At 35.9% G+C, this 246457-nt stretch overlaps 20 protein-coding genes and 1 pseudogene across 27 annotated transcripts; 6 read left to right on the top strand and 15 right to left on the bottom strand.

Annotated features, from left to right (window-relative positions):
• Positions 1-763: 763 nt before the first annotated feature.
• On the bottom strand, positions 764-26523 carry LOC146148452 (condensin complex subunit 1-like). Of its 2 annotated transcripts, none has more exons than XM_083386562.1 (29): positions 26394-26523; positions 24839-24973; positions 24533-24766; positions 23998-24109; positions 23836-23940; positions 22963-23103; positions 22724-22871; positions 22542-22639; positions 21749-21868; positions 21559-21676; positions 21226-21298; positions 16864-17015; positions 16514-16679; positions 16160-16265; positions 14709-14844; positions 13563-13672; positions 13168-13403; positions 11503-11658; positions 10933-11056; positions 10690-10768; positions 10405-10510; positions 9461-9591; positions 8595-8755; positions 8348-8525; positions 7510-7688; positions 6851-7034; positions 6214-6349; positions 3973-4167; positions 764-2029 (listed from the first exon to the last, which is right to left on the bottom strand). In XM_083386562.1, the coding sequence occupies exons 1-29, from the start codon at positions 26500-26502 to the stop codon at positions 1923-1925; spliced, it is 4035 nt and encodes a 1344-aa protein (XP_083242688.1). In that variant the 5' UTR covers positions 26503-26523; the 3' UTR covers positions 764-1922. The 2 variants fall into 2 exon arrangements, with proteins under 2 accessions (XP_083242688.1, XP_083242689.1); XM_083386563.1 differs by lacking the exons at positions 764-2029; positions 3973-4167 and adding exons at positions 4904-5076; positions 5507-5598.
• Positions 26524-30113: 3590 nt separating this feature from the next.
• Positions 30114-33269, top strand: LOC146148451 (toll-like receptor 7). The gene has a single exon (XM_083388039.1). The coding sequence runs from the start codon at positions 30253-30255 to the stop codon at positions 33085-33087; it is 2835 nt and encodes a 944-aa protein (XP_083244165.1). The 5' UTR covers positions 30114-30252; the 3' UTR covers positions 33088-33269.
• A 2306-nt stretch (positions 33270-35575) lies between these two features.
• Positions 35576-36821, bottom strand: LOC146148450 (uncharacterized). The gene has a single exon (XM_083387442.1). The coding sequence runs from the start codon at positions 36769-36771 to the stop codon at positions 36010-36012; it is 762 nt and encodes a 253-aa protein (XP_083243568.1). The 5' UTR covers positions 36772-36821; the 3' UTR covers positions 35576-36009.
• A 235-nt stretch (positions 36822-37056) lies between these two features.
• On the bottom strand, positions 37057-39888 carry LOC146148449 (uncharacterized). The gene is made up of 2 exons (XM_083388038.1): positions 39622-39888; positions 37057-39480 (listed from the first exon to the last, which is right to left on the bottom strand). Exons 1-2 carry the CDS (start codon positions 39874-39876, stop codon positions 37057-37059), a joined length of 2679 nt encoding a protein of 892 aa, XP_083244164.1. The 5' UTR covers positions 39877-39888.
• A 45-nt stretch (positions 39889-39933) lies between these two features.
• On the bottom strand, positions 39934-40509 carry LOC146148448 (uncharacterized; the record flags this gene model as incomplete). The annotated part of the gene is made up of 1 exon (XM_083388037.1): positions 39934-40509. A coding segment is annotated over exon 1 (576 nt), but the record flags the coding sequence as incomplete, so codon positions are not given.
• An 80-nt stretch (positions 40510-40589) lies between these two features.
• LOC146148447 (uncharacterized) lies at positions 40590-42234 on the bottom strand. Its single transcript, XM_083388035.1, has 3 exons — positions 41412-42234; positions 40987-41312; positions 40590-40664 (listed from the first exon to the last, which is right to left on the bottom strand). The coding sequence occupies exons 1-3, from the start codon at positions 41899-41901 to the stop codon at positions 40590-40592; spliced, it is 891 nt and encodes a 296-aa protein (XP_083244161.1). The 5' UTR covers positions 41902-42234.
• Positions 42235-44873: 2639 nt separating this feature from the next.
• On the top strand, positions 44874-57286 carry LOC146148446 (uncharacterized). The gene is made up of 17 exons (XM_083388034.1): positions 44874-45017; positions 45184-45251; positions 45359-45475; positions 45746-45898; positions 46585-46706; positions 49886-50063; positions 50473-50604; positions 50689-50793; positions 50894-50986; positions 51282-51479; positions 51552-51642; positions 52423-52604; positions 52986-53119; positions 55570-55657; positions 55729-55831; positions 56284-56438; positions 57103-57286. Exons 1-17 carry the CDS (start codon positions 44874-44876, stop codon positions 57284-57286), a joined length of 2247 nt encoding a protein of 748 aa, XP_083244160.1.
• Positions 57287-64780: 7494 nt separating this feature from the next.
• LOC146148445 (U4 spliceosomal RNA) lies at positions 64781-64857 on the top strand (annotated as a pseudogene).
• A 675-nt stretch (positions 64858-65532) lies between these two features.
• LOC146148444 (DNA-directed RNA polymerase, mitochondrial-like) lies at positions 65533-81605 on the bottom strand. Of its 2 annotated transcripts, XM_083388643.1 has the most exons (12): positions 81389-81605; positions 77802-77840; positions 76450-76635; positions 74316-74509; positions 73155-73309; positions 71315-72855; positions 71076-71224; positions 69950-70180; positions 68763-68941; positions 67903-68038; positions 67273-67529; positions 65533-66505 (listed from the first exon to the last, which is right to left on the bottom strand). In XM_083388643.1, exons 1-12 carry the CDS (start codon positions 81492-81494, stop codon positions 66208-66210), a joined length of 3471 nt encoding a protein of 1156 aa, XP_083244769.1. In that variant the 5' UTR covers positions 81495-81605; the 3' UTR covers positions 65533-66207. The 2 variants fall into 2 exon arrangements, with proteins under 2 accessions (XP_083244769.1, XP_083244770.1); XM_083388644.1 differs by lacking the exon at positions 77802-77840.
• A 4797-nt stretch (positions 81606-86402) lies between these two features.
• On the bottom strand, positions 86403-97357 carry LOC146148443 (Golgi-resident adenosine 3',5'-bisphosphate 3'-phosphatase-like). Its single transcript, XM_083387256.1, has 7 exons — positions 97155-97357; positions 90808-90962; positions 90578-90724; positions 90235-90403; positions 89621-89716; positions 87678-87839; positions 86403-87443 (listed from the first exon to the last, which is right to left on the bottom strand). Exons 1-7 carry the CDS (start codon positions 97186-97188, stop codon positions 87205-87207), a joined length of 1002 nt encoding a protein of 333 aa, XP_083243382.1. The 5' UTR covers positions 97189-97357; the 3' UTR covers positions 86403-87204.
• A 1312-nt stretch (positions 97358-98669) lies between these two features.
• Positions 98670-100534, bottom strand: LOC146148442 (transmembrane protein 161B-like). Its single transcript, XM_083386853.1, has one exon. The coding sequence runs from the start codon at positions 100518-100520 to the stop codon at positions 99072-99074; it is 1449 nt and encodes a 482-aa protein (XP_083242979.1). The 5' UTR covers positions 100521-100534; the 3' UTR covers positions 98670-99071.
• A 2673-nt stretch (positions 100535-103207) lies between these two features.
• LOC146148441 (all-trans retinoic acid-induced differentiation factor-like) lies at positions 103208-108868 on the bottom strand. The gene is made up of 6 exons (XM_083387319.1): positions 108727-108868; positions 108521-108660; positions 106183-106254; positions 106048-106119; positions 105717-105862; positions 103208-103618 (listed from the first exon to the last, which is right to left on the bottom strand). The coding sequence occupies exons 1-6, from the start codon at positions 108805-108807 to the stop codon at positions 103419-103421; spliced, it is 711 nt and encodes a 236-aa protein (XP_083243445.1). The 5' UTR covers positions 108808-108868; the 3' UTR covers positions 103208-103418.
• A 192-nt stretch (positions 108869-109060) lies between these two features.
• On the bottom strand, positions 109061-110858 carry LOC146148440 (tyrosyl-DNA phosphodiesterase 1-like). Its single transcript, XM_083387317.1, has one exon. The coding sequence runs from the start codon at positions 110784-110786 to the stop codon at positions 109062-109064; it is 1725 nt and encodes a 574-aa protein (XP_083243443.1). The 5' UTR covers positions 110787-110858; the 3' UTR covers position 109061.
• A 23-nt stretch (positions 110859-110881) lies between these two features.
• LOC146148439 (uncharacterized) lies at positions 110882-117513 on the bottom strand. Of its 2 annotated transcripts, none has more exons than XM_083387315.1 (6): positions 117377-117513; positions 115036-115214; positions 113162-113261; positions 112934-113088; positions 112666-112779; positions 110882-111509 (listed from the first exon to the last, which is right to left on the bottom strand). In XM_083387315.1, exons 2-6 carry the CDS (start codon positions 115195-115197, stop codon positions 111066-111068), a joined length of 975 nt encoding a protein of 324 aa, XP_083243441.1. In that variant the 5' UTR covers positions 115198-115214; positions 117377-117513; the 3' UTR covers positions 110882-111065. The 2 variants fall into 2 exon arrangements, with proteins under 2 accessions (XP_083243441.1, XP_083243442.1); XM_083387316.1 differs by having other exon boundaries at positions 112940-113088.
• Positions 117514-118676: 1163 nt separating this feature from the next.
• On the top strand, positions 118677-124646 carry LOC146148438 (tRNA N6-adenosine threonylcarbamoyltransferase, mitochondrial-like). 3 transcript variants are annotated; one of them, XM_083386554.1, is made up of 11 exons: positions 118677-118779; positions 119824-119957; positions 120025-120124; positions 120180-120274; positions 121674-121807; positions 121892-122045; positions 122484-122590; positions 122664-122788; positions 123718-123851; positions 123918-123989; positions 124056-124646. In XM_083386554.1, the coding sequence occupies exons 1-11, from the start codon at positions 118744-118746 to the stop codon at positions 124198-124200; spliced, it is 1236 nt and encodes a 411-aa protein (XP_083242680.1). In that variant the 5' UTR covers positions 118677-118743; the 3' UTR covers positions 124201-124646. The 3 variants fall into 3 exon arrangements, with proteins under 3 accessions (XP_083242680.1, XP_083242679.1, XP_083242678.1); XM_083386553.1 differs by having other exon boundaries at positions 122661-122788; positions 123721-123851; XM_083386552.1 differs by having other exon boundaries at positions 122661-122788.
• Positions 123430-140170, bottom strand: LOC146148437 (uncharacterized). Its single transcript, XM_083388401.1, has 15 exons — positions 139984-140170; positions 136808-136892; positions 135222-135408; positions 133674-133851; positions 133347-133444; positions 133151-133252; positions 131401-131585; positions 130795-130886; positions 130014-130144; positions 128344-128550; positions 128109-128198; positions 127967-128030; positions 127757-127899; positions 124431-124622; positions 123430-124359 (listed from the first exon to the last, which is right to left on the bottom strand). Exons 1-15 carry the CDS (start codon positions 140066-140068, stop codon positions 124207-124209), a joined length of 1992 nt encoding a protein of 663 aa, XP_083244527.1. The 5' UTR covers positions 140069-140170; the 3' UTR covers positions 123430-124206.
• Positions 140171-146329: 6159 nt separating this feature from the next.
• LOC146148436 (tRNA selenocysteine 1-associated protein 1-like) lies at positions 146330-154821 on the bottom strand. Its single transcript, XM_083387248.1, has 9 exons — positions 154675-154821; positions 151836-151918; positions 151464-151575; positions 150895-150947; positions 149826-149957; positions 149139-149258; positions 148626-148767; positions 148258-148396; positions 146330-146761 (listed from the first exon to the last, which is right to left on the bottom strand). The coding sequence occupies exons 1-9, from the start codon at positions 154699-154701 to the stop codon at positions 146616-146618; spliced, it is 954 nt and encodes a 317-aa protein (XP_083243374.1). The 5' UTR covers positions 154702-154821; the 3' UTR covers positions 146330-146615.
• A 16201-nt stretch (positions 154822-171022) lies between these two features.
• On the bottom strand, positions 171023-190965 carry LOC146148435 (uncharacterized). 2 transcript variants are annotated; one of them, XM_083386504.1, is made up of 16 exons: positions 190844-190965; positions 188809-188888; positions 186929-186997; positions 184411-184444; positions 182153-182248; positions 180095-180225; positions 178191-178349; positions 178045-178136; positions 177707-177855; positions 177199-177253; positions 175285-175452; positions 175125-175206; positions 174815-174894; positions 173939-174012; positions 173585-173622; positions 171023-173288 (listed from the first exon to the last, which is right to left on the bottom strand). In XM_083386504.1, the coding sequence occupies exons 1-16, from the start codon at positions 190911-190913 to the stop codon at positions 171789-171791; spliced, it is 2877 nt and encodes a 958-aa protein (XP_083242630.1). In that variant the 5' UTR covers positions 190914-190965; the 3' UTR covers positions 171023-171788. The 2 variants fall into 2 exon arrangements, with proteins under 2 accessions (XP_083242630.1, XP_083242631.1); XM_083386505.1 differs by lacking the exons at positions 184411-184444; positions 186929-186997 and having other exon boundaries at positions 171024-173288; positions 190844-190900.
• A 14648-nt stretch (positions 190966-205613) lies between these two features.
• LOC146148434 (visinin-like protein 1) lies at positions 205614-214271 on the top strand. Its single transcript, XM_083387688.1, has 5 exons — positions 205614-205912; positions 208328-208451; positions 209892-210037; positions 212201-212288; positions 212786-214271. Exons 1-5 carry the CDS (start codon positions 205787-205789, stop codon positions 212875-212877), a joined length of 576 nt encoding a protein of 191 aa, XP_083243814.1. The 5' UTR covers positions 205614-205786; the 3' UTR covers positions 212878-214271.
• A 4520-nt stretch (positions 214272-218791) lies between these two features.
• On the top strand, positions 218792-226750 carry LOC146148433 (hippocalcin-like protein 1). The gene is made up of 5 exons (XM_083387661.1): positions 218792-219061; positions 221110-221233; positions 223243-223388; positions 224253-224334; positions 224695-226750. Exons 1-5 carry the CDS (start codon positions 218954-218956, stop codon positions 224781-224783), a joined length of 549 nt encoding a protein of 182 aa, XP_083243787.1. The 5' UTR covers positions 218792-218953; the 3' UTR covers positions 224784-226750.
• A 771-nt stretch (positions 226751-227521) lies between these two features.
• Positions 227522-243541, bottom strand: LOC146148432 (RB1-inducible coiled-coil protein 1-like). 2 transcript variants are annotated; one of them, XM_083386653.1, is made up of 23 exons: positions 243405-243541; positions 243027-243084; positions 241210-241363; positions 240942-241096; positions 239930-240057; positions 239087-239256; positions 238153-238313; positions 237706-237902; positions 235762-235948; positions 235451-235549; positions 234013-234147; positions 233234-233762; positions 233041-233105; positions 232698-232768; positions 232417-232597; positions 231333-232267; positions 230699-230796; positions 230485-230542; positions 229796-229941; positions 229374-229555; positions 229055-229242; positions 228805-228935; positions 227522-228603 (listed from the first exon to the last, which is right to left on the bottom strand). In XM_083386653.1, the coding sequence occupies exons 1-23, from the start codon at positions 243470-243472 to the stop codon at positions 228437-228439; spliced, it is 4263 nt and encodes a 1420-aa protein (XP_083242779.1). In that variant the 5' UTR covers positions 243473-243541; the 3' UTR covers positions 227522-228436. The 2 variants fall into 2 exon arrangements, 1 of the variants encoding a protein (XP_083242779.1); XR_014494777.1 differs by lacking the exons at positions 227522-228603; positions 228805-228935; positions 229055-229242; positions 230485-230542 and having other exon boundaries at positions 229417-229555.
• Positions 243542-246457: the final 2916 nt, after the last annotated feature.

Below are 246457 nucleotides of genomic sequence, written 5' to 3'. Positions count from 1 at the left end.
ATTTGGCACAGGTAACAAACTGTAATTGGTGTAATTAGGCGTGCTAATTTGTAATATGACACACGCCTCAATTTTTTGTCTACTCACGGACGCCAGTATCGAAAGCAATTGAATTGCATTTAGTAGTGAAACGCGTTTCCACTAAAAATATATTACATGGCTAGTGAAGTGGGTCCCAGCGCTATTTTACTTGATATAAACAAAACTAAACGCATTGTAAACACGCCTTTTTTGTTTTGTTTGATAATTATAAGTTAAATGAGCCGATTTAAGAAAATTTTGGTCATTTACAATTAAAGTAATTTGGTCATTTACCCAACAACTGAAGTCTAAAAAAATATTTATAATATACCGAAAGCAAGGTAACAAAAGATTCAACTATAATAGGCATAGCGAAAAAAAAAGACATATGACGTCACTGGATTCACATAATAAGAAAACTTATTACCTTCGACAGGTTTAAGTAGGCCTGCCATATGTCCTCTTTTCTCAAGAACGCTCAGAAATGCCCAAATGATTCGGCCCGCGGGCCGTAGGTTGCCTATCACTGGTCAATAAGCATACAGATAGTTCTCAGCAGATGCTTTCATTTTTCTTTAGTAAATTTTAAATTTAGACAGCCATAAAGCAAAATAAGCTATAATTAAAAATAAATTTGATTTGTTGTTTTTGTAACTTTTGCTTTGGTTTTGTTATTTCGTGCAAATGTAAAACATCATCAAACTCAAACGTAACAATTCTACTTTCGATTTACTTCCCAGCAAAAAAATGTCCTATTTTTGGGTGCTGAAAATATGACAGCCCTAGCCTACCAGTACCAATAAACTTTAGGATGAGTTCCGCAGTTCAAGAAAATCGGAAATATCTTAAGCCAATTTTAAAGGTTTTGCTTTGTTGACAACTAATAAATTGATACCAATAAAAAGATACTTTTCTTCTAAGTTTGTAACCGCAAATTTTTTTGCTGCGTTTACAGAAGGCTATATTTTTAGAGACTTGGGAGTAATTTCAAAATTCGTATAGGTTCCTCAAAACAATTTAAAAAATCACTACCTAAAACCACTGGAATGCTTTAAACAACAATTGGTAACTGGTCCCATTCTGGCCTTGTAATAGAAAGTTTTAGGAAAAGAAATGGGTACAACAGGCGGAGTACTAAAAATATTCTCCTACGGTTTGTGCTGAATACGGTAAGAGTGTCTGATAGAGAGTTGCTGTGAAAGGCTGTAGATGATTAAGGTTGGGCAAGGGGACAAAAACTTTGGGTTATGACCCAGGCCCTTTAAACTTATGACAATACAAAAAGTGTCATCCAGCTGGATAAACGTTGTAGCGTAAATTACCATTTATTCCTATTTCATTCTATTATTTGCCCGATCCTGCAATACCTAAATGATATTTAAAATGTATTAACATACCTTATATAACTGGCAGTATATTGTTATAGCAATAACATTAGGCCACGGTAGAGAAAATGACATATATACACTACAGTCATTTACGACATAATAAACCGAAAAATGAACAAAAGTATGCTCGGGTTTTAGAAACGTACAGCTAAAATGCATTTTTCTTACAGTTACCTCCAAAAACATCCAGAACTTTAAAGGTGAATTTGTCAATACCGACGCAAAGTTACTAGTACTTTTTTTACCGTATTTCGAAAACATCTTGAATTCTGCTTTCTGTGTATCCATTTAGCATTGCAAATTAACAGAAACATATTAAAATGGATCTTACACTTACAGTATAGTACTATAGTGCAACTAAAGTTCGACAAACTTTAGCGGTATATGTAAAACTACTTTTCCTACAGGTACAGTAACAATGTATCTTGCCAAACAATTGCTATTATGGGGTCGACCCGTGGCTAGTGTTCATTACAAACAAATGGCAGGTTTAATTTGTATACAGTCGATAAGTTATGCTCTCAAGACGGATCGCATAGGACTTCGTTTGGGAGTCTTTACGCGTCTGATGGGGGTTGATGGAGATTCGTTTGGATCAAGGATTATATCACAGACATTTTCTGAAATATAAAACCATGTATTAAAATAGATAAGAATATTTTGACAAAATTTTGACCTATTAGAAATGCATAGATTTATTTAAACAATGTTTTTTGTATAAAAGTACTCCATTAGTGTTTCGGCGTCGTGGGTCATTTAGTTTTGATGTTTTACTGACGACCGGTGGTTCGCTCCCTATGGCACTCGATGCATCAAGGACCTATAGTGATCGGTTTTTGAGGCGGATTCTTTCACTATTTCATAATCGCCTGACGTCACACTGCTGGCATGTTCTTAGCCCGTGCTTCATCACTTCCCCCGCGTGGAGAGATCACCTGTTTAGGATACCACGATGAATCTCTGAAACAACAAGACCGGGATCGGTCGTGCGGTCTGGGGCAATTGGCACGGAAGACGAATGGTTTCCTTGTGTTGTTACTGGTGGAGTGGTGGTATATGTCAGGTTGTTAAACTCTTACATTGTCATGTTGTACATTGCAGTAACTGGCATGGACATTGTCCAGAGTTAGCGCTGTTTTTTCATTCATCCCGCAACCATGTGGCAAGCCTCCCATTTTTTTGAGAGACCTCATAAGTTGCTGTTCGATTCACGATCTGAGTTATGGGTCTATTGCATTATGGCTTAGCAACAGTGTGTTTGATGGATATGGTGGCCCGTCTATCAAAGACGCTACCCATCAAAGACGCGACATAAACGTGCACCTGATTGTTCACTTTACTGCAGACACTGAATTTATTAGAAAGAAAGAGCAGTTATTGTTCCGAGTTCCAACAAGAAAAGACTAATTTATCTAAGTACAAAATGTGATCAACACACCAGGCGATGGAGATGTTAACATCGTTAAGACGGCAGTGGACAACTCTCATCGACAAAGTACGACTTTAATTGGGAGAGACGCGGACCTTTAATATATTTGTCTCAAAGTTTAATACCAGATTATGGTCTGGATGGTTACTGAATGGTATGGATGTTCTATAGAATGGGGATGGAAAGTAGACAATAATCAGATGGTTCCAATCATGACGGACATGAAAGTTGCCTCGGACAACCTACTAAAAATAATATACTGCAACTGCGAATTGTGTCCACCTCAATGTGGTTGCCGGAGATATGGGCTACCATGCCATGATGCATATGGACGATGCCAAACTGGTTCATGTGTCAACCCATACAGCAATCACATAATTACAGACGATGACATCGAGAGTAACAGCGAAGAGCTTTAGCAAAAATTGATCTATGTGCTTTCTTTACGCTGATTATGTCAAAAGTTTACATGACCACATTGTATGAACTCTTTATGCCTGCTTAGTTTGTCCAAATATATATAAAAATTCGCCGTTTTTTTTAAAAAAAACAATACATTATTATTGTTCATTTTTATTGTTTTGGCAGCCATCTTCGATTGCCATTTTATTTTATAGGTTATCAAATAATTCAACAATTCAAAGAATGGTCTCATCGACCTAACAGGATATAAAAACCTACATATAGACACCAAAACTACATGTTTTGGTCATGTGATGACCAAGTTATGGCCAATTTACTGTTATTTTAATGGTTTGGCGGCCATCTTAGAAGCCATCTTGAAAATAACCCGTTTCCGGAAGTTGGAGTCCTTAAGATTTTTAATATGTGATAATAGACACCATATGTGATAATAAGATTTCACTTTAACAAATTTTAACCTAAAGTGAAATTTTTTGACAAAATTTTGACTATTTTTGACATGTCAAAAAAATCACCCGAATTATAACATAGTTCGTGTAAGTTTGCATTAATTTGAAATATCGCATGCCAGCAAGTTTGGGTAACAAAAATATTTATGCTTAATATGTAAATTAGAATGCTATAGTCACTGGTTTTGCTGAAAACGTATAAACCACGATCCGAGTTTTTTTGTTGCCTGGAAAAAAAAATATAAAAACGTCGTGTTCTTACCTTTAACGTCATCATCCAGTTCATCGTCACTTGAAAAGTTAAGAACTGTTTTCTTCGTTGCGCGTCGTGGTACGCGTGGTTCCCTCCGACCCGGTGAGTCATCATCGACGTCATCGTTGTCGTCATCACTCACGTCATTACGACGCTTGTTGCTACGCGTTTTAATTTTTTTCTTCTTGGTGGTACGTCGAACACCTAACGAAGACCGTAAACAGGTTGAAAGACACAAAGCCCGTGTCTTTATCTAACACAATAGTAGAAACTATGAACGTCGCAGCCAAAAGCCGTTTTAAACCTGTGCCACGTTAACCAACTTCTTAATCGTTTTATACCTCTTCATTAGTTACGTTATAAGTCGAACCTTCAATTCCACCACTCTTGTTGCAGCCATTAGTGACAGAAAAATGATGTTATGTAAACATGCCGAGTAACCTACTAGATCAGGGGTGGGCAATTATTTTTAGCCGTGGGCCGCATGAGAAACCTAAAATATTGTGGCGGGCCGGGTCAAATATAGGATCTAAAATACATACAATATGACGTCATACTCTGAGGGATGTAAAACAAATAATCAATTTGTTATTACGTTTAGAGTTGTGCGAAAATGTGCAATTTAAAACGGATTTAAAGAAGGTCACGAACCGTCGCGAATTTGTTAAACACATAGTTTTTGTTTTTTTCAAGTCTATTCGGTTTTCACACAACATTAAATTTCGCACAACGTGAAAACTGTACCTTGCTATGGAGTACTGTCAAATTTTTACGGATATGAGGCAGTATTTGCAACACTAAGTTATACCTTACTAGTACCGGCGCACCTTTTGATTCAGAGAACATAAAAATATGTGCTAAACAACCAGTAAATTTGAAAACAAAATCTGTTTAATATCAGATCAAAAAACGCAAAAATAAAAAACACTGTTGGGTAAAAAGTAAAAAATGGTGATCAAGCGGATCGAGAAACGGCATTTACAAAATTTATATTCTCTGAGTAAAATCGCGACAAAATACACAATGTAATTTAAAACAAATGCACAGTAAACGTCAGTCTGAAGAAAGTCGACGAAACTTGGATATAAGGCCACTGGTGGAGGAATCGAAACTCTAAAACAAAACAGAAGAGGATTGTTAAATGGACGCGGAGAAAATACTAACAGAAACGGGTCAATTCGTCTCTCAGCACAAATCTGATTATAGTTTTTGGGGCTGAGATTTCTCACTCGTCTTTTATCGAATGGACAAAGGCCCTGACTAGGATACACGATAAAAGTCACCTCGTTCGTGAGAAATCTATGTTGTTTTTGTTTTTTTCAATATGGAGGTGTGTCTTTTGCGGGTTGTTTAATAACTTTTTATTTTTTTGTGCTTTGCGCGAACTTATCATCTCGTTTCTATGCCGTTTTTCAACATGACATCGGATGAAATGTTGTCCTGGCCTGTATATCACTAAACAACAGCGATAGGTAACTTAACTGACCGATAAACCCAAGACCCAGCCATGCAACTACCTAACTGTGAAGCACAGAGCTCTTACCCCATCTAACGCGGCATCCGGTTCCAGTTCAAGTTTGTCGCAAGTAATTGACAGTCCTCGTAGCAAGGAGAATCTCCGTTTTCTTGCCGAATCTGCGCAAAGCACAATAACATCAGTCAACTACCTTCAGCGCCGTGGTAACACATTCAGTTTATCTAAAAACTCACGTTCGGTGCTGACGAAATTCTTTTGTCAAAAGATCCAACGGCGATACGCTGACTCATTTTTTCATTTAAACTCAGGGATTAATTGTTGTTTATTAAAATTAATTTTTCACTAGATATTAGACTCGCATTTAGTGACGAGTGTAGTGCGTCAACTTGTTGACTACTGGCTAATATCTTGTACACAACTTAGGCTAAATCGAATACGAGTTTTTTTTTGATAAAACAATATTACGTGCATGTGAAGCAAATAATCTATACTACGGACTGATCTGTTCTAACAAATGTTATATTTATTAACTGTATATTTATACGGCTAGCTAAAATAGACTGTAAGTAGCTTCGTATTAACCATTTTTTAGATAAGTTTTTGAATTTTGACTCCCGGCCAAAATAATCCACCTTTCACGTTTTAAATATTTTATCTATGAACAATATGGTGGAGTAATTCATTCATATATACTTCTAAATCACTAAATTATAAATATTCTACTATCCAACTGTTTTACCTAAGTATGCATATAAAACAGGGATCGTACGTACCAGTTAGACTAGGGTTGGGTGATTGAGGTATCTTGTATTGTCTGGAAGCCTGTGCCGCTCTCGCTGTCGACTCATCTTCGCTCATTCCCTGCGTGTGAGCGTCGATTATCTTACCTTCAAGCTCCTCAATCTGATTCTGTAAGGTCACAATAAAAATAAATGAAAACAGCATTTATCGACAAAATACTAAGTAAATGTTGACCGCTATGTATATTATACCACGTTGGGCTGTAGGTCAGTGATTGCAAACCGCTTAAAGCACTCAAAAAAACGAAAAACATAACAACTTTAAAACAACACATAAACTGTGCACATTGTAGGAAAACATTTAATGATTAATGGCGGTTTAAAAAAATGTTTGAAGAAGTTTACCAACACAACAAGGGGCGATTACCGTTCTATGAATAACTTTTAATTATAAACGAGGTGCTTAATTTCTCAATCTATCTGTGTAAATCACAGAAATTAGTAATTTTTTAACAACAACATTCTGTAAGGGCATTTTTTTAATTTTGTAAACAACCTCGTATGATATAATTTATGATCAAAATAAGTAAAAATAAAAACTTAAGACTATGTAATCGTTCGTTAAATGTACAAAATTAATTACCAAACTTAACAATACTCCATAACAGACCTTGGTTTCGGGTTTGGCCAGTTTCTTGCACTTGCCGAGAATGTTGTTGAAAGAGTAGTAGACCTGCTCGTCCCTCAATGTCTCGCAGTAGAACTGATAGTTCTCGACCAATCGCTTAGTGGCGCGTTCGGGAAAATTGAGCAGGGAGAGACAGAAGGCGAGATCACGCCATTGTTGAACCACTCTGGTAAGCAAAGCGGGTAAATGCAAAAAGCTAGGCTTTATTTCCAGAATCGTTGGCCGCATTGAATGCTGTTCAAACCTTTATCGTAATGGTTTGATAAAATTGGTGAACACGGAGATTTCGACAGGGAAAATGTCTAAAACCGCGCGTTTACAAACTGGCATTCAAATAATGACCTAAAATATTAAAATACAAAAATGGGAAAACTTTCCTACACTCGGAAGAAGATATATTAATAGTTTATTAATCAATGCAGATGCTGTAATTTACGCAGAACAACTTCAACAAGGTAGCATTGAACTTTTAAGTTCTGGCATATGAGTTATGGCGAATGAGCATATATTTAATAAGAACGGGTACTATATTTGATTAATGATTTGGTTAATTCAATAAACAAAGCGGCAAAATTTATGCCCACATTTGGCAGTCGTGTACTCGTGTTGTTTATGTCTATCCGAGTAACAACTATTCGCACCTAGTCGCTTTGAAACGATGGCAAAGTTTCTCGACCAAACTTTCGGTTTGTCGATCCTTCTGGATGTATTCGAAGAGAAACCTCATGATGGATTTGAAGTCAACCTCATCCACTTCTCCAACTTCGGGATCCGACAAGCGACTGATGATGTCCGGCATCACATTGTATACCGCGTTGCCCTGAACAGAAACAAAGTACACGAAACCACATCATCTTTTTGAAATGTTACAATAAGCCACCTCTTTCACGAAAGTCAAAATTGATCTGAATATCCTCAAGCAAAACTTAAAATTTAAAATACATTTTAATGTAGTAAAAAATACTCACAGAATTTAATACTAAGGGTCCAAAACGTCAAAATTTTGACGTGGTAAATCTATCAATAAGTCATTAATTTGCTCTCGGCTGCCTTAAAGAGTTTTTATGTGTTTTCGTGAGTATGCTATGACATCTTCCAATCTTGTTAAAGTACCACAATTACATAAGGTTTCGGAGCACTGCTTTAAGGCGCTTTGACACGCAGTGTAAAACCGCATAATTATCAAAGAAGGTATTTACTTTTTTGGTAAAAAACTTACAAAAAATCGCATTAAACAACAAATTTTATGAGTCCATTTACGTTTTGCATACACTTTTTTGTAAATTTGTAGGTTTGGTTTTCTGTCAGAAAGGTATATCAAAGTACACAAAAAATGTTGAGTACTTTTGTGCTTTTTAATGCAGAGGAATTGACAGGGTTTGGGTTTTTAAGCGAGGAATATTTAAAACACTTGGGAACCACTGCTCTAAATAGAAACGCAAGTTGTTCAAAACCCTAATACAGCAGGTAATAGCTTACCTTCTTCGAAAGTTCTTGGAAGAAACGTTTTGCAAGCATAGCGATACGCTCATTCTCATCGACTGTACAACGCGCCATTTCACTCACATAACCTTTAACCTTTATCATGTCGTTCAAGATCAATGACGTGAGCACTTTTATGCCATAGATTCGAACCATTGTTGAAGTGTCATTCAATCTACAATAATACTTTGTTAACGACCTATATAGAAGTTTAAATATTCGGGTGAATTTAAATCTCTTTTACCTTCCGTATATCCTAGACGTCCATGGTTCAAGTAGGTTTGGAAATCGAACGCACAAATCGCCTGCCGCTATAATCAGGTTAGCCCGAACGCCCTCGTGTGGCGAAGTTTCCAAAATTGTGAAGAATATTTGCAAGTGACGTTCGCAGAACTCGGAACTAACCTAACCAGGCAAACCAAAAGATTACCATTAAGCTTTTACAAATAATTTAAACAGCCGTTTTTTAAACAACTTTTGTAAAACCACAGTGGTTTAAAGAAGCTTTTAAAAAAGGATAAAGTTTATCCGAGGCTATAAAAATGTTTAAATTACCAATGTTTAACCTAAAGCATGATCGACTCTATGTACAGTAAAATAAACTGTTTGAGCATCCCAAATAATTAATCTTTTTTTTGGCATTTACATAAATATGCAGACTTAACTGAGTTACATTGATACAACAAAATTTTAATACTTTTGGGAACAACTCCTTAATCCACCAATAGCCAAACCTTAGCGTAAACCAAGCGTATAATACTTTGCTCTAAATCTAAACGGTAAAACGCCTAATTAAGTTTAAAGGGTAAAATAATATTTTTTCACATTATCGCGCGAAGCGATACTGCAGAGACAAAGTTAAATTTTTTACACAAACCGTAATCACAAAGTATATTATTCCACTATTAAAAGTTGTTAATAAAGCTTACTAAGAGTTGTTAATAAACCGTTGAAAGGCTTGTATTTAGCCAAACAATTCTATCTACTTTTAGCAGAAGTTCATTAAGTTAAACAAGTAGAACAACAGACGGCTATGGCCATAGGGTCGATTTTTTTTCAGGCCTAATTTTTAGGTTTTTTTCCTATTAACGAAACCCAGGTTTTACATACCAGCATAAATTTTGCGAGCGCCAGCGTTGCACTCTGTTGCATTCGAACTCCAAATATGTCACCTGGAGTAACCGCCGTCATGCTCGATCGAACAACCAGCTCAGTGACGTCACCAAGTAGAGTTCCAGGGGCTGACGATAAAAAATATAACACTGCCTGTATCGCAAACCGGATTAGTTTGAAATAGAAAAAAAAAAATAATTGAGATAGGGCAAGGCATTTAAATTTAAGTTTTAAGTTAGCTACGGCAAAAATCTATTGATATATCTTGGCCATTTTTTTGTAACTTTTTTAAAACTTCTGTATTATATAGTATCGGTTGTTCTCAAAGAGGGGTCCAAGAATCAAATGGGTTCCGTTAAGTGGTTCTAGCGGATCCGCCAAAAAAGTTTTTTTACCCTCAACCCAACCCAAAATAGGTAAATAGAATGAAAGCGTAGCATGTGAATAAAATAGAATGAAAGCGAAGCATCCCAATAAACTTTGTTATATAGAAGTTCCTTGATTAACGTTTTTTAATATTACATCGGTCTGCAGATGTAGAGACGTTTCTTTATCTTAGTATATTTTCATTACATGAGATCACAAATCATGAAAAATATGGTAGACCCATTTAAAAAATAGTACGTTCACAAGTTAATTAATCATAATTAGGGCCATTATTTTTTGACTTTGTAAAAAATGTCAAAAATTTGTAATATTTAAAAACAAGTAACTAACGATGCAAAGAAACTAATGAAGTACTTCATACAACAAGGACAAGTAAAACTCATAGTTAAAAACATGAGTAAAAACTGACTGACTAAAACCTGACGCCGATGGTTTTGGATTCTATAAAGAGACAACCTAATGTTCATACAATAATGCATTGTTTATATACCGAACAATACACTTACAGATAACAACTACAGAAAAAAAGTTCAAATTATAATAAGATATCTTACCAACAACTTCGGTTTCTAGAATATTTTTTAGAAAGTCTTGATCTTCGTCATCGACCGTTGCTCCACCCACACCCATGTCCTCTTCAATATTACCGATGCTCTCATTCTAAGTAACAAAGTTGTTTAATAGGTGAAAACAACAGAATATTGATCCTAGTATCAGATCGTTACATCGTTAGGGCCTACATTTACTTAACCGGCAAAGTGTACGACCGGTACGTGGTCTACTCTAAGTGGCGTATTTTTCAAAAAAGTGTATGAACGTGTTTAGTAATTGTCTAGTACCTTGTCCGGAGATTTAATAAGGGTTCGTCGTTTTTTTCGTTTCTTTTTCTCCTTTTCGTCGTGTTCTTCCTGGAGTTTTCTATAAAAGTGACAAACAGCTGAAACAAGTTTTATGACATGTTAAAAAACAACAACTTTGGAGTAAAGCATAAAAAACGACAGCCGACATGCGCCAGGAGAAAAAACAAAAAAGTTTTTTTTTAGAATTATTCAACAAAATAAATTTAACTTTCCGAATCCCACCTTCGCTGCTTAAGTTCTGCCTGAACATCGCCATCGATAAATATAAGCAGCTTCAACGCACACTCGCCATATATTTGAAACAACCGAGTCAATAACTCGTGTTGCATGCTGCTGCTGCTGCCCACTGTAACATAACATGTAGTGTGGCGGTCAGTGTTCCTGATAAGCGCATTTTTTGCGTTTAAATGTCGTTGTTTTTTTACAAAATTGTAGGTGTTTTTTTTACAAAATTCGATCTCGAGTCGTCTACTTGAGCCCACATGTTCACTATTATACTAGGATTATTGAATATAATACCTTAAGTACCCCCATGTTTAGTTTACTTAATTTTAAAAAGTGCCCAAATGAGTTTTATTCGAATTACGTTTTCGGACAAAAAAGTAACCAAATTAGTTTTATTCCACCTACATACGTCAAAAAATTGCCAAAATGAGTTTATTCGAGATATGTACGAACAAAAAAGTGCTCAAATTACTTTTATTCGAGCTTCGATACGGACAAAAAGAAGTGCACAAATTCGTTTTATTCCAGCTAGCTTTAAGGACAAAAAAGAAAAGAAAATGTACGCACCACCGTCAGCCTGTTTGTTGAGGTGGGGGGACATTGTCAGCTTGATTCGATTGATGAGGGAAGTCGAAACCTTGATAGGATGAGCGGCCAATTGGAAGATGACGCCGATGCCTTGCAAGGCGAAGCGAATCCACGTTTTCGATTCCTTGTCACAACCTGCGAGATTTAATACATTTCTAAAGATAAAATAAGCATTATTTTCATGTATTTCGTCAGACGGTTACGATTACAACGATGGATGAACTCACATTATTGTTTTGCTTAAAATAAGTTTTATTACAGCATACGTACATTTTGGTGAATAACCTTGATATATTTCACAAAAACTTCTTCACAATAGGATAATAACCCGCTGCGGGCCAATAGGTTTACCACCCTTTTAGGTTTATTTCATGACCTCGCTATTTTTTACAATCTTAGCTCAACAGGTGCCTTTAATTTCAGATATACATTTTATAAAAAGTTCACATTAAAATAGTAACAAACAGCACTGTAGGACGTAGGTAACTTTTAACCTTAAATGACAACTTCCGTACTGCGAACTGTAGTAGTTTCCCGACCATTGTTACGTAATAATTGGTTTTCTTATGTAAAGCTGTTGGTTGCTGTTGCGTTTCACCGTTTTATACGCGGCAAAATGACTATTTTAACTTAGTACGGGTGAAAATTTTTCGGGCTTCGCGCGAATTATGTTTCTACGTCCAGTTTGTTTACGTTTTGATGCTGTCTTTGGACTAGATCAGCGCTTCTTTACCGTTGGGACGTGGAAGGCTGCCAAGTGTGTCGCGGACAAACGGAAAACGGTTTCAAAAATATTAGACATATATTTTTTCTTTTTTTGCCAATGTAATAAAAACTATAGCAGGAAATTTAAAAGAAATGCCGTTATACCCCAAAAAAATCGCGCTCGCTTCGCTCCCCAGGTGCGCCAGGACTCCAAAAGATTAACAAACACTATTACACTTTTCATTAGTAGTTTGGATGAAAAAAATCCGGGACCCGCCTGATTCACAGTTGTTCTAACATTTTTCTAAGTTAACATTTTGTGCGGCCCACAGGGACCTTTATGAGTTTGGTTGGTGCCCGCGACTAGAAAAGGATTTAAAGTCTTGGTGCAGAAAGATATGAAATTTTCCTGGTAATAACATAACCTGGTGAAATAATGTATGTATAAATTCCAATAGTGAATGTCTGTTAGACAGCCTTAACTATGACTGACAGCTTATCGATACGAAAGTGAAGACCATATGATGTTAGACAACGAATAATATAATACTTTACTGTAACGCAAGATTAGGGGGCGATATGAAATAATATTGAGCCCAAGGGGGCACTAGTGCAAAAAAGGTTGGGAAACACTGGTTTAAATGATGGATCAATAATAAATATCGTTGATTTACATTTAGTTCATGTTTAAAAAGTATGTATATTCTATACACACCGAAATAGTAAGTCAGTTCAAATTATTGAAAAACAATTTGGTAGAACGAAAATACGCAAACGGCGTGCCGGCATTTTTGGCGAGTGTTATTTTTCCCGGATAATTTTGATTGGGAGACACTCGCCCCGACTGGCGAGCGCACTAGCGAGTGTTAGCACATGTTTATCTTAAAATGTTTTCAGAAAACATTCTTTCAATTGAATTCAATTCGACTCAATGCTTGCCTTTAACGACGAGGTCGCAAATCTTTGTAATGGCAGGGTGGTCGTTGGGCACTCTGTATGGCTTCTGGTACTTCCCCGCGATCGTTTTCTTGGCTTCCAGTTTGGATAAGGCGACGCAAGTGTTGTGAGCAAGCTCAAAGTCAAAGATTTGACGCGAGCCGTCGTAAGAAATGGACTCTCGCAGTCCGATCTCGACCAGAAGGTCCAGTTTAGGTTTGATGATGTCCGGGGTGCCACTACATAGAAAAATATTAACTTTGTATTATGGACGTCCCTAGATCAATTCATCTGAAACAAAATACTTTTCGTAAAGACCAAAGTAAAAATCGCAGAAGACATGTCAGCATGCTGGGGAACAATACAGTTTATATATACAAAAGGAATCATTTACTAACTGTGCAAGCATGGCGATAATAGTTGTGATGACCTTTTGTTGCTGAAGTTCACTTATACCTTTAACAATGGTAAAGTCAGAAGGTGGACGGGCAAGTCGTTCCCACAGTATCTAAAAAGTTGCCAAAACATATTTCACTGCATGTTTAAATATTTGTAAAAATATAAGAGAAGATTAGTTGATTACAGCTTACAGGTGGTCAAAGGGTTATTAAAAGTTTGTTTTTATAAAAATCCTGAAACTATATAAATTTTGCCAATTTAAATCCTTACAATATAAACCTTTTTTTACTAAGCAACAAAGCAACCTTTTGAAATTTACTTTTTACCTGAAGTAATTTATTTTTTACATGAAACATGTATCTATAAAGTCAGTGTTTCACTTAATTTTTTGTTCGCAGGTGCCGAAAATTTTACACACAAACCGAAAATTAGTGCGCAAGGTGCCCAAAATATCAAACGTTAAATTGCCAAAATGGTTCCGAGGAAGACTTTTTTAAACTTTACTTTCTTTGAGTCTGCTAACATCAACGTCAATAGCATGGTCCGCGGCAGACCACCACTGCTTTCTAGATATAACATTTGTTTTGTTTTTTAGTTTTTTGAGGTCGCAGGAATTAAGGGAATTCACCCAACTGGCAACTTTTACAAAATTTAACATAAGAAAAAAATATTTTATTTTGGCCACTTCTGTTTTTAATAACACCCAAATATTGCTTTTACGTAGCTCGAATGTAAGAAATTTTGAACTTTGATAAACTTAAAAACGGGTACTGAAGCAATTATCTAAAGAAATCCTTGAAGAACAGTGATCGTGTGGGCTACAGGGCCAACATTGGCGTTTGAAATCTTTAAAAACACTACATTTAATTTTTTTTTTTGTTTAACAAGAAAGTGCGTTTAGTGGGAACACTGTTTAGTACATTTGAAAATATTAATCGTTTAAATTGTTTTTTTTGTTTAATTTTTTTTACACTTGAAAAATATTAGTGGGAACACTGTTTAGTACATTTGAAAAATATTAATCGTTATGGAAACCATATTCAGTTGTTTCAGGTCTTTAAAAAAATTCACTATCAATAGTAATCCACCTAAAAGTCACACAAATATCACCATGTCAGAGTAAATTTGTAGTGCGCGCCTATTACCTCCACAAAGCCTCGTGGAAGGTCGCCAGACTTTTGCATTTCACAAACCAGGGCCTGGGCAGCTGATAGCTTTCCACCCTTAGAGCTCACCACCAACATTATTAGATTGTCTGTGAATTGTCCAGCAACAGTTGTGCTACAAATATAAATAGTGCTGGTTTATTATAAAATGAGTATCCGATTTCAAAATAGTTTTAACCAATCAAATAAGGCTGAACTGTAACACAAAAGTTAGGGATATTCAAACTACATTTTTTTTAAATATATGGTTTCTGATTTCCACTATGACGCAGAAAATCAGTTTCATAATTTTTTTTTTTTTTTAAAAGTATAGTTTTTCTATAACAGTTGAGAAAGATTTAATACAAGTGAAGTATAAAAATGTCACAGTTGGATGAAAGCAATAAGGAAAATTGAATCGCATTTTTTTCTTTTTTTCTTTTTTTTTAAATCCGAGTATGATCGCCTGTGAGCTTCATCAGCCTGCAACAAGCTTACCTTGGCTGAGAATAGTAACTTAGTATAATGGCATAATAAGCGTTTAATTTTACCTCTCTTTCTGATGCACAATTGACAAAGATAACAGGAAGTACAAACGACTTTAATACGTTGTACATGTTACATGAGGACAATCAATCAAGATAATGCTTGCGCCAGTCACAATTCTGATTAAGTAGTTTAAAAATAAACCAGCAATCTGGGTCAACCCATTTTATGATGCAAAACAGAAATGCCTTGGCGAAACGAGACGATATGGACATTTTTGCAACCAACATGTAAAAATATTTAGAACCCTGAGAAGAATTGAAAAAGTTCTACATGCTTAAATCTTGTATTAAATCTTGCTTAAAAAGACTTGCCAAAGAGGAAGACAGCAATTCCGCCTAGACTCTTGTTTTCAAAGCTACTTAATTAGAAATGTGATTGGCTCAAGCATTCTTCTGATTCATTGTCCTCAAATAATAATAGGTACAGTTGTTTGTACTTCCTGTTAAATTTGTCAATGATGCATCAAAAAGAGAGGTAAAATTAAGCACCGATTATGAAAAAATATTTGTCAAAAAAAAATTTTTCAAACAGGGAGTAGGGGTTTTTAGGGATACTTTAAGAAAAAGTAACATGAGAAAGGAAAATAGATTACTAATGCTTTATTGCCCTTGTTTGGTATAAACATCACAAAGTTTTCAAGGTTTTTAAGAAAACTTATAGTATAGTGCTAGGGAAGACCCGATTTTAGCAAAGGTTGCATGATAACTTTGAGGTGTTTGCGACATCCCTAAATGTATTTTTTTTAACCATTTATATGAAACCGAATTTTATGCGACAATTATTGGGAAATCAGGCAGAGTGAAACCATAAATTTTTAAAACAAATTTAAATCTGAACATCCCAAACAAACGTTCTCTAATCTCTGTGTATTTTTAGTAATTCATTACGTACAACAGGTCTACCTTAAAGTGCTCTGCTGTTTCAAGTAGAGATCCCTGTATGTACAGACAATTGATTCGCGAATTTTTGCATCTTCATTCCAGATTTGACTTAGCATCTCTGCTATTCCTTAAATTACAAATGTGAATCTGTGATGTCTTTAATGTGAAAAGTAAACTTTAACATAATTGTTTTGTTAATGTTAGTAGCACAATAAATGGCCATTTATCCTCAATAATTAGTCACTTTATAAAATAGTGAGATTTGATATCAAAACCTCAGCTAATCGATTCTCCTATTATTGTAAAAGAAATGCTGCTTGCCTATGTAAATTTCAAATAATAAATGTTTGGTTATTAACAAAAAGGATACCATACCTATTGCTGCTAAGCTCATTTTAAATTCCCAAGCAGTAGTAAAAAAGCGTATGGATTCAATAACGTCAGTACTTGTTCGGGATCGTAAAAGCTGACACAAAACCGGCACAGCCTCTTGAAATTTTTCCACAAACTGCACGGACTCGAGGTAATATGTCACAACACTCTATAAATCATGAACATTAAGTTAAAGGCCATTCTTACAAATTAAATCCGTCAAAAGACTTAAAACGGGTAAAAGTTTGATGTCTAATTGGCCACAACTAACATCCATAATCTTAACATTTTTTAATTTAATACGTAAGGTGTTTTTGTGAATTCAACATGCCTTGAATGAAAACTACACTCACTTTTTGCTTTTCAATTTCAGTAGGTTCCTTGTTAAGGGGTTGAGATGTGCTTTCTTCAGACACAATCTCACCGTCTACAGGCAATGTGTTTGATACATTTTCATCAAATTCCGAGCCGGTTTTCTCCATAGCAGCCTGTGGCAATTCATCTGCTACAAAAAGCAATAAACAGAGTTTTAATCAGGCCTGGGGTGCCACAGTGAAACAGTTTGGCTCCATTAAACACTTAACAAATGGCCTGGATCCAGCTAAGGAGTCACCAAACACATATCCAACGGCTCCGACTTTAGCCCCAGCTCCATAGTAGTAATTTTTAAAAGGTGCAACACAGGCTAGAGAAGATAAAAATTTCATAGCTCAAGCTCTCCAAATTTTAAACAGCTCCGGCTTCACAAAAAATATTAAAAACAGCTTCTGCTCTGGCTTCAGCGACAATGTTTTACTCCAGAGCTCCAGAATCCAGCACCCCATCCGTAGTTTTCATAAAATCAGTTATAGTATACCTTAGTCAGCATTAGAAAAAAGCACTTTGGTTTACTTTAAATGAATTATTATTGCTCTAAAGCAATGCTCCGCAACCAGTGTGCCGCAACGTTTTCTAAGGTGTCAGGAGTATAAATATACAACAATTATTTTCAAGCTCTGCACCAAAGTGAAAAAGGAGATTATATGTATTATTTGGTGAAATTAATTTTGGCTGCTGCTCCAAAATAATTAGGCAAAAATGCACACAGCACAAAAAGGAGTCATTTTTTCGAATACGCTAGCAAACACCCTCAATGTTCCTTGTCCGGGATTACAAGGGGTGCAATTTACAGAACTTGGCCGGGAACACACAATATAAAACGTATAAAGCAAAAATATCCAAAGCAGAATAATCTACAGTGCCATAGTAACAAGACCAAGGACATAATAAAGCCGAATACGCAGTAATATCTGACACAGATTAAGATCCTAAATCGTCTCAAAAAGACATATACCCGCCGGAATAAGTCTTAAATTCACCGAAATAGGTTTAAATAGGCAAAATAACGCCTGAAACTCTAGGGAGATGGTAAGGGACGATCGGGGGTCATCGGTCTGGCATTGGATGTTTTAGTGTCAACGTTTTGGTGCTCTACTTTGGACACCGTTAGGGCGCTGATGTTTTGGCATTGGAGTTGTTTGCCTCTGTTTGGGATTAATGTTGGGTAATGTGTGGGGTTGGTGATAAGGTGTGGTCGGAATACTAGAGGAGTTAGTGATAAACTTAGGATTGGCGTTTGGCTTTGGGGTTGGGTCTTATTGGGGGTTAAGGACTTATTCCGATTTAGACTTTATTACGACTATTAGGTATTATCCCTATTTTGGTATTATTTCGAACTTTGTTTTATTCCGACGTTAATGTTGTTTTAATTTCGGTCTTATGGCTGAAGTACCTTTCGTTGTCTTAATATATTTTAGCAATACCGTAAAATTGCAAAATCTATCGGAATATAAAATAATCTAAAACAGCAAATTTCCAGCGCCTTCGGCGATTTTAATCATAATTAGCTACTCTTTCTCGGGGCAGCCTAGGATCGTTGCTTTTTTTTTTTTTTTTTTTTTTTTCATATATTTGGTAGGTGTGACGCCGATTTTTTTAGCTCTGTTGGTGTGCCGCAAGTGAAAAAAGGTTGCGGAGCATTGCTCTAAAGTCTAAACAGAGCAGTTAAAAGCCATATTACTGGTCTACAAAAAAGTGTCAGGTTTTAATTTTGACAAGTGTTTTAACAAAATTGGGGTGAGTGAATCCGAATATGAACTCAGATTTGCTCTATCATGTCAGGTTTTTTAGTAATAAAGACTTAATTTCACAACCCAACATTATGGTTTGACTACTTTAATAGTTTTGCGTACGTATTGAAGCTCTCTAGATGTTTGTCATTTTTGTTTTGGAAAGAAATACAACAAAATTTAGCCAGATTGGAGCACCCTTACCATTAATTGGAATTAGAATACCCCTACCATTAGTCGAGTTATCGTTTAACTGGCATCTGGTCAATTGGGTCCTTGCATTCAAATTAAAGATGTTGGACTGAAGGAAAACGGGTGCAGCTACCATTCAAAACAACCATGGTATGGGGGAAACAAAAAAATCATTTTGATGATTGTTATTTTTGTCTGGTAAACGTCACAGGAATTTAGCCTGACTAAACATCTTATTCAACACCCAAACGCGGAGTGTGCCTTACACCTATTGCTAATAGTGACCAAGTTCCTTTTTCTGTTTCTTATTTATCTTCCACAAATTGGTGAAGGAAGTTTCACAATCTTTAACAGATTTATCTCAATTCTGACACGAAGATGTAGACTTTCTAACAGTCTGCAGGATTGTTGCCTTAGAGATTAAAAGAAAAACGTTTTTTGTATCCAGATACCAGCGTACCATTTTACAGGAAGAAAGAAGAAATGCTTTTGAAATATTTTGTTTTAGAAGATGTTTTGGTTTATTGCAATAATAGCAATCTTCTTCTAGAATTGTAGTTGTGAATACAATTCTGAGGAATGGAGGCTTTTATCGATAGCTCCAAACGCAGTTTTGAGTGTGTTGGCTCCATTTCCTAAACCAGAAGTATGGTTGGCAAATATGAGAACTATGGTTGGCAAAAGGATACAAAAAGTATTCCCGCTTTTTTTAATATTGGGATCCATCCAAACAGCAACGTTGGACTTGAAGTGTGTGGCGATAGTTTAATCCCAGGCGATGCAAATATCATCCATGAACTACTGGTGACAGCAGGAAAGATCATTCTTTCACTTTTGCATACCAAACTTGGGCTCACTGAGAAATAAGTTAAAGCTCTCAACTTTTCATGGAGCATACAAATATATCTGCTTGAAGTTTCCTGGGTTATCTCAAGAAAAACTAAAAGCTGGAATATTCCATGGGGCGCGAATTCGACAATTACTAAAGACTTAAATTTAGTGTCATCTATGTCTTCAAAGGAAGCTAGAGCTTGGAAAGCTTTTGTTGAAGTTATACACAACTTTCTTGGAAACAAGAAAACGGACAATTACAAAGATCTGATTCAAGAGTTTCTCTCCAGCTTTCAAGCTACCGGTTGCAATATGAGCAATATTTCCCGAAAACCTTGGCAGCATCGGTGAAGAGCAAGAGGAATGTTATTACCAGGTCAATAAAACAACGGAAGAGCACTACTAAGGGCGAAAGGATAGCCACATGATGGCAGACTCTTGCTGGAGTTGAAAAGAGATATTCCAAAAGCATCATAGAAATGAAAATCATTACAAAGAAAATTTGATCATTATTGAATTTTTGTAACTGATTTTATATTTCCGTATTTAATTTGTGGGATACGTTAACTTACATACATAAAATATATTTGTGAATACACCCATCTGCTTATCAACTTACAGATATGTTATTAACTAACAGTAATTGACTAATACAATCTAGATTGTGTATTTTTTAGACCAATAAGTTCAATTTTTTTTATAGGATGTTACCTAAAATCCTGACGTATTAGACAAAAAATACTTACAGATTTGAAATCAGCGACCCCAAGTTACTCTAAATCAGTTTTTAAAAGTAAAAACCAGAAAATTTGTGTTGACCTGTGTAATAAATGTTTAGCCTTCGTTAAAAATGTATGACGAAAACATCAGCTATCCAGAGCCTTAAGTGATTTCAAAGTTTAGCAGTTTAAAAAAAGATGTTGCAAGCACTGCAATCAGTCGAAGAATAGCTAAAACAAACAGATTATTAATAATGCTGAAAAGTATGTAATCATATAACAGTGAGATACCGAATTCAGACTTTCATGTCATATAGCCTAAAACAACTGAAAGCAAATAATTTGTTTGTTGCGTTGTATAGTGTTTTTTTCACTAATTATTTTCAACGAAACAGTTCAATAAACATACCTTTTGATAAAAAATTTCAAAATCTAAACAACCCTAACTGATGAACCCTAACCTAACTGATGTATTGGTTTACCTAAAATATTAGCCGATTTCACTTCCACTGATATATAGGTATCACTAAATTTGGATCGACATTTTTGCTTTCAATTTTAAGACTCACTACAAAACATAGTGTTTGGTTTTTTGAAGGTTCAGCAAAATGCAAGTTGATATGCAAAAATATAGTTGTATAATTTTAAAGATAGATAAATTGAACATAATTTACATAAAATGTGGAATTTATTATAGTTATTATTTATTACTGTATTCTAGGTATATAAAAAATAGCTACCATTCAATTTTGCAGAAATCAAAATTGTAACTAACGGCACAGCTAAATTTTATGATAAATTGTAATAGAGCCTATATCTCTTAAATGGTACAAAAATGTTGTTTTAAAAAGTTGGACATCCATACCATGTTTTTGCTGCAGATCCAGGAGCTTATGCTCTGCCTCTTCACGTTTTTGTTGCAGTTCAACAATGGGCAACTAATAAACAAAACATTTTAGTTTATTTACAAAATACAAAAAATGATACATATATATATAAATAAATGCTCAACAAAAATGCATTCACTTGCATAACTTATTTTAGTGATAACTTGAAGCCTTATAGAATACTGTGATTCGTCTAATCTTGGTAAAATTATTGAGCACCTATTATTATGTCATAATAATTTTAATGTATCATCCCACTATTTTATTTAAGATCCAAACAAATATAAACATCCCACACATATTATTCTTACCGTGGCAGCAAACGGGTTGCATCTAAGAAGACCTTCTAACAGTTGAACAGTGGCTTTTCTTACTAGATTGCTGCGATCTAACAGCAAGCGGACACTAAGTTCAACGATATCAGAGAGCCTAAAAGTGAAATAAATTAAAAATGAATATATCCATTTGAGTTGCAGACAAATTCTATTTAACATCACAAACCTTTTAATAGGAAGACACCTTTCTTTAACCAGACTAATGAATATGTTGACAGCTTTGGAACGAACAAAAGCATTTACATCTAAGTTGGCATGGTCATAAATGATGTCCAGAAATTGATCTCTAAAATAGTTTAAAGTAAAGATATTGATAGGACATACAATACAAATATATGAATTGTAGTATTTGGGGTGCTCCAATGATTACTCCTCTTGTATAATACTATTTGATTTCAAAACCTGTTTTTTTGCACTTAAGTTTCAACACAATTAGGCATCCATGTATAATGCATTATTTTTCATAACTAGAAGGACATTATAATGTTTTTACCAAGTGAAAGTGCTGTCATAAATACAGCAACCATCTGAAGCCAAACTGTAAGTTTCCATGCAGTCATTCAATTTATGTTAAGCTATTTTCATACAGAACAGCGGCCCATAACAGAAGTTTGTCTCAGGAGGAAATTTTATGTTTCTTTAATATTAATAGTGCTCACCAGTCACCAGCAAATCTTTCTCATTGAAATAATTTTTATCAACGATGGTAACACATTTCTCACAGCATAAAATATTTTGGTAATGTGAAGCAAATTTTTTTTTAAGTATTGTGAAGCAATACAGAAAGAGGGTTCCTAGGAAAATATTTCAAGCTGCCCTTTTTTTGTAGTGACTATAACTAAGTTTGGCTGAACAACGAACCAAAATAGTTTCATTTAAACACTTATATAGGCATCACATAAATAAGAAACATAACAAAGTTAAACTCTAGATCTCATGTTAAAGTTAAGTATGGCTACCTGGTTGATCTTGCTTTAAGATCAAGACCCTCTTTACTTAAACAGTGGACAATAATTTCACCCATAACACCAAGAACAGCACTTCTCATTTGATAGGTCTAAAAATGGTACACATATAAACAAACATGGTCAGTTTTACCTGTTGACAAAAAAGTAAAGATTTATATGTAGTTAAAGAATACCTCCTCTTCCATCCTGTGAAGAAGAAGACTTATATTTGTCAAAAAATCACTTGGCAAAAGTTTACCAACTTCAAGTACAAACAAACAAATTGTCCTCGTACTGGCCCCATCTCTCAGTAAAACAGCTTCTGGGATGTTATTTACTTCTCTAAAAACAATTTTTGTCAAATACTATTTTCTACAAACAATAGTATGAATAACCAATAGTGTGAATATCTAGCTATATAAAAAAATATTACCTGAGAATTTCAGCAATAATGGTTTTGCATTTGTATGTATCAACCCATAAATAAACAGCTTCCGTAATTGGCAAGGCAGTGTGTTCAAAATGCTGAAGCATTTGGATTAACTTTAATGAAGTGCTCAAAGATTGTTTGTGCCTAAAATTTTATATTTGTTAATATTCTACACTGCTGCATTTCCTTGTTAATGGAAAAACAAACACATTTCCAAACATATAATATTTGTTTTTTATATAGCATGTATTTTTATGCTTAAAATAAAAAAGTTAAATCAGTTAGAGCAGCGGTTCCCAAACCGGTCACCTTTGTGAAACATGTAATCCTTTTAGCTTTTTTAGTGTGATTTTGGTTTTGTTTTGGGACAGTCGCATACACATTAGGTTTGTTTTGAGACAGATGCACAGTTGCACACACACACCTACTTCTGTGTTTGTAAGTTAATGCCAAAATTCTTGTGTTTGAAAAAATAAACATTTATATTTCTCTTTGTTTTTTTGCTTTCTTCTTATTGAGTAATGCATTGTTAGTGTCACAATGAAGTTAGTTAGCCAAAGTAAACTCCCTAAAAATGTAGGGAATCACAAGCATACCTTTAAATTGGCAACAACAATTTTGACAGCTCATTAGTGGCCTAGTGCGAAAATCGTGAACAACTTTTCACAATTTTACAGCATGGTAATACTTTGTTTTAAACCACATGACACATCAAGGAAAATATACTTACATTTTGCAAGTACTAGGGTGTGCATTTTAAACAAACATGATTTTATAACACCATTTCTACTATTACCTAAAATTTGCAAATTTTGGATTCATTATTGCCGTCAACAAAAATATTTGGGAACCGCTGAGTTAGAAAAATAATCTTACTTTTTAATAATGCACCCAAGCAGATGAAATAAGACAGTCTTAAGTGGTTTGCTTTTCATTAAACCTGGATCTTCCATTATTTTGAAGGAAATGTTGGATACAATGCTGAAACAATAAAATATATAAATATAAAACAATTATGTTTGTAGCAAAATTACTCACCTAATTAGTTCATCTTCAACAATTTGGGAATCCCACAATCTGTGAATATCCAAGTCCATAAAATTCATTAAAAGCTGAAAACCATGTTGACACTCCCTTTCCCAATCTACACCTATACATTAAATGTTTAAATTGTTCTTGTCATGTATTTGGTTTATATTTGACGTTTTTAAAAAAAATGTAAAATAGATTACATATATAAATATTTTTGTTTCTGATAACTTTCATGGGTTTTTTAGTTTTTTCAAATTCATGCGACTATGAAAAGGAGTTATCTCTAAATAGTTACTGAAATAGTTAAAAAGCAGTGGCATGCCTAGGCTGGGTGATCGAACTTTAGATATACGCAAGCAGGCTGAGAAACTAAAAACAAAAACAAAAAAAGGACGACCCTCCTATGCACTTTTTGAGATTGATAATTTAGGGACTTCAAAAATGATAAAAGATAAGAAGAAATACTGCCTAATAGTATAGAGCTTAATAAGATTAATATATATATAAATATATATATACAAAGATATAATCAAAAACTTGCCAATGTTGTCAGAAACTTTAGCTTTTGATTGTCTTTTTCCTTTCATTGGTGTTGTCATAAGACCAGTCGTCTGCATGGAAAGTTTCTGAAATTCCTTCATCATCTCCACAATAAGATAAACATACATTTTTAAACCATTTAGGTATATTTTTCGTATCCTGTCCTCAAAGCCTTTATCACTAGCAATTTGCTCTGCTAGGGCCTTTCCAACAATATTAGCATAACCTTCACTACCTAAATTTGTAGGCAAGGATTTTTTTAATGAATTCCCAAGTTGCATGCATGTAGTGCAGGACATTTAGTTACCTTTAACCAGAATGTTCCAACATAAAACACGCAATTGAGTTCCCTGCTCATGGAATTTATATATTATGCTAAAAAAGATATTAAAAAATTTATCAATTTCTTTTCCATTTGATCGTAGCAGAACCAACTTGGCATCTGAAAACAAACAAACAACGTTAAACTTTTTTTTCAAATTAGTATTTTTTTTAAACTGACATAATTTAGGGCAGCGCATTTCAAAGTGGGTGCAGTGAATGGGTCGGGGCTGTAAAGCAGTTTCAGAAAGTCAACGGATAAACAGATTCAAGCCCTAAGACAAATCAAAAAAAGGTTAATGTAGGAAGCAAATAAAGTGTTTACAAATTCAACATAAAGTTAGCAGATTAAACAGCCTAAATGAACAGTATGCAGCAGACAACAGTGCTATGATTGTTTGTTAAGAGCATATTATTGTAAATATGCCGTAACTATTAGACTGTACTACATCAGTAGAGAGCTAGCATATTGGTGACTATGTCAGCCGGAGAATTAGCCAAAAAAAAAAATTGGTTCAAAAAAATTAATTTTATACAAAAAAAAAGTTGGTAAACCATTTGACGTTCATATACAATTTGGCAATTCTCATTTCTAGACCTATTGGTTTTCGAATTTTCCAGGAGTTTCTGGTATTATACCATTAATATGCCTAAGTAACTACATTTACGGCTTTTATCTCGAAGAACAAAATGAAGCGTGCTTACAACAAAACAATTGAAAACAGACTGCCATAAAAGTATCTTGAACAAAACAATAAGAAGTGATTTTTTATTTAAGCTCGTTATAGTTATTAAAATGGGTAAAATATTCGAGTATTCAATTGTGTACATATAAATGTTGCTAAATAGAGTTTTATTAACTGTCCCAAAACAGGTCTTCGGTGGTCGAATTTCCAGGGTTACTATTTAGTGTTCAAAGTAGAATATTGAATCCTTGGATTCGAGTCCAAATTGGATTTGTATCCAATTTTGCTGTTTATTTCAGGTAATTGGAAAAAGTTTAATCCATGCTAATCTCAAACTCATAAGACACTATATATTTGTTTCAGTTTGTTTAAACATTCTTTATTTTACTGACAGCTAAGTGTTACAGTTAAACAACCATTAAATGTGATTTAAACGGCACATCAGCTAATGTGACAATGCATATTCCTAGTGTTTGATGTGCAATTGAAATCACATAAAAATATGACAGCCTGAGTTGGTGCAACGAGGAGAAATGGTTCATTTTTCTTGCGTCAAGTAGACAATTTTGCAGTCCCATGCACTATTATTATTTGATGGTTTACGCATCTATAATACACAAAAAATGCCTGGTTTCCTGGGGGTTTTAAACCCCACCAACAGCCCCCTATTTGTATAGGTTTGGTGATTGTGTGACACCCTATTAGAACATCATGCTACGCGCATGTGTGACAACCTTGAAATATACAAGTGACACACTAGGGACGTCAGGATGTACAGTTTGAGAACTTCTGAAATAAGGTATTTACCAAATTTAATACTTCAAATCACTTAAACCTTTGCATACAAATCAGTACCTTGTATTTTGATAGGAATGTTTCTGTTTGAAATGATGTCTTCAATGTAGTATTGTTCATAGACATGTTTAAAAAGTTTATCTCGATTTTCAGGCAGAACAAAATTCATAGCGCAAACTATGTTATTACCTGAAAGAAACCTGGTGATACAAAATCAGTTAAAATGGATATATTAGGAGCGCAGCACGGTTATTGTTGGCTAAATTGTTAAAAGTTAAAAAAAAATTGGTTTAAGTTTGGCCAACACACTGCTAGCCAAACTTCTGGCAGGTGGCTACATAAATGCTGTATTTGCCCCAGTGAAAAGTATGTCGGCAAACTAAAACCAATATAGATTGTTTTTACTGAGCTTTTACAGATTTTAGTGGTGAATGATTTACAGCCCTTAAAATTTTAGACTTAACGTTATTACAGTCACACAAACTTTAGCAGTAACTTTATTTCAGCTGCATAATTAAAAGGCTGCTCAAACATTGCCTCTAACCCGCAATATTAACCAGTCTGGGGAGTATGGCAGATTTCAAAGAGAACTTGCGGGTGCATGGCCGAAAAAATCTGGGTGACCGGGTGCAACTAAGGTCAAAAAAGTGCACCTCGGTTGCAGCTTCAAATTCCTGGGTGCACTTTATGATTTTACCATGCACTCTGTGTTGCATACATTGCATTCTAAACTAGGGTTTCTCTCCGGGAATGTTCTGACAGGAAATTCCTGTGAATTAACGAATCCGAATTTCAGGAAAATTCAAAGTCGTTGCCTGAGTTGCTTTATTTGCGATTATCAGCGAAAAAACTTGATTAAATTTATTTTACCAATGAAAATGCGTCCTGTATGCGTTTTTTGTTAAAATAAAAACAAGTTTACCGGGAGTGATAAAATCCGGGAAAAAGAGAAACCATACTGTAAATGTATGCCGCACAAGCGTTTTACATATTTCGGGAGTAGTTCAGACTTTGTTCGGCGTGCACTTTTAAAGGGTTGAAAAAAATTCGCGGGAGCACTTGCCTTGCCATACTTTCCACAGTCGGCGATATCATGTTTCCAATCAGGTAAAGATTCAGATAATCATAGAATTGCTATAGGCACGCGGTAACGATTTTGATTTTTTTTTAACATAACTCCACACAAAAATAATACCCAGGGTTTGCATTCCAAATGCTTGGTAACCGGCACGACAGGTACCCCTTTAAAGTTTTGAGTTCCACTGTGTCCGCATTGCAGACCCCGAAACTGTAGTGTACACCACACTTTAGAACTAGGCCGATGCACTTTTTGACCACTTGTTTTCGTTCCTATAGCCATTGATATTTTTCTATAACTGTATAGAAATTAAAAAGTTTTGAAACAACGTTACCCATTTTACATTTAGCGTATTAGCCGTTAACCAGTAAAAAATGCGCGCCATCAGAAATAAAAAACCGTTACGGTTCAGTGAGTTGGTGATAGCCAATAACGTCATAAATAAATAAATCAGGGAGTCGAACCGGAACCAAACCGGAACTTTATGAACCAGTTTTGGGTTAATTTTTTCCGAACCGTAACCGAACCTGAACCGTTTTTTGTAAGATTTTAAGGAGTCGAACCGGAACTGAGCCGAATAATTTCACTCACGCATGACGTGACAATTTGTATTTTACAGAGTCAAATTATGTCATGTTCGAAATTATAAAAAAATATTAATATTGATTAAATAAAACGTTGTTTTTTATATTTTAGTTTTTTAATAATAAGTTGCTGTATGTTTTTTGAATACCGGTACGTCACAAAACTTGGATTAAATGACTTACAATTCAAAGATAATTCTCTACATTTATTGACTCACATTTTGAGTTCCAACGCACCTTAATTGTATTGCATCTAAACCGGAACTTTATTAAACAGTTTTTTAAATAACGATGGTTGAACCGGAGCTGAACCGGAACTTTTAAATTGCTCGAAACCTAAACTGGAACTGATCCGAAAAAATCCTTGAACCCGAACCTGAACCGGAAAAGTGTACACCACGTTGATAGAAAACAGGTTTCTTTGATAGGGTTTCGTCAAAATAAGTAAAGGTATCAGGGGTTTTTATAATATATGACCCCATGTATGACGTAACTTAATTAGTAAAGCCATCCCAAAAAATGCATTTCAACTTCAGTATGCGTTGCTGCTTCCCTTGCGTTGCTGCGTCCCGTACAATTTCAAGTTGTATCGGCCTGGTATTGATATGTTTGGAGCAACATGCGAAACAGGTGCCAACAGAGAAGATCTGCATTACCAACACATATGCATTTAAATTTGCGGCGGCAAAATATGTTGTTATGCAATAAATTATTTCATTAAAAGAAGATTCAGAGATAATAAAACGCGTTCGCATAATGAACGCCGCACGCGCGGCTATTTCCCAGTGTTGTAAACAAGTTATTTCAAAATAACTTAAGTCCAAGTTAAGTATGAACGAATCTCGGATAGAAAATATTGCTACCGCTAGGTAGGAGTAGATATCTCTAAAGAACTAAAACAATGACGACACACTATTGTTTTTTGTCCCCAATCAAAGGTCCCTAGGGGTGTAGGTGTTTTGCTGGGGCTTTTACCAACGCAATTGCATAACACCCAACCATTGCAGGACCGTCTCTCTACCAACTGAGCTAAACAGGCTCACAGGGGGTAACGAGACACAACTAGAACACCATTTCCTGCTGTATCTTGATGAACATCCGAGGTCTTAATAAGACGGCCGATGCACGACAATACGACGAGATTGGCGCTAAGCGCGAAACTACTTTTGGCTTTGCATTTAATACATAAAAAATAAGTTTGGGCATTGTCCAATCTCTTATTATAATGCAAGTTTAGGTAAAATGGCACTTCAATGATTTATACTTATTCTTGGATTTTCGTAAAATAATTATAAAACCTAATGTTTTTTCTCAAAATTAAAAGAATGACTCGGTATGTAGTTCGAAACCCGTATTAATGCGGTCCAAGTTAAAAACGTTGAATGACTCGACTAGACTGTTAACATAAATTTTCTTTACGCGAGACTTAATAAGACTGCACAATAGTGGACATGCGTTTCAAAATATTGTGTTATTAGTACTGCTATACAAAGTATGCTGCTATTGCAAAGGTTGAACCAACAACGCGATTCGCCTACAAAGCCGGAAGTTTTGAAAATAGCTTTAGCCAGGAGCGGTAGCAAATCTTTTCCAAAGGGGGATTGCAAACACATTGCAAAAACGTAGACACATGCAAAACATCGACTAGCATATTATTGTATATAAGATTACGCGCCTTTCTTGAAAGTATTCACGATCAAACAACAACATGTCATACTACGATACGCAAACATTTTTGGTAATAAGCCTATACGAAACCCGTCTATGGGAAAGTATAACCCCTCCACCTTCCCTCATTTTAAGTGCCCCTGCCGTCTTTAACTGTCGTTTGATTTGGATAAGAAATTGTTATCCATTGCTTGGCGGCGTTTTCTCAATCGTATAGAAATACGAGAAAAAACACAGCTCTGTATTCAAGATGTTTGCTATATGCGGAATAGTATGTTGCATACTGGGAACACTTACATGTAGTTCACGAGCAAAAGTGACAAGTTTTGGTAGCTATCAATGCAAGAGAGTGGAATTGTCAACTTATAAGTCTGTAACTAGTTTTACGTTAAAGTCTGTGTTTTCATCTGTCGGTTACAAAAAGTGGATGCTTGAAGAAAAGTTATTAGTAGACTGTCGTAAGCGAGGTTTGAAAAGAGTACCACAGGAATTAGATAAAAACATAAACATTTTATTGTTGGACAGCAACACTATAAGTTACATTGGAGCTCGCGACTTAACCAGGTATCAATCGCTGGAAGTTTTTACTATGCTTGACAATTGCGTGAATTTTCAGTACACTCTTTCCAAACCGCTTTGCAGAGGCTATATCGAAATAAACAAGGATGCCTTTAGATTGTTAGCTCAGCTAAAGTTGCTGGATTTGAGTAATAATCGTTTGTTATTTTGGACACCAAGTCTGCCATCTTCCCTGCAAATTTTACACGTTTCTAGTGCTAACTTAAAACCCATCGACGAAGAAACTCTTGCGCCTCTAAGACACCTCGAAGTGCTTCACATGTCAGCTAATTGCATTCAGGGTGACCCGGCGCACTTTTGCAAAAGAAATTTCACTATAACTGGGAGTCCGTTCAACAAAGGAAGACTGCGGTATTTGGATTTAAGCTATAACAACTGGAAATTTACACCAAATAAGTTGTTGCAAGATGGATTAAAGGTGTTTCGGTTTAGAGGCAATCCAACACACGTCTTACGAAAAAAGGATTTATCAAATTCAAAGAAACTACAAAAACTAATATTGTCTTGGACTTCACAATATGATTACATACCTTTAGATATAGAACCTGGATCACTTGAAAATTTACCGAATTTAAAGACACTAAGTTTAGCTGGCAACATGCTCAGAACGCTTCCACGCGACTTCCTTAAATACAACACTAAATTGCATTATTTAAACCTAAACTTTAACTGCTTTAAGCGCTTAGCAATAAACCCTACGATGCTGCCATTCTTAACGCACTTGCGTGAATTAGATTTGGCTGCCAACAACCGGTGCAACAACGAGCAATATTATCCAGTCCGACCGGTGTTTGATGAACTGTTGTTAGGGGATGCTTTTTTAAATTTTCCGTCTTTGCGTGTTTTAAGATTTGGAGCTTCTAGTGGAACAACTTGGATGCAAAAATTTAAAAACTACGGAATGAAATATGTTAATGTTACTATTCGGAGTTTAGCGGTACTTGACAAACTAGTGAACTTAACTTCTTTAAATCTTGCTGCTTGTGGAATTTTACACGTTGACATGAAAGCTTTTTCTTTTATAAGGGGGCTGAGAAGCCTGGATCTGAGAGAGAATAACATCGGAGGAAGCCTCTCCAATTTAACGAATTTATGTTTTGACATAATTAGGCGTAGCAAAATGCCACTCAAAGAAATCAATATAACCTCCCAAAAGAACATATTAAATTTCAAAAAAAACTTTATCACGAGTTTGGAGCTGTATGCATTTCAGTATGTACAATTTGTTACAGACTTGGATTTAAGTCACAACTGTATTAGCTTTATTGACAATCAAGTCTTTCGTCACTTGATCCGGCTTCGCGTTGTAAATTTGAGCTTCAACCCTCTAAGGAAAATTGATTCGCATGCGTTTTCCGGTTTCTTGAATCTAAAAACAATTTTGATAAGAAAAACTCTTTACGACCCACAGTTTAAATTGGATTTCCTTAAATTTGTGCCAAATAACCTCACTCTAAGTTATGGTGGTAGACACAATGGACTATATTCATTGTTAAGGTGGTATCAGCGTCATAACATAACGTTTGAAATGGTGGTCTCTATTTCTTTTACTGGGACTACTGTACCCTTCTTTTACTTATCTAGAAACTATGTTATATATTCAATGTTTCCGAACACAATATCAATCACCATTCGGAACGCCAACATTCAATTTCCACCAGGCACCAATTTTTTCGTAGGTGTTCCAAAAGTTGAAAACGTCGACATTGGCCAAAGTAAGTTACAAACTTTTCCGTATGGTGCATTGAGTAGATTGCCACATTTGACCAACCTAACGCTGGACTATAACAAAATCGACGTGTTAAACTCGTCTTTGTCCTGGTGCTGCTCTGTTTTAAAGATATTAATACTGCAGAATAATCTTATATACAAGATTTCACAGGGAACGTTTGACGGTTTAAAAAGATTAAAAACGCTAGATTTGAGAAACAATCAATTGCATTCTCTTTCCCCAAGCATTTTTACGAAAAACGTCTTATCTAAACTAGCGTACTTGGATGTTCGAGGTAACCTCATGTCTTGCCATTGTTCAATGACTGATAACTTTGGTTGGATGGTGCGCACCTATCAGCTTTCTGGTAAAGTGTTTCCTGGATTCTTACCGTCTTGCCCAAGGTCAATCTTTACTTATTATGGAGGCTGTGTCGCTTGTTACACACAAGATCGTGGAATTGTGAAGTCAGTGTTCAGTTTCAGTTCGTCATACGTTTGTCAATCCAAGTCGGCTTTACGGTTCTTGGCAATATTTACGCTAAGCAATCTCGCTTTCGTTGCGTTTGGTTTATTTAGTGTTAGCAAAAGGCTTCGTTTGTTTATAGTGAAATCTATTCACAGTGGCATCCGGAAAAGGCGCCAGGAAAGCAAAGCAGATGAAACAAACGCCAAAAAGAAAGACTCTGTTTATTCTTTTCACGGCTTTGTTTATTACGACAGTGACAATTCGGCCGTCGGGGATTGGGTCGAAAAGCACCTTGTACCCGAAATGACCAGTGGCTTTCCGCCATTACTAATTGGAGTAGTTGGAAGAGATGACTTTTGTGGAATGACTCCATTAAAACAGCTACTGTTACGGATGCAATCAAGCCGCAAGATAGTTGTGATTCTTTCCCGCAACTTTGGCGAGTCGCACAAATGCAAATTTGTGATCTCAGTTTTAGAAGAGTGGTGTTTTGCAGAGGGCCGCGATCGCTATATTGTCGTCAACTTCTCTGATACATTTGGAATTGGCACTCTATTTGGAAAACACAAAACAAATAGAAACCCTCACAGCGTCCTGCAACTTTCTGATTCAAGCTACACAAACGAAGTGTTTTGGGAAGAATTAAGAACAGCTCTGTTAATTTAATGTGAATAGGGGGGCTCATCGATACACAATTTTTCGTAAGCCATTTATATTCTTAAATGGTGACATTTATTTTATGTTATCTTATTTTGCGTATTGTGTTGCTCATGTACGATTTGTATTAATATATTCATGTGATAGCAAGGCAACAGATTAATGATGTGCTAACTTACTTTTTTTAAATTTGTCGCATTTGTTTCTTTTTCTGTCGCTTTTACTTTATTCAAACAATTTTTATATAAATTAGCTCACCATTGGATTAACCTTTACGAATTGCAACACCGTAACTACTTTGGGACACTGTGCTTTTTTGGCATACAATGTTTTAGATTTTAAGTTTAAAGTTATTTTAAATAACGTTTGCATTGTCGGTATCTATTATGTGTTGTTTATTAAAATGTAAAACGATAAGTTTTGTGTAGAATTAATTTAATTTTAAAGGATAAAATAAGAATCATAACAAACGGCTTCTCTCATTTCGTGCCGGTGGTCTATCGTAGGAACAAAATATATTAACCTAAGTTGGAAGGATGTAAGCGGTATTCGTTCGTAGTTATTTGGCTACACATAACGAGTTAAAAACAAAAGGATTTTTTCAATCAATAAAAGTTATTACTTCATAAGCCATTTTACAAAAGTATTTTCTACAGAATAGCGGTAGGCTACAAGAGAATCGTTTAGGTTTTAAGGTAACGCACGTTTTTTTCTATTCGTGTCACCTTAAATCGATCTAGAACAAGGTTTCTCAACCGCATAACTCTCTAGCTAGATATTGCGAAAACCAAAGTGTCACTAAGTTTATTGGTACTTTAGGCGCATAATAGAATGATAAAAAGGTGCGAAACAAGCGTCGCAAAAACTATAGATAAAAAGGTGCGCAGAAGCGAGGTGTAAGCCACCTGCGAGAAACAAAATACCATGTAGTGGACTTTAAAAACCCGGAAGTGCTTGGAACAGCAAGGGCCCGCTATCGACTAATGTTACTGGAATCAATTTCCATTCAATGCTATAAACCGGAATTAAACGTTGATTCTAAGTCGGTCCTCTGTATTTGTTTAATACCTAATTAACTTATTGCGTATTTTTGATGTGACTGTCCTACTATTGTTTCTTTGCTTGTAAATATATAGATGTCGTAGTTGCTCTGCACCTGTTTCGTCAGACGCACACTCGAAGGTAGCTTACACTTCGCTTCTGCCGCCTTTTTATCTATCGTTTTGCGACGCTTGTTTCGCACCTTTTTATCATTCCTTTATGCGACTAAAGTGTATATAAACGGGTGTAACTGATGTGGCCCTCATATAACTGATGATGGCGTGAGCATTTGCCGAAACGTTTAAACAATAAAGCATGTCGCTTTTTACGTCTATCTGGGCCGTTATTTTCACCATTAAACTTATGAACAGATCCGTATATAGTGTTCAAAAGTGTCACTATTTTCAAAATTTGCCAGTTAACTTAAAGTTGTGGTTTTTAATATTAATGTTAAACTTTATTGTAACGCTTCATAACACATTTTTTTGACACCTGCTTTGACTCGTCAGTAGGGATATTTAACCAAAGTTGAATATTGGTCCCTTTTATACGTTTTATTGCGGAATGTTACGCCTAATTGGTCGTTCGCGAGTGGCAAGTTTGGTTAAATGCCTGTCGCTGTGGCGAAACAGTTACTGTGCTGCTTTATACTAGCCATGCAGTGCGGCGTCAGCGTTTTTTCGGGCGGCCAATTATTAGATGCGATACCCTTCGCCTTAACCATTAGGTGTCCGATAAATCCTGTTCGGCCAGGTGCAGAGATTTCGCAATTTCCTTTAAGGGCGTTCAGTTGCAAAATAAATATTCCATCGTAAAACGCATAAAGTACGCAACAAGGTTATTGAAGGTCGTTTTTAGGCCAACAATCAGCGGTTTATGCAGAATTTATTTGTCAAGTAGGCTAATAGTTAAGCATTATTAAAACGAAAATCGAGAAATCATTTCGTTGAATGTAGTGACATCGCTTGGTTAAGTACAAAACAAAGCCGAATGTAAAACTGCCTTGGCGCGTCGAAGAACAAGATTTGTAATGACTAACTAAGTTAATCTAAATTAAAATGACTTATTTATTAATTTTTTAGAAAGTAAGTGCATTTATTTATTGATTAATGGCTTGGTATTTGTAACGGTCGTGGCTGCACCTAAGCGACCTATGTAGCCTGGCCTACATCAACCGTTGCATGGGTGTTTTTTGTTGGAACGCGTCCCCGCCAGCACTGCCTATAGTTGCCACACAGTCTTGAACGGTGACGGTTCTCTGTTAAACAGAACGAAAAATCAACACAACGAAATGCGATTATGACGTCATACACGGCTATGGCAGACGGGCATTTACAGCATAACATTAACAGAACTCAAGATATTCGTAACTTAGCACAAACAATATTAATCCTAATTAAATGGCTTTTTACTTTTATATTGACGATAAGGAAATATAGCCACAATAAATGTACGTACCAACTTGTTAGGGATCCAGGATTAACTTGGATATAATCAGTCACGGCTAGGTTTCAATTGCAATTTAAAGTTTGTAATCAATTACTAAACAAACAATAAACGTAATATTATTAACTTCTTACAAATTCTAAGCTTAATACGACTTGTCAATACAACTAACTAGTACAGAAAAACCCAATTTACAGTTAGCAACTAAAAGTTAAGAACTTGCGCCATGTGCTTTTTGCTAGCAACATTTGAGAAACTAGATGAGAAAAACCGAAACATTGTGACGTCATCAACATAGAAATTAAACAACGTTTCTCGCTGTAACATTCCCGGCCCCGATGTGCGTATCCGAACTAGAGCACATCTTAACCCAATTACTAAACAGCGAGAACAACAAGGAACAGGCGTATTTACAATTTACATAGCAACGCAGAAATCGCGACGTTACGCAGCGGAAATGAGGCACAATTTAGCAATTGGCCTTTTAAGTGTCCCATTTTTGGTTTTCACCAACACACTCCGAACCGATCCCTTTTTGTCGGGATAGGTTTCCACGACTCTCCCAGAGAGCCATTGGCCCCGCGGAACCGAGTTGTCCGCAAGGAGAACGAGATCATCGCGCACGAAGTTGCGCTCCTGGACAGTCCATTTTTGCCGCATTTGCAATGTCGGTAAGTACTCGGCAACCCATCTCAGCCAGAATTGATTTGCCAGGTATTGCACCTGGCGCCATCGCCGCCTCACGTAGTTGTCCTTCTCATCGAAGACGCCTGGAGGCAGCGTATCGCAGCGACCGAGCAACACCAAATGATTCGGCGTTAGCGGCTCGTCGCTTTCCGGATCCATCGTGACTGGTGTAAGCGGGCGCGAGTTTAGAATCGCTTCTACTTCCACCATAAACGTGTTGAGGGTCTCGTCACCAGGCTGTTGGCCAGCCATCAAAACATTCAGAATCTTGCGCACTGAGCGAATTTGCCTTTCCCAGACACCGCCCATGTGACTGGCGGCGGGCGGGTTGAATGCCCATTCGACGTTGCTCTGTCGCAGATTGTCAATTATCTGAGATTGATTCCAGTCCTGCAATGATTTGCGGAGAACGCGCTCGGCCCCCACGAAGTTGGTTCCGTTGTCGCTAAAAATCTTTTTGGGTTTACCTCGGCGACCGATAAATCTGCGAAGCGCGTCAATAAACGAGTCAGTTGTCATTGAGTGTGCGATCTCAATATGAACCGCACGTATCGTTAAGCAAGTAAACAAGCACCCGTAGCGTTTGACTTCGCTACGGCCTTGTTTAACCATGAGCGGACCAAAATAGTCGACGCCCACAAATGAAAATGGCGGATGGTGAGGCGTAATGCGCTCACGCGGTAAATCGGCCATCTTCTGTTGTCCGCTGGGCGCGTTTCGTCGGCGGCAGAAAATGCATTTTCCAAGCACTCGTCGTACAGCAACTCCTCCGCGAACGACCCAATATCTTTGGCGCAGCAAGTTTCATGTTAGACCCATGCCAGAGTGGCGAACTGTTTGGTGGTGATCCTCAATAATCAAGTCCGTTACGTGGTGTTTGTGTGGCAGTATCACAGGATGCTTCAGATCGTATGACACCGGAGCGTAATTAAGGCGCCCTCCAACGCGCAAAACGCCTTCGACCAACATCGGGTTCAGTTTTTGCAAGGTCATTTTCTTTAGCGCGCGCTTACCAGCGCCGCGCTCCTTTTGACACTGTGACAAAACCCGGATTTCTTCTGGGAAGTTTTGTTTTTGCACGTACTTGATCACTGCGCGTTCGGCAGTCTTAAGTTCAGGTACAGTCAACAATGATGCAAACTTCGATTTCTTATTTCGTATGTAATTTACGAAACGCAGCAACCAAGCTACAGCCTTTTTCAACCTCGTCCATGACGAGTAACGATGTAGCAGCGTATCTAAACAGTTGGGATTGTGTGAAACGAAGTGGACTTTCACATCTGACGGTGGCTTCTTCACAAATTCGTCAGGTAGTTCATCGGCGTATAGCGGACTAGACGGCCACTGGGTTTCATCCTGATACAGAAACGGCGGACCTTTGAACCAGCGGTCTCTTTCCATGAGGGCCTTAACACTCAACCCCCGGGACGCGTCATCGGCTGGATTGAGCTTCGTTGGCACGTGTCTCCATTGCAATGCATCCGAACCCTCGTCTATCTTCGTGAGCCGATTCGCTACAAAGGTAGGGAAACGCTTCGTTTTGTTGTTGATGCACCGCAAAACTGACGTTGAGTCGGTCCAAAACACAGACTTTTGAATTTTCAGATTCAATTCCTTTCGTAAAACCTGGTCCATTTTCACAGCAAGAGTAGCTGCAGTCAACTCCAGCCTCGGTATTGAAACGGTTTTCAGTGGAGCTAGGCGTGCTTTAGCGAACAGAATAGTGCAGTGTACTCTTTCTTCGTAGTCAACGACTCTTAAATACGACACTGTTCCATAACCGTATGATGAAGCATCCGCGAAATGGTGTAAGTCGTAGCACTTAATTGTTTCGACGTCGTTTGGTTTCAAACATCTGGGAATTTGTACGCTGGATAAATTTGGCAACTCAGAGACCCACTGGTGCCACGCACTAGCAATGTCGTCCGGCGCTTCTTCGTCCCATCCCAGCTTTTGCTTACACAGCTCTTGCAGCAGCATTCTGGCCTGCAACACCACAGGTGCCACAAATCCCATAGGATCAAACAGGGAACTGGTAACAGACAATATACCCCGTCTCGTGACAGGTTTTTGCTTTAAATTAACGTCAAACTGGAAGGCATCAGACCGAAAATTCCAGCTTACTCCAAGTACTCTTTCCACTTCGGCGTTTAACGGAAACGACGACTTAGCTGTGTCGCCTACTGGAACGGCGTCCAAAATCTCTTCGCAATTGCTTAACCATTTTCGTAAATTAAAACCACCACGCTGAAGCAATTCGCGTAGTTCTTTGATTAGTTTTGTTGCCTCATTAGGAGTTGCAACAGACTTTAGGCAGTCGTCGACATAGAAGTTTTCATGGACTGTTGCAACAGTTTCAGGGGCGAAATCCTTGCTATTATCGTCTGCGGTCCGTCGAAGACAGAAGCTAGCGCAGCATGGCGACGACGTTGCGCCAAACAGGTGAACCAACATTTGGTAGTCAACAGGCTCTTTAGTCGTATCGCCGTCTGGCCACCAAACAAACCGTAAGCAGTTGATGTCCACTGGATCGACCCTCACTTGGTGGAACATCGCTTCTACGTCAGCAACTAATGCAATTTTCTCTTGGCGGAATCTTAGCAGCACACCTACGAGGCCGTTCATTAAATCGGGTCCTTGTAGCAGTTGATCATTCAATGACGTGTTGCGGTACTTTGCAGCGCAATCGAACACTACCCTCACCTTTCCCGGTTTTTGCGGATGGAGAACGGGGTGATGGGGCAGGTACCATACTTGGTCATTCACAGGCTCCTTATTGACACGGCGAGCGTAGCCATTGCGCACATACGCTTCGATTGTCTCCTTGTATTTCCTGCAAAGGGAGTCGTCTTTGCTCAAACGGCGCTTTAGGTATCCTAGTCTTTGCATCGCTTGTATGCGGTTGTTCGGCAGGTTCGGTGAGCCTGCGCGCCATGGCAACCGCAACTGGTAGTGACGGTCCTTCAGTTTCACCGAGTCATTCATCAGCTTGAGAGCGTACTTGTCGTCCTTAGACATCCCTACGCCGGGAATCAAACTGGAATCCTTGAACTCCGTTTCCCACATCTTCTTGACTTGCTCGTGCAGCAAATCGCATGACAAATTTACGTGGTTGACTTTAACGTGATGCACACCGAGATCACTGGACTGAGACGAAGCGGGACCAAACAGTGACCAACCGAGCACCGTCTTTATAGCGCTTGGCTCACCTCGTTTCCCTCTTCGGTCCTCTTCGACCCAAAACACCTCGGGCACGTCTAAACCAATTAGAAGTAGCACTTCGTCGTTAGATGCTTTCGCGAATTCTATCCCCTTTAAGTGTGACCATTTTTTATCGCATCTGTTGGGCGCAACAGGTAGACTTTCAACTGTAATCACACAAGGCAAATTGACAGTATTTTCTCCGTCTATGGACTTGACGGCTAGCTTGACAACTGCACCGTCCTTTGACATAGACCTTCCGTTTACAGTAGAAAGCGAGTACTCGATTTCCTCGCCGTTTATTTCAAGTAGCTCGAGAAGACGCCTGTCGCACATCGTGGAGTTAGAACCAGAGTCCACAAAGGCATACGTCTCGGTCTCGTGCCCATTATTGCCTACTACTTTTACAGGAACAATATTCATATACACCCGTTGACCAACCTGTGGACGTACTGACGCCTTGGCGGCACACGATGTTGAAGTGACGGCCGGCTTTTCACCGTCTTCCCTTGGCGGTTCTACTGGCCTCTGGTTCTGATTGTTCCTCGGTGGAAAGCTGGCGTTTTTGATGTAATCGCGATGCAAGAGCGTGTGGTGCTTGCGACGACATCCTTCCACTGAGCATGAACCCTCCTTATTACAACCTCTTGCAATGTGACCTCGACAAAAACAGTTGTCACAAAGCCTTGCTCGTCGCAATACATTTAGGCGTTCATTCAATGGCATTCGTTTAAAGTCGTAGCAACGTACTAACTCATGTGCGCGATTACATACAGGACAGTAGTCACCTGGCTTTCCCATTCGACCAGGTTGTCTCTCACCCAGTTTTGTGGTGGTGACGCTGGTGGCGTGTGCCGTCGCTCGAAGAGTTCTCGTCTGGGGCTTCACTGCGGCGCTTCTCTGTGGAGCATGCTCTCTTTTTTCACTCATCATTCTACTAAACAGCGTGTGCGAAATCGACGCTTCATTCTGCACAAATTCCACTAAATGCTGAAACTGAGGCTCGGTACCGCCAAGCTCGATTTTTCCGGCGTGTCTTTTCCATCGTTGCTGCATGCTAAATGGCAAACGTTTAGCAATACTGAGCAAATGTTCGAAGTTATTTATGTCAGCAAAGTAACCTAAACGAGACAGTGTCACATTACATTCCTCCAAATTACGTGCAAGCTTCTGTAACCCATCAATATCGTCAGGCTTCCAACTTGGACCAACTGTTAATCGTTCAACATAGGTACGGGCAATGATAAATGGGCGACCATAATTATCGTGTAACACTTGTCGAGCCTTTTTGTACCCAGTACTGGCATCGAGTACAGAACAGAACGATATTAGGCGATTAGCTTCGCCAGTGCAAAACTGTATAAGGTAGCTTAATTTCTTTCCATCAGTCATGGCGCGACTGGCGATATGTTCGTCAAAGGTCGTAATAAATCGTGTATATTGTAGAGGATTTCCATCAAAATTTAACAAGTCTGGCTTTGGCAAATCCATACCATCTTGGAGAAGAGAAGCAAAATGCATAAATTCACTAACCTGCGGCTTCTGTTCAGCCGTACTGGATGACACAGGGTTAGGCGACGCTTGGCATATACCCTGAGGACGCGACAGTTCCTCCCAACTTGCTTGTGGTTCTCGTTGCGATGGCACGACGTTATTTGACTCCGGACTTGTTTTTACAGGAACTCCCATATCAGCTTCCACTTGGGAGCACGGGGAAACATCTGTCGCAAATCGGACGGTATCCCGATGACGAGACACGTGTGAACCTGTGACCGATCGCGCCTCCCAAATATCGGCTTCAACCGTCGCGACTTGCAGCTCGTGGTCTGCCCTTAGGAGTTCAAGTTGTCTTTCTTTTCCTTTTTTCAGTTGCTCGAGTTCATCTTCCCTTTGTCGTTTCATTTGTTCAAGTTCAGCTTCATTTTGTCGTTTTATTTGTTCAAGTTCAGCTTCCTTTTGTCGTTTTATTTGTTCAAGTTCAGCTTCTCTTTTCTGCTCTTCCTCCAACTGCTTTCTTCTAAGCGCTGCCTTTTCTTTGCGAACAGCAGCTTCAGTGCGTTTGGTGCTAGACCTGGAACTAGCATGGGACATATGCGTTGTGGGCCTAGATGACCTTGAAGAATGACTGTGGTTAGACTTGTGACTGTGCACCTCCTCTCTCTCTTTAACTTTAGAAAACCACTGCTTAATACGCTCGTCAAATTCTTCTTTTCCACTCTTCATGCTGGACAGTTCTTTCTTAGCGCATTCTTTATGTTTCTTATTTTTTGTGGCATTAACATAAGCGTAATGTGATTCCAGATACTCTTCGTACAACTCAGCAATTAACGACAGCTTTTTGTTTAACTGGTCGACCTTATTAAAGTCAACCATTAATTCCTCGGCTTCTTTGTACGATAAATTAAGCTGCTTGACGATTTCATTAAGCGTTGCCTTATTTACAACCATGTTGAAACAGTCAATTAAACTTCAATGTTCTCACGTTAGTCCTCCAGAAAAGTTGAGAACTTCAATGTTCTCACGTTAGTCCTCCAGAAAAGTTGAGAACTTCAATGTTCTCACGTTAGTCCTCCAGAAAAGTTGAGAACTTCAATGTTCTCACGTTAGTCCTCCAGAAAAGTTGAGAACTTCAATGTAACGGTCGTGGCTGCACCTAAGCGACCTATGTAGCCTGGCCTACATCAACCGTTGCATGGGTGTTTTTTGTTGGAACGCGTCCCCGCCAGCACTGCCTATAGTTGCCACACAGTCTTAAACGGTGACGGTTCTCTGTTAAACAGAACGAAAAATCAACACAACGAAATGCGATTATGACGTCATACACGGCTATGGCAGACGGGCATTTACAGCATAACATTAACAGAACTCAAGATATTCGTAACTTAGCACAAACAATATTAATCCTAATTAAATGGCTTTTTACTTTTATATTGACGATAAGGAAATATAGCCACAATAAATGTACGTACCAACTTGTTAGGGATCCAGGATTAACTTGGATATAATCAGTCACGGCTAGGTTTCAATTGCAATTTAAAGTTTGTAATCAATTACTAAACAAACAATAAACGTAATATTATTAACTTCTTACAAATTCTAAGCTTAATACGACTTGTCAATACAACTAACTAGTACAGAAAAACCCAATTTACAGTTAGCAACTAAAAGTTAAGAACTTGCGCCATGTGCTTTTTGCTAGCAACATTTGAGAAACTAGATGAGAAAAACCGAAACATTGTGACGTCATCAACATAGAAATTAAACAACGTTTCTCGCTGTAACAGTATTTTTATAAGCAGGGGGGTAAGAGCGTCAGGAGTCTTTTAAAGGGGGCCATGAAGCACAAAAGGTTGAGAACCACTGATCTAGAACATGCGAATGGAATATCTCTAGGAGCGATTTTTTTTAAATAATATGATAAACATGAGTAAGTTTAGGCAGACCGTTGTTCAAAGCTGGTGGTGCGCAGCGACTATAAAAAGCTCCTATAGGTTATATGCAGCCACAAAAAAGTTGGGAACCATTGCTTTAAGAACAAATTAGTAAACAAATGATTGTAATCGGGACTATGCCCAAATAATTGTAAGCTATAGCGTATATCGCCATCAGGCGCGGATCTAGGATCTTATTTTTTTTGGAGGGCATGACAATTGTTTTTAGAGATGACGTCACAGAGTTACCGCATAACGTGACGTCACAAGTTACATTTCAACGAAGGTTATAAAAAGTAACCTTATGAACACCACATAGTTCCTTTATTTGGTTAAAGTTTCAGATTGGGCGTTTTTTGTCAATAACAAAGCTATAACGATGTAATAGATTCGCGCAAAGTGCAGGACGCCTTATTTATAACGTTTAAGTTGCCCAAAATTTTATTTTTGATGATGCGATAGGACGCACGCTTTTGGGCTAAAACAATTTTATCAAAATGGAGAGCAAAATTTTATAGCAACATAAATAGATGCACGCGGTACGAGAATTTTTTTTTTTTTGTATTTTCTATGTGTCAAAATAGACATGTATTCTATAAGCATAAGGGCCAAAAGAGTTGAAAGTAACGCTTGATGAAAGACCAGAAAATGTGCCAACCGCAAACTGTATTGTGTGGAAGACCAACATAAAATATGGCTTATACGTATTTTATGTAGCCTATCGTTTGTTGCGAATTATTGTTATACCAAATAGCTAACGCCACCGACAAAGTATTTTGGGGGATTTTCAGTTCTCTAAACCAAATTTTTTTATTACAGTTCTATTACAGTTTTATTTAAACTGCAACAATTTGACCCTTTTCTGTTTCCCACAATACCAACAGTAATAGGTTACTTTCTGGTACTAAACGCTGCCAAGTATCATTGAAGGCCTTTAAGGATCTTTTGTCTTAATTGACCTTAAGTGGCACAAAACGAAATAAATGTGATTAACTTGTCTCACCTCGTGTTTAGTTATACTCAAACCGAGAATGCGATACCCAATTAACTTAAATTATTTGGAGGTCAAGATCTACATTATACAGTGAGTATATAGAATCATATTAAATTAAATGTACAACAGCAAAGAGATGTTAGAATGTATAACACACATTTGTTAAAAGAAAAACAGTTTTTTAGGTTTTGTTGTGATTGTTGTTGTGGTGATGGTGGGGATGGTGTTGTTATTGTTTGTTTTTTCTTAAACTATGCAGTTTCATTGGTTTTGCCATTTATTAAACGTTTGCATGAAAAATATGTCAAACAGAGTCATAATTTAGGTCCAACGTCATAGCCTATACATATTTAACCACCAGCAAAGCTTGCTTCAAATCTTTATCTATTTAATTATGTGAGTAGCTTTACACCCAGAAGTTCTAAAAAGTGGGTTATGGAATTAACATTTTACTGTGCACTATCATTTCCTTTGTCTTTTCATATCAAATTTAGGTTAAAAGTTTAAATATTTAATGATAAAAATAACGGCCCAAATAGACGTAGAAAGCGATGCTTTCGGCAAATGCTCATGCCATCATCAGTGATTGGTTCACCATTAAACGTATGAACAGATCCGTATATAGTGTTCCAAAGTTTAAATATTGTTTTACTAGTTTAAAAAATTTAAAATAGAAACCGGATTTTAAGTTTGTAGCAATTTAATCACATTGTTGACACGCGTCGCCCTGTTATCGGAGGAACAAAGCATTGTGTTACGATGACAACCATCGATCTGAATGGACTGTGGCTCGTCCAGAAGATAACACTTGAATACCGAGTGCTCTAACTCGCAATAAAGCTAATCAAGTGCCACTAAATACACCAGCTTGTTGCTTTATCTTACGATTATCCTGATTTACTATGAGGGCGCTTCTCTTTTTCTACTCTAGCATTTAGGATCTTGCTAATATGCTGTTGCAGATAAATGTGCAAATCCGAGTATTTTGCGCTGCCATGTGCTTTCTTTTCGTGTTTATGACCGCACTGTTGCTTGTTCTTGTCGTCGAATCCGCCTGCAATGACGAGTATATTTTTATGAAAGAAAAAGGACAAGAACATTTACAAACAGTGGGGCGAAAAAGACGTTCCTCTGAAGGAGTAAGTTCACGATCTATTTTTTTATCTAATGTATTGATGGCTACACAAAAAGCTAATTGTAGGGTAATTTTTCTACATCGTTTAAATGTGTTCAGTTAATTTTATTTCGTTGAAAGTTTAAGTTGGATTAAAAAAAGTTTTCAATATTGAATTTTACCTAAATTAGAGTGGTGACGGACCATGCGACGACAATCCGTGTGGAGATAAGGGGAAATGCCAAGTTGTGCAAGACTCGTGAGTAGCCTGCTCATAAAATATATGCTCTTAAATATGTTTCCAACGTTTAACCTATAGGCGCTAACTATATTTTTATTTGAATAAACTTTTATCACATTTTAAAGGTACGACTGCGATTGTGACGAAACCTGGGTTGGGTTGAATTGTGAAGTACAGGATCCATGTCTTACGTCACCATGTCTTCACGGAGGTGCTTGCGAAACCCAAAATACGGACTTTCGGTAGGTTCAGAGGGTTTTATTTTTGTAAGTAAACTAATACGAACTGGAAATAAGCAAGACCATATTTAGTTAGGAAGACCGACAATCCCAAAAAATAGGTTTTGGGCGTCCTGCCGTCCTTGTAATATAAAAAAAACGCTGACAAGTTTACATTTTTGTTGTCAATTGTTGCGCATCAGGGAGGTCATAAGATTTGCCACCCAAGAATCAAAAATTGTAGCCTACTGCTAAAAAAGCAACTGTGTAATGTACCTTGCTTTAAAACCTCAGTTGCTCATGCACATCTGGGTACGCCGGGAAGGAATGTGAGCACAACGTAGATGAATGTTGGTCTAACCCATGTGAGAATGGTGGACAATGCGTGGATAAAGTATCGGAATACCAATGTATATGCAAGACGGGCTGGGAAGGAAAAACTTGCAGGTAAGATACACTATTGCCGATAGGCCGTGTCGTTAAATAATTTATTTTTTATAAGGCAATGTCCCCATACTATATTTGACTTTGAGCATTGAACGCTGTTTTTAAAGTTTACATGTTTTTATAAGGTCTCTTAATGATGTAACTATGTTACGTTGTACATAACACCGAGAGTTTTTTAGTTTAAAAGCCAAAATTAACTTAATTTACAATTTTTGCTAATCTTGACAAACGTTTCTTAAAATGTTGAGTGGTTCGCCCCATGATGGCTAAAATTTTTGCAAGGGTGAACCAACAGATAGAGGTGATTTAAGGATTATTGGTATATTTCAACATACGTCTGTGTGCATTGCTCACACAAGCAGTAAAATCCGTCGATTCTTTAATGGGAGTCGGAAAGAAAAATATAACTCAATCGCAATTTGAAAAAGTGCTTACTCAAGTTCGTAACATTCTTATCATCAGTCTACAACTGTAGACTATTTATTTAAGTGTTATTTTGTGATACGTTACATGTTATTATGCTAAGCTTGCGACTTACTGATTCTAAATATTCTGTCCAACTTTGTTATTATTAAACTATATTTTTTCCTATTTTCTTTACATATGCAAAAATATACCGAACACAACAAAACACATGAAGTTACAAAAAAAATTATTTTTAATAAAAAAATTAAATGCATTTGTAGTTCAGATATCGATGAATGTTTAAGCAATCCATGCGAGAATGGTGGTACCTGTCAATCATCATCTCTGGGTTCTTATACTTGTTTATGTGGGCCTGGATTTACTGGACGACAATGCGGTACAGGTAAAGTGAGACGAATATATATCATTTTATGTCGGATATAATTATTGGCTAAACTGACTACCAAAAAGTGCATTGAAAAGGCTGTGAGCCTAACCTAGTTGAGATTATTTGTTGGCTTTGACACGCTTGATACCTACAACGATCCAGTATATTCAAAGCGCTGGTCCGCAGTTTAGGACATTTAACAATTACTAGAAAAGGGGTGGCCAAACCGCAGATCGCGAGATCACGTGGCTACTACGTTAAGTTGTACCTATTTAGGTTTTTTAAGAGGTCCGGTGTCACTTTTTCTGCACTTAAGTTATTTTCCTCTTCTAATCATTTAGTGCAAAACGTTTTCGCGCTTGAACGTTCCAAACAAATTCACCAAGAAATTCTGATTTTAGGAAAATCTTCACAAAAAAAAACGTTTTGTATGTTATGGCTTTTTGCTAACTTCTGAGAAGAGAAGGTTTTTGTCGCCTTGCCCTTTCAATTTATGTTGCATTTTCATTTTTTTCGTTAAATATTTGCGTACCATAATTATTTTATTGCGTTACTCTTTTACCATGCCCCTTAAACAAAATTACGCGATACAAACCTACTTAGGTCTTATTTATTTTTGCAGAATCAAGGCAACATATTTCAGTACTTTATAGAGAGAGTATAGTTACATTTATTTGAAAGTCCTGCAGTGTTAGTAATTATCGCTAAAAAGAGTCAAAACAATTATGCCAATTTATAACAAATCTTGCTGTATAAAGGTGTGTGTGCAAGTGAGGAAGAAACAGGGTGATACTTAATTTTGTCCATTGGTAAGATGTGGTTCTTTGCAGTTAAGTAAGAAATGTTGCTCTTGGCTTCTGACTGGTTGGTCACCCCTTTACAAGAACAATGGATCTTAACAGTTGAGGACAAGCTCTACAACAGTGTTTACGTTTTTATAGATATTTTAATAGTTATATGCTGTCTGCTTACTGTAAATTCCGCCTTTATGTACCCTATTCTTTACATAGAAATTTTAACTGCTATTTGACTTTATAGATAGCCTACCTTACCTAATTACGAATGTACATTTCCATTTCACCTTGATTAGGCTGGAGTCGTGAGGATTTAGGCATTAAAGTTCAGCCAAAAGTAACAAGTTATATCAGTTTTTAATCGATAGGTTACTTGCAAGTTGCAACTAGATCAAACCAAGTAACGTGCCCCACTTCAAATTATTTGACATTCGGCTCCGTAGAAATATTTTATGTAGTTTCTGCCTGGATTGTTTGATTATATCTATACCTGTAGCTGTAATACATATAGTGCTATGGGCAGGGTTGCCATCGACATGGACCCAAAAATAAGCACAACCGGAAAATAGATTAGCATCTAAAAAACGTTTTTAGACATGCATTGTATTTGTCCGAGCCGTGTCATATCATATTACATACTTTTTGCCAGAAACTACGGACTCCAGCAATTTATTTAAGGTTCATGGTTTGTTTTTCGGTCTATATTCCTGTTAATATTGCTTGAAGAACGCTATTTTAAAAATCCGACATGCGATCAACCAGGTGAAATGTGGCTGTTACATCGTATTTGCCAGTAATTACCGATTTCTATAAGACATTAGTGCAGTACCGTTGTGAACTAACTTTCTGATACATGCGGTCTTGCATTTTCGCCTGACTGTCGTGGCGCAAGTTTGTATTGCTGTTTTTCGTGTAACAGGACAAATTTGTCACTCGGAAGATTATTCTTGTGCCTTTTCTTGTGAACTTTAAAAGAGTGTAAATTTGCTCTTTGTTGACTGCATTTGCCTTAACTCTTGGCGTTTGTATGTTATGTACTGACGCTGTTTGCTTCCGGTCTATGCGCAGAACGCTATATGAGGCTAAATTCTTGTAGCGAAACGCGTCTCCTTCCTATATTGTGCCAGCTTCTTTGATTCTTTCTTCAGTTCAACAACAAGTTTCAAATTCAAACTGTGTGTGGTTGTTTAAGAGGCTGAAATAGGAGACGCGTTTCGCTACAAGAATTTAGCCTCATATAGCGTTCTGCGCATAAACCGGGGGGCATATAACGAACGTTATAGTGGCGATCAAACGGTCGATCGCGATCGAAGTGTCGGCCACTCCTGCTTATAGCTTTGCTGATTTAATCGAAGTGTCAACTGCATTGCACCCATTTCCCCATTACCAACCACTACGCAAAAAAATGCTGCCTTCGCCGCACCCTATTCTGCTGTACCTAAACAACAGTAACTGCCGTTTACTGCTAAAATGTGTTTAGCTGCTGTATTCTAGCCAAAACTGCATTACCACTGTCCTAGCTATCACACCACTTAGAAGTAAAATCCTGAGACTTGTACGCCACACTGGGACGGAAGTATTTTCATTTATGATGTCATAAAAAATATAATTTAACATTGGTTACCAGTGGAAAACGATCGAGGTTCTGTAGGTCAGTGCTTCTTAAACTTTTTTAGTTTTGTTCACCGCTAGCATCTATCTCCAGATTTCATTCACCCTAGTCTAATGATATGATAAAACTATCTCGTCTATATATAACAGAACAAAATGACTTAGGTTGTTTCGATTTATGTTAAGATCAATTAAAGCTAAGTTTTACCATTGCAAATTTACAATTTCTCGAGTCCAGAAATATAAAGCAACAAAAGCACAAAACACAGTCACCAAATTTTTGTACTTATATACACTGTGCAAACCAACAAGCCAAAAAAACAACAACAAAAACACCAGTTCAGTAGTCGATTTACTGCAGAGCTATCATCCATTTCGGACGGTTTACCCTTATTCACTGCAGAGCTATCAGCCATTTCGGACGGTTTACCCTTATTCACCCCTTTTGGTTGGTTCACCCCAGCAAAAATTTGATTCACCCTGGGGTGAACCATTCACCAGTTTAAGAAACACTGCTGTAGGTGTTGAAAATAAGACAAAATAAGGACGCAATTCGAAAATCAGGACATTTCTTAGAAATAAGGACATTTGAGTTTTCTAAGACCTAGCCCTACAAAATAAGGACAAATCTTATAAATAAGGACGGTATGGCAACCCTGGCTATGGGTAATAGTATAGCCATATTTGTTTTTATTGAAACCGGATTTGTAACAAACCTCAAAGGCCTATTGGCACATATAGTTGCCCCGAGCAGGATACTTGCATTTTGGCTTTTTTCTTGTTTTTCAGACATCGACGAATGTGCTTCATTTCCTTGCCAGAATGATGGCACGTGTATAGATGAGGCAAACCACTACAGCTGTAGATGTAAGAGCGGATTCTCTGGGGTTCACTGCGCCACGGAAATAGACGAATGCGATTCTAACCCCTGCGAAAATGGCGGCAGGTGTCGTGATTGGGTTGGCAGGTAACAAATTTTGAGAACCACTTTACAACGAACAAATGAACAAGATTCGCCTAGTACCGGGGTTCTTAAACTTGGGTACATGGACCTCTTGGGGGTACGTGAACTATAGTTTTAGAGGGTTCATGAGGGCCTAATTAAAATATTATTGAATGTTTGAAAAGTATTCAATTTTTCAAAGAGAAGAACATAGTTAAAACAAAACGTTTTGGCACTGAATATGTTAGACTTCATTTCATTTCGCAATTTTTGAACCTGAAACAGTAGATTTATGAAGTCTATTGGTTTTGTGATGTCATCTATAAAAAAATCTTGTTAACACTGTTCCATGCGAAGCAAAAAACATTTTTAATGGTGCACGGTAAAAACAAGTTCAAGAATCCCCGGCCTATAGTATATATATTTGTTTTAGCTACTCTTGCGATTGTATGCCTGGCTACATCGGATTCCACTGCGAAGAAAACTATGACGATTGTTCAAGCAATCCTTGCGGGCAAAATGGGTTTTGCCAGGACAAAGTCAATTATTTTGTCTGTGCTTGCCGGTATATCAACCTTTTCATTTTGATTTTATGTGTTGTTTAAATTGTATTTCTTGATGATAATATTCGTCTACCTCATTCACGTAGACCTGGTTGGGAAGGATTAACGTGCCAACGCGATATAAACGAATGTTTGAGCTTTCCTTGCATGAATAACGGTGTTTGCAGACAGGACTCTATGGACCAATACAAGTAACTAATCGCAGTGCAATTAAAATATAGTTCACACAAAAAAGATTAAATATTTTTCAAACTAGTTTTTCTTGTCGTGATTTTAATTCCCTTGTTTCAGGTGTTCTTGCTCCAAAGGTTACACAGGAGTAAACTGCGAGGTAAACATAAACGAGTGCGAAAATAGCCCGTGTAGAAACAGAGGAAGTTGCATGTAAGTGTATGGTAAAATCTTTTTTATCCAAAAGTGTTATGCTGTAGGCCTAACAACTGTACACATTAAAAAAAATGTATGAGTAGCCGTCTAGCATCACAGGCGCAATCGAGACTCGACATAAAAAGGTTTGAAGCACCGTTTTGAAACATACTAGTCGGAAAGAGTTATTCATCCGTAAAGCAAATGTATAGGAAGTAAAAGCTGCGATGTTCAGGACTGTTATATTTACTCATTACTATTACAATTATTTTTTGTATTTAGCCTATAGTATACGAGCTTTTTGTTTGTAAAGAGACAGCGATGGAAGTTTCACGTGTAATTGTGCCACTGGATTTTCGGGAAAGTTTTGTGAAATCGACGTAGACGAATGTCTATCTAATCCTTGTCTTAACGCTGGTACATGCAACAACCGCCAAGGATTTTACAAATGCGAATGTGCACCGGGTTTCACCGGAACAAAATGTGAAGTAGAAACCGCTGAATGTGGCAGGTAAAACATCACCTATAACGTTAATAACAAGGTAGCAAAGTTAATTAAACTTATGCTTTATTTTGTCGCCAGCAACCCCTGCAAAAACGGAGCGATGTGCATCGACGAGGTAAACTCGTTTCGGTGTGAGTGTCAGCCCGGCTATTCGGGGATCACGTGCCAGGTAACACTAAAAATACGTGTCCTATTAAAATATCAGTCACGTTATATTTTAAAAGTAGGCCTGCCACGACCGTATAAGACTTTACAGCGAAACCTTTTAGGACACCAAAACAAAACGACAAAAGGATTCTACCGCAAATTACCACAGTAAAAAACATTATACCGTACAGCGATAGGGCATTATTGCCAAATAACACCTATATAAAAATTCCACTAAAATTAGGTTGTTGTAAGTGTTGGATTAATATATTTTTTATAATTGAGAAGCCCTTGTTACACGGTTGGTGGGTTAACGTCGTTTAAGGATTTTAGTGAGTTAGATATAGTAGTGTGTACAGATGAGATAGGCAGAAGTTTAAAGCTATACTGAAAAGTTTTAGTTAACAAAATTGACAGGCGTTCAATTGGATTTAATACATGTTTTAGCGTGAGAAAAGTTCCGCTATACCTGGACTACTTTGTTTTACGTTAAAACCAGTTGCACAAGCCAAGGTTTCATAATTTTGTTACATGGTTATCGCCAAATTAGTTTTATCCAGTCGTCAACAAGACAGATCAATATCATATACACATTTCAACACCACGAACAACTTTTTTGCAATCGTAACCTTGGCTATCGTAGCTTTCGCAGTGTATTTATTTTGGTGCTATTAGTTTAAAAATTGGGTTTCGCAGATCTTCCTATTCCATTCGAGGTCATGTTTTGGCTGTGGTGTACTTTTCTTAGTAAAGCTTTTGTAGCATTATTAAAATTTTTAAACCCTAATTTTCTTAATTGTAGAACAACGTCCTTGAATGCAATAGCCGACCTTGTCAAAATGGCGGTACGTGCGAGGATGGCATGAACAAGTTTATCTGCACATGTGCACCAGGTTTCCGAGGTAGCACTTGCCACATAGAAGTGAACGAGTGTTCGGTCTTTCCATGCAGAAATGGAGGAACTTGTTTAGATGAACGTAACAGGTTCGAGCGCAAAGCAAGCAAAGTTACAACGATTATTGGTTTACCTAAACCAAAAAAACTATACGGCCCGCCAAGCAATTATTTCGGCCCGCGGTTTGTTTTCAATAACCTGTTTAAGCGAAAATAATCCCTTTTTGTGCAAAAAAAATCCTCTGGTAATTGTAGTTCCTAACCAACGTTTCGGCAACCTACGCAAGTCGCCTTCGTCAGGGTGAATGACATGGAAAGCTCGTAGAACGTATTTCATGTATAACCATAATTTTCAGTATTTGACTAAACATAAATATAGTTCACAACATTTTTAGTAAAAAGATAACTAGTTTAACAATGAAATTTAAAGATGTATTGAATCATTAATTTTTTCCACAGTTTTTCGTGCAGTTGTCCAATCGGCTTCAGTGGCGATCGTTGCCAAGTGGAGAAAAATGAATGTGAACATAAGCCGTGTTTAAATAACGGATATTGCTTCGATCAAAGAGGAAATTATACTTGCGCTTGTCTCATGGGATTTTCAGGTGATACACGCCGCTGTTGTGATCGTTCATGGTTGACACCACACTGTTATTATGCGAGCCAATTCCAATATTATCCATTAAATGCGTATGTTCTGCATTACAAGTAAATATATTACACAAGTTGCATATCCATATATTGTGATAGCGAGGAGCGCATTTCAAGGTATTTGTTTGAGATGGCCATACAAAATTTAGAAATGACGGCGCCATTTACATGGCGTGACGTCATAATTAAGTAAATATTTTTCTCAAATCACAAAATCTAGTATGCTTTAAAATCAAGCCGCGTGGCAAAACTTTGTACCGATCGAGTGTTAATTTCCATAGTTGAACTCGACTTTGCGCGGACGAACCAATTGTGTTGTGAAAAAGATAAAGCCGTGGGCAAAATCATTAATACTTTATAACAGAATTCGTAGACCCACTATTTCGGAGTAGGCTCCGCCTATTTTGTTTAAGACGTCTTTCCATGTTCCGTTTTGCAATTTAAAAGAATCCATCCACAGTCGTAGAGGTCTTCAGAGCATAATGGTTGAAGGTTGCAGTAAGACGTATACTGGGTTATCAAAGCTCATACAGAAGTATCAATATTCATAGGCTTATTTGAAATTATCGGTTACTAGTAGGGCGATTATTTTTTTAACTTGTCAAAAAAGTCAAAATTTCGTTTAATTCAGACGTTAGGTCAATATTTGTCAAAATTGTTTGAAGTCAAAATCGATTAAAAATGCATATGAATCGCTTATAAAATTAAAAAAAATATATAATCCGATTTTTTTAATTGCCGTTTAGTTGACATTTTATCAATAAAATTTAATTTTGAGGGTAATCAGGTGGCACTATATAAAGACAAATTGTATTGAATTTTCGACAAGTTTTCGCACAGCCGTGCTTCATTAGGTAAAGTAGAAACGAAAACAATTAAAATGCACGAAGTAGAAGCACAAGCGTGCAAAAACAAAATAACAGGAGGTCTGCGCTTCGAAGTACGCTGGGTGTAAAAGTCTGCTATGAGGCGTTGTGTGACATACAGCCCAAATCCCGATTGAGCCCAACGTTGATGGCGTTGAATTTTTTAATTATGCTTTCTTCAACTGTGAGTCTCGCTTGAGTGCCGTTCCTTACTTTTTTGATCACGAAAACTCGAAGTCTTTTATACTGTGTAATCCTTGATTTTAATGTTCGCCAACAGGTTTGTCCACATATCCATGACCAATGTCACTTTTTTGTCAATTCATGCGCTTTTTAATTGTTTGTCTAGTTTCTCCATAGATTGTTTGGGTACATTTTACGCATGTAACTGCGTAAACCGCATTGGTGGTATGACAGTTGTATTTCACTCCCACTTTAACGCCGCTGCCATTCGGTTCTTTAATAATGTGACTCCTATTGATATGTGTGCACAGCTCACAACGACTTTTTCCGCAGTGCAGGCTACCAAATTTTTGTTTTAGTTTTTCAAATGTGCTCATGACGACTTTGTTGCGCATGTTGCGCGGTTGCCGATAACTTAGAAGTGGCTTTAGAGGTGGCTTTAAGGAAAGTATCGACGCGGTTATTGGATTGTTGGTCAGTATTGGATGAAGGTCGGCGATTATGCGGTTCAGGTACCGATGGTTATATGTTAGTACTACGGGGGTCTGGTCGTTGTCCTTCTAGGTTACGGGCGTAAGGAGGCCTTCTCTGTTACTCATACTGGCTTTGGTAATATGGGGGGGGGGTTGTATAGGACGATCGGGGGGCATCGGTCTGGCAGCGGCCGTTTTTGTGGCGCCCTAGTCTAAACGGCGCCGTTAGGGAACCACTGTTTTCGCACCAGATTGTTTGTCTCTGTTTTGGGTTAGGGATGGGTAATGAGTGAAGTTAGAAATTGAGTTGAGATTTAAATTATCAGGGTAGTTAGTAATGGGCTGGGGCTTGGGGTTGGATAAAAGGTGGTACATGCCTTATTCTGCCAATTTAGGTCTTATTCTTACGGGTTTATGACTTATTTCGCCTTGGACGGTATTATGATTATCGGGTATTAGTGTAATTTTAGTCTTATCCGAAATATTTTATTCCGACGTTGATGTTGTTCTAAATTCGATCTTATGGCTGGAGTCCGTTTTGTAGCTGTACATTGAATAATTGCGGTCGCGAAGAAGTTGAACTTTGTTTTATGTTGAGGAGCCTTTATTATGAACGGCACGGTAGGCTATAGGTAATTTTGAGAAATTTGGTTTACAATATGGAAACTAATTACAGTTATAATTCTATCGTTGAAATCCTATTATTTCTTAACTAAACTATACAGAAATTTTATTCACATTTCATACGACTTTGTATAGACAAAGAATTAATGCACCGACCCTGTCGACTGACAGACATGATCTATTTGGTGAATAACAATTTTAAGTTAAAAAATACAATTTTTGTCGCATATTCATGCAAAATTTTGTTGGTTACTCCAGGTCGTGACTGCGAAATCAACATTAATGAGTGCGAGTCACTCCCCTGTCAAAACAACGCCACCTGTCAGGATCTTATTAACTCGTACAGGTGACAGTTACTATTATAACCTTTTATATTTTATTCTTTGTTGTGGTTACCAGTACTACGATTTGTTATAGTTGCATATGCCCTGGGCGCTACACTGGAGACAACTGTGAAGATGAAAAGGTGTTTTGTCACGCAAATGCATGTATGAATTCCGGCACTTGTGTCGAGGAAACGGTAGGTCATACACAACACACCTAGCTTTACGTTATAGCTAAACGATTCATAAGGTCGCGGCTCTCGTTCGCACCCGACAAGATACAAAATGTTACTCCACAAACAACTTAACCGATTTTCAGTCAACCTTAAAGAATTATGACTGTCTTTAAACAATGTGGTGTTATTGACAACTTTAATAGCAAAAATACAAAAGAAAATATACCTGTGCTTACGCCATGTTTTCCATTCAGTTAACAAGGTATTGAATTGCGTATAGGCCATCTGTAACAGCTGTTCGTCAGTCGTTTAGTTTTCGGTGGTTTAGCTATTAGCCCCAAATGTGATTTTTGAGACGTAATGGCGGAATCTTACGCCATTGTGTTTAGGCTTTTTTTTCACCGTATTCGCTTCTAATTGTTTTCAAATTAGTATTCGCATTGTAACAATCTAATGTTTATTGTGTTCTTTAGGATTCATTTGCGTGTAATTGCGCTGATGGATTTTCTGGTCGCTTTTGTGAAACTAATGAAGATAACTGTGTAAATGTGAAGTGTTTAAATGGAGCGTCCTGCATTGACCTGGTGTCAGGCTTCGAATGCTTTTGTCAAAGTGGGTTTTCGGGAAGGTAAGAAACTTGGTTAATTAGTATTAAGATCAACCCTATTCGCATTTGGGCCTAATACCTTGAGCTAACGTTGTGAATTATTTTCAATTTAAAAAAACAAAGAACAACCTGTCTATAAACATTAGGCACTATAACAACACAAAGCATGAAGTATATTCTAATCTATACAGTAAGGCTTTAGGCCGAAGCCACATGAGTGCTCCACTCTGATTATAATTTTCAACCAAGATTCTTGGTAAATTTCCTCATAACAGAAAACTAATCCGAAAATAAAAAAGCTAAAATTTAAGAGATACACTTTTATTACTTACAATTTTAATTAGCATTTTTAATATTTTTTATTGCTAATAAACAACACTTAACTACACTAATTTACCTACAGTTAAGAGATTTGCGTTTATTTAATTTAAATTACAAAACGTTTAATTTAAAAGGGGACAATACGTCTTAAGCAAACTATAGTACTTTTAAAATATTGAAGAGTATACTACTAATGACTAAATAATAGTTTTACTATAGAATACACTGAAATAACACAAACAAGACACTAAGCCGGACGGGTCGGAAGCACGCTGCGAAACGTAACAGAAACAAAACTGAACAAAAATCGACTAAACGAGCCTCATGCGGTTTATTAGCCATAATTTATGTCGAAATTTGGCAGATACTGCAACGACACGAGTCAACGCGACTGGTCAAAAATGGAGAACATAATGACATCTGTGATACCAGCTTCTGCTGTTTTTCTTTTCGCATTTATTGCGTTCATCTGCGTCATGATCAAGTTAAGGAAAATGCAAGCATTTCAACTTAAAGTGGGCAACATCATTCAGTGTTACTATAATTGACAATGATAATCCTAAACACTTTTTCTTAACGTAGATTGGGAAAAATACAAGGCATGAGCTGCACAGCCACTTTCAAAAGCTGAAGAAAATGACCCGCAGTAACCGCAGTACTGTGATGCCCTCGAATAGCTTACCAAACGGCAAGGTTAACGAAGTCTGCAAAGTGAAACAAGTTTCCATGGAAATTAAACCATCGATTGTGGTATGGAACAATGACTTTTTTAAAATTAACTGACTTCTTTGCATATTAATATTGTTTGCGGCACAATGGTTTCACTGGTTTATTACTGTTCGTTAAACTTACTTTCCCGCATTTTGTGAAGGTGGGATAATTGTTTTATTTATTGTTGGGTTTACATTATGTTTTTGGCACACGAAAATGTATAATGCATGACAGGTTTTAAATATACACTGAAAATGAAATGACTAAAGTGGCCTGTTGTTTACTAAATATACTAGGAAAGGAACGGGGTTAATTGTTTCTTTTTTTGTATTTTTTTTATAATCGAATTTCAAAACACGACGTAATAATAAAGAGAAGTGATTCCTCGCCGGGTGTCAAAGGCCAAGAACCACTGGGAAAGAGAACTCTTTAAGTACTCGAAAATAAAAAAAAAGTTGCGCCGTTTACATGAAAATGTTGTCCTCGTCAGATAACTACTCCTCCTATATACGACAATTTGCAAATAATCGATAGTGACTAAACCTCTACTTATCCCCTGATATAAGTCCAAATAGCACATAACTTCAAAAAACAAACTAACGGTGCCGAAATATGAAGATTGAGTTGATGTAACAATATTTCTCTTTGTCTGGCCGTATGACGTAAAATAATATTGGATCTAAGTTGCTTCTACAATATAGATAAACTACATAATAAGTTGTTTTTTACCAGAGAAAATCATCTAGAGATCACCACGAACCACAGATAGTAGAAGAAATTGAGAAGATCGTGTTAGAGAACGAAAAAAGCAACCAATACAAGTATATTTTAGCTTTTTTGTATAACAACACTAGGAATTTAGAGTAATAAAAACCTTTGATATGTTAAACAATTTAACGATTTTTTGTGGCGTACATAAAATAGGTATCGGTGAGCTCTGAGTATTCGTGTAAGACTTATATAACATTGGAGGACTCGATACCACCTCCTTACAAATTATGTTAATATCAAGAACAACTAGGCTACACCAGTAAAATTGTACCTTGCAAGCGTGTAGCATGTGTATCATTTTTTCGTATTTAGATTCCGCAGAGAGGAGAGCAAGGAAAGTAAAACCTCTAAAAAACGGGCAAGCAGAGTTGCTAGTTTTTTCAAGGAGAAAACTTTCAAAAAGCAACGTTCGAAGAGCTTCGCGAAAAATAATGTTTCAGTGAACACGCACTTACCGAAACCAGTAAGTTTCGCTCCTCAAGTTTCAACAAATGTATAATTATACCTAAGGCCAAATTTATACAATAGGAAAACAACGGAATAATAGACCTGTCGTCAAAAATTACTCATCTAAAGGAGGTATAGGCCTACTAATCAGTAATTTAAAAGTCCAGGATGGCGAAACTAGTCAACGTATTTAAACAAAAGATGGCGTAAACAAAAAAATATACTATTTAAAAACAGGGTAAACAAAAAATAACTGAAAAATAAACTATCGTTATACACCTTCGATACTGCTAAATTTTATGTACTGGATTAGCGCTTCCAACCTTTCACGTGTGGTGCGGTGGCTTTTTCCGTGGCTCTCAACATAGTTTTTGATATGTCGCCGTACTCGAAAAACTTAGCGGATTCGTTAAACAGCACAGGCGCTTATCATTTCTGTGTGGCAACGTTGATTATATCATAGGTCGACTAAGTACTTAGTTTTAATGCAAAATGTATATGTTTATAATTGGAAGATAAAGTATGTGAAACCCAACGTAACAACTGGAGTAACATTTAAAACAAATGCGCCTAATTATTCTCCGATGTGTTTAACAAAGAAGTCGTTTAAAAGTACGTTTATGGTATACAAAAAATAAGGCTTGATGCAATAAGTAGCTTGAGTTTACGCTCTTTATTTATTAATAGGGAAGGTGAGTGGTGGGCACTGCGAAGTCTAATTAAATTTAGGCGCACGACACAAGCTTTTAGCTAATCGAGTAAACTAGAGTGATATATTTTGAAGGTAAAGTTCCAACGTTTCTGCACAGCGACATATATTTGGTAGCCCACGGAAGTGCACCATCATGTGTTGAGCGTAAACTGTTTTTTGGCGATATTCAGCAATCGATAACGAATCTGTTAAATTAGGAAATTCTGGTTATGATTTGTTTACATTTAACCTTCCAGTAGCCTATAACAAATTTGCCACCGCTATTTGAGAGACAAACAATCCTGTATATAATTTCACAGCTTTCAAAATTTTGTTATCCAAAACTGCCAACTAACTATGCAGCAGAAAAAATCTAAATAACGAAACTATGTTTATTACTTGTTTTCATATAACGCTAGTTTGGAACGATTTTTAAATAATTGGAATATTTAAGGATTTACCACCAAACTATGTTGTACAATTAACGAAAATAAGGTGTTGGGTTTATATTTTTTTATTTGTTCCTAAAGGGTGCATTTCGCGTTACGACGTGACATTGCGACACTGAGTTTACATGGGAACACTGATAGCACTGTATAATCGCTAAAGTTGAAAATATTTATGAGAAATTAGGAAGTGAAAATTTTCTGCATATACAAATCGATTATTCATTTGTGAACAGTTAAATCATTTTGTGTCTTTATATAGAGTAAGCCTAACACTAACTCATACAAAACTTATTTTTCGTTTTACATTTGTAGATGGTGGAGCGTGAGACAAGAAAACACTTCCTTCCTAGTCAAAACACGTTTCAACTTAACCGTAACAGTAAGAAAATAGAATATAAACAAGTTTGTCTCTAAAATTATGCTTCCAATAGGCCAATGGAGGGAGGGATACAGTAGGCTAATTAATGCTGTACTTACAATACTGGCTACGAAACAGTTCCGGATAGTTTGGTGTAAACTTAATACAGTGTGCAGATACAGAACTGGTCATTCGTGTAGAGCAGTGGTTCCCTTTTTACAAAAAACGTTCAATTATAACTTTAAAAGCGTCCTACTACGAGTCAAGGTAATGCGTAAATAACATAATATTATAAATTATCTTGTGGATAACGTAAGTCTCGCATGCTTGGGTGCCTACTAATTTGTAAAATGTAAAAGAAAATATAAAATTTTGCCAACTTCCAAAAAAATACGCGACACACTTGCGAATCTCTTGAGGCTCAACATAGTGTGCCTCAACACAAAGTTGAGTATCAGTGGTGTAAAGACTATTTCAAGAAAGCAATGTACTTTCTACATACAGGCTTTAAACAGAGTTGTGCCGTTTCGCGGAATACCACAAGCAATAATTTGAAAACTTCCTATTTCTCCAGCGACGTTCCCAGTTGTAATGGGAGAGATTTCTCGTGGACGAACGCAACACATCAACACGGTAGGTATATCGCACCATTGTAATATTGTTCTCGAAATTAATTTGTACGCAAAATTAAGATCGATTTAAAACACCTTTGGCACCTTTTTTAACTCTTTACGTTACATATTTACACTGAACAATATAATAGTAGTCACTATTTCGCCATATTGCCGTTTTTCATTTAAATAACTTTTCCGAACACTCATCTAGGCCACAAACTCCTTAAACTAGATCGCTGACGCGAAAAAGTAAGATCGATTAAATCACTTTTAAGTTTTTGCTCCGTAAATAAGCGTTCGAAAAAATTATTTAGATGAAGAACGGCAAATGGATAAACATTTTGACTATCATTATATTCAGTGGTGAAAGTAAGCCGGAACGACATTCCCGTACAACATTTTTTGGTTGTGTACCCAGTCCTGATAAAAAGGTTATTTTTGACCAGACCATGTCCGTTTTTTATTAGGCCATTTTTTTAAATGTGTTTAAACTAAGATCTCAGTTGCATTATTGGTACTTAACGACGAACGATAACCTTGGGTTTCCTCAGGTTAGTTTTCTCTAGACGTCACGTTATTACGTAATTTTGTAACGTCATTTCTGAAAATTTACATGCGAAATTCATCGTTCCAGTTAGAACATTATTTTACTTTCACCCCTGATTATATTATTTAGTGAGTTTTAAATATGTAATCTAAATATTTTTTTTGCAAATGGTCGATTGAATATCGTTTGGCAGATAAATTTACCGCAAGAAAGAGGTAAAGAGTCCCAATATAGTGATATACTAGAAGAAATACCAGGCGTTGCCCATGTTAAATAGAGTTTGTTCCAATTTAGTTCTTACTGATAAAGGACTAATCTATTTCTATCGGCTATGTAAACTAAAGCGCGATAATTTGCGAAAACCTGAAATTCGCGTGGTTAAACAAAATGACACAATCTGCTGAGGGCTATTCATCACTATTGCATATTGCATTAGCCTACTGCAGCGCTTCTCAACCGGTGCGCCATGAAAGGCTGCCAGGTGCGCCGTGAGCAAATGGACAAAACTAATTTAATAAATAAAACATGTATTTTTACTTTTCTTTTAAGATTAGTTTTGATTCCGCAGTACTTTCAAGTAGAAAACACAATAAGACCTACAAGGCAACAACATCTAAATCAGATAATCTATAGCAGGGGTGCTCAAATGATTTCTGCCATGATCCACCACAGTCAAACCTGACAACATGATGATCCACCAAATGCGAATAGTAAACATATTGGACACGCTTTAATTTTATGGTGCTTTATTTATGTAAATGTGCCCTACAAAATATTGATAACTTTGTGAAAGTCAAAAGTGAAGTGAGCTACAGCACCAATATTGTTTCAGTGTGAAAAATGATGAGTTGGTGTAGACCAGGGGTCGGAAACCTTTTTCTAGTCGCGGGGCAACACCAAACTCAGAAAGATCTTTGTTGGCCGCACAAAATGTTGAGAATTGTGTTATTAAAATGTCAGAACAATTTACTGAGAGTTGTGTTATTAAAATGGTAGAAAAACTTTTAATCAGGCGGACCTCGGATGTTTTTCTTTTCACTTAAAAGTGTGTTTAATTACATTTTAGGAGGCAGTAAAATGTTGGCGCAGAGCGCGAAAAAAGGCGTTTTGTTTGGTTGAAAACTCGAGCCCAAACGTCGTCATCCATACAACTAATGAAAAGTGTAATAAAACTACTTTGAAGAAACGCGATAACTTTCATAGTTAATCTTGTTTAGTTTTTTGTTAACCTTTGCCAGTCGGGGTGCACGTGGCGAGCGTAGCGAGCGCGATTTATTTTAGGTATACCGGCATTTTCTTTTAAATTTAAATTGTTCACTCTTACGTTTAGTTAAAATAGTCAAAAAGTATTTGAAATGGACTCGTATCCAGTTTGTCAAAGAGGCGGTTGACCGAATGAATTACATTGGCTGGGCGCATCCGGCCCGCAGTTGCCGACCCCTGTTTTAGACTTCAGGTTTTACATTAGCATCGAATTAAGACTTTCTGTCGCTTACTGATATCCTCAAACGCTCACAAAGATTAGCATTTGTGAGTCTCGTTCTATGCTTGATTTTTTACAAAATTCATCAACACTGACAATTGGTATTCACATAAGACACTGTAGAAAGTTTATTTTTTCAAGACTACATTAGAAGATCCGCACAAAACGTTTAAAAGATCCGGAACCGGATTGCGATCCGCCATTTTAACATGGCCGATATATAGCCTAATACCATATAGAACTAAGACCATCGACATAATAACGCCAAATTCACAGTAATGATCACGACAGAATAAGATCTAAAATAGTCTAGATAAGACCTAAACATGTCAAATTAAGCCCAAAATTAATCGGAGTAAGACTTAAATAGACAAAACTACGCCCAAGGCTGTAGGGAAAGGGTATGGAATGATTGGGGGCACCTGTTTGGCATTGGCCGTTTGCTGTTGGCATTTGGGCGCCACTGTTTTGGCCCCGGATTTTTTGCCGCCGTTTGGGGTTATGGTCGGGTAGTTGGTGGTGCTAGGAATTGGGTTAGGGTTGAAAATATTCGAGGAATTAGTGATAGTTATGAATGGTGTTTGGGGTTAGATAAAAGGTTATATAGGCCTTATTTTGACCATTTAGGTCTGATTCCGATTTCGTCATTATTACGATTATTATAGGTTTTAGTCTTATGTACGCCTTATTCCTAACTGTCTTTTATTCCGAAGTTGATGTTGTTCTTATTTTGGTCTCAAGGCTGGAGTCTTTTTTAAGATATGCAACTATAAAGCCTATAGTAAAAAATTGCAAGCAATTTAAGAGAAATAGAGGTACACCTAAAAAATTTCGAGGTTTTTCGATAAAGGCATATCTTACACTAGCTTTGTATCTAGAAAAATTAGAACGTTAGATAATTAAGAACATGTAAACAATGACAACATTTCATTATAACTGAAATATTCGGGGCTACATTAATATTTTTTTGGACTCTTTTCCACCGTCCTAAAAGCTCTTACTAAATATTAATGTAGCCCCAAATCTTCAGTTATATTTATAAAGGTAGCAGGGTTACCGTTTCAGAAATAAAGCCATTTTTTTTCAAAGGCTTTTATTTTCTTTACCAACACTTCTTGTTAGCTAGCAGTATTTTAGAGACGTTTTTCTTGAGTTATTAAATTATTTTTTTACATTACGTTTATGTCATATTTCTAAACTAAAGTTACTTTTCTTTAAACTGCGTTTAATTTCTTTTTTTTTGGCTAGCCAAAATTAGTTTCGCAAGACGACTGAAAATGTTTTGTTAAGAAAAAAAGTACCGTATATAAAATCGTTCAAAAATGCATGGTTAGCGGATGAAAATTTTGAACCATAGATAATAAAGAAAATGCACTCTGTAAAAAAATAGGTTATGTGATTTGCACAAAGTAAATTCTGTATAAAGGACATCTTAAATGTATGTAGACCAACAGACGTTCTTGAATTCTCGTTATCAAGATCCCAAGTACATTTGTGAGCGAACGTTCGATATCTCTGCAAACGTAGGGTAAGTTTTACTTGTGATACGAGCTGCGAAGGGTGCATAGTTGTTTATCCTATTTATGCCGTACCTTTTGCCCTTTACTTGTCCACTAACTCCCTAAAGTTAACTTAAAACTCCCAACCGGTGTAGCATAACTGCTTTTAGACACTGTCCTAGCTCAGTGGTGTCCAGCCAAATATATAAATAATTGCCAATAGTTTTTTTTTTGTACTTAATTTGTTTTCGCCAGGCCTCTTTGATTGTAATTCTTGACTTAGTTAATTGGACTTGATTGTATCGCCATAGTTCAGTTCATATATCCCTCGGCAATTTCATCACAGTATAGCGCCATCCAGTGCTGATGTTTGCATTTTTTTTTTAAAATCGACCATACTGCCCAAAGTCTATGGCAATCAAGTTTTATCCGTAAAACAACCTCATATCTCCATATCATTGCGGATCATGGCGTCTTCGCGCAAAGGCGATGTCGTAGCTGATTAAGTTTATCCGAAGCGCGATTTTTGCTAGTTGAAATAAATCATTTGAAGATCTTTGGATGGGTGGATACGAGTCAAACGTAATTCAAGGCTGCAGAAGCTAATCGCACTATTTACTAAACTAAAGAACTAAACGAAAAGTTATGGTTGAACAAAGGGTTAAAAAATCCGCTGAGAAGAACAGCATCCGTTATGGACACTAATAATTTTCCATCCAGCCCAATGTGAACGGAAGAAATACGAATAAAATCAAAAACATACAACTAGTAAGAATCAAACAAATAGAGATATTAACCATGTTAAGTAACTAACTGTTAGAAACACCTTTGAACAATTGCATCGTACGAGAATACAAAAGAAAGTTACGATATTGAGACAATCATGGGAGCAAGAAAACAACACAAACTGCTGAGAATGTTAATTACCTAATCTAGGCAACACAATTCCCTCACAACGTTGCAAGCTAATTCAAATAAAAAACAACGTATAAGTTTCAAAACTCAAACAACTTAAGAAACGATACACCCACCAGTAATTTTTTCTCACACCCAAACACCAAACCGTAAACAATTTCTTCAGGCACTGGAAAGATCCTACGCTGGAACTAAAATTACCTACACAAGGATAAGAGTAAAAACTGGAAAGCCCAGCTACAGCGACACTGACTACCTTAAAAAAAAGAAAATTCGCAACAAACATAAGGAATTAAATTAACCAAGAACAGCAAGAAAACACTACACGAAAGCCACTTTCCAAACACTTCACCATAACAAAATGAAGGAACCGACGAACAAGGTCGAAAGTTGAACAACGCCATAAAAAAGTACATCAAGCCAATATGATTAAAACTAGAAAAAACAGACACCAACATAAGAAGTTACTTATTTTTAAAGACACATCCGAAGCAACACTATCGATCCAACGTTAACAAATAACCCAATACTTTCATGGACTCATTTTCGTTGTAATATTAAAAAGCGAGCCAACGTTAGTTTTGAGTTCACAATATCACATTACTTGTGTAGCCTTTGACCATTTATCGCTATTACTTCAGGGTTTCTTCGCAGCTCTACCCAAGTCTTCAAAGTGGACAAACTTTCCAAACCGCATCAAATTCTGGTGTTCATTTTGTAGAACCTGTTTACAGGTAATTATCCTTGCCGACATTCGTGTAAGAACATGTTAATTTAAAACCAATTTTTTACCAAATAGGCATGCCCTAATAATACTTAAATTTAATATTTCAGGTTTGGTTCGTGACACATCTTTTAAATGGGTCTGACCTATTGTTGATCAGCCTAATTTGTACCAGAGGCAACCAAGTAGCAAAAAGCGGTTTTATTTTTATTCGCACATAACGTATAAAAATCGAGACGAAACGTAAAAGAACAAGATTGTCAACTGAAAAAGTACACCGACTTATTAACCTCCTTAATATCGAAATCCCCGTGTTTGGGAATGCTGTCAAGGAGCTTTACGAGGTTGCCTCGCTGGCTTGGTGCGATGTAACGTTTGTCGTCTATAACGTCATGGCCTTTGGGTGGAAGGAAATTGCTTAAATGTTCGGCGAGTCTTTGCAGAATGGGTTGCGAGTGTAATGAAACAAATTGCTCACGACAGATCACGTTCATGCGATCGATGTTACATGCATGGGTCCAGTAGCAGTCGTGAACAGAGCTGAACTTCACACCGGCGCTGAAGAAGTTCACAAAAAAAAAAAACACAATTAAAGGAAACCCAATGGTGTTTGCCACAAAACCACGACTTTTTATGGAATACATTTTTGAATGACAACTATTTCGTTTTAATCGTGTGTCACATGTAATGTTTAGGCTTATTGTACTGATTATCGGATAAAAGCGATGGCCTAATTTAAATCGGCATTTCAGTCTTTGCGATATATGGCTTTTTCTCAAAATAGTCTAATAACCAGCCACATACAGATATTCTAAACAAAAAGTACCGCGATACGATATTAAATGACTGCATTACTATGCCTAAACAAACAAAAAGTGGAATTCTATATAAAAAAGACTTTTTAAAGGAAATTCGTAGCGTAACATATAACCTTAGGCAGCATACATAATAAATTCAAAAAAAATTAAAAACCATAGGGCTTTTCATACTTTTCAATCAACAAATCAATTTATAAACTTGCAACGCTGTCAAAGACTTTGTTGCAACGCTGTTGCGTGAGTACCACAAGGACCTATAAAATCGCGAGGATCAATTTCGCTTGGGGTTAAAGTTGTTGTAAGGGTTAGAGATGGGGTTATCGGTTATGGTTGGCATTACAGCACTGACGATCCTTGCGATCCTGTATATTTTAGATGTACCCCAGTGATTGTATTAAAGCCGGTAAAAAACGAGCAGGGATTTATCCTCAAACGGGAAACTGTTTTTAGGTCAGACAGAGGTACTACTCTAAGATCAATAAAACAGCTTTGGGGAGGAACAGTCACCTGTAACAGTGGAGTGCGGTTAGCATCATGTGGGTCGAATCGAGCGAGTGAACAAAGTTGGGCGCAAACGCGTTACGCTGCTTCATCACGTTGGGCGTGCGAGTCGGTTCTGCATAGTTGACTTTTTGAACGCTAGAAACCAGTCGGTAGCTGTCGTTAACATAGTAGGGCTGCTTCACGTGGATGCCGAGTGGGGTGATCCACTCCATAGAGTGATTTCCATTAGTTAGGCAGTCGGATAGGGCGGTGAGCCATCTCTGTATACAAGTCGTATGTCAATATACCTGTTTAACGTCCGTAAAGGATTACGCCGACGGCCTTTTGGAAAGTTTAAGATCTCAAAGTTAGTTGGTTGTAATGTTAGGGTTATAACAAAATAAGAAAATTACATACATTAACAATTCAAAATAAGAAAAGGATTTTATTAGACGCGTGGTGTGGCCTGAAAACGAGTTTAATATATCGAAACGCATGCCCCAACACGCTTTCTATCTTAATATATGGCGCAAAACTCAAGGATTAAACAGTAATAAATTAAATATAAAGTGAAATTGTTTTTTGGGGACATTTATTTTCCCATGTAAAAATACATTTTAATTTACCTATTAAAAATAATGTAAGTACTAAAACCTGTATGCAAGTTGCACTGGTAAACATGGAAGAGAGACTGTCAAATAAGACATTCACGAGATAAAGAGATGCTGTAAGTTGTGTTTGTACTGGAATATCCTCAATTTGCTTGCGGATCTGTTGACTCGCCCCATACCTGGAAAGGCAAAAAATGTATGCAATTTTTTTGTAATATTTAAGTGAAAAATTTTAAATTTTATGAAAAATAGTTAATTAAACTTAAAACTTGCAACAGGAAACGTCATTTAATAAGTGTAACATAACATTTACAAGTTGAAAATTTTAGACCTTTGTCTAAAAGTTTTACGAAATTAATTTTAATAAATCTAGTATCGGGCAACGTGCTTCATTTTATTCAACGCGTTACGTCTACTTGTAAATTAAAGTTTCCAAATAAACGCACATTTTAACTGAACTGTAGCGAACTTTTACGCAGTCAGCACAAAGCGTATGTAACCACTGGTTCAAGTAATGAACCAAGTCTGTTTCCAAAAAACAGGGCAGTTATGTATTACTGGTGAAGCAATATATTTACCCTGTTTAAAGACATGTCGATTAAGATATAGCAGGCCCTAATATTGCGTTATATTACGCTTGGTGTACTGTTCGTTTACCCGCGTATAAGTAAATTGTTTTCACTAAACTATTCATTAGCAAAGTACGTTACTATAATTGGATACTAATAGGCCATAGGGGGTATGGACGGTTGTCAATTTGTAAAGATTGTGTTCTCTGTACAAATGTAAAATCGATGGTTTAAGTAAGTTTCTATGGGGAATTTAGTTTTACATTACTGCTAGGGGTCTAAGGCATAAAAATGGTTGAGAACGGCCAACCTATATTGTACATTATGGTTTTACCTTGTAACACCGTACACAGTAGTCATTACTGTTTGTTTGACCAACTTGCGATTAATCAATCCCTCCAAGTCTTTCGCAATTTGAAGGCCATTCTTTGCATCTTTAACTCTTTTCCTTTCAACGTCCTTTGCTACTGTGGCATAAACGTCTTGTGGCGCAGCAGAGGGCGAAAGGTTAACCTTAACAAATTTTGTTAAAAACTTAATCTAAAGTCTAATATCTATTATCTATTTTGAACAGTTTTTTTTGTTTTGTGGTTACAAGACAAATGGCGGAGACCGCGCAAGCGCAGTAGGCAAATAGCAGGAATCAACCAAGAGTTAAAATAAAATCTTTAACCAGACAGGGGCGGCAAACTTCATCCTAAGTGAGCTTTTATTGCATATGTGTGAATAACTGGTTCTGTAGAACGTTGAAATGTACGTAGATAAGCGTAGAGTTTTGAAAGTATATAATTTTCAAGTTCTTAATATCAGCAATCACAGGCTTGACCGCCACTCGCCACAAAATATGAAATTTACGATAAAAATGGTATTATATAATTTATTTTGAACATTGTACAGGTCAAATAAAGCTTCTAGACGAATCGTGTAAGTGTTTACTTTGAATTTAACATCCATTTTCAACCATTTATAAAGAAATAACATCAAATTTGTTCCACATTTCCTTATTTACAAGAGGAAGTATGGGGTCAATCCATCCACGCCACTTTTAGACACAACACACAATTAGCGACATTTTGTTTAGGGAAAACAGAGCCTGTTTTACAATGAAGGCAACACATTTTTAATCACCACAAAATTAAAAAAACATAGCATAGAACTAAAAATACGAACGTGACCAAAAATAAAAAGTGTAGTGAGCATTAAATCTGCTGTGGCTTGTGGCTTGATTAAAAATTAGACCTCGCTCGATTTCGTCTTTCTTGTTTAAAATGACATAAAGTTAGATTGATTATTGTCCCGAATCAGCACTTTTATTAATGTAGCTAAAACAGGTCACAGTTTTTTCTCTTGTAATTGATTTATTATTACACCAGTCATTCGTTTGAAATAAATATTTAAGGAAATAAAGTTTATATATTGGAAAACGTAGATATATTAAACAAGCCTTATTTTTTAGTTTTTTAATTTACCGTATTTTTTAAGTTGTTCTACAAAGGTAAACTGTCAATAAGATTTGTGTACCTGTTTAGACCCAATAGAGTCTCTGCCAAGGGCAGCATAATGCTGCAAGCCGTTGCATGAGCCATCCTGGTGTATAGGCAGATAACTGATAAACTTGGTAGGTTCCGACGACCGAAGTGCATTGGTCAACTCAATGCATGTTGCCAATGTTTGCCAAGGCTCATCAGAAGTTTTCCACCAGCCTCTTCCAGTAAGTGGGTTGTCAGCTGAATCAAAAATTTCTTCAAGCATCTGATAGAAATAAATTCCACATTAAAACAAACGAGCCTGTTTGTTAGTTGCTTGTTAAAATTACCCAAAGTAAAAAAAAATTAAAACAAATATTTTAAACAAACCAAAAGTTTATTAAAGTGGTAAGTTTTGATATTGATCGAAATATATTTCAGTGCTTTACAAGAAATAAAACCTTCACATAAAAAGAATGTTATTTGAAAAATCCGCACGCTTTTGTAGAATCTGTACAACTGGTTTAGGGCAGTGGTCGGCAAACTGTGGGGCGCGGCTCTCAGCATGGTTCAGGCCCATGTGCCAAATATGGGTTTTAAGAACCATTATTTTATAACGTAACTTTGACATTATAATGCCTCCAACTTAAAACAAAAAATCCGCAACTGTTTTCGTAGTGGTTTTGTGTAGTAGGCCTTTAATAGCTCTGAAAAGAATAGTTTGGGCCACGACAAACAAGGTTTGCCTACCACTGGGTTAAAGCATGATTAAATTTTAAAAATAAGTTAAAAAAAGGTAAACATATTCAGCAATAGGACATTAAAAGAATTTCCAATGTTATTAATATTTTATTATACATTATAACATAGTCATAAGGGTCGTCGCGCTACTAACACAGGCTTAAGGGGGCGCAAGTTGAGATACAACTATGATGCCAATGCTTGCCACATTCTGTTAGTACAACAACTTCACATTGAAACTAATTACATGTACCATTTGGTGTTATGACAGGTATCATAGGGCTTAAACCTGTCTAATAAGATATAAGCACTGAGAAAAAAATTAAAATAGTGTTGTTATTAAAATAATCTTGGAAAATGGGAAGAGGTGGATGAATTCTGATAAAAAAGGTCTTGTTGACGCTTGTTAAAATAAGATAATGTACACAACTACTCCTTACTTCATCTGCATATTGAAGTCTAACTTGATTACTTTCGTGCTTTTTGAAGCCAGTTAAATTAATTAAATGGATTTTTAACCATTCCAATCCACGATCACCCAATTCACGACCATCAGCAAACCGAAATAGAGCACGATTTGAATCTGCACCTATTAACACACATTTTTTCAAGTAAAGTTCTAATGTTAAGTTATAACCATAAAAGGGTTTAAAAGTATTTCTTTAAATTAAACACTTACCCATGTAATTTAAATGTTTTGAAATTGGATAAACACGTCCCCGAAAGTCTAAATTGTGTGGAAACCAAATTATTTTATCTCTGTAGTAGTTTGCAATTGACAGTTTGTAGAGAGCATCACAGTGCAAAGAATGCATTTCTGCAGATTTCTTTTTTGCGTAGTAAATTTCCTGAAATTTGACTTTACGCTCATCTGGCGACAAATCTTTAATCCCAGCCAAACTTGGGGGTGAGGGACATTCCTCAGCAGGTGGGGGGATTTCCAAAGATTCATCCCCTTTGGCAAGGAAAACTTTTAACTGCAGGTCCAAAATATTTTTGTTAATTTTCCACGCCACAGAACTAATAACATTAAGAGCATCAAAAACAGGTGAAATTTGGTATGCATCAAGATGTGTGCTGGAAGGATCAGTGCGATCAAGCTCTTCAGTTCTGACAAAATCATTTGGAGACAATAAGCAGCCTCCTTGCAGAGTGCTTATCCAAGGAATAGGGGGGGCAACCATTGGCAAAATCGATGTTTCAAACCTGAAACTTTGAGATGTTTCATTAACAAGCTGCACAAAAAGAGGATGCGGAATCGTAATGCCACACATTCTTTTTCCCCAGATTGTATATGTGTTATAAACCACCGGTATACTTGAAATAAAAGCAGAAGGAACAGAGTTAATTCTGCCAATTGAAAATGTAGTTGAAGAAATTAAAATTTCTAGCAATCGAATACCAATCATAAAGCACCACAAACCATGCCAGGGTAAAATACTTGGCCTAGCTTTCCATTTTCCCATTTTGTCTTCTAATTCATTCCATAAAACACGGGGTGATTTAGATGTGTCTTTTAAGTAAATATTTATATATTCAGAGTACAGTTTGTGCAGCCTCACATCAGTTTCAGTTTCAAGAAGATTCTGAACAAAATATTTTGTGTACACAGCTTGTCCTAGTTTACGGATTGTCATAGAAGTTCTTTCTCCAGATTTTGGTATTGTCAGCAAGTGGTCAATAATTACATGAACATAAACATCATCAGGTAAAATGCATAAAAATGGGTAAGTACCTCTTCGGTTACTTAACCAAAGAACTTCTTCTTCATCTTTTTTGGCCCGAAAAGCTTTTATTAAAGTTGGAAACCAAGATTTTTTTAACTTTTCAATGGTCTCCTGTTTGCCCTGTTCACCAGCAGTTACACCACTTATAGGTGCAAGGATATTGGGCACTTTCACAGACCCTAAAAGATCCTGAGTAATTTGTTCTTGAAATGCATGTTCTAAAGTTTTCTCTGTAAGAATTTGGGGCATAGCAGCATTAGATTGTTTTGTTTCACCAAACAATCTGTTTGTGACAGAGGCAGTGCAATCATTTTTTGACAGCAAGTCAATTCTTCCAAGTCTATCCTCATTGTCTTCATATATATGCCTAATCTCTTTCAGAAGGTTAAATATTTTTTCATCACCTTTAAAATAAGACATGCATATATCAATTGGAAATTGCGATTTAAAGTCATTGTAAATCACCCTCAATGATTGATTATCCTCTTTAAATCTAATAAAAGAAAAAGAAAAAGTATAAAAAAATTGCTTAAGGTTGTCGTTTATTGTAAATCAAAATGTAGTTATAAAAAATTAAAATTTGGGACCCAAGTTTTTAAATTTTGACCGAACATGTGAATTTTGGCAAAATTTTAATTTTTTTTAATCAAAAAATAATTGCCCTAATTATCACCAAATTAAATTTCCATCCTAAAAAAACACAATTTTTTTTTATTTCTGCATGATATGACAATTAAAAATAAAACCAAAACTTGAGGTTTTAATTGTACTTTGGCTGTCCTATTAACATACTTGTGTAAAGCTGCAATCATGCATCCATAAGAGATACTGGTGAGCTTTACTTTGGAATGCATTATTTTTTGCATTACGTTTTGAATCTCCAAAACAGGTTTATGTTGAGTGTTTTCAGAGAGATCAACAATACCACGGAAATATAATTCAATTGTCTAAAAGTAAAATATGAGTACATTAAACTTTTGTTTCATGTTAATCTGGGTGACCAACAGAAATTTGGTGAAACAATAAGTCCTTTTTTAAAAAACACAATATTTAATTGAAAAAAAAATCCAGTAGTATTTTTGGAAATAACATGTTTTCATAGCAACACTCAAAGCAAGGTTAAAGTTCCATCATTTTTAGTGTCTTAGTTTAAAAAACAGCAACAATGTAAGCAAACTGCCAATTAGTGTCCTGCTTAGGGTTCATTCAAGATGTACATTTAGAGTTTTTTTTAGCTAATGACGAGCCAAACAGTTTCCAAATTATTTTTGTAAGCTAAGTACGAAAAAAAAGTTTCCAAATTATTATTTTTCAAGTTACTTATGAACAAAAAAAGTGTCAAAAGTTGTTGTTTAGGGCGAATGCTTGAACAAAATGGGACCATGATATTACTTAATTCAAGTTACATGTGCACAAAATTTGTCCTATCCCCTATTTTTTTGTGTTTGACAATTTCTTAGAATTCGCCAGTTTACCTGATATCAATATCAATTTTTTATATACCTGGGATACAGTATTAATTGAACTTAAAATTGAAATTACATCAGTTTATCTACCTATTTAAACATACAACCCTTGTTTTGCACATTAACATAGACTATAAACCAAACACTATGCCGGATAAGTCAGCCACAATTATAATAGCAAACGTCAAATTTACGATTTGAAAAATTGGCTTATTTATTTGTTTTTAAGAAAAAGTCATTAAATATTTTATAGGTAATATCGGAAAATATAACAGCCCAAAATGAAACTAATATATTAGTAGAAGTGGATTTGATAGAAAGTAGAAGTTGTTGAGCAGTCTTCTCAATACAATTCATCATGTAAAGTTTAAGATAGCTCAATAATAAAAATTACCTAGATAGTATTGACTTATAAGCCACTTTCAATGCACACAACAAACAATAAGCTTTCTGTTTTTTTTGTTTTTTTTACAGTAGTTTTACTAACTTTTTCATTTATGGAGGGGGCAAAATCTTCCAAACATTTTTCAATTATGCATGTTGCTTCAGTAATAAGGTCAGCTTGAATACATGCTTCCACATAGTTGTACAAAAAAGAAAAGGATTGATTGATCTTCTCTAAATACTTTGGTTGTTTTTTGTTGTAACGTATTTTGTCTCGTTGAGTGTTATCCCCCGAAACTAAAAACAAAATATAAGAATGTTATATCATTATTTCTAAAATTTTAGTTTGACATGTGGCTGTATTTAATTTACATAAATAAAGTCATGTTTACTGACAATATATTATTGAACAAACATATCACTTATTGTAAAACCTTTGAAATGGTAAAAACAAATTTTGCTCAGTTGAACATTATTGTACATAACATAAAAACAGTTAAAAGAACTTTTGGAAGCAGAAAAAAAATATTTGTGAGTAATTAAGCATATCCTTTTGAAATTTTTTTCAGATAATTATTTTATCCAACTTTGGTTCAATGTTATACCAAATCTTGGTTCAATGTTATACACAACTTCATGAGACCAACATTTGGTATACGCGAACCAGCAGGCCTGGTTTATCGCATAAGGTTAAGCTCAAATTTCATTTCTGCTTCAGACAGTGGTGTCTTCAATTTAAACTAATATTGAACAGTATTTGCTGTGTCCTTATTAGTGTTGATATGTAATTATCCCATTTCCTATTTCGAGAAAACGCTGAGACTTAATTTTTTTTTGGGTATTGTTTAAAGTGAGCAGCTAAAAAAGAGTCGCGGAACAACTGACTTCATGCTGTGTTCCCCTGTAGAGCAAGGCAACAAGCTTGTAAAAATGGATAACCGCTTGCTGCTGTAAACACTGCTACTTCCTGACTCTTATTTGTCCTTTCAAATGAACTTTCCACATGGAACTTTCCAACACCCGCACCAAAGCGTACAGATCCTGCAAAGCCAAATCCAGCAACTTTTTAAGGAGACTTTTTTTGTGGTACTTTTAGGGAGATTTTTTTGTGGATGCCTTGTAAGATGTGGGGTGCGAGCCTTAAAAGCGAATGCTGCAAATTGCACAACCTGACATTGAAAGGTGACTATGCGACTATGCGCTTGGTTTTAGATATGACAGCCAATAATACCTTGCCACCATGTATTTCCCTCCTTGCCCCCTTTTTTTGACTGTAAAAGTTGATATTTTTGACAGTTTAAAGAACATTTACTTCTCAAATAGAATGCAACAAAGCAAATAACTTAAATGTTGAATAATTAATGACGCAAAGGATAGCCTTTAAACCTTGTGTAGCAATGAACGCTTGAATGTCACCTAGTGGTGCACATTTTTTTGTCACCTCTTGACCTCTTCTTTCTTTTGTCCCTCTTTTTATCCCCTTTCCCGCCCTCGGATAAGAAGACTGTTGCCCAGTTTACCATAGTTACCTTTTATTTCATTATTTTACTATACAACAAACTTATAGTTTTGGAGTTCTTGCATTCATTCTTCCTAAAGACTAAATTACCAAAAAATGTGTCCAGATTTTAAAGTGTTTGTCACCCCTGCATTAAACTTAAAATGAACCAGTTTAATAGTTAACTTCAAAGAAGAGGTTAAACATACCATATTTGAATTCGGCCCCTATACAAACGTCACAGACTTATTGCTTCCTCTGGATCTGCCCCTGTTAAAGCTTTCCTGGCATCTTTTCCTCTCTAAAATGTATCCCTACAATTTTGCAAAAAACTAATTGATGATTCTACATTCCCATTTTGGTTTCTACATTCCCATTTTGGTTGATATTATCTTAAAAGAGACAAGCTAGAACTCCTAGTCATGCCCAAACCAACAATCACTGACGGATAAAACAACAGGTTTAAGAAGACAAAACAAATTAGTTATGGAATTTAAGAGACTGACAGCACAATAATACTTAAACACAGGTATTTCAATATTTTTCAGTGTATACTTTCCAGCAAACATTAGCATATGACATTTTTCACTATTTAAACAAAAGTTTAGTAGCTATTAATAGAGTTTTTTTTTAACTTGAAAGGCCAATTCAATTCACAGACAAATACTCTTAAAAATTGGTGACAACCCTGTAAACCAATACAAAAAATATCATTAATAAAAAAATATATATCATTAACCTGGTTCTGCAAATGATTTCTCCCAATCGTCCATTGTAGCATGTTGATTAAATGATGATTTGTCATTTTTTGACCAATGCTGCTCTTGCAAAGAACAGTCTCCTTGAAGTGGCGTGTTTTGAGTGAAAGATGCAATAGGTTTAATATTTGGTGCAGAAGTTGAAGTATGAACACGATTGATGGAACCTTAATAAATCATAAAAAATAGGATATTTTATACATTAATAAAATACATTTTCTCAAGTGAAATGTTTGTCAAACATAATAAATATGCTAAATTGCATATAATATTGTGCAGTTGGTGCCATTACACATCTAGATAACACTGTCAACAACATTTCATTTTTTTCTAAACAAGGAGTTAAGTATTTATCTTAGATGTATTTTTCGCGTTCATTTTGAATATATCTTTAGTTTTTCTCTAGCACATCACATTTTTGATATCGTTCAATTTAAATTTTCTGAAAAAACAACACATTGAAAACAACCCACAGCTGTGATACATGGTCCTTAAAAACAGCTGACATATAAATTTTTTATACACCGAACTCCGGTCATTTTTTAATTATTTACGTATTTTTTATTATTTACCCCTTTCTAAAATCCTTAGTGACAGAATTCATAGCTTAAAATGTTGTTTTTGTTTTTCACTAACTTAGCCAAGGTTCTCTGGAAAAAACTTCAAGTCAGAGTGCAGAAAATGCATTTTGAGTGACATGAATAACAACCATCAACATGCAAACCGGAGTAGATCATAAACACCTACCAGAAAATAGTTCAATTTGCATATTTTTTAAGTTAGCACACAGTCACTAAATGGTAGTCAAGCGCTCAATTCCACCTTTTTACAACGTGCATCCTTAATTATATGGGCCGAAAATTTATTTTCGGGACACATCTTGTTTTTGCTCAAATTATATGGGCCGAAAATTTATTTTCGGGACATATCTTGTTTTTGCTCGAATACTTTTATGGTTTTTTTGGTTTGTTTCAGACGTTTTTTTGTCCAGAGTTTTACAGGAAAACTATAATTTGGAGAGACTTCAAACGACCATACAAGATGGGGGTGTATATGTAGATGAGCCTTTAAGGGTTTAGAAGTCTATTTACCTAGGGGCCTTAAGCTGAGGGTACAAATTGCAAACAAAATATGACGTCATCGCAAAATTGGTTTTAGCTCTGTACTCCAACCTAGCGGTAGCAATATTTCCCAAAAAGGATATGGTTAAAACTAAACCGGCAGACTGTCTCGCGTTACGCGACAAAGGGGCACTGTTAAATCAGCGAAACAGTTTCCGCCAAGGGAGTACATTCTGCTTTGAAACGACAGACACAAGTATGTCAATACTTACAGCCGAAACCTAAACATCTTCCCTGCCATCGGCTGTTATCTGCAATTACGAAAACTGCATTATGTTTTTATAAGCCTATAGATTTGTGTATTTTTATTCATTAATGCATTAGGCAAACCACAATATAACCCATTCTTTGAAATGTATCATGTTACTCTAAAAACCCGTACTACGGTATGTAGTAGCTACGGTATGTTATGGATTCTACACCAAAAGCTAACATTGTATAACGTTGTGGCCCGAGTATGATTTAGCTCGTTTTAATGGAATCGTTGTGCAATTCTAAAAGATTTACAAAAGTAAACTTTGTATCTCATGCAGCTCTTTGTAAAAAACTTGTCTATTTTGGTTTAAATGTTTAAAAAACGATTCTCAATTGAAAAATTATTTTTTCAAATTTAATGTCACAATAATATGTCAATTGCAGTCTTAGGATTTTAGGAAAATCATTTTTAAAACAAAAATACAATTTATTAGTGTCCGGCAGGGCTGCGGAGTCGGTTAAAAACAACCAGAGTCAGACTCCGGCCAAAAAAATACACCCGAGTCCGACTCCCGCTCCGACTCTACAGCCTGTCTTTTACCCATTTACGCAACTAAATTAAGGTGGATTTTCTGCAATCCACTCAAATTGGTGTCATAATTGATCCACCCGCATTATATGGTTTAAACATATTTCACCATTTGCTATTACACTTTTACAACTTACATTTTTCCGACCTTAAAAGTTAAAAAAATTGATACTCACATGCGCACGTCGGACTCGGGACTTGGGTAGTCTTATGCGGTCTTACTAGAGTCCCGAGTCCGACTCCGGCAAAACAAACCGACTCCGCCGAGTCCCGAGTCCGACTCCGCAGCCCTGGTTTAAGGGGCATAAAATGGCCGGAAACGTCATAACGTTTTAAACTTTAAGAAACTTGCTGTTGTCACGCGAAACAGACCGCAAACAAGTGGTTAAGTTAAGTGTTTTTGCGCAAAAATTTTTTTTTAATTGTTTTTACCATGTTCATTGTTCTTATTTAAAAACGGATTTTGTTAATTGTGCCTCAAAAGTTTTGAGGGTCTATAATCTGGTACTCATAAAGTTAACCTTTAAAAATTTACATATTCGGCTTTCATCTTTAAAATTCATGTTTATTATGTAATTTTGGTTTATAGGTTTAAAATTATGAGCGGGTCCTATTTTTTCGCAATAAAATAGTGTGACGTTAAGTTATTTGAAGCTCTCTACGCCACACGTTGGAAAGTTTGGCCTTCAGCCGCGGTCACAGCCGCGCATTTTATAGAAAATGTGTTCAGCCGCGCAAACCTGACTCAAGCAAACGCGCAAAACTTCAGCCGCGCAAACGTCTGTATGGAACTAAATTACCTAAAAATGAGTAATACTACTAAAATATAAATACGGGCTTTAACTAACTTTACTATTTACGAGAAGTATATTAACGTAACAGAAACGTTAGTATGGCTCCTGTTGTACTGACGTCACATTTATTCACTCATTACTTGTGTATGACCAAAAAAAAAAAATGTGTCACCTTAAATCAGGCCTGCACAACTAAAATGTACAAGGGCCACAACAAGCACAATAAAAATTGGCGGGCCGCATACTGAAGTTGCATAACATATTTAAACGCTAGTCTATAAGACGTATAGAATATAATGCATCATATAGAATACCCTGCGAAACGCTAAAAACGCACAGTTCGGCGTTTTGGTCACGCATCAGTGGACAACGGTCATGTGTTTAGTGACCCCAAATTAGGCAATATCGAGTAATATTGCACATTAAATGCTACACAATCCAACTTTTTAAATATTTAGCTGCGCCCGCACACCAACCAAAAATTGCTCAGTGCTTCAAGCATTCCATGAACGCTGTAAACCTGTAAGTTTATTATTATATCGCAACTTACAACGTTCGGTAGCCTGGTGGTTTATTTTCAGCCGCGCAAGTTCAAGTCGAAATTTTATTTTCAGCCGCGCATTTTTTCAGCTGCAAAACATCTCCCCCGCGCAATATCCAAAGTTTCCAATCTGGTCTACGCCTACCTAGCAACAGTAATATCTAGCAATATATCTCCCTTTTGTAGTGTTCGCCAATATGCTATTTATGTAAATCAAACCGCTAGTAAACTATAAAAATGATACTACGAATCACATGTTTGTTTTTCAGGCCTAAACAACCCAATAATCGGGTGCTTTTGTGGGAAATTAATACAAAAAGTTAATTTGAGTTTAGAAAAAAAAGATGATGAAGAAGGTTGTAGATTTTTGTGATTTTGGCCCAAGGGTTGGGGTAGCATTTTTTGATGGGCGTTTGAAAAAAAAATTCAAGAATATTGTTTTATTAATGAAATATTTACTCCCGGGTGGAGAATGTTAGTTTTGTTTATCGTTTATCTTTGGTTTCGGGGGAATCAAACATAATTTTTTAATGGATTGCATTTTTTTTATTAATAGGGGGGAAATAAGTTTTTTTTTATTTGGTTTGGGGGGGGGGGGGGGGGGGGGGTTAAATCAATAGGCATTTTTATTTTGTAAAAATATTTGCATCTACGTCAGAAGTGAAGGTAGAAAATTTTCGGCCCATATTTATTTTTGCTTGCAGAAACAAGAAGAGAAAGTGCAACTTAATGTAAAGCGTAAAACGAATAAACCAAAGTACAATACGTAATACTACAAAAACTAACCTGGTAGAGAACTCTATTTATAATGACCCAATTATTGAATCACCCATGAAAATAATGCCCAGAAAAATACCCCATGACGAAATATACAACAACCGCACCCCCGTCTAGTTTTACTAATATTTTGGCGCATCAAGATTTTTTTTCATGCCAAAAGTGACATGAAACTTGATTTTTCACGACACGCCAAATGATTTAACGCGCATGTTATATAACCTTAAAAAAGAGAAACTATTACATCACAACATTAACATTATTATTACATCATTAACACTAGCGCTAACCTAACGGTTGCAAACATTTCCATTTTGTGTCACAAATTAGCGTCTTAACTGTTGTATCCTTAGTTGTTTACAACTAACCGTTTGTATTATGTCACAATGCCCTAAAATTTGACACGACTGCGTTAAAGCAGGGCATTCTACTTTAAAAGTAAGCAAATGTGTTTTTGTGCGGCTGAAAAACGAAGTTAAAAGTGAATCTGATCATTAACACTTCTGCCTTCTAGGTATCGGCTGAAAAGCGTTGAAGTGTATTCCAAAATAACGGGCACAGTATTGTGTTCATGGCAGTTTTTTAGCAGGGTTAGGCTCTTAGGCAGGGTTACCATATAGGGCTTATTTTTAACTGCAGTGTCTTAGAAAAATAATAAGCTTTCTGCTATATTGCTTCTTATAAAGCCCTTGATGTTTGATATCTAGTTACTATGGCAACTACTAAAAGAAAACTGTTTGTATAGTGGTTGGTTTGGTGTTAACCAAAAGACAGATTTGTCCTCTATGAAGTAATCTGGTTATAGATGACACTACCTAAAACAACTTCGTTATATACAAAGCTTGGTGTAGCTAAACTTTCAGCAAAAATTGCGATGTTTTTGCTTAATCCTAAAGTTACAACCTTTGGGATGTTGAAGTGGAGTTTTTCCTGATGGCGAGCATCGATTTTGAACAACAGATTTTGCACGTACCGACGTCAATTGTCTTGGAAGTCGGACAAATAACATGCTTTTATTTAAAAAGATTACATAACATTATGCACAATCAATAAGTAATCACTTAGTAGATTTTTCAATATTTAACACGTGTTTTGGTGTTGTCTAGCACTTCTAGCTGCTTCTAGGTTAATGACATTGAGCCCTACAGACCGTGACGATATGGTCGTGCTCAGGCAATTGACAGACATAGAATACTAACAAACTCAAAAGTTAAGACTTTAGGACAAATCTTATTGTGTGAGTCTTCCATGCTTACGCTGTTGCGTAAAATCTCATAATTCAAATTCATCTTATTGATTTAAAGAACTGAAGGCAAAAACTCGTAGAAACTAGCCTTGTCGTTTACTGACTATTAGATAGTAGTAGCAAGTACAACGATAAAATAATCTGATGAACTTGTGGCACCCACATTAAAGTTCTGCGGTACACGGGTAGCAGACCATGCGTCTCTAGACTAAATAAATGGCTGGCATTGTGAAGACACAACATACAAATATGGACCAAACATACTTTTTAAAACAGGGATTTCAGATTGTAATATAATGTGCCGCATAGTCACTTTAGGTAATTTAATGGGCCCCAGAACCTCCCAAATAACCTTGGCTGAAAAATGTTCATATAAAACCGAAGCGGATCGGGGATTTTAGTGTGGAAAGGTGAAAATGGAAATTTCAAAGATTACGCAATAAAACAACTAATCCTCAAAAAATTGCAAAACAAACATATTCATAAGTGAGAAATAATTAACAAAAATAGAGAGACAGAGGTAAGCAATTAGATAGCTTGCAGGGCTAAACTGATAGCGAATGAGTCTGTAGCGTCATAATAGGCCAGTAAATCTAGGTGAAAAAAGGCTCAAACCTAGGACTAATTGCAACAGAAGGTTTTTTGCTGAATCATATCGGAGAAGGTCCCCGGAATTCCCAAAAAAAAGTCCCCGGAAAAATTTAGTGTCTAACACGTCATAATGACGTCAAAATTATACGCATGTCAATATAGACTGAAATTTCATAATAGTCCAAACACCTTGAGATTAGCCTCATATTAAAGGTAAAGTTCAAACAAACAAAAAAGTCAATTAAATAAAAACAATTAGACGAGCATATGACGTCATAATGACATCACAACTGTAAGCTTTAAGCTAACAGTTCCATTACAACAGGAAAATTCGAAATTTAACTTTACATTTGGAAACAGCATTACACTTGGTTTGGTCAATAGTCTCCCGCTGTAGGCCCAAATTATCCAGATTGCCTTTTTTTGAAATATATGTTCACCTATCGAATGTTGTTTGTAGCCTACCTATAGGTGTCTGAACATAGAATACTATTATGACGTCATATTGACTAAAGCAAATAATGATATGTTCAAAATTATCATTTTTGTGCAAAAAAACTGACAAGTTAATTCATTTGCTGTTGTACATGTAGACGGCCCTAACAGCTATATGGGGTGGCACCATGCAAAACGTGTTTTCAAACACAATTGAACAACCAGGAAAGTCTTCGGAAATATCCTCACCAATTATGATTGACAGAAACTCAAGCGATCCAACCTGTATATATTCGACGTTAGTGTTTATATGTAAAAATGCCGAGCGACACAAAGTTATTCCAATTATAAGTTTTGACCAGCCGCTTTATTGGAAAGCCATGATGATTATTCAAGCAGAGCCCCCACAAAGCAAACTTAAACGAGTGAGTGTTTTTGCGGTTAGGAGGATTTCACGCACAAATGAGTTTTATGGGGTGCATTGGGCGACTAATGTGTGGAACTGTTCTAAGGCCCTAGAAGACATATTTTCACACAATGCTGTCGCAACTCCCTGAAACTCATCCGGACATTTATACGAAATTTAAATATGGTTTCCACGTGGTCAGAAGAAATGATAAAGTTTGGGCTGGACTTTGGCCGATCTTGTTATAGAACAAGTTCTTATGAGAAGCCTAAAATCAACTGGTCGCTTGACTAGAGGCCGTTGAATGACGGAGAAACAAAGAATTACATGGTTTTTATCCGGAAGACGCTGATGTCCTCATTGTTCAAACCGCTGTCCAGTCATTTAAGGAAACCAATACAATTGTAGTTGGAGATGATCTACAGATCTCCTAGTACTCTTAATTCATCAAGTTGAGGTAGATGAGGATAGTCCCTACAAGTTGTACTTCTGCTCCAAAAAGTAATTAATCCAGCACAAAAACTTAGGATATCTCATTGGTAAAGCGTCAACTCGGAAAAGAAATCTCAGAGAGTATATTATTCCTACACGCAATACTAGGATGCGACACGACGTCACCTTTATTCGGTATAGGAAAACCGAAAGGGTTGACTCTATTTACGAAAAACAAAGGGTTCCGTGATTGTGCCTCCACGTTCTATTCATCTGCATCGTCTCAAACCGATGTGATTGAAAGCGGGTGCAAATCAGTTGCTCATCTTTATAATGGTGATACCGATGAAATATTAGACCAGTTAAGACACAGAAAATTCTACTTAAAGAGAGCTAGCAATTCGACAAAGTGTGTTGAACCTCAAAATTTGCCCCTACATCCGCTGCCATAAAATATCATAGCATGCGCACGTACTTTCAGGTTCAAAAGTGGAAAGATCGAGAGTTTGCCCTCAATCCAGAGGACTGGGGATGGAAAAATATCAATGCAACTTTAAAGCCTATTATGACAGATTTAAGAGCAGCTCCACAAAACCTCCTTAAGGTGATACGATGTAATTGTACAACGACATGCACAACCGTAAAATGTACGTGCAGAAAGCATAATTTGCAATGTACTTTTGCATGCGGTCAATGCAAGGGAATGTCCTGCAGAAATGTTGTCGTCCAAGAAGAAACCTTGGACGATAATCTATAAGTGACAACTGTTAATTACATCCATGTGGTGCTTCAATTTTTTTTGAAAAGTTAACAAAATTTAACTAAATTGATTGCGTAATTCTCTTTAGTTTAATTAAATAACTTACCCAGTGACGTCATAATGACGTCATTTCATGTGTTATTAATATAACAATTTAATGTTTTGTACTTGAAGGCGTTAGTTTCTATACTAGGTCCTTCTCACTAGCCTGCGCGCTGCTTAGTGCAAATTTTACGTAATAACAGGATTTTTCTTAAAGGGCCTTTAATGACGTCATAAGTTGATTTAATCGATTTGACCTAATTACGTTTTTTGTTAACAACAATATATTCTTTTATTTGAGACTAATCGCGAGTATCTAGAAGAACTTTGAATTTTTGAGCCTATAAGGAATATGGATTGACGTTCCGTAACGCGTGGTCACCATTTGCAGGGCTAAACGGTGGTCACCATTTGCAGGGCTAAACTGATAGTGAATGAGTCCATAGTGCGGTAGTAACGGTCCAGCATAATAAAGTCTGTCCATTACATTAATTTTAGTTGGGTCCAAACGGTAGTAACGGTCCAGCATAATGAAGTCTGTCCGTTACATTAATTTTAGTTGGGTGGGTTTTCCAGTCAGTTCCAGTTACCATTCAACTGATTAAGTTAGGATCAGTCCCGTTGAGCCTCGTTTGGCTTTTGTACACATCGCCTGGCCATCGTTTAGCAGGGGCGTGTTAACGGAATGCAAATAACATCTTCGTGTTACTTTACGAGCAATGTTTATGGTGGCAGAGGTCAGCGATTGGGCCACATGATTAAATTACAACAAATAATAATACGACCCCTACAAGCTCCACATACCAACACATTAACAACGCTTAACTAATGTACAATCACCCCTGTGATGCGACAGTAGACGCCAATACAGAAAACCTATGGGATAACGTCGAATACTGCGCGATCTACACGTTTTGACGATTTTTTCCCTAAAAATGCTTTATCTGACTTGAAAAGGATTAGTGATAGATTGAATCAAAACATTAGGCGGGCCGTACATCACTGCTTTACAACATCAGTTACTACAGTTAACCAGCTTTTTATTACGTATAAACAAAAATAAATAAAATAAAACATCCGTCTGTTCACTTTTCCTCTCTAGGCTACTCCAAATTTCCTTATTTTACAATTTTGAAAAAATTATTCCCCTAGGGGCCAAGTGGCTCCCGTTTGGGAAACATTGTTACTGAGTATTTACTTGCTTGAAAAGTCGTTTTTATCGAGTGTCGCAAGAGTAATCTTCGAAACGCCGGTATGAATAGTCGCCAAATGTCATTTTGGTAAGGCAAGATCATATTACTGAATCAGTGCTTTGTTATTCATTAACGAGCCTGAAGGTGACTTAGCTTTCGCTCTTGATTTATATTGCATTTTTTTTATTCCTGTCAATTTTTCTTATACGGCGACAACCTAGGCAAGTGCTCTTCAACCTTTTTTTGGTTTGGTGGACCCTTAAAGTTGTTCTGATGAACTCATGCACCCTGTTTACTTAAAAGGTGAACTGAGGTAAAAAGCGATATGAAAAATCATTATGCATATTAACATCATAATGTCAATTAAACCGAGCGGAGCTGCCGAAGTTTTGCACACTGTCGGGGAGAGATCGATTATGGGTGCAGGCTTGAAGAGTTCTATTGCATGTCATAAAACAGCATTTTTTTTATACATCAGTTGAAACCTACATCTCTTTTATAGCATCCCGAATGTGAAATATTAGTGATTCATTAAAAGTTTGTGATGCACCCTTGTATACCTTTCCGTACTGGTGTACCCCATGCTTATTTGGGTAGACCCTAGGGGTGCACCGTGCACACCGGTTGAAGAGCACGGACCTAGGCAACTCCACTTGAAGTGTTGGCTAAGCTCGTTCTACATTTTTTGTGCACCGTAGAAAATATTTTGTCCACTCTGGCTATAATGCAGATAACTTTAAATATGTTTAACTGTCTTTTGGGGGTATGACATACAGTTATTCAGAGAATGGATAAATTATATCATGGTGCGTGTTGTTTCCTTTTATTTAATATAGTTATCAAGCATAAAAAGTCATAAATAAGCATACCAAACTTTTTAAAACGAAGTTCTCTACACAAAAGTTTTATATATACGAATTATAGAAAGTGCGTAACAGATTAAGTGCAGCAACATTAGAAAACCTGGACAATTAATATACCGAAGTTTAATGAAAAGTACAGTGTTGTTTAATTCTGATAGCTGCAACACTATCAACAGGACGTGTTATAATAGCTGCAGTTGTGTATTTTTACATCATAGCTGCTGATACGAATTCATTCATACCGCCAAAAGCTAAACAATAGACGGAACCCGTAGCTAAAAGAATATTAACATAAGGCACCAATCGTATCTTTCAATGAATAATAATATGTCTAAGAATGTTGCGTTAACAGCACTATATATGATCTAAGTATTAAAATGTGGTTTAAACTTACATACAATCTTATTACATTGACATTTTAATGTTTTAGCGACCTAAGAATGGGGGCAAATGTGGAGGTATTGACTAAAAAGCACACTTAAAAATGTCTTCAAAAAGATAAACACAATAAGTAACTATAGTACCAACAGGAAACATTACACAACTTTTTCTCTAAAGCTCACTCGACGCAAAAAGCTTAGCTCAGCCATAAACAAAATATTCCTTTAATATCTTAAATAAATAATGTGTTCCCGGTTAAAGTCGAACACGACAGTCATTTGTACCAAAGCGTTGGAATAATAAAAGCTCGCCAATCGATTAGCCTCCATGTATGTTAGTAGTCTGTAGTAGCCCTTCAAATTATTTTGCCTCACAGTGCGCCTAGTTTTTTAACATATACGTCATGGTTATGGAGGGCGGCCACAAGGCCACCCATGTTCTTTGGCGCCGCCCCGGTCGAATAGTCGATCTCTTCGCCGGCACGAGTGGTCATATGACCCTTGGCGTAGCGCAAGATCGCGTCACCGGCACAGATATCCCACTTCTTGATCAACGTGGTGTGAACGTAGACCGACGCCTTACCGTTAATGAGCGCCAAACTCTTGTATCCTGCTCAGTTGGGAATGACAAAGGAAGCGTTAGAATCGGTTAGGATATTCACAGCCAAAAACACAAAACGTAGTAAATCGAAAATTCTTTCAACGGTTGCCAAATTTTTCGTTTTTACTTTCAATTCATGCTTTAAGCAACTACTTTAAAGAGCTTTCTACTATTTCGAATGTTACGGCAATATACGTAATGGATACAACAAATAGATACATCATATTAGGCTGGAAAACTTACCAGCCCCTCCTGTCGCAATGATCTCAACATCATCACCAAATGCTTCCTTTGCTGTTTTTTCAACATCCCCCTTATGGGAGCGCGATACAATTACTGAATGCTTGTCACTGTCTCTGTCCGATTTATCTTCAATGTTTGTGCCATGGTTAACCCAAGACCAATCTGAACACAAGAGGGGGGGAAATTGGAGAGTGTTATTTTAAATTATTGTATTTATTTTTCAAATGTGTATAACAATTTATACAGACAATTAGGTCCCCAAAATACTAATCTTCACTACACAAAACAAATACGTAATTAACAGTTTAGTTTAGACCACTGATTTACTATAAAAGTGGTTCTTAACCTTTTATCTACCGCACCCATTTTGCAATTTTCCTGTGCCTTGCGCGCTAAAAAAAGAAAAAAATCCATGTATTTGGTTTAAATAGGCTGATCTTTAATTGGGAGACTTGGTGAATTGGCCAAACAAAAAATTACTCTTGTTCATGCTCGTTCTCGATGTATTAGCATTTCTTAATGATGAGTTTTACAAACACGGTGAGGGCCATTGACTCCACAACTGTGAGGCTGCATAGAAACCAGGGCTGCGGAGTTGGTTAAAAACAACCCATCCGACTCCTGTTAGTTGTGCCGATTTTGTCGAGTCCAGAGTCCAGTTCCAACTCTACAGCCTATATTTAACCCATTGACGTATCTAAATTAAGGTGGATATTCAGCAACACACTCATAGTGGTGTCATGTAATTCTTTCCCCACTATACATAGTTGCAATATTCTACCACATGCTATTTCCATCTTTATTTACAGTTTTCAGCTTTATCAGTTTTTGAAATTTGGCTCACGACTCAGGTAGTTTTCTATAGTCTTACTGGTCCGACTCCAGAAAAACTAATCGACTCCATGGGTTGCAAGTCTGACTTCGCAGACCTGATAGAAACCACATAAAAAAATTGTGCGAAGCACCATAATTTATGCATTGCAATTACCTTTTGTTTTAAAAGGTATTACACACAAAATACCCATATTGCAAAAACATAATACAATCAAGCAAACGCAAAAGCCCCCAGCGATACCCTGTTGTCCCTTAAAATTATGTTGAAAGATACTAAGCGGGATAAGTTTTATTGTTTATGCAAGTTAGCAAAAAATTATTTTGTTAGGCCGTTATAGTTTCGATATCAGTACAGTATGTACATTTTTGATAAACAAAAACATACAATGGTATGCGCAGAGAGCTATGTAAAAAAAATCTACAAAACAGGATAAAACAAAACTAGAAAATAATAAAATTTTTACAGTTACATTGTTAAAGCTGGCAAAAAACGAATTTGGGAAGGGACCTTGGCCTGGTGTCAAACCCCTGTTCATAACATGGATCTTCATCAACTGTTCCAGAATGTTCGGACTAAACATAGCCCCAAACAGTAGTAAAACTATTAGGAATAGTAGCGAAAGTCGTGAAATAAATAATTAAGCATTATTTTGCAGTTACTTAACTTCATATGTCTAATTTTAATTTAAAGCATGTGACAACACTAACTGTAGTTGTAATCAATCAAATCACTCCATGAAACTTGAATATTGTACTACAGCTTACACCCCTAAGAATTTGTTGCCCTCTGGGCAAGAACCAGGAGGAACATTCTTTTCTTAATTTTTTGTAAAGTGCAAAATAAACTTTCCTTAAACCTACCGATCACAATGTTTGAGATATATGGAAATATATGTTTATTTCAGTGAAAGAGTTACAAGAAATAGGTACTTTGAGATGTTTGTTTCTGTGACTTTAGTCTTGAACTTGTCAATAATGAGTCTTTAAAAAATATTTCAGGAGATCGCAATTAAGCTACAGTGTTTCAAATAAAACTGTGTTGTTTATGAGACTGTAAGAAGCAGGGGTATTTTTTTACTTTAATTAAATATTTAAGAGTAAAAACTTACAGGTCTTCCGTTCAAATGGTTTGTGTATAACTCCAATCACAGGCTTTCCTTTAACAGCAACACACACCATTGTTGTCACATATTGATTCAGACCCTCTGCAATAACAAATATCAATCAAATACTGAAAAGGATTTGTTGCTTATCTAAAGTGTTTTGAAGTTAATGCATCTTTGTATCATGGTACACTCAACCAATTATTTAAAAAAATATATATTTTTAGGTTAAACCAGGACAAGTGCACCAAGAGGCCTAGGCCTATGGCATTTATAGGACCTTGGTTCATAACTGAATAGTTTGTTCCACAATGAGTTGATTTGTCAAAGCCTGTTTTTATGTAGCAAGTTTAAGTGTTTATAAGATCCAGGAATCAAGCATTGCAAAGTTCCTAGGAGTTCTACATTCAGTGTTTAGGACAGTTTTAAACATCTAGTAAACTTTAAAGGGTATTAGGATCAAGTGATTTGAAACTGTACCTTTATATCTATTAAAATCTATGCATTTCAGACCTGTATGTATTTGGTGCTGTAAAAAAGTATATATCATGCATACGTTTACAAAACTGTTAAAAAAGAAAAGAAAAAATATGTTTATATGAATTATGAAGTAAACTTACCAGTATACTCTTGTGTAGCATCAAGGGGGTCTACCCATACTAAAATATCAGAAACTTTTACTTCCTCAAAGGAGTTTTGGACCAATCTGTCCACTTCAGCATTTGATAACGGAGCTGGTAAAATTTCATCATCTGACACCTTTAAAGAGTCTTTTTCTTCAGAGACAACCTAAAATAAATAGTATCCAAACAGATTTTTACACTATTGTTATTATATTGGTGCATTAAGATATCCCAGTATTGGTAATACTATATCAAGAAGATTTTCAAAAATAAGACAAAAAACTGTTTGCTAAATTATAAACAACAGCGTGAACAGCTGGTTTAGTTCAATCTTGCCTACCTGTATATTGGGAAAAGATATGTTAAACGACTGTACAATGGCTCGATGAGACATCATGTCTCCTTTGGTCAAAGGGTTGTCTGCTCCCTCCAGAGTTTCGCCTTTGCTTGACTTTCCCAAATTGCCTGATTCGCTTATCTTTCTAACCTAAAGAATAAGTTTGCAATCAAATACTATTAATTCCATTTAATATGGATTTATTCAAAGAAATGGAAATATGGTATAGCTACCTGATCACCACCTCTTTCTGCAAAATCAATGCTAGCAACTAACAACATCTTCATATCAACTACAGGTTGTGGTTCGAACAATGTTGAAAAATAAAACAGTGACAGTCCACAACAAACCACAATAACAAGAATTCCAGATTTTGAAAGGCGAATTCCTGAAACAACATAAAACATTACCTATCTATGCTAGGGTTCCTCTCAATGTTTTGATGCGAAATTCCCGGGATTTTCCGCGAATTCATGATCCCGAATCCCAGTAACTTTTTTTATGATCCCGGTTATTTGGCAACATAGTAAGACTTAAAAACTAGTCCGTTTTTGACTAATATATAGAAAAATATATTAGCAAACCTATTAAAGCCGTTGCCTGAGTTGGCTTTTTTGCGCTTACCAGCGAAAAAACTTCATTAAATTTATTCTACCAGTAAGAATGCACCCTGCATGCGCTTTTTTATAAATAAAATCAAATAAGGGTGCAGCTTTTAATACGAGAATGTCTTGTAAGATTGCAAGCAATACTACAGAACATAAATGAGCTTAATTAAATGTTTGGACCTAATATAAAATAGCTTAATAATAAATTTCAAAGCCAAAAAGGTCGAGTAGATCGACAGCATCTATAAAAGGTAGGACGCAATTGTTATCATCTAGTTTTTTTTACAGTTGGAGCCTTTAGGTGTTGAATAGGTGGAGCGGTGTAGATAAGGTGTCGACGTTCAGTTCAGGGCTGCAGTCTTGAATAGATAGCGACTCGAGTAGCCGCAATCTAAACACGTCTGAAGCCCCTCCGAGCACTTCGGGTTTGCAAAAATCAACCTTATGGTCCGAGTGCTGCAGAAGATGTCTGCAACCTCTGATTTCTCGTCCACTCTGTGTTCTTTGACCCTCGTTAAAAGATTTCGTCGGGTTTGACCAATGTAGGAAGCACCACATGAACACGTTAATTCATACACGACACTAGATCGCTGCAAATGTTCCTGTCGATCTTTTATTCGAAATGATTTTGTCATTTTTGTTGTGTCGTGGATCAATCGAAATCCAACTTTGCCACGAGCAGCGCGAAGTACAAACCTGTCCGTTCTCGAAAGAAAGTAGATAGTAGAAGACACATTCATCCGCCATGTCGCCCAGCGAACATGACACCTTGCAATCACTGCGTTCTGATCCTACCATCGTGATCAGCAAACCGGATAAGGGTAACGGTATAGTGATATTGAATCGTAGTACCTACATATCGAAGATGCTGCAAATTATGATAGCAGTAAGTTCACTATTTGTGCTTCGAATGATAACATTAAAAATCTATCTAGATTTCAGAACTGCCTCCGCTACTTGAAGAAAGTAAATGCCGTCAGCGAAGAAGATTATCACCAAATCCATCCAGTCGCTGCTTGCACTCCCAGCATGTACGGGCTACCCAAAATCCACAAACCTTCAGTACCGCTAAGGCCTATACTAGCATCTATTGGAAGCTTCACCCACGCCTGTGCCACATGGTTATCGAAATCACTCAACCATATACGTCAGCACCCTACCAACCTCGCAGATACATTCGCTTTTATGTCACTTATTCAAAATAGGTCATTTTTAGGTAAAATCATGGTGACATTTGATGTCAAAAGCCTCTTCACTAATATTCCAGTCTATTACACTATCAAACTAATTCTTGATTCCGTTTTTAGCAAAGGGGTTACAACGTTTAAAGGCCTCAACAAGAGTCGCCTCGAGAAGCTTCTGTGTTGGGTCTTCAAAAAAACTATATTCCAGTTCAATGGTGAGTTTTACAAACAAACAGATGGGGTAGCAATGGGTTCTCCAATAGCACCCATGATGGCAGACATCATGATGAACCACGTGGTACAGAAGGCAATCGACAAGACCAAGCCCGATAACAGGCCTGAGCTACTGTGTCGTTATGTAGACGACATGTTCTTGGTGTTTTCCAATGTTAAATCTTTGGACATGTTTTTTAACTGTATTAATTCAGTTCACCCCAGTCTATCCTTCACTAAAGAGCTGGAACATAACAAAACGATCAGTTTCCTAGACGTTCTAGTGGAAAATACAACCGGAGTAACCCGAACATCGGCATTCAGGAAACTTACTCACACAGGTCTCTACACTAAATGGTGTAGGTTTACACCTCGACTGTATAAACATAATTTGTTTTTTTTCCCTGTTGCAGAGGGCTTACAAGATCGCCAACTGTTACAAAGTTATTCATGTGGACATAAGCAAGATCAAGCGAATGCTACTACGTAACGGTAGGGATGTTCAGATTTAACTTTTTTTTGAAAATTTATGCTTCCTGCTTGATTTCCCATTATGTGTCACATAAAAATCAGTTTCACAAGTTTTGAAAACAATTGGACAACATTTAGGGGCTCCGCAGGCACCCCAAAGTTATCACACTAAAATTGCTAAAATACGGGACTTCCCCTAATACGATACTGTACGTTTTTCTTAAAAAACAAAGAAACCTTGTAATTTTTATATTAAACAATGGCAAGAAATCATCACTAATCTATTTTCCAGTTTTATGTAACTTAAAATGTATTCTTAAAGCCCCCAAAGCCCTACTTTACCCCATTTTTAGAGTTGTCATATGATTTATCACATATATTCAATAAAATACATTTTATCGAATTATTTAAAACCTGTTTATGATCGCCTGTGATCTTCAACAGCCTGTAGCAAGCTTGCACGTTGCTGAGGATTGTCATTTAACATAGCAGCATAATCAGTGATGAATATTTTTAACAAACACATGGTCAGCATGATCATGGAACTTGTCCATAATCGCAGCTTTGTTTTAAGACAAACAACGGCTCCATCAAAGCAGTTTATGACGCCTTACAAACGGCATGCCTCAGGGATGTTCTGGCTCCTTTGCTGTTTAATGTTTATTACAGTAATCTGCCCGCCACAGTCTCCAAGCATACGCTGATGACTTGGCGATCTTGCATGCTGAAGGGAATTGGCGCAGTGTTGAGAGGACTCTAAGAGTCCACCTCAATAACAAGGAAATTAAACGTGTGTTGTCCGTCAATACCAATGGAAGAACTTTGGATTTCCATGTCTACATACCTCGCATTGCATCTGGACAGGACACTCACATTCCTACCCTGGCAGGCATCTAGCCCGCTGAGCTTCGCCCCAGAGGAGCCACAATACCAAAGGCTACAATCCTTGAGATGCTCCTTTGTACCAGCTGCACTCAAATCACTGCAGAAAAGTGAAAGCTCTGGTGTAGGTGAATGGGTGGCCACTAAATGGAACGAGGAGCAAGATTACCCCTCTCCACCACTATTGCCCCACCACCTCCAATAAGCCTTAGGGTTTTGGCCTGTCTATTCGAGCCTAGACTCGCCTTAATAAGCTGAGAACAGGGGTCGGGCGTGCTAGGTCTTCCATGAATAAATGGGGCTTCTATGACTGTGGTTTGGAGGAACAGACTGCAGATCACATAGTCTCACGGTGCCGATATATCGCCAACCAAGTGGGACAAATGGTCTGACACTCTTGGACGATTAGACTATCCGCTGGCATCTCGACTTCTGCCCGGACATTTGAACTGGAATAATAAGATGGTCCATACGAAAGAAGAAGACGATCAAGCAGGTGCAACACACAGTACAAAGTGGATGGGACAAGTTTTCTATGGCCAAAAATGTTTATGTGGTCTGAACAGATGGGTAATGAAAATGATGCTATTTTTCTATACAAACTTGTCACATTTTCCTTGTTTAGTAAACACCCACAAATGACCCAGGACAAGGCATTCAAGTTTTGCATCATAAAATCAAAAGTTATACCACTTTAGAGGATTTGATTGGCACAGATTCCTGGTTTATTTTACGCTACTCAATCATATATGTGACTGGCCGACACATTCTCCCGATTCATGGTGCTCATAATGGGTACAACGAGTTAAAGTCTTCATGTACTGTTAAAGTTGTGAATGATGCCGCAGAAAGAGGGGTTAAAAGTAAACACAGATTGTGCTGCTATGTTAACCGACAATCCACAGCAACAAACAACTTGCTACAAGCTTTTGAAGATCACAGGCAATCATACCCAGATTTTCTAAAAAAAAACCTTGGCTAAAAAAAAATAAAAGCTTTTCATTGATGTTCCTTTTTACATTTTTTAACTATTACATTGGCATACTTTTGCTATATTTCTTCTTTATTCACTATTGATTAAAATACTTTGCTTTTCATAATATACAATTTGTTAAAATATATTTTATTGTACATATGTGATAAATTAAATGACAGCTCCAAAAATGGGGTAAAGTGGAAATTTGGGGGCTTTAAGAATACATTTTAAGTTATATAAAACTGGAAAATAGATTAGTGATGCTTTTTTGCCATTGTTAATATAAAAATTACAAGGTTTTTGTGTTTTTTAAGAAAAACGTACAGTATCGTGTTAGGGGAAGTCCCAGATTTTGGCAATTTCAGTGTGATAACTTTCGGGTGCCTGCGGAGCCCCTAAATGTTGTCCAATTGTTTTGAAAACTTACGAAACTCATTTTTATGTGACACATAATGGGAAATCAAGCAGGAAGCATAAATTTTCAAAAAAAAGTTAAATCTGAACAACCCTAACGTAACGGATATCCCTTGGAATTTCTTGACAAATCCATCGAGCAGTTCTTTAATAATAAACACCGAGTTGAAAAAGCACCTTCAGTACCATGCAAAGAAAAGCAATTACGTTATATATTGATGCAACTACCATACATAGGCCCAGCTTCACACCATATACGCCGTGAAATTCACAGGTTTGTACTTCGCGTTACTGGTGGCAAAGTTGGATTTCGATTGATCCACAACACAACCAAAATGACAAAATTGTTTCGAATAAAGGATCGACAGGAACATTTGCAGCGATCTAGTGTCGTGTATAAATTAACGTGTTCATGTGGTGCTTCCTACATTGGTCAAACCAGACAAAATCTTTTAACGAGGGTCAAAGAACACATAGTGGACGAGAAATCAGAGGTTTGCAGACATCTTCTGCAGCACTCGGACCATAAGGTTGATTTTTGCAAACCCGAAGTGCTCGGAGGGGCTTCAGACAGTTTAGATTGCGGCTACTCGAGTCGCTATCTATTCAAGACTGCAGCCCTGAACTGAACGTCGACACCTTATCTACACCGCTCTACCTATTCAACACCTAAAGGCTCCAACTGTAAAAACTCAGATGATAACAATTGCGTCCTACCTTTTATAAGATATGCTTTGATTTGCTTTTCAGCCACACTAACTGAAGATGATACAAGTTCGTATCGAAACGTCTTAATCAAAATGCTGTCGATCTACTCGACATTTTTGGCTTTGAAATTTATTATTAAGCTACATTACAGATCCGTGCTGAGTGTACCCTAATATAAAATAATTTTTAACATTATAATGACGTCAATTAGGTATAATTTTTTCGTCGTGATTCCCGGAAAATTTCATTTTTAAATCCCGTTTCCTTGAAGTGAAATGGTTATATTGGCAATATGCGACCTAAAGAACGAATGGGCAGACTAAAAACAAAGGTAAATCAAATATGTTTTAAATAACATATTATTTAGTTTTAGTAGATACAGCTATTCACTTTTAAATAAACATTGAGTTGTGAGAATAAGCTTTAATATCAAACAAACAATTAGGAAGCTTTATAAAGTCTTGTTTGGTACAAGATTGTAATTTTGGATATCAGGCCGGAAAGACGATTTTTCAGCTTAAAATTGTGCAGCGGTAATCATGTTTCTGCTAACAGCTGTAATATTATTATTTGAACAAATTAACTGACTGAGAATAAAGTACTATACCAAAAACCGTCAGCACGACAGAAGTTTTGCAAGTTTTCGCGGCTGAACGCAGTACAGTTGTTGTTAAACTTGTCCAGAATTCAATACAATTTATCAAAAAATATAATAATACTTGACCCCACCTCACACAAACACTAACGGAAACCCTGACCCAAATATTATACGTTGCTTTAAGTGTCTCAACGCTGTGGTAGAATTCTAGACCAGCGCCGGCAGGTGTGCACTCAAGGTTTTATACACAACTGAGTTTGGAAATCTAGTACAATTTAACCTTTTTCTGGAATTTGAGTTTGGAAATTACTATTAAGTGTGAACCTGCCACATAATGCAGATCGGGTGTACAGGCGTGCGAAAAAAGCGCAATCACCTGATGTTCAAAATCCTTATACCAATACACAATTCAATCATTTTTCGAAATTAAGTCTGCACAAAAATTATATAAAAAAATAACTTAGGTCAGCACCTGCCACAAAATTCAGACTAACATTCCTATGTTATATGTTAAGTTTCAACTTACCTGGAGGTACCATTCTGTCAAGCACTTTTTGCATTTTCGTAATGGCAAATGACTTATTTCTTGTATGGTCCTTTTCTCAAGAGTTTACTTGGAATACCAAATTGCCTGAGTTAAAGACGGGGCACGGATAAATTCCACTAAATTTCGGCAAACGCCCTATGCAATATCACTATTATTACCTTCCTATTTTATAACAACGTTACAATTGCAATCCAGTATTGTCGTAGGGGAATTTTGCCACATATGTGTCAAAAATTGTAAAACTTTTACGTCAAATTTATTGTTTTGTAATATACCAATTTTTAATTTTATACTTCCCATGCGCAACATTAAATCCTTAAAATAATTTTTGTACGTTGAAACAATAATAAGAAATTTCGATATAATTGATAAAATCAAAGAGTCATAATTTTGTTATGCCTCACTAGTTGTGTATTTACCCATATCAAAACAGAGAACTTGTATTATTGATGTTAGTAAGTGCAATCGATGGGACTTATGTCACATGACTGCCAGAAGTCTTTTGTTGAATATTATGGATTTGATGATGTAACAAGAATGGTCATATTTTAGGTATACGTCAGCAGTTAAAAGTGAGCAATAATATTCGTAGCTATAAAACGTGTGGGATATTTCAGTGATATTTTTAACGCTGGTCTAGAATCCTACCACATTTTTTTACATGAACGGAACGAGTTGTCAAAATTGAAATAATATTTCCTTATGGTATTTTTTTCTGAATTATTGTGTACTTTAATATTCAGGTTATTGTAATTTTATTATGAAATAGACTAATTAAACTAATAACAATAGATAGTATAATTAAAATTCGTTTTTACAGCTTTGTTTTTAAACTGAAATTATGGTTTGCATTCCATGTATTGTAATTCCTTTTTTGTTATGGGTTTACCACAAATATGTGCAGCCTATAATTTATCCTGTTATATCAAAATTTTGGACTCCAAAATCTATCAAAAGTGTTCCCCAAAATGAAGACATCAAAAAGGTATGATAAATATTTTCAGTATTTTTCATGGCTTGTGACTTCTTTCCATGTGCTCTCAACCCTTGTGCCCTCACTGTTTACCCATTTGGAAAGTATGGCAGATCTTGTTGCTGCTTTGCTGAAAAATTGGAGTGACAGGATATACTAAGTATTAAAAAATACCAGCTAGTTTAACATCAGGGTTAATATTGAATTATTAAAGGTGCATGTTGTTTAATTAAAAACAACTCCTTGGTGCACTTGCCGTACTTTTCACCATGGCCTGAAGTTTCAAAAAATACAATAAGAAGCGTTACAAAATGAAGTCTCCAATGTCATATTAGTTTTACATTTACTGTCTAATAATTAAAATATTATACCCCCGAAGACTGCTCTGTGAATTTTAGTGATAATTTAAAAGCTATAAACGTCACATATGTTCATTTTAACAAAATATAAGACATTACATTGTTTAAATATATTTTAGTGTCCATTCAGTAATGGAACAACAACACAATCCAACACCGCTGTATCAGCTACTGGGGACAACAAAGCTGCAGACAAAAAGACAGAATAATAATTTACATATTTTTACATTTTGTGGGTTTTAGTATCATTTTTATCTTGTGCATATTTTTAACTGTGGTGATAGTTTATTTTGTTTAGCAGCAATGTGGCTGCATTACGTATTAGCAATCACTGACCATGTGTAATAAACACAATTTTGTTTGATGTCTGTATTTAATAAAAAAAGTACAGCAAATGCATGTAAACAATACAAATAAATATAGAAAAAATACGAACAGGTGTTTTTTATCATTTATGATTGTTGTCAGATAATTGACCTTCACATTGAAAAGTTTTAACACTTTAGCTTGAGTTTTTCTTGTCAGTAAAATATGTCAAAAATGAAACTGCACCAGTTTCTATTCCTACTCAGTTAAATGAGTATGATAGAGCAAACCAACACAACTGGCTACAAACCAATTGCTTGCTATCCACCACAACATATACGAGCAAATACCTCTAATAAAAGGTGGCGATAACAATGTCTGCAGAGTTTCTATGTGGTTTCTAATCTTTTGAACCATGTCCATGTGTGAATCAGTTTCCAATAGAGGATTATTAAATGGCATGGAAAAATTGGCACTTTTTAGCATAATATTTTCATTATTTGCTGATATTGCTGTCCATGAATAGCAACCTAGTGTCTTCAGAAGTAGACTGCTGCATAACAATAAAACAAGAGGACATATATATTGTGTTGCAACAATGCCTACGTACCAAAATATTTGCAAAATATTTCTCTGGTATTCAGTGTTAGTAATTAGTCCACTTTCCCTCTTCACCTTTCTTACTCTTTCATGTGCCAAATTGAGATAGGCTTGCAAATGTACGCGAATCATTGTCAATCGTAAAATGCAAACTAAAATGACAAATGATATTCGCAGCAATTCAAATTGCCCCTGCGTCACTAAAGGACTTGCTTCTTCGAGTTTTCCAAAAGATGGGTTCATAACTACATCTCTTGCAATAGGTTTAATCCATAATAAACAAATTACAATAGGGGCAAAAAAGTTCACATGCAAACCAACAGTTTTAATTAGATTTCCCTTGTTAAACTTTAACGAATCCACATACATTTGTGCCATACGAACTGCTGGAAACATGAACAAAAGTCCAATGATTGCACTCCATATTGCAAGACCAATCTTTACACCTGTGACAGGAAATTTGTTTGTTTGATTTAAAAATGAATAATTCTTTCCAGTGTATTCTAACCCAAGTTCCAAATGATCTTCTTTCACCATTGAGACTGCAAGCGAAACAATGAACGAAATCATTCCAAAAACAACAGACATTGAAACTTCTCCTCCTGCCCGGGATTTTACATACATCCAAAAAATTGACATGAGGTTTTTCATTGAAAACCATGCCAAAAGTCCAATCCATATAATTGAAATATTTAATTCATGCTCTGGATTAAAAAGCTCATAGTAAATTTCTGTTCCAATGTAGACAAGTATGCTAATAAGAGCATAGTCTATAAGCCATTCAAAGTCTGGATAACGTCTTATTGTCATCAAGTCGACTGGTTGGACTGGAGCAATGTCCAAAGCTATTTCAATGTTTTTAGGTATTTTAAAAACATCATTTTCTAATTTAGGTTTGGCAGACTTTCTATTCTTTAGTTTTCCATTTGTCTTTTTCGTAACAGGTTTCCCTGCAGCCTTGCGTAGCTCTGCATCACTTGGATGTTGGTACCAAACAAGTGAACCGTTTGCCAATAACCAACGTCCTAATGAATAAATTGGCGTAATTTTTTGTAAAAATGTTGCCATAATCAAAGTGAAACATAATTGATAACCAAAAACTGCCATTATAGTTATATCATTTGAATCTAAAAACGAAAAGAGATTGTCAGAACAAATAAAAGTAAATACAACTTTACGGTTGCTATACTGCTGTATGCTTTTTCAAAGGATACTCTACTAAAAGCTTTAAAGTAAACCTACAGACCTGAAAGTCAACGTATGACAACGGCCTTGGTTTTCTTAACTCTTTAAGATAGCATTTGACACCCTGGAGAGAAGTTTCACCTTTCAAAGTGTTAAAACAACGGCTGCTGCGCAGCTGATAAGTGAAAAACATATCGTAACATTATAGTGTACTGCCTGGTCTTCCTGCTTTCAGATTTTGCTTTCCCGCACGCAAAAGCACTCAGGCATGAAGAAAACCAAGGCACGGAAACAAATGTCGATAGCTTGCAAGATGTTTTACTTTTATCGTTTAACTTTTCAAGTTCGGGATGACAGCTTTTTGGAATAGGTAAATATGAAGAGCATATGTAGCCTACATTATGTTTCGGGCTTCGCAAAATTTTCTTTTTTAGTGCCCGATCAGCACAAAAGTGCCGTAAGTAAATCATGTGAATTCAACTCTATATTAAAAATCATGCCAACAGTGGCGTAGCCAGCCGAAAATTTTGGGGGGCCAAAGAGTTGGAATTTTTGTTTAGCTTTTGTCATTGTATTAACTGCCGTAACGAACACAAATAACAATGCTAGCAAACCGTTTCGAGCAGCAACTGACTGAGTGTTAACGCAATACTAAAAAACAGTCAAAGAGGAAAAACTGTCTAAAGGGTGGTAAAAGTACATTAATGTATAGTAAATGTTATATTAACTACATCGTTTGTGACGTAACAATGCATGACAATTACAGTGTGGCATGCCTGTGATCAAATATTGTGGTACTGCTCATAAATGATACAAAACAAATTATTAAGAGTAAAATATTTATAAATTTTAGGGAGGGCCATGGCCCCTCAGGCCCCCCCTGGCTACGCCTATGCATGCCAACATATACAATGACACAACTGGTGCAGTGTTATGTATTCAGGGTAAAAGGTTGAATAATTTTGTTGCTAAAACGATAAAAAATGTCTGACCGGTACGCACGACACTTTTTGATAACAGTCACAAAGTTACGTCATAACGGGACGCGTAAAACAAGTGATGTTGGGAAACAAAAATTGCACAAAATTGCAACTAAACTAAAAAAAATAACTAGGCTACCGGTACGGCGTAGCCTACCTGGTAAAATTATTTTATCGGAACGTCGTCTCGGACCGTTCCAGATTCATTTCACCACGTACAGTCCATCTTATTTTTTTTCATCTTTTTAGCCCGTTTTGATACAACGGTTTTAGTAAATACTACCCTAAACCCATCCCTAATGACACCTTTAATAAAATAAAATAGACCCTGCCAAATAACATTTATGAAAATGATTTTAAGCAGAAGTTGTGAGAGCCGTTGACCGTACGGCTTTTGGGAAAGAGTTTTTAGGGGATTGGCTATTTCCAACCTTCCTAAAGCGTAGACTTAGAAAGGGGTCGGGCAAAACGACCGCCTACAACACACGTCTATGCTTGCGAAACTCTGGACCATTAGGGGAGCCTATATAGGCCACTTTGAAATAGTGTAAAATATCAGCCATGCAGCTCGACTTCTTAAAAAATAAGTTTAAAATCAATTGATGTTCTCGAGGGAACTAGTGCGCAAAATGCAGCGCAAATCCAGTCTAATCGCGTTGGCGAAAAAACAGGCTATATATTTTCAGGATACATGGTCTGGTTCCCCCCTGACAGGGCTGCGGAGTTGGTTGAAAATAACCTGAGTCCGCGAGTCCGACTCCGGAAAAAATGTGAGATTATGTCAAATCTTACTGTACAGCCTGATTTTACTTATTTACGTAACTTAGTTAAGGTGGATATAGAGCAATCCACGCATAAGGTGTCACATATTTAATCCAGCCACAACAATACATGGTTGAAAAATATACAACCACCATACGTTCTGTGCCTCTTTTACGTCGTGATCGTCGACTCAGGCAGTCTTACTCGAGTCACGAATCAGCTACAGCAAAACAAACCGACTCCGCAGCCCTGCCCCCTTGTGATGACGTAGTAGTTTACCGACCGTAATTCTTTAGGAAAATTTGTAAATCTTCCATAGAAATTAATGGGTTTCATAATATCTTTACCAGGTTAATTTATACTTAACATCAACCTAAAGTTGCTCTTGAGAAAAAGTTTAGCTGAAATTTTCATTCGACATTGACGATTTCATTTAAAATTTTCACGAAAGCGTTATTTTTTCTTCAAAACAACGGCACGTTCGAATCTACCATTCGTCCTTGATTATACGTTATATATCCGAAGCCTTCGGCAGACTAACCGGATCAGGCAATCCATGATTTAAAAAAGGCTAGAGAAACAGCTAGCCTATATAAGGTAATTAATTCACGACCTCCGGCCAGATGGGAAACGTGGCTCTACTAACTGAGCTACAAAGTCTCAAGCGGGGAGAATCGAGAGACAACCATGACACCACTGTTTAGCCTACTTCACGTATGTTGTGTATGTATCTTTCGTTGGTAAATGCGGCTGGTGCGGTCAGCAAACCTCAATAAATCTTAGCTAACTAAATGACACTCAGCTTGTCATCCCGAACATTTCCGTCTATAGCTTTATTATTTTTATATTACAGAATTTGTTGCAGATCAATAAAATAAAAAAAATGAATTAAAAAAATATATAAAACAAACACGAATAAATTATACAGTAGCTTATAGATATTAATTTATTCCATTGAAAAAACGAGAAATACAGAATTGCAAAATAGGAATAAAACAAAAATATATTGCACATAAATGTTAGAAGTCTGGCAGCATAGTGACTATACTAAACTTAACCAGACAAACATTGTGTTAAATTATATAACATGGCGTCTCTGTGTAAACCACAAGCAAGCCGACAAAGCTACTGTCACACCAATCGTACTCGACACAATTGCAATTGATGGATCGCCTTTCATCTTTCGGAGACATTTGTAACCTTGCCATCCCTTAATACATGAGCATTTAAATAAACCTGGACCATCATCTTTACATTCAGAATGTATGGGACAACTAACTGCAACAAAAACGACAACATTATACTAAATCAGGGGTCGGCAACCTTTTTCTAGTCGCGGGCCAAAAACAACCTCAGAAAGATCTCTGCGCCCGCACAAAATCTTAACTAAGAATTGTGTTATTAAAGTGTTAGAACAACATATTTGTGAATCTAGATTGTGAATCTAGCGAGCCTCGGATTGTTTTGCGCTTAAAAACGTGTTTAATTATATTTAAGGAGGCAGTAAAGTGTTGACGCAAAGCGCGAAAAAAGCGTTTGTTTGGTTTCGCTCGTCGCGTTTTTTTTGGTATACTGGCATTTCTTTTAAATTTCTTACATGTTTTTATTACATTGCTGATAAGAGTAAAATGTTAAAAATATATGTGCAATATTTTTGAATACGTTTTCCGTTTGTCCGCGCCGCCCTTGTCTGTCAGGCTTTCACGCCGCAACGGTAAAGCGTGAACCTATAGTTTAAAAGACAGCATCAAAACTAGACAGCAACAAACGGGAAGTATAAAGATCATTCGCGCAAAGCTCCAAAATTTTTCTTCCAAGTTAGTTAAAATTGTCAAAAAGTATGTGAAATGGACTCGTATCTAGTTTTTCAAAGAGGCGGCGGGCCGGATGAATTACACTGGCGGGCCGAAGGTTGCCGACCCCTGTACTAAATCAACTTTAGTAATTATGTCAACCCACAACTTTAAAAAATTATAAAAAAAGCATGTAATAAAGTTATAAGGAACTAGTCTTCTAAACTAGGGCCATTTAACTTGGATTCAAAAAGGGGTATCATGTCATAGGAGTTGTAAGTAGGCCTACATTAATTTCAAACAAAATCTTACATCTATATAATAATTAATTGTTGTTTTTATTCATCTTCGATCAGCAAATGATAAACCAATAAACAAAACATAAGTGAGTTTGGCACGTTCATTTAACAATGGTGTGTAGAAGCACACACCGAGAAGCCAAACCAGTTCAGCCTGCGGCTAGCGGGCCAAATGTGGCCAACCAAATCCTCAGAAGTGGTCCGTTCAACTGTTTACAATTGTACTTTATATACGCTATAAGTGCTCAGCAATGTTTTTTTCTTGTTATGCGTTTGTTTTACTTTTGCCTTATAAAAAGTTATTTCATACTCCGTTTTTTTATGTGTCGCATCTACAAGTTAATGAGTTTAATTAAAAAAGCCTTTCATCAAAAGCAGGACATTTTACATTTTATTCATTCACTTTTGATTAAAGAATGGACAACAAATATACTACATGCGAACTTATTTTGCTTATTTTTTTTCAGTTTATTCAGTCAAATGTACCTTGCACAACTATATCACACATTGGGTGTTTCGGACCCCCTTCTTTTTTGTAAGTTTATTATCTTTTCGTTTTAGTCAGTGTTCAACTCAATGTCCAAAGCGGAAGTGCATTTTAATGTAATTAGGTCACGTGTCTTAAGCTAAAGGGAAAGCAAAATCAAACGCTGAAGAAAGAAAAAATCTACTCTTCGAAGTGCATAAAGATAAACCGTGCAAAACATTTGCGAACTTCCGAGCAATATTCGACTTTAAAACTAGGAAATATGGCGATTTAACTAAAGTTAATGATAGCACAATTTATCGGTTTCGCGGATGGTGCCCAGCAGGAGTCTTGACGACGTACGTCTTCGCTTAAGGTTTGCTTTCGCTGACCGTCAACAAGCTTATTTAAGTGTTTTTTCTATTTATGACGTCTTTACCATCACAAATTTATAACGTAATTAATCAATAACGATCAATGGGAAAAAATGGGGGAAATTCTTTTATTTACCCCTCATTTTGATTTTTGAATACGCCCCTGTTATGACGTAACGTTGTAACGTCATGCCTCTCTCAAACGAATAACAATGTCAAGTGGTAAAATCCGTACTCATCCAACGTATAGGGGAACAATACTAAATTAAAATAGGAATTTATTTTATGATTTGTGACGCACCACATACGAATAAGCTTTTTATCAAAATATATATAACTAAAAGGATTGTGTATTTTTTGAAAAAAATACTTGTAAAACCATGGAAAAAATGTTGAGTATCACACACCCCTTATTGTTAATATTATTACCCGAGCAATACTTACAGTTGTAGTTCTGTAACAGATGACATGTGTCAGTATGGTTATTGCAACTGTTCATGTGATGATGATATTCAGTTGTGTTCCAAGCCTGCCATGTTACATTAAACCACGTATGTGTTCCTGGGCATCCAATATGGTTTGGAAGAGAGCTGCACAACATTTTGTTACACTTATAATAAATATAATAAAATACGAGTTAGAGCAAAAGCCACAGAAAAAAACGTAATTAAATTCATACAATGTTTTGATAATTTAGTTGTACTACCAAAACAACATTATTCCAAGTGCTTTTATTCATACACAATACAAATATAACTTAGTCTAGGGTTCATACAGCATATTGAGTTGCGTTAATCCTCGAAATGTATTTTCGTCAATTTCTAGATCTGGATTGTTTGTCAGATTGCTATAATGGAACAACAATATTAAAAAAGTTGAAATACTTCAATAAACTTTAATCAGTACTCACATACGTTTGACATGGGGAGTATTGTCAAAAACTGTATCAATGGAAGTTAGATTGCAGTAAGACAAATCAATCCTAAAATTGAGAAGAAATTTTACTGAAAGATATCATACTTTTAACCAGGGCTGCGGAGTCTATAAAAAATAACCTGGGCCGAATCCGGCCCAATATGCGGTTTTGTCGAGTCGTGAGTCCGGCTCAGACTCTACAACCTGTATCTCGTCAAATAGTGTAACTAAATAGGATAGATATTCAGCAATTCACTTCTAGGGATTTTATATAATTTATTAACTCACAATACATGGTTGAAAAATATTCACCATATGCTGTTCCACCTTTACAAATTACAGTTTGCGTAATATCAGTTTCAAAAGTTGGACTCGCGACTCGGGTAGTTTTGCGAGTCGGACTCCGCAGCCTGCTTTTAACATAGGCTCAATTGCCTTATATTGCAGTGACAGACAATATTTTTTTTGTACTACATATGGTATAAGGCTGGCATTATTATTTTGACCAGTTAAAAAAAATGTTTTATGCAAGTAAAATTTTTACACTTATTTAGTTATCATAATGAGCTTTTTTAGCAGAAAATTTTTGGTCAAGAAATATAGTAGTTAAATAGACCAGTGGTTCTAGCCCATAGAAGCCGACTATTATTTTTTACCGAGATTCTTGAAAATTTTTCACTATATTTATCTCTTGGTATTCAATACTTTAATTTCTTAAAAAATGTTACGAAAGTGTTCCTTTCGTATTTTGGCGGTTGTTTGTTTATGATTGTATTGGTTTCGTTTTAATGAGTTAAGTCTTCATGGTATAACAACAAATTAATAACCTAAACCACTGTATGTACTATTTTATGTGCTAGGCAAGTACATTACGAATTTGAAAACTCAAAGTTATAATAAAAAGAGCATAATATGATCTTACTTACTCAACTAATTATTTGTTATGTAACCTTTGTGCACATTATTTGGTTGTCTCAAACAGTTATATTTTGTTTGTTAACGTTACTAAATAAAAAGGGCTGGCCTTTATGAATGAAACATGTTTATTTGGAGTAAAACAAATTTATTGAATCTCTCTGTAGTGATATATAATTTCAATTATTAGTGCTGGACGAAATTCTTTAAAGCTTGCCAGAAATTTAAACAATTTGTCTACATAAATTCCAGTTTGACGAAAAATCTTAGCTCTTACAACTTACGATATATTCACGTATAATAAATGCGATACACTGGGTAAAGCAAACCATATAAAAATAAGCCGCCTATCAAAACATAGGATGGCAGCAAAATCCTTTTTCTGCCTTGGGCATACTTTCTCCACATGCTTTAAAATCAATAGGTGAACTACAATGATGTTTGGGAAATAAAATGAAAAGTAGTAAATCATACAATTTCGGCAGAGCTGTAAAATAATTTCGGCAAGCTGTGAAGAATATATTCACAAGCACAATTATAAGAAGTGAGAGATTCTGTATTGCAGTTATGGGACACCTTAGGTCTAGGGCTTCCCAAACTTTTCAGTTTGGACCACTTTTTTTTTTTTTAATTTCTATGGTTTCCCTAGGTTTACCAATTTAAAACATAACATTTCTCATTGTATGCTTTGGCATACCGGTACATTTGTTGAAGTAATGTGTTTTTTAAGGGTTTTGTTTTGCATTATGTTTACCCCCAAAATATCATATAGAAAAAAATTACAATTTTATAGACGTAGCTACATATGTAACACTCTATACCAGGGCGGGGCACTGTGCGGCCCACGGGCCTACTCCATTTTTTGTGTGGCCCTTCACCTTCTTCCAGCTATTTTCCCTAAATAAAGCTATGAGTGTGCACCATGTTGGAACTTTTGATCTATCAGTTTCTGGTTTGAAGTGCGATGTAACTTATGGGCTACACCTCCACACTAATGCAGTTGAACTCAAATGGGAAGCATCTATTACGAAACAATCTTCATTCATAAAGTATTACTTGTGTCACCTGGTTATGATAAAGAATTGTTTTGCAACAATTACACTTGTCTGGTATGGTCAAGGTGTAACAGACTTTTGCCACGCATATTGACTGAGATGTTATGTTTAACAGCTGGTTTTGAATTAAGGCTGTTAATTAAATTGTACCTAACCGATCCGTATGAGAAAGGCGTCATTGGAATTGTAGAAAAAGTTATTTCTGAATCCACAAGTAAACAGCACTGACCAAATTGTCGTAGTTGCAGCCTAGTACTCATTAGTTTTTTTAGGAAAAGCTGAAAATATGAATTAGTGTTTATTTGCAACTGGCCCTTGTGTTAAAAAGGTTGCCCACCCCTACTCTAGACCAATAATATTCACCCCATAATATCAATGTTGTCATTTAGAAGAACACAGCATCTTCCTTTCATAGACAATCCCCGGGACTCTCTGCAATCCCTTTCTAGCGAGCTTGAATTGGGCGGCAGAAGTTGGCAAGATTTGTGAAAACAAATAGAATCCTATATATAAAACAATCTTAAATATTCATGTATACGAATATGTCACATAGCCTAGGCCTAAGGTACCTCATTGGCATCTTCGGTAAACACAACCTTGAAGAACATTAGGAATACCACAGCATAAAGCAAGTTCATCAATATAGTCATGGCATCTAGTTATTTCATTTCCGAAAATGTTATCTGTGTAATCCTTTACTAGTAACCAAACAGCACAACTAAAATGTACAAAAAATGCTTAACCTTTGCAAATAGACACCATTTTTAAAACAATCATAACAGCAAATATTTAATAAAATCTATATCTTAGGAATAACTTATTTAACACACAAATACATAGGAGTAATTAAGTATTGGGACATTTATTGTGGATATATAAAAAAATTATTTTAGGTATGGTTCTGTTAAGAGGGAACCCAAATATTTCCAAATCTATCTGGGGCTTCCTTGTGTGGGGAATCCCAAGTCCATGGTTCATCTGAGTTGGTGTAAGGCTGCAGTGGCAAAGAAAAGGGCAATGGAAATCTAGAGCACGATTTTTGTGAGGGAGTAACCTGAAAGTAATTCTGGACAATATCATCTCCATCATCGCACTTATTTAAATTTAAAGAAGGCAAAAACAAAACACCAAGTTCATAAGATTTGATGGCAAGTTGGGATCCCTGTTTTTCCAAGCATCCCCAAGCAGCCTTTGATAAATTAGCACTTGATAGCAAAAACCAGGCTGCCCGAACATTGGTTTTGAAAGGTGAAATACGAGAGTAACATTTAATGTGTGGGGATGCCTTACTGCGGCCGCAGTGATCTGAGTTCCATTGATAAAAAAATTTATTCAGCCAGGGTTGTTTCTTGTAGTTTGCCAGACTGTAAGGCAATGAAGCACCAGATGGATAACCATCCAAACTCTGTCGCACATTGTCAACTGTGGGAAAAATCAATTTTAATGGTGGTTTACTTGAAACAGAAGCAGATTGCTTAATGGTTGCAGACAAGCTGGTTAACCATTCAGAACAAACCCATTTGTCTTTTGTTGTGCCAAGGGATCCAATGCTAGAAAACTGACCAACAACCGGCCAACTATGGTCAACACCTTTAACATGACGGGACAGAAGAGCTCTAAGCTTCATGTGGCCCCAGGTATTTAATGACCTACCTGTGTGACGGCCTGGAACAGAACCAACAAGCAGCACATTTACGTTACCCATTTCACAGTTTTTAATTATGGTAATCCAAGGATCAAGTGCTTTGCGATGATAGGCGTTTAAATAAGTGATCAAGTCATTCTGAAAGTCATTCTTACTTTGGCTACCACCAGAAGTAATTTTGAATACTGGACTAATCCACAGTCCCTGAGTGCGGTTTTTCCAATCTTGTTGCACCAAGTTGGCTGTACCTACAACCACCCGAAACCCTTCTTTATACAAAAGAAACATCATTTTAGTGTGGTGTGTTCCATATGGAGGCAACTCTGCCCTGCAGAGCTCAATATTGGGAAATGCTTTTGCTTCTTCTATTAATTTTAAGTTGTTACCTGCTTGTTCCCCATGTACAATTAATAAAGGAACACTTCGTGCTTGCAATGGGTACTGTTCCAGAACCCATTCAATATCAATGCAATAATTAAACTGCACAGATTTAACTATTTTTCCAAATTTTTCTGATAAAATGTCTTTAAGTGACAATGATGGTGGTGAAATCAAATCAGGGTTAGTGGAGGAACATACATAGTTAAATCGACTCTCTATGTCTTTGACAGTGGTTAATAAAAAATAATGTGGCAACGAAAAGTTGTAGGCTTCAACTGATTCACTGTGAGATGACTTACTAGGATGAGCACCAGTCAATGTTTTTGCTCTCTTAACTTTTGGTTCATTCAAATCACGACTATCATGTTTGATACGCTTCTGTGAATGCTGATATTCCTTAAAGTGTGATGGATTATTTCTGTAACATTTTTCACCATAAGGACATAGAGTGTGACTTTTATTTGAATATTGATCCCTAGTTGTTTTTGCTTTAATTTGTGAAGGACTTGGAAATATTTTCTTTCCTGTTTGGGGCAACAAACTTTGCTCTTCTACATCAGTTTCGTCATCATCAGTGCTTGATAGGTCCCAACCATGATTCATGTTGCAATTTAATTAAAAATACTATGCCTAATGAAAGAACTAATATTAAACCTCCTACAAACACATCACAAATAAATATTGGTCTTTAAAAAAATATAGAAATGTTTTTTGAAATACAATTTAATTAAAAGCATACATAAGACGATGTTGAAATTAAATGTTTGCAGAAATATTGGCATAAAACCAACCAAGAGAAGCACAAGTCTGGCAAACTATGAACACTTGGATTTTGCATTAAATCATTTATGGCAAATAAACGAATAATATACAAAATCATAATTATGTCAATGGGGGTTCTGTAGTGACAACCACAGCAACTTTAGTCTGTGGAATGTAGGAGTTCCATTCCATTTTGTTAGGTTTAGAATTTTTTCTTATTAAACTGAATGATGAAAGTTCATTTTGATTTTCAAGTCCAGATGCTTCACAAGAACTAGTAAGTTTACGAAGTATAGACTCCAGTTCACCCTTAACCTCAGTTAGTATTTTTGAAGATTGAACAACTGGAGTAACCCGTTGAATGTCACCTATAATGTCAGAAATCTGAAGCATTGTACTTTGGGAATCGGTTACTTCGCCTAAAGAATGTCCAGTGTGGGATTCTAATGCTGGAAAAGTTACTCTTACAGCAAATTGCTTTATCAAATTTAGTTCCTCCACTTGAAGGGCGTTGCGGATCAATTTGCTCATGCATGTACGAGTTTGCTTTGATAAATCTGTAACCTAAAGAACAAAACAAAATAATAGTACCTGTGTATACTACTTTTAGGTAGCAACCTGTTCTCATTAATAAGTAATACAGGAAAATATGTAAAATAATTTAAATGAGTTTTATTGTTTGTTATATATATGTTTTCAACTTAAGTTGCAATTATATTGCCTGAAGAAGATTTCCCGAATGGGTGATCGAAACGTGTGTACTACAATACAATTTTGCCGGAAGAACAATTGTAAATGTGGTTTAGTCTACATAAAAATATATATTTGATTATGAAATCATTTAACTGTGACAGGGGGGACCAACATCATGACACGTTGCATGCTATTAATCACTTAAAAAAACTTCTAGCCCCTGTTAAAGGTCCTAACTTAGTTTTGAGTAGTTATGTTTATCTTTAATGACTGAAGACCAATTACTTTTATTTAATGACTTATAACACACTCTTGTGCAACCAAACCACACCAAGAAATTGAACAAACGCATTGCACATGATAAAAAGTTTTTTTAATATTTCAATGAATAATCAAAACGATTCTAGAGTAGGAAAATAGAGTAGAAAATAATTATTTTGTGAGCATCTGATTTGTTTAGTCATATTTCTCTAGAAGAAATTTTACTCTTTGGAAATAACGTAGCCAAAGCTCACTATAGTGGTTAAAAAAACGGTTAAGTTGTTTAAAAATCCTACCCGCAACATGCCAAAAGCACACTCAAAAGCCAATATGCTTAACCCATTTTTGGCAAGATTACTCTCTTTAACTGCTCGATTTTATCCATTTTCATTGTAAAAATCAGAAGTATGATTTGCCTCTGTATGCACGTATGGGGATGAAAATGATTTAAAAGTCAGCCTTTTAGCGTGTTCCTGGTGGCATTTCCATTACTTTTATACTTTGTGAGGGATATTTGTAATGACTACAAATCTATGAGCCTGTTCAAACAATTGGTCAATAATTTAAATTATTGGTAATAAGTCCATTATTTACTTGTGGGAATTAGGATTTCCGATAAAAACATTAGTTAGTGTTGCACATTTTCTATTAAAAATATTGAAAAACATTTAGGACTAAAATGCGCAGATTGCGTAACACTAACAGCATTTTTGGTAAAAGTGAGATAAGAGATGATTATTCCACAGTTACTAGTAATTAAACTTACCATGTATTGAGGAAACTTCACAACTTCCAATACATTAATAAGAGCTTTACAGTCAACCTTCTTTGAGGTTTTACTGCATTTGTATCGCCTTCTTTCACGTCTTGCATCATTCACCTAAACACACAATCACTCATGATTGAGAAAGCTTTAGGATAAGTTCAGCAAAAAAACAAAACCCTAATTATTTCTTTAATATTGGCATACTGCTACCGTAAAAATATTATTTGTCAAGCTACAAATAAAGTTATACAACTAAAAAAATATATACAGGTACTCTGTAGGGTCCAGAATTCTGAATTCTTCTTGTTTCATTTGAATCTTTGTTTCTATCTTTTGCATGTTGACATTCAAGGTTCAAACTTCGGAGTAAAATGTATGGTACTTTTGTTGATTCATCCCATCGTATTCTGCTTCTGGTCATATCTGTTAAGTACATGTAAGTTAAGCTAATGGGATATTTTTAGATTCAAATTTTTGAGGAGTCAATAGTGTATACCTGATCCGTACTTATGATTGTTTAATTTTATAAATTTGCTGTGAGTGGATATTTGATACAGTTCAATTACTTGCTTTGCATCTTCAATATTTGGATACCACTGTCAATAAAAAAATACTGTTTAAAGAATCAGTCTGCCAAGGAGGGCAACTGATGGGTCTAAAAAAAACAGCATATAAAAAACAGCATATATTTTTTAAATGGTCGCTAGCCCACTACAACAATCTACGTAAGCATTTATTTCACGAAATTAAAACTGTAACAGTTATATTATAAATATTTTGTACCAGGCTTTCAGGCTGACTACCACCACAACACTGAGGCCTACAACAATTTACAGTTTGTTGGTTTCAAACAACAATTAAAATGCAATGTGATAGTAATTTTAGCACTTTTTCCTCTGCAGGTGACCAAATTAAGCGGCGGTATGGTAAAAAATATGACAAGTCAAAATTGTTTACCAAATGCATAAATAAAATATCAAAGTAACTAACCAAGCTAGGCCACTAATACAGTACTTTATACAACAAAACGTTGTTTAAATTAATGTATTTCTAACAAGTCAAAATTTTGTCAAAAAAAGATTTTTAGGTCAACAAATAATCGCCCTAGACATAACATATTTCTTTCCTTTGCATTATAACAAATATACAAATTCACATATAATTCTATAAAGTTGCCAGTCAAAAAAAGTATAGTTATGTTGGATACTTCTGATTTAAAATATAAAAAAACACAAGACAACATATGAAAACTACAATTAAGGAAATCAGACAAACAAGGCTTAACAAAAATCTCTCATATTTTTGAGGAAAAAGCCTTGTAATTTTTATTCGCATGTATCTCAAATAATTTTAAAAATACGAATTTGGTTGCATAGTTTAAATAAAACTAATTAGCTCTTTTGTTGATGTAGCTTGAATAAAACTATTTTTGGCACTGTTTGTTCGTAGATAAACTCAACAATACTAGCTTGGCTACATTTTTGTTCTCACATAGTTAGATTACAATTTAGGCACTTTTCGTGCCAACAGAGCTTAAATTAAACTAATTTGGGCACTTTTGCATTAAAATGTTGCTATAAGTAAAACTAATTTGAAGACTTTTTGGTTTGTATGTCTCTCCTAAAAAGCACTTCTTCGGTCATCCTAGGAGTGCTTGTGACCTCTTACAACCCACTGGCCATAGAGCCAGGATCTTAACCTCCTGGCAAGTATAACCTTGACGGGAAGGGTTTGTTTGTGCCTTATGCCCAGTTTAGGGTAAAAATATAATTAATTGATTGATAAAATTAGTTACTATGAAACCTCAAAAATACTTTTTTGGCATATAGTTACCTTTTTTGACATATAGTTGTGTACTGTATAATTATACATGGATAAATTTTACAAAATGAAATAAGTCTCAAGCTTTTAAACATGGCTTTAGATTAAAATAATTGCAACGGGTTCTAGAGTCAAATTTTTAGAAAAGTTTGGAAACCTCTGGCTTAAAACAATGGTAGGTACTACCAATTGTAACATGCAATAAATCATGGTTGCTTTCATCGTTTATCTTAAACATGTGACCTCAAAAACAGAACAAACATGTCAGGTAAAAAATATATTAAGTAATTAGAGATACTTATTTTATTTTTGTATTACAGGGTTGTTCCTAAGCAAAAATTTACACTCGCCAGTCGGGCGAGCGGCAATCAATCAGCACTCGCCCAGACGAAATAACACTTGCCAAATTTGTTGCCACGCCGTCTGCAAATTTACGTCCCAGCGCGGTCATTGAAAGGTGTATCTTTAGAAAAATATTTTTTAACTGAGTGCAAGTTCTTATATGCCTCATATAAGAACCTCCACCTATGCAGTATATATTTTTTTTACCTGACAAAGGTTTTGTCCCCTAAAATATGGAATACTCTCATCATGGGTTGTTGGAAAGTATTCAACAATAGTGAAGTCTTGGTTTGGATTTTCTAACGGAAATAGAACTGGCTTTACATCTTGCATAATTTCAATAACATCAAGCTGTTTTTCAGACGACATCTCAGCACAAACGATGACTGTAACAACAGCAATCAATCCAGGTAGCAAAATTTCATTGGGATTTAGGTCACCACAAAGTGTTTAGGAAGTGCCCAGACCCCTGATCATAATAAAAGTATTGCAACGGAAGAGACTGATAAAGAAAAAATAAATATTTTTTTAAACTGGCAGTAATAACTGCATAAAATTTGACAGCATATATTTGACCAAGAGATAGTCAACCTATTCGTCCTATTATTGCAATGGTGAAATAAACATATTTATGCAATATTTTTTTAAAATTACTACCACACTAAAGATAGGTCTGTGTTTTATGAATATAAAAAAAATAAAAATAAAAGATTAACATTCAATACTATTATCCGACAAATAAAAAAGGTAAAAACTGATATGGGGGATAAGGATTTTAATCCCTGATAATTGATATTTATATTCACAATTAAGTATACACATGTAAAGAGCAAGCATCTGTATTTGTTATTTAACGTGTTTTATTGTGTGTGCTATGGTATGTATTAATATCATAGGTACTGAAGTTAAATCACATAAAAATATTAATATCTTTCCCCACTGAAAAAATTTCTGCGGGCACCTCTGTGCACCAGTCATTTGCGAAATCAAGTCCAAGTTCAATCTTAAGTTAAGTAAAACAAATAATAGTCAAATCCCAGTACACAGTTATCAGTTGCTATTTTGTCTTGTAGGTGACGACTAGTTATTCACCCGATCCGTCAGAAATTAGAGCAGTTCAAAGCAAAAAGGTCTAGGACAGTTAGTGCATCCAAGGTTTAAAAAGTATGACATTTAGACTTTGAGGTCTTGTCAATGCACTAATTTGACCCTGCATAAGAAGATTAGTTTTTATAATACTTGACCCAACCTAACCCAAACGGTAACCAGCACCCTAACTCAAATATTGTGCGTTGGTATAATAATTACATATACGCTTTAGGACCCAATACACCAATTCGTGACGCAACAACCTAGGGATGTTCAAAGTAGAATATTGAATCTTTGGATTCGAATCCAGATGAGATTCGAATCCAATTCTGCTGTTTATTTCGGGTAATTGGAACCGATATAATTTAACGTTTTACCGACCGTCGCGCCTAATTGTACAAACGCGCCAGGTTGGAAAGTTTGGCCTGCGCGGGGGATTTATCCTTAATATAAATTCGCAAAATTACAACTTTCGGTAGTCTGATGGTTTATTTTCAGCCGCGCAAGTTCAAGTCGAAATTTTATTTTCAGCCGCGCATTTTTTTAGCTGCAAAACATCTCCCCCACGGAATATCCAAAGTTTCCAATCTGGCAAACGGGTGTGGTAAGTTGGCCTGTGGCTGCGGCGACCAATTTATAGTGATTGCTTTAATTGTAACCAGTTAGTATAGCGTCAGCGTTTTTTCGGGCGACCAATTACCGCGTCTCGCGATAACGTTTTTATTGGGTGAGTGACTAACGTGCAATTTCAGGTGGGGAGTTCCCAATTTCCCTAAATGCGTTAAGTTGCAAACATAACATTACGTTGTAAGAGGTGCTGGATGTAACCAAATGCGCTATAGCGTTACTTAAGGTCAACTTTAGGCCAATATTCAGCGAGGTTATACAGTAATGCACAGCGTAATTGTCAAGTATTCGTTATGTAGTAACTTATTCTTTGCAGTACATTATTATTTGACTGCATAACAGATCATTTTAGTCAAAAAAAGAAGCACAAAAACCCAACAATGCTTTAAAAACAGGGCAGAATTGAGTGTTCTGTGTTCGGTGTTGCATTGCACTCACTATTGGCAAAAATATAAGTTTTGGCAACAACCTGGACATATGGGAGATTTTTTTAATTATAATGTACACATGTTAGCGAAAAATCCCTTCCCCAAACAAAATCGAGGTTGAATAATTTAATAAAAATATACTAGGATTCGATATTCTGGATTCGTTATTCTAGATTCGAAACCTATTATTCTAGAATACCTTGGTATTCTACTCTAAACCCTACCTGGAGAAATTATCTTATGCCCACCAGAGTTTGGGCTTATTCCCCAGCGTTCAAATAATCATTACATTAATGCACATAATTTGAGTTAGGGTTAGGTTGGGTCAAGTGTTATCAATTCTATCTTAGACTTTTTGTGAACTCTCAGCGAATATTTTTAATTTATCTACGCCGGTAGATTACCTAAAGGTCTAATTAGTGCATTGTACAAGACCTCAAGGTCTAAAAGTCGGACTTTTCGTCCATTGGATGCCCTAATCGTCGTAGACCTTTTTGCTTAGCGATGCACTAATTTCTAACAGATCGGGTAAGTATCCTTGCTGAGTGTTGAGTTGACAACCAAATTTTGGCGAAATATTTGTTTGTATTTTTTATAATTTACAATTACCGCTTACCACAACATTTACTGCTTTATAATTTAGAACAAAATTTGAGCATGTTTCTCATTGATTAGTTCGCTTAAAATTCAAATCACCACAGAAATCAACATTACGTAACACGATTATCGTAATATGTATTTGACCATCACGGGAATTCCAAAAAATAACTTTTACTGCTTATTGTGAGCAAATTCTCATTAAAAATCAACAACATAAAATATTGATGTAAACTTGTAAAGGATATATTAAATTTTTTTTTTTAATTCTTAACATTACACATTCAAACATCAATACAATGATAGTCAAAAGTTTGCTTTATTGACACCTTTTTATCGACATCTTAATTCTTATGCAATGTGTTGTTATTATTGTTTTACTTTGGGTTTGGTCCAGTCAAAGCTTTGGTCCAGTTTAGTAGCGGCACGAACTAAATTTTCGAGTGATTAAATACTAGCCATTAATATGATATGAGTGTTTTTAGAGATGTTGAATTATGTAATGTAGAGATTTAGAAACAATGTTTGGAAAGAGTTTCAAATCGATTTTACTTATACTTAAAATATTTATGGAAATTTGCGCATAAGCAGTCTTCCAAAAAAAGGTATTTTGCAAAAGGAAAAACATACTACTATTATGTTGTTGAGTTATGTAAATTTTTGCAATATAATCATTTTAAGCGAGCAAATCGGTAGAAAAATGTTAAATTTTGTTGAAATTCTAAAAAAGTTCGTGCTAACGTTATGGTAAACGACTCAAAACAATAGTATGACATTTATACTAAAAATAATCTCTAACCGTACTTATTTATTTTATCTGACGTTTCGGCTATACAGGAGGACTTCGAACTCCAGCGGTGAAAATCAAGTATCGAAAAGCTCCTTTAGTACACCATTTCTGGTAGCAACAGCATATTTGTTGTGTGATATCTATGTTCGCGTTTTTTGTTTCGCCCGGATGCTTTTTACGCATGACGAATTCTATTTGTAAACAAAAACACGTTTTGTCTTTAACTGAAATTACGCAAATACCCTTTAATGTTTACCTGAAATCACATTTAAGCAAATTATAAGGAATCTTATGGTAAATTTTTGGGAAAATGGTGTATGTATATGATAAATAGCATCACAAAGATTAAAGCTTACAAATTTTAAGAGATCTCATTCCATTATTATGCTTCTGCCGAACAATTTCTTAATCAAACACATGGTAAGTTATTACAAATGTTATTTTAAATTTGTTGTTAGAGTATATGTTGAACAGGGTCGCCATTTTCCACTCACCCGCTAGCCAGTCTAGAAAGTATGGCACATCTAGACGATATCATAGGGGTGCGCGATCAAAATAAAACGGCTGACCGAGTGCATAAAGGTCAGAAAAGTGCACATCGGGTGCACTTTTAATATTTCCGGCTGCACTTTATGCTTTTACAATGCACTCTGTATTGCATACATTGCAATGTAAACGTAGGCCGCACAAGCGTTTTACATATTTGGGTGCAGTTCAGATTTTTTTTGGATGCACTTTCAATAGGTTGAAAAAAAATCGCGGGTGCTCATGTCGTACTTTTCACAGTGGTCCCCTAGCCAATGTGAGTGCAATTTGCACCAGGCGATTCCCGACTTATACCCACTCGCCTAACTGGTATGTCCATAAGAAAAATGGTTGCCAAAGTTTTCCCCCTCGTTTACTCAACTTCGAAACTTGCATTACTGTTATCGGCTTTGGCAATAAATCGTATTGTTATTTTACAGTTCCAGTTACACTAGTTTGAATTTCAAAGTTTGGTAAACGGGCGAGCCATGCTTCTTCTGTTTTTTTAACAAATTAATAAAAAGAGGAAAAACAATTTTAAAGAGGGTTTATGTTATTATGGCAGCAAGGGCCAAACCGACAATCAACTGGTACAACACAAGGACTCTAATTAGGACATCTGTGATTATCAACTCTGGTTGGCTCTATAAACTAGTATTGGAAGTCCCTTCTTCTGACGTCTAACCTTATCTTTTATAAATTTACCATTGGTTGTAAGTTGTTTGTGATTTTGCGCAAAACCAGAAAAAATTGTTATGATCTGCAATATTTTGGTATAAATTCATTAAATTATTGTCAGAAGCCAATGATCATGATAGACACAAAATGACGTTATTGTTCTGTGTTGTCAATCATGATTCATAGATTGCATAATCCATCTTTTCTAATATATATACATTTCACGTAGTTCACTAAACATCTAAAAATATTGTGTCACAGAAATTTGTAAGAAATTCCAGCAGATATATTCTTGGAATTGAATCTACATTTAATGACACTGGTGCTGCTATTGTTGACAATAATGGAAACATTTTAGGAGAAGCTCTAGAGACACAAGATAAAGAACACTCAGAGTAATTTATATAAATATGAACATAAAAATAAGAATTGATGTTTCATAGATGATTTTTATACTAACAGATATGGGGGTGTAAATCCTATGGTTGCTCAACTAATACACAGAAAGAAGCTTCCCATTGTTGTTTCTGAAGCACTTCGATCAGCTCAACTCACATATAAGGCATGGAATAATCCTAATAGTTTGCTTTTATAAACCATTTTGTTATGCTTTTTAGGACCTATCTGCTATAGCCACTGCAACAGAACCAGGTGCCCCATTCTGTTTGCTTGAGGGTTTAAATTTTAGTAAAGACTTAGTCACAAAAAACAGGTAAAGATTAATAAATTATAAATGACTGATGTTATGTGATTAATCTTATAAATTAGGACTTACAAAACATTTTTAAAGGGTATTTATTTTAGGAAATGTTGTTTAGATTTGCTGGAATTTAAAATAAAATAGGATTCATTTATGCCAGGCGACCAACCAGTCAGAAACCAAGATTTGTATGTAGCACTTGGTGATCACAAAGAAGTATACAATACATGGCAGAAAATGTTTAATATGCATATATTGCTCACCCCTTATAATAAACTGAAAAGACTAAATTCAGGTTTTTAGGATTTTAACACATAACTTTGGTCCATTTGGTCGACTAGCGCATAAGTGCTGATTTCCCAAAAGAACCCTTGGTTACATCATTAACACTGCAGTAGATAAACTGAAATTCACTACAGTTACTATAGTTGTGGCCAGGAACGTCACAGGGTAATGCAAAATTCATTTGCCAAAAAAGTGTGAAAACAAAGTGTAGGTTAAGGTGGATAACAACTAATTATCTTTTAGACCAGTGGTTCTCAACTGCCAGTCCGTAGACCAGTACCAGTCTGCTACAACTTTCCTGCCCGTCCGCCAAATATATTACAATTTTATATCTTAATAGCAAAATGCAAGATGTTGAAGGCTTGTCTATTAAGTTTGGAACTTCACTAGTTTCGTAATTTGCAGCATTATGACGGAACATAACATTAATGGTCTCTACTTTGGACTGTATCATACGTCACAATGCTGCAAGTGTTGTGCCCAACTGTTTACTCGTTTAAATCATAAAATTTAAGACCAGGTTCTGTAAAAGCTAAGAAGACTTTTAGTCGCACACTTTTGTTGTAATTACATTTTGGCTTGATTTTGATTTTTTAAGGTCCACCGTATTTGTTTTAAAATTTTACCGGTCTGTAAGCTAAAAAGGTTGAGAACCACTGTTTTAGATAACTTGTTTCCAACACTGGCCTGTAGAGATTTTTTAATTTTACTTGGATTTGCTTTTGGTTGTTTACCAAACATGATTAACAAAAACAAAAATATTTCAGTTATATGTTAATGTTCGAAAGTTTTTTTGTACGCGATTACAATGTAAAACCAAAATACATAAATAATACATTTTTGCATAAGTGTGGTTTACAGTCATTTATACTACAAGGGTGAAAATATTTTAGAAAAAAATATATGCTAGAAAAAGATCAAAAATAATTCACAATATAGGCACAAAAAAAATATCAATAAAAAGGTGGACTTTAAGATTTGCACTCTGTTTATGAAGGCTTTGCTATTTTGAAGAAGCAATATTACAACCATAACCTTTTTTATTTTACTAAAACAGTAGGCCATTTAAACTACTTTCCTATGTAATTAAGCTGTCAAATCGTTTTTTTATGTATATTTTATGCAGTCTTCCATTTATTCCTGTCCACCACATGGAAGCACATATCCTAATAACAAGGTTGCTTTACACTGTTGATTTTCCCTTTTTAACACTTCTTGCTAGTGGAGGGCATTGTGTTATTTGCCTAGCACAGGGTTTGGGTAGGTATTTCATAAATTTAAACAATAACAGACAACTGCAAAAAACAAACAATAATATACAACTTTTGTGGTAATAACATGTAGGTAAATATAAAATTCTCGGAACAACGATGGATACTGCCCCAGGTTGCGCATTTGACAAAGTGGCCCGTAAAATGAATTTAGCAGAAAAATGTGGTGAAGGAAATAGATTGAACACAGGAGCTGACATAGAAAAGCTGGCAAAAATTGGAGATAGGTAACCAATTTTTTTACATTGTGTTTTGTCACAAAAAATGAATATTAATTTATATAATCTGTTTTTGCTGAAAGATGTTGTAAAACGCACCACTTAACAAAAAGCGAATAGAAAATATTTTGTAAAACTGATAACACTATTAATATTTTAGGTTACTGGAATGAGATGGTTGTTAGTGTCTTGACAAATTGCATATCAAATTTTATTACTGCCTGCAAAAATGACACAACCCTGACCAATTAGGCTACCACATAAACCCTTTGTGGACAAGAATGTTCAAGGGTTAAAGAATTAAAAATGTAATATAGAGAAACTTGACTGGATCAATGAAAATGTTTAAAGTTTAGTGTAAAAAATTATGTAAAAACATTTCAAGTATATTAGACATTTGTGTTAAAAATTAAAATAAAGCTCAGTGTAATGTAAATGTTTTTTTAGGTCTAAAATACCTTTTACACTGCCCATGTCCACAAACGGAAAGAACTGTAATATGTCCTTTGGTGGTCCAACCTCTCAGGCTTTCAAGGCAATAGATAATTACCCAGGTATTTTAAATTGCAGTTTTTTTAAATTGTTGTGCAGTTTTTTTTTAAAACAAACAATTTAAATATTTAGAAGAGTTACAAGCTGATATCGCAGCTGGATTTCAACACACAGTCTTCCATCATATTGTCACAAAGCTTCATCGTGCCATATTGTTTTGCCAAAAAAGTCAACTACTGAGAACTGAACAACCAACACTAGTAAGTGTCTTACTGCCGTGGAGTAACATTGGCGTTTGCCTGCTTAGCAATGTAATGTCTTAATATGGTGCTTCTCACAGTGACCTGAAGCAAATATAAGGTGACCTAATTGTTTTACCAAACTTTATACAATTTTAAGGTGAATAAAACAATAACAGTAATATAAAAGTTTAAACTTATTTATTGATAGGTTTGTCTTTGTACTATTTCTAAAATTCCACTTCTATACTGAAGAAGCACTGCTTTAAACTTAACTAGTTTTGTTAACAAAGAGTCCAGTAAAGAAGGACTGGGTTATTAAGAAGCTCAAGCCAAAAACACTTAAGGGGCCACCATTTAACGCTGCGTTATGTAAAATTGACAAGTGGTAAATATCCTAAAATATAAAATCTCTTCCAGCTTAGCTCATTTATTCCATATTTGTTAAAATAAGCTTAAAAAAAATTAAATAACAATTAAAGACATGCAAGGGAAGAATCAATTACGAAAAATATTATCAGTACAGCACAAGTCGCAGCTTGAAAATCATGCAGTGTATACAGCTTTCGAATGAAAATATTGTTAAATAGTTACTTTGTCAATAGCACTTTTACTGGGAGATTCTAGGCTTCTCTTAAAGTGTATAAAAGTTGCACTGGAACCCTTTGTTGCTTGACTTTAAAGTAAGGAGAAAGCAGTTAAATTAAGAGTGCAGATGGAATAGTGGGAGCTCCAAAATTACCATGACAATTGCTACCTCTGTATGGTAGGTATGCCAAGACAATAGGGGGAGGGGTATTGTGTTGAGTCTGCCAGGGGCCAACTAAGCTTATTAACACATAAGCAAATTTTCACTTAATAACTCAGCAAAAAGGCCTTTGAATGTTTCAATTCACCTATTTCGCTATAAACATCGGGTATCATTAACCACTGTCATGACGTCTGTCAAGCAGGTTGCTTCAGGAGGGGTTCTTTGCAACAAATATCTCAAAGAGCTACTACTAAACCTTTGCAATATCACCAATTTAAAATTGGTTTGTCCACCTTCTAAACTATGCACTGACAATGGTGTTATGATAGCATGGTAAATATTTTGTTATAGATATACATTGACGTATGTTGCTGTTTTCTAAAGCGTATTTTTTTCTAGGACTGGTATGGAGTATTTTCGTGCTGGAAAAGGTATTTGTAAGGACCCAAAGTCACTGCGTTTCAAACCAAAGTAGGCAGACTGGTCTATGATGCAAATATTTAACATTTTTTTTAATTATTTATTTTATTTTTTAAGAAGTCCACTCGGAGAGCACGTTGGAAAAGAAATTTTGCAGCAGCAAATATCTCTTCCAAAAGTGGATTATTTTCAACAATTAGAAAACAAACATTTTTCAGTTAGAGAAGTCTTTGAAAATAATAAACCAATAAATATAAAATGAAGTATATTAAATTTCGCCTTGGTTGTCTGTCACATTGTAGTCCACCCAATCAAGGGCGATTGGAGCAGACAGCATCTCGTCAGTGATTTTAAAGGACTCACAAAGTTGCAAACTGATTGGAGCAATTTCTTTACATAAATCCGAAGACAATGCCAGGACCTGACAATGAAAAATTGGTTTAGGATTCTTTCACCAATCTTTGGTAATTAAAACATCTAAATGGAAATTACCTGTTTAGCCTGTTGTGGCGTTACTAGTCCTTCAGCAATATATATTCCCATTTCCCTTTCCAGGGCATTAACAAGGTAAAGTTTGTGAACAAGCTCCAATGTAGGTTTTATACTTGAATCTGTCTTATCACTTTTCAGTGTAGAAAGCACTTGTTCACTGACGAACCTTTCACCAAAGGCACGAGCTGATGCCTAAAAACAAATAAAACACGATGTCTCGTATATATTTGTCTAGATTTGTTGGTCTGTCAGGATGTTAGCGCGTCACAAGAAACCTAAAGAAGCAGTAAAAAGTTTATTATGAGCCATGTCGAGCGGCCTCGCTTTTGCAAATAGAAAAAATGAAGTAGTTTATACCAGACAAACAGAGGACGATTTTAAGGTAGCACAGGGTGGTATGTGTACATTGCTTAGCAAAGTTTAGTGTGCTGTAGCCGAGTAATCATTCGATTCATTTCATACATATCAAATTATTCACCGAACATGGCGCACACGAGATTTCAGCAAACTTACATGGCCATGGTACAAAATAATATGCAATATAAGAAACCAGAGCTTAATGGCTTCTTACATTTTGTTGAACCACGCAAGATCAGGTAGGTTTCGCAAATTATCGCGCTTATTGCAGCCCTAATAACTTTATATCGCCCGAATAACGCCAATAGTCCAAAGCATTTTTTTCACCAAAGCAAGTGCGACATTGTAAAACATTTCTTTTAGGTTACATGTTACCACAGGGGTTGTGCAATACGTGATGTATCAGTGATTAGGTGGTCACAACTTGATTTACCATGTCCCCCAAACTGTATTTTTCCCGTTTTAACCAAGTAAATGCAAAACAAAATTGCCCGCGCGAATATAATTATGTTTCTAGGATGTCTGAGCCCATTTTAAAATCGTTTTAGCCCAAAGGCGTCATGCGTCCCGACGTACCCTCGGAAATAAAAGTTTGGGCAACTTAAAACGATATTAGGGCGTTTTGCGCTATGAGGGAATCTACAACAACGTTGTAGCTTTTGTATTAAAGGCAACACCTGTCCAATCTAAAATTTAACAAAATAAACAAACTGTGTGGTGTTTATAGAAGTTATTTTTATGGCGTCACGTTTAGGTATAACTTTGTTACGTAATCCCTAAAAAAATGTCATGGCCTTGAAACTGTGTATACCATAATTTTGTTAGGCCTGGAGGGATGCAAATGTTTAGAATGACGCCACAAAGTTATTCAGTCACGCGGCCTACAACTACATCATAAAACTAAACTATTAAACAATAGCTCGCGGCCAACTTAAAATGTCTCTTCGGCCGACAGTTGCCGACCACTGCCCTAGTCCATGACTACAGAACTAATGTCAATGCTGTTACAGCTAATTTTATATTTAAATTGCATTAAAAATGGGCAAAGTAGTCATTAAAATCCTTTGATAATTGCTTAAAATTGATTTCAAGGTATGTCAAACTGTTTATTTATTTAAAAAACAATTACAAAGGTGGCCTAGAATCTTAAATTAACTTGTTTTTTGTTATAATTTTGACTAACGTTTAGTGAATGTTATACGAATTGGGCATACTTAAATCACTGTGGCATTATTCTTTATTTGCCGCTAATTAGTTTACTTAATGGCCCATAATCATCAACACTACATTTCATGCCATGCTACTTAAAATATTGTTGTGACAATTTGGATTTCGTGTAAATCTTGTTTCGCTTTTTGGCAGCATAGGTTTTATTTCTTTATTAAATGCATGTTATTGTGTTTTCATTGAAAGGTAAAATGTTTGCCAGTGTAAACTAGGGAATGCATTCTTATGCGCCCTCAGCAAATTCGCTGAATGTGGAAACTCGACTAAGTTATTTGTTTATGACCTGATATTTTAACTGTATATTTTAAATTTGTCAAGCCAGCCCAAAATCAAGCATCCTAAATCCGCTCCCGGGGGCGTTGTGGGCGTTACAAGAATCTGTCGAGTACCAAGGGGGCCAATACATAAAAGGTTGGGAAACACTGGTTTAAATGTTCATCTCAGTTCTGATTGTGGATTTAGACAAGCAGGCGTAGTACGTTTTGTTTTACTATGCAAATCGCGTTGATTTTTTGCAATTATTAGTAATTATTAGGGCGATTATTTTTTGACCTGTCAAAAAAAGTCAAAATTTTGTCAAAATTTACACAATAGGTAAAAATTTGTCAAAATTATTTCAAGTCAGAATCGAATAAAAATGCACATAAATCGTTTACAAAATTAAAAAAAAACTATAGTCAGCTTTTTGAAATTGTTGTTCAGTTGTTTTGAAATTCGGCGTTCAATCATTTAAACAAAAATAGTTTTGATTTATATTCAAAGACATGTTGATTGTATTATATTACAGCAATATACGGTATACGCGAGCATAATTAACGACCGAGGTCTCTCTGATTAAGATAAATGTATTAAACAGAACTTATTATCCCATTTCCTATTTCGATAACTTGGCCTTGGTTAATTTTCTGCCATTACGTAGCATTTCAACTGTTTGACACCACACTTTTTTATTTTGGTATTTTTATAGTTTATTTTGAAATGACAAAAACATCAACTAAGTATTTTCATGAGTTTTGCCCAAAAAAATAACTATTTTGTGGTCGACCGGTAGACAGTAAAACATCTAAAACGCGTGGTGGACGACGCAAGGACACTATAATGCAATAGTTCATACAACAATTAGTTATCTTGGCCTTGGTTAATTTTCTGCCATTACGTAGCATTTCAACTGTTTGACACCACACTTTTTTATTTTGGTATTTTTATAGTTTATTTTGAAATGACAAAAACATCAACTAAGTATTTTCATGAGTTTTGCCCAAAAAAATAACTATTTTGTGGTCGACCGGTAGACAGTAAAACATCTAAAACGCGTGGTGGACGACGCAAGGACACTATAATGCAATAGTTCATACAACAATTAGTTATTTAAATCAATGTATTTATAACAGGTCAAAATTTTGTCAAAATAAATTTTTTTAGGCAAAAATTTCTATTATTTTAGGTCAAAAAATAATCGCCCTAGTAATCATAATTTACATCGTCGGACAAAACTATAGCCCAAGCAAAATCATACCAATTTTATGGTGACATCCTATTAAACTGGTAAATACCGTACTTAACCTGGTCAACACTGGATATTGCGTTAGTTTCAAATAGTTATAGGCTACTATGTTTCCGGGAAGTATTATGTTTTGTAAGATCTTAAAAAGGTGGGCAACCTCTAATTGTACTGCAATATGTGTGCTGTTTAGTTGGTCAGTAGATAAACTACTACTGCAATTAGTAGATCAACATCATACCTGCACTAAATCACTTTCCTTAAGCATCCAGGATTCAAACAATCCCTCTTTACCTGCCTTTACAAGTTTTTGTTGAAGTTGCGCAAAATTTAGGTTTTCTCTTGAAACCAAAAGATTGTGTAAGAAGATGGAGTCAGTAGGATCTAAACATGGTATTTTAAAATTGCTAAAAATATGGTATGAATTCATATTATTTATAAACTTAAATACCATCAGTTTTGGCAGGTATGTGATCAATTTTTTTAAACATAGCAAGTCGTTCTTTGGCAACTTTCTGTAAAAAACAAATGTGAAAATGTATTGGTTAATTACCCAATAATGACATGTGGAGCATGTATGAAATAACGAATACCTGCATTAGCACACTGTTATCACCCTCTGCTGTCATCGCTGCATGGGCAAGACCAATGAAGACCCCGAAGCGGTTGCAGGATAAGTACCCCTTGAAATTTAACAAATAATATGTAGGTACAGCGATAAATTTTAGGGTTGTCACTACGTACATTCATTGTTTGAATTTTTAAATCAGTATATGGTTTGTAATGAGTTAATGTAACGAAAATATAAGTTGACATCTAAAAACAAACCTGTCCACCACACCTCTCCCGGCCAAGGGACGCAACTTCACCAAGGTTCCATGAAACAAGTGGCTTTATTACACAGCAATATGTGACCACATTTGCATGTTGCGACCCATCTTCAGGTTGAAAGGCCCACTGCTCTTTTACGTAATCTAGACCGATGTTAAGTGCAATCGTTCTGGCTAAAAGGGGAAGAAGCGCCTTTTGTTGCAACTAAAATAGAAGATTGGTTTTAAAAATCTCCTTAGAAAACTAAATATTACAAATTTATAAAGTTCAATCAGTAAGTTGAACCGCCCACATCAGAGTCACAAAATCAAGAACTCTTGAAAAAAAGCCAGGATGATATTTACAAAAGATTAACTTATTTTATTTGCCCTATGTCTGTTTAATTTGGGATCGGCAGAACACGCCGTCGCATAAAAAGACTAACAATCCTTGTTATACATATCGCGCTTGTTTATTTCTGTAGAGATTCGGGTCAACTCCAGTTTTAAGGCCCAAACCGTCAACTGCTTAATAGCGAAAACTCCTTGACGTAACAGCACAAAAAAGATACGCATAATTCCCATAAAGTTTTGCAAAATAGACCCAGTTTTTAGATCCGTAACATTGTATAATTAATTGAAAGTTCCTTATTGAAAACAAAGAAAACGCCAAAACTCTATACAGAACAAAATATTTGAAATCAAAATGCATATTTGTTTTAAATATCACGGTAGTCGATTGACGACGTTCACTTTAATGTTTGTCTTTGCTCTACTACCCATGGATAAAACACAATTGTGCGCACAATAGCAAAATAAGCTGCTGAAGTCGGCTGTCGTCTTATTGAAGCTAGCATTCTTGTTCAACCAAGATTACTTAGTACTTTATTGAAGAAAATGCCTTTTTTGTCTAATATTGGGTCATTCATGAAGCAATGGATGTCCCTAGTCTGGTATATGTTCTTAAATATAATAAAGTTTAATTGGCAAAAAAGCTTAACTTGGTTCAGTTGTAATCAAATCGTTTGCGTCTGGCAAACATAACGTATCCACATTTCAATAATTTTGTTCTGTTTATATTACTTTATATCTTAAAAAATACTATTATTTGGCTGGAGGCCGACAGGGTACTTTACTGCAAAAATTTATTGTGGGTAATGACACCTGGAGCGACATAGCACAAAATTGTTCTATACCTACATTAGGGCTTACATAGTCGGGAGCCGGAGTCGGTTAATTAGGGTAAAATCGAACTAAATTTCTTTTTCAGGAAAGTTGGTTTGGTTGTTTTATACCTACACCGCGGCCCTGATCAAAAGTATGAAGTTCTATTCCAAATAAACTTTGCCTACTTGAACTAAAACAATGCACTGCAATTCATGCGACAAGCCCTGTTAAAAATGTACGTATTGGACAATATTTGCGACCATGGTTCCTAAATTAAAACATCCGAGCATTGACTCGGTTAGGCATGACACTTATGACGTCAAGTTGTTAGCTACATTAACGACATGTTTCCCTTCGGAAATGTTTCACTTCCAATACAAATCCTGCATCTGACCCGATAGTCTATAAAGGTTTTGATCCCCTGAGATTATTAATTAAGCACAGCTAATAATATACAGTTAAATGTATTATGTATTTTTTGATTAATAGTAGAAACAATAAAAAAATTTACAACTCGATTACCTGGTAGGACAATATTGCCATATCTGATTTTCCTTGTCGCCCCACTGTTAAACGAGTGGCAGCATATTTTAAAGCGATGGCTAAGCTTGCCTTTGCACCACCCATGCACATTGATGCAATACAAATTCGTCCTGAGAATAAACGTTCCATGTACAGGTTACTTAACTATCTTTAGTTTGATGTTTATTTTTTTATTGGTTAACTCTAAAACTCTTAGGGTTTATTGTAGTATATTATAAATAATTAGGTATTGCAGCATGTTAAAAAGTTTATAGTAGTGGGTGTCAACGCCAACAACATGAACTTCCAAATAAATTGGTTAGCTAAATAAACAGTTCTGTTTGTTTAATTTAACCAATATGATAAGGCTTGTCTCTTAGAAGGGGTATGGACCGTATGGGCACCCCATGATGACACACAGCAAGGGTTGATTTGTTGTAAGTTAGACATCTTAGCCAGTTACGATTTTTGAGATTAAGTTCCTGTTCAATGCTTAATCAAGCAGCTTGCTTTTAATATGTGTTAGCTGGGTAAGTAGGCATTGTAAACAAAAACTAGCGAAATTACATAGGAACAACTTAACCTTATTAGTGATTTAGGCAACGATTTTATTGACTTTTTTATATTAAGGTCAGTTATTCACTGCTTTCCATGGAAAATGGTGTTATTCTGCATTGTTTGGCTACTTCTAAAGGCTTTGAATTTGGTCCTGATAAAACAAATTTGATCATAAATGATCAAACAGATTAAGCATTTATTTTGGAATTTAAAAAACAGTTACCTGATAATAGCTGATCAGCAACTGTCAAAAATCTTGCTCTGTTAGATTTTATTGATGTTGAAAACTTTCCAGTTGAGTCAACATCAGAGTATCTATTCAAATAAAGTTTAATTAAACACATATGTTTGATTTAAATCCATTCTAGTTATCCCTACTACTATCAGAGTTGGTAGTGCAGTTCAATCAAGATGAGTAGTAATTGTGCGTGCTAGCCTGGCTGCCAAGAGCCAAGCAAAACTAGGTTGTTGAACTTGTTGTTATTAAATAAAAATAGTATTTGCACATAGTAAAAGTCCAAATACATTCAATATTTGGTAAACAATTAAGACTATACATACGAAAACTAGGTATGTGAATTGAAATACAAAGGCAGGTTAGATTATAGGTTGCCAACATTGTTTTTGTGCAGGGTGGAGCTTTTTCCGGGCAAGGGCGGGTTGGTAGACACTAGACACTCTCCTAACTGGTAAATGCAAATTTTAATTCAATATTAAACCTGACTATACTTGTGTTTTTTGCCTATTAACTATACAGTCAAACTAATGGAAAAAGTCCTTAATTTGTTAACAAATATAAGAGTTGTATTATTCAGTTAAAATGTGTCACCTGTTAAGTAGATTTTCTCTTTTAATTCTGACATTATCAAAAAACAACTTTGCATTATCAACACCATTCAACCCCATCTTGTGACCCATGTCTTCCACTCTAACATTTTTCATAACTTTAAGGTTGTTGTCACGAATTTGAACAAGAAAGCCGTGTATCCCATAGTTTTCCTCTCCAATCATTAGCTGCAGCAATAATAAAATAAAATTGTAAATATTACAATTTGCCAGATAACAAACTACTTTCTATGGTTTTACCAATTTTTATATTTTAAGTTTTATTTTATGTAACTACATAAAATAACTCTTTCCGTTTTGTTCACCCCTACTACAGAATTCTGCATTCCAGCCACCCAAATACAAAAAGCTTTGACTTGAATTTGCTTATAATATGTAGGATGATTTCAGGGTCGGATTATCTTTTGTGGGTCAAGTTTTGTGTTCATACTAAAAGAAAATCCAAATACTAATTAAAACATACTACAATGCCACAAAAGATTCAAATTTGCATATAAACAAGTAAAATATAAAAAGTTATAGTTTTGCGGAGGACCCATGGCCTCATGCACAAAGTTGCTTTTCAACATATGTGTCAGTTTAGATTAAGGCAGCCTAATGCAAAATAATTTTAAGTTGCGAGTTTGGTGTGGCAAATGTAATCTAATTTAACCTGAGCTGATTCAGCTTTAAAAAAATTACTTCTACAGAACTGGAGCAGCAGCCATTGGATATGGGTTTGTGGGCTCCAGAGATGGAGCTAGAGCGAATGCTACTTTACAGAGGCTCTCCAGCCCTGCTGTTGTGCGCATAAAATCGTATGTTAAGTAGTATAGTTGATTAACGTACTGTGATACCATAAATACTTTATTTCGTATATATCTCACTTCACATATAAAATAACCGAATCAGCGGACATTTGGGACCTAATATTTAGAGGAAAATTTTAACATCCCCTGTGAAAAAACAAAAGTCAGCATCTATGATCCAAAGTATCATAGAATACCAGGTTTCAAATTTATAATAAAAAAAACAGATATCAACGCACAACAACTCAAAAATTAAAAACATATAATTTACAACCATATATATGTTGTAACAAAAAATAATCTACAAATGGTTATAATTCTAAACACTGTTATCCCACAAGGAATTGTGATGCATACCTCTAAACAAAAATATTAACAAAGTCATGATACCAAAAACAGATTGTAGCCCTAAGCAAACTTTTTGGCCCATATAGTGAGTACAGTGCGAGACTTATTGCAAATTCTGTGAGTTATAAAAAAAATAAAACATTGCTTTGTAATTTTTTGATTACAAATTTTGATTACAAACATGATCTGTTAAGTAGTGAAATATTATGCTACAAGGATACAAACAACCCCTGCATATTTGTACCTGGCAAAATTAGCCACTTGCCCACAATATAATTGACACTTTAAATAATTAAGTGGAGGATGTGTGAAAGTTAATGGTTGGACGAAAAAACATTGATGCCACACACATAGATACCATAAATGTTTCACCACAGGTTCAGGCTTTTATCACAAATTGTCACTCGCATATGTACAATTTACAATAAAGGATTCAAATATGTCAGGTTAGGATCCAAAACCTAAGGATTCAATATTTTAATTTGCATATCCCTTTTTTTTAATTTGAATATTCCTATGTTATTATACAAGAGTTTATCATGCATTTAGCAAATGTTAGAAAAAATCAACTCAGCTGTTTTCACAGCATTCAATCACCTGGGCAAACACGACTACATGTTTTGCATGAACTGCTCCATTTGTAATCCAGTATTTCTGAGATAGTGTGGTTGGTGAGTTGATTACAAATTCATCCGTTGACTGTCAATAAAAAATATATATCAAAGCCATATTTTCTCACAACATTAAATCTTGCTCGCTCAAATTAATAAAATGTTTTGCTTGATGAAAACACCTTGTCATAAATTGCAGTGGTTTCCATTTCAACAGCATTATTTCCATATCCCAGCTCAGTAAGACCAAAGCATCCAACATCATCAAGCGTATCTATCCCTGGAAAAAAATAACAGAGCTTTGTCATAAGATTTTCTATTGATATTGCTATTTCATATGACTTTATAAATAAACAGGAATTCTAATCTGAAGACACACATCTATCCCAATCCAGTACAACATTTGTCTTGGCAGTCTCAAATTTTATTGGTTGATATTTACAACTATTAAAAGCAGATAATATAAATATTTGTGTTGCATAGCACAACCCGGAAGGTCAATCTCAAACCTTTTAATAAATCCTTGTGGTGTCTCTCCGTGCCCAGCTTTAGCACTGTACCTCCAAAAAGATTAAATTGCACTGTCATTTTTACAGCCATTGCCGGATCAATCACTGATGCCAGTTCATGTGCAGCAAATATTCGAAGGGGATTATTTTTAAAGTCCAAAACAGATATAAATCCACCCTTAAACAGAATAAAAATATACATATTTTATACATTTTAAATTTATTTTAGTATTTTACACCATTAGTTGGCAGTGTATAAGCTAAATGTATTCAAATATTACATGAGGATGTACCGGATGAACAGGGAACAATAAACTTGTTACAAAGCCTAATCTTTAACTCCCCAAAAATAAGGTAATATTTTTTATTGAAAAAAGAATACACAGCTTTCTATATAACAGTGGTTCTTTAACTTTTTTGTTGCGCTCCCCCTGAAACAATTTTATTAAAACTTGCACAGCCCTATTTGAAAAATATGATTTATAGCCACAAAGTCAACGTGCTTTCACTGTTGCTTTTAATGTAGAATAATATAATATTATACAGGCAGTGTTACTAGATTATGACAAACATCATTGTTATCTGTAGTTCTTGTCAAATAATCTAAATAAAATATTAGATGAATAGTATTCAAGTCAACTATCTCCAGCTAGCTGCCTCCAGGACTGCCAAAAACAATATTGGGCCAGATGGGTTTCTGAGGGGCGGTTCCACGATTTTTGTTTGGGTAAAGGTATGAAAGTTTTCAGAGATGATGTTTCAAAGTTACATAAGCATGTTATGAACAATTAAGTCTCAAAAACATTTGCCACTCAGGCAAAAATATGAGGCTGAAATCTAGTCTAATCATGTAAAGTGTGTTTCCAACATAACATTTAGGCCAAAATCACAAAATGCAGTGTCTATTGTAGCAGTTTGAACAGGCTACTTTTAGGCAATTTTTTTGTTCAACAAGAATAAGATTAAAACGGGAGTGGATGTTTTGGGGGCACAAGGTAAAAATGTGATGCCATAAAATAAGTCTTGCAGAGGTATGCAACTAGAATCTAGCATAAATACATTCAAGGGTAGGGTGACAAAAGCCTTCAACTCTGAGAGCAAGAGGTGATCAAACTGTGGTGCCAAATTTCTTAACACGGGATAAGACATTTTGAAGAGTTAACAAGTTTCAAGCAATGTGCTAAATCTTTCTCTTTAAAATAGTTTAAATAGGCGCAAAATTTAGCTAACAAAAATTGACAATATACATCCTAAAACAACCTAAACATAAGAACTGGAAAAAAAGATTCAAGAGCCACTTGTAGTTTGCAAGTCATGGTTTGGCCACTTGTACAGTAGACCGTGCATGCTAAAAAATATATATTCACTTTGTTTTTAAATAATGATATTTGAGTGCTTTAGACAAATTGCCAATAGTAAGATATGAACAAAATTGAATAATAACCAAAAAGCAGTAGTTAACCAATTCTGAACAGCTTACGCAATTCGTCTAATATAAATATAAGGAATGTTTTGAATAGCCTAGAGTACAAAATATTAAATTGTTACATCACAAATTCTCTTGAGTCTTTTTAGAGCAACTTCTCTCTCATCGTCAAGTGGAATGTTGTATGCTGGCTTCATCACAGGGTCACTCACAAACTCACGAAATTTGGTTCTCATATCATGGTTATCATGATCAAGTAACTTGGCCATGGCATCAATGTTGATTGGGGATTGTGCATTCCATAACGATCTTGTAAGAAATTATAATTATGTATTAAGAGTGGAACCAAAAATATTTTTAGGAAACAATTTCTATTTTAAATTTTTTCCAATTTTTTAGATCATGGTTTTTATAACCGATGCACATCAAAATTAGAAATGTTTAATACAAAATATTATAATAAAAGACTTATTTTTTGGATTTTGGATTCCAAAATGTGTTCTCTAAATCTGTGGCTTTTAAAGGGCATGTAACAAATTAATTATGTGTGCTAGTTTTCACATACTCTAGACATATATTGTGGAAGATATATAGAAGGGTATCCTCAAAGGGTTTAGAATCTGGACAGTAAAATTTCATGTGCTTTTTTCGGTCAGTATTTTATTAGACAAAATTACACACACTTTAACAATTACAACGCCTTCTGTAATTGATCCGGTCTACATTAATTTATTATTTGCCCTTGAGTTAACCGGCCTTTCTATTTTGCCATGTCTATAAATAGTTGTTAATATGCAAGCCACATTTTAGTAATAAATGCTATTTGACATAATTTGTAACAGGATAACAAATTTGATTCAGTAGGTTGGGCAACTTCTAATATTGCTCCTCAGTTGCGCATGCAATTGTCAATCCACACTCATCCAAAGCAAAATCACATTGGCGATGGGCAACTGGGAAATGTCAACCATGCACTCATAAGTGGATCTTGTGTCATTTTGTTCAAAATTATAAGCAAATAAGTTAATTTATTAGGTTTTTGGTCCCTCTTTTATTTGCCATTGTAAATTACTGCTTTGTGCATAGAACAAATGGGCAGAAAATATTATTAGAACTATGTTGAATTTTTAACTTTAATTACAAGAACCAGGGATTTTGTACATTGTTTATTACACTCCCTAAATTATATCCAAGGTTCCCTCCCTGCCTTTAAAACAGTGTTTATACATTTTACAATAAAAAAATGACTAGGCCAATATTCTGCTATTTTCATCCTGTATACTTAAAAAAATTCTGTATAGAAAAAAATCAGTTTCTGTTTACTGGGTAGTTCAGGCTTTACAAACAAAATACAAATGGCTCTATCCTTGGCTGCGACTCCCTAGCCCCGAATATAGTGCCTTAAAATTATAATAAATGCTTGGACTTTTGATGTTGTCTCGAACCACAAAAGAAACTACATATTTGCAATAAACAAATTATTTTGCATGGTCAAAAAAATGTTAAGAAAAACAAAATTTTGACCGAGCTTCTTGAGCATACAAACTTGCAACTATGAGTCTTATAAAATAAAATATAAAGCAATTGAAAAAAAAATACCAGTATACCCGAAAAAAATTACACTTACTTGGCTTACCAGGTGCACAATCGTAAGGAAAAAACATGTTAAGAAACTGTTTAGAGTAATATACTTTGACATAAGAGACACCTTATTTTCTCCGGTGTGAATTTGTTTGAAATAGTTTCTTCTTGATTTCTTTGTGATGACAAACTGAAACATGCTACAGGATGCCCTAAAATAAAGTAAATTCAGACAAAAAGTACACACACACACATATATAAAAATATATCAGCATTTTAAAGTATAAAAAGTAGTTATTCTTGATCTTGACCACTGGTTTTACTTCAAGTATATGCACAAAATATACCTTAGTCAATAAGTTATTACTTCAATAATTCAAATCATTAATTTATGTTATTATGAAAAATTCACTGGTGCATGTTTTGCTTATATTGGGTAATTGGAACCAATATAATTTATTTGTTTTATCGCAGAAAGTTGTTCCTAATTGTACATATGTGAATGAAGTTTTAAGTAAGGTCTGTAAGCGGTGGTGAAACAATAACTTTGCTTGTTTGACATGTAGCCAAGAAGTCATGTTTTAGCATTTTTTCAGATGGCCAATTACTCGCGATAACCTTTGTATAATCATTAAGTCTCATCAAATTTATGGTCTGACACCAACATGTAATGCCAGATGCAGAGATTTTACAATTTCCCTAAATGTGTTACTATGCAAAGTAACATTCTATCATAAAAAGAGCGAAGTACGTTTGGGGTTACTCAGGGTCAACTTTACGACAATATTCAGTAAGAATATGTCACAGCGTAGTTGTCAAGTAATAGTAATGCATTCTTGGCAATAGTAGCTTTGTATTCTTTGCAGATTATTGTTTGATTGCTTGAATAGATCACACTTGTAGTAAAAATAAAAATAAAACACAACAATGTCAGACTGAATTCCTGAAGAGTCTGTTGTGTTGCATTGCAATCACTATTGTTATGGCTAAAATTAGGTTTTGGCAATCAACCTAATGTTTTTATTATGTTTTCTGTATTTATTTTGTTTTTAGAGTAACATTTTCTTTAAATGGCAGTTGTTTAGAATGTTAATCATTTATAATTTTTTTCAATTACAATATACATACGTGTAAATAGTTCAGTGATTAATAGTCATATAATCAATCCATTTCAGACAGTACACACAACATTGCTTTTTAGTTTACATGTTAACTTGTATTGTACACTTATTATGAGAGTATTTAGTTGAACCATTTCAGACACAATCCGCAAACAGTCAAGGGACGATCAGCCACTTTTAAGTGTTACAATTACAATGTGAAGTGCATGTTTGCCAATCACCGCAATGCAAAAAAAAAACTTTGTAAGATCACCCACAATTTAAGAGTTATCCACATGTTTAATGCATTTATATTTAATATGACAACTTGCAGGACTCTTGCCCATCCCATAGTGCAAACTTTCAGAAAGTTAGAACTTACTAGAATTACCTATTGTTGATGTTCTGTCTGGAGGACTAGCCAGCACCATACAGGTATATTCCAACCTTGCATAATGCCCAAGTGCCCTTATTTTTGCTAGCCTAGCTCGCAGGGAAGCACTGTTTTGCAATAAAAATGGATTTTGGATGTTTGGCTGACAAAGATAGGGTCCTTTAACAAATTGCCCTTTCAGGAACGGAATGCAGTGTCCTGTGCATCTCTCTTCTGACCAACATTCAGTTGACTGTTCTTTGTCAGGTCGGTTTAGGAAGAAGCAACCGCAATATACTGTGGAATGAAATCCCGGTAGCATATATTTGGTGAGCCCAAGAAACAATTTTATTTTTTTTAAGTGATGGTCGCTGTCATATGGTTACGTTTAAGCATTCTTCTGGACTTTAAGTACGGTTAAGAGGGGTAACACTAATTTACGGAATGATGAATGGTCAGAATGGTCGGAACGCTCACTAATTTATGGAATGTTTGGAATTGTCGGAATGGAATGAATAGGGCCGAAACTAATTTGATGAATGGTCGGAACGGAATGAACTGTCGGAATAGACTGAACTATCGGAATGGAATGAATGACACTGAAGGAGCAGAATGAACTGTCAAAATGAAATGAACGAAGCTATAGGAACAGAATGAAATGAACGAAGCTGTAGGAACAGAATGAACTGTCGGAATAGAAAACAAAGCTGTTAGGGTTAGGGTTGGGGTTAGGGTTACAGTTCATTCCTAACCCTAACCCTAACAGCTTCATTCATCTCATTCCGACAGTTCATTCTTTTCCGACAGTTCAATCTATTCCGACAGTTCATTCTGTTCCGACATTTCATTCTGTTCCTACAGCTTCGTTCATTTCATTCCGACAGTTCATTCTGTTCCTACAGCTTCGTTCATTTCATTCCGACAGTTCATTCTGTTTCTACAGCTTCGTTCATTTCATTCCAACAGTTTATTCCGTTCCGACAGTTCATTCCATTCCGACAGTTCATTCCGTTCCGACAGTTCATTCCGTTCCGACAGTTCATTCCGTTCCGACAGTTCATTCCGTTCCGACAGTTCATTCTGTTCCTACAGCTTTCTTCATTTCATTCCGACAGCATCAAATTAGTTTCGGCCCTATTCATTCCATTCCGACCATTCCGTAAATTAGTGAGCGTTCCGACCATTCATCATTCCGTAAATTAGTGTTACCCGTTAAGAGAGGTATGCCTTGATATCATGTCAGTTCGACTTCGACATACTTTTAAGGGAGATGAGAATGCGTTGTGTTTGCCAGATGCCCCTTATGTACTGGTTCTTTGCACCACTGATACTCTCTTGCCAAATGGCCATGTTGTTAACAGTTAAATAAAATTTTTCATTTAATTCCAACCCTGCTTAGCCTGGCTGGTTGTCATTTCCAGTTGAAATTCTTACTCAGCCTGAACGTTGTTTTTTATTCTTGTTCCTTTAGGCTTAGCATCTAAGTCACATTTCTCTTTCTGGTCCTCGCGCTCAATCGCTTGCTGTTCATACATCCACTTTAGCAAGCTTTTACCAGTTAGGCCCATAAGTTTAAAAAGTAAATAGAAGTGATCCCGGACAAGCTCCCAGTTCCCACATATGTTTTTTCCATAACTTTTAATGCAGAATAATCTTATCTTTGACGCAGCAGACACCACGTTTTTAAGCATTGTGACTTATACGAATGGCTAATCGTAAAGTTTAGTTTTGGCCTGCAATTCAAAAAAGGTTGCCAACCAGTGATTTACATTAAATTGTGCCCTTATAATTACACCATTTGCTAATACAATAAAAGTATAGGATTTTTACCTTTAATAACTTGCCTTTGTCCAAAGGTTGACAACCTCCATGTATTGCAAACTTGGTGATTGCGCAGTGCCAATCTTGCAATCATTTTACTTAATGTAATTGTCGTTGCAAGCAAATTGTACTGTTACTTTTAAACACTTAAAAAAAACAAAATTAGTTCCTACTAAAATAAATTACATCCATATAAAAATTGTTCCTAAAAACAAAAAGACTAATATTATACATTTTATAATGAGGGAAGAAATAAGCAAAAAAATAGATTAGATTATCAGTGTCTATTGGACAGAGATACAAACAAAAGTTGCTTATACCAAATAAAGTAGTAAAAACATTTATCTATTTTAGGGTTGACTATAAACTGGGCATGAAGATTTTTTTTTTTTGAAGTAATACATCAAATCTGCGGATTTCATTCCTGTACTATAGATACAAACAACTTGATAATTGGTGGTTAACTTGTATTAATTTAATTTCATTTAAAACACAAAAGGTTGCTTTCTGATTGGAACCATTGGAATGTAATATAAAGTATAAAGTGAAAACGTGCAGTGTCTATAATAGTCAGACTGGGACAACTAGATAATTGTAGTTCTCTTATTCAATGAATTAGAGCAAAATTTGGATAATTCTAATCTAATTTATGAATTTGTGTGCTCTAATTCTAGTTTAAATCTAAATCAGATTTTACCAAAAAAGCTACTTTGTCCAATGGCATTTTTAGTCTCTCAGTCGATTTTTACAATCTGAAAGGCATAGGCTATGTCATAACATATAAAAATTACCACACAAATATTTACTGTTCACATTCTTATATGAATAAATTGCAATTTAAATGAAATAGATTGTAAATAATTAAATTTAATTGCAGTTCAACTAGTTTAAATCTGTTTTTTTAATAATTTGGTAATTATAATCTAATTTAAGAAAAAGTAAATCTTGTTGTCCAAGTATGATAACAAGACTTTCAAACTAGGGTTCCTCTCCGGGAATGTTTCGACGGTAATTTCCACGATGTTTCCCAAATTAACGATCCGAATCTTGGGAAATCTTTTTATAATCCCGGTTATGCGGCAACATAGCAAAACTTTAGAAAAACCTGTCGTTTTTAAATAAAATAAAGAAAAAAATACTACCAAACCTATTTAAGTCGTTGCCTGAGTTGGTTTATTTGCGCTTACCAGCTGGCGGAAAAACTTAATTAAATTCATTCTACCAACAAAAATACGCCCTGCATGCACTTTTAGAAAAAAAAAAAAAATAAGGGTGCAGCCTTTAATACGACAAGCTCTTGTAAGATTGTAGAAGCAATACTACAGAATATAAATGAAATTAAATAAATGTTTTAAATGAGCTAATATATAAAGTAATTTTAAATATCATAATGACGTAATTAGGTATACTTTTTTCGTCAGGATTTCTGGGAATTATCATTTTCACTCCCTTTTTCCGGGAGTAAAAAAACATGGGAAAAAGAGGAAGCCCATTCCAAACCCTGCGGCACACATGGAAGGTTGCCTGAAACACCGCTCTATACTAGTCAGGGTACAATTTTTTTGTAAAAAGACATTCTGTAGTTCTCGCTTTAAATGTAGCCATGTAGTGTTGGATCAGCATTTTTCTGGGAGACCAATTACTTTGCTTATAACCTCGCCTTATAATTAAGTATCAATTAAGTGATATTATTACAATATACATATGTTAGCAAAATTGGGCGAAATTTTAGCTTATCTCAACACACTAACACAGGGGTTCTTAACCCTTTTGTATGTTTTACCTTTTTAACTAACATGAATAAAAGTAGCATATAATGCACAACGAATATCAGATTCAACATGAAGTCGGTTTTGTGCTTTAGATTTGATAGTAAGCAATGCACAGAAGCCGCATTTGCATAGGTAAGTTGAAGAAAAAACAGAATATTCAGAGCTTGAATACCTATTCTTGGATTTACCCCCTAACACGAACAAATTTACCCCCTTTTACCGCAGGTTAAGAAAGGCTGCACAAACATAACTCTGATTTAAATTCAGACAAACATAAAAGTTTGATTAAGGGTTGACATTTAACACCTGCACGTTTGACAATGCGAGTGTAGTTTTTCCAGGTCTAGTCTGCATTCTGTGGCAGGTCAGGTGCACACCTGACACTTAAATTTCAAAATGAATATATGAAGGAACATTCAACACCTACTTCAAATGAAACTCAACATGATCTACAGCTCTTTTTAAAAATAGTGTCTCCTAATTTATATCATTAAAGTTTAAACTTGTTGGCTCAGCAGTTAGGGGTGAATATCGCTGGATATAAACTAGTCTGCATTTCATGCCAAGATCTCGAATGTGCAGCGCCAAATTTTAAGGTGTGGAGGTGTGCAAACATGTTTTTTCTTTAGGTTGGAAATCCTATCACAATTTAACCTTTTCACAAAATTTAAGTGTACAATATACCAATTCAGTTTACACAACTTTATTTGGTAAAAATATTAGGTGTGCACCTGCCATAGAATGCAGACTGGGATATTAATATTTATATTTATGAATATAAATAAATTTTAACAATATTTTTGGAGCTGGCCTACCATCCTACCGCGTTTGCACCCGGGGGTTTATATTGCAGCATTGCTAACAATATTTGGGCTAGGGTGCGAGTTAGTGTATGGGTGGGTCAAGTTCAAGTATTATTATTGTATTTATCTCTCCATATTTATTTCTTCTTTGCAATTTTATCTTTGACTTCTTATTTCGTTGGTTGAAGAGCACTGATCTAGACCAACGCCCAAGGCATGTATAAACATTTCAGTTTATTAGCAGCACAACTTTCCAAGATATAACACTCCGAAAATATCAGCGCCCTGACTTGTTAACCAATTGGCGTTACACCTAATTTTGCAGACAGTTCATCGATTTTTTTTTTGGCGAGTGGCATTTCGTAGGGGCGCGTACCAATTGTCAGACATAAACAGCAGACATCCGCCGGTGTGCATAGTTTAGTTTCTGGACTCTGGACTTTGATTCTATTATTATTAAAGCTACTCTTGCGTAGTAATTATTTGACCGTGACCAAAATGTTATTTAAAGAGAAAGGGGAAAATGATATTCATTAAATAAAACGTTACTTTTGTATTTTTATGACATTTCAAAAACGAGCTGCATGTTTTTCAATACGTAGCGAAACTTAAAGTAAATACTAATAATCATTTAATAATTATGCTCTATACCAGGGATGTCAAATCTGCGGCCCGCCCGATGTTTACGTGCGGCCCAATTTCAGTAGCCTTTATTTAAAACAATTGTTTATACTAATATTAAAAGGTGTAAAACGCGCAGTATTGGATGTAGACCTAATTTACTATATTCTCTGAGACTATAATCGAGTCTAATGTCGCATTTCAACATTCATCGAACACTTGAGCTCGCACCATTGTTAAGCAAGATGTGTGTTTTTTTTAATGTGTGTTTTTGCGGACCGTTTTAAGGAAATAAATAGTGTCGTACCATGGCATGATACGGCATGTAAACTGCATTTTTCGCGATTCGGGCGATTAGAACTTTGCTTTTCCGGGGTTAATTCTTGCGTATTTGCTCACAAGTTCTATCTGGAAGAGCGGGTGTTTATAAGTAAAGTTGTTTTATGACGTCACGATATGATGTAACTTATGACGTCACCCCTTTAATTTAATGGGATTTGCGGCGCATCGAATTTTTTAAAGTGGCAATGTGGCCCATTCTGCTAAAAGGTTGGACATCCCTGCTCTATACTTATTGACCCACATTTTTATCTTTAACGGAAGTAATATATTATCCAAACCGGAAGTTTTAAATTGCTCCGAACCGGAACTGAACCTTATTCCGAGAAAATCTTTAAACCCGAACCGGAAAGGCAAACGGTTCGACTCCCTGTTTCAATCTGAATATTGTCAGGTCGCTTTAATAGCGTATAAAGAAACGGCAAATCCGTACAAAGTTTTACTTAGGACACGCTCAATAACTTCAGCTTCGCCAAACGTGTGCGATCAAACTCCACGATTGGACAGTGTGCGACTGCTGGTTTTAACGTTTTTACCGGTTCTTATATGGCTTACATCGGCTAGCTAGATGTTAGTAGTTGCCATTTCGTTAGAATACGCAAGATATAAAACGACTAGGAAACCGGGCATTCGACGAACGAATTTACAGCTAGTCAAATGACAGCATGAGCGATACAGCTGTTCACACTTCACGGCATGACCAGAGATTAACCCGATCATAATTCCAAGCCGCCACACACGTCTGTCGTCTGTAAGTTTTGTGATAAAAAGGTCGAGTGTTTTAATAGACGCTGAGTGAATATAAGTTTTAAAGAAACGACTGCGTTAAGGATTAGCGGGAATATTTTTGAATGGCCAGACCGTCCCAGCAAGAACATGAAATCGAGGTGAAATATTTAACACTTTACCATCAAGCAAATACGCTATATTCGCATGCACAAGCAGACAAACATGCGTGGCCGATGTACGGTTCAGGCCAGATTTTACGCAAACTTTTAGGAAAATCGGTCGACCCTGCTTTGAAAATCTGTTAGTCACGTGATTTTAGTAAGATTACATTAGCGAGTGGCCGAGTGCAATATTTTTCGCCAGAGTTAATAGCCGAGGTACCATATCACGACTGTAGGTTAAGCAATGGAAAGGTAAGCCGACCAGTAAAATGATTTAATTCCGGTAGGCCTACGTCGTAGCCTACAGCAATTTTCTTCCCTAGAGCATTAACCACATCTATTTTTTGTACAATTTTGACGACGTTTGAAATGTTAGAACAACTGAATCAGACGGGCTCGGATTTTTTTGCACTTAAAAACGTGTTTAATTACATTTAGAGAGGCAGTAAAATGTAGACGCAAAGCGCCAAAAAAAAAACGTGGGAGGTATACCGGCATTTCTTTTAATTTCTTGCAAGTTTGTATTACATTGCCGAAATTAAAAAATAAAAAAAAGATAAAAAATATATGTCCAATATTTTTCAATATGTTCTCCGTTTTCGCGCGACGCACTTGGCAGCCTTCCACGGCGCAACGGTAAAGAAGCGGTGATCTAGTTGAAAAGGCAGCATTAAAAGGTAACAAACCGGACGTAATATAAACATTCGCGCAAAGCGCGAAAATTTTTCGCAACTATAGACTCGTGTCTAATTTGTCAAAGAGGCGGTGGGCCGGATTAATTACATCGGCGGACCTACGGCCAGCGGGCCGTAGGTTGCCGACCCCTGCTCTAGGCCCTCATTGGTAAAACGACTTGCCTTGGAGTAAAGTGACTTGTTTGAAACTAAGTGTTTTCACTTAACATTTTAATGTAAAATCGACAGAACTATTCAAGGTGTTGTACGAAAAACGATTATAGATTGGTATTTTTACCAGTAAATTGACCTGCTTTTTATAACGACTGGAAGAAACTAACTCCGAAATTGATAACTTGGACTGAGACAGTTATTCTCGAAAAGACTCGACTTGGGACTGCGGTTATTTTATACATATTTGACAGATTTGACAGGGAATGAAGTCGTTTGAAGATGACTTACGAACAAAACTTCCGTCATGAAAATTTCCCTAAAAATTTTTTACGCATTACGGCAAAAAAATTATTCGTTTAGTACACCAGTTTGTAAATCATGCGCTATGATGTCGATTTTGTGAACTTGGAAACTGCTACCAGGATGCATTGGATAAGGAGAGCTCAAATAATTAACATCATTGTAGGCAAGACTGAGGGAATACTCTACTACATTCTAAATGTGTAAATTGCGTGTTTCTCGAATCTATTTGCAAAATACAGGTTACTAACTAAGACTGGCGTTCAATATAGCACTACTTGACAATTTTTGAAACGAAAGCAAGCGTCAAGAGCACCACGACAAACTGTTAGGATTCCGGAATATTTTCATTAGATTTCCTTTACTTTAGGTGACTATATTCTGTGATCACCAGATTCCAACAAATGGAGACACTGCTTATGCCAGCTACATCGCATGTTTCGTTAGAAATATCTGCGAAAATAATCTAGTGTCGGTAGCAGTTCGTTGGACATAATTAGGCACGAATCGTACCGCAAATTGACCACCGAATTCAAAAGAACATGTTATTTTCAAAACTAGGGTGCGGTGCGTTTTGTTCCACTCGAAAATAAAACAATCCTAAAACATTTTGAAACAGTAAAGTTCGAAGTTTGTATCGAAAAAGGTAGCCATGGTGCCATCAAAAATACGCCCGGTTGCCCATGTGTTACCTAGTACCTGGCCGCGGTCATTATGTAAACACGTACTAAAGGTTTGACTCCTAGTGCCTGTGCATATTGAATAAAACACGATCACACAAATAAACGAACGGCAACATGTTTAAAATAAGGATGTACCCAAAAATAAAACACACTGACCGACACCTAAAAATAGGCTATGTTGACCAAAATATTAAATGAAAGTGCTGCAATTAAACAGCAGTGACAAAGGCAGAGTTAAGAAAATTTGGAAATTATCCCAAAGAAGCTTAAAATGGTGTCAAATATAACGTAGAGAACGATCCACAAAAAATACTCCACTTCTCCTCAAATGGCTCCGGACACGTACCAACGCACATAAACATATTTCAAATCGTTAATAAACGATTTACGTGTCAGCAAGCAATTCAGGAAGTTTGGATGTTAGGCTATCCAGGCCCTGCCAGTGGCTTCCAAGCACAAGGTCGATTATAGAGCTGTGTGTTTCGAAGTATTCATCATTTTCAGCGTCGATGTCAATCACTGGATTGGGATCTGCAGCCGAAAGCGGTATCTTTATCAATTTATTATTAAACAGCATTTCAGAAGTTCGATCAAGTTAAACCTAAACTAAAAATATATTAATTCATCTTACAATATTTCCGAAGGAAAAACTTTTTAGACATGTTAAAATATATTAATTCATCCATTTTACAATATTTCTGCAGGAAAACTTTTTAGACATGTTATGTATTGCTGGAGGCATAATTGACCACTCAAAAATTATGTGAAAATCTAAATCAGGATCATAAAAACTTTTGAAATGTGCACGTTGCTTTTAAGCACATTTATTATTTTATTATTGTAAATCTTTTAATGCATTTAAGATTCGCGCTTTGCAATACATGGTTTCAGTGTTTTTTTAAGGTGTTTTGGGGGACCGCAAATTTCTCCAGCGGTTTCCCAAATTTTGGACTTTTTTTTTGGTGTTTAAATGAAACACTTGCGGTCTCTTAAAACTACTTAGCGGTCACCCAAACCAAACCTTAAAAAAACCCTGCATGGTTTTTTTTAGTTTGTTGGAAACATAGTTGCAATTTATACATGTTATTATTGTGGTAAGCCCTTGAGTTTTGCCATTTTTTATAATGTAGATCAGCGGTTCTTAACCGGGGGCGCCAAGCAATTCTTAGGGGGACGCGAGCTCCAAGTTAATATTTAATTTTTTTACAATGATTCTAATGGTTTCGTTTGGGTTGTACACCACTTCGACAGCGCTGTAGGCTACAAAAAATTTTCGCGAATATTGTGTTATATACTTTTATTGACTACGTTTTAAAAAATGTCTCTTCGAGTGTCATTTCATGTTTTCATATCATCAAAAGTATACCGGGCCTATTCAATTACAACTTTGCCAACTTATATATAAACGATCGAACTATTTTTATCAATATTTTATATATGATAACAGGCTAGCAACAGGGGGACTTGAACTTTTTGCGCGAACGCTTTTGCAATATTGCCATTGTATTGTGTGCCGTAACATCTTTTGAAACACGATAACGCAATGTTTAATTTTTGCGCTTGACATCACAGCCTTACAACTGTGGAGTAAATGCCCTCACACCACGTTTGTCTATATCAGCCCGATGAAAATCAATGTGTCAAGCACGAGCAATTTGTTGTGTGCCCAATGCGAAAAGCCTTTTTTTTTTCAACCTAATAAAGCTCAATTTTCGCGGTCCGCGCGACTGACAACCATCTTCACTATTTTCAATTATCTCAGTGATGTTTAATTAAAAATTCCGAATTGTTTTTCGTAGGAGAACCACTGATGTAGATACTTTAATATCGGGTTTTTTAAACTTGGTGGCGCACTTTATTTACGTTCATGGAGCAGGTGTCTGAAGTCATTTTTATTGTTTTTGTGAAGCCAGAGCTGGAGCTTGAGCCATTTTTGTGGAGCAGAAACTAAAGTCATTTTTAGAGTTTGTAGAAATAAAGTTTTTTAAGTTTCAGATTATTTACAAGCGTATCGCTTAGAAAAGAACCTTCTAATTTATCTTGCTGTTGTCTTGTGGCTTGGTAGTGCTCTGTTGACTGAAAGTGCTCCACTGATTGTGCAGTCTGCTGTTGGTAGCCATGAGCTTGCACCTGTGCTTGTTGTTGTGCTTGGTAGTAGTTGTATTGCTAAAACCAACAACAATTAAAATACTTTCTTAGTATGTGCATAAATAATTGGCAAATTTCTACACCAAAACAAACTCATAGATCAAACATTCCTCCATTCTTTTCAGAAATATTTTAAATAGTTACATGCAAAATGGTTTTAAATTAAGATTTCTACAAACAAATTTAAACCAGTCAGAGATTTTTTATATAAAACAAATTGTTTATTTCACAGCGGAAGAAGGCTTACTGGGTATTGATAATAGTTGTTGTAGTATTGTTGATAGTATTGATATTGTTGGTCAGCATACTGCTGCATCATTTGTTGGTTGTATTGCAGGGCCTCCAGTTGTTCCGTGGCAGTAGGCGCAGTGTTGGCTGTTGCAAGCTTCCTAATCATAAAAAAATATCACAATTTTAAACCAAAAAATTCGGCTTAATAATGTCTATTTTTTAAACACATTATTTTTTTTTAACCAACGAGTTTCTAAAAATAGATATAAACCCATTTACACGGACTAATGGTAAATTGAAAGCTGTATGGCTCCACTGGCATGTTTGAGCTATTTTTTCAGTGTATGCATTACTCCTTATTTACACCATTTTATGAATATGAACATAAAGCTGCTTTAAAAGAATATTATGGTGTGTACATAACAATTTTAAGTATTAACATACTAAAGCATTTGCAAAGATTGGCTTTATTAAATCAGCCTTTAGAAAACCCTTTACAACTTTGAACATCACAATTCAAACAACTTACCCCTTGGGTGTTGCAACACTAACACGAATGGGTTTGCCTCCAAGACCTCTAGCACCCTGCATTTCTATTAACGCTCTCTTTTGCTCCTTTTCATCACTGAATCGAACAAACCCATATCCTCTATAATAAAATTATTAAATATGATGATTGTAATAATAAGTTGTGATAGGTAACAAAGATGTTCAGTTATATGCCGCCCAAAAGAAATGACAACTAATAAGTAAAAAAAACATAGTGAAATGTTTTTACCCACTTGTTATATATAAAAATGGCAAGGTTGGTTAAATAGTGAAATGTACTGAAAACTCAATCATGGTTATATTTTAATCAAACTTATTTTTTTACCAGTTAGTGATGTTTTTTATGGGTTGCTAACAATAATTCAAGATTTAATTTGAGCAACTAAAACATTGAAAAAAATCCAAAAATAGCATATTCTTACAGGTATTGAATCAAGTTGCAATTACATGAAAACATTTAGCAGATCCACAATAACAATTACTTAGTTTTTAAATAATTGTGGAAAAATCTTATGATCAATATGTACAAGTTGCAAATATTTGGTATTATTTTTATAGCGTAAAAGACTGCCCCTTGTTTTACACATGAACTTTAGATGATAGTTAGAACTGGAAACCTTTATTTAGAACAAACATAAAAAGGTATGAAATGATGATGGATAGATACCTTGAAACTCCACCTTCTTCATACATAATCTTTGCACCTTTAACAGAGTGATATCTTTTTAAGAAGTGATCTTCAAGCTTGTCATCAGTCACAGAAGCATCAAGATCACCAACAAAAATGGAAAATGAAGGACTGAAACAATAAAGCTATATTTACGAGTATTAGTTTCACTAGCAACAACCTTACATATACTGATGACCAAGATCTGCTGATTATTTGTGGTAACCAAAACAAAAGTAAGTAAAAACTTATCTGTACAATCAGAAAAAAGGCGATAACAAATAGTTAAGAAAGTTGTATTAGGTTTTGGAAGAACATTATATATCACTTTTCTGTGTAATGAATTATTGTTGTAAGTAGCATACTGTGTTTTTTCCCTTTTCAAATAAGACAATTTTCTTTTCTAACTTTATCCAAAATGTACAAAACTTAAGGGTACATGAAAAATAGGCAAAACTTAACCTAAATCCCTTCAACAGTTTAGTTTTTCAGTTGAGGGGCGATCTTTCAGTTTAAACATAACCAGTGGCATATTTTTATTTTATTTTTTTAAATGAAGCGTACAACGACTCTGCCTGTTACAACTGCGACTGCCAAGCGCTCCTTTTCGAGATTGAGGCTAATAAAACGTTTTTTAGAGCGATCTGCGGCGAAAAGTGCTTGGCCGGTTTAACGCTGAACGCACACCGGGATATGTTTATGAACGCACACAGCGGGATATAAACTACTCCACGGATGATATTACACAAGAGTTCATATCCGAAAAATCGTCAAGAATAAATGAATTTTGTTTAAAATGCACATTGCTGTAGCTTATACAGCGTTTTTCTCTACGTCGTTAACAAATTTTTTTTTCATTTAAAATTTCAATAACCCAAAATTCGGGACCCTTTTTGGATTTCTTGATACACCCCTCAACATAATAATATGTTTATAGCTTTGTGCATATCAGAGCAACAACTAACTACTTTGATATGTTATTAGTGTGTATAGAAGAATGAACATCAATTAAATCATGGCAATGCTAAAGGCATTGTACATGGCTAAAGACATAAAAACTAAACAATACCCAAGATCCCAATTCTTTCCAGCTTGTGATCTGTTGAGTCGAAATCGTTTGGTCTGCAACAACAAATGTAGAAGTTAAGTGACAGGCAATACTGATACAAAGAAAAATGGGCTTAAAATTGCATTTGACATACTCACATAAGTCACCTCTTGGCTGCAGTGTATAGATGAATGTTATTCATTTGAACGGATTTACATTCAATAGTCAACTAACGTTTACTGATTTAAATGCCACTCACACCATCAATAATAAATTAGTTTGTAGGAGTATTGAAAAAGCAGTTCAATATAAAATACAACAAAAGTCTTTGTGAAATAAGAGTGTATAAAACCTTAAAAATTGGCCATAAAACGAAACTAGTAAAAATCAATTTCATTGATAATAAGGTTGTAAGACATTTACAAAATAAAATAACAAACATGCAAAAAGCATAATATTTATGTCTTCATTCATCAGATGATTCAATTGCAAGGAAGGAAACAGAACTTTTGTGTGGTTTCTGCTAGGGAATGCTGTATGAAAATTTAAAACAACATATTTCAGTAAAGTTTGAAGGTAGCAATACTAACAGGTGTGGTATTTGGTATGTTAGTCCCATTCACCAACTTCAAAACTCTTTCTGCTTCTGTGTCAGTTGCAAATTCCACGAAGCAATAGCCAGCAGGCAGTCCATTGTCTTTTCTGAAAAAAATAGTTTATTTAAAACTTCATTCAAATAAAAGTTACACTGATAGTCCCAAATATTTAACCTGAATTGGGCAGAACAAAATGTTTTTGTTCCATTTCTTTCCAGTCATGTAGAGTTCTTTTCAGCAGCTTATTTAAACAGGCTAAACATAAACTAGTCAATCCACCAGAAAGCTTACAGAAATAAGATTTTATACTGTAGTGCAATATACAAAAATATTGCTAAACAACAAATTATTTCAACACTATCTTACCGTCGGATAATTTTAACAGAGACTGGTTGACTTATATGTTGGAATGATTGAGAAACAAACAATTCATCCATGTAAGGTTCCAACTGAAACAAATTGTGCATTAATTTATAATATTGTAACAAAACACAAAATAACCTTTGTTACCATAGTAATGTAATCCTTAATAATAATTTTCTAGGTAAAGGGGCATGTGTTAAAAATAAACTATTACAGGGTTGTTCCTAAGAAAAAATGTACACTCGCCAGCCTGGCGAGCGGCTATCAATCAGCACTCGCCCAGCCGAAATAACACTCGCCAAATTCGTTGGCACGCCGTCTGCAAATTTCCGTCCTAGCGCAGTCATTTCTTGGGTTATCGTTAACCTGTCTTATGGTTTGTTTCTATACGTATACATTAGTTTTTATAGAAGTCTGGTCGTTTATTTCCATGCATGGATAAACAAATTAATGACCCATAAATCAGTTTACGCTTAAAACAATTTTTTTAGCCGAAATCCTTTTTACAGTATTTAGTAAAAAAAATAACACTGGCAATTTAGTAGCCACGGCCTGTCTGTTTTCCTTTTTTTTTTAAATGCTCTCGTTTTTTTGTGTTCTGGTTTTCTATGCTTGAGGGACGTTTCACAGCAGGTTGCTTCGCGCTAGAAACAAAACGCAAAACTTCGCTCAACACTATTGTTGAACAGCAAATAATCACAAAATAATTTTAAATTTACAACTAAACCATTCTTAGCATATGCACCAAAGGTTCTGTGCTGCGCTATGAACTTTATCGCAAACAACATACTTACGTAGACTAATTGTTAATTCTCATCTGTAGTTTTCAAAATACCGTAGTGTTCAGTGGGCCGTTTCGGTCTCTTAAAACGTCTTAATAAACACTGCTTACCAATAATATAAGACATTTGCATTCGAACTTATTGTTACCAAAAACTGCAGCAATTGCTTATAATTTTCTTATGCAAACAATTCAATAAATATGGAAAAGTAAAATTCTTATCGCTGGGTGCATCTCAAGTTTAGTAAACTTTTCCAAAGGCGTCAACGACCAGGTTAAACATTTAAAAATTAACAACGTTAAAGTAAAACAATAAACCTCATAACTATTTTCCACTGCAGCAATGACGTCTTTCATTGTTTGCCGGTAAACAATTTTTTTAAAATGGGACAAAGAGTCTTTATTACGATCTACAGCGGGACAAAGAATCTTTATTAAGAGTTTCGAACGAGAATTCGATTAAAACCTTATTATTTGTGTAGTGTTGAATGTATTTGAGCCTTAGTGTTTAAGGAAATAACTGGCGCTAAGTAATGTTTCGCTTAGTAGTGTTGCTTAACATACAAAAAAGGTTACTGCAATACAAATGTCCATCAAAGTCAGAATGTAGCAAACTTTTTATTCACTTCAAGGTAGGCCTTAAATAAAACTGAGGCAATGGTCAAAAGCTTTTTTTTACATGTTACTGCACATTTGGCATCATTATGTTCTTATTCTTAAAAATATGGTAATACAGATAAATTTCCCCTATAGATATTGCTGCCTTTAAGATGTTTTGGGTGTTCCCGTTTATGCAAAAACGAGTTCAGGCTTATTTCCAATGGTTCAAATATTTATTACATTAGCGCAAATTATTTGGGATCTGGTGGGTTAGGTATTATTAAATTTAATCTTTCAGATTTTAATTTTTATTGTCATGCACCACAAATGGGTGAAGTTACCTTTCTGTGCATGCAAGACGGCCATTTACGCTTTATCTGGGATTCGTAATTTTTTTAACCTTACCTTTATGAAAAAAGTTTGTTGACCCCTGGAATAAGGAAGTGGCTATTTGCGCGGATCGCTTTTTTATGCCTGCCCACATGTGATTATGCATTGATTTCGGTTAGGGTTGGGGTTAGCGTTTAGTAATATTAAATTTAAATTCGTGAGTTTTGCTTAACTTCTAAACAATATTGCAGATTTAAATCGCTTTGTTAGCCATGCAAATAGCCTCAGTAAGTGCATATATAGGCTATTTGCCAGGACCACTTTTTGCGCTGACCTAGAATTCTCACACAACGCACACTATTATTTGGGTTAAGGTGAGGGTTAGCATTTAGATTTGTCAAGAATTATAACTACTTGACCCACCCTCACCCAAACCCACACCCTAACCCAAATAATGTGCGTTGTGGTATGCAGAATTTTTTTGTTTTGTTCTTTGCATAACTTTCTAAGTGGAAAAGTGAAGGAGCGCCATTTATTCTCCCATAATTATTCATTTCTTGCAATTTTAATTGTGACAACTCGTTCCGCTACTGTAAAAAACGCAAACCCGCTGCCTAACCTAAATAATGTCCGTTATATTAGGATTATTTGCCGCTCTTTCACTATTGTACGTGAAAAGTTATGCAAAAAAAAAAATAATAATACAGCATACCACAACGCATATTGTTTGGGTTAGGGTGCGGGTTAGCGTTTGGGTGAGGGTGGGTCAAGTAATATTATGTTTATTATTAATAATAACTTGACCCACCCTCAACCAAACGCTAACCCGCAGCCTAACCCAAACAATATGTGTTGTGGTATGCGGCATTTGAAAAAAAATTTTTTTTTAATAATTTTTACGTACAATAGTGAAAGAGCGCCGATTATTTTGCCAGCTCCCAAAAAAGTGGTAGTATTCTACACCAGCGCCAAAAAAGGCGTAGGATTCTAGTCGAACGTCCAAAACGGCATAGTTTATTTTACAAAGCAAAACAAGAATTACTTCAGAAAAAGTAAAACGACCTTGGTAATTCATGTTAGGTCGAGTTTGATGTTGGCTTTTATAATAATTATATTAGTATAAGCACTTACGTCTCCCATCCATAATGAACGAGACATGGTTGAGAAGTCTTCAAGGTTTGTTCCGGATCGGTCGGCAAACAATTTTTTGTTCCAAAAAGCTATCTTCTATTTGTATATCGTTGGATTAATTTAGAGTTACAACCAGTAATCGAACAACTACCGATGGCACGTAGAAATAACGAATTCGGTTTTCGACTTGCGGAGCTTTACATGGCCACTAGACAGCGCTCACGTGCATATTTATTTATTTTAAAGTTTTTTTCGAAGGGTGATGTAAAAGTAAAAAAAATCTTACTGACATGCATAAAACTTAAACTTCAGGAGCCTGATGTTATCGTTCGATACAGCACTGGATTAACCATTAAGCATGTCATGCTCGTGCTTAGGGCACCAAGACAAGGGGGCACCACATCAACGAGAATTAAAAATACTACAACACAAGGCGAAGAGATTGCCTAGAACAAGTTGCTCAATCATCATTGGTACCTGAATGAAGAAACTGTATTGTTTTCTATGTTCAGTTAGCACTTACTATGGACTAAGAAAGGAAATTAAACATAAAAATTTTGGATACATGTGTAGAGAAACGACGCATGTCTGTTTGTGCTTGTAATTATAGCGTGTTCGCCTGGTAAAGTGTTAAATATTTCACCTAGATACTCATTTCCTTTCGTGGCCGTTCTGGCAAATCTAGCCGACATTCGACTCAGCTAATCTCCATCGCAGTCGCTCTTGTGCTATATAGTGTCACGCTGCTGTTGGATTAAACACTACAGTCAACTGATGCATGCCTTACTTGCGAGACCCGTTTTTACTGCGCTTTAATTAAGCTCTTTTATTGAAAGCGAGCTATGCTGAATTATGTGAATGTACAATAAATCCATAAGCGACCTGACAGTATGCACTTTGAAATGCTATGACAGTTTGTTTAGTTTCGATTCAGTGGAGTCAGATAGTACGGTGGTCATGTCTCACCTGTTGAAATATACATTGGTGACCCCGACGTGATATGAACACGCAATTAAACCCTTCTTATTTAAATTTTATGCATACTGTCAGGTTGCATAGAAAGTATGAACTATTTTGGTTTGCTAGCGCTTTTCTCGTTTGTAAGTATTTTTAAGCTACGCCGATCAGTTATGATTTGTTGAAACGTTTGTTAACAAGTTTATGCCAGCGTTATTTTTTTTTCAATTTGATATTTGATTATCCGTAATGCAGAGAAAAATCGTTTGACGCTTTAAATTAGTGGTTACGCAAGACTGTTATAGTTATTGTTGCGAAATTATGGCCCTTTTTTTTGGTAAAGTTTTTAAGGTGAAAATATTACGATCGAGGTTGACTGCGAACACCTCTCGTGATATCTAATCTCAAAACCAATAAACGGATAGATTCTATCTCAACCAGCACTTACAGAAGTCGTTACTTCTAAAGTGTCAAAGCCACTGCGGCTACTGTCTCTGGTCACGTGTTATGGTGATTGATGTTTTATATCTCACCCAAAATAACCTGATCACTTTGTCTGAAATTCCTGCGTCACTTAACCGTTATGATTTATAAGAAGGAAAACAGAGCAGAAGGCCAAACCTTGTTGCCAATTCCCAACATAACGCGAGATTTATCTCATTTGTGACTGCAAGCGAAAATGCTCTGGGTATTATAAACCCATGATTGCTAAGGCCTTCGATGCCTCATTTACCTTTCAGACGGTGTGAGATAACCGTCATATAGCCCACATGAAGTTACTAGCATGCAGAGAGTAACTTTGTAGAATAACCTTTTGCGCCAAGGTTATTATGTCTGCTTTAGGGAACCCATCTAATGTGGACTAGGCGATGTAATTTGTTTTCGCGTTTCTGAGATTAGCACCTTACCCCCTTTTAATTGGTATTCTAGAGCAAAAGACTCTAAGCAACTAACTTCAGTTTTGCGATTTGAAATTCGAACTGCGTTTTAAGACGATAATTTTCTGCATTATAGGCTATTCAAAAGTGTTTTGCATTGTTGTTTATTGTGCCTTTTAAGTACCATTTCAGACTTGCATCGTGTCGTACGATCAGCTACCCCTGGAATTGTCCGTTTGCCGCCAAGACAAGGAATTCATGAACATTTTTCGCTCTATTGAACACCACGATTTCCAATACGTGCTGGATCGATATTGCACAAATGTCAAACATTCTGCGTTTGCTGGTCGACTCGTGATCGGATCCTGGGAAGATTTTAAAGAAGAAGCGCGGCCCAACGACCTGCTTGAGACCTTTTTCGTTTTCCAGGGAGGAAGGAAATGATGTAGAGAAACGACGCATGTCTGTTTGTGCTTGTAATTATAGCGTGTTCGCCTGGTAAAGTGTTAAATATTTCACCTAGATACTCATTTCCTTTCGTGGCCGTTCTGGCAAATCTAGCCGACATTCGACTCAGCTAATCTCCATCGCAGTCGCTCTTGTGCTATATAGTGTCACGCTGCTGTTGGATTAAACACTACAGTCAACTGATGCATGCCTTACTTGCGAGACCCGTTTTTACTGCGCTGTAAGCTCTTTTATTGAAATCGAGCTATGCTAAATTATGTGAATGTACAATAAATCTATAAGCGACCTGACAGTATGCACTTTGAAATGCTATGACAGTTTGTTTAGTTTCGATTTAGTGGAGTCAGATAGTACGGTGGTCATGTCTCACCTGTTGAAATATACACATGCATACCAAGTAAATTTGACCAGGGGTTGCCAGTAATGCGTTCAAAAGTAACAGAAAGCAGGCGTTTAGTGCAACTGGCTAAGGCTTCCAGTTTGTGACATGTTGTTAATCATGCTGAGATAAAAAAAAAAAAAAAAATAGATTCCTTATAAAGCGACAAAAACTTATTAATCCTATTTTTAAGGTCCAAACCAGGGGCGGATCTAGGGGGGGGGGGCGATATGGCCATGCGGTTCCCTAGGTAGTATGGCCTATTTTCGCCAAAATAAGACATATTTTTAAGCTTTGTAGTAGTGTACGAGCTTATGGCGCCATATAATGAATATTTTAAAAAAAATGGTAAAATTCGTTTCGCGCACTCGCGCAAAGCGGCGTTTTTCAGATTTGCAGAGACGACTTAAGTGACCGTACGCTGACCTCGACTATATAAGAACTAACGTATATCCAAGTACAAGTAAAAGCTTTTTTGTTGTTAATGCAAATCTGTATCAGAACCAGCCTGCCAATATACTTCATCCGGCCTGCCGCCTCTTTGACAAATTAGACACGAGTCCATTTTAAATACTTTTTGACTATTTTAATTGTTTAAATGCAAAAAATTTTCGCTAATGATCTTTATACGTCCAGTGTGTTTACGTTTTGATGCTCTTTTTGAACTAGATCAGCGCTTCTTTACTGTTGCGCCGTGGAAAGCTGCCAAGTGCGTCGCGGACAAACGAAAAACGAATTCAAACATAATCGACAAATATTTTTTAACCATTTTTTTTAAATGTAACAAAAACAAAAAATTTAAAAGAAATACCGGTATACCAAAAAAATCGCGCTCGCTTCGCTCGCCAGGTGTGCCCCAAATAGTTAACAAACACTAAAATAGATTCACTATCAAATTTATCGCGTTTTCTCAAAGTAGTTTTATTACACTTTTTTAATAGTAGTAGGGGGGTGGCAACGTGTGGACTCGAATTTTAAACCAAGTATACGCTTTTTTAGCCAATTTGCGCCAAGACTTTACTGCCTCCTTAAAAGTAATTATAAACACGTTTTCAAAGTGCAAAAAATCCGAGGCCCACCTGATTCACAATTGTTATAAAGTTGTAATAACACAAAATCTCATTTAACATATGTTGTGCGGCCCGCAGAGACCTTTCTGAGTTTGGTTTTAGCCTGCGACTACTACACAAAGGTTGCCGACCCTTGGGTAAGGATTTGAATAACCCATCCAATGTTAGGATTAACTCTGCATAGAGTTTTGCTCATTTCAGCAACCTTATTTGGCAAAAACCAACTACAGTAACTTAAAAAATCAGAGAAGTGTCATGAAAGAACCACAGCTGACCGCAGCAGACAACGCTATGGTTTTATTGCGACGTGACCTCGGCTCTTTTTCGGAAGCATGTGCGGTTGCTTTCGCCTTTTCGGGAAAAAGCAAGATGTGTAGACAATAGACATGGTAGCGTCTTTCAGCGATATTCTTTATACCGGGTCAGCCGATGTTATTTTTACCTGAATTATGACGTCACGCAATGGTATACTTTTGTGACGTCATATCTGAAAAAATTGTGACGTCATATCTGAAAAAATTCCATGGCCCTCCCCAAACTGAAATCCTAGATCCGCGCCTGGTCCAAACCATGGGAAACTTCGATTTGCTAAACTTTGCAAAAAAATTCAAAAATCTGAACAACCCTAACTGGGGTGTAGGCTACGAGTTCCTCAGTAAACGTAAAAGTGTGTAGGCCTACTGTTCCAAAAAAGGATAACAAGCACTGGACTATAGCAGAGAATGTGAAGGTATTGTCCGTCATGTCATTCTACGTGCAGATAGGGCAAGCAAATCTAGTGCGAATTTTTTGGGCAAGAGTAAGAACAATTAGGTGCAAGAGATTTGGCGTTATCAAACAACCATTTTCATATGTGTTTGGCGTGTGAAAGCTCATGCTTGAAATATTACGTTTATTTATCGATTTGGTGATCAATCGTCACAGCGTGTTTTAACATTAGGAATTGGAACGCCAGACGAAGCACCTTGTTATACGGCGTTTAAACGTAAAACAGGTTATTACCGGAAACAATTGTCAGACTTAGTTGATGACTTAACACATATTACATCACTGAAGTTTTTTTCCAAACATCACATCAGTTCTTCTCAACTTAGGCTTGACGCGAGCTGGCACTAACGCGAGGCGGTATTTCGTGATTTTAGCGCTTTCTTTATCTATGCGAACATTTTCGCAGATGGAACTTCTCCCTATGTAATTCAGGAAAGTTTCGCACACTGCTAGTGAACGTAGACTGTTTACTGGTGGCATATATATCTATTGCGCTATCGTTATTGAAGTTCACCAAAGTGGATTTGCACACTAATTGCACATGATACTTAAATTTTAGGGCGTTTAGACGCGTAAGAAACCCAGGGCGTCAAAAAAACGCTTTGCACCCACATGGACGCAAACACCCATACCTTGCCCTATCGCCTTGGACGTTATTTGGTCCATTCAGGACTTATTCCGACAGTTATAGATCTTATTCAGACGATTTTAGATCTTATTCTGTGTCGTGGTCATTGCTGCGTATTTGGCTTTATTTTGTCTTGGTCTCAATGCTATTGTAATATAGATTATTCTGATTTAGATGTTGCTTTGTGGGTCTTATTAGGTGTTTCCATCCAGCTCATAGAGCATATACCGTACTTTATAGATACCGGTAATCAGTGTTGTAATGACTTAAGTGCACTTAAGTCATTGTTTTTAAATGACTTGACTTGACTTAAGTCCTTTGACCAAAATGACTTGACTTGACTTAAGTCTTTTGGACAAATGACTTGGGAGTAAATTAAGTGTTTTTAATTTGAATTTATCTCAAGTTTTGCTCATTAAACACTCTTATTGCTGTATATTGCGTTTGTGTGTTTTTTTAGTTAAACTGTTGCTTGTAATCGGACAAGTTTACCAATTTTAATAGTTTAACAATTTACTTTTATGTTAATGACATGACTTGAAATTGACTTGCTCTTATAATGACTTGACTTATTTTTGCAAAAGACTTGACTTGGACTTAAGTTATTTCAAAATGTCTTGTTTACAACACTGCCGGTAATACAATTAGAAGGCCTATGTAATAAAAACTTGCTAGCAATCGAAGAGATGTAACAAGGTATCCAAACAAAGTTTTGCTAGTCAGGTGCGCCGCCAGGTTTAAAAAGTTTACAAGTGCGCCCTGGGGTAAAAAAAGCTTAAGAAACACTGGTCTATAATCTAGTACAGATGTTTCTTAATTCAGTAGCAGGGACGCGTACCCGATTGTTTGTCGATGTAGCATTTATCATGCAATATTACTTGATATTGGCTAATTCTACGTCACTATACACGTGGCCGTTGTCCACTGAAGCGTGACCTAACGCCGAATCGTGCGCTTTGATCGTTGCGCAAGTTATTCTATTTTATACGTCTTACTAATAGCGGCTTGAATCACCGCTCTGTTTATCGTGTGTTTCTGAGATTTGTGAATATACTCGACGGGCAACATCTACTGAGTGAAGTGTCTTTGCCTAGAGTACAAGAAGTAAGGACAGGTATTCTAACGGCCTGCTCCTTTGGAGTCGGATTAAGAACTTGTAAGAGACTAGGCAGCCGTCGGCTCTCGTCTTCAGAGCCAGCAGCCCTCTTACACCTCCCCACGAACTCCCCACGCCACACTGGTGACCCCCTTGTTCTTCAGAAGGTATCGAAGAACCGAACACTGCAACTTTAAGCAGGCAAGTCTCAGAAAAGCATACGGACTTAAATTTCGACAACCAGAGAGACGACAGTCAATCGTCTCTCCCCGAAGAAGATACATCGCCCTTTCAACGGACCCAGGGAAGATCCTCTCGTACGAACAGCCCAGGATTCCTTCTCATTCCCCGCACCGACAGCATGCGACCTTAAAGACGACCTAGCGTCAAAGGATTATTTTGGAAGAGCGGAGCAGGCATCGTACACAATCTCTCGTCCCCAGGGAACTTCAGAAGGACGTGCGATTTTCTTCACATCACAACTATTAAATTAGTAAGACAGACAAGGGATTTTCGTTCGAAAATAACTGATAGTTCGCAAGTCATATTTTCGAATATAAATTGTCGAATTTTTCTGCAAAAGTATTGTGTTAATTAATTGAATAATTTGCATTAATTAGTTCAAGACAATGTATGTTGTGCGTTGTGCGTGAATGAATGTTGGATTGGCACTGTATATTTTAAGTACACTGCTGTATATTAGGCGCATAGCTGCCGCGTTAAGCTTAGCAGAGTTTTGGCTAACACAGAAATAGCATCCGGTTTCTCACGGCATAGATCGTGCGAACTGAGACCGGTTTTCTAACCGCTGTAGCTAACAAAAAGCCCTCTGTTTTCTGTCAGAAATCGAACTATGACCTAACCTAAACTAACCATTTTTGCAATTAACCCTACTAACCCCCCCCCCCCCCTAATAACCACACGCACTATGTCAAAAACAAGCGCTCAGTCGTCAACATGATATTGACGGAATGGAGCCGGCTTTGCTGACAAAAATCCAGTCACTGGACAAGCATCCCCAAGATACAAAGCAATCAAAAATGCAGGTGCAAGATCACGAAGAGCAAGCGGAGAAAGCACTGCAAACAGAAGGACATCACAACGACATCGAAGTAGACCAACTTCGAGAAGAATCTGATGCTCTGTTACGGCGATTGGGAGAAATAATGAAGAACAGTATGCTGGCAGTAAAGCGGGCACAAACATTTCTAAACCGCTTCTCCACACCTGGTGGAGTCCTTAAGGACCAATCAAGCACATCTAGACTGCAGAATATTGCAGAACTAAGCCTTGAAAAAGACGAAGCCAGTCGAACAGAGCAGTTGATGCCTGAAAAACAGACCTCACAAGAAAGGCGCAGAACGACAGACGCCTTATCTGACAAGAGTGACGACACCTCATCGTCATCTGAAGAAAGAAAGAAGTCAAACAAGTCCAAGACCAGCAAGAAGCCGTTCAAGTGCAAGAGGGAACGAAAACCTGACTACACAGTGCCCGATATGATCAAAGGGAAAGTAAGACAATGGTTTGACCTCGTGGAAGATATCTTTGACCGACACAAAGTAACCGACGCAAAGCGATACAAACAACTGTCAGAAGCTATGCCTCGTTCCATGTTTTGGGCACTCGTACATCAAATTAAGAAAGCGGGAAGACAAACAACTGACAAGTACGGAACACTAAAAAAGGCAAGGTTAGAAACTTATAGCCTCGAGGATGAATCAGGTTGGTTGGACAGACTGACCAAAACAAAGCGAAGACAGAAAGAACTACCATCACATTACGTTGAAAGGCTCATCAGCGTGATAGGAGGAGAGGACGAATTAAAGATCGACAAAATCAGGGCTTCAGTCAACAGACAATTCATCGACCAAATTCCAAAATGGCAACGCGCGACCATAACTGCCATGGATCCGAACGACTTGGCCGCAAGAGCACAAAAATCGGACCAGCTTTGCAAGGAAACCCGCGAATGGAATAATCAGACCAGCGAACAAAGCAGCGGCTCTGATGACACCAGTGACGACAGCAGTAGTGAACCAAAAGTAAAGACGAAAGGAGAAAAAACTATACAAAAACAACTCTCCCAGATATTGTTAAATATCTCACGAATAAGAGAAGAGAAGACTACAACTCAAGTTCCAGAATCTGACAAACCAAAGACTCGGCAATTCTCCAGCAGCAATTGGAACTCAAGAAGAAACAGAACTTCTCAACATCAAGCAAGAAGAAAAAGCATTGACTCAACCCCAAACATCAAGACGCGCATTCCAAAATAACTCCTGTTATTGTTGGAAACACTTAAAATTCGGCGCGCAGGCGAGAACCTGCGAGGCTCCCTGTTGTTGGACACAGGATCACCCTACAAAGGAACAATCGGTCAACCACGTTTCAAGAAACGAAATAGCTACTTTGCCGTTTGTAAAGGACACAAAAACCGGCCAACGATATTTGGTCGACAGTGGCAGTCCATTTTCCTTCATTCGTCCTCAACCTAACGCAAAGCCAGACAACAGGCGTGATTTCTCCACTACGACGGGAACTCCAATTAGCACGTATGGACAGAAAACTTTAACTTTAGATTTGGTATTTTCCACGGAAATGACACATAAATTTATTGTAGCCGACGTCGCCTACCCAATTATTGGATGTGACTTTTTAGGCAAAAACACACTTGATGTGAGCATTGCCGACCAAAAACTACGCAACACATAGACGAATGAACTTATTGACATACAAGCGGATCAAATGGAACCACACAGCGTGGTCGAACGACGATTTGCCAGAATTCTCAGTTTATTTCCAGAACTGATAAATCCACAGCCAGATTACCACAAGCCCCCGATACACAAGTACCAGATCAAGCTGGAAACAACTGGAAAACCATTTCAAGGGAAACCCAGACGCCTACACCCAGAAAAGTTTAAAACGCTAAACGAACAACTCGATACTTGGGAAAAACAAGGCCTAATAAGACCGATCGAGTCGGAATGAGGCAGCCCTGTGAATTTAGTTGCCAAGCAAAACGGCAAATATCGCGTCACAGTGGATTTTCGCAAACTGAACTTAGCCACTACAAATTCGAGCACCAACAAAGCAATCCCAATGATACAAGATTACACAGATTTCCTCAGAGGATCGACGATATTTTCGAAACTTAAAAGACGCATATTACTCCGTCGGCGTAAGGCGCGAAGACCAGCACAAGATGGGCACAATTGCGCCAGGCAGAAAACCATTTGCTTGGACGAGACTTCCACAAGGCCTCAAAAACGCTGCAGGATGCTTTCAAACATTTATGAACGACGTGCTCAAAAACGTACCAAACTGCCTGGTATATTTAGACGACATCCTAGTATTTTCAACAACCGACGCAGAACACGAAACCGACTTACGTCGTGTGCTTGAAAGACTCGCCAAATACAACCTTTATGTCAACACGAAGAAATGCGAGCTCGGAAGACGGGAATTGCAATTTCTCAGACATGTGATTTCAGGCAGAGGAGTTCGACCGCCAGAACGCAGAATTCAGGCGCTGCAAAAAGTTCAACTCCCAAAGACCCAAAGGCAACTGCGACAGCACTTAGGAAGCCTAAACTACTTTAACCGTTTCCTACCGAAGTGCGCGGAAACTCTAGCACCCGTGTATGCAATGTTAAAACGCAAAGGGACAAGACAAGCTCTGACCTGGACCGAAGAACAGAAACAGGCCTTTCAAGCTTCAAAGGACAAATTATCACACGCCGTTGCACTTTGTCATCCGTTGTTAGATGCACCTCTTTCAATCACGAGCGACGCTTCTAACCTAGGATGCGGCGCGGTTCTACAACAACGTGTAGACCAAAAATGGGAACGTTTGGCATTTTTCTCTAAAGCCTTCAACAAAACTCAACAAAAATATTCCGCTTTTGGACGCGAATTACTTGGCATTAACCTAGTGGTGAAACACTTCATATATTACATCGGAGAGAGGGAAACAACCATCTTCACCGACCATCTTGCTCTGGTTCTCGCCTTCACGTCAAATACGGACCGCATAATTCCTAGAGAAGCAAGACACTTGGCCTTCATCGCCGAATTCGCCACATCTATGGAACATGTAGTAGGAAAGGATAACGTCGTAGCCGATCTATTGTCTCGAAACGCGCTCAATCACGTACAACTCAACACGGAAGCGATTGACTGGAAAGCCATCGCAGAAGCGCAAGAAGAAGACCCAGAATTGAAAGCCCTATTGGACAACGGCACTGGCATGTCGCTACAAAAACTCACTCCACCAACCACGAAGACGAATGGTGGTGTGACACACCAAGCTCTGTGCCAAAAATATACATTCCGCAAGGGTTTAGACATCACGTCTTCCGGATTCTACACTCCGTGACCCATCCAGGAATCAAACCCACCATCGAACTAATCGCCAAACGCTACGTATGGCCACATATGAAGAAGCATGTTCGCATCTGGACCAGACAATGCCACGAATGCGCGACTTGCAAAGTAACACGACACAATTTCACTCCAATTGGACGATTCCAACCAGTTGAGAGGAGATTTGAATGTGTGCACGCAGACATAGTGGGACCGTTAAATAACAGCAACGGTTACAGGTACAATCTAACCATGACAGATCGTTTTTTTAGATGGACGGAAATTGCACCTCTTAAAGACATAACAACCGAAACTGTGTTAGAAGCTTTTCTATACACCTGGATTTCAAGATATGGAAGGCAACACTTTGACCACAGACCGTGGATCTCACTTAACATTAAACCAGTGGAAGGAAATGATGGAATATTTGGGGATACAACATAATACAACCACCTCATTTCATCCACAAAGCAACGGCCAAATCGAAAGATTTCACAGACAACTAAAATCGTGTCTAAGAGCACAGACTTCAGCAGAAGACTGGTATTACAACCTGCCACTCATCATGCTGCACTTGCGATCAACCTGGAAAGAAGATTTACAGTGCTCGCCAGCTGAACTTCTCTACGGGCAAACACTAAAATTGCCCAATGACGTTTTTGCCACTACGCCGCCAGAAAGCGAGGCAACAGCAGGCATTCTTTGCAAAATTCGCGAAAAGCATTCTTTGCAAAAATTTCGCGAAAAGCATTCTTTGCAAAATTCGCGCCTACATGGACAAACAGCGATACAAGCCGACACGGCCGCGAAACAAAAGGCCCAACTACGTCGACAAGGCATTGTGGACCTGCAAACACGTCTACGTGAGGAACGACGCTTCAAAACCAAGCCTGGCCCAGCTCTATGACGGGCCATATAAAGTTCTTGACAGAAGCGACAAGTACTTCAAGCTTGACAAAAATGGAAAACCCGACAATGTTTCCATTGACCGCTTGAAAACCGCCTACGCTATGCTAACTGTTCAACGACAGCCGTCAGATAGCAACGACATTTCAACAGATGTCACCGAAGATGAAGACAGTTGCCCACCACCTCAGATGGAGCAGACCACATCTAGAGGACGAAACATTCACCTCCCAGCCAGATATCGTGATTAGTTAATGTCACAGGACATCAGACTACGATTTTACGGACTATTTTTGTTTGTGCTTTAATTGTTTTCAATTTTTTAGCTGTTAGCTACTTCTGCACAGCTAACAAATCTACATTTTAATGGGAAGGCATACTTTTCGCAAACCAACATCATCACAACAACGGAGCCCTTCTACTATAAAGCGGGACCGATCAACAGGTGTTTTGTACAATGTCTCAAAGCAACGACACTTGTTTGCGACCTGGTGGACTAACTTTAGCTTCACCCAAACATCAATCTCCCCTGGAAAAGTAAAACCCCACGCTGCATCGTCTTCCCCTGTAGGTCGAAATCTCAATAACCTACAGGCCAAAGTCCAAATTTAGCTCACTTCAATACAGCTGAGCGTCAACGTAACACAAGTGCAACTTTGACAACGTAAGCGTTTTTACGCGTCTACCCTGCAGCGAAATTCTTCCTAATTCGAAAGAAACCACTTTCGCTGAACTCTAGACTTTGGATGACATATCGAGTGGAATAATTTATCGCTGGCGATAAGATATTCGAGACGAAACCATGGGCCCAATGGATGTCCTCGAGAAGAATATCCCAAGCTAAGTCTACCTATATTCACGGCGTTTCATATACACAAGACCTATACCAGTTGGAATTCCGGATTACTCCAACGACGCCGCCCATAATGCACTTCGTAAACATTCCATTAAACTTCAAAGCACAAGCTGATGTGAATACGCTTCACGCATTATCTGCAACGAAGTTCAACAGTATCCAGTGAATTCTATGACAAATTCACGTCGTTGTACTGAAAAATCATTATACCGCGTGGGACGAAAACTTCAAATAATTCTGGAAATTCTTCCAGCACGAAGTCAACTACACATAATTGCTAGACGACTCACTCCTATGCCTTCACAAACACAAACAACTCTATTCCCTCTAACGAACCCCCTAACCCCTACCAGACCCTCCTTACTAACAAACTAACAACTGCAGAGTTACAGCTGACAGAGTTGGTGTCTGACAGCGCTAATATAGCGACAAATAGGCCCAATTTATATGTTTGCTAAATACCCGAAGCCAAATGCTAAGCTTACCGAATTGTGCATGAAATTGATCGCCATGTATCTATTATTCGATGTATCGCATTTTATCAATATACGTCATAAATGTATTCGCATTAAAAGGGTTCGTTCAAACAAAACCATTTATTGTTTACAAAACAGACAGCCATTAGCTGCCCATTTCAGTTGTTGTGACCATAGACGGCACAGCCAACACTTTATTGCTTCCTGTATTGTATTTTTATATCGTTTGTGTACAATCTTTTAAAAACTCGCCACCAAAAAAATTATAAAAACACCCATAAAACGTTGCCCTGTTGAGTTGTGAATATATTGTTGTCTTATTACGCTACATATGTGTTTCGCTCGCTACCTTTTGCATGCTATTGCTCTTTGTGTCTCAAAGTTTTTGACACGCACCCAAACCATAACCTGATATCAATCTTTCAGATCTCTTTTTTCTTTAATGAACAACCCTTCCTACGTCTGACTTGTTCATTGGAAGGGGGATTATGTAGCATTTATCATGCAATATTACTTGATATTGGCTAATTATACGTCGCTATACACGTGACCGTTGTCCACTGAAGCGTGACCTAACGCCGAATCGTGCGCTTTGATCGTTTCGCAAGCTATTCTATTTTATACGTCTTACTAATAGCGGCTTGAATCACCGCTCCGATAATCGTGTGTTTCTGAGATTTGGGAATATACTCGACGGGAAACATCTACTGAGTGTGTCTTTGCCTAGAGTACAAGAAGTTAAGGACACGTATTCTAGCGGCCTGCTCCTTTGGAGTCGGATTAAGAGCTTGTAAGAGATTAGGCAGCCGTCGGCTCTCTTCTTCAGAGCCAGCAGCCTTCTTACCCCTAACTAAACACCCCGATTCGCTACAGTCGATGTAGGCTAATTCAAGCGTTTTCGCTTGGTATAATACTAAGTGTCAAATATTTCACCTCAATATGTTAAATATTTTCTGACCGGTTTGGCTAATTTGGTCGGCAACAGACCAGCAAATCCTTACCGCTTCTCGTGATATGATATTTACTCCGCTGATTTGAAAGACACAATTATTATATTGCAATATTTTCACGGCGTGATTTGCTGCCTTGTAAGCTGCAATCATCATTATAAGCGCAGTTATGCTCGATTTTTCAAATGTAAAATAAATAAATCTCGCAGGTTGACAATATCCACGTTGAATGTTCAAGGCAGTTTGTTTAGTTTGGCAAATTTAGTTTTGTAGGCACACGGTACCATTAAAAAAATTATTTTTACCAAATCATGTCCCGTTTTCACCCGGCCACCCCTCATATCTCCTCGAATGTTCAAAAGTAAGATTTCAGTTGCATATTTATGCACTACTTTGAACGATAACCTTAGGTTTCCCTTTTTTTAAATCGCGTTAAGACGTAACTTAGCGACGTCATAATGAAAAATTTCCATGCGCTCAGGAAAAATAAATTCATTGTTTTAAAAAAAAATATTATACTATTACCCTGGATAGTACGGTGGTCATACAGTGTGCCCACTTAGGAATATGGGCTTATAATATCTAGGGTAGTAGCAATTATTTAAGAGACATGGATTCAATGAAGAAACTCAGTTAATCTCAAAGCATAAATATTGATCAGGAGCAATAACAGAGAAAAAGCAAAAATTTAAAATTCGTAAATGTGAAACTTCTTCGCTTCGCTGGGATCTTATATCGTTTAGGTCAGGGGTTCCCAACCTGTGGTACGCGTACCACTAGTGTTTCCTATTATTATGTAACTATTCCTGTTGTTTCGTATCGTTACGATCTTTAAAATACAGGCCATGTCAATTTTCAACAAGGAGCACAGTTGCTTTGAAATGCCATACAACGCTGTGGGACAATGGGCGTTAATTATGTCAAATGATTGCTCTTGATCAGGGGTGGGCAATACTTAAAATGTTGTGGCGGGCCTGGTCAAAAATTGGATCTCAAATACGGGCTATATGACGTCATATTCTGACACTATAAAACAAATAAGCTAACGAACTTGTTATAACGTGAAGTTCTTCTAAAATTGGCAATTTAAGCCTAATTTGAAGAAGAGGACGCGCGAAGCGCGAAATAATTGCGCCTATGTTTGTTTTAAAATGCCAACTTTAATTTAGATTTAGTGGGGGCATGACGCATTGAGCACAGATAAAAAAATGTAGCCTACATATCTTGTTTATCAAGGTGTAGGGCGCGTTGACCCAAAAGTTAAGATTAAAATGTCATAAAAAATTACCATGTTTTTGTTTGCCTTTTGAGGCTTTAAGTTACCAATGTGATACCCGGTACAACGGCCATATTACAAAGACGGCATAACTCGGGAGAAACACACAACATTCATTAACTTAATTGGGTTGACAAAATGTGAATCGGTATGTTTCAAACTTTAGAAAACGGCTGGCGGATGGTGTTTCGTTCATTTTTTTAAGACGGAATGCATTCGACCGAAGCGCAAAAAATATATAAATTGTAGTATCAGTTTGTTAAACTTTTGTTGGAGAGAACACCATAATGCATAGGCCGCTTTCGACTGTAAAAATGCTAATAAACGCGTGGCACTTAACGAGAAAGACAAGAGATTTGCGCGAAGCGCGATAATAATTTCCATTTTAGTATTTAAAACAGGCCAACGCGGCCCGGATTAAATCGCTTGGCATGCCGCCAAGCGGGGCGTATGTTGCCCAGGTCTGCTCTTGATAGATATCATCTACTGTTTTATAGCTTCAGCTACGTATAGCGTTGAATAATGCTAGTAAGCTAAAAATAGATCGGAACAAAATGTTCAAAATAGTTGTTCTGCAAGAAGTGGTACGCGTGGCAGTACAAAGCGTCTTAAGTGGTACGAGATCGTAAAAAGGTTGGGAACCCCTGGCTTAGGTAGTCTATACTTTTGTTCTATATAAGTTACAAACAGACTCAGTTAGGATAAACACACTAGTCCAACCTATATGCTTTTTGTGCACCACTTTGTACGAACTTTTACGTCATTCAGCAACTGGATGAGGGCGGAAAACTGAAAATCCGTCGGAAAAACTATAATTTTTGCAAACTTTCAGTTTGTAAATGTAAAAAACTTTTGCGCTTACCGCAAACTTAGCCTATGTTATTTTCTAGTAGATTTTAGATTGTTTTAATACAAGGCGCCATGCAAACTATGGTATGTTGCATCGTTAGAAATAATAAACTCCACAAATAGCAATTTCTGCCAGTTTGTTTATATAAATGCCATTGTTTAAAAATCGATTTTTTTGTTCTTGTGTTCATTACGCCACGTTTCCTTTTGAACTAGAAGTACGGTATGCAATTTAAAACAAATAAACACATTTTTAGAGCTTCGCGTACAAGTTGGCTCTTTGACAGCGGGTATTTTTAGAGTTAGTTGTTTTACAGCTTTACTTTATGACGTCATCCCTGAAATTCCACATGCCCCACTTCCGAGCATTGCGCCACCCGACCATTTTGGGTGGATTTAAGCTGGGTAAAGTCTTACTTTGACGTTGAAGCCGAGTAGTATATATAGCTGTATTATGCGGCTGGATGCGGCTTCGTCATTATACTAGCTAGCGCTTTTCTCAAAATTAAGATATCTCCCATAGACAAAACTGCGAGTTTCGAAGTTTGATAACCAAGATAACTTTAATTAAGTAAAGGCTACAGTGATTTGTTCAATGCATTATGTTTAGTATGCTTTACTAAGAAATATTTCAACAGCATTAATATGGATTTTAGTGGTTAATTTTCAGGCAATTCTTTAAACAACACATAAATTTGGGTTCGGGTGGTGTCAGGGTAAGTATAAAACATTAAATAACCCTAGATGAAATGTTATTAATGATTTATGCCCTCATTTATAAATGTCTTGTGCTATATTGGGCGCACGCCAGTAGAATATATTTTTAATAAAATTGCAAAGGGTAAACATTTTTGCTTGTTAAATATCGCATTTTTTCTGCAAAATTCATTTAACCTGTATACTTGGGGTCTTAGACTCTCTTCTGTTTATAAGTAAAGGTAAAGGTTTTTCTTTTAATTGTTAAAACTTGTAATATTAGCCTACAACATTTAGCGAACTTAAAACAGTAAGTATTTAAAATTGAAGACGAATGGCACGATGTATGTGGTTGGGCGAGTTTTTAAAAGTATTGGAAAAAAGGTTGTTATCTTAAGAACAGTATTTTATCCAAATGATCTGTCGCTCTTTGACACCACAAAATTTTACCGACAAAAATGTATAATATACACGAAAAGAAGAAATCAGTCGTTCAAGAGATGTTCGATTCGGGATTTTGCAAAAGCGGAACCTTTCTAAGAAGTGGTCGTTTAATTGAAAAGTCGGATGGACTGTAAGGATTTCGAGGGTTAAAAGGGGCGGAAGTATTACGTATAAGCTTACGCTTCAGTAAACGTTGACCCGGCAAACCGCGGTTGGGCGGTAAACCTCTCGGAAGACGTAACAACCCTCGAACTGGGGGTGGGCCTTCAAACCGTTGTCGGGGAACAACAGCACCGAAGCGTGGGGGCCGAGTTAGGGTAGCTGACGTTTGAAAATTTGGGGCCAAGCTGTGGCGCGGTGCAACCGGGGCGCGATAACGATGAGGCATGTTAGGACGAAGCACATGGCGGGGGTGCATGTGCCTGGGATTTCTAATAAAAAGACGTTGAGGAAAACGCGGCACCTCAAACCCAGACGCAGAGCCAGTTGGCCTTTTGTGTGACACTCGATTTAATAATGCCTTAGGCTTAGACAAAAGAGGGGTCTTTTCTTGCGACACTTCAGGCACTGGTTTGACAACTTTCTTTAGGTTAGAGAGAACGTGAAGATTTTTCTCCTGGCCCCAAGCTTTTTCGAAGTGGGTTTGGATATCGGCTTTTCTAATGGCGTCCTGTTCGTGATAAGAATAGTCACGTTGCCCCTGATGGTGTATCGGATAAGCAACCCTTTCATAATGAGTTTGGTCTTTATGTGCATCACAGGGATCACGATCGTGGCTCACAAAATCTTTTTTCACAACGAACGTTTCTTCAGGATTTTCATAATCTAGAGACCCTTCGTAATGCAACTCATCAATATCACTTTCATTGTGATGTTCTGTCCAATAATCTTCATCTAGTATTTTACTATTACTCGGCTGATATTGTTGATGATCACCGTCATAATAAAAGTCCTCCTGCTGCGAATGGCCAGTCTTCTCAATCCAGTTATGTTGAGGTTCAGGTTCTTCTTTTTGGCTTCCCTCCCAGGTCTTCAGAGCGGCTTGTAAAGTTGGGTTGTCGGAAAAAGCCTTTGCGATTGGTGCCAAAGAACCTTTGCAAAGCGACTGAAATATTTTGTCCTCCATTTCACTTGTACCTAGCCCCTCACTTAAAGCTGCACCGTCCTGGGAGTCGGTAGTAACTGTTTGACCAACAGTCATTTTTATGGAATTTCCAAAACTTGAATTGGAAGTTGTGGCCTTATAATTTATTTCGTGATGTAAGTCGAATTTTGTATTTGATTTGGTCAGTCGACGTTCGATATTAATTTCGGGTGTGTCGGACTCAAATTTATCTTCTAAGCCAAAATAACTGTCACTGGGTTGGTGTTTGTTGTACTGATCATTGCTCGATTGGATTGATATTGGCAAGTGTGACGTCGGGTTCTCCAAAACAGTTTGCTCAAGATGAGAAAAACATGCAGTAGGTTGTTGGTGCTGAGGTGTAAGATAGTCTTCCGACGTCTTACACGGTACACGCGAAGATATATCCGCTTTTACAGTAGTTTTCTAAAATAAAATCAATAAATTAAAATATTTCAATAAAATCTACAATATAATATAGGCCTGCTGGTACACTTTTAAAAGGTATGTAACAAAACATAAACAGCATTTTACCTAGATTTTATTACATTACGTTCGAGAGCTTGGCAACAACACGTCTTTCCATGCTTCAGGATTTGTCTATACCAGGGGTGTACAATCATTTTTAAAGCGTTCGCCTAGGACCCTAGGTCCTAGGAGGTTTGTACACAGTTGATAACCACTGCTCTTAAATATATACAGCAAGCCAGCAAACAACTAACCTCAAACGAAGTGTAGTTCACTTCAGCCCAATCATCCTCTAAAACATAAACCTTATTTTTAGGCAGAGCATAAATTTGATATCTATCAGGATGTTAGGTAAGTTTAATTAATATGGTGTACAATTCTGTTTGTCCAGTGCTCACATATTCTTTTAAAGTTTATATATATATATATATATATATATATATATATATATATATTTATGCACAAAAGCTTTTAACAAAAATAGAAAAAAATGTTCTACATTTAAACAAAAGTTTGCTCCAGTCGCCTAGTTTGTGCTACCATCATCTTCGATTAATAAATACAAAACGCGATTTATTTAAATGTTGTTAGTATGAAGTGTGAATTACCGCTTTTCCTCGTTGTTAACCTTGGAAATGTTCCATCTAAACTCTGTAACGACGATGATTCAGTTTGATTTTTCCTAATACAAAAATAGATTTAGATAAGTGGTCGGCAAACTTTTTTTGTCGCGGCCTAAAGTACTCTTGTTAGAGCTATTGAAGGCCCACTACGAAAACAGTGGCGGATTCAGGATATTTGTTTTTAATTACACGACGCCTGGATGCCCAAAACACTGCCATGCGATAATGTAAAAATACTATAGAACGAAGAATATACGCGGGAAGCGCGAAAAAAAATTGCGCTAACACATTAGTTAAAGTTAGAAAAAAATATTGTTCGACAGGCTCTCAGGACCACATTTGGCACGTGGATATGAACCACGCTAAGACATAAAAGTCCAGGCCACCCGAACTTTTAAAATAAAGTGCAATGAATGTACGGCTATCACGCGGCCCACAACTACGTAATAACACTAAGCTATTCAAAGTAACTTGCGGCCCACTAAAAATGGCTCTGTGGCCCACAGTTTGCCGATCACTGATTTAGACTGTTAGCAACTAGAGTTGCCCTACCAACTAAGCATCGTAGGAAGCAGCAGGACATTTGGTCAGTACGACTTACGAAGGGCAAGATGCCAATTACAAATTAATATAACGAAAGTGTATGTATAAAAGTTCGCGGCGTCATGTATTTTCTAACACATTTCGCTAAGCGTATAAAGAAACAACCCAAAATGTGGCTGAGCTGATTCTTAAACAGTCTAATCTATTCTAATGCTGATCACCGAATCGCGAAATCGTTTAGCCTTTCAGGGTCTTTATACAGTGGTCTAATATGCTGTAGAAAATTACTACTCAATTAAAAATTCAATGGAGACTTACGAAGAGCAGCTTGTATCCTCCTGTTCATCGTTATCTAACCATAGAGCATTTGATAAAATCTTCCGACCCTCCGATTTCAACTGAAACAACGGGCCTTTCAATAAATTTGATAACGATGATGATAAATAATAAATGTATGGTAGATTAAATGCTGTAAAAAGTTCGTGCTAGAAACTTCTTGTCAGCTACTTTTATTTAATGTGAGTTTAAAAAAGCGTAAAAACTGTGAACTGCATAATATGAAAGTATTGTGAAAGGCAATTTTAATGAAAAGTGCGTACTTGTTGTAACAAACATAAGAATAACCAACCTTTTGTAAAGCGCCCACCAACTGAGACTTAATCATTTCTTCATTGTGAGAAAGGAAATCTGAGCCAACCATATTCTCAAGTCTGTAAAGTCACTGTAATTTGCGATTTGTTCTTATAAACACAATATAGCATTATGTCTTCACAAAGCTAAGAAATTACCTCTGCAAACTTGCTTTGTGTCGTTTTCTTTGTAGCATTAGAATGTATAGAAGTTTTTTGTCGCTAGACGTAAGCTTTAATATAAGTTCCACTTCACGTTGGGCATTCCTTTTGTGGGCATCATTGATTAACGACTCTTGTATGATGAACTCCTCTGCTTTTGTTAAGCTATGGTTTTGAGTACAAAATTCATCATTGAAGCAAATGTTCACCATTGAACAAATCGAAAAAAGCCAATCTATCGATTGTGCCATACTCTCCATATACAGTTTCATTCGGTATTTTGGCCATTTGGACTTATTCCGACAGGTTTAGGTCTTATTCAAACGATGAAGTTTTTATTCTGTCGTGGTCTCGTGGATATTACTGCGTATTTGGCTTTATTCTGTCGTTGGTCTCAATACCATGGTTTTATAGATTTTTCTGATTTGGTATTGTTGCTTTTTAGTTCTTATTTAGTGTTCCCAGGAAATTTGCTTGTAATTTTAAATGCAACTTATATGTCTTTACAGCCATTTTAGTTTGCTTTGTGACTGGGCAAGTAAGTCCTTAGTTTAAAATTTGTGATATTAAAAAAACGGGTTTTGTGGTCACTGAACCATGAACTTCAATCATGAGTTTGTGATTGAAATAATTTTATTTAGAAAATTATTTATATCAGGGTGGTTCAAACCCTGACCCGCTACATCATTGTTTGTGGCCCGCGAATCATTGTCAAATTATAGCAATGTGTACTGTTTAAGTTTAAGGTATAATCAAATAAATATAAGTGACTAACGAACAGCAAGCATGTTCAAATATTTTGGTTATTTTCGTTTTTCAGCTTACACAATTAAACAAACCGGGTTTCTATCACTCATCAAATTCGGATCCTGGGGTTGCATAAAGACCTAATATTTGGTATGTTTATACCGTTTTGTTTGAAGGCGCAGTGCGTTCTGCAGTACTTACTGTGTGCCAACTTATCTGTTATATTTGCGTTTTCCGATAACGCGTAAATTTTTTTTGTCTTTATATAAACATAACATAGAAAGTACAAACATGGTTAAATTAGCATTTTTGCCAATTCAAACTAAATTAATAGCGCTTCTGGAAAGCATTTTTATAGTTTTTTTCTGTAACTTTAGGGTGGTGACGAAGCTTGACGAAAGCTTTGTGACGACTTCTTTGAACATTTCATACCCCGATCAAACAAAAACCTGTGTCCCTGACGGGCATGTATCCTACGATATGGGTCTGGTAATGATATTAAACAAAATTTTGTTCGCCCCGCGTTGCATTAACCTTGGACCACGCTGATTTATATTATGATCAGCAACATCACATCTGTTTTTAAGCTTTGTGGGTTTTCTTGGATAAGGACCTACGGTGCATTTTTTTCAAGTTTTATGTCAATATACGTGTCTAAAGAACGCTAATTCCGGCTTTGAACAGGCTTTAAAAGATTTCTTACTGCACAAACACATTTTCAAACATTTTTCGAAACCAAGAGTATCCCTATTCTGTTGCCTTTCTTATGAGTTTGAAGCCGATACCCAATGCCAAGTGATAGTAGCGGTACTCAAGCGATTCTAGGGTGGCGTCAATACCAAATTTATTTCTGCATTACAGTCATATTTTGCAAACTTACCAAGGTTTCTACCTTCAAAGAAAAAAAAAATATATTTTTTTTTAAATTAAGAATTTTAACCTAACTTTGTTTTTTCAATTTATATATATGGTTGAGTTTTAAAAACCACTAAGTTTTCTCTGAAAGTGTTCAGTTCATTACAATAATATTATTTATAATTAAAAGATAATAACAATTAAACAAACTTGGACTGATATTACTCTATTGTGTATTGTCAATTTTTTTACCACTCTTGACAGGATAATTTTTTAGTTTTTTGTGTTTATTTGTCAGATTGGACTAACCTTGCATCTGGATTGTTTTTGAATTGTTGTGTAAGATCTGCTAATGGATCTTCAGCTAAAATATAGACAAAAACACTTTCTGTAAAGCTTAATTGAATCTAGTGATTGTTATTAAGCATTATAGAAAAAAATTTGAATGTCCCTAACTCAGCAACACTGTAATAATTTTTCCTGGGAATCACCAGCTGGTATATAAAAAGATTCAAGCCACAACTATTTTAATTGTATGGATTTTTCCTTTTTCATTTTCACTGATAAATAAAAAACACACAATTAAGATAAAATCAATCAGTTATAAGGTATCAGTTCTCTTATAATATTGGACATTTTAGTTATATGTGTGCTTCTTTCCTGTTGTCTCAGGGTTGTAATTTTGCAAAAAAAAAGTTTTTTGTCTAATTGCCTGATTTTATATTAGTGTTTATAGCTGATTTTGGCATTCTTGTTCATTCCCCACTGATACATAAATATAACATAAACAACAGATTTATTTCTATTTTCGACATACCTCCCTGAAAAAGATTTTGTAATGTAGTATGCACCTTTTCATCATTTGTTCTTTGCATCTCATTTAAGGAAATTTCCTTATTTGTCAATATTTGTTCACGCTTTTGCAATTGCCTTTCTTTGTGAAATATTTCTTTGGATAATACATTCCTTGTAAAAAGGGACTTGTTAGTTAAAACTCCAATAAATTACACACATGGTAACAAACAAAGTAAAAAATCAGTTCCCAGTTGAGTCTAAAATTTTAAATGATGATAAGATGAACTGGGAATAAACGTTTTATAAATACACACCAAGTCAGCCATTACACTGGTACAAGACCTATCACACCTCACTTACATATCAACATGTTGGACGTACATCTGATCATCCAACATCTGATCATTGTGCTTTGAGTTATCTTTGAATCTACAATAGTTTACTTTGGAAACCTAAATTAAAAAAAATCAGTTTCTTTGAATTCAATACATCACAAAAATACGTACCTTTACTTTCCCCATCAAAAATGCACCGTTTCTGTAAGTGGATATTTCAATTGCATAATCCCGAAACAATTGACTCCAAACAGCACCTTTTGGCCGACCTCCAGTGGTGGAAAGATGTTTTTCAACCACCTTCTTATATTTTTCCAAATGGAATTTTTTCTAAAGAAAAACAACTGAATGAGAAAAGTAAGTGTTTTGACTAGTAGTTAAATATGTTGAGTGCAGGTTTATCATTAATGGGTAACATTTGCACCACCAGCAATATCTAAAGGGCCCAATAAAGGCATGTTTGTAGCCCCTTTTAACAATGCCTTAAAAAAGATTCGGGTTTTTGCGATCGCCAGAGTTTGCCTTGTTTACGCCTTAATTTGCTGAACAGAACACAAGGGTACTACATAATATAACCAGAAATATAAACTAATTGTTTTACACTTCTGCACTTCAATTACCTTTTGCGAATTGTCACTTTATGAAAAACTTTGGCTGTCTTTTTGGGCTTACATGAAATTTGTTATTAGGTCTTTTGAGCTATTATCAATGCAAAGGTGCATTTTATTGTGAATTAGAAAATTAAATCTATAGTGTTTTTACTTTTGAACAATATAAACTCTTATCAAGGTGACAACATTACTGGGCCAAAATGCATATATTTTGGGCGCAATGCCACACAGACAGTGACTCAATGGTTTAGATACAGCTTAAAACAATTCAATTTTACAATGTTGGCGTTTGTTTAAGAGCATAGCAAGGTAGGCAGCTTGACTCAATGGCTCTAGGTCAAACACAAATAAGAATCCAGCTTTCTAAATAGCACATAGGTTGTTTAACTGCCAAAGAAATGCTTGTTTCTCTGTTGTGACCTACTTTTAAGAAAATTATGAAATGTTTAAAACAGCTTGCTGCAACCTGGTGTTGACCGTTTGTTGAGTTGAACCATATAAAACAAACACACCAATATGACATGACCTCTTTCAGTTTTATAGAAATTTAGCATGTATAAAGTGGTTGTCATTAAAAATGGATTTACCAAATTTAAGTCTAATTGATCAGATATGCAGGAGTAATGACAGAGGAATAATTGTGCATAATTTACACATGATAGCTTTGTTCTAAAATTGTTTTGTTACCTTTGACTATGTAATATAAAAAGGCTACTGTTTGTTTGGTCTACTTGAAAAGCGTTGTACACAGTGCTATGTTTGTGGCTGGCATGTTTTATAGCCATATACCAGGGGTGTCCAACAAGCGGCACGCATGCCAAATGTGGCACGCGACCTAATAAAAAGTGGCATGCAAGCCCTCCCCAAAAAATACTAAAATTGTTATTCAGCCAATTGTCACAAAAGCTCAATTTGTTATTCAGCCAATTGTCAGAAAATACCAAGTTTGTTATACAGCCCATTGCCATTGTTTGTTCACAATATAAAACAATCGCGGCAATCAAGACAACCAACAATTACTTTTGATATAGTAACATTATACTGTGTGGAGGCTAGCATTCACATAATATTATATAGCTTGGTGTGAAGAAACAAAAGTCAGCTCACCGAGAGACACTTTGATGTAGTGATGCGCATTTCTACTAGACATTTTTTTTTTTAAGTTAAAATAAACGTTTTTATTTTTGGAAAAAAAGTGCTTTTATGATTAAAAAGAATTGGTTGGGTTACGAAACTTTGGCACGGGAAGAAGTTATAAGATTAAAATTGGCATGCCGGCATGTTTGAGTTGGACACCCCTGCCATATACTATAACTTCAGTTAACTTGACTCAAGTCATTTACTAATGTCATTACAACCTTGACTTTTGCATTGGAACATATAAATAGTTTAAAAACACATATTTTGGCAGACTTTCACCTAACACTATACATGTGATTGTGGATATAAAGGTTTTTTACTTACCATATGAGCAATTCTGTGTCTGTGGCCAATCATATGCAATGACATGGCTCTGTCCTTTAGCGACACATTACATAGTGTACATTCATAGAGGAAGCAATCTTTAAACTGGTACTCAGTAAGAAACTCCAGACCTGGAAAGTTAAAACAAATTGCAGCTATTATAAACATATAACATCCACCTACTATGCATAAAACTTGGACAGGAGTTATGGATTATTTCAAAGTATTTTTTTACAATACTGGATTATTTGCTTTCTAGAAAATTCTACTAGCTTAACCAACAATCTTATTTTACACTTTAACCCAGTTTTGAGGGATCTTTAGCCCTAAGCCGCAAGTTTGATAGTACAGTCTAAAAAAGTTTTACCTTTTTTGTTGTTATTTTCTGCTATTTACAAATAAATATCAAATCGGATAAGCCGTATTTTAAATTGCCATTTTTTTAACTATGCTTTCCAAAATGCAATTTTTAATCACACAACTACAATTTTTAATTACACAGCTAAAGGGTTCCAATACTTAATAATACTCAATAGCAGTGGTTCCCAAACTTTTTTGGCTCACGGCACACTAAAAATATCTGAAATATTTCGCCTGCACACTTTTACAGAACTACAATAGAGTAATTTTACAATCGCCCTTAACACACAACAAACTAATGTAAATGTCTTAAAATTATTAATTTGTAATAGATAGTGTTATGTGTTTATCAACACAACACCCAAATTAATTAATTGCCATAAGCTAAATCTTAGAGTTCATTAAGTGATTTTACGATGTGATAAATAGGGTTTTAGATTACGCGTTTCAGCTTTCGTTTGCCAAATATGTTCTTCAGTTACATAATATCATATTTGATGATGCAAAGTTTTCCGTATGGTTGTGTGTAAAATTCCTAAGTTTTTCTGCTTTAGTTCGCCTCGTTTCAAACTTGACATGTAACCTTTAATCTCGTAATCTATAACTGTCAGTCTTGTGGGCGATGTTCTCACGTTCTGCAAAACAAGCCACTTGTTTTGCTGGCCTCTTACTCCCGCTGCAATTTGGCCTTAGAATGGCCGCTGTAATGCCTAGCCATGTTTTCAGAGTGCCGGCCAGTCTTATTGGCCAAATATGACGTAACATTCGTGTTCTTTTTCTTACGTATTGGCTATATACATGTCGTTTCTTAGCGGCTTTGAGCTTTTCTCTAGAGAAGTCTTTTGCGAAGTTTTAGCCGACAGTCGCTGCAATAGGCGGTGGCTGTCTGTCTCACATTAACTTGAAAATAACGTTCACTAATGCTATTTGATAACGTTTTAATTCGTTGTAACAATATACTTTTAATTGGAATTTTAGTTGTGGTTATGACAGGTAACATATCTGACCAGAAGCCTTTGCAAACAACAAGAACTCGCGCGGTTGCGTCCCGCCGGGCAACTGTATGGGGTCAGGGCCAGGCCCCAGTGCACAGGTCGCGGTGGGGGCGCAACAGATAGTGCGTCTAAAATGCATGCGTGCATGCCTATTGGTAATACTAATAACTTTTTTCCAAATTTACAAAACGTTTCGCGGCACACTTGACAATCTCTCAAGGCACACTAGTGTGTCGCGACACAAGTTTGGGAATCACTGCTCAATAGCCTAATAATTATTGTGGTATGTACATTATATCGAGCCATGTGCGAAATTGAGAATATTTGTTGTAAAATTGTTGTTGCTGCGTTTCACCGTTTTATACACGGCGTTTTATACATTGGCCATATTATAAAAACTAGCTGGAAATTTAAGAAAAGCCGGCATACACCTCAAAAATTGCACTCGCTTCGCTCGCCAGATGCTTCCGGACCTAAAAGGTTAACAAACACTGAACTAGTTTAACTATTAAGGTGGTCGCGTTTTCTCAAAGTAGTTTTATTACACATTTCATTAGTAGAATGGATGACCACATGTGAACTCAAATTTTTAACTAAACAAAAGTTGTTTTTTTTTCAAAAAAAGGTCAAAAAAAAATCCGAGGCCTAAATGATTCACAGTTGTTCTAACCAGACCTCTCAGTTGTGCCCCAAATGCACATACCTATAACTGGTTCTGTTATTGCCAAACTGTGCAGTTTTGATTGTATGATGGCCATTGGTTGTATTGTAGCTTGATAAGTGTTGATTGAATTGGAGCCTAAACATAAATTGCTATATTATGCAACGTTGACCTAAAATTAGATCATTTGACATGTTTGGAAAACAAAACAGTACAAATGAAACTATCATCACATTACCAAATATTCCAAACACTTGTGTTACTACAGCACTTTTTAAACACATAAATTAAGCTGCACAATATAAATTCAATAACTATTCAGATACTTTTGTAGTAACACTGTTAACCACTATGGTATTTAAAACTTTTAATATATATCAATAGTTTTCTTATACTTTTGTTTAATAATGATAGAATGTCTAATTTGCAACACATAGATTATCAGTATATAAAACCTGCAAACAACAACTACAGCAACACTTAAAAACAGTTCACAACAGGCTTAGCAAAGGAGCATTAAAATAATTTATGTTATTGTTAAAATTATCAGACAACAACAATTTTGTTTTATAAGTTTACTTTTTGTGCATTTACTGTCATACAAACCAGTTACAATCCCTAGAAAGAAATTGCAAGGTTGATTCTGCTAGTAAAATGCCATAAGAATCATATGACATTTCAGACACACAAGGTTAAAATGAGACAAAATGCTCATTATCATACATTAAAATGTTTGGTGAGAAACATTTGTACTGTAAACAACCTTGATGGCAATTTGTTCATCTCAAACAATTCCCCCACAAATGAGGAATCTTAAGAATTACAGAACTGCTTTGTGAGATTTCATAACATTATGGTTTCAACATTTATTCATAAAACTCAAATTGTAATTTCATAATACCTCTTTGGAAATATGTGAGATCAGCTCACATTAAGACAATTTTTTTGCTTTTTGTTGAGAGTTATTTGTTATTTCCAAATTTTTTGAGTAAAAAGCAACCATAGCTATGTTTATTTTTTATATTGTTTATAGCAGTGGCTCTTAACCTTTTTTCAGTTGCGCCCCCCCTTTGGTAAATTTGTCATGCCTTGCGCCCCTCATGAAAATATTTCGACATTTTGCAACTAAATATCACTAGGAAAATAGTGAAGGGTGTTGTTTGGAAAAATTTTGAGTTTTATTTGGTCGAATTGGCTAAACTGCAACCGAAAAGGCGTTTCGCATTGGACACAACAAATTGCGCGAGCTCGACACATTGATTTTATCGAGCTGATTTTGACGAACGTGTTGCGAGGGCATTTACTCCACAGTTGTAAGAGTTGTATGATGTCGAGCGCAAAAAATGTCAAGCGCAAATATTAAACATTGCGTTATCGTGTTTCAAAAGATGTAACGACACACAATACAACGGCAATATTGCAAAAACAATATAGTTTCGCGCAAAAAAGTTCGACTCCCCCTGTTGCTATAGCCTGTTATCATATATAAATTATTGATGAAAAATGGTCCGAAAGGGCAATAGCTTTTATCGTTTATCTATAAGTTAATTTAATAGGGCGGTGATACCATGGATTTTCAAAAAAGGAATTAGAAAATTTAAAAAGAAAAAGAAAAAAAAAATTTAATGTTAAAGTTGGCAAAAAACAGAGTTTGTATGTAGGAATTATGCCTAACCCAAACGAAACCATTAAAATCACTGCAAAAAGTTAAAATATTGAAGTCGAGCTCGCGCCCCCCTATGGAGGCGCGCCCCCCCCCCCCGGTTAACAACCGCTGGTTTATAGTATATTGTTTATATTTAGTAAACTACTGATGAATAATACTGCAATAAATAATAACTGTCCTAAATTCAATTGTTATTTTGAATGGAAATGTTTTTTTGTTTTTTTTCTGTTTGAATCTAGCTTATAAAATTACCAATATTTTTAATCTTAAAAAAATAGCTTTGTTACATGTTTAATTAATTGCAGTAGTATATTTCACTTTTCAAAATCTATGCAGCTTCAGTTGACTTTTTCATATAATGCAAAATGCTAAATTTAGGATCCGTAACCCAGCAGGCACTAATTGTCGATATGGGCAGCGATGGTAAACAGGTAATACCCTTTTCAATATTTTCCTGTTGTTGGTATATGGAAATTAAGTTTAAGCAAACAGCTTTACTTTTTCCATTTGAGTTGGTAATTTGTAAAAATAAGAATATATTAATCAATTGATAACCTTAGTTTAAGAAATACCAATATGAATTGCTGCTGCAAAAGGAACAAATATCTCAATTTGTATATGAATAACCACTAACCTGACGGTGTACAGCTGTTGAGAGACTCGACAACCTAACAAATCAGATTCTTTTATTAACTATATTGGTTTGACATATTTGTTGTGGGGGACTTTATAGGACTGATTCACAGAAAAATAGACAGATGCCTTTGTGTTTAGTTGTTAATACCAACATAGTATAATTAGGGCGATTATTTTATGACTTGGTAACAAAATTTGGTTGCTTAACTGTATGTATGTTGTCTAAGGTTGCATAACTGCATGTATGTTGTCTATTTTGATAACTATTTTATAGTTTTAGTCCACCAATCTTTTTTAATGTTTGACTGGATAACTGTAAAAGCGGACAATCACGGGCAGGAGAACTGTTAGGATTGACAGTCGTAGACCAGAAATAAAATTTTGTTTTACTTGAATATTTGTTATCATTAATTAGGAAATTAAAAATAATTATTTTATGAAAAACTGTAGTCAGCTTTATGAGAGTTGTTAAATTTTACCCAAAGTTAGTTAATTGCACAGACTATATTTCAACTGTATTTTATCTATATTTAAATGGAAGAACTAACCCAGTTGGTCATGGTTTTTTTATAACAACTGGTTTCAGCATTTTGTTCAGCCAATACTTATTTTTGCTCAGAAAAGTCATGTATCATTAAATTGGACAAATGTATTTAATAGTTTTTGCCAGTGATTTTTTTTTTTTTTTTTTTTTTTATATAGCAAACATATTAAATAGGCATGAAAAAAATGCGTTCCACAGTTTAATATAACCGTTAACAATTTTTCAAAAATCATTTTTTAGGTCATAAAATAATTGCCCTAGTTATGATGTGTAAAGCATGGTAGAAATAAATTATCACAAAAGTTGTTAATTGTACTAATTGATACCTCCTTATATTAAAACCATGAAAAATAGTAAAAATACTAATCTTTCCTAATTTGTTATAAAAAATATGTGCTATTATCTAAACTTACAAGATCTAAAAAATTGCATTGGACAGACATTTGAATACACTGTAACTAATTAAGAACAGAACTGCATACATTTTATCAGATTACAAACAACTAATTTTTATATATTAGCTATACAAAAGTCAAAGGCCGTTTTGGGTAGTTACATGATACTTACAATCAGGGCTGCGGAGTCGGAGTCAGTCTGTTTTGCCGGAGTCGGACTCGAGTAAGATCGCGTAAAACTACCCAAGTCTCGAATCCGACGTGCGCATGCGCAGTATCAAACTTTAAAATTGTTAAGGCGGCAAAATGTAAGTTATAAAAGAGTAATAGCAAATGTGAAATATTTTTAAACCATGTAATGCGGACGGATCAATTATGACACCAATATGAGTGGATTGCAGAAAATCCACCTTAATTAAGTTGCGTAAATGGGTAAAATACAGGCTGTAGAGCAGGGGTCGGCAACCTACGGCCCGCGGGCCGGATCCGGCCGGCCGATGTAATTCATCCAGCCCGCCGCCTCTTTGATAAATTAGAAACGAGTCCATTTCACATACTTTGTGACTATTTTAACTACGTAAGTGCAAAAAATTTAATGACCATTCTGCGTCCGGTTTGTTTACGTTTTCATGCTGTCTTTTGAACTAGATTAGCTCTTTATTACCGTTGCGCTGATTCACATTTCTAACATGCTAATAACACAATTATTAGTTAACATTTTGTGCGGCCCGCAGAGATCTTTTTGAGTTTCGTTTTGGCCCGCGACTAGAAAAAGGTTGCCGACCCCTGCTGTAGAGTCAGAGCTGGACTCGGGACTCGATAAAATCTAGCATTTGGCCGGAGTCGGACTCGGGTTGTTTTTAATAGACTCCGCAGCCCTGCTTGCAATCAAGGTGGAGTATTTCAAGAAGCTGCCCACCTCTAAAATGTTGAGGACCCACCCCCAAAAAAATATAATATATATATAGTTAAATAAGAAATCCAAGAAAAAAAAAACTATAAAGATGAGGCATATTATAATATTGTAAAACTTTAAATTATATTTTTGTTGTTATAGTTTGTTGAACTCTAGTTAAACACTGACCTTATTGATAACAGATGTCACCAAACAGGGCTTGCAGGCCACATCTTTACGAAAAAGTTTGGTGACTTCTGTTGTAAACTATCAACGCTTTTTACATTTACTTGCTTAGAGTTGCCTAATAACCACATAAAGCTGGGGTTCTTCAACTCTTTTACCCGGGACCCCTTAATTGTTTTTTGTCTTGAGTGGACCACTGTAGGCAAAAAATGACATGATGAATTTCTGTCACAATACAAATAGACTTCATAAATCTGGTAATTTCGGTTCAAAATGTGAAAGTAAAATGGAGTCATAATGCATTCAGTGTAAAACCGTTTTATTTTTAAATAAAATGTTTTCTTTGATAAATTGATTACTTCAAAAATTGATACACTAATATTTTAATTAGGCCTTCATGGACCCCCTAAAACTAGTTCACAGACCCCAGTTTAAGAACCGCTGACCTAAAGTGATGTTTACAAAAACAATATTGCAAATAAATATTTTAACTCACCGCTGTGTGCTTTTTTCCATTAAAATGTATTTGGAGATGCATCTTGCTGTTGCAAGAAACTGCACAAATCTTTTAAAAATTCCAATAAATAAAAACTATTATTAGGAATTTATCAAGTCGCTTAGCACACACACATACACACACACAGAATTGCATATGTTTGCTTTTTTGTATAATAATTAAATGGCTTGCTAACAAAATGCACTTTAAGTAATACTAGGCAATTAAGTGATTAACCATTAAGTATTTTGTTTTAGTAGAGTGCACTTGACAGAACATGAAAAATATGTTGATGCAATACTTCAGTGGCATAAACACATTGATTTAAGCATGTAGACTAGCACCACACCATCTTTTTAGTGAAGGAATAGATTATACTTTCTATGTCGGTAGGGGGGATAGATTATACTTCCTATGTTCCAGAGGCGCACTCTTTGCATTCTTCTTTGGTGCGCAACTCACTAAGGGTAGACTAGAGCATCAGAGATATATAAACTTATTTACATAGGTGCCAAACGTTGGTGCAGAGCATTTTAAGAGGCCCTTGATTTCTGGTAGAGCGTCACAACGCCCAGAAATTTGACCAAATTACACTTGTAATTAGTGTGAAAATTTCATCATTGAAAAAACTACATCAAAGATTGAATCCTTTGAAGAACTACCAATCTAAATCATAATATTTTAATCAGGGCTGCGGAGTCAGAGTCGGACTCATCATTTTTAACCGACTCCACCACCCTGCTTTAAATCGGAGCAATGTAAAATCTATAGGCATGCCACAAGGTAAACTGTGACTTTGTCAGCAAGTGTAACTTAAATACTCTTAACATTGAGTCTTGTGAATAAATAGTGTGTATCATGATAGTGTGTATCATGATAGTGTTATATTGTTCACTTGACAAATATTGCTTATACCTTAACCATTTCTTTGTTATAAGCGAAGCATACTGCCATTATCTAATGTTCTTTTATATTTTATAGCATATATTTGCAATCTGTTATAATGATTTTCGGAGACATAACGCATTGTTTCAATGATGATATGCAGAACTGCTAAAACGTTTTTCCAAGTACTGTTATGTTTCGTTTGTGATTACGGACAACTAAGCATTTTGTACTGACTTAAATGTAACGCCCATCTTTCTAAAACTATTTGTAAATACAAATTTTGTACCCAAAATGGCAGTAAAATACACGATATATTTGGGTATAAATGTAATTTGTCAGTTCCTTTTTATAAGATAAATCATAGATTTGATTTCAATAATTATTAAATCAACATATTGATTTTAGTTATGCACTTTGAACAAAACTATTATTAAAAAAGTGCATTTTTGAAGATGATAAGCATTTGGCCTTACTTTGCAGTAAAGCATTTTTAGTCAAACATTTTTGTGTATCAACATCTTTCCTAGGAATGCAACACTGCCTTAAAGGTTTTAAATATGCATATGTTTATGTTTACATATGCATATTCATGTTGGAACAAACCTTGATGTTCAATGTTCAAAATACATAAATATATAATGTGGTTGTTTATTTTGTATATTTTTATGAGTTTGATTTTTTAGGTGACATTAAATTTTTTTTAAACAAGACTCTTGGCATATTTTTTTGTGAAAAGGTTACATAGTATCACTAATAAAAATATATATCTATATGTAAGTATGTGCACAAAATTGTTTGGGGAAAATTTGCATAAAACGAACACATTAACAAGTGAGAGTGCTTTAGGTAAAACAAGCAGAAATGTTAACATACAAAAGTTTCCTAATTGCTTGTATATCTTTACAGTTATAATTGAAATTACCTACAAAAAATATAGAAGACAACAGCCTTTAATTGGTTACTTATAGCAGCTAGGCATAATGTCCACATACCAAACATACAAAAACATTTTTCTCTTCTTGTCTCCAGTTGCAGTTTGGACCAATTGGAAGTGGAGGGTATGCAGGGTCCTCTAAAAAATAAATTCAAAAAATTTAAACAATTTTATTTATTTGATCTGTTGATTCACCTCATAATAATATAGTCTCTATTTCCTCCAATAGATATATTTTCCAAATTATAAAAGCATATCTTGGAAAGAAAAAGTTTATGAAAATTCAACTTGACAGATTCTCTGAATTCATTGATGTTGGGGTTTATACTCTACTTGCGGCTAAGCTGTTAATTTGTTTTTTACAAATAAAAACAAAAGCAGCCTAATTTATATTGGAACAGGTTACCAATTGAACATTTCACTTTTTATTGCACAAACATGGTTCTGCACACATGTCCTAGCTTTATCTAAACATATCTAAACTTTGACCAGAAGCTCAAATTGATTCAGACCATAAAAAAGCCTACACACAAAACAAAATTAAGCATAAAATTTAAACCTGAAAAGAGTCACTAGTTTAAATATTTAAATATTTTTTTAAACAACCTTATTTATTGTTTATAGTTAGTGATTGGCTATGTTTGTTTGCCTTTCATAATTTTTCAGATGTTGTATGAGGAATGTTGGAAACTTTTAAATGATTCCCATTTGATATAGACAACCACAAACCTTCAGGAAAAGCTGTCTTATTTCATAATGAAAAACAATTTCTTATTTTCTTATTGAAGTGCAAAGACGGTATAAATTAGGAAAAACACACAACCTGGCATTAACTAAATTAGCTAAATTAGGACAAAATGTGAATTGGTATGTTTCAGAGTGTAGAAAATGGTCGGTATTTCAATCATATTTTAATAACGGAATACAATCGACCAAAGCGCACAAATATATAAATATTAGGCTAAGTTTGTCAAACTTTGCAGAGGACGCCTTTAGTCTGCGAAAATACCAAATAATCGCCACGCACAAATGAAAAAGACAGAAGAGATTTGCACAAAACGCGAAAACAATTTCCATTTTAGTATTCAAAACACTCTAAAAATAGAGTTTGACAGGGTCATGACTAGATCCGTTCCTCAAAAGACTGTTTACGATACGGACAAACATGTAGAAAAACGCCCCTTTTTTTTCAGCTTATGTATTTTAACATTTATAAGCCGCGGGCCGGATTAAAGTGCTTGGTGGGTCGTATGTTGCCCAGGTCGGTTCAAGAAGACCCTTGGTTGATACCAGGGATCTATCTAGAAATCCAAAAAGGGGGGGTCGCAAATTTTCAATTAGGGAATTCCACGCTTTTTCGCCTGATGTTAATGACGTCATAAAATAGCGATTGTAATGACGTCATACATAATAAAAAAACAAAAAAACACTGAGAATTAACGTATGTCAAAAGTGAACCTTTTTAGATGCAAAGCGAACACGTGTGTTGTCAACATTAGCACAGCGAACAGCGAGAAGCATCAGCATCACATAATTCGACAATATAGCAAGAAAAAAAAATGGAGACCGCTTGATTTATTGTTGTAATTGTCGAACACACACTTTCTGATCAGCCAACCCAAACGAAAGACGTAAGAGATCAACGCTATTTTGTGTTTGATTTTGGTTTCGCATGAGCTTAGGACGCGTTGACCCAATTACATTAAAAACATTGCCGCTTCGGACAGTGAGTTAAACCTTGACAAAACGAACAAAAATGATAATGTCACTTACAAAAAGGGAGGGTCCAAACCTCCCCCCCCCCCCCCACTGGTTGCTACCTTACCCATCAAAAACTATTTTGTAAAAATCAGGAAATAAATTTTTTTCTTTAGAGAGTCCAATTGACTTTTCGAAACTTTGCTGAGCTAGATTTATTATAGATGTTGCACACCAGGGTTCCCTCTAAAAAATTTTTACTACATGCAAAGGTGCCCGCAATAAATTATGGAATGCAGTCCGGTGCTGGGTAAGTGGGTATAGAAGGCAAAAACAATAATATTTGCAAAAACTTTTAATTAAACATGGCGGACACATTGCTAAAAAATTCAAACCTTCATTAATTGCCCTTGGTTGTTTTTGAGGTGAAGGCAAAAATTCTTGTTGATTTGATGAGTGTTGCATCACTGTGAACAAGCTTAACTAACTTCTTTAATCAGGTATATATTTAAAAAAAACTAAACAAAACACATAAAACTAGACGGGGGTGCGGTTGTTGTTTATTTTGTCAGGGGGTATACTTTTAAGGTTTAGTGTTATTTTTTTTTAATTTTTAATTTTTTTTTTTTTCAATTTTTTTTTTAATATTTTTGATTGACTTAATTATTTATTTTTATTTTTCAATATTTTTATTTTTTAATGTTTTTATTTTTATTATTTATTTTTTTTATTTAGTTTTTTTTGATTTTTGTTTTAATTTTTCATTTTTTATGTTTTATTTTTATTTTCATTTTTTTTTTTATTTAATACTTTTTATTTTTTAATATTTTGTATTGTGTATTTTATATTATATATTTTGTTTTTCATTTTCCTTAACTTGTTTCTGCAAGCAAAAACAGATATGGGCCGAAAAATTCCCCACTTAAGCCTTTGATGCGAAAGGGATTCAAATATGGCGTAGATTTTGGGAAATGATCGAAACATATATTTGATAAATAGAATTTACGTAGATAGTGTGTATGGCCATTTTATTACATTTTGGCCAGCTTACGTGTTTGAAAAACAAATATTATCATTCTCCCAAAGACTTAAAATGGTTTAACGCCTATGGTTTGCTATACTTTTGCAAACTTTTAATCGGTAAATTTTTACCATGGCTTGGTCCGAGTAATCACTGTTAAAACAGACTTTAAATCTGTAGTTTTAAACAATATGAAACACACTATTATGTTCTCAATACGCAAACTATTAAATCGAAAGTTTTGCTAGTTGTTTAGGCCTGATGTTGGTAGGTTGGTTGGAGCAACATGCACAACAGGTGCTAACAGAGAGGCGTACACTGCCTTAAGATTTCGCATTTAAATTTGCAGCGGACACTTGATTATTAGGCGAAGCTTATCGCAAAGTAATTGGTCGCCCGAAAAAATGCTGACGCTGCATTTAAAGCAAGCATTATAAATGTGTCGCCGATATTCTGCTTTGAACATCTCTACTCGCAATGCTTCCCTCCGTTAATTGTACGCTGGGTGAAACTTTATTCACGGCCTTACCTCTTTGTGTATTACCGCGACAATACGATGAAATACGATTTGGAGAATATTGGAAACATCGTATTTGGAGAATATTTGCTATTTGTACCTGTTCTGTATGTTACTCCAATCCAACATATCTACACACAATTATAAGTTGTGTATAATAATATAATAACTTATGGCTTTGAAGCGAAGGGGGTTTAAATATGGCGTAGATTTTGGCAAATGATCGAAACATACATTTGATCAATAAAAATTTACGCAGATAATGCTTACGGCCATGTTATTACATTTTGGTCAGCTAGCATGTTTAAAAAGTCAATATTTTCATTCTCTCTAAATGATTTAACGTCTATGGTTTGCTATACTTTTTCCAACTTTTCATGTGTAAATTTTTACCATGCCTTGGTCTGAGCAATCACTGTTGAAACAGAGTTTAAATCTGTAGTTTTGAGCAATATGCAAACACGTTTATGTGCCTAATAAGCCACGTTTTATATTGAAAGTTTTGCCAATTTAAATCCAATAAACGCAAGATTTATTTATTTATGACGCCATGTTATGACGTAACTTTGTAACGTCGTCGTTAAGAATGCGTTAAACTTAAGCTTTTTGTTGTTGCGGCCCTTGTATAATTATATTTGCTTAGACCTGGTGTTGATATGTTTGAATGGTGCAACAATTACAACATGTGCTAACAGAGATGTGTACACTGCCTGTAGGATTCGCATTTAAATTTGCGGTGGTAAAATATTTTGTGTTGTAAGAGCAATAGGTTTTTTTACTTAGAGAGGCCTCTTTATGAAAGGCAAGTCGCATGTGCATAGTTTTACTAGGCAAGCCACTTCCAACACAAATGTTGCACGCGCGGGACAATAGGGCGCAGCAGGGATGCCAGCAGCCGACTCGTCGCGACGCGAGCTGGACAAAGCAAGCGAATATGAACGAATTCTGTATGAAAGTTTTTCTGCTGCTAGATGGCTGTCGTTAGCTACAAAGTGCTAAAACGCAATATTTCAGGTTTTTACCCCCCAAGCAAAGGCCCCTGGGAGTGCAGCCTCATAAACTTTTACAAAGCACCTACATACCACTCTACGCCATGTCTGAAAATTTGAAGGTTCTACGATGTCTACTTTTTCTATAAAGCTTCGGACAAAAGTCGGTCTGAAACAAACCATAGGAAACCATAGGAAACCATAGGAAACCATAGGAAACCAAAAAAGAACTAGACGGGGGTGCGGTTGTTGTATATTTTGTCAGGGGATATATTTTCAGGGCTTAGTGTTTATTTTCAATTTTTACTTTATTTTAATTTTTTTTTTTTTTAATTTTTTTTTTAATATTTTGTATTGTGTACTTTATATTATATATTTTGTTTTTCATTTTCCTTAACTTTTTTCTGCAAGCAAAAACAGATATGGGCCGAAAACTTCCCCACTTAAAATATGCCTTTGATGCGAAAGGGGTTCAAATATGGCGTAGAATTTGGGGAATGATCGAAACATATATTTGATAAATAGAATTTACTTAGATAATGCATATGGCTATTTTATTAAATTTTGACCAGCTTACGTGTTTGAAAATCAAATATTATCATTCTCTTAAAGACTAAAAATGGTTTAACGCCTATGGTTTGCTATACTTTTGCAAACTTTCACTAGGTAATTTTTTACCATAGCTTGGTCCGAGCAATCACTGTTAAAACAGGCTTTAAATCTGTCGTTTCAAACAATATGAAAAACACTATTACGTGCCTAATACGCAAACTATTAAATCGAAAGTTTTGCTAGATAAGTTTAGGCCTGATGTTGGTATGCTGGTTGGAGCAAGATGCACAACAGGTGCTAACAGAGAGGCGTAGACTGCCTTAAGATTTCGCATTTAAACTTGCGGCGGTAAATACACCCTATTGACACTTAATTATTACGCGAAGCTTATCGCGAAGTAATTGGTCGCCCCAAAAAATGCTGACGCCGTATTTAAAGCAAGCATTATAAATGTGTCGCCGATATTCTGCCTTGAACATCCCTACTCGAAATGCTTCCCTCCGTTAATTGTACGGTGGGTGAAACTTTATTCACGGCCTTACCTCTTTGTGTATTACCGCGACAATACGATGAAATACGATTTGGAGAATATTGGAAACATCGTATTTGGAGAATATTTGCTATTTGCACCTGTTCTGTATGTTACTCCAATCCAACATATCTACACACAATTATAAGTTGTGTATAATAATATAATAACTTATGGCTTTGAAGCGAAGGGGGTTTAAATATGGCGTAGATTTTGGCAAATGATCGAAACATACATTTGATCAATAAAAATTTACGTAGATAATGCTTACGGCCATGTTATTACATTTTGGTCAGCTAGCATGTTTAAAAAGTCAATATTTTCATTCTCTCTAAATGATTTAACGTCTATGGTTTGCTATACTTTTTCCAACTTTTACTGTGTAAATTTTTACCATGCCTTGGTCTGAGCAATCACTGTTGAAACAGAGTTTAAATCTGTAGTTTTGAGCAATATGCAAACACGTTTATGTGCCTAATAAGCCACGTTTTATATTGAAAGTTTTGCCAATTTAAATCCAATAAACGCAAGATTTATTTATTTATGACGCCATGTTATGACGTAGCTTTGTAACGTCGTCGTTAAGAATGCTTTAAACTTAAGCTTTTTGTTGTTGCGGCCCTTGTATAATTATATTTGCTTAGACCTGGTGTTGATATGTTTGAATGGTGCAACAATTACAACATGTGCTAACAGAGATGTGTACACTGCCTGTAGGATTCGCATTTAAATTTGCGGTGGTAAAATATTTTGTGTTGTAAGAGCAATAGGTTTTTAACTTAGAGAGGCCTCTTTATGAAAGGCAAGTCGCATGTGCATAGTTTTACTAGGCAAGCCACTTCCAACACAAATGTTGCACGCGCGGGACAATAGGGCGCAGCAGGGATGCCAGCAGCCGCCTCGTCGCGACGCGAGCTGGACAAAGCAAGCGAATATGAACGAATTCTGTATGAAAGTTTTTCTGCTGCTAGATGGCTGTCGTTAGCTACAAAGTGCTAAAACGCAATATTTCAGGTTTTTACCCCCCAAGCAAAGGCCCCTGGGAGTGCAGCCTCATAAACTTTTACAAAGCACCTACATACCAGTCTACGCCATGTCTGAAAATTTGAAGGTTCTACGATGTCTACTTTTTCTATAAAGCTTCGGACAAAAGTCGGTCTGAAACAAACCATAGGAAACCATAGGAAACCATAGGAAACCATAGGAAACCAAAAAAGAATAACGGCAAAAACAAGATATGTCCCGAAAATAAATTTTCGGCCCATATAATAACGGCAAAAACAAGATATGTCCCGAAAATAAATTTTCGGCCCATATAATACCAATGAAGCATTCAACAAAAAACAATAATTTGACAGACATGCAAATGTATAATAATGTAGCATTTACCTATAACATCCTTAGTAATTATTTATTACTAGGGCGACTATTTTTTGACTTGTCAAAATTTGTCTAAATTATTTTACATAAATAACTTTAAAAATTGCACAATTAGCTTTTAGAAACGTTCGTTCAGTTCAAAATTTTACCAAAATCTCCTTCTGAATTAGCTCATAGGTAAAAACATTTCAACTGTATATTTATTAGAGCAATAAACAATATACGTAACAGGCCTGGTTTATAGCATTAGGTTAAGCTCAAACACTGTTTTTGCTTCAGTGAATTGTGTATCTCTGTTTAGACAAGTGTCAAACAATAAGCTTTTTTCAGTGGTAATTTGCAATTATCCCATTTACTATTTCTATAAAATGCTAGGTCATGCTAATTGTTTGCAATTCTTTTTACATTGTATCTCATTATGGCGGCTAGCCGTCTATTGTATAACTATTTACTCAACAATTTTCTCAAACAACCAGCAACTTTGTTTTCTCCAGGAATTTTTAGGTTATATGTTGTTTTGATGAGATAAAAAAAAATCATCTAAGCATTTCAAAAGATTTGAATAACCCCAAAAAAGATTTTTGTTTCACCTGTTGTCAGGAAAACATTAAAAAAACCTCAATGCGTTACTGCATACAACAATGCAGGTTTTATCAATGTATATATTGCAAATAGGTCAAAATTTTAATTTTGTAGGTCAAGATTTCTCATTTTTTAGTTCAAAAAATATTTGCCCTAGTTATTACTAATTAACATAGTCATTTGGCTTTTGAGGGCGTGTAGGAAGGTGGAGACCAATTTAGCAATTAGGGTCACTACTGAACTTAAGGTGCTGGTCCCTGAGGCGTAGACCAATACTTTGGTGAACTTGGTGTGAGTTCCTTATAATGTAATATCTTTATAAGTTAATAGTTGCGATTAGAAGTAGATACTTTTTATGTGGCCCGAAATTTTTATTTTTTTTGACACATGTTGTTTTTGTCCGAATTATTTATTTATTATGTGGCCCAAAAAAAAAAAATTTTTTTTTTGGACACATGTTGTTTTTGTCTGAATTGTTAAAAAAAGCCTTCCAAAGTTGCTTCTAATATAAAATTTTTGTGCCCAGGATCTAAGGGGAGGTTTTTAAGGGGGCAAAACTGTCATTTTTTGTTAATTTTGGTTTTAAGCACTTTTCAGAGATAAAAAATATAAAAAAAATCTGATATTCTTATGGATGATGGATACATGTCATATACAAGGCTAAGTAACAACATTTTAAACCTTGCCCCTGAACTGTTCATCCGGGGGTCAAAAACTCAAAATGCACACACTTAAGGAAATTTTAATGATGTATTTACACTACAAGGAAATGACGTAAAAATCTGAAAATTTCACAAATGTTAGAGAACCATCCTCCTGGAAAAAGGGGAGTATTTTAGGGGGGCAAAAATTAAAATTCGGCCGTTTTTGTGTTTGGAGGTGTCTAAAAAACAAAGAAAACATTGTTAAGTAGTTTTCAATTATAAAGACAAATTGCAGGTTGCTTCACAGCAAAATGTTGACCTTTAACTAAAAATAATTAACCTATGGGGGAAAATATTTAACCACAAATATAGAAATTAAAGTGATTTTCTGATGAAATAAAAATTGCAAACAGAGTGGTGTACACTGCCTGCCAGAATTTTCATTTAAATTTGCGGCGGTAAAATATGTTGTTTTGTAAGAGCAATAAATTTACTAAGAGAAGTCTCTTTCTAAAAGGCAAGTCGCACGCGCCTAGTCTCACTACGACGAGACACTTCATACAATGAATGTTGCACAGCAGGGAGCCAACCGATTCGCGGCCAGAATAAAGCAAGCGATATGAACGAATACTGTATTGAAGGTTTTCTGCCGCTAGATTGGAGTAGATAGCTGTAAAGAATTAAATCGATTACGTCACACTATTGATTTTGTCCCCAATTATACATAAAGACCACTGCAGCATTTAACTGCAATTCTTTTCAACGTTTCGCATTTATTCTATTTTATACGTCTTACTAATAGCGGCTTGAATCCCTGCTCCGTTTATCGTGTGTTACTGAGATTTGTAAATATACTCAACGGGCATTATCTACTGAATGAAGTGACTTTGTCTAGAGTTCAAGAAGTTAAGGGCAGGTATTTTAGCGGCCTGTTCCTTTGGAGTCGGATTAAGAACTAGTAAGGGATTTAGGCAGCCGTCGGCTCTCGTTTACAGAGCCAGCGCCTCTTACCCCTAACTACAGACCCCGATACACTACAACCCCTGGCAATCAATCTTGTAAAAGTGCACCATGTCCAACCTATAACACGCAACTTCGGGCCACATCCGCTTTTGCCTGCTAAAGCACCGAAACTGGAAGCACAACATTGGGAGTACATGGACACTAAAAAATAAGACCCGTTGAAAGAATATAGAATAACACCCTGGTAAAAAGTGGTAGCATTCTAGACCAGCGCCCAATAATGCAGTATTTCATACAACAAATTGTTGTTTTAACTAATGTATTCCAAATAGACCAAAATATTGCAACAAAAATGTGTTTAGGTTGAAATATTTTTACGTTTTCAGGTTAAAACATATTCGGCCCAGTTATGCCTGCATTTGTGACACCAACTGTCATTATCTATTTGTAAGGTTTTTAAGTTGTTTATAAGTTGACAAAGGTATGTAATGGAAAAAAAGGTTGAAGAGCACTGTATTAACCCTTTAGCACAAATTGCAGTTTAAACAGTTTCCATCTAGATAGCCTACGATCAACTTTTGGACCCGTCACTGGGCCCTGATTATAAACTAATTAAAATTATTTCCAAAATTGCTCCTACATCTTCTGTAAAAATAATATTTTATCTTAAGTTTGTCGACGATTCAATGTGATTCATTTTCCAAGTTGTTAACAAAGCTATACAGCAAACCTTCCAATATTTGGTGTCATACAAATTTGGCAGAAGTCCCATGATTTAAGGAAAGGATTGTGTTATAACATAGTGTTAACATTAGTGCCTAATTAAAATTATTCGGTACAACAGGTCTTTTTTTCTTGTCTGGTTACAATTCATTACTAAAAAAAAGACAAGGATCGTCACTGACAATTTGTAATGGTCCACTGAGGCACTGACCCTTCTTGCCTTTTATAGGTACAATAACAAAACAAACTATAAAAATACAAAACATATTACACTCAGAATATTCAGGTTGCCAATGTGTTTTAGTCCCTCATGAAAACTTTAAGACTCATTCAGGCGCGGATCTAGGATTTCAGTTTGGGGAGGGACATGGATTTTTTTCAGATATGACGTCACAAAAGTATACCATTGCGTGACGTCATAATTCAGGTAAAAATAACATCGGCTGGGCGAATAAAATAACGCGAAAAACAGACCTTTTAAAAGCACGAAAAAGTAATAAGGTTAGCCTCTACAGTGGGCCGGTTTTCTAGTTTGACCCGGTATGAAGAATATCGCTGAAAGACACTACCATATATGTCTATTGTCTACACATCTTGCTTTTTCCCGAAAAGGCATGAGCAACCGCACATGCCACCAAAAAAGCGTTGAGGCCACATCGCAATAAAACCATAGCGTTGTCTATTGCTGCGGTCAGCTGTGGTCCTTCATGACACTTCTCTCAATTTTTAAGTTACTGTAGTTGATTTTGCCAAATAAGGTTGCTGAAAGGAGAAAAACTCTATGCAGAGTTAATCCTAACGTTGGATAGGTTATTCAAATCCTGACACAAGGGTCGGCAACCTTTGTGTAGTAATCGCGGGCCAAAACCAAACTCAGAAAGGTCTCTGCGGGCCGCACAACATATGTTAAATGAGATTTTATGTTATTACAACTTTATAACAATTGTGAATCAGGTGGACCTCGGATTTTTTGGGTATACCGGTATTTCTTTTAAATTTCTTGTTTTTGTTACATTTAAAAAAAATGGTTAAAAAATATTTGTCGATTATGTTTGAATACGTTTTCCGTTTGTCCGCGACGCACCTGTCAGCTTTCCACGGCGAAAGAGGCGGCGGGCCGGATGAAGTATATTGGCAGGCTGGTTCTGATACAGATTTGCATTAACAACAAAACAGCTTTTAATTGTACTTGGATTTAAGTTAGTTATTATATAGTCGAGGTCAGCGTACGGCCACTTAAGCCGTCTCTGCAAATCTGAAAAAAGCCGCTTTGCGCGAATGCGTGAAACGAATTTTAAATTTTTTTTAAAATATTCATTATATGGCGCCATAAGCTCGTACACCACTACTAAGCTTAAACATATGTCTTATTTTGCCGAAAATAGGCCATACTACCTAGGGAACCGCGAAAATAAGCTGCCTATTAAGTAAAATAAATGTACATCTTTTTTAGTTTGGGGGGGGGGGGGCATGGCCATATCGCCCCTTCCATTATTCTTTTTAAAGGAGGATATCACTGACGACAAAAAACCAAAAAATATAAAAATATGGTGCCAAACACTAGGAGGCAGGCGCAACTATACCCCACTGATCTCAGTGGTATATCCTGTTTGAGCAACAGTGAGTCACTTGGTGACGTTGCTGAGCCAATGAATCAAAGAGTTACAACTTTTAACGTTTTTTTACTTAACGTTAAAAATGACCGTTGGCGGCAATTTAAGGTAAATCGCTTCCTACCTCATACTAGTTATGGTAATAAACCAAAGATTTAAATGCTAAACGGTGACCTACACTTAGGGGTCGAATTCATAAACTCGGATCAGGATTGATCCATGATCCCGGATCAAGGTAAACTGATCCTGGGTTTTTTTCAACAGGTTAATCGACCTTAGTTGTGCGACAAGAGGATTAAGTGCTGGAAATGCAAATGATGATTAAATGAAATGTACTTTTCATGCAACTACTCTACCATTGTTTTGGATGAAGTTCTTGCCAGATAACCCTGACCTTGCCTTAAAAGCCTTAAAAACTTTACTGCCATTTCCAAATCCTTACTTGATTCTGGATTTTCCTGCAGCAACAAAAACGAAACCGCGAAACAGATTGGATGTGAGGGAGCCGTTGCGGGTTGCAGTTCTCGTTGAGGGAAATTAAGTTCAAAGTTCTTGTATTGAAAAAAATGTAATTATTTTCCTTTAATGAACATTTTGTTTTGAAGGCCGGTCCGTGATAAAATCTTAGTTTTTGACCGGTCCGCAATGTAGAAAAGTTGCCAACCATTTAAAAATAAAACGGTCAAAATGACGTCACCGCTAATTCTAGTGTCATAGCCCAAAATAAAAGAAATGGATTTTTTCGTGGTTTGTAAATGAGACTTCCACCGTATCCAGCCTCCAGTCTCGACGACCCCCGACTTACAGTGTGTAACCTTATCGATTCGTTGGACTCGGGCCTCGAGTGTACTATGCCTTCAAGAAGCCACGCACCCAAGTCCGGCCCCGATCCGACTCCACAGCCCTACTTTTCCGCATAAAAATACCAATTTTCAATTGCAGAATCAAATTACAAGCTCAAGCTATATTTGTTATCAAAATTTATATATTGTGACATCACCTAGCGTTTATTCATACTCGTTTGTGATTCAGTATTCATACGCTGTTCAAGACATTTGATTAAAGCCTGATATAAAGAATTCTTTATTATATTTGGAATACTTCGCATTATATTCTGATATCAAACCCCGATTGTTTTTGGCAAAAAGATCGGATGACACTTTCGATTTTTGGACGTAAGTGTTGCGGAAATCGGTGAACATTTTTGCTTTGCGAGAGTAACATTGTTCACTTTGTGGTCAGTGTGATAACTGATAACTAGGGCCATTTTTATTTTGACCTAAAAACATTTTTTTTACTTTTTTTTTTTTTACTTTTTTTTTTTTACTTTTTTTTTTTTTTTTCAATTGTTACCAAATTTTGTTTATTTTGAGCTAATTTTGTATTACAGAGTGTCAGTAGGCTATTCCGAAAATCCAAACTGTTGATCTCCAAAAAGACCACGTTTATGAAAAGGAAGTGTTTTATAAAAATTATGTAAGTACATAACAATAAATAAAAAAAGGCAATTTGCGATAAAAGTTACTGCTGATCAAAAAAGGCCATTGTGACATATTTCCTGCTTTTATGGGTTAATTGTTTCGCAGTTCCTGAATTACAATGCTTCCAAGACGATTTATTTTTACAAAAGGGCCCTACTGATAGCAAAAGCCGAAGCCCATATTGTAAAGTTTCATTTGTGTTTAATCATCTTAAAGTTTAATAATATGATGTCGACATAGATGTCAGACAGGGAAGGTAAAAGTGTACACGCTATATGCATCTTAAAGTACCAAAATAGATGTAGTTTGCGAATATGTAGTTTTAGCATTCATTCAAAGATAGTCAGAAAAAATCACAAATCTATTTTTGCATTTATATAGGGACGAAATTATTTATTAAATTTGTCGTTTCCTTAAAACAGTGGAAAGTGGATGGCATATAAAAGCGGTTTGAACACTTGCTTTGTTAATCGACAGTTTCTAATCACGGATAGCCTACTATACAGAATTATGCAGAAAGGTTTAAGTTGTCTTTTATTTAAAAACGGCGTGTTTTATCGTTCTCTACAACATTAGGTCGTCTTGTTATGCTTTTTTACTATCTATTTTTTTTTCAATTCGCGAAGCATTTTCGGTTACCATCGTGTAACCCAATTTGTGTTTTGTACAGCCGAAGAGTTGAGGTAAATGTCCATGACAACTTGTTTTCCAAAGTTATTTTAAAAATTAAATTCTTTTTTGTGTGCAAAAAATGTGCGACTGTGATCTTAGTTTAATTACATTTAAGAAGATGGCAGGACGGCCGAGTGAAAAAGGGACATTACCTGGTAAAACACAATATTTTAATCGTGTTTCGGCTTACTTTAACCACCTTAAGCAGGGGTGAAGAGATGACGTCGCAAAGTTACGTCATACCGGGACGTCTAAACAAGTAACCTAAGGAAACCTGAGGTAATTGTTCGATGCCGGGCCCAAATATGCAGCTAAAGTATTAGTTTAAATACATCCAAGAAAAAGGCGGGATGACCGAGCAATAAAAGTGCACTTAGGTTACCGGTGCTTTTCGACCGTCCGGCTTACTTTCACCACTGACTTAAAGGAATCTAATATAACTATATGATGTTAGCAAATACAGTATAAACATAATAAATATTTGTGCGACAAGCGACCATGTAGTTACTGAAATACATCAAAATTAATGCCACGACACATTAACAGTATTACTATTTGGTGAGATGTAAAAATCTTCAATACTTTAAGTGGGTATTTTTCTTTTTAATTCTACCAAAACTATTGACTGAATATGGCCGTAGGCTAAATTATTCGTGTAAATAAGCTGTAATAAATTACAGAGATGCAAAAAGACGTGCAGTGTGATGCCAAAAAGAGAAGATGGCGTCAACTTTTCCACTGATTAGACCGATACTTGTCTTGTAGGCCTATAGTAAAGAGGACCTTTAAAACGATCAATGCGGATGTAATATACATCACTCTCTTATTGAATTACTAGTCGAAACCGAACTGTCTGATTGTGGTTTGCTACGACGACTTTTTTTGATCAATACCTAAGACAAGATTGATTGTTTGGAACGAAATGAGGAAGTGTAAGTCATGCAAAAACTCATTAAGCCGACTAGTATTCGCTCAGTTCGTTGCTTCAATTCGATAACTCGGGTCTTAAGTAGACTGTTCATAAAACAGAAGAAAGGGAAAGTAATACAAATAATGTAGGTAATTTTGGTATCATGCTTCAGTTACATTTTTTCTACGTGGATGCTCAATTGCTAGCGGTAGTCTCGTCAATCGTCTTAGACAGATTTTATCACGAAAAATGTGTAGCTGTGTTTGAAAATGAAAGTGTATGTAGAACGTGTTGTGATTTTAATGCGTATTTAATACCAGCATGTTAACTATAGGCTATAATACTAAAGAAACAACTAATGAAAAAGGATATAGAGTTAATCAAATAAGGTGTATATGTAAAAGAACCTAGCAGTAAGTAGTCATATCGCCAAAGCTTGTACGGGCCACATTGCTGCCGGGTCAAGCGTTACCTCGAGCCCGTGCGTACGATCGACGTCGGCGTTGCTGAATGCTGCTGATATTGGCAACCAGACACTATATTGGTATATTAGGCACGTGGCGAAAAGTTCAATTGAAAAAAGTTTCACATTCAAGGCAGGAAGTTAGTGAACTATGTTCCGACAGATTTCGAGTTCGATGAATCAACCCGTCGAACGCGCTTTGTATTGTGTAGTCACTTTGAATACGTTCTAACCAAGCAAGTCATGCATCGGCGCCAAATATTAGCATATTGAATAAAGCTACAAGCCTGAATAAACCTTTTACCAGAAGGCTATCAATGCGTTTGACCCAAAGCTATACTTTTTCTAGACATTTTGACTGAACTTACAAGTAGTGCTTCATAAAACTAATACTAAACTAAATTTTGTTCTGAAGCATGTTTGGATAGGCCTACTTCGGCTAGGTCTGCCAGAGCACTTTTTTAAAATCCACTTTATTTAGGCGTATTTCTCGATAAAGGCTTTTTAACAGTGTGTGGAGAGTGGTGTATTACAATGAGAGGGTATTATATAAATTTGCATTTGTGTGTGAAAGACGTATTTCAGTTTTCGGCTTAACTTAGTTTCTATTTCTCCGAAAAATTGTTAGGCCGTCACAAAGGCACTGTTTTTCTCATTTTACTTTGATTTCCGAAAAAATGATTATTTCAAAATTAATTTGTAAACTTAGGCTACTAATCGTCAAATTAGGATTTGTTCAGAATGTATTTTCTAAAAAGGAATGTTTGTATAAGGACTTTTCCGATCCTAAATGGTTTACCCTGACAGAAAATATGCGAGGCTTTTACAGGCTGAGCCCAGGAAGCCCACTAGTCCGTCGAATTCGACTTACTTGCCTGCCACGCAGACGGCGGTTATTCTTCTGTGGCGACAAGTAAATGTTGTGAGTACCAGCTTCCAAAGGAATTTAGACCGCTATTCTGTAAATATTAAATATAGTTAAACATTCCTCCGGTATTTAATTAAATTTTGAGTTGCGCTAGCTAGGTAAATTTTTGACATATTATTAACCTATGGTTTACTATTATTTGACTAGACATAATGTTTTGTAATGTCGGCCATGCACAAGTTTAACATGTGTTATTTATTTTTTTTAAAAACTTGCGTTGGGAAAGCGTTTGAGAGTATAAGATTAACCTTTTATGAACATTTTAGTTATCTCATCGTTAATGTTTACATTTTACCTGTATTTATTGCAATCGTACCGAGTGCGGTCTTACTCTTGCGCGTTAGTTGTTTAATTGGTTTACCCCATCCATCGATTAAATGAGCCTTGGCTACTGGTACACAAACACGTTTGCGTTGGTTTATTGATAACTGTTGTTGTGTATGTGCCTATCTGGACGTAACAGGCTGATTAATTAGTCACGTAAATGTGTTAACTCACCTCCATGAAGGTTTGTGTACACTTTTCGAGTTGGATAGCTCTTTTCTCAACGGAACTTAGACCGCACAGTGTGTGTCATAAACATATCACGATGTGAAGTGATACTGTAATTGTCGTCGCAAAAAGGTGGGCGGCGCGATAAAAGTTTGTTAATAAATCGAAATGTGGTTGTTGTTAAAGTTTTTTAGGATAGGTGTGCTCCTTCAACGTTTTAGCAAATATTTGTAGGCTGTTACATCTTTCATTTGTGGCGTGTTTTTTCTTGGAGAGAATAGGTTTAAGTTATAGCCAATAAGGAAATATTAGTGAGACACGACATATTGCGCATTATTTCCTACATCGAATTGACGGAAGTTTGACTAAGAAAAATGATTCGCTACTTCATCAACAGGGTTGTCGCACACGCACTGTACAGACAAGTTTATGTTAACCCAGTAGCTCTAGGGCTAAACCAATATGCTAGATTAATAAATTAGAAAATGATATTAGATTTCGGTTGTACGCTTTGGTTGTTTTATAATTGTGTGTGAAAAGCTGACATTTTTGTTGTACGCACTAGTCAGTAACCTGCTAAATTATCTGAAAATATATATAGTAGCCTAATGAAATACCGTATATATAGTATATAGTAGCCTAAATGAAACTGGCTGGGTTAAACAGGTCCGTTTTCCAAAAAAATTCATTGTTCTTTTAGGATTTTTTTTCAATAATTTCTGTTTTAAACCTTAAGTGACCTTGTTTTTATTGCGTGGTGATAGCAAGAAAAGTGTTCCTACTCGCAGTCTCCTTTGCTTGGAAGACTAGATACTTCATCAAAAAATAAAGTGGTGGTCGACTAAAACACACCACCGGCTAGCCCAGTGCGCACCAAACATGGGATGTTTACAAAGCAAAAAATCACACGCGGACAAACTCGGAAATGAGGACTCCGAGCTTCTAACTTCATTGACCAACTTCTCGCCCGAAGAACTCGAAAAGTGTTACAGGAGTTTCAACGAGGTAATTAAAGAAATTTTGTGGTGTTTTTCGAAGTGCACATTATAAACCAACGCTAAAACGAACGAAATGTGTTACGCATTAAACAGGATTTAATCCTACCCCAATAGCCACTCTTCTCGCTATCATGATTTCTTTATTTCAATGAAAACGTATGTGCATCTTTCTGGTAGATAAAATTCTTTTTAATTTTTTAGTTACCGAGTTGTGATGTCTATTTACTAGGGGCCGAAATATTTTCGGATCAAATCGAAAGTTTTATAAGAAAACATTATTGTTTTATCAAAATTTCTCAATACAATGCACACATTGCATTAGTAAAGGCAAAACTTTTATTTAGTCAATTGATAGATTACCTGAAACAGGTAGATTCACTATATGGGCTAAATAGTCACATTTCAATTTTAATATTTTCTTTTATCTAATGATAAACATCAATCTCTGGTATGGGCTCCGATATATACCGTCAAAATGGTGACTTTAGTAGGCTATTAATAGTAGATATTAAACAATAGAAAGATATCGGCTGAAGGCTACCACTCAACTTAAAAATATTTACCCGAACGTTACTTTCCTTATGTTTGTTGACACTTCCGAACTGTTTCTTCTATACTTACTGTCTAAAATATTTTCATGTATATTTACAGGCAAATTGTATGCCTGTATGGGCATGATGAGTGCATTTTTAATTTGATTATAGTGATGACAAACACGTTGCAGACTAAAAAGTTTTTTAACTAAAATAAAATGCAGTGTAACGGATATGTTGGAAAAAATATATTTTCTAAAAAAAACGCCTACTCTTGATGCCTAGTCAAATCCTTAACGTATATGAAAGGTGTTTTTATTGTTTTAGCGTTGAGTGATATCTGTCCAAGTTCCTTGTAGATATTAGACCACAAAGGAGCAGGCTTTTAAAACACTGTCCTTTCACGGCTGTTGAAACACCTGTCCTTTTCTTGAACTCTAGACTGAGTCATTTCACTCAGTATATATTGCTATTGAGTGTATTCACATTCAAACGATAACGTAACGCGGTGATTCAAGTCAAGCCGAATAGCTTTAAAAAAGAATCGATTTCTAGTGGACACCGGAGCTTTATGACAGGATACTGAGCAACGTAGTGGAGTAGTATTAGGAAATACTTGCTACTGCTACAGTTGTACGTCACAATGTAAACTTGACACTAATAATAAAGTATGGAGTATTATTTATTCCATCTTGGGACCATTTTAGAACATTACTAATATAGTGAACATTACTACAACAGAGACTTTAGCGATGTGTGTTTTTATCGTCTTTCATCTTCATTTAGTTAACTACACCTTTTTTGTACGTAACGCGACTTCTTTACAATGGGTTACGTTCCATCACTTGTAGTCTCGAACTGTTAAATGCTGGGTCTTTGTCGGACTTACTGAATATACTCGACTAGCGCCCTACTGATCATAGCTCCATTCGGCCCACGCGTAACCCACTTTACTCAAAAATTTAATATTTAGCATTTTGATTTGTAAAATGTTCATAAATGGATATTATCTTGACTTGAGCAACATCCAATTTCATAGTTTTGTAATTTTTTTTATATTTGACTTTTATGTAGGTTTTCCCTCAAAGAACCTGAAACGTTGGATAAAATCGTAACTCCACCATTATCATATTATCAGTGTAGCATTTGGAAACTAAATTAGGTAAAAATCCAGTTTATGAATTTGGTTGAACACTCTTGTGGAAATCAAGGTTATTCCATATTACCAGTAAAATAAATTTATTATCTATGTTTAACAGCATTGGAGCACTTAATGTAATTAATCAGTGATCTAGTTTGAAATAAAAATCAAAGTTGTACAGTTCTTGTTAAAATTTAAATGTATTTTTGCGCTTCGAACAATGTCTCAAACTCGACTGGTTTGCAAGTAAATTAGTTTATATCAAACGCAGTATAATCGAACCAAGACTCGTCTCGTACTGCCGTAGAACTTGCATTATTTAACAAAACAGCGTCGTCCTAACGTCCCAGGGGATCTGACTGCAACCTAGAGCTTTTGAAGCAGTGGCAAAAATGAAGGCACTATTGCACTGTTATGGTATCATAACGTATATCATTCCCCAATAATAAAATTAAAAAATAAATAAATTCGTCATAGGTTATTTAAAAGATCCGTAAAAATAGTTGAATACAGGATTTATCGGGTACAAATGTAAATTAACTACATAAAATTTTGGTTAGAATTAGTTCCAATTTAATCTTCTGCTTCCAATCCATAACAAACACCCTGCTGCAACAACAGTGATTAAAATAAAAAAAAAATATTTTATAATACAACCACAACTAGGTTATTGGTCGTAACTTCGCTTTAGTGTTCCTATGGCGCATAACTAAATGCATTGTCTATTGTTGTGATTACTTGTTTGCAGGAATCGGAATCTGGAAAAATGAACAAGAAGCAGTTCGATGAACATTACAACAAACTTTTTTCAAACGACACGGAAAAAAAATTTTCAAATCACCTATTCAGAATATTCGACTTCAATGGAGATGGTATTGCTTTTTTACTTAACGTTAGTTACCCAGGGCAATGTCTTGCCAAGTATTTAAACGTAAATATCTTACGATCTATTAATCCATGTCAATCTGGTTAACAATTAGGAATATACTTTTTTACAAAAGTTCAGCAATCATATAGTGGTGCTGAGATACAGTTTTTAAAATTACAGATTGGCTAGACAAGGCCTACCATTACCAACGTTCACCATGTAAATCGAAAATTCGTCTTGGGTAAAGGACTATTTTTTATGACTTTACCCAAATAAGGTCACCACAAAACATTCACTAAAATCTATTGTTTTCCATTTTTACGATAATAAAACACTTACAATTGAAAAACATGCGTTTTTGAAATATTTATTTTATTGTCGGAATTAGCGAAACCTTAGCAAAATACAGCCTAATGCAGTCATAGACAAAATAACAAATAGACAAATAACACAATCAACAATGCATTATAACCCGATTTTTAATATCTATACTAAGTCAAATCGTTTTTTGTATTACTACTTTTATGGGTACGTTAGGACAATTACGTTTAGGAATCCAGCAGCAGTCTACCATAATGGTTGGGTCCCACTTACCTTGATCTTTCTCCCTTCACCTTTATGTCCTATTGGAATCTTCTCCAAATTTTATATAATCATGGCTATCGAGATAATGGACTTTATTGATATTTGCCTCCTCTTTAGGTAAGGCTTGAACATATTTTCGATTAGCTCTTTCTGCTTTTTCTCTGGCCTAGCCCGGTTTGGGAACCTCAGCACTGCAGTTTATTGACCACAAACATAGCAAAATGAATCCTGACTATTCACAAGCTATCTTCGTTATAAACTCATATTAAGCAACTATTGAGCCAGAATACATCTCGCACAAAACTAATCGGTAAAGTAGCGTATCCCTAACACAGGGATTCCCAACGTGTGAGTCATGCCCCCATAGGGGGCCATTGATTTCTTATTTTTTTGAAAAGGTTGAAAAAATAGGGGGCCATTGATTTAATGTTGAACGATTGTTATAGCATGGTGTGGTCAGTTATAATATAAAACTTTATAGAAAAAGTCCGTTTGCAAACGGAAGCTCCATTCTCTGTTTTAACTTTTGCTAAAGTTTTTCGACAAACTTTTATAAAACATTTGTGCCACGATAACAGATAATTACGCCAAGTTTTTTTAGGTCATGACAATTATCTGGGAAAATATTCATTCAGTTATTATAAAACTAAAACAGGTCGATAAAAAATACTTACTAATAAATCTCATTTATTAGACATAATGATCTGCTTTTGGAAGTTATTAAGGAATTCGTTCTTTTCACCAACATATCGCCAGTGTGAAAATAATAAAGCCTAATACGATTTTGTTAGAAAGAGTTATAAGTAAAAAGCAGGGTAAAAGTATATTATGCCTACTACATTGTAAATTGTGTTTTTAGGTTATATTAACTTTAAGGAGTTCGTGTGTGGCTTGTCGGTGGTTACGCGAGGCACTGCTGACGAACGGCTTATGTGGACGTTTAATGTTTACGACGTTAACAAAGACGGCACCATAACGCGCGACGAAATGCTGGAAATAATGAGGGTGGGTATATAAGGATGAGAGTTTCCCTATTTGTGTTAATAAAATCCGTAAAGGCTACTTAGGTAGTTCGTTAAAGATTGATGGTCAGTCGTGGGTATAATATTTCCATAGAGGTATATCGAGCTGTTGTACTATGAAATATCACACGTCGCCTTCAAATTGCAGAAGATGCCTATGCATCAAGTTACGCTAGAATCGTGAACAAAAAGAAAATGAAAATTGTCTTTTATGGTCAAATTATTATTATTTGGTGTTGACATTTTGCTTGCCGTTTGCAGTCATTTGCTCGGTTCACTGGTAATTGCGAAACGTAAACAAGTGCTTGCTGTTATTATGTGCATCTCTATGATTCCCTCTAATCATAGGCGTTCTGGTATATGGAATAAAAGTGTTGATAACGTTGCATGTAATAACAAGTTAAGTACTTGCGGTTTATTATATGGGCATAGTTGGCCAACCCAACTTGATAACAAGGTGGTTTAGTATGATTTGTCGGATAACCGCATTTTACGGAGGCAGTTATTTTTATGTATATGGTTTTGGAACAAGCGCAATTTGCCCTACGGCGCTATCTGATTTGAAAAGAATGTAAATAGAAATAGTAGAATCTTGCGCGCTGGATCGAACAGAATAAAGTTTGTTTATGATAGCTCTGCTCCCTATTTTACGTGACCTATACTTTCCAGAGAAAATGTAGAAATACTTTTGGTTAAACCAACAACCAACGTTTGTGGTAAAACAAACAATTTGTTATAAAAAGGGATGTATTGTCCAGCATTCACTTTAAAGATTGCCTTACGTTTAGCGATACGTGTTAAGATAATGCAAGTTAGAGATTAAAACTATACGCAAAACTTTTATCATAAAGTTGGTATTCAAATCGGCGCTTCCTTTTAGCAAAGTGCGGATGTATGCTGCGTACATGTATGTTTATGTGTGTACGTGCGTGCGTGCGGGCGTGCATGTGTATTGTTATAGCGAAGCTGGGGAATTGAATTGAATTTACTTCGCAGCAAGAAGTGAAACTTGTTCACATGATAAGGCCTATAAGGAACACTATTTACAGCAGAATAATCCATAACAGAAAATTCAAACTCAAGTTCTACTAATGGCCGCATGAGAAAACTTAAGTATGACAGCGAGCCAACCTAACAGAAAAATAAACAAATATTGCATTATAATCAATTGTATTTGTTGTATCTGGGAAATGCTTAATTTACAGAGTTGATATGCATAGCGCCCATAAATAGGCTACCTGCAAATTGTTATTGTTTTCCATAAAAATCAAACAAACAGAAAAACATTGCAAATTGTACATTTTTTGAAAATTATTCTTTTAAAACTCTTTTAAAAAAATTGAACTTTTTTCCGTCCCTACATATTGCCCCACTATTCCGTTCACCGTTGTGCAAAAATATTGTCATTTCTTCTCTTTAAAACCACTCGAACGTATCGTTTGATTATTACTTTTTAGCTGCTATAGCGGGAGACATTTTCGAAATAAACAATTTTTAATTGTGGAAGAAACTTGTTGTTTAAAACTGTGGATGAGCTGTTGTGCTTGACTCGCCTGTAGCTTGTGCTTGACTCGCCTGTAAGTAGAAGTGTGCAAGCTGTAGAAAACTTTGCTCGGGCTGCATGTGTGTAATAGAGGGGTATGTTTGAGCCACCTGGAGTTGATGGAATTTTTCAATTTTTATCAAGCAAAAGCCAAGTGTACAATAAATTGTTAAGTTTAATTTCATGACAGGGAATTCGCGTGTTAAAAAAAATCAAATGTGATTGGTGTGCTGAAAATTCACTGGCTTTTCGGACTAGGTTATAAAGCTAAAACTGATACAGCTTCATTTGCACAAAACGTGCAAAGCAATTTGATTTCTTACTGAAAACAAATGTTTTAAAAGGTCTAGTTCTAGCGGTTCACACAAAATATTCCTGTGAGCTGTATATGGGTTTAGCGTATGGATTGGGTGCGATGGCTTTGGCCTTAGGCGCTCTGGCAACGCTGTTTTGGACCGTGGTTTAAACGCCACCGTTTGTACCACTATTTAGTCACCCATTTGTGTTGGGTGGGGTTAGAACTTAGGTTATGCATGGATTTTTTTTTCGTGACATCTGGGTAAACGTTAATGCCCAAATTTACCAAGATTTTATCTCGTTCAGTCCATCTACGCAATCAACGGTGTCTCTGAACCTGAACAGTTAAAATTCGGGGATGAAGCATTCGAAGGATTGGACGATAACAAAGACGGTGGGTTGTTTTGTTTCCGTTGTTACAATCGTGTTTGTTATTTGTCATAAAGATAAAGTCTTGTTTCAAATGAGAAAAACGAAAAATGCGCCATACACTCACTATGTTGTTGACCGATGATATAGTATAACAATAGTGAAATTGGAATAAAAACAAAATTATTTTACAAACACATAACAAAAATGTGGTTTTAGGAGATTTAAACATGACCTTATAACCTGAAAGGACAGCGTTTACTAGAAAATCGCTTTGTCATTGTAAAGTTGTAGTGGGAACCATAAACACCAACAAACAAGAACTGGAGCCCAGATCGAAGCATTCCAACAAATATTTGAACAATTTTTAAATTTTTTCTGAACACGTATTTATAAGGTGAACACATGAATGGTGAAAAGCGACCATAAGCAAATTTAAGGACCAATAAATGTTTAAAATATGCTGGTATGTACCGTACTTATTGACAAAATTGCTAGATTTATTTTCTTTGTTTTTTGCAGGTTTAATAACGGTGGCGGAATTTATTAAAGGCGTGCGGCGAGACAAAAGATTACTTGAAATGCTGGAAAGAACAACTTCGATTAATGACTGAGTTGGAACAGTTAGACGCATTGTAACGTATAGATACTGTTTATCGAAAAACTCAATACAGCGATTGAACCAGGAACTTTTCAACAGACCGATGTAAAAAGAGAGTAGAATTGTTTCTGCGAGGTGCTGTCAGAATACATGTCACCTATGCAAATAGACGCTGTAATTCACAAGTTAATGCATTACAAATTAAAATTTTGTAACATTTTTTCAGTTGTTCATTTGTATACCGCGAAATATTAGGTGATTGTTTAAAATAGGACGTACAATAAGAACGTTCAATTATGTTAAGGTGAAGAGTTTTTGGTTTAAAAAAAGCATAGACATAACTATCATTATAATGTTTTGATAACATAAGAAAAAAACTTATTGTGTTTAAAAACAATATAAAAAAGGTTTGTTATACTATTTGGATTCACAAAGCCTTCTTCAACTGTCATATATTATATTACCTGTCTTTATTTTCTCGCTAAGTTATTAAAATAAAAAAAAATATCGGTATTGTTTAATTTGTTTTAAGTTAAGTATTTAAAATGGTGTTCGTGTTTCAATTTTTACGTTTTATTGTTGTTTATCTATTAACTTCGTTTTGGGGCATTTGTTTCTTTTGTGACTTTATCCGCCCTCGAACTATTATCTTGGGAAAAGGACCTCAGATAAATGATACAAAGGAGTTGTGAACTATTCAGGGCATCATATAAAAAGATGTTATGTTGGCGCTTCGTTATTAAATTATTCTAGCTTTTGTTTGCGGGTTGCTCAACTGGTTGGCGCGTCCCCTAGGGGCGATGGAAGAGACGCAAAGAACTCTCCGAGAAAAATCGTTTTCATTAATTAAGTTTTGCTAACACGAATATCTCTTTTTAATGCATTTTATTCGTGACTGACACACACCTGTCTTTTTTGCATATACACAATATAAAAACAATTCGCTTAGCTGTTTTTCTTTTAAGAGGTTTTTTTATGTGCAATAGATGCTGACTTACATAATTACATTGCCAAACTAAGGTTTAGCTAAGTAAAACAACAGATATCAAACAACTTTTGCATAATTTGCAGGTTTTAATTTTAAGCGCCTCTTTGCACTATTTGTGCGATGTTTTTGTTTATATGAAAACGCTATTGATAATGATGATCATTGTATTGTGGCTACATGAAACATATTATTCGCATAGGGGGCGCGAGTTTCTATAAATTGTGTCAAGGGATTCGCCACCCCAAACGTTTAATGAATCCTGCTTTAGATTAACCAAGTTGAGTTTCTTTCTCCTACAAACTAATCATCATTGGCGTTCGTATCCCCAGTTTAGTTATTTAAATCTTTACGGCATGAACACTCTGAATTTGGTTACAGAACTACTTTTTATTGATCACAAATGTGTTTTTGTTTATATGACGACGAACAAGTGTGCATAAACGATTTCCTTGGTAATTTTATTTTAAACAAGCTTATCTAAGAGAACTATATTTATTCCTTAATGCGACCTATATATTTTTATACACTATTTTAGGACCTAAAACGACAAAAAATGTAATGGCATAGAAATATTTAAGTCCCGTTTGAAGAATTCTATTTTATGTAAATAACTTTGTGCTTTATTAGCAACACGCGTTATTTTGTTACAAAATGGAGACCTATCGTACAACAAACGTTAACAAAACTCATACAATGCTGTAATGATCAGAATTGCGTACGGTAAACTATATTTATATTCAGGTCACACGTCCAGCAATAATAGTTTGCGATTGACGCTTGAGTGACGTACGCTGTCGGTTAGGGCGCCGCGCCTGGGCAAATCAAGCATCCTGTTTAATGCCAGCGCGATGCATCAAATTTGGGCGTCAGATTTTAGGAAATGGCGCGGAACAACTGATGGTCAGCTAAGAAATTCCTTTTTTTGTAAGTCTATAAGCGCTTTAGTGTAATTTCCATAATGTCCTTCTATTCAAGTTTGAATGAAGTGACAAATGTGTAACATGCCATGAAGCAACTGTGTTTTATTACTAACACCTATTAAATATAGTCGTCATTTTCAGTGCAACAGGGAGGTTAGAAAATAAAAAGCTCAGTTTTTCAATCTGTATTTGTAGGACATAAACGACGAATGATGAAAGAATACTGATTTTTAAACATTGCGAAGTAATTCAATTAAACCATTGGGGATTTGATTTTCTTTTATAAGTCATTCTAATATGAAGTTAAGGCTCCTGTGTTACCAACAGAGGTGTAAACCAACTCTAAAGGCGCCTGACACTGCTTTAGGGACTGTTTAGTCAACCGTGATGACTCGAGCAGCTTTCACGAGCTGTGCTGCATGGGCTACATTTTTCTATGAAATTCACGCATCGATTCGTTTTGTTCAAGCGATTCATCTGCTCATCACATTTCATTAGTTATATACAACTAGCTGTAAAAAGGTCTGTCAGGATTTATTTTAGTAGAAATACAAATTAATATATTTAGCCTGCTAAGTTTAGGTTTACTACATTAGTTAAATACAATGTAATGAGCAGCCTAAAATACTTCACTTGTAAAACAAGTTAAATTGTATTGACAATCTTTGGAAAGATTGATCGTGCATTGAGTTATCTCGATAATCGAGCAAAAGATTAGTTGATCGGTATCGATAATTGTGTTACATAACAAAAAGTTGTAGCTAAGGTAGATCCCAGATTTTTGTTTTTTAAGGGCGTGGCATAACGTAAAAGTAATGCGTTTGGTTGTTTTAAATTGGTAAAACTTTTACCTTAGAACAGGGGTTCTTAACCTTTTTTGTAAGTTTTACCCTTTTAACAAAGATGAATATCAATCAAATTTACCCCCAATATATAAAGTGGTGCTAATTTATTAAAAAACGAAAGCAACTAATTACATCAGTCATATTCAGTGCGACGACCGCCCTTGTTTTTTGGTAACGAGTTGTTCAATGTATGGCAAAGTAGTAGATAATGCCCAATAAGTATCAGATTCAATATGTTGAGTTGGTTTCATGCTCTAGGTTTGATAGTAAGTTATGCAGAGAAGCCGATTCGCATATATAGTTGAAGAAAATGAAACAAGAATATTCAGAGCTTGAATACATATCCTTGGATTTACCCCCTGAAACTAGGAAATTTACCCCCTGGGGTAAATTTACCCCAGGTTAAGAAAGGCTGCCTTAGAACATACCTGGGCAAAATACGACCCGCGTTAAACCGGCCCGCGGCTTATTTCCCTTAAAACACGTTTTTCGTTGTTTCTGCGCTAATTTAGACAACACGTTTGCAAAAGAAATAAAGTATTGAGAAAATGTTCACCATTCATGAAAATGTTCACTATAATGTCAGCAAGGCACATAAGTAAACACAAGCGAGACGTTTTTTTGGTTGGTTGTAACATATATATATACGCCACTCTTACCAGGTATGGATCCATTCACCCCGCTAAACTCTATTTTTGTCTGTTTAAAAAATTTAATGAAAATTGTTTTTGAGCTTCGCGCAAATCTCGTCTGTTGAGATCTTTACAGACAAAAGGCGCCTCTGTACATAGCGCTGTTTCGAACGAAAGTTTGACAAGATTCATATTTATAAATGTTTTTTGCGCTTTGATCAAATGTAATCCAACTTTAAAATACAAAAAATTAGTATAACGATCATTTTTCAATCTCTCCTAACATATTGATAAATATTTTTAATCTAATTTTTTGCCATTTTTCGTGCGACGCCGGATTTCACTTTTTTGCAATATGACGATTGAATTGTATAAGTAACACATCTGCAAGTAAAACCCTTTATGCGTGAAGAGCATAGGTATTTTTGTGCTTCAACCTAACTTTTTATGTGTTTTCTGTGTAACGTTTCAGCTTTTCGGTGAACGACCCCCACAACTTGATAAATGCCAATCGAGCAAAATCTGTGCTCAAATTGTCACGTTCCCATCCAAATTTAAAGAAAAGTTGAAACCAAATATCCGCATTTTTTACAATTCGACTTTAATTGCACATTTGCGGACAAATTCGAATTTTTAACAGCTTTCTTAGCCTTACTTCTTTCACACCTTAACAGTTGTCACATTGTGTGTATTTGATATCGAATTTTGACGCGGCCCGCCACAACATTTTATGCTTCTCATGCGGCCGCGGTAAAAAATAATTGCCTATCCCTGCCTTAGAAGAAGACATATAGGACATACAAAAAGATTAGCCCATTGCTTAATATATATGAAAGCCCTTAAAACGAAAAATGTCACACTCAACGTAAAAAAGCATACAACCTGCTTTTATCTTGGTATAAAAGTTAGAAAGATGATGGTTATTATACAATGGCATTACTGCATCATGTGGGTTGACCAAAACATAAGTTTAAAGGAATGATCGACCAGAAATTGCATTTTAATTGAATCTGATCCAGGGCCGTAACCTCGTCAGTTGGGCCCAGGGCTAAATTTCAAAGTGGACAGTGGTGGATATAGTATTTTTGTTTTGGAGGTGCATGAAAAACATATTTTAGAAATGATGTCATTACTTTAGAGATGACGTCATTAACGACATAAATTTACTCAATAAAAGAAGTAAAGTTAGGAAACTTGCTGTATTATGTCAAACTGGTGCGCAAATGTGTAAACAATTCTTATTCTGAAGTGTTTTTTTCCGACGTTGATGATGTTCTTATTTCGGTTTTATGGCTAGAGTATCTAATATGCCTTTGTAAAGTTTAATATTTTTAAAAAGAGAGTGCCATGGTTCGTATCGCGCCTTTGGGCTTAAAAGGTTCTTAAAGTAAACATCTCAATACTCATAGAAAATTCGCGCGAACTGTAAAAAGTATATGCATTACGTATGAGTAAAAACAGGCAAAAATATAGATTGGTTAGGGTCATGGCCTCGTTCCCCTGCCGTTGTTAAAAGAATACGTGTTACCTCAATTAAAATTTTATAATTACAACTATATCGTAAGAAAGTAAAAAAAAGAAATAAGCCGGTGGGAATAAATTGCTTGGAGGGCCATACCTGGCCCGTGGGCACTAGTTTGCCTAGGTATGGTAGAGAAATCTCAGATAAAAAGAAAAACCGTGTAACGGTATACACGGCGCCTTACGACAGGATAATTTGATCAAGGCGCGAAAAATGTTTGCACGTAGATTATTTTCAGCAAAACATATAGTTTGATGCGCCATGGTTAGGTAGTACTTTAGTTGTGTAAGCGTATTGAAGGATATTCCGAAAATTTGTATTTTTAAAATAGTCATGCAGGTGCCCAAAGGTATGCATTTTTGCTCCCTTTTAATGATTTTGTGCGCATAACAATGCTGTTGCGTCGTCACCATACGCTAGCAAAAGTTTGTGACATTTGTTTTCTGACTGTTCTGTTGAATAGGAACAGGTTTTCTATAAAATTCTTTCCAAACAAGGAATTGTATCGAGCATAAGTAAATAAGCACTTCGTTGTGTGACATCACTGGTACATAATTCTTGAACGTCTGCTTGAATTGCTTGTTAAACGTGGAAAAACATTGTTAACATTGTTAAACATGCTGAAATATACTAAGTTAAAGCCCCTTAGATGCAAGACATAGGCCTACTAAGACAAACTTACCTACTGAACACCATTGCTTAGATGTAGCCTATACAACTCTGTTTAATGTTTAAATTTGGCCGCTCTTTGTAAAAAAAGAAATTACCGGTTTTTGTCTATATATTGACCCTGACATCTCTAGTGAAATTACTTACAGTACAGACATTATCTCTTGTTGTGTTCAATTACGTTAATTACCAAATTAAATGATGTTTATATCAAATATACTTGGGAAATAATTTGGCTAAATTGTTATTAAGGTTCACATGAATATTACAGGAAAATGTCTACACTATTAAGTGTGATATAAACTGAATTTCTTTAAATCTTACTTTATAATGCAATTGTTTCTCATGAATATCTTACATGGAATTGTTTTAAGGCGATCTTTTTTATTTTTGCTTTATAAAAAATTCATTCATAATTTACATGAGTATATAAATTATTAATAAGTCTTCATTTTGTACCTTGGTGGCTGACACGGCAAGTACATTTGCTTCTAGTCAATTTCTGAAATCCCGATGGGGGCTGACAACAGTACTCTTAACCCTAAAGATCTTGCTGATCTAACGCGAATGACCAATTTCACTGACAAGGAATTAAACACGTGGTACAAGGAATTTAAGCAGGTAAGAAGTTATTTTGCCTGAATCACTTATTTATTGTGACAGCATTAGTAGTACATCAAGAAGGAAATTTTATGGGGAGGTTTGCAGCAACGAACCATGCTTAAGCGTGCAGAATAAACTGACTTAAATTCTTACACCGTGAGTATAATTTCCGTCTAGTTTTCAAATTACAATAGAAAGATAACTGTATAAGTTTTAATCCAAACGCAGCAAAATGTTACGTAACATCCAACAGATGTCGGAGACTATGACCCCCAACTATATTTTGGCCTGTTGTAGGGAATAGTTTTAGACAAAAGATGGGGTAATGGCCCTTGCAACTTGTTTTACCAAAGCCAATATATCGAACAATGTTAAATGCGTTACGTTTTATAATAAAACCAATTTTTTGTCAAAAAACACAAAAAAATGCAATATTTTTATGTTTAGCGCGAACGCTTTGCAGCCATCTTCTGCATATAGACTTGGTTTAAATTTCACATTATAGCGCACAAGACGAGCTTGACCAAATACTAAAGGTTTTTAAAGATACTTGTTTAATGACATCGCGTAATTGAGTAACTTTGTGTGACGTCATAAAAGTATATGTAGACGCAACATGCAGCATTTATGTTTTTTCTACAATTTCATGGTTAAAGTTTAATGTTTGCTAATCACATGTCACTATTGTGTTTTTAAAGGTTGTAAAACTTTAACACTATTTACTAATTAACCTGTATTGCAAGAACAAGATTACGTCGACTATAGGTGTGCGAGATGACGTCAAATTTCTTCGCCAAACATATGAAGAGAACCAAGATTAAATGCATTTAAGGCAGTGCTCCCAACGTAAGGGTCGCAAGCGGTTGTCTGGGCGTCGCCTGTGAATTGTATTTAAAAGGAAAAAAATTCACAAGAAAATCTAAACAATATAAACTAAAAAAATACAAAGGGGTAAAAAAAACACACACCAGTTAAACAATTATGTTTATTGCGTGTTTATGACGTCACGACTACGTTTGAATTCAATGAATAGAAGCATAGCTTCAGTCACATAACCTTGACTAAAATACGCCCATTTTGACCCCCGAAGTTCCATTTTGTGGCACTCGAGAACTTTGCTACAACATTTAAACACGACTTCTCTAGTTAGCCAGTTTTCCATTATTACGGCATAAGAGCTCGAACATTTACTTTCATGGTATACAACATTCATAATAACGCGAGTTAACCCTAAACCCTATCTTTAGTTAGTTGTTACACCTTTTTATCATACATCCGGACATTGTTGCGAAAAAAACTATCTTTATAAACCTTTATAAATGCCCGTATTTGCCTAATTCTAAAGAGGGTAATCAGATGACACTATATAAAGACAAATTGCATTGAGTCTCGACAAGATTTCGCACAACCGTGCTTCATCAGAGTTTCAACTTTGACCTGATGAAGCACGGTTGAGCGATGCTTGTCGAGAATCAATACGATTTGTCTTTATATAGTGCCACCTGATTAACTATCTTTAGAAATTTAAACATTTTGCTAGTTGGCATGATTGTAATCGGTGCACTTAATTAAAGTTTTTATAATGACTTGACTTGAGTCTTTTAGGTAAAATGACGTGACTTGACTTAAATCACTTACACAAATGGCTTATATTAGTTGGATCATTTATAGTAAAGTTGGGTTATAAAATTTAACATGCTATTTTGTGTGTCTTTGCTTACATTTTTGTCATAATTGGACCATTTGTAGAAGTTTAACAGATAGGGAAAGGCGGGACAAAACGGACCCCTTTGAGTGATAAATGCTATATTTCGAGTTTCACAAAATATTTTTTGATGATTAGGGTAGAAACTGAAAGGTCTTACTGAAAGTTATTCCTGTGCTAAAAAACATCAACTATTAAGTATCTTTACTGTGGTTTAACCTGTTTATTATTTATTATGTGGACATGCACCTTTCGTTTAAGTATATCACAACCCTAAAGGTAGCTACTATGCCTTTGCTAATTTTAAAATTATCCTTGAAACTTTTATATACAATTTTGTCACGAAATACACTTTTTATAGCAAACTTCAAGTCGTTTCTTGACCCGCAGTGAGTTTATCAGAATATTTGAACGGCACTTTCCTCAAAGCGACTCCGAAACTTTTGCTGATCATGTTTTTCGTACTTTTGATGTAAACAAAGATGGTAAGTAAATGATTTTGGACAAAAAACTACTGATTTTAGAAATCCCAATTATTACGATCAAGATGGCATATTTATTTTGCATGTAAAGGGAAAGAAAAATGCATTTTTTAAAGTTTGTTTTGTAAAACATATAATTAGGGCCATTTTTATTTTAACATAAAAAAAATGTTTTAACTTTATTTTTATTAAATTTTAACTTTATTTTAACCTAACGAAATTGCTTTTTTGTAGAGGCCACAGTTCTTCCTTGAATTGATGCCAGTTACCCAAACATAATATTTTGTCGCAAAGTGAAGTTGTTTTATGGATTATAAAAAGTGCATCGGTTTTTTTGGCGATAGATTTAGCTTGCTTAGGCATTTTTGTATTACAGAATGTCAGTATGTTATTTCTAAAATAAAGAAATTATTTAAAAAAAAGTGTTTTATAAGAATTATTTAAATACGTAACAATAAATAAAAAAATGGACAATTTGCGATAAAAGTTACCTCTGATCCAAGTGGGCATTGTGACATTTTGCCTGCTTTTATGGGTTAATATGATTTAATTGTGTCGCAGTTCGTGATTTACAATGCTTCCACGACGATTTGTACAAAAACTACTCTCAAGACTTTGTCAAAAGCCATAATTTGACAAACTTTAACTTTATTAAAAAAATTTAACTTAATTTTATTTTTACCTATAAACTTCTTAAAAACAGTCCCCTAGGTGCTGAAAACAACTTTATTCTTTGATTCGTGGACAGACGAGGTCCTTACAAAATTTTAACTTTATTGACTTTTGCGGGCCCTACTTATAATCAGTCGGTGAAAAATGTAAGTGACATTATCGTTTTTTGTTCGTTTTTGTCAGGGTTTAACTCCCCGTCCGAAGCTGCGTGTTTTTTTAATGTAATTGGGTCACGTGTCTTAAGCTAATGCAAAACCAAAATCAAACGCAAAACGCCATTTTTCGTTTCTTGTTTGGTCGACCGTCAACGCAGGATGTTTTTCTCTTTCGATTTTCGTTAATCGTTCAGGTTGGCTGATCAGCGTGTGTGTTCGACAATCAACAACAATAAATCAAGCGGTCTCCGCCTTTTTCTCGCTGAAAACGTCGAGTTAGGCGGTGCTGACGTTTCTCGCTGTTTGCTGTCTGCGTCAGACGTCGGATTGTCGATGTAAGAAAGGGTTCGGCAACGCAGGATCGGCCCGCCGCCTCTTTCACAAACTATACACGAGTCCATTTCAAGTACTTTTTGGCCATTTAACTACGTAAATGCGAAAAATCGCGCTAATGATCTTTCTACTTCCGGTTTGTTTACGTTTTGATGCTGTCTTTTCAACTAGATCATCGCTTCTTTACCGTTGCGCTTTAAACGAAATGCCGTTACACCAAAACATAATTCGCCCGTTTGGTTTTGGCCCTCGACTAGAAAAAGGTTGCCGACCCTTGGTGTAAGACGTCCTTGTATTTTAGCTGACTTGGCACACAGCTCAGCGCAGATGTGGCGCTAATCGAATAACGCCTTGAAAAAACGATCTTCGTTTAGAATTGCAGGCGGCGAAAGACGTGCTTGTAATTTAGCGTAGTCTCGTACATGGATCTACCAAAATCAATCATATATACTTCTCGGTCTTGTTTTCGTTTTTCTCCTGAAGGTAACGATTGCACAATAAGCGGTTTCGCAGCTGCCACCTGGCAGGAGTGTGGACGACGCACGACGCACGTGTTTGCTTTTCGTCTAATGGTTCGCTTGTGGTGGACGTTAATTCGATGTTTCTGATGATATTTTGTATTACTTATGACTTCATTACAATCGCTATTTTATGACGTCATATTCGTCACTATTTTATGACGTCATTAACGTCAGACGGAAAAACGGGAAATTCCCTAAGTTGAAAATTCGCCCCCTCCCCCATTTTTTTGGATTTCTGGATACGCCACTGGTTGTAGCCTAATTTGTTATCCCTTTTGCCAGCCTAAATTTAGTGCTGAATTGCTTTTTATTAAAATGTGTTGTATTTCAGGTCAACTCAACTTTCGAGAATTTGTGATCGGTTTATCCCTTTCAATGAAGGGCGATTTTGATGAGAAACTTTACTGGGCATTTCGACTTTACGACGTAGATGGAAATGGCTTCATTACATGTGACGAAATGAAAGGAATCATAGGGGTACAAAATACTTATCTTATTTATAATTTTGGTCAGTTTTCTAAAACAAAGTGAGGTCGATCTTTGATGTAGTTTCAGAAAGCTATGTTTTTGTCTTAAAAACTAGACAACAAAATAGATGAATTTTATAAAGCGAACAAAGTCTATAGACATCTTATCCAACTTCGCTTAATACTTGCTTTGTATATATTGTATTATTGGCCTGTGAAACACTACAAGTATTACAGGGGGAGCTCACGCAAATTCATTTAAAAACTTTTGAAGCGCGTTTTGCTTCTTCGGGTGTAACAATACATAGTTACTTTTTAACAAAATATATTTTGATATGAATGTTACACGTTATTGATCGCCAGTTATATTGCAACAACCCATTGTAGCGACACTGTACCTTCTGTCTAGCGGTAACTTTATCTGGCCAACGATATTCATATGGTATTCTGTATATCGTCTTCTTTTGTGTCAGCTTATTTGCTCTGTATCTACTCTCTTCTTCTACTCTCTCAGTGATCGACCCCTTCTGAGATGGAATAAACTATACAAGCTAACACCTAACAGCAAACTAGAAGCCGGCAATTTAACTTTGTGATATGCCCTACACTAGTACTGTTAGCTTGTAGAGTTTATTCCATCACAGAAGGTCAAGTAGAGGGAAGCAAGGAAGACCAGAGAAGATGAGAAGTTAGGTCTGGCCTTGACGAGAGACAGAGTCGGTCTCTTTCAAAGAGAGTAGATACAGAGCAAATAATCAGACACAAAAATAAGGCGGCATATAGAATACCACATAAATATCGTTGGTCAGATAAAGTTACCGTTAGACAGAGGTACATAGTCGCTACATCACGAAACGTAATTATTAATTACCAGGCGATGTTCGCGATCTGCAAAGAAAGGGGCATTGATGAACAAAGTCAAAAAGCATTTCATGATATGGACGTAAATCAAGACGGTAGGATGGTGTATTTTTTTAAATACTCTCGTGTGCTCTAAAAAAGGCTCTTAAGTGATGGATAACCGATATCAAATTTCGCTTAAAGGGCTGTCAAAGCACTGTTACCACAAGTTAACTCAATTAGGACCCTAAGTAGTTTAGATCAATTTGTTGTGTGTTGAGATAAAACTTGTTTCCTAACTATTCGTGCACAAATAAAGTGTTTAAAAACTAATAATGCCAAAAACGTCCCTTCTCTCGAACATTAACAACTAATTGATTGCCTTTGGGAAACATATTGCTGTAATTTTCTTGGCCTTTTAAGCACTAAAAATGAGCGGAGTTGTGCTATCTAAAGAAGATTACTTGTTTTTACAGGTCAGGTTTCTTGGGGAGAATTTCGCAAGGGTGTCAAAAACAATAAGGCTCTGATGGCGTTCTTACAATGCGGAATTCAAAGTGCTTGATGTTTAGTAACAACATTTATTTTCTGGCGTCGCGAAAAAGGAAACTACGGAGAAACCGCGAGCTCCGTATCTTCCGTTACTGTTATGTATAATTTAACTATGTTGGGGAAAACCAGGACCTGTGAGCCACTCTTTGAACTTTCAGTCGTTTTTGCGTTTCTAATCCGTTATGGCTAATAAATTGGACAAATGATGCTAAAGAACTTGGGTTTAATGTGTTGTAGTTCCAAATGGTTTGCATTCAAACCCTTTAATTGAGAACCTGAAAAGTCGGGTTCTTTAAAATGGCTCAAAGGTCGCTCATAGTTGGGTGGGTGAACCACGATGAAGGGACCCTTGAGTCTTGACACACGTTATTTAAACATCCACTTTTCTCAAAAAAACAAAGTCAAACAGTACATTGCTTTAAAATCGTATATTTAATATACGTAAAAAGTATATTAAATAACAATACAAGTTTTCATGTGGAAGCAGCATTGGTATTACTATACTTCAGGAATACTGAATGCACAGAATAAATATCCTCAATTGAGGACTCGACAAATCCGCTTTTATTATCGTTACCTAAAAATACACTTCAATCACCCTCTTTATCGTTAACAAATTCACCTATACATAATAATATTGCACACTTGGATAATCTTTATATTTATACACAACAACATAAATATTAATTTTTGCAGTTGGAGAAACTGTTATGATCCTTAACTTTAGGCCTACCGGTGTTCTTTTGCTGGGATATTTTTTTGTCAGACTTGTAGTTCTAAAAGGCACTGTAATGAGAAAATGAAGCCTTTATTTTAATCCATCGAGGAGGTGTTGAGCTCGAAACAGCAAACTAAAAAGTAGGCTTTCAAAGAACTCCAGCCATAAAACCGAGATAAGAACAACATCAATGTTAGAATAAAACACAATTCGGAATACGGCCAAAATAGGACAATACCTTATGGTATATCGGGAAATTTGTTATAATCGGAATAAGTCTTAAATCCGCCGGTATAAGGCCTAAACAAACATTTCAACTACCGGTAACCCCAAACCCCACCCCTAAGTCGGGTGCAAACACAGCGATGCCCTGACGGCGCCGGTCAGACTATAGGGCGTCCAAACGTAGTCACCAAAACGGCAGATGCCAGACCGATGGCCCCCAATTGTCCCATACCCTCTACCTAAAGGTTCGGGCGTTATTCTTGACTGCACGTCCCTGAATATAAGGCAGTGGTTCTCAACCGCCGGTCCGGTGCCGGTCCGCGTCAACTTCCCTGTCGGTTCGCCAAATATATTACAATTTTAAATCTCAATTGCAAAATGCAAGATTTTGAAGGCTTGTCCATCAAATTTAGAACTCGCCAGTTCCGTAATTTGCAGCGTTGTCACGTAACATTAATGGTCTACTTGGACTTTATGGTACGTCACCCTGCAAGTGTTGTGCCCAACTGGTTTAAAGAAGGCTACAATAACTCGTTTAAGTCTTAAACTTTTAGTCCAGCTGTATGTAAAAAAACTTCAATAGAACCACGTATAACACATGTTCTATCGAAAAGACAGCAGCAACATGCTTATTAAATTTAAATTTCCATTCTTTGCTTTTAAGTTGCATACTTTTGTCGTATTTACATTTTGGGTTGATTTTAATTCTTGAAGGTGTAGCGCACGGCTATTTACCGACTAAGATATTTTGTGTTTATTGTGCAATTTACGCTGTAACGGCTTATGCCCCAGATTTATTGTTTACTCGCACCAAAGTGTAAATGCTAAATGTGCTGTTCCGCGATTATCTCGGCGGTCAGCAGTTCGATTGTCTGTGGCTACTTAAAGCCGCTATCCGCTAGTAAACAGGACCTCTTCTCAGTTAACGTGTTGTGCGGTTGACAGCGCTGTGCTGTTCACAGCGCTGTGTTGTTAACAGTGTTGATTGTCCGCCTTCTATAGTTTCAACTGGGTGTTTCGCTTATCAGATAATACAATTAATAATCACCAGAGGTATTGTGGTTGGCTAACGAGTTATACGCACGCAACCTTCAAGTTACCTTCAAACGAGAGTCAAAAACTTCAACTACTAATCTCGTGCCCCACAAAGGTCCACCGTTCCGCAAAATTTGTTTTGAAATTTTACCGGTCTGTAAGCTAAAAAGGTTGAGAACCCCTCATCTAAGGTAAGTCGCTTCCTATTTAATATACTGTGGTTATTCTAATAAACTAAAGGTTTACATGTCAGAATGTGACCTAGAGTCCTAGACTTTGGAAAAGTCAGTAAGTTTCAATACTTGAACAGATACCTAAGCGGAGATATAACCCAATCTAGACGATTAAAAATCAAAGCGGTCGAAATGACCGCACCGGTAATTGTAGTGTAAAAACCAACCCGAGTCCGACTCCGGCCAAAAAATGACCCCGATTCCCGACCGAATTTGCGATTTCGTCGAATCCCGAGTCCTGTTTCGACTCTACAGCCTGTATTTCACTAACCCAAATACCGGGGGATATTTAGCAAACCACTCATAGGAGTGACACGGCATAACACATCCAGCCACAATACGTGGTTCGAAATTATTCAACTATATGCTATTCAACATTTACATTTTTTTTAACATGGTGAAAAAAAAGACCATGTTAAAAATGAATAAAGAAATATTCGAAACGTTTCAAATGATATTTATGCTTCAGTATGGGCTTTGATATTCTTACTACAACCTCCAAACAAGATAAAAAAATATGTAGATTTTTAGACCAAAGAGCACGATTTCTCAAGTTTTACTTTTTCGTTGCAAAAGACAAAAATTTGCACAAAGAAAAAAACAATTTCATTTTACGGTTGTTTAAGCGAGCCGAAAAGAACGTTCGGGAACTTTAAGACGCGGGAAGAATCGTGCAAATAAAAAAACATTAAAAAGTTTAATTAAAAGCAATCAGGCCGAACGACAGAGAATAAACCGGCCACTTAAGAGCATAATGAAAGAAACGCCACCCGATTGAACGCATTCAACATAATGGCAGTTTGCAAAAATCACAGTTTACAGCAACATCTCACAAACAACGAAAAAAATCGCATAAACAAAGACAATCGATCATTCAACGGTACCAGGGTATTACGCAATAAAATCACCGAGCTGTTGTTTGTAAAACACGTTATCTCGAAACGATATGATATCACCTGTTGGCTTTTTATATCGTCAAGCCGAAGTCAAAAGTGTAATTATGTGAACAAAATTACGGAAAAGTTTTGACTGTGTTACGAACGCAAATGACTGTTCGGCGTCAGTCAGATAAAGGCGTAGTTATTTTCATAATTACGAAAACTTGTAATTGATATTAGTACAACGTAATGTGAGGTAAGGCGAATCATTGCTCAGTAACAACGTATACTTTTCGCGTAATTTTTAATTAAACTCGGCTCGACCAGGTTGATGATTTTTAAGTTGAATTTAATATTACGAAAAAGTTTGTAAATGCAGCTGGAAAAGTCGACAGCAAATATTGCGGTATAAACACAACAAATTTTGCTTAGACAACAAAAAGCGACACTGACCGCCCTGGATCTTATATATTAAATAAATTATCCTACTTACAAAACATTTTTCGTTGCGTTTTGAATAATACTAAATTAGAAGATAACAACCTTGTTTTATAAAATGCTAATGCTAAAAAAATGTTTAAGTTGAGTTCCCGGATGCCACTTTTTTGTAAGGTTTTAACTTAACACGATAGAACTTGCTTCCCACTGGAACTTTGAATCGGTTGCTGGCTTTCTTAGCTTGGCAGTATTCCTTCTCCACAAACATCCCGATTATACAGTTTTTCTGAGTGTCCTTACCGAAACCTTGAAAAAAGTTATTTTAGTCTATAGTAGTGTTATGCAATTCAAAAGTCCGGATTTTGAGATAATTATCGTTCAAATATTATTAACAGCCGGGAAATATTAAGACATTCAAAATCCTACCATTAGACATAGTGACATTTGACAAGAGCACTTTAAGTTTCTGATGGTAAAAGTAAAAGCAATATTAAAAATAAAGCATACCTGATTGTTGAAGACCCAAGTCGGCCATCGAATCACTGTGCACAAAATGGAGGGTGTGTCCGGTGGACAGTACCACGTGGTGGGAATATTGCGGGTCGTAAATGATCAACACCGGGTCGTCCAATTGAAAACTGTAAAATATTTTTTTTTAAGTTCCAAACAGAACGAAGGATTCCAACAAATAAAATTTTCTTTCAAAACGGCGTAGTTAGATTTTTTGTACTATAAGCAAGATAAAATGTATACTTACTTGGAAACCACCACTCGTTCCCGGTCTCGGATCTTTTGTGACGAAACGCTCTCCGACGCGTCGTCCTGCGTCACAATATGTGATGACGCAACACCCGTTTGCGCGGCTAAACTTAACCTTTCCTTGAGTCGAATGATCTCGGCGTCTTTAGCGGCGGTCACTCGCATTATAGCAGAGTTAAAAACCATCTGAAGAAAGCATGTAAAGGTCAAAAGACTGTATAAAAGTAATATTTTCATTTTTAAGACGTTATAAAACGCATCGCAAAGGTGGCAATAGTTTAGAGTTTAGTTTAATTTATGCACTACGACATCCGTACCTGTCTTCTTCTTGTGGAGTCTTCCTCCTTTTTCTTAAATGATGTCTGCAGCGCCTTTTTTTGGGTCTCGTGCTCCTTGCGAACATGCTCGAGCGACATCTGGTGGTCCGTTACGGAAATCATCATCGGGGACAATGATCCGGATTGTAATGACGCCATGTCTAACGGGTTATTGTCCATTTCTACATAAATTTTAAAACACTGTGCTTATAGTAATCACCTTCCGGAAATGATATATTTTAGGTTAAATTTAAAGAGAATGTTAGTATAATTTAGTTTAAAGCCAATTCGTTAAATAAATGTAACGGCAAGTGTACACAATTAAATTTCCAGTTAGCTATGATTGTTGGAGAATACGTAAAAAAAACAGCTCTAACTATGTTTTTTGGAATTATTTGAAAACAGCGTATGTTGGTTCTTACTGGTACGTTTTGTTTCCATTTCCTCGTTTGATGATATAAGCGATGATGTCATCATCCCGTACGACCCCTGTTGCGATTTTATATCCCGTATATTGGATGAGAGTTTTACGTTTTCCTCGGTAAGTTGTTCGACTTGTTGCTGAAGCCTATAATTGCGTCAAAAAATGAATTGGGAATACCGAACGGACGATATCAATCAATGACAAATTGCTGAGCCAAAACCTTCTTCTCAGCGCACTTTTGTGGGCAAAGCGTTCAAGTTTTAAAAATTGAGCAAAACATGTCTTAGATTACATTTTTTACCTGATTAGTGTTAGACATCTGATGCGCAAAAGTTAAAACAAGTGGGAACGCTGAACAAGTGGGGTCGGTTAAACGTCAACAAATGGAAGTTGTGTTCGATATGTACAACAATAATATTACGCACCGGAACTGCTTGCGCATAAGCAACACAAACACGTAAATAGCGACTACAGGCAACAAAAATACAACAGCTGACCCAGAAAAATGGTACTTGTGGTAAGTTAATTGCGCTAGTGAGGACACAAGGCATGAAAATGTTGTGTATGCATGCAGCGAAACAGATTCCAAATTAATACAATATTACCATGTTTTTGAACGGGCCAAAACAAAATTATTTGCGTTAACTGGATATTGGCGAAATGTAAAAACGGTCACGTACGAGTTACCTTGTGAGTTCGTTCAGGTGCGCAATCTTAAGTTGCTCAACAGCGCTTTGATGGAAAGCTAGATAAAAACATAGTAAGCTAAATTACAAAAGAGTAAATAGAAAAATAAATATAAAATACGAAGAAAGTGGTGGCTCTACATGTATTTGCTAAAAGGTGATTGTGATTTCACCAGTGCTTTGCAACAAATCTTAGTTGTACACAATGAGCTTACCTGTTTGTTTTTCACATTCCGTTTGCATTTCGTCGACTTTCCTTTGTGCGTGAATTACAGCGTCGAGTCGGTCCGCTTCCATTTCGTCCAAATCCCTTCTGTAAAAGTTCAAACAAAATGCGTTGAACTTCCGTTTAGCTTAAATGAAACAAGGAAACACTTCTATTGCTCCGTATAGCGATGGAGAGAACAAACAGAGTGTTCCAACCATAAAAAAGTTACGTGAAATATTCGCATACTACGTGGTCCCTATAAAATAAAGCATGTGCACTTGTCCAGGTCCAGATTGTTTTCTATCTTTAAAAATTGGAACTTTTTATCTGGTTAACCGTTAACAAAGTCTATTTAATATATATATATAAGCGTATCTTTCTGGAATCCAAAACCATTGGTAGCAGGTTTCTGCTTGCCGATCACTGATCCGCTGACGTGTATATGAACCATAAAACTGAAAGTTTAAAAACTCGAGTAAAACAAGAATCCAACATTTTTTAAAGGAATATACATTGCGGCTATACTGGCGTTAGTTCCTTATTCAAAAAGAATCTATTTCTATTTTACTCGGGCATTTAAACTTTGAGTTTTATTGTCAACGTTACTAATGTACACTTCACAAATAATATAATATTCTTACAAATTGTTTTGCCTTAATTCCTCCAGTTGAGCATTAAATTGATCCTTTAATCGCTGCACCCCCGCTTGATGGTCGCTGTTCACGTTTTGCTCCAACAAATCCCTTTCCTCTTTTAAATTCTTGATCAACTCTGCCTCTTTTGTTTTCATGTCGATGATTTTGGCTTGATATTCACTCTCGATTTTCTTAGATGAGTCAACAAGCGAGGCGTTGGCTTCCGCCAGTTGCTTTTCGTTTGCATTCAGCTGCAGATTTAGCGTCTCAACCTGTTCCTCGAACTTTAAAATGCGAGTTCTGGCATCGTCAAGTTCGGTGCTGAATTGCTCGTTTTTAAATTTCTCTTGACCTAAGAGTCCCCGCACTTCCTTAAGGTGGACCTCGTTTTCCCGACTCTGGTTAAGTTCAACTTCATAAGCAGCCATGAGACGCTTAAGGTCTTCACACTTTTCTTCGGAACGATTCAGCTTAACGTTTAACTCTTCAAAATGCTTTTGTTGCGTTAAATAATTATCTTCCGCTATTGATTGTGCTAATTTAACGTCGTCTAAGTGTTTCATAAATTTATCAAACTCTAAGGTTTTTTGCTCAAGGTTGGTGTTGGTTTCAACCAGTTTCGACTCAATGTCAGATATCTCGGATTCGAGTTCCTGGACTCTGTTGTCAGCTTCCAGCAACTGTGAATCCTTCAATTCTATGTCTCGCTCCAAGGATTCCACTGTTTTCGTCAGGTTGTCTTTCTCATCGTTCGATTCCTGCTTTACCCGCCAGATCTCCCGTTCGGCATTTTCCTGAACGTGCGCCATCTCAATTTGAATGGAGTCTTGACGTTTACGTACTTCTGCGTCAATCTCAGTCATTAACTGTACCTTATTTGTCAGATCCGATTTGAGACCGGCGTTTTGCTCAAGTAGGATGGCACACTTTGATTTTAATTCCTGTAAGGCAAAAAACACAACATTTGTTCAAATGACTGTGAAATAAAAAATAATAGCACAGTGCATTTATTAGTGAGGTTTTTATTGTAAAAGTATCAGTTTAGTATGACAAATGAAAGTGGCGTTTTGCGACATTACCAGTAACCTACCTCAACCTCCTTATGAGTAAGTGACTCGTTTTGCCAGGCCTGCTTCCGCTCCCGTTGCTCACTTTCCAGCTGACTAATCACGTGATCGAGCTCGGCACGTGACTCACTCCAGCGTCTTTCAAATTCCGTCACGATGTCCTCTCTGCTCTTTTCAACACTCACAACCTGGTTCTCCAGTTTGCTGTGAAAAACAAATTGCGATAACAATAAGTTTTCGCATTTCGTAAACAAAAACTAAAAAAATTAATATTAGGTTATGAAAAAAAAATAGCACAACATGCCTGATTAAAGATTTGAATTCCAAGCCCTGCGATTCTTTCTCTTCTTCAGTCCTCTTAAGCTTGATCATTAGCTAAATGAAAAAAACAAACAGATATTTTTTTCTAGTAGATAACATAAAATAACATTTGGGTGTCTTAATCAAAAGTAGTAATTAAAACGACAATAGAGTAATTTTGTAGACAAAACATGGTTAAAATAAGGTTCAACACATATCACATTTAAATAAAAATTTATTTGTGGAATAATCATTTTTAATTATTAGCTAAATCGCATTTCTTCAATTACTAATATCAGAAACAAGAAGATGAAATAAATAATAGCCCAAAATCTAACTTAACACACCTTTTCTTTCTCAGACTCGTTGGTGAACGAATGAAACATTTCATCCTCTTCACTGCTGGCAACTACTGCAGAAAACAACTTAATTTTACCTCAAAACAGAAAATGTATATACCAACAACTTTTATTTGCCACATGGGAAGTATGTTACTGCTGGTAATATAATATCGTTCAACACACTTAGACCAACACTTACCTGAACCTTGAACATTGCTCTTCTCGCTGGTAAATGAAGAAGTGACGTCTTCAGGAATAGCTCTCATATTGTCACCATTAAAACTGGCATCATGAATGTCAAGAGGAGAGAGGGAAAAGGGCTTTAGACTGTAGAACTCGCCTGAATCAGGGCTGCCAATTTCCAAAAGTTCCCCAGGGTTAGGAGGGATTAAATGTGGAGGAGAGAAGTTTTTAAGATCCTCCCTATCATCACCAACCATATTTTGAACAGAGGTTACCACAAACCCCCCAGGCTGGAAATGCGTTTCGTGTTTTAAGCAGTCATATATATTGTCATTAAGTTCTGTTGGTTGCTGTTTGTCAATGACTGAGGTAGATAATGACATCAACGAGGAATTACAAGGTGGCGATGCGGAAAATGTGTTGGACTTCAATTGAGTATTGTTTTGCAACGAAATAGTTGTTGTAGCCTGCACAGATGTGGAGCAGACAAGTTGCCATGACGCCTGACCTGGGTCTGCTAAAAGGTTATCCAAGGCTGTGCCATCCTTAAAAAAATTTAAACAGTTAGCACAACCAACACTATTCTAAAATGCAAATGTTATAACCTAAATAACTAAATTGAAAATAAAAAAGTAAATGTACAAAGTTTATGATTCCATATTTCAAACATTTCTAATTGTCACCACAACTACAAGGTATACTTTGATCTATAGAGTAAAGAAGATATAAAATTGAAGAAGAACCTAAACATACAAAAAGCCTTTAAATCATTTTACCTCTTTTTGTTTTACTTACAATTGAGCTGGAGAACTCTGAAAGGTCAAATTGTGATATTTCACTGGGGGTTACATTGGGCAATTCAAGGTCAAATTCTCGCAAAGGTCTTTTGGCCATTAATGGAGGACGGTCTGAGAAGCCTGGGAACAGTTGCTATAACAAAAGGAGTGTAAATTTTTTTAACAGGTAAGAAACAATTTCTTTTCTTTTAAAACATAAAGGAGCTGAACAGCAGCAAACTACTAGGTAGAAAGATTAGTTTAACAAGAAAGGTAAAAAACAATTTCAAAAAACAAATTTTAGATTTTGTCAAGGCCACATATCATTATTAAACACGTGTAACTCCTTAGCTACCCACAATAACAGTTTACAAAAAATTTGTGTTTTATTAAGGAACATTTTTTTTTTCAATAATAGTTTGGTATTATTTCTCTTACAGCAAAGCAACTAAATAACGTTTTAAATCAGGAATAAAATCAAACAAAGCATTAGCTACCAGAAACGAATTAGTTGCTAGAAAGACTAGCCTGTGGTGAGGTTCTAAATGAGATCTACTATGTAATAAATTCTACTATTTCACTTTGAAAAAAAACAACATGATAAACATATTAAAATTAACACAGCGGTTCATGGAAAATATTGTGGGGCTCATGTATTGAGTGCCAGGTAGTACAATCATTTCATATTTCCTAATTTTTTATTTTTTTTTATAAAATGCCATGGTGTTACTGTAATGATTGGTATCAACTTGAAAATATTTTGATGCAGAGAATATGAATAAAATGCCTGTACTGTGCTTTATTGGTAGGCAATGACATACGTTATGTTTAACCTTGCTGAATTAAGTCCTAAGACTGAGCTTTTATCACCCCTATAGCTAATTTTCTCTGAAGACAGGCTGTTTCACCATGTAAAGTTATTTTTGCAACAAACACTTTTAAATTAATCTCTGTTCCTGTCTTGCAAATATGGGGTTGGCAAATACCATCTGATCTACATTTAAAAATGATTAAAAATAGTTGTCGACTTGTCGCAAATGTTGACATTTCAGTAGTGCGGCAGTTAAAAGCAAGTCTGATAAGTGTTTAAATATAGTGACAAGAACATATTTGAAACTGTGATCAGCTTGTGAGTCTTGCGTCTTTAGCAATATATTTATAGTTGCACTTTTGTAATGTACTATGAGGTAGGGAACATCTGCCACACACATAATAGCTTTTGCAATTGTTTATATCAATTCATAATTAGAAAATTTATAAGGCACAATTTTTGCTGATCAAATTATTGTTGTCATGCCAACATTTGATATTCAAGTTTTGACCTCTAGTAAAAACAGTGGCACCTCCTGCTCTATAAACCAATACCCTCTGATGACGAGGTAACCTGATTTTTGTTCAGATATATTCCCAGAAAAAGCCTGGTATCTTTGCTCATACATATGCAAAAGAAAAAACACCTGGACAAAGTGATTTCCAATATGGGACTTGAACTGTTTTCTTCTTCCAACCTCTTTGTCACGAGTTACTTTGGATGTTGTCAACACTTGGTTAGACCACTAAAAATAAGCAATATTTGTTCTTTGGTCATTCTAAAATTATTGTTTGGAAATCTCAAGGCATGCATTTCGACACTTAAACCATGCCATCTTTAAAACTAACCAAGATAAAAATGAAAGAAGACAATGAATTTGTTCAGTGGTTTTCAATGTTATTGTTACATTGACCCCTTAAAGCGCTATTCAACACAACAATAAACAACTGACTTCACCTGAATAAATGTTTGAGAAAATGTCTTTCGTCGTATGCATTCAACTAGATACTGGAAATAAATGGACGGTGCCCGTTTTACTTGAGACAGGAATTCAACTTTGTGATGCAGCTGGGACAATTGTTCACGAAACATTGAAACTTTAACATCAGCATTAAGAATGCTTCGTTGGACAAAGTACAGCCACCTTTTTAAAGATGTTTATTCATTTTGTGGTATTTAGAAACTATTTGTTTTAAGTTTAATATCGGTAAAAAACAAATATTTATTGAGCATAAAAGCTGTAACCATAGGCGCCGAACGTGGGTGTGCAGAGCGTTATTTGACGCCCTGGATTTCTTGCAGGGCGCCAAAACGCCCTGGAGTTCGTTTAAGTTTTGTGTGCAATTAGTGTGCAACTTCACTTCTGTGAACACTATATTACAGCTAGCGCAATGTACACTGCTAATAGCACAATCCTGGTTCACTAACAGTATGCGCGACTTTTCTGAATTACATGGGGAGAAGTGCCTTCTGTGAAAGTGTTCGTTTGCACCTATTTTCTGTGATAAAAGATGCGTCAAGCCTATTACTGAGGCTAAAATAGACAAGTGTTAACCTATTTCCTAACTTTTAAACGCCGTATAACAAAGTGCTTCGTCTAGCGTCACAACGCTCGCTCCTTCTGCACGTACGTATGCTATGGCTGAAATAAGTTAAGAACACTGCTTAAAGTAGATTGCGTCCTTTATCATTTTAATACAGGACAAAACACGCATTAGCTTTAGGTACAATTATTTCTGACAACATGAGACATAACGGTTGTTTTAAACATAATACACGGAATCGCAAAATTGACTTGACACACTGCTTGGCGCAGATGATGCGCAAATCGTGGCATAACAACATCCGGAAAACGATCTTCGTTTTGCAGGTGGCGAAAGACGTACTTGTAATTTAGCGTAGTCTCGTACAAGGAACTTGGATAACTGCGCTGCTGATAGTCGAAACATGATTCTTTTAAAATCAATCACACAAATTCACCATCTTGGTTTAGTTTTTCGCCTGAAGTTAACGATTGGACACTTAGCTATTTTATACCACGATTTCGCTTTTGCTGGACGTTAATTGGCTTTGTTTGGTTATATATGTATGACGTCATTCCCTTCACTATTTTATGACATCATTCCCGTCACTATTTTATGACGTCATTATTCATTAACGTCAGACGGAAAATAGGGGAATTCCCCAAGTTGAAATTTCGGGAACCCCCTTTTTAAGGGCTGGCTCAAAAAACGCCCTGGGATTTTGACAGTTTGGCACCTATGGCTGTAACATATTTAAAACTAATAGTTTTTTAAAAAGTAGATATGTGTGCTTTAAATTGGCAACTATTTTTACAGGTTTAACATAAGAAACATAAAACTTGTGCAGGTTATAAAGATGAAACTTAAAAGATGAACATACATAAGATGAACCTACATAATATGACATATTAAATTTTTGTTTAAATTTGGTTGAAGTCAGAAACATAGTTGTTCAAACAAATTGTTAAGAGTTGGGTATATAAATGATATTATCCAGCATTGTCCGTTACTGACTTTTATTAGGAAACATTTTTTATTAAACAACTGTTTTTATTAATAAAAAGCATAGGTCAGACTAATTTGCTTAATAGACAGGCCCTGTCCTGAAGGGTCTTATTTTGCCCAGGTATGCCCAAGAGGTAATTTTGTTAATTAGGGTGTTAATTTTTAATTGCATGTTTAAGTACATTTGTTGAAAATAAAGTCAAGGTGTTTGTTTAAGGACCAATGCAAAACAGTTCTGTGCAGATTACTATCGCTTTCTGTTAAAAGCATTGGTACATGAACAATAGACCCTATAAAAATATTTGAAAACCTATACACTTAAAAATGAAAAATGGCGAACAAAAAATCAAATAAATAGTTGATCAAAGCATACCGTAATCTGGTATGTAGATTTTGGGCCAGTTCAGTTTTTGCAGCATCACACTTCATCATCGCCTCCCGTATAGCAGATTCATTTTCACACATAATCTGAAGTTGATTGATATGACTTTCGCAGAAGGTTAGCAGCGTATCACGGTTTATTTCGCTTTCCTGTAGTTCCTTAGCCCGTTCCTGGTTTTTCATGAAGCCCTTGATAAAATGAAGTTAGAACTATTGAAAAATAAAATCAAACCATTCCTCAAAGAAAATATACACTCTGCCTAGATCTCTCTTAAACAAACTTTAGATTATGAGAAACATTTTACAGTATAAACTATGCTCACTACTAAAAATAATAATCAACAACTGCTTTACAGTGATTTTACATTTCACCTAAAACAATGTTTTTTAAAGAAAATCCACTTATAACATTACCTATGGTTGCCAATTTTAAGCCTACCTGTGCTATTCCCTTTTGCTCTTTGACATGTTGTTTGGCAGCAATGATAACTTGATCCAAAGCAACCAATCTCTCCCCAATTCCAGCAATTTCCTGCATTCTGATATTGTGGGCCTGGTCAGATACTTTACCACAATCATGATACAGTTGATCAAACTTTTCTATAAAGAGAAATTTGATCAGTAATTGCAGAAAATTTTAAAATATCAAAATAATTGTTACTCAATTGCTTGTTAACAAGAAAATAAGTGCTACTTTTGCAAGTAGGGCTAAGTTTTTAAAGCAGCTAACTTTTTGTCATTTTGATTGACTGTTCTTTTTAACAAAATAGCAGTGTCATAGTTAAGGCATTTTCAACTGATTTAAGTCAGTCAATTTATTAAAATAATTAAGTTATGACAAATCATTTTAAAAAAGTGACTTGAATGAAGATCAAGTTTTTCACTTTAAAAATTAAAAGACTGGTAATACTCAACTAGTAAAGGAAATATATATTTTTTGCAGTTTGATGTAGGATGTTGTCTAAATAAAACAATTAAAGTAATTTTAATTTGCCAAGATTATCATTTATGATCGATAAAAACAAAACACTAATCAAAAAGATTCCTTCAGTATTCAGTTTGACAAACCTTAGTTTTATCATTTAAAGTGAATACAACCAACATTGTAAAAGGGCTGCGGAGTCTGACTCAGGACAGAGTCAGTTTATTTTGCTGGATTTGGACTCAGACCTCAAGAGTACCACTACCTAAAACTGCCCGAGATGAAATATATGACAAATCTTGTTGATTGCTGAATTTTCACCTGAAGGTGAAAAACAGGCTGTAGAGTCAGAACCTGGCTTGTGACTCAACAAAATCGCACATTTGGCTGGAGTTGAACTCAGGTTTTTGAACCAACTCTGCAGCCTTGTTCTAAAGCCAGCAAAACTCACCTTTTGTTAACAGTTGGCACCTTTGTCTGCATTCACTAAGTAAGGTTACAAGGGGAACTTTTTTGCACTTCTCTTCAATCCAATCAAGCAAAGTTATCTCTGATGACTGCTCGCCTTGCATTGATTGCAACAGTGGAATGGTTGCAAGGCGAAGTAAAACTTCATCCAAGCTGCATGAAAAGCAATAATTCAGAATGATTGACTGTTGCGGAAAGTCATAAAAATGACAATAGCCAACAAATGCATTCTTTAATTATATAATTACTAAGAACAAATAATAATCTATTATTACAATCTGAAATCAAGTTTTACAACTAAAAGCAACAAGCAATATAGTCAGACCTTGTTACCACTTTGTTTATAAATAAAATTGTTGGTTTGCTACCGACTTCTTTGATATTTATGCTACATCATACCACAAATTACAGACTTATGCTCCATAGTATTTAGGATAGGGGTGTCTAACTCAAACATGTCAACGTGCCAATTTTTATCTTATAACTTCTTCTTGTTCGAAAATTTAGCAACTATTTTTTTTTCCAATATTAAAAGCGCTTTTATACAAAAAATAAAAACAGCATAATGTTATAATAATCGGAAGTAATTGTTTGTTGTCCTTATTTATTATAATGTGAATTAACAATGAAAATTGGCGGTATAACAAATTTAGCATTTTTTTTGCAGGCCATTTTTTATTAGGTTGCATGCCACATTTAGCATGCATGCCTTATGTTGGACACCCCTGATCTAGGATAAACATGAATATTTTTCGCTTCATACAGTTTAAAAGTATGTCTAAGTCTTTCTATACACCATTCAAAAGTTTTTAAACAGATTTGTTACCCTTCAAGGACAAGTGGAAATTTGGGTGTCTTTTCGAGTAATGCTAAGCACTGTTCTCTCATTGTCTGCATTCGATTTTCAAAGCCATTGACAGTATCACTTAAATTTGCAATTGCAGCTTGCCAACCCTGCAAAACAAAAAAGTTGTTTGAAGGGCTGCAACATAAGTAAATTTTAAATTGGAGATGTCATGACTGGGTTAAGTATACAACACAACACCACATGCAAAATATTTGCTTGGGCTGACTTCTCATGATCTAAACCTGTTGTCCCCAAACTATGGCCCACATGCAAGACACGGCCTGGTTTATTCTTCAAGCCCGTGCCATGTTACCCTATAAAGATAAAATAAGGTTGAAAAGCCAGAAGTTATTTTTAATAAAAACAAATTCAAAAAGCTCAGCATAAACTAATATTTTGCTTTTATTCATATGATATTTTTAAAGTTAATACAATTTGACATAACATTTTGTAAACAGCCTGCAATTGTCAATCAATACAGCTACCAGGCCTGTCATGCCTTACAGTTACAACTCTATATGAAAAATGGTGGTGGCTCTGGTGTAAACCAGTGGAAACTCTTTTAGCAACTAATAATAAAACAAGAAAAAAACATATAGCATAATCATTTACCTTAAAACAAACATTACAATCAACCTTTCAAGACAAGGTAAATAGTATATCCATAATATAAAAACAAGTGTATCTAACAAAGGTATGCATGTAAGTCGTGCATGCCTTGCTACATGCATATGGGTAACTAGATTAGGTTATTTTCCACAAATTTAGAAAAGTTTTACACCACAAAGTTTGAGAAAAGCTGGTGTAAACCTGTGTCTAAGGTAAACACATTGTCTTCAAGGAAGTTCAAGGATTTCCAACATTAAAAAAAAAAAAAAAGTGTTTCGCCTTAGTTTTAAAGCTCTAAGCAAAACTGCAAAACCCACTTTAATTATTATAACATACATTATGATGTTTAGGAGGTCCATATTATCAAGTTTTATTAAATTACCTGAAACATAAGGTGCTCATCGTGTACTAGGGTTTTCATCCGTGCTACTTGCTGGTGTGTTTTTTCATGCACTTGAATTGCCAACTGTGTTCTTGTGATCACTGTTGCGTATGATGGAGAAAGTTGAAGTGCAGACTTAATCTCTTCGCTAAAATCTAAAAAATAGAAACATGAGAATTGTTTACATATTCAAGAAAAGGCTACATTTTCTTAAGATACTTATAATAGGTAACTAAATATATTTTACAGATTAGTAAATAAAGCTCACCACTATTTGTTATGGAAGGCTGACTTGAGGTTAAAGCAGGTCGTTCTATCATCGATTTATCAAACACATAAATGGGATTAGTTTCTGTTCCAGCAGTATATGTACACACCTTGTGCTCATTTTCTAGTGCTTGTCCGCCATTGATAAGCAAAACCTATGTGCATACAAAATATACTCCTTAAACTTTAAATCAGAGGTTCCCAACGTGGGCGGTACCGCCCCCCTGTGGGCGTTGGCGAGTTCCAAGGGGGCGTTTTGAGTCTTTTCATGATTTGGGGGGCGCTGAACGCACATAGGGGGCGTTACATGAAAGTACTTATATCAAAATTTTATAAAAAGTTCACATACAAATAGTAACAAACAGCACTGTAGGACGTAGGTAACTTTTAACCTTAAATGGCAACTTCCGTACTGCGAACTTGTAGTAGTTTCCCGACCATTGTTACGTAATAATTGGCTTTTTTATGTAAAGCTGTTGGTTGTTGTTGCGTTTCACCGTTTTATACGCGGCAAAATGTTTGTATATTTAAAGCAGGGGTCGCCAATCTACGGCCCTCTACCCGCCGACTCTTTGACAACTAGACACGAGTCCATTTTAAATACTTTTTGACTATTTTAACTTAGTACGGGCGAAAATTGTTCGCGCTGCGGGAATGATATTTCTACGTCCAGTTTGTTTACATTTTAAAGCTGTCTTTGGACTAGATCAGAGCTTCTTTACCGTTGGGACGTGGAAGGCAGCAAAGTGTGTCGCGGACAAACAGAAAACGTATTAAAAAATATTAGACATATATTTTTTAACATTTTTTATTTTTTCGCCAATGTAATAAAAACTAGCAGGAAATTTAAAAGAAATGCCGTTATACCCCAATAACATTTTGCGCGGCCCACAGAGACATTTATGAGTTTGGTTACGGCCCGCGACTAGAAAAGGATTTAAAGTCTTGGTGCAGAAAGATATGAATTTTTCCTGGTATTGACATAACCTGGTGAAATAATGTATGTATAAATTCCAATAGTGAATGTATGTTAGGCAACCTAAAATATCACTGACAGCTTATCGAAATGAAAGTGAAGACAATATGATGTTAGACAATGATTAATATAATACTTTACTGTAAATCAAGATGAGGGGGGCGATAGGAAATAATACTGAGCCCAAGGGGGCACTAGTGTAAAAAAGGTTGGGAAACACTGCTTTAAATGGATATATATAAATTTTTCTTGGCAATGTTTTAAAGCAAATTGCTTTGCCAGAGTTTTTTATTTTTCATTTTTTTGGTTAGCGACAATAGGGGGGGATACAGAAATTTTGTTTTATATGAAAAAGCTTTCAATCTTAGAACAGAATACAAAAGGTTTTGCTAAAAGCTTTAATTTTTATGCAAAGTCTCCCAAGCAGAGTAGAGCCCCAAATTATAATTGAAAGCATCTATTTTTTAGTTCACAGCTTTTAAATTTCTTTACATTCGATCTATGTGCAAATAAAAATAAAATGCCCAAATTAGTTAATACGGTTATCATTGAACAAAAAAGTGTCAAGGGCCATTAAGAAAGAAGTGACTATCATTAACAATATCAGAAATTAGTTCATTCAGTAGTCGTGGCCTGATAACTTGGGTTCATGAATTGGAGCTAGTTAGTCAGTTGACTGCATATTAAACAACTGCAATTCACATGTTCCCTAAAAACTTATTTTATAGAAGAAGTCTATATGATCAAGCAAGAATCTTTTAGGATTAACACAGTTTTGGTCTAATTGCCCTGGAATTTTGCTGTTGCTATACATACACTATAACAAACAATGCTTTCTTTACCTGCTTATCAGCAACAGATGAGTTTGTTGAGGCAATGGCTTGTTTTAACTCAGCAACTCTATGATCAAAACAGACATAAACATCTTGTCACATAGAATTGAACTTAAACATTTATGTATACCAAAAAAGGGCAATTTAGGTGTTGCAGATTTTTAAACTTAAATTATTTTAATTTTACGTAGAACTTTTTTGTAAAACCTAAAGATTCAAATTCAAATCTCTGTAATTCCCAAATTTAATTAAGCTATATAATCAAGCTGCTCAAATTTAGGCCCAATAAACATATTTGTTGAAGATCAAAAAGTCCAACTGTACTCGCATTGATTAACAGAGTGCAAAATCTTAAACCTGCAAAGTGATTTTTGTTACAATACTTACCGATCCATTGCCAGAGCAACATCAAAGGTCATCATGTGACCAGCAGTGACAGAAAACACATGCAACATTTTACTCCTGTGGTTTGGAGGCCTTCCTACTTTTAAAACTTACTTCATATCTTATTTTTAAGACTAACTTCTAATAAAAAAATATTCATTTTGAAGGTTCAAGAAAGAACACAAGCACATGAAAAAGTTATGATTACAATACAAACTCAGATTTGGACACAAATGTGTATTTTCAAAGTAGAATCCCAAGGTACAACTGCCGTTTGAAGCAGTAGTTAAAATTTCAATGCTGAATGCCACCAAAAACATCATGGAAACACTGGGTTGTTAGCCAAACTTATTTTTCGGCCCATAGAGTAAATGAAATGTAACGCAATTAACTCTTCAAAATTTCAGTCTCTTTTACAAATATTGTTATGTTCTAGTTTTATGTTACTACAAACATGACCAGCTAATTAGGTGGTCAAAAAATATACTGCAAAGAATATGAATTTACTTTTGCCAGTAATGGGTTAATATTACCTGATACATGGTGATGTAACCTCACTAAATATTGGCGTAAAGCTGACCTTGAGTAATCCCTTAGTGTATCTTGCACGTTTACGATGGAATTTTACTTTTGCGGCTTAACACTTTAAGGAAGTTGCACATTTTCTAAATATGGCATTACACATTAGTTGCTAGCCAATTACATTTAATTGACACTTAATGATTAGATGAAAAATATGACGTCACACTACATGGCTGCATTACAACAAGAACAGTAACTGTTTTACCACCGCTACAGACCTTTATCCAAACATGCCCTTCACGTTCAACTGAAATGATGTGCAACCTTATGAGGTAAAATGAATAAGATAAATGGAAAAGTTGTATTAAAATTTGATGTGGATTCAAACCTAAGGATCGATATTCTAATTTAAACATTCCTAGACACATTAGTGTACCGGTATATGTAATTTTTGGTTTGTACTCGTCTCCAGCCATAGTTATACTTTTAAACTAGTTTTATAACTAAATTATCAAAATCAACAGAAATTACCTTGCTCGGAAACACTTACTGTTATTAATAATTTTTAAATAGTCAAAATTAATCAGTCATGTAAACAAGAGTCATTTTCAATGTTTAGTGTGTTTTTGGAAGAAATTGCATATTTTAGTTTATTTTCTGTTCCTACAAAAGTCCCAAATCGTACATGAAAACACAAGGTCACCAGTTAACCCGCTTTGTTCTAACTGACAATTAATTAAATATTTTAGGCTTGTTAGTTTTATCACCGTAAGTGTAATTAAAACCTTAATATTTTATTCTAGGATTGGAAACACTTTGTTTTTAACAAACAAGTTTAGCTCTTTAAGGCAAATTATGGTTCTAAAACATTTCAAGCTTGAAAAGTAAAATTTTAATATTCAATGCTTACCTACATCAATTCATAATAAGTTTTATTAAAATTATTGAGTTTAAGCCAAAGTGCATAACTCTAACACAAAATTACAAATCAGTTTTGTTTTAAACCTATTGATTTTCAACGAAAATCTGGGCGCTCGTCTAGAATCCTACCACAACGAACATTATTTGGGTTAGGGTGCCGGTTAGCGTTTGAGTTTGGATGAGTCCAGTAATAGTGTTAAACAATATTACTTGACCTACCCACACCCAAACACTAACCGACACCCTAACCCACATATTATGCATTGCTTAATAATCATTTCAACGTTGTGGTAGGATTCTAGACCAGCGCCAAAATCTGTTCCTTGACAAAACTTTTATCGTAAAGCAAAAAATATTCTGCGGGAAACAAAGACAAACTGAATCACCTCCCTTGTATATTGGTATGTTGTCAACAAACCAGCTGCACTGATGCAGTACAATAGGGTCAATTTACTCACGCGTGACGAGTTTTACGCCCAAAATCAGCTGATTGGTTAACGGTAAGATGGCGCCATTGTTATTCGTAAATTTTCTTTATGATGCAATAGCGAAAGGTAATTGCACCCGATCCGTTAGAAATCAGTGCATTTCTAAGCAAAAAGGTCTACGACAATCAGGGCATCCAATGGCAGAAAAGTCTAGACTTTTAGACCTTGAGGTCCTGGCAATGCACTGATTTGGACCTTTAGGTAAACTCCCGGCGAAGATAAATTAAAAATATTCATTAAAAGTTCAGAAAAGATAACAAAAAATGTGAGATAGGATTAATAACACTTGACCCACGCTAACCCGAATCCTAACCCAAATAATGTGCGTTATTTTAATAATTCTTTAAATGCTGGGGAAAAAAGCCCAAACTCGGATGGTTTCTCGTCCATTGTATTTAAGATTATTACGTCACAAATTGAGGTATTGGGGCCTGAAGCGTTATAATTATTAAATTATCGCACATTATTTGGGTTAGGGCGCTGGTTAGCGTTTGGGTTTGATTGGGTCAAGTATTGTTAAACTTAATCTTCTTATGCACATTTGTTAATGCAAATTAGTGCATTGTCCAAGACCTCAAAGTCTAAAAGTCGGACTTTTTGATCCTTTGAATGCACTGATTGTCGTAGACCTTTTTGCTTAGAACTGCACTGATTTCTGACGGATCGGGTGGTAATTGTCTGTAACATCAAATCTTTGTCATGAGGACGTTGACATTCGAATGCATATTGCAATCCCAGAAACGTTTGGTGTTAGTAAAAGCAATTATGCTATATCAGTAAGTAGTGATGTCCGATCTTTTTTGGATATCATTGTAATGTCTAGGAAATAATTTTTGTAGTTTTGATTTTCTTCAACGATTTTGGTTCTCAAAAGTGTAAGGCGCTGGTCTAAAATCGTACCACAGCGTTGAAACAATTATTATTAAAGCAACGAATGTTGTTTACGTTAAGGTTTGGGTAGGTTAAGCAATATTATTGATTAATAATACTTGAACCACCCTAACCCGAATAATGTACAGAAGAAGGTACTTCAAACTTATTCGATTTTGAACTTATCTGACAGGCTCATTCTTCCATATATGGAAAATGGATCGGTTTCCGTCTTCGAATTTTGGTAACGGGTTA

This window comes from Ascidiella aspersa, chromosome 4 (assembly GCF_963924565.1).
Source record: "Ascidiella aspersa chromosome 4, kaAscAspe10.2, whole genome shotgun sequence".
Classification (NCBI taxonomy): Eukaryota; Metazoa; Chordata; class Ascidiacea; order Phlebobranchia; family Ascidiidae; genus Ascidiella; species Ascidiella aspersa.
The sequence above is the reverse complement of the archived record's forward strand: the minus strand, read 5'-3'. Positions and strand labels throughout refer to the sequence as shown.

Excerpts from the sequence above, each read along its gene's own strand:
- LOC146148452 (XM_083386562.1), bottom strand. The coding sequence starts at position 26,502 with ATGAATTTTGTTCTGCCTGAAAATCGAGATAAACTTTTTAAACATGTC. Across the intron at positions 22,872-22,962 it reads ATTATTGCTGAAATTCTCAG|AGAAGTAAATAACATCCCAG; the intron begins GTAATATTTTTT and ends AATTGTTTTTAG. Across the intron at positions 11,659-13,167 it reads TTGCGACCTCGTCGTTAAAG|GTTGTGACAAGGAATCGAAA; the intron begins GCAAGCATTGAG and ends TAAATCTCGCAG.
- LOC146148451 (XM_083388039.1), top strand. The coding sequence starts at position 30,253 with ATGCTTGACAATTGCGTGAATTTTCAGTACACTCTTTCCAAACCGCTT.
- LOC146148450 (XM_083387442.1), bottom strand. The coding sequence starts at position 36,771 with ATGACAACTGACTCGTTTATTGACGCGCTTCGCAGATTTATCGGTCGC.
- LOC146148449 (XM_083388038.1), bottom strand. The coding sequence starts at position 39,876 with ATGAATATTGTTCCTGTAAAAGTAGTAGGCAATAATGGGCACGAGACC. Across the intron at positions 39,481-39,621 it reads ATTTGCCTTGTGTGATTACA|GACCGAAGAGGGAAACGAGG; the intron begins GTTGAAAGTCTA and ends TGGGTCGAAGAG.
- LOC146148447 (XM_083388035.1), bottom strand. The coding sequence starts at position 41,901 with ATGGTTGTAAATAAGGCAACGCTTAATGAAATCGTCAAGCAGCTTAAT. Across the intron at positions 41,313-41,411 it reads ACTTGAACAAATAAAACGAC|GAAAAGAAAGACAACTTGAA; the intron begins AAAAGGAAGCTG and ends AACTGAAAAAAG. Across the intron at positions 40,665-40,986 it reads CGGCTGAACAGAAGCCGCAG|TTGGTCCAAGTTGGAAGCCT; the intron begins GTTAGTGAATTT and ends AACGATTAACAG.
- LOC146148446 (XM_083388034.1), top strand. The coding sequence starts at position 44,874 with ATGTGCTTTCTTTTCGTGTTTATGACCGCACTGTTGCTTGTTCTTGTC. Across the intron at positions 45,018-45,183 it reads AAAGACGTTCCTCTGAAGGA|AGTGGTGACGGACCATGCGA; the intron begins GTAAGTTCACGA and ends TACCTAAATTAG. Across the intron at positions 55,832-56,283 it reads GCACTTGTGTCGAGGAAACG|GATTCATTTGCGTGTAATTG; the intron begins GTAGGTCATACA and ends TGTGTTCTTTAG.
- LOC146148444 (XM_083388643.1), bottom strand. The coding sequence starts at position 81,494 with ATGTTATTTGTCCGACTTCCAAGACAATTGACGTCGGTACGTGCAAAA. Across the intron at positions 72,856-73,154 it reads ATGATTGCAGCTTTACACAA|ATTTAAAGAGGATAATCAAT; the intron begins GTATGTTAATAG and ends TTCTTTTATTAG. Across the intron at positions 66,506-67,272 it reads ACCGCACTCCACTGTTACAG|CGCCGGTGTGAAGTTCAGCT; the intron begins GTGACTGTTCCT and ends GAACTTCTTCAG.
- LOC146148443 (XM_083387256.1), bottom strand. The coding sequence starts at position 97,188 with ATGCAAAAAGTGCTTGACAGAATGGTACCTCCAG. Across the intron at positions 90,963-97,154 it reads TGACAGAATGGTACCTCCAG|GAATTCGCCTTTCAAAATCT; the intron begins GTAAGTTGAAAC and ends ATGTTGTTTCAG. Across the intron at positions 90,404-90,577 it reads TATCTTTTCCCAATATACAG|GTTGTCTCTGAAGAAAAAGA; the intron begins GTAGGCAAGATT and ends TATTTATTTTAG.
- LOC146148442 (XM_083386853.1), bottom strand. The coding sequence starts at position 100,520 with ATGGCAGTTTTTGGTTATCAATTATGTTTCACTTTGATTATGGCAACA.
- LOC146148441 (XM_083387319.1), bottom strand. The coding sequence starts at position 108,807 with ATGACTATATTGATGAACTTGCTTTATGCTGTGGTATTCCTAATGTTC. Across the intron at positions 106,255-108,520 it reads GACAACATTGATATTATGGG|GATTGATTTGTCTTACTGCA; the intron begins GTGAATATTATT and ends TCTCAATTTTAG. Across the intron at positions 103,619-105,716 it reads TCTGTTACAGAACTACAACT|TTAGTTGTCCCATACATTCT; the intron begins GTAAGTATTGCT and ends TTTTTGTTGCAG.
- LOC146148440 (XM_083387317.1), bottom strand. The coding sequence starts at position 110,786 with ATGAATCATGGTTGGGACCTATCAAGCACTGATGATGACGAAACTGAT.
- LOC146148439 (XM_083387315.1), bottom strand. The coding sequence starts at position 115,197 with ATGTCGTCTGAAAAACAGCTTGATGTTATTGAAATTATGCAAGATGTA. Across the intron at positions 113,262-115,035 it reads GGGGACAAAACCTTTGTCAG|TGGTATCCAAATATTGAAGA; the intron begins GTAAAAAAAATA and ends TTTTATTGACAG. Across the intron at positions 111,510-112,665 it reads TGAAGTTTCCTCAATACATG|GTTACAGATTTATCAAAGCA; the intron begins GTAAGTTTAATT and ends TTTGTTCTTTAG.
- LOC146148438 (XM_083386552.1), top strand. The coding sequence starts at position 118,744 with ATGCTTCTGCCGAACAATTTCTTAATCAAACACATG. Across the intron at positions 122,046-122,483 it reads CTGGCAAAAATTGGAGATAG|GTCTAAAATACCTTTTACAC; the intron begins GTAACCAATTTT and ends ATGTTTTTTTAG. Across the intron at positions 123,990-124,055 it reads TCACTGCGTTTCAAACCAAA|AAGTCCACTCGGAGAGCACG; the intron begins GTAGGCAGACTG and ends TTATTTTTTAAG.
- LOC146148437 (XM_083388401.1), bottom strand. The coding sequence starts at position 140,068 with ATGATTGCAAGATTGGCACTGCGCAATCACCAAGTTTGCAATACATGG. Across the intron at positions 133,253-133,346 it reads CCACTGCAATTTATGACAAG|TCAACGGATGAATTTGTAAT; the intron begins GTGTTTTCATCA and ends TTTTATTGACAG. Across the intron at positions 124,360-124,430 it reads CGCCACAACAGGCTAAACAG|GTCCTGGCATTGTCTTCGGA; the intron begins GTAATTTCCATT and ends TTTCATTGTCAG.
- LOC146148436 (XM_083387248.1), bottom strand. The coding sequence starts at position 154,701 with ATGTCTCGTTCATTATGGATGGGAGAC. Across the intron at positions 148,768-149,138 it reads AGTGTTGCAACACCCAAGGG|GAAGCTTGCAACAGCCAACA; the intron begins GTAAGTTGTTTG and ends TTTTATGATTAG. Across the intron at positions 148,397-148,625 it reads ACAACTATTATCAATACCCA|CAATACAACTACTACCAAGC; the intron begins GTAAGCCTTCTT and ends TGTTGGTTTTAG.
- LOC146148435 (XM_083386504.1), bottom strand. The coding sequence starts at position 190,913 with ATGCAACACTCATCAAATCAACAAGAATTTTTGCCTTCACCTCAAAAA. Across the intron at positions 180,226-182,152 it reads AATAACAGAACCAGTTATAG|GTCTGGAGTTTCTTACTGAG; the intron begins GTATGTGCATTT and ends TTAACTTTCCAG. Across the intron at positions 177,856-178,044 it reads TACGTCCAACATGTTGATAT|GAATGTATTATCCAAAGAAA; the intron begins GTAAGTGAGGTG and ends CCTTTTTACAAG.
- LOC146148434 (XM_083387688.1), top strand. The coding sequence starts at position 205,787 with ATGGGATGTTTACAAAGCAAAAAATCACACGCGGACAAACTCGGAAAT. Across the intron at positions 205,913-208,327 it reads GTTACAGGAGTTTCAACGAG|GAATCGGAATCTGGAAAAAT; the intron begins GTAATTAAAGAA and ends ACTTGTTTGCAG. Across the intron at positions 208,452-209,891 it reads ATTCGACTTCAATGGAGATG|GTTATATTAACTTTAAGGAG; the intron begins GTATTGCTTTTT and ends TTGTGTTTTTAG.
- LOC146148433 (XM_083387661.1), top strand. The coding sequence starts at position 218,954 with ATGGGGGCTGACAACAGTACTCTTAACCCTAAAGATCTTGCTGATCTA. Across the intron at positions 221,234-223,242 it reads TTTTGATGTAAACAAAGATG|GTCAACTCAACTTTCGAGAA; the intron begins GTAAGTAAATGA and ends GTTGTATTTCAG. Across the intron at positions 224,335-224,694 it reads TATGGACGTAAATCAAGACG|GTCAGGTTTCTTGGGGAGAA; the intron begins GTAGGATGGTGT and ends TTGTTTTTACAG.
- LOC146148432 (XM_083386653.1), bottom strand. The coding sequence starts at position 243,472 with ATGTTGCATGTGTTTTCTGTCACTGCTGGTCACATGATGACCTTTGAT. Across the intron at positions 238,314-239,086 it reads GTGCCAACTGTTAACAAAAG|AAAAGTTTGATCAACTGTAT; the intron begins GTGAGTTTTGCT and ends TTCTCTTTATAG. Across the intron at positions 229,243-229,373 it reads ACTCCACAAGAAGAAGACAG|ATGGTTTTTAACTCTGCTAT; the intron begins GTACGGATGTCG and ends TGCTTTCTTCAG.